General features: G+C 50.6%; 14 protein-coding genes, 1 long non-coding RNA gene and 1 pseudogene across 60 annotated transcripts in view; 8 read left to right on the forward strand and 8 right to left on the reverse strand.

Moving 5' to 3' along the window:
* The first annotated feature begins 1,782 nt into the window (after window positions 1–1,782).
* LOC308555663 (ferritin heavy chain pseudogene) lies at window positions 1,783–3,270 on the forward strand (annotated as a pseudogene). The gene is made up of 2 exons: window positions 1,783–1,828; window positions 2,698–3,270. The product of its transcript is annotated as a ferritin heavy chain pseudogene (transcript).
* A 3,928-nt stretch (window positions 3,271–7,198) lies between these two features.
* GRK6 (G protein-coupled receptor kinase 6) lies at window positions 7,199–21,976 on the forward strand. 12 transcript variants are annotated; one of them, XM_081137522.1, is made up of 16 exons: window positions 7,199–7,406; window positions 11,270–11,365; window positions 12,276–12,430; window positions 12,538–12,615; window positions 12,956–13,056; window positions 13,375–13,467; window positions 13,570–13,633; window positions 13,773–13,913; window positions 14,200–14,390; window positions 15,158–15,195; window positions 15,287–15,376; window positions 16,308–16,516; window positions 16,608–16,745; window positions 19,885–20,022; window positions 20,103–20,237; window positions 20,430–21,976. In XM_081137522.1, the coding sequence occupies exons 1-16, from the start codon at window positions 7,355–7,357 to the stop codon at window positions 20,433–20,435; spliced, it is 1,725 nt and encodes a 574-aa protein (XP_080993648.1). In that variant the 5' UTR covers window positions 7,199–7,354; the 3' UTR covers window positions 20,436–21,976. The 12 variants fall into 12 exon arrangements, with proteins under 12 accessions (XP_080993648.1, XP_080993643.1, XP_080993649.1 ...); XM_081137517.1 differs by having other exon boundaries at window positions 20,909–21,976; XM_081137523.1 differs by having other exon boundaries at window positions 14,302–14,390; window positions 20,907–21,976.
* Window positions 21,977–24,618: 2,642 nt separating this feature from the next.
* On the forward strand, window positions 24,619–34,341 carry PRR7 (proline rich 7, synaptic). 2 transcript variants are annotated; one of them, XM_081136074.1, is made up of 3 exons: window positions 24,619–25,161; window positions 32,940–33,595; window positions 33,753–34,341. In XM_081136074.1, exons 2-3 carry the CDS (start codon window positions 33,184–33,186, stop codon window positions 34,148–34,150), a joined length of 810 nt encoding a protein of 269 aa, XP_080992200.1. In that variant the 5' UTR covers window positions 24,619–25,161; window positions 32,940–33,183; the 3' UTR covers window positions 34,151–34,341. The 2 variants fall into 2 exon arrangements, with proteins under 2 accessions (XP_080992200.1, XP_080992201.1); XM_081136075.1 differs by lacking the exon at window positions 24,619–25,161 and adding an exon at window positions 32,127–32,463 and having other exon boundaries at window positions 33,753–34,335.
* A 229-nt stretch (window positions 34,342–34,570) lies between these two features.
* On the reverse strand, window positions 34,571–49,143 carry DBN1 (drebrin 1). 3 transcript variants are annotated; one of them, XM_081135951.1, is made up of 15 exons: window positions 48,835–49,143; window positions 44,055–44,110; window positions 43,351–43,463; window positions 43,110–43,184; window positions 42,868–43,014; window positions 42,650–42,727; window positions 42,241–42,392; window positions 42,072–42,135; window positions 38,718–38,777; window positions 38,506–38,629; window positions 37,656–37,797; window positions 37,155–37,321; window positions 36,021–36,724; window positions 35,635–35,737; window positions 34,571–35,467 (listed from the first exon to the last, which is right to left on the reverse strand). In XM_081135951.1, the coding sequence occupies exons 1-15, from the start codon at window positions 48,918–48,920 to the stop codon at window positions 35,397–35,399; spliced, it is 2,142 nt and encodes a 713-aa protein (XP_080992077.1). In that variant the 5' UTR covers window positions 48,921–49,143; the 3' UTR covers window positions 34,571–35,396. The 3 variants fall into 3 exon arrangements, with proteins under 3 accessions (XP_080992077.1, XP_080992075.1, XP_080992076.1); XM_081135949.1 differs by lacking the exon at window positions 37,656–37,797 and having other exon boundaries at window positions 37,155–37,325; XM_081135950.1 differs by lacking the exons at window positions 37,656–37,797; window positions 48,835–49,143 and having other exon boundaries at window positions 37,155–37,325; window positions 43,351–43,449.
* An 8,434-nt stretch (window positions 49,144–57,577) lies between these two features.
* On the reverse strand, window positions 57,578–72,371 carry PDLIM7 (PDZ and LIM domain 7). Of its 10 annotated transcripts, none has more exons than XM_081136660.1 (14): window positions 72,291–72,371; window positions 71,238–71,344; window positions 67,408–67,559; window positions 67,298–67,328; window positions 66,765–66,883; window positions 66,384–66,404; window positions 65,994–66,130; window positions 65,795–65,831; window positions 64,781–64,842; window positions 64,395–64,632; window positions 63,242–63,422; window positions 58,268–58,388; window positions 58,064–58,179; window positions 57,578–57,916 (listed from the first exon to the last, which is right to left on the reverse strand). In XM_081136660.1, the coding sequence occupies exons 2-14, from the start codon at window positions 71,331–71,333 to the stop codon at window positions 57,830–57,832; spliced, it is 1,398 nt and encodes a 465-aa protein (XP_080992786.1). In that variant the 5' UTR covers window positions 71,334–71,344; window positions 72,291–72,371; the 3' UTR covers window positions 57,578–57,829. The 10 variants fall into 10 exon arrangements, with proteins under 10 accessions (XP_080992786.1, XP_080992792.1, XP_080992790.1 ...); XM_081136666.1 differs by having other exon boundaries at window positions 64,781–64,851; window positions 72,291–72,365; XM_081136664.1 differs by lacking the exon at window positions 66,384–66,404.
* A 6,870-nt stretch (window positions 72,372–79,241) lies between these two features.
* DOK3 (docking protein 3) lies at window positions 79,242–83,517 on the reverse strand. Its single transcript, XM_081133870.1, has 5 exons — window positions 83,414–83,517; window positions 82,184–82,489; window positions 80,473–80,572; window positions 80,208–80,380; window positions 79,242–80,113 (listed from the first exon to the last, which is right to left on the reverse strand). Exons 1-5 carry the CDS (start codon window positions 83,477–83,479, stop codon window positions 79,427–79,429), a joined length of 1,332 nt encoding a protein of 443 aa, XP_080989996.1. The 5' UTR covers window positions 83,480–83,517; the 3' UTR covers window positions 79,242–79,426.
* Window positions 83,518–85,250: 1,733 nt separating this feature from the next.
* DDX41 (DEAD-box helicase 41) lies at window positions 85,251–90,606 on the reverse strand. Its single transcript, XM_081135369.1, has 17 exons — window positions 90,387–90,606; window positions 90,187–90,297; window positions 89,769–89,928; window positions 89,621–89,695; window positions 89,432–89,492; window positions 89,168–89,304; window positions 88,707–88,779; window positions 88,460–88,613; window positions 88,246–88,382; window positions 87,266–87,428; window positions 87,009–87,140; window positions 86,655–86,726; window positions 86,427–86,523; window positions 86,138–86,287; window positions 85,987–86,058; window positions 85,788–85,898; window positions 85,251–85,611 (listed from the first exon to the last, which is right to left on the reverse strand). Exons 1-17 carry the CDS (start codon window positions 90,411–90,413, stop codon window positions 85,475–85,477), a joined length of 1,869 nt encoding a protein of 622 aa, XP_080991495.1. The 5' UTR covers window positions 90,414–90,606; the 3' UTR covers window positions 85,251–85,474.
* Window positions 90,607–93,256: 2,650 nt separating this feature from the next.
* Window positions 93,257–125,553, reverse strand: FAM193B (family with sequence similarity 193 member B; the record flags this gene model as incomplete). Of its 6 annotated transcripts, none has more annotated exons than XM_081134053.1 (10): window positions 93,257–93,643; window positions 95,560–95,657; window positions 96,527–96,602; window positions 96,736–97,759; window positions 104,102–104,341; window positions 105,228–105,429; window positions 108,536–108,923; window positions 110,058–110,295; window positions 111,128–111,340; window positions 125,344–125,553. In XM_081134053.1, 9 exons carry the CDS (start codon window positions 125,551–125,553, stop codon window positions 95,561–95,563), a joined length of 2,688 nt encoding a protein of 895 aa, XP_080990179.1. In that variant the 3' UTR covers window positions 93,257–93,643; window position 95,560. The 6 variants fall into 6 exon arrangements, with proteins under 6 accessions (XP_080990179.1, XP_080990178.1, XP_080990177.1 ...); XM_081134052.1 differs by having other exon boundaries at window positions 105,228–105,426; window positions 111,128–111,361; XM_081134051.1 differs by having other exon boundaries at window positions 111,128–111,361.
* TMED9 (transmembrane p24 trafficking protein 9) lies at window positions 125,552–147,531 on the forward strand (the record flags this gene model as incomplete). 5 transcript variants are annotated; one of them, XM_081134059.1, is made up of 8 exons in its annotated part: window positions 125,714–125,864; window positions 135,328–135,374; window positions 140,576–140,663; window positions 142,933–143,071; window positions 143,987–144,087; window positions 144,894–145,019; window positions 145,610–145,756; window positions 146,690–147,531. In XM_081134059.1, the coding sequence occupies 6 exons, from the start codon at window positions 140,634–140,636 to the stop codon at window positions 146,837–146,839; spliced, it is 693 nt and encodes a 230-aa protein (XP_080990185.1). In that variant the 3' UTR covers window positions 146,840–147,531. The 5 variants fall into 5 exon arrangements, with proteins under 5 accessions (XP_080990183.1, XP_080990185.1, XP_080990186.1 ...); XM_081134060.1 differs by having other exon boundaries at window positions 125,729–125,829; XM_081134057.1 differs by lacking the exon at window positions 135,328–135,374 and having other exon boundaries at window positions 125,552–125,829.
* A 2,780-nt stretch (window positions 147,532–150,311) lies between these two features.
* Window positions 150,312–161,592, forward strand: B4GALT7 (beta-1,4-galactosyltransferase 7). Of its 2 annotated transcripts, none has more exons than XM_081134578.1 (6): window positions 150,312–150,472; window positions 154,222–154,484; window positions 157,504–157,729; window positions 158,744–158,827; window positions 159,078–159,182; window positions 159,680–161,565. In XM_081134578.1, exons 2-6 carry the CDS (start codon window positions 154,240–154,242, stop codon window positions 159,833–159,835), a joined length of 816 nt encoding a protein of 271 aa, XP_080990704.1. In that variant the 5' UTR covers window positions 150,312–150,472; window positions 154,222–154,239; the 3' UTR covers window positions 159,836–161,565. The 2 variants fall into 2 exon arrangements, with proteins under 2 accessions (XP_080990704.1, XP_080990703.1); XM_081134577.1 differs by having other exon boundaries at window positions 150,313–150,472; window positions 154,122–154,484; window positions 159,680–161,592.
* A 14,728-nt stretch (window positions 161,593–176,320) lies between these two features.
* On the reverse strand, window positions 176,321–198,343 carry LOC308555868. Of its 4 annotated transcripts, none has more exons than XR_013998641.1 (6): window positions 198,275–198,343; window positions 195,687–195,750; window positions 179,290–179,438; window positions 178,627–178,717; window positions 178,424–178,501; window positions 176,321–176,708 (listed from the first exon to the last, which is right to left on the reverse strand). It is a non-coding gene; the product is annotated as an uncharacterized lncRNA (long non-coding RNA). The 4 variants fall into 4 exon arrangements; XR_013998642.1 differs by having other exon boundaries at window positions 176,321–176,713; XR_013998639.1 differs by lacking the exon at window positions 178,424–178,501.
* An 88-nt stretch (window positions 198,344–198,431) lies between these two features.
* N4BP3 (NEDD4 binding protein 3) lies at window positions 198,432–210,479 on the forward strand. Of its 3 annotated transcripts, XM_081134580.1 has the most exons (6): window positions 198,575–198,835; window positions 200,190–200,309; window positions 204,078–204,428; window positions 204,675–205,202; window positions 205,556–205,798; window positions 205,916–210,479. In XM_081134580.1, exons 3-6 carry the CDS (start codon window positions 204,108–204,110, stop codon window positions 206,441–206,443), a joined length of 1,620 nt encoding a protein of 539 aa, XP_080990706.1. In that variant the 5' UTR covers window positions 198,575–198,835; window positions 200,190–200,309; window positions 204,078–204,107; the 3' UTR covers window positions 206,444–210,479. The 3 variants fall into 3 exon arrangements, with proteins under 3 accessions (XP_080990705.1, XP_080990706.1, XP_080990707.1); XM_081134579.1 differs by lacking the exon at window positions 200,190–200,309 and having other exon boundaries at window positions 198,432–198,835; XM_081134581.1 differs by lacking the exon at window positions 200,190–200,309 and having other exon boundaries at window positions 204,081–204,428.
* Window positions 210,480–213,752: 3,273 nt separating this feature from the next.
* Window positions 213,753–235,669, forward strand: RMND5B (required for meiotic nuclear division 5 homolog B). 5 transcript variants are annotated; one of them, XM_081134402.1, is made up of 13 exons: window positions 213,938–214,032; window positions 215,634–215,751; window positions 219,761–219,895; window positions 220,716–220,835; window positions 224,273–224,423; window positions 229,929–230,074; window positions 230,204–230,344; window positions 231,516–231,616; window positions 231,809–231,975; window positions 233,393–233,558; window positions 234,724–234,826; window positions 234,917–235,071; window positions 235,157–235,669. In XM_081134402.1, the coding sequence occupies exons 5-13, from the start codon at window positions 224,285–224,287 to the stop codon at window positions 235,218–235,220; spliced, it is 1,182 nt and encodes a 393-aa protein (XP_080990528.1). In that variant the 5' UTR covers window positions 213,938–214,032; window positions 215,634–215,751; window positions 219,761–219,895; window positions 220,716–220,835; window positions 224,273–224,284; the 3' UTR covers window positions 235,221–235,669. The 5 variants fall into 5 exon arrangements, with proteins under 5 accessions (XP_080990524.1, XP_080990528.1, XP_080990527.1 ...); XM_081134399.1 differs by lacking the exon at window positions 220,716–220,835 and having other exon boundaries at window positions 213,983–214,032; XM_081134400.1 differs by lacking the exon at window positions 215,634–215,751 and having other exon boundaries at window positions 213,989–214,032.
* A 1,319-nt stretch (window positions 235,670–236,988) lies between these two features.
* Window positions 236,989–241,768, reverse strand: NHP2 (NHP2 ribonucleoprotein). Of its 2 annotated transcripts, XM_081134403.1 has the most exons (5): window positions 241,261–241,618; window positions 240,706–240,943; window positions 240,558–240,627; window positions 238,012–238,117; window positions 236,989–237,349 (listed from the first exon to the last, which is right to left on the reverse strand). In XM_081134403.1, the coding sequence occupies exons 2-5, from the start codon at window positions 240,863–240,865 to the stop codon at window positions 237,224–237,226; spliced, it is 462 nt and encodes a 153-aa protein (XP_080990529.1). In that variant the 5' UTR covers window positions 240,866–240,943; window positions 241,261–241,618; the 3' UTR covers window positions 236,989–237,223. The 2 variants fall into 2 exon arrangements, with proteins under 2 accessions (XP_080990529.1, XP_080990530.1); XM_081134404.1 differs by lacking the exon at window positions 238,012–238,117 and having other exon boundaries at window positions 241,261–241,768.
* Window positions 241,769–260,139: 18,371 nt separating this feature from the next.
* HNRNPAB (heterogeneous nuclear ribonucleoprotein A/B) lies at window positions 260,140–266,919 on the forward strand. 2 transcript variants are annotated; one of them, XM_081137487.1, is made up of 8 exons: window positions 260,140–260,384; window positions 260,464–260,693; window positions 261,440–261,608; window positions 262,293–262,451; window positions 262,614–262,748; window positions 265,171–265,288; window positions 265,956–266,096; window positions 266,315–266,919. In XM_081137487.1, exons 2-8 carry the CDS (start codon window positions 260,485–260,487, stop codon window positions 266,383–266,385), a joined length of 1,002 nt encoding a protein of 333 aa, XP_080993613.1. In that variant the 5' UTR covers window positions 260,140–260,384; window positions 260,464–260,484; the 3' UTR covers window positions 266,386–266,919. The 2 variants fall into 2 exon arrangements, with proteins under 2 accessions (XP_080993613.1, XP_080993614.1); XM_081137488.1 differs by lacking the exon at window positions 265,956–266,096 and having other exon boundaries at window positions 260,161–260,384.
* PHYKPL (5-phosphohydroxy-L-lysine phospho-lyase) overlaps window positions 263,339–276,043 on the reverse strand; it is a 30,387-nt gene continuing 17,682 nt past the window's right edge. The window contains exons 9-13 of the mRNA XM_081137486.1: window positions 271,206–271,360; window positions 270,697–270,786; window positions 268,610–268,740; window positions 267,557–267,637; window positions 263,339–264,707 (exon numbers count right to left, since the gene is read on the reverse strand). Coding sequence (XP_080993612.1) covers window positions 264,631–264,707; window positions 267,557–267,637; window positions 268,610–268,740; window positions 270,697–270,786; window positions 271,206–271,360 — 534 coding nt within the window. The 3' untranslated portion in view covers window positions 263,339–264,630. The remainder of the gene's footprint in view (window positions 264,708–267,556; window positions 267,638–268,609; window positions 268,741–270,696; window positions 270,787–271,205; window positions 271,361–276,043) is intronic.

Genomic DNA, 276,043 nt, shown 5'->3' on the forward strand with positions numbered 1-276,043 from the left:
TGATCGGCTGCCTCCTGCACGGCCCCGACTGGGGATCGAGCCCGCAACCCGGGCATGTGCCCTGACCGGGAATCGAACCCTGATCCCCTGGACCCTAGGTCGATGCTCATCCGCTGAGCCATGCCCTGCCGGGCTTTAATTAATTTTAATTTAAATAGCTACATGTGGCTAGTGGCTACTGTATTGGACAGTGCAGCTCCAGGTGGATGCAGAAAGAAGGTCAGTGAGTGGCTGACCTTCTCACAGTATGACAAGAAGGAGGGGGTATGAGAGAAAGTTGAAGAGAGCTACATGGGCCCGATCAAGGTGGGCCTTGGTAGGCCATGGGGAGGAGCTTGGGTTTTATTTTTAAGTGTAACAGGAAATATATTAGTTATCTATTGCTGCTAATAAGAGATAACAAACTGTCCCCAAATTTAACACACTAAAAAATATTTATTGTGTCACAGTTTTTGTGAGCCAAGAACCTGGGCACTGATGCGTTGGCCGGTGTAACTCAGTGGTCAGAGTGTCGGCCCACACACTCAAGAGTCTCAGGTTCGATTCCAGGTCAAGGGCACATACCTGGGTTGCAGGTTTGATCCCTGGCCACAGCGGAGAGCGTGCGGGGGGGGGGGGGGGGCAAGCAATGGATATGTCTCTCTCACATTGTGTTTCTCTCTCTCTCCCTCTGCCTCCCTCCCCTCCACTCTCTAAAAATCAATGGAAAAAATATCCTCAAATGAGGATTAAAAAAAAAAAAAAGTACCTGGGCACTGTTTAACTGGGTACCTCTGGAATAATCTCTCATGAGGTTGCAGTCATCACAACTGGGGTAGGGTCCATTTCCAAGTTCATTCACAAGGCTGGGGCCTCAGGTCATTCTTGGTTGTTGGCTGGAGACCTTAGTTCCCTGCGATGTAGGTCTCTCTATAGGGCAGCTCACCACGTGGGGGCTGGCTTCCTTCAGAGTGAGCCAGCGAGGGGGTGAGAGTGGGCTCCGAACACAGAAGCCACAGCCTTTTAGTAGCCTAATCTTGGAGATGATGTAGAGCACTTTTGCTACATTCTTTTCATTAGAAGTGAGTCATTGGGTCTAGCCGGAGCTCAAGGGATGGTAATCACATCAGAGGGGAATATGGAGAAGGAAGGTCACAGGGGCCACTTAGAGGCTGCCTGCCCCCAGGGAGCCACTGGAGGGCTCTGAATAGGAGAGTGATAAGATCACTTATTTTTAAAATAAACAATACAGTCTCAAGACACAAGATTAAAAGTCCAAAAGGGTATTCAATGTAAAGCCTCCCTCCTACTCCTGTCCCTGGCCACTTACTTCCCCCTTCCTAGAAGCAACCAGTGTTCCTGGGCCTCACATGTCCTTCCAGAGGAAGTCAATGCGCATGGAAGCAAATCCGTCTGTGGTAGTTGTTAGTATTGTTTACCAAATGTTACCGATAATATTCTCCTTCCAGACATATAGTAGTTATTCCAGGAAACTATTTCTGTGTAAAAACAAAACAAACAAACAAAAACACTCCCAATCTAGTGGCATGAAATTCCTATTTTATTATGTTCGTGGATTTTGCAGGTCCAGAATTAGGCAGGACACAGCAGGAATGGCTATGTCTCTCCACTACAAATGCCAGGACCCTCATCTGGGGATACATGAATGACTGGGGCTGACTCCGATGGCCAGGAGCTGGAATCACCTGAAGGCTTCCTCCTTCATACATATAGTGGTGGGACTGTCCATGGGAGCAGAGCACCTACACATGGCCTTTTCATTCTGTTTGGTCTCCTCACATAATGGCCACTGATTCTGAGGGAACATCCCGAGAGAAGCTTCCGGAGAGTGAGCATTGTCAGAGAACCAGGCTGGCTGCATGGCCTTTTCTGACCTAGCTTCAGACCTCAAGTACATCAGTTCCATTAGATTCTACTGACAACAAGAATCACTAGGGACAGGGAAATTAGAGCCCACTTCTTGATGCAGGGATGGCAAGGTCACATTACAGAAGTGCCTGTGGGATGGTAGTTTATTGCTCCTCTCATGTTTGGAAAATAAAATCCTACCCTGTAGTGTTGTACCTCACACTCCTTTCAAGTCAGTTGTGGCCATGTTGTTTGCTTTGACTAAGGAAATGTGAGCAGAAGGGACTTGCATCACTTCAGGCTGCAAACTTTAAGGGCCACCAGGGAGTCACATTTCCTTTCACCAGCTGCTATTGTGGAAGGACAAATTGAGATGGAGCCCCTGTCACCATAGGTCACTGAGTGGTGACTCAGTGGAGCCTCCCCACCTCCCAGCACCCTGCATCTGACATGGAGTGAACCTGAGACGTAAACTTGTTTTAAGTCACTGACATTTAGAGATTTTTTTTTTGTTACTGCAGCATAACCTAGCCTATCCTGACCTTCCCAAAAAAATGCTAACAAACCTTACACACTGCCCTACACTTCCCTTTTTTATTTAACAGTGTATAGCAGTGCAGGAAGAGCATCCACACTTTTTTTTTTTAACAGCTACATAGTATTCCTGTACCGGAAAGGATCAAATTTTACCTAATCAGTCCCTATTAAGGATAATTAGTGCAGGACAGTCTTGGCTGAGAGTTGCCACGGTTTCCTGCTTCAACAGTGTTGGGTCAGACCCAGCACTCGTCCTCTATCCCCATGGGTCACTTAGATCTAGCCCTCCTCCACTCCTCACGGTGCCCTCAGACATCCTGAGGCCCAAGCCACCCACCCAGACAATTGTGTCTCCCTCTCAGGTGCGCCAGATCTACCACCAGGACTCGGAGGCCACCATCAACTGCCAAATCAATCTGGACCTCTGTGCCTCTTATGTTTGTCTATTCATGTCTTACTACTTTGGCTATGGTGATGTGGCTTTGAAGAATTTGGCCAAATATTTTCTTCAACAGTCTCATAAAGAGAGGGAACATGCTGAGAAACTGGTGAAGCTGCAGGACAAGGTGGCTGAATCTTCCTTCAGGATATCAAGAAACCAGACCATGATGACTGGGAGAATGGGCTGAATGCAATGGAGTGCATTACACTTGGGAAAAAGTGTGAATCAGTCACTACTGGACGTGTACAAACTGGCCATTGACAAAAATGACCCCCATTTGTGTGACTTCATTGAGACTCATTACCTGAGTGAGCAGGCAAAACCCATCAAAGAACTGGGTGACCACGCAACCATATTGCACAAGGCGGGGGCTCCCTCCCGAATCTTGCATGGCAAAGTATCTTTTTGACAAGCACACCCTGGGAGACAGTGATGAAAGCTAAGCCTGAGGCTGGCTTCCCATAGCCACAGGGTGACTTCCCTGGTCACCAAAATAGTACATGCATATTGGGGTTACCTTTACCTTTTCTGTAAGTTGTACCAAATCATCTACTTATGTTCTTCCATTTGTACCGTTCCTTCAAATTAAGTAATTTGGTACCCAGCGATAATGAGCACAGTTCATCTTTTCAGACAAAAGCTGCAAGAAATCACCTTGAACATTCATTTCTTGTTTTGCTTGCACGCAATTATCTCAGATGGTGGGTGGCAACTTCCCCTTTTAAAAAGATTACTTTGGACCCTACCCAGTTTGGCTCAGAGGTTAGAGCATCTGCCAGCGGACTGAAGGGTCTTGGGTTCAATTTCCGGTCAAGGGCACATACTTCTGCTGCAGGCTCAATCCCAGCCCTAGCTGGGGGACCTGCAGGAGGCAACAAATCCATGTGTCTCTCTCACATCGATGTTTCTCCATCTCTCTCCCTTCCACTCTTTATGAAAAGGAATGGGAAAAATATCCTCTGGTGAGGATTAATAACACAACAAAAAGGCCTCCTGCCTGCCTTACTCAGGGTACTTGGCTGCAAACAGCAAAGACAAGTCTGGGTAATAGGCAGACAAGGAATATATTGGATGCTCTTGGGTCCTTGCTGCATCCCCATGCCCCAGAAAGAACCTGGCTTGACCACCTTCCGCTCCCTTTCCACAGTCTCCATAGTGAATCCTAAATGGTCCATCTGAGGTCTTATGTTAATCACTTGCATTGGATACAAATACCTATTTGGAAGCATTGGAAACGTGCCCCAGCTGTGACAAACCTTAAAGAGGAAATTCTACCTCCCCTTTGATTTCCATAGTGAAATGAGGGCCTATCTCTGCATTTCATAGGTTTCCTCCTAAAGAGGAGGAGTGCTCGGATGCTAGGCACCAAAACAACAGATGTTCACAAGGCAGCTAAGCCACTCTCTCTGGACCCTTGATCCCCCACCCCTAGCACGTCCTCCACAGTGGGGCTCAGAGTAAGCAAATCTGATCACACTGCTCCCGGGCTTAAAACACTCTTGACAGCTCCCTGCTTCCCTCAAAATGAAGTACAAACTCTACGTGGCTTCCAAAGACCTCCCTGATCCAGGCCCCTCCAATGCCTGGCCTCATTTCTTGGCCCCCACGCCCAATACAATGTGCACCTGAAACTCTAGCCCAGTGCTCTGCTATCAGGGGCCAAGTGTGTGAGCCCCTACATCTTCTCCAGAGCTTTCAATATGTGCTGGCCCTTGGTCCAGAAAAGCTCTTTCCCTCCCTACTCCAGTGACCTCTAAAACCTGCACATTCTCACTTAACTCTCAGGTCTCATTTGGACACAACAGCCTTCACTGGGTGAGGTACTTGCCCTTTGTCCTACTAGATAGGTTTCCCTCTTTCAAGTACTTACCTTTACTTCCAAATGTGTTCTAGGTCAATGTACTTTTCTCCATATCAGCAATTTTCAATCATGTGCCGCAAGAATTTTTAAAACATACAGTACCTGACTATTTAGTCAGGGGTACTGATCTCTTTCCCCCTTAGACTGTCAAATAAAAAAATGACAACAGCCTGGCTGGGCGTGGCCTCAGGGGCTGAGCATTGGCCTAGGATTCAGGAGATTGAGTTTCAATTCCTGGTCAGGGCACATGCCCCAGGTTGTGGGCTTGATCCCCAGTCAGGAGCGTGCAGGAGGCAGCCGATCAATGATTGTCTCATCATTGATGTTTCTCTCTCTCTCTCCCTCTCCCTTCCTCTCTCTGAAATCAATAAAGATATATTTTTTTAAAAATGACAACAGCCAGCACAATAGCTGTCTGGTGTGAATGAATCAAAATTACACCTTTTTTTTTTTTTTTTCTGTATCAGCAAAGAATACATTTTTTGGCGTGTCACAGAATTTTAGTAATTAGTTCCTGTGTGCCATGAGATGAAAAAGATTGAAAATCACTGCTACATATCCACTGCCACCTTCTTGGTCCAAGCTACCATCCTCCCTCTACTGGAATTCTGTAGCCTCCAAACTGCTCTCTCTGCTTCCACTCTTGGTCCCCTTAAAGTCCACTAGCTAGAGTTCTTTTTAAGTATAAACCATCCTTTCAGGGGCTTCACATTTCACTTAAGAAAAACAAAAAATGCCTTCCCATAATCTACAAAGCCTTTCACAATCTAGAGAGTGTCCTTGTTCCTTCATCTCATGTCAGACCCTTGCGTGCTATAGCTACACAGGCCTTCCTCTTCCGTGAACACATAAAACTTTCCCTCGGCTGAGCCCTTGCACTTGCTGTTTCCTCTACTTGGAACTCTGTTCCCCCTGATCTTTGTGCGTGTGGTTGGATCTGCTCAAACGTCATATGTCCTGAGACCATTTCCCCTCACTCTTATTTTGTCTTGTTGTCCTTAAAAAGAAAACTTTTTGTTGGTGTTTTTATTCGGGAATAACAGAGACTTGCAATTCAAGACAAACATGCTATAGCAAAACCATAGGTAATTTCAAAAAGCAAAGGAGAGGAACATTAATTCATGGAAAAAAAGAAAGAAGTGGAGAGAGGTTGTTTTAAAAGGAAGTCCACTGGAGAAAAAGGACTGTTTGGGGTAAGAAAGGATATCTCCCTTCCTCCCTGGGGTGGTAAAGTACTACCAACTGGCAAGGTGTGTCTCTTCCTGTTGAGGTTCCTCATTGACATCTCCATTTGGGGGCCTGTGATTAACCTCCAGTGGCAGTGCAAGAGGGCTCCCCCTTCTGGCCTCCCGACTCCATTTTAAACGAGGTTTCCCCGTATTAATGTTCAGCCTTAATAGCACTTATCACTCTCTGAGGCCATGCTACTTATTTATTTACTGGATCACCATCTTTATCCTCTTGCTAGCATGTAAGCAGGGAGCCTGGCTATCTTGCCGGCCGCCGCCTTCCCCTGCACCTGGCTCGGCGCCCGGCGCAAAGCGGCCGCTCTGTACTTTTGGACGAATGAATGGGGAGGTGACAGAAGCCCCGCGGACCCTGGTTCTGCCCTACTCGCTGCTGGGCCAAGCCTCCGTTTCCTGGCGTGCGAAGTGGGGGTGGCGGGAATAGGATGTTGAACTAGAAGGTGTTGATGAGCTGTAAAGTTTCGGCCTTGCTTTCTCACTAGTCTCCGGCCAAAGCGCCAGCCCCTGGTGCCTCAGCTCCCCACCTGTGTAATGGGTGTGAGCTCATCCCAACCTCTCGCGGAGGCAGCGCTGCCTTATAAGGCCGCGGAGGCCGAGGGAGGGCGAGGCTGTGTGGGTGGAGAGAAATCACAACATCCGGCAGCGGGGACGGGGGTGGGGGGTGTCCGCGGCGGCGCAACCCGAGGCCCGGGAGCCGCTGGGGAGGCCCGCAGCTTCCTCTGCGCCTCTCTCCCCGCTTCCGATGCGCGCCCTCCAGGATGGGCCAACCCAGAGGAATTCGGCCGCACACACGGCCCAAAGCAGCTCGCGGCCGGGCCACAGGAGGCCCAGGACGCCGAGCGTTCCCCCTACAAACCCCAGACGAGCCCAGGCCGGCCGCGGGGACCGGGCCACACCCCCGCCGGACGGCCCAATCAGAGCGCGCGCCCGAGAACAACTGCACATCCGGCCTCTGGGCGTGACCCAGAGAGCCCGCCTCCGTTGTCCCAGCGGAGGGCTCGGCCCTAATTGGCAGTTCGGCAACCTACGAAGGCCCAGAAATTCGAACCTAGGGGCCGAGCCCCACCTCAAACCAACCAGGAAGAGGTGACGTTTAAGTCCTGCCTCCCTGCTTCTTCGGGCGAATCCCGGGCCCGGGGGGCGGGGGATGATGGACGGGCTGTCTAATGGGAGGACGGCGCGGGGAGCGCCCTCCGGGCTACTGGCCGAGTAAACAGAGGGTGGGGCGGGGCGGGGCCGGCCGGCGTCGGGGTGGCCCCCGGGAGGGGGCGGAGAGTGCGCGGCTGGCGGCGGCGGCCGGGGAGGCCCGGGAGGCCGCTGTGCGGTCACTGCGAGCCGAGCGGAGCCGCGCCGATCGCCATCCGGCCCCGGCTCCCGCGCGATCCCGGCCGGCGGCGCGGCCCGGCGGCGCCGCAGCCCATGGAGCTCGAAAACATCGTAGCGAACACGGTGCTACTCAAGGCCCGGGAAGGTGAGGCGGCCGCGCGGGCGGCCGGGTGCGAAGAACGCGGGCGCGCGGCCTCTGAGCTCGGCGGGGCGACCCCGCCACCGCAGCTCCTAGGGCAGCGCGCTTCGTGCCCCGCACCCTGCGCAGACGCGGGTCTTTCCGGCCCGGCGCTCTCCTCCTCCACACCTGCTCCCGCGAGCCGGGCCCAGGAAGGGGCGGGGGTCAGGCCACCGCCCTCGCGGCGGGGGGGAAAGTGAGGGGGTGAATAAGCCGGTCTGGTGAACCGAGAGGAAGGAAGAGGGAAGGGTGAGACCTGAGACCCGGGAGAGCTTCTCCGAGGCCTCTCCCAGGTGAGAGATGAGAAGATGCCCCAGGAAGGGGCACCCTGCTCCCACGTGCCCGGCCCAGGTCCCGCGCACAGCCTGGACGGGCACAAAGTTGATGCAGGGTGAAGGTGCGGAGAATGAATGAACGGCCATCCGACTTGGGGAAACTGCTGGTCACGTACGCCACCAACATGATTGCCACTTGCTCGGGGACTCATGACACTGGGGACATAGATGAATGGGTCATGGTTTTTGCCTTCAGGAAGCACTGTCTAGTGGGGCAGACAGGCACAGAAATAAGGGGGAGGCAGCTTCGGAAGAAGAAAGCATGCTGGCTGGCAGGACTGTAAGTGCAAGGGCTGGCCGAGTGAACCAAGTATGTGCTGAGCTCCTCATGGCTCCCACCCAAGATGTTAGCAGGCACCTGCTCTAGAGGGTCCTGGGAGACACAGAGGACCAGACCTGGTCCTCACTGCCTGGTGCTAGGCCTGCCCCTCACCTGCTACTGTCCACTTTGGTTACAAACACCCAGTCTGTGCTGTGTCCTGTCCAGGGTGCTGGCGACCAGCGGCAGTGAACAAGACCCTTCTTTTCGGAACTCTAGAACAGGGAGGTCATGACAGTTTCCTCACTCTGCTGGGCTTCCACCCTGAGTCATCTGTTTCACCTTTCTGCCCCATTTTGCAGGGACTGCCCTCCAGATTACATAGCAAGACTGTGGTTGACCCAGGTGTAGCACATAGGATGCCCCGAATTCAGTCTGTAGGAAGCCCAGAGGAGCCCTCCACTGGCACAGCATCTGGTGCTTTCTGCCTGCCCAATAGGTATTGACCCAAGGGAGGTGCTACCTGGAAATAGGCATGTCAGGCTGGTCCTTAGTGCCCAGAGCCTTCCTTATCTCCTGTCCCTTATCGAGTCGAGTCCGGTGCCGGGCCTTCCTCCCAGCCTCTGGGGGCATCTGCCGATTCTGTTCTGCCTCGTCATCCAGCCAGCCAGGGAGGAGGGGTGAGGAGAGCCTGGCCTGCCTCCCTCCTATTGCTGTAGCCAGTTCAGGCCTCAGGCCACTGAGAACACTGCCTTGCTTGACCAGAGAGTATGGGCACCTTCAGACAGGCTTCTTCAGGCCATGGGTGAGGCGTGGGGGGGACGGCCAAACCAGGGACCTGTGCCTCCACTGGGGAACCCTCACCCCACCTGGCTCTGTCCCTCCCACCTACTTGGCTCTGGACAAGTCCCTTCTCTCTGAACTTTACTAACTTTTTTTGTATAATGGTTGGGGACAGGACATGAAAACTAAAGGAAATCCCAATTGTCTCTGAGTCCTGAACCCTGGTCGGTGGACTGGCTGCATCCAAATCCCTTCCTGAGCTGGCTGACAGCTTGGGGCCAGGCCTTTGCCAGCTTCCCAAGTGATACGAGGCCCTAAGTGGTTTGGGAACCCTGGGTGTATATATTCAGGTGATACCTAATAGATGCCTGGCATATTTGGGGTAGGAAAGGAGCTTAGGTTGTGGTCCCATGGACCTGGGTTTGAATCCTGCCTCTGCTACCTCCAGGTTTTGCAATCTTGGACACAATGGTTCATTTCAGGGTTTTGGTTTTCTCATGAAATTGGGCCGCGTCTGGCAGAGCTGCTGTGAGGATGAATGGGACAGCCCTGGGTGTGTGAAACCTCTCTTAGTCCTTCCTTTTCCAGGTGCCCAGAGGCACAGTAAGAGGACCAAGTTAGGGTGGGGAGGAGCCCTACTGACTGGTGGCAGTTTCAGGACAGGATATTTGCATGTGACTCTGTGCTGCTGCCTTAATGTGGCTGGGAGGGGGGGAGGAAGTAACTGCGGGGAGGCAGGCGGATGGAGGGTTGGGTGAGGGACCTGCGGGGATGGGGAGGAGTTCCCCTTCTAAGGAGGCCTTGCCTGGGTTGGGGGTGGGGGTCTGTTGCTTACAGTGGAGCAATGACTGGGATTTGCTGGGTGTGGGCTGAGGAGGGCTGCTAGTGGGTTTCCCAATGGGTGCCCTGCAACACTTCCTCCTCCGGTCAGCTTGGGTCAGGGAGCACACGGAGGGACCCAACCCTGCTTCCTCCCTAGAAGGCAGCCTTCCCCTTGCACTACCTGCCTTCAGCAAGGCCAGATGGAAACAACACTGGGTAAACCAGAGGGGAAACTGAGGCCAGGCAAGGGAAAGTGGTAGCTTGAGATTGCCATTGAGTTGTTGGAGCTGGGGCCCACCTCTTGCCACAGCCATACTGGGTGCTGGACATAGGCTCTCCCAGTCACCCTCATAATACCTCTGGAGGTGGCTTTGAACCCAAAGTACACATGGAGAAATTCAGGTTTATAGTGGGCAAGTGATGGACCTAAAGTGTGAATTGGAGATTCCAACCAAGGTATGTGACTTCAAGACTTAGGCCCCTTCCACCATTCTCAACCTCATAGCCCACAGGCCACATCTGGATAGCTTTCTTAACATGTTTTATTTGACTGCAGTGGGAATTTTTTAAAAATATGAACCAATATTTCATGTAACAGCCTGGATTCCCAGCTGCTTTTGAAAAATCAGAAGAGCTGGCCACACAGCCAGCATTCCTGCCTGGCAGCAACAAAGCATGAGCTGGAGTTGTTGCTGCAGCTGCCCCCATTAAAAGGGGGAAGGCGTGGCTCATTGGTTCAACATCGACCTAGGATCCAGGAGATCGAGGTTCGATTCCCGGTCAGGGCACATGCCTGGGATGCGGGCTCGATCCCCGGTTGGGGGCATGCAGGAGGCAGCTGATCAATGATGACTCTCTGATCATTGATGTTTCTATCTCTCTCTCCTCTCCTTTCCTCTCTCTCAAATCAATAAAGACATTTAAAAAAAAGAGGGGAGGAAGGCCTAGTTCAGTCGACCACACTCTCCACCACTCTCTGTTGTCTCCCATTTGGTCCACATTCACGATACTGGTCTGACTTTGTAGGCATTTGAGCTGTTACCGTGGTCTCAGCAGCTGCAGTTAGGCGGTCAGCTAGGTAAAATGAGGCAGGTATCAGGGCCAGAAAAGCCCTTGTATGCAGGGGTAGGCATCCTGAGTGCCAGCCCTCCTGCTACCACCTTATTTGAGTCTTTTATAGCCCTGATGCAGGGCCTGATGACTCAGGTGGCCCTTTGGCTCTGGCAACTCTCAGGCATGTCCCATACATCCTAGAATCTCTCCCTTCTGGGTGTTGATTTACACGATTTCCGCCATTGTCATGTTCTTTTCTGTTTTCTTCACCTGGGAAACTCTACCTGGTAGGTAGCAGCTGAGGCTTGTTGAGGCTGCCCAGAAATCCCACCCTCCCCCAGTGTCCTGGCCTTACTGCCCTCTTGGCTCTTCCAGCCCAGGAGCCCCTAGCAGGAGGACCCAGGGGGCCATATGTGTCGGAGAACCCAGTGAGGGTATGTTGGAGCATGTAGAAGGAAGCCCTGAGGTGCCTCTTTAGTGAGCTGTGCCTAGGCTGGGCCCTGAAGGCCTCTGGATCACACTGAGGGTGAAGGGGAGACATGGTGGTGGCCAAACTCAGCACCTGTTTGCTCCCACAGGTGGTGGCGGGAATCGTAAAGGCAAAAGCAAGAAATGGCGACAGATGCTGCAGTTCCCCCACATCAGCCAGTGCGAAGAGCTGCGGCTCAGCATTGGTGAGGCCTGGGTGGAGGCGAGGATGACCTGCTGGTGCCGGGGAGCCTCCCCTGAGACCTCACCCTGGGGCTGAGGGGCAAGGTTGGGGGCTCCAGGGAGTAGATGTAGGCTCACCACCCACCTCGGTTTCAGTTCCTGGGCTTGTGATGGGTGGAGGGCAGAGAGCAAACAGAACAGCAGGGGGCCGGTGGAGTGAGTGTGGGGGGGTAGGGCAGGGTCGGGTCAGATTTGGGGCTGAGAGAAGCAGAGGAAAGAAGGGCCAGGCCTAGAGGAAGCAGAGCTCAGGGGACAGAGAGTACAGTAGGGGCTGGAGCCAGCCCACAGATTGACTGTGTTGGGAGCTTCACCCAGTCGGGTCCTGGGAGGCCCAGCAAAGCCTTGACCAAAAGGGCCCAGGACTCCAGTTCCTGCTTATCTTGGCTGAGGCCACAGGTCTGAGCAGCTCTTGAGGTTGCCCAGGTCCCCTCTGACAACCTACACCTGGGCAAGGAGTATATTGTGGCTGCTTCCACTGCCACAATAGGAGATCTAGCCTGGAGCTCGCAGGAAGCCACAGCTTCCTCCGGTACTTTCGCCAGGCAGGCAGCAGGTGTGGGCCCAGCCTGGGCCTGGCCGGAACCTCAGACCACACCCAGCCCCAGCACTGTGACGAATGCAAGTGGTGTGAACCAGGAGACAGTGGGGGAGGTGAGGGCCCTGATTCTGGAGCCACGCTCCTGGCTTTGTGACCTTGGACTAATCACTTAGCCTTTCTGGGCCTCAGAGTCCCAAGCTATAATGTAGTAGAGGTACCCACCTCAGGGTTGTGGTGAGGGTTCTAAAGGAGATAATGGGTGCTATACTATGGGGCTGGAAGCTGTTGTTGGGGTCCAGGGCCTGGTGGTGTGGACAGGAATGCCCCGCCGGCAGGCTCCAGGTCCAGGAACCCAGCAGCTCCCACCTCTGCTGCAGAGCGTGACTACCACAGCCTATGTGAGCGGCAGCCCATTGGGCGCCTGCTGTTTCGAGAGTTCTGCACAACAAGGCCTGAGCTGACCCGCTGCACTGCCTTCCTGGATGAGGTGGTGAGTGCAGCCCAGCCCTGAGGCTCAGCCCAACACCCACAGTGCCCCAGTACTCCACACCTAATTCTTTCCCCAGACCTCAAGTCTCTCCACCTCCCACCCTATAGGCTGAGTATGAAGTGACCCCTGATGAGAAGAGGAAGGCATGTGGGCAGAGGCTAATGCAGAATTTTCTGAGCCACACGGTGAGTGAGCAGTGATGGAGGGATGACGGCAGCGGGCAGAGCTCAGTGATGGGAAGAGGAATGACCACCACCTGGGCAGATATGCCCTGGAGCTGCTCCAGGCTCACAGGCAGCACTGCAGGCACGGAGTCTAAGGGGGGGCCAGGCAGCCTGCCAGCGCCTCTGCTTCTCCCTGTCTAGTGTAGAAGCAGGAACCAAGTTCAGCAACCAGACAGGCAAGGACACCACCAGCATGCAGCCGCCCCTAGCATAGGCCCAAGATATCTGCCATCTCTGCATTAGGAGTGGGCAGTTGGCCAAGGGGGTCGCCTTCACTGACCTGTCTGTGGCCTGTCCCCAGGGTCCTGACCTCATTCCTGAGGTCCCCCAGCAACTGGTGACTAACTGTGCCCAGCGGCTGGAGAAGGGGCCCTGCAAAGACCTATTCCAGGAGCTCACCCGGTAAGCCTCTCCCTCCCACAGGCCTAAAATTGTGTCTTGAGGAGGGGACTTCTGTGGGCCTGGAAGACTGAACAGCTCAGCTGCTCAGCCTCTCATCCTAGCCTTGACCCTGCTGTGTGACCTTGGGCAGGTTGCCTCCCCTCTTTGTAGCATCCTCAGCTTCAGCACAGGTGTGTGTCTCCATCCTAGGTGGGTTAGCAGGAGGGTTGGCTGAGGATTCTGCCTTTTGTGCTGAGCATGCATGTAACAGGGGACCTGGTCCATCAAGTTGAGAACCTGGGGTATCAGGCTGATCAGTGGGCTGGACCTTCCCAATAGGTTGACCCATGAGTACCTGAGTGTGGCCCCTTTTGCCGACTACCTCGACAGCATCTACTTCAACCGTTTCCTGCAGTGGAAGTGGCTGGAAAGGTGAGCTCCTCGAAGGCTAGGCCAGGGCAGACCAGGTTGTTGGGGCTGTCATGGGCCTTGGACCCCTGCTCAGCCATTTGCTTCCGAAACCCTTGCCCACAGGCAGCCAGTGACCAAAAACACCTTCAGGCAGTACCGAGTCCTGGGCAAAGGTGGCTTTGGGGAGGTGAGTGGCCAGGCCAGAACCCTGCAGAGTGCAGAGGTGGGATAGGGTGGGTCCTGGACAAGCCCTTCCCCCACTAAGCCCCTGTACCCCCAGCAAGAGCACAACTCATTCCCATTTGCCCCATCTGCCCTGGCTATAGGTGTGCGCCTGTCAGGTGCGGGCAACAGGCAAGATGTACGCCTGCAAAAAGCTGGAGAAGAAGCGGATCAAGAAGCGGAAAGGGGAGGCCATGGCACTCAATGAGAAGCAGATCCTGGAGAAAGTGAACAGTAGGTTTGTAGTAAGTACAGACAGGAGACCCTGCCCTGCCCCCTGGCCACATGCTGGTCCTCCCCTCTCACCAGGCTAAGGTCCTTTCCACCCACCCCACCCCTCACTCCCTCCAAGCACCGCCTTCCATTCTTGGAGATGCCTGGGAAGGGCAGGTTTGGAGTGTTGACACCAGGCCTGGGAAGCAGGCTGGGCCCCTAGAAGTGGTACTGAGGATTTTTTGGGTGGCTGGCACCAGCCCCTCCACCAGGTGGCCTGTGTCCCCTGCCTGAGGGCTCGGGTCCCCATGGCCACAGGTGAGCTTGGCCTATGCCTATGAGACCAAGGACGCGCTGTGCCTGGTGCTGACGCTGATGAATGGAGGTGACCTTAAATTCCACATCTACCACATGGGCCAGGCTGGCTTCCCAGAGGCACGGGCTGTTTTCTACACCGCGGAGATCTGCTGTGGACTGGAGGACCTGCATCGGGAGCGCATTGTGTACAGGTGCGAAGCTGGAGTGAAGGTGGTGGAAAGATGTGGGTGTGCAGCCACAAGCCCATCTGAGCCCTGCGAGGCACTGGCTGGAGGCTCTGTACACGCCCACATTAGGTGGACTTGAAAGACTCAGAACCCAGGCTCTAGGATCTGGCTGACATGGGTGTGAATCAAGCATTGTCACCCCTCTCAGTGACTTTGGGCCAGTCTGCTTTCTGCTCGTAACACCATTTCCTTTCCCGGAAAGCAGAGGCTATAATTCCTGTTTGGTGGGTTGTTATAGGGACCAAATGAGATGATTTGGTAAAATACACTGGAACTGGTCCTGCAGGGCTCAGCAGTGAGGGCTCTGCCTATTACTGTTATTGGTGATTATTTTCTTGGAGCCTCCCAATAGCCCCAGGAAGGGAAGAATGAGCAGCCCAATTTGATGGATAGGAAAGGTAGAGTCAGGGTTGGAAGGAGGGAGGGGGGGAGCCCCTCAACACTGGGGTAAGCAAGGCTACTGATGATATCTGCGGAGCTTACCTAGGTGGGAGATGCCTTCCACTTGCCTAGTGAGTCCCAGGAGTCCTGGCTCTATAGATCCTTTGTTTGCTCCCTTGAGCCGGGGTTGCTGTAGGTAGAGGGCAAGGCTCTCTGTCACCCTGACAGCAAATGGCTCCTACACCTTGCTATACATCACATCCAGGAGGCAACCAAGCTGGGAGGGTATGGCCCTGTCTGGCTGCCTGGCAAACTGAGCAGCATCTGACCCTGCCCTTCTCTCCCCACAGGGACCTGAAGCCAGAGAACATCCTACTGGATGACCATGGTGGGTGGGGGGGGTCACAGAGGTAGGGTGGCATGGGGTAGGGTCCAGCCCATCTGCTTAACAGGCTCCCCACTTTTCCACCCACATTCAGGTCACATCCGAATCTCTGACCTGGGGCTAGCTGTGCATGTGCCCGAGGGCCAGACCATCAAAGGCCGTGTGGGCACCGTGGGTTATATGGGTGAGTCTTCTCACTGTCCTGGGCCTGCCCCCCCCCGAACTTCTGAACTTCTGTTTGGGAGTCTCCTATGTCTCAGGGAATAGAAAGAGCTGTTGTCCCTCTTTCATAGGGCAGAAGGTCAAGACTCAGCCAGGGCCCCACACACATGTGAAACCACTTCCTTTACTAAATACTTACTGAGTTCCTATTGGCTGGGCTTACAGGTGGCTACCAGTGAAGGGACTCAAACCCATGTCTGTGGTCCCAGCCCTCCACTCCCTTGACCTGCCCACACTCAGAGTGGGAGTGCCCATCTGGGGAGGGGCCAAGATGAGGTCCTGGATTCCCCTCTGGGACCACGTGATACAGTAGGCAGAGCCCCAACTACAGATGGCCTCTTCCCCACCCCCTGCTTATTTGTGTCCTTGGGCCAGCCACTCCCAGCCTCATTTTCCCTGACCTTCGTCATCATACCTGCTGCCAGGGTTGCCTCGAAGATGAAGAGTCAATAGAGGCAACTCACCCTGCCCTGGAGGCAGTGTAGGCATCCAGCAAGCAACTTTCCTCCTCTTTCCTTGGTCTAATATTAAACCCATAGGTTGAAAACTGGTAGCCACGTGGGCCTCATTTGGCCTGCGTTTGTGTTTCAATCAAATTATTTTTAAAACAATTGGGATTGGTTGCCAACATTGAATAGGCCAGACAGCTTCACATTAAAAATACGGATTTCTGACTTCTTTGGAAAATTAGAAGACCTGGCCCTCTGGAGGGCCACATCAGCTCCCTTTGATGAGTCATGTGTTCTCCTACTCACCATGGTCCCCACCAGGCCACTGACAGTGCCTGCCTGGCTAGTGGGTGTTCAAGCTGATCCCCTGCCTTGACATGTGCTGGGCATTCCCGGGGTACCCCTAACTCCTACTTACCCCTAACTCCTATGCCACCTGCCCAGCTCCCGAGGTGGTGAAGAACGAACGGTACACGTTCAGCCCAGACTGGTGGGCACTAGGCTGCCTTCTGTACGAGATGATTGCAGGCCAATCACCCTTCCAGCAGAGGAAAAAGAAGATTAAGCGGGAGGAGGTAGAGCGGCTGGTGAAGGAGGTGGCCGAAGAGTACTCCGATCGCTTTTCCCCCCAGGCCCGCTCCCTCTGCTCCCAGGTACAGCAGCCAGTGGGAGACCCCACCCCCCAGGGCTGGGACTGGGGGCACCTCTCCCAAGGCTACCCTGACCACCCCTCCCCTGCTACAGCTCCTTTGCAAGGACCCTGCCGAGCGTCTGGGGTGCCATGGAGGCGGTGCCCGTGAGGTAAAGGAACACCCACTCTTCAAGAAACTGAACTTCAAGCGTCTGGGAGCTGGCATGCTGGAGCCACCCTTCAAGCCTGATGTGAGTGCCACCCATTCAAAGTCAGGACCAAGCCAGTATGGGGGCTGGGGGCTCTTGGAGTCAGGACACCTTCCATTTGAATGTAAAAAAACCCAACTCAAATGGCTTAGCCAACAAAACATAATTCCCTGGGCTCACAAAAATGAAAAGCCCTATCTGGGGCTCCAACCGTGCTGTAGGAATTCTCTCTCTTCCTCTTCCTCCCCATGTACTAGTCAATGTGCAGTCTTTTCTCTCAGTCAGCTCTCCCCAGGGTGTGGCAGTGGTGAGCCCAGCAGCTCGAACCCACATCCTACCAGCTCAGCCACCCCAGTAGATAAAGAGAGTCTCTCTTGCCCAATAATTTCAAAAGTCCTAAAAGGGGGGATAAAAGGCCTAAGGCTGATGCTTATTGCCTCTGATTACTCAGAGGTCCCTCAGTGCCACATCCAGATCATATGCCTACCTGAAGCACTGCCCATGGTTGAGGCCAGTTCCCCAAAGGAAAACCAAGATGTTGTTAACAGCAGAGGGAAGTGCTGTTGGGCTGGCATAACATCAGCTGCCCACCATACCTAGCCGTGCTGACCTTCCATCTGTGGGCAGAACTCTCCCTCTTGTAGTCTCGCCAGTTTGCTGACATCTCAGTGGGTCAGGCATCCTGCAGGCAGGAATGTCCTTGAGTTATCAGAGTCCAAGTGGCAAAAACCCACCTCAGACTGACTTACGCCCAACATGGAGTTTGTTGTTTCATTTGGCCAGGAAATTCCAGTGTAGGGCCAACATCAGGGTTTCATGCCGTGTTGCCAGGACTCCATCTCTTGGTTCTGCTTCAACCTGTTGACTATCCTCCTACTAAATTCAGGCTTCTGTGTATGAAGTCACAGGGAAGGTTCTGACTGGCCAAGATTAGGTCATGTCCTTACTCTTCTCCCATGTGTAAGAAGCCTGGGTCCTGTGTTCACCAGGAACACGGGGGAGGCAGGAAGGTGATGGGCAGACTAGGTTGATAGCTCTCAACCACACACATGATCATTTAGTCATTCAACAAATATCTGAGTGCCCAGATGTGCCAGAACTCTGAGATCATGGGGTCAACAGGACCCAGTCCTGCCTTCATGTTCTAGTGGGAGAACACGCCAGTATAAAGCAGTAAGTGAAAACATTTTAGGTAATGTGAAGTGCAGTGGTGAACAAAAAAGCAGGCTAAGGAGAAGATAAGGAGCCTTGGCCAGTTTGCTCAGTGGTTAGAGTGTTAGCCTGTGGACTGAAGGGTCCCAGGTTCAATTCCGGCCAAGGGCACATACGTCGGTTGCAGGCTTGATCCCGGCCCTGGTCAGGGCACTGCCATGTGGAAGGCAACCAATCGATGTGTCTCTCTCACATCGATGTTTCTCTCTCTCTGTCTCCCTTCCACTCTCTCTGAAAAGCAATGGAAAAAATATCTTCTGGTGAGGGTTAAAAAAAAGAAGATAAGGAATGATGGGAGGGGGAATATTTTTAGACATTATGGTCTCTGAGGAGCTGATGGTTAAGCAGAAGCCTAAAATATGTGGAGAGAGCCCTGCCAAGATTCGGAGTGTGAGCATTCCAGGGAGAAGGAACAGCCAGGCAGTGAGGTCCTGGGTCAGGGACCAGCCTCAAGAAATGACATAGCAATGAGGGGCCAGTGTGACAGGCGTGTCTTATTCTGAGTGTGATGGGGGCCTTTGGGGAACTTTGAGCAGGAATGTCGGGATGGGGGTGGGCCATAGAGGAGGCGAGTGGACATGAGGGGCCCGCTAGCGGGCTGCGGCCTCTGAAGGATTGTGTCATGTAGGCCTCACTGGCACCCTGTGATGTGGGCATTGCTGTGGGTGACTGAGCCTGAAGTCAGCAGCTGCCTGGGCTGCGCCGCCACTCCTGCTTCCCATGCACATCACCCAATTTAACCTTAAACCACCCACTGCCCCCAGTTTTTCTTTCAAAGTTAGAAAATCAGTGCTTTGGACTTTAACTTTTTAGAAGCAGCGAGTGAAAAGCAATATTGTTTTTAACAGCTTTATTGGGATTTAATTCACATACCATGCAATTCATTCATTTTAAAGTATTTAATTAAATGTTTTTTAGCATGTTCAGAACTGTGCAACCATCACCACAATCAATTTAGGAACATTTTCATTCCCCGTTCTCTCCTTCCCCTGGCAACCACTAATCTTTCTGTCACTATATATTTGCCTATTCTGGACATTTTATATAAATAAAGTTATACACTATGTGGTCCTTGGTGAATGACATCTTTCCCTTTGTGTAATGTTTTCAAGATGCATCAGTATTGTAGCATATATCGATTCTTTTATATAACTGAACAATATTCCAGTGCATGAATGTTCCACATTTTGTTTGTCTTCATTAGTTAATGGGCGTTAGGGCTGTTTCCACTTTCTCCCTATTGCGAATAGTGCTGCTGTGAATGTGCACATACAAGTTTTTGTGGGGACACAGGTTTTCTTTTCTCTTGGGTATATATCTAGGAATGGAGTTGCTGGCTCATATGGTAATACTATGTTTAACCTTTGGGGAACTGCCAGAGTCTTTTCCAAAGCAACTGCACTGTTTTATATGATGATGTTTTAATTGATGTCCTTAATAGTAGGATTTAGAAGACAATGTAATGATGAAAAAGAAAGTGGCCTTCTGGAGTGAGTTGGGCTCCCAGCAGGGTGCTGGGGAGGTGATTGGCTGTGAGGCATGAGGGGATGGAGCAAGTTGCTGAACATCCCAGGACAGAGGACCCCTCAGCTCTGAGCCCTGCATGCAGGTGCCCCGCTGAGAGTGCCTGCTGAGATTCAGCCTGCACGCCCAGACAGCTGTGTGCAGATGCAGGGGGTACTTGTTAGTGGTTCCACCAGGCACTGTGGAGGCTGCTGGATGCAGTGGGTCAGGCACCACCAACTGGACAGTGAGGGAGAATAATCCCCAGTTTATAGAGGGGAAGCAGCCTTAGAGGGAAGGGACTGCCATGCTTAAGAAGTACATGGGTCGCTGGTTTCTGACTCCAAACCAGAGAGCTACAAGCAGCAGAGCACAACCAGGCCAAGACTGGAGTGATTCTCAGGACTGAGCTGCCCTCCCATGCACGGGTGGTGTTCTTATCTGACCACTGCCTTTGTCCCCCCAGCCCCAGGCCATTTACTGCAAGGATGTCCTGGACATCGAACAGTTCTCCACGGTTAAGGGTGTAGAGCTGGAGCCCACCGACCAGGACTTCTACCAGAAGTTTGCCACGGGCAGTGTGTCCATTCCCTGGCAAAATGAGGTGGGGCCTGCCCAGCTGGTGGGGTGGCCTCCAGGGGTCGGCCCTGGGGGCAGTTCTCACAGCTGCCTGTCCTACGGCAGATGGTGGAGACTGAGTGCTTCCAGGAGCTGAATGTCTTTGGGCTGGACGGTTCAGTTCCCCCAGACCTGGACTGGAAGGGCCAGCCACCTGCACCCCCCAAGAAGGGACTGCTGCAGAGACTCTTCAGCCGCCAGGTAACCCCCAGTAGTGTCCTACCTGGGCCCCCAGCCTTGCTACAGGGGACGGTGGGTGGGAGGCCGAGCCAGTGCCCACATGTGCTGTGAGTAGGCCTCCTCCAGCCGTGTCAGTGGTGCCCAGGGTCTCTGGCCTCATTCCCACCTGTCCCCCACCTCTGGCTGGGCTCACGGCCTCTTTTCTCTTTCCAGAGGTGAGCAGTGTAGGCTCCCCGTGGGTTGGCCTTGCTGCCTGGCCTCGGGGAGCCACAGGCAGCCCTTCCATGCAGAGGCGAGATGTGGGAGAAAGAAGTCCGGTGCCCGCTCCCCACCTTCCCCTCCCCACTGCTTCAGTTCCCTGCACCCCAGCACCTTCAAGTTGCTAGCCTTGCTTAGCCATCTGTTTTCCCATGCCCTGCCTCCACCTGCCCCAGGGAAGAGTGGCTGGATGGGGCCCTGCCCTGGCAAAGCCTGGGTTCCACCTGGTCCCCCTTACTTCAGCCTATAGTTGGCAGCCTCTGCACTTCTGTCTGGCCTGAGCTGCTGCTCCAGGCCCCTCATGAGGTGTCCCTTCCCCAGAGCATGGCCCTGGGCAGTTCCTGGCCTGCCCTGGCAGGGCCACTCAGTGATGGCACTAGTGGCTAACAGCACTTGCTCTGCCTCTCTCCCTCCGTGTCTTCCCTGCCCTCCAGGATTGCTGTGGGAACTGCAGCGACAGTGAAGAAGAGCTCCCCACCCGCCTCTAGCCCCCAGCCTGAGGCCCCCACCGACAGTTGGCGGTAGCAGCTACTTCGAGTGCTGTTTACAGTTTTGCACAGTGGTCCTCCCCATTGTCCACTCAAGTCGTGGCCTGGGGAACACAACCGGAGCTGTCCCCAATGTCCTCTGCCCCTCAGCCCCTGGTCTGGCTGAGTTTGGCAAGGCCTAGGCTATCCCTGGGACAAAGGTGCGTCCCTTCAGCTCTCGTCTGTGGAGCTCGGGGCTTTCTGTATTTATGTATTTGTATGAATGTATATAGTGACTAGAGCATTCTGAAGACCCACGCTGGAGCTGGCAGAGGGGCCACTGCCAAACTCAAGGCTCCTCAGGCCCCGGAGCCCCCAGCACTGTGCTCACCACCGCGGACCTCCGAGTGAGACTCGTGCCTGCCCCTGCTGCCCTGGGCTCAGGCCACCCTCTGATGTCCGATGCTGTCCCTTCTCAGCACTTGTCAGAGCTGGATCTGGGGCATGTGCCAAAGTATGCCCAGAGTCTGGGCTGACCCTGGGATCCATCAGTCCACTGCCCAGGCTGTCCCAGATGGGTTTGCCTCTGCCTTCCAGCTCGCAGGGCTCCTTGCCCTCATGCTGGGCCCTGTCCTGAAGACACCTCTTACAGAAATGCCCCATCCCAGGCAGGGGAGGAAGAGTATCCCTGGCCAACCCTCAAACATTCCAGACTTCCCTCATAACAATAGACACATGTGCCCAGCAATAATCCACCCCTCCCTATATGCGTATGTGTGCGTGCGTGTGCGTGTGCGTGCATGTGCGTGCGTGTGTGTGTGTGTGTGTGTGTGTGTGAGGGGGCAGGCTGAGGCCATGTGCCTATACCCCAGACCCCACCCCAGCCCTTCCCAGACTGGATGGCCACCCTCGTCCAAGTATTGGGGTATTATAGGACCCTGGTTTTTCCATATTTAAAGCCAATTTTTGTTACTCATTTTGTCCAATGTAAGCTGCCACATGTCTCTATGTGAATACAGTCTGAGCACAAAGCTGGCCAGCTGCCCCTGCCTGCCTCTTTCTTGCTCCTGGTGCTTGAAGGATCTTCCTGCTTCCCTGGCCCTGCTAGAAGTGGGGAGGGATTGGAGGTGGCTCTGGTGGGGGCTGCCCTTGCAGCAAGGCCCAGGAGCCCCAGGGCTGATCTTGGGGCAGCCTCTCCAAGCACGCAGGCCTTGGTGGTCTTTGGGTTCACCCTTTGGGTTTCTCAGCTTTCTAAGTGGGGTGAGGCCTGAGGGAAGTGGGTCCACACTGAGGTATGGGTCTGGCTCTGCCTGTGCTTGAGAGGCAGGCTTAGCTGGCAGTCCCCCCTTCCAAGGCCAAGGTGGCCTGGCCATCCATTGTGGGCTTGGAGCAGCCTAGAGAGTGTGGTGTGAACACCTGCCCAGTCTGTCTTACCTGGATGCCTATTGTGTGCCTGGCCCAGGGCCAATGCACATGGATTAGAGCCACCCTTCTGTGTGCCCTTCTGTTGAAGCAGGAAATGTGGCCGGGCAAAGATAAGACAGTGGTGATACTGGGCATTAGGCTGTAGCAGAGGCATGTGGGCATCAGAGAAGGTCTTCTGAAGATAGTTGAGCCAGGCCTTGAAGGAGACACTCAGCTGGGGACAGAGAGATTAGGAGAACATTCTATTCCATAGCGTCCCACCTATGCAAAGGCTTGGGGTGGAGGCAGTTTGTTAACCACAAATCTGTCCAAGACTTAACAGCTATCATTCCATAATCTCCCACCTCAGCCTCCCACTCCCCACCCTCTGGGATGCCCTGTAACTACCATAAGGATTTGTTCATTGCCTCTGGTCTGGGTGCCCCATGCCATAAAGGCCACATAAGCTTTGCTATTAGTTCTGGGTTCAAGCCCCAGCCTGTTTACTTTTCAAGCTGGCTTTGCATAGGCCCTTGTCTGGAAAGATGAGTGTGATACCCATTGCCTCACAAGGCGGCTATGAGAAACCACAAAAGCATCCAGTCACCCCTCCCCTTGAGCCCTAAGGTCACTGACAGGACTCTTGCCTGCCAGGGGAGTGGGTGCTGGGTGCCAAGCTGATAGTTACCTCAGGGGCAACCAGAAAGAAGGCTCCAAGCAACAAGTCAGCAGATGGAGCCTCTCGGGCTGTCCCAGGTCTTGATGGTGAGTGAAGTGTACACTACTTCTTGATGGTAAGAAGAGGGCCTTGCCAAGGTCTTCCAGCTGGTGAGTGGCTGTTGCAGGGTAGAGGAAGGCAGCCAAAAATGAAGCTGGATCCTGCCCATGAGGTTGAGGCCCTAGGTGCATTTGCTCCTCTGCTCCAGGCTCTGAGGAGAAGGGCAGTTAGGAGATACCAGCATGCAGAGGCTGAAGCCTAGCCCTCAGCAGGTGTGAGTGACAGTGGATAAGAAGGACTCTGTGGCACACCACCTGCAATGGGTCCAGACCTCCCATCAAGCCCCACCTTGGGCTATGGAGGCATCCAGGCTAGGGTTCAGCTTACCTTAAAGCTCACAGTACACTACTGGCAGAGGAAACTCCCAGAATCATTTTCCAACAAGCCTTCCTTAAGCTCACCTCCTGCCCATCCAGCTCTGAGAAGGGAGCTGGGGACTCTGAGACAAGGCCCCTGCCAGCTTAAAGCTCAGCCTGGTAAGGAGGCAGACATGGGAACAGTGTGAGCAGTGTGGCAGAGATAATTCAAGGGCTGGCAGGGCTGGGACTGCCACGGGACTAGGGAGGGAAGCCCCTTGGGCCACAAAGGTGTCGGAGTTGGTGCCCTCCAGGACATAGGACTAGATGTATCTGGATGGTCTAGGGCCTCTAGTGGTTTAGGATGGCTGAACGTGGGGTGGGGTAGGGTGGAAGAAGGGAGTGACTGGAGCTGAGGTTAGTGAGACACAGCTATGTAGGGCTTTGAAAGCAGTGTTAAGGATGTGGGGCCTCATCTGGAAGGCAGTGGAAGGGTGCCTGTCCAGCATTTATAAAAGCACCCCAAGTTTCCTTTGGGAAACCCTCCACTCAATATATGGGTTTAGATGGGGCCAGGCTTGCACCCACTGTACACATACACCACGCACACCTAGAGCTGTGTGACTCAGGTGGGACTGTTAGGGGTCCTTGGTTGCAAGTTAGAAAGTGTTCTTTTAAAAAAAAAAAAAAGTAGAGGAAAGTGATTGATAGGAAGAACCAGACTGGCGCAGCTCTGGGGGCAGTCTTAATCGCAGACCCCATTCTCATCAGATATAACTCCCAGAAGGAAGATGCTACCTACAGTCATGTTTCTGTCTGCATTGCTGCGCCTGACTCCAAACCCAAGGAGTCTGAGTAACCAGACTGGAAACCTGCCCACTGTGCATTGGGAGAGCAGGGCACTTGGGTTCATCGGTCCACCACAATAACATTCCTGGGATGCAATGATTTCCCCCATGAAACAGAGAACCCGGTTAAGACTTTGGTAGACAACCAGGTTCAGGCCCACTCTAGACAGTGGAGCCCTCCGTGGGCTCAATTCTGTTGCTGGGAGTGAGCAAGGTCCATGGAAGCCAGCGCTATGGATCGACACTGGGTTCTCCTGCTATTTCTAAGTAGGCAAGTGGTGATGCAGGCTTGCTGGAGACACAGTGGGAGGGGCCTTGAGTTGGAAAGAGGCCATGAATTCTTGAGTTGGCGACACACTGGGGTACCTGTGTGCAGTGCCTGTCAGTATGTCAGGGCCTGGACTTGTGTGTGCTCTCCAGGCGGAGGGGGTGTGTGTGAGAGAGGGGTCCGAGCCTCGGCTGCTTGGCTGAGCATCCTGTGTGCTCTGCCGATTGTGTGCATTGGGTTTGCTTGCATGTGCCAGGCCCAGACAGCCTGTTGCCAGAAGGTGTGCTGCGTGGCGAGAGCACATCCCCTGTGCAAGGGGAGCCCGGCGGGAGGGGTACGTGGGTCCTCAGCCTTTGGCTCGGAGGACTGTCTCCTCAGCGGCGAGGCGCGGGGGGCAGGGGCCCTCCGCTGGCGGCCGCGCGCCCGCGCACGCCAGGCTTAGGACGCGCCGTGTACGAGCCCGTGCGCGCGCCTCGAGGCTCCAGCCCCTCTTTCGGAGCCACCTTCACTGCCACAGTCAGCTCCCCCGGGCCGCCGTCGCCTCCCCCCGGCCAGGGGCTCTGTCCACCGGGCCGCGCCGCTCCCCCGGAGCCAGGAGGACGAGCTCAAGGAGGATGCCTGGGCCCGTGAGTACCGCGGCGGCGGCAGCGAGCTGGTGGGCACGGAATGCGGGTGGAAGACAGTCCCCGGGCCGGTCCCCCTTCCCGTGGGCAGCTCTGCGCCCCGGTTCTGGGTCGCTGCCCTGGACCCTCGCCCCGGCCAGCCCTCCCCCCAGCCCCCACCGCAGGGAGGGAGGGAGGCAGAGGGAGGGCGCCAGTGAGCAAAGGAGCCAGAGCAGGGCACGAGCAGCCACTGGTTCGCTTGGAAACGGTTGCCACAGCAACGGGGTTGCGCTCCCCGGTAACGCGGCTGTGGGGCCGCGACACCCCTTCCCACCCCTCCCCCACCCCACGCGGGGCTGCAGCCCTAGGGCGCAGTGGGAGAGAGGATGAGGGGACTCCCTCTCTTGCGGTGGGGGGAACTTCGCCCCTCTGGGCGGTCTGGGTGTGCCTGCCTCCACAACCCGTCGAGGGTGGGGGTGGAGGGCGAGTGCTCTGTGGAGCAAGATCTGGCTCCCACGTGGCTGCAGTCGTCGCAGCAGGGCTCCTGGGGTGGCTGCAAATGTGGGGGAGCCCTGGCCTGCCGTGGCAGGAGGAGGCATGGAGGTTGGGTCTAGGCCCCACCACCCCCACCGCCACTAGCACCACCTGCCTTTGAAATGGCCCAACCAGAGTTGGGTGCCCCAGAGACGATGTTCCTTACCTGGGGAGAGGAAAAAAGCTCGAATCCCTCGTCCTCACGGCCAGGGCATGTGCCAAACGCGGCTTGGGCCAATAGCGGGTCTCTGATCCTTATTCCAAGCCACCATTCTCCAAGGAGGGGTGGGAGCAGCGTGGGCAGAGGAAAGGACATTGCTGACCTGGGGAAGCTGAAGCTCCGGCCAGATGGGAGCGCCCCAGCCCATTGTCTGGATCACAAGTGTCCCTTTCTTGTCTGAGCACAAAGCCCAAACTGTGCTGGGTGGCATGCAGGTTGGCTGCAGGCTGGCCAGTTCCACATGGAGATGCCTTGACCTCCAGGAGAGCTCCTCTGGGAGGAAAGTGGCAGTGGAGACAGAGGAAATGACCTCTGGCTCCCCTCCTTACCTCCCCTCAGCGTCAGTGTGCTGGGGAGAGAAACAGTCCTCTAGCCAGTTCTCCTGGGCCTGACTCAGCAGATGCCAGCCCCTACTGACCACAGACCTCCACCACAACCGCCACCCTTGGCTTTCCTTTCCTGTCCAGGGAGGTGTCCTGGGCACCAGAGATGACCATTACCCTGGGCATTTGAGACCTTAGCATAGATGCCCATAGATGGGCGGTGCCCTGTGTTAGGCCCAAGTCTCCCTCCCACAGACAACAGTGCTTTGGGGATTATTCACAGGCCCTTTTCATTCTATTCTTGCTCTGGGGTGAGGGCTCTGCATCCATTGTTCCTAATCCTTACAACAGTTGAGCAAGGTAAGTCTGTTATCCTCGTTGTAGAGTTGAAGACTCCTCAGGTTCAGGGAGATGGTGACTTACCCAGGGTCGCACAACCAGTCAGTGTGGAGTTAGCTTTCCAGGGCCAGATCTGTTGGCATAGCCCCTCTGCCTGCTACACATCTCTTGTGAGCCAGGCAGGCAAAAATGGTGGAGCCTTCTAGAGGAGCATTCTTAACCTTCTTTCACATTCCTTCAGTGAGCAAATGTCATCTTTCTGGCCTTGGTACACCTTTCCTTCTAGAAAAATCAGCCAGATTCTTGCTCCCCCAGATGTTCTCTATAGGACTGTTCTGCTGCCAGGTTGGCTCCCTCCCTCCCTCTATTTTCTCTCTCTGGGAAAGACCAAGCAGTGAGGTCTGCCTCAGTCTCCTGGGAAACCCCCAAGGTCCTAGTCCTTAGTCTGTGGCCTGATCACCTTGCTGCCTGGCTGTGGGAGAAGGAATTTAGCAAAGAATGGCCCATGTGGTGCTGGCCCCTGTGGGTGCTCAGTCCAGCTCAGTGGTTGGAGACCCAAATGCCTCCAGGGCCCAGGGGGCAATGGAATGAATGAGGAATGCCAGGGAGCTACTCAGCTGCAGTCAACATCACCATGTGAGAATGTGGACTAGGTATGACCAACCAGATTGTCCAGTTTTCAAGATGAGCCAGAAATCCATACTTTTATGTAAAAACTCCTGGTTTTTAAATGTTGGCAACTAATTAGACTTTTTAAAAAAATTGATTGTGAGCCAACAAAACACATCCATGAACCTTGTCCAGCCTGTGAGTCACAAGGCTGAGATCTCTGGTCCACAGTAAAGTGATGGCATTTTTTGCCAGACCATGCCAGGCTTGTGTAGACATAGTACAATGGTCTGGTTTCCACATTTGAGCCTCTTGAGGCTACAAGATGCTAGCATTTGGTTTGTCACATGCAGCTGTATACACTGGTTTTGAGTATTTTCACCTCCCTCATCAGTTTTATTCCTCCTTGTGCTGCCAGGCAGGATACATCATCCTTGTCTTACAGGTGAAGGGTCTTCAGCTCAGGCCTGAGACTAGCTGGGATCAGGTCAAACAGCCCCAACAGGGAAGAGCAGGACAAAAGCAAAATTTGAACTCAGGGCTCCCTTTTCAGTGCTCTGTGTGTTACACCAGGCTGCCCCTCAGAAGAAGGGATCCTCATTTCCCCCTTCACCCCCCAGGTGTAGCCAACTCCCATGGAGGGACAAGTCCGAGTACAGTAGATACTGACCCAAGTAAGGTTTCTGTGCCCACAAGCCCCCTGGGGCACCAGTCTCTGTTGTCCTATTTGCAGTTCCCCAAGCCCTGGGTTCCTGGCCCAGTGCCAGGGTTGGGTCACAGAGATGCTATCTACAGGTAATGGGTGCCAAGCCAGTACCTTGGCCTAGCTAGAAAGGAGGTTCTGCCAGCTCCATGCCTGGCTGACTTTGGCAGCTGGGACAATTCCCATCATCTCTCTCTGGCCTGAGTTCATCTGTCTTGGTGTGGGAGGAGTGTAAAAATGTCACCAGTGCCTTCCTGAAATGCCCTTCCTGCCAGGACAGTAGACTTTGCAGTCACCTGGGCTTCACAGTGTGGGCCTGAGCTGGCCCCAGCTCCTTGTCTGTAGAGTGGGGATGGCAGCAGCACCTTCTGGGTGTCACTGAATGTAAAGAGGCTAGCAGTGAGCCTGGCATGTGCAGGGCACACAGGACAGGTTAGCAGCCACTTCCTTCTCTTTTTTTTATTATAAAGCATTTTTTAAATTGAATTTATTGGGGTTACATTGGTTAATAAAATTATTAGGTTTCAAGTGTACAATTCTATAATATATCATCTGTATATTATATTGTGTTCACCACCCAAAGTCTAGTCTCCTTCCATCACCATTTATCTCCCCTTTACCCTCTTCTACCTGCCCCACCACCTACAGCAGCCTTCTTCCACCCCACCTTCACTCCTCACACACACTGTCCTCCCTCCCGCCTCTGTCCCCTGGTCTTAGTCCCTCTTCCTTCACTTGGCTAGTAGCTCTGGCCTCACATGTAGGGAACCTCATGACCCAGAACCCCAGCTGCCTGGGATTTCCTCTGCCCACCCCAGAGATCCTGGCAAATGCTTCCATGTAGTCTTTTCCTCTTATTTACTCAGATGTATGGTCCTCGACTTGCTTATAAAACAACCTGCAAGGACCCAGAGCTGGGTGATGGCCTCTTTCCCAGTGACATTTTGATGAATGGCCAACATTTCCCAGGAATGAATTGGATGCAGACCCGGCTCTTGAGGTGTTCCTTGTCCCTATGGCTGAGACCAAATAGGTAACTGGACACCTGCAATCACTCCTTCAGCAAGTGTTTTTTTAGCTACTGTGTGCCAGGTGATCAAGACAGATGCAGCCTCTAGTGTTGGACACAGGCCACTAGAGAACACTGTAATATCTTTGGGCTTCTCATCCCGCCTGGGGGGGTGAGGTGGTTCAGGGCTGACTTATCCAGGGAAGTGACAAGTGAGGCCGTGAGGCTGAGTAGTGAGCACTGGGGCACAAGCAGTGAGGCTGTATTGCAGGCCCCCTGGAGAGAGAAAGCAGAACTTTAGGCAGTGCAGAATGGAAACATGGAGCCCTGAGAGGTAAGGCTGAAGGGGCCTTGACAGAAGCTCATCTTAGAGTCCATAATCTAGGTCAGTGGTTCTCAAAGTGTGCTCCCTGGACCAGCAACACCAGCACTTGCTGGAAATTTGTTAGAAATGCCAGCTCTCAGGCCCCACCCCAGACCTGGGAGTGAAGCCCAGAACTCTGTTTTAACAAGCCCTCCATGTAGCTCTGATGCTTACTCCAGTTTGAGAGGCTCCCATCTAACTGTGTTAAAGAGCTGAGCTGTCTCCTGAGGCAATGGGGAGTTGCTGGAGGGTTCAGGCCAGAGAGGTCCTGGGGAAAATGGGCAATGTGGAGAGTAGGTAGACTGGGCAGGAACAGAGCGCAGAAGTAGAGAGAGTGGTGGCAACCATGGTAATATGGGCCTACGTGAGAAATGCTGGTGGTCTGGCCAACACAGTGGCAGGGGGACCAGAGGGAGTGGACAGATGAAGACACATTACACTGTGAGTAAAAACAACAGGATCTGGTGGATAGAGTAACTGTTGGGTCCTTTGCTGAGATAAAGAACCAGTAGCAGATCTTTGGGGTCTGAGGCTGGGGAGCTGGGGTTTTTCATGCAGAGAGGCAGTGTGGTAGGTGCCTGTAGGGGTGCACTAGGCTCAGAATGAGAGATCTAGGTGACCTTGGGTATCATTTAATCTCTTTGAGCTAAGTGTTCTCATCTGTCAAATGAGAAAAATGCTAACGCGTTCTCAGGATGATTGCGAGAACGACCTGTGGGTGGGTGGGGAGCACCTTGGGGACACACACATCTCTGTTGAGCATCTCCAAACCCTTTGCATGGATTAGCTCAATCTTCACCATAGTCATTGAGGGGGAGACTGAAGGGACATGGAGTTTAGGAAACTCACTGCCTTGGGCCTCTCTTTCATCCCTCTGCTGTGCTCCTGGTGAGCATGTGCCATCAGAAAACTGTACAAAGCAATATGCTCACTCTACAAATAAATCAAGGTGGAATCCTAAAAAATGTTCAAATAACTCACAAAAAGGTAAGAAAAGAGAAAGAAGAAACAAAACAAATCATAAAATGGCAGATTTAAGGATGAGTCCATCTGAATGCATCACTCCTAACAGCTGGAGTAGGACACAGAGCAGGTATTTGCCATGAACCGTCTGGAGGGGCTGGGGAAGATGAGTGGCTTTGTACAAGAGGCTACAGCAGTGTCTTCTGGAAGCATGACAGAGGCCCAAGGAGCAAAGGGACAGCTCCTTGGGGAGCCCTTGAGCAACTTGGCCTGATCAGGAAGCAGCTTTAGAAAAGCCTGCACAAATGTCTTGATGATGATGGATTGAGCACCTACTGTGGATTAGATGAGATGGACTGAGTAATTCCTGTGGGCCAGATACTGGGCAGGAGGCAGGCCTCAAGCAGGGTCCCACACTGGAGTGTTGGTGCCAGTGTGGGGTCAGAGGGACAGCTCAATTGAAAGACTTCCTCTCATGGACACACAGTGGCCTAGTCTAAAATGCAACAGTGGTTCCTGCCTCCTGGAGGGCACAGTGGTACTCAGCTGGTCTTGGGTATAGCCTGCCCCAGTCTGTCCTAATGCCCAGCCAGCTGCTCTAGGCCCCTGAGGGCAGGGTCTCTGTGGGTTTTTTCCTGGTTAACGCTGGAGCTGCCATCCCATTTCTCCTCCACCCTGTAGCCTTTTCCCACTCTTGAGCTGAGGGCTGATGGCCAGGAGGGCCAGGGCCTTGGTGGGAAGGAACAGGAAGGCACATTTTGGCTATAAGCTGGCCAGTCTGCCCATTGTCCCCGTGGCTGCCAAGTCCTCATGTATATGCTTATGTGCACCAGGCTTTTCATGTACTGCTCAGTTGTCATGTAGGGGAAGGTGTTTTGACACTGACTTTGGATTCAGACTCAGGCTAAATCTTAGCTCCTCCCTTATTAGCTGTGTGACCTGGGGCAAGTTCATTTCCCTTTCTGAGCTGGTCTCATTTGTCAAATGGACCCCCCACTGAGAAAGCACTGTTGAAGATCACACAAGATTCTGCATGGAAAGGGCCTAGAACAAGGCCTGACACGCAGTAGACAGGCCTTGGCAGGTATCTCTATCTCTAATTCAGCTAAACATCACCTCCAGCCTCAGAAGTGCCTTTTCTGACCCAGAGCTGTTTCTGTTTGCAGGCCAAGGGGCCTCCTAGTTAGTACCAACTTCCTCTGAGCATTCCTGAAAATTCCTGCGGGCTCAGGAAAAGGAGAACAACAGATTTAATTAACTCCCAGTGACTGGCAGCATCGTGTTTTTATCTGGGCTTCGTCACCATGGCAGCCTCATGGCAAGGTTCTGGAGGGGGTGGGTGGAGCTATTGTTCCTGCCATTGTCTGTTCTGGAATGCAGGCCCAGGAGAAAGGGACTGGCACAGGCACCAAGTGGCACATGGCACAAGGCAGCGGTGTAGTCTGACAGGAACCCTCTTGGGGTGGCCTGTGCCCTGGCTTTCCCCGTTTGCTGCCAGACCAGTCTGAGATGGCTTGATGTTGAGCACCCAGCTTGGGGCTCAGGCCCACCATGGCCCCCAGAGCTGAATGTGTGTGTTCCTTGGACATGTTGAGGATAGGGGTGTCCAAGAGACCTCATAATGTAGTGCAGGCAGCAGCACTCTTCCACCTCAGGCTAGGATTTTGTAGCCAGGCTTGGACTTAAATTACAGCACTGCCACCTGCCATCTACACAGCTAATTGCTTCCCCCTTCCTTATCTATAAAATAGGAATAATTAGTTACCCCAAAGGGTTGTATTTGAAAGCCCCTGGGTATAAGGCATTCAAGAAGGGCTCATTTCTGTTCTGCGGGGGTGGTGAACACTCGCTTGCCATCTGTCACTCCGCAGTCAGAGTTCCCTCCTACATACCTCTTAGGAATGCAAGGTTCCCCTCTCAACCCTGGCTGTGGAGGGGAGTTGGAACGAGAGGTGCCCATCTGGAGTGATGCGGGACCAGGTGGTACCGAAGACAGCTACTTTTCCTCCCCTCCGCGGAAAGGGAAAGGAATTGAGAAGCGACCCAACGTCCTGGAGCTAGAAGGAGGGCAGGGCCAAGTGGGGCTGCGCAGGGGTAGGAGGCGAAGGAACTGGGATCTGGCGGTGGAGGCGCCTAGAGGAAAGGAAGAGGGAACAGCCCACGCTCGGCGCGTATTTGGCGCAAAGGCAGGTGACACGCAGTAGCAACCGGAACCAGGAACCACCCGCCCGAGCCCCGCTACAAGAGCGGCAACAACCGAAGGTCGCGGTGCTGGCTGGGATGTTCCGTGCTTTGGGCAGCCAGGAATGGGAACGGGTACAAGACCTAGAGTGCCAGGGGCTGCTAGGCACATGCATAAGGCTGAAGCTGGGCGCCGGTGGTTGCTTGTGGGGCTCTAGAAGGTGGGCCACCCTTTCCCCGCCGCCAGGCAACGGAGCTGTGCCGGGGGATGGGGGTGGTGAGTCTCCCTTGCGCAGAGGCTGCCTGGCCTTCGCGCGCCCCCTGCCGGCCTGCCTGGAGTTCCCTCGGCTCAGCCGCAGCGGCCGAATCTCAGAGCCGGGAAAACCCTACACGGGAAACCTCGGGGTGTGACGTCACCCTCCTCGGTGACGTCACCGCCCCCCGGGGTGTGTGGGGGTTCCTGCAAAGAAGGCATCCCCGGGACTGCGCAGGGCACCAGCAGGGAAGTCGTCGGGGGCTGCAGCGCGCCTTCACCGCGCCTTATGTCTGTCCCATAGGTCCCGCGCGGCCCCGGGTGAGGCCTGCCCGCGCGCCCGCCGGCACCATGGGAAGGAGCGGGCACCGATGCTGCTGCTCCCCGCCGGCGCGCGCAGGACTTGAGCCCCTCCCCAGGCAGCCCCCAGCCCCAGGTCCCCGAGTGACACTGGCGGCGCCTGGGTGTGTGGCGCGGGGGCCCGGGGCCACGTAGAGGAGCTCAGTGTCCAGTGAAGCAGCCGAGGACCCGCCGCCCGCGCCGCCGCCATGGTTATGTCCCAGGGCACCTACACGTTCCTAACGTGCTTCGCTGGTTTCTGGCTTATCTGGGGGCTCATCGTCCTACTGTGCTGCTTCTGCAGCTTCCTGCGCCGCCGCCTCAAACGGCGCCAGGAGGAGCGACTGCGTGAGCAGAACCTGCGTGCCCTCGAGCTGGAGCCCCTAGAGCTCGAGGGCAGCCTGGCCGGGAGCCCCCCCGGCCTCGCGCCGCCGCCACCACCGCACCGCGGCCGCCTGGAAGCGCCGGCGCACGCGCACCAGCACGTGCACGTGCACCCGCTGCTGCATCACGGGCCCGCGCAGCCACACGCCCATCCGCACGCACACCACCACGCGCTGCAGCATCCGCAGCCCCCGCACCTCTCAGTGCCGCCGCGTCCCTGGAGCTACCCGCGCCAAGGTAAGTGCTGACCGAGGCTGGACACCAACGGGGTGGGCGGGGCCTCGCCCACCGCCCAACCTAGGAGGGAGCGGGCTGGGCCTGGGGCTGGCTAAGGTTTCTGCGGGAGGCTGGGGACCGGTCGCCTCACGCCTTCGGACCGCTTCCCACTTCGCAGCGGAATCGGACATGTCCAAGCCTCCGTGCTACGAAGAGGCGGTGCTGATGGCCGAGCCGCCGCCGCCCTACAGCGAGGTGCTCACGGACACGCGCGGTCTCTACCGCAAGATCGTCACGCCCTTTCTGAGCCGCCGCGACAGCGCCGAGAAACAGGAGCAGCCGCCGCCCAGTTACAAGCCGCTGTTCCTGGACCGAGGCTACACGTCGGCGCTGCACCTACCTAGCGCCCCGCGGCCCGCGGCGCCCTGCCCTGCACTCTGCCTGCAGGCGGACCGCAGCCGCCGGGTCTTCCCCAGCTGGACCGACTCGGAGCTCAGCAGCCGCGAGCCGCTGGAGCACGGAGCTTGGCGCCTGCCAGTCTCCATCCCCTTGTTCGGGAGGACTACAGCCGTATAGAGGGGCGCCCGGCGACCCGAGCCCTAACAGCCGACTCCTGGTCTGACTGCGGGGCTTTTTAAATGCTTCCTTTGGACTGCGGGGGGTGGGAGGGATTTCTTACCCCGTTTGTTACATTTTGAGGATAATAAAGGTGTGTGATCTGGTTTGGTACAAGCGGAAGGGGACACCCACTGCTTGCGCCCAAGGTTCTGGTGGCGAGGTGTGCCTGGGCCTTGGCAGGACGAAAGCTGAATGCGCTTTTCAGCTGTTAAGTGGCTGGAGGATGCAGAACTATACCTGAGGTTAGCCTGCTTCCCCCAAGAGCCTCAGACCCCACCTTCCCTGCTCAAGAAATCAGTGAGGGCGTCCCTTGCGGCCTTGGAGGTGGGAAGAATCGGGAAAGGGGGTCAGGGCAGGCGGCCCAGCAGCAGGCCCAAAGGGATCTGGATTTCTTTATTAACAGACATGAGCACGACCCGTTACAGAAGTTTGTGCTTTCCAAAAAACAGTTACTGAATGTGAAAAAGGAACCCAAGCAAAGAGGGAGGAGTTGGGGAGGAGCCACCCAAGCCCCGGGCCCCACCCATAGCCCTGACCTGAATCTCGCCTAAGGCCTCCAGCCTGGGACCCGCCCAGCAGGAGGGGGCAGGAAAGGGCTGGGAGGCTGAGGGGCCCCAGCTGGGCCTACTACTTCCTTTGGGCCAGGTGGGTAGGGGTCAAGAGAAGGGCGGGGAAGGGTTCCCAGGGAGCCAGAGCCCACGAGCCATTTATTGCCATGTTTTCAAATTCGTGCAAAATATCTGAAGCCCTGGACAGAGAATACAAAGTGATCTTTTTCCAAGAAACATAAAACTAGGAAAAGAGGTGGGGGACATTTTCCCACCAGAGCTCCCCCCTCACCAGGCCCCAAGCAGGGTGAGGCCTCCACCCCGGCCAGCTGAGTGAGCAGGGAGGGCTAAGCGCTACAATCCGGACCGGGGAAGGAAGGGGGTGAAATTTGCAACAGCGTCTCAACTACCAACGGGAGGAAAACCAGTCAACTGTACAAGTCTCCTATCAACTTTTTTTTTTTAAAAAAAAAAGAAAGAAAAGCTGTAAAAGTCAGGCCCTGTGGGTAGGGAAGCGGCCAAGTCCCGGGACAGGGCCGGAATCCGGAGTGGGTGCCAGGCGGAGCTGCTTCGAATGCAGGCGCGGCGGGCCATCTGGACAAGGCCGGCGCAGGTGGGTAGCCTTGGCAAGGGCAGCCTGAGGGCTGGCGCCACTGCTAATCACCACCTTCGAAGCCCTCCTCCTCTTCAGGGACTGGGTCTGCATCCCAGCAGGTGATGTCGATTTCTATGGTGTTGGGAAGGGAGGGGAGTTAAGGAGATAGCCAGCAGATCCACAGCTGTGTCCCCCAACCCTTGGCAACCGTGCCAGCTATGTGGGGGGGAGGGTGCCTTCCCACACCTGAACCCAGCACCCTCATCAGATTTCCAACCCATCATCCATACCCGTACTACCTGGAGGCTTATTGTAGAACACAGGAGGCGGAGCCTTTGCACACAGATCTTCTGATTGGGCGAACTCCTCCTCCTGTGATTGGCTGAAGTACCCCTCACTGGCCTGTGAGGAAAGCACCAGGTTACTGTGGCCCCACCCAGCAAGACTAGGGCTGACCTACCAGGCCCCAGCCCGTTTCCCGGGCAACCAGTGATTCCATCCATGGTTGCCAAGGAAACAGACACCTGCCTTGGGAACAAAAGCAGAGCTGGCCCAGGGAAGGGGAATGGAATAGAGCTTTCCCCTAATAATGTGGGTCACAGAGAAAGGGGGTGCTGCTGCAAGCCTAAACACGAAGGGTCAGTATCCTGCTCAAGCCCTGACTTCCAACCCTGCCCTGCCCTACCTGAGTCCCCTCCTTCTGGGTGGTCTCGCCATTGGTCAGCAGGTGGGGCTCAGACTCTGGCTCTAGCTCTGGCTCTGGCTCTGGCTCCAGCTCTGGCTCCTGATCCAGCTTCTCTAGAGCAGAGGGTGGAATTGAGGCCTGGGGGACAGCCAGGGGCTCCCCTTCCACTTCCTCCTCTGGGTCACAGAAGGTGGCCGGCGGCTCAGGTAGCTCATCAAAATTGAGGAGACTGGCACAGACTTCACCTGCTGATGGCAGTGGCTCCTGAGCCCCCTCATCCAGCAGGGGCACCTCTGCCAGAGTGACCTCAGCACCTGAGGGTGCTGTGGGGGCCCTAGGCTCAGCCTGGGGTGGGGAGGCACCATCCCCATTGCCAGGCCATAGGTCAATGAGGCTGGCAGCGGCAGGGGTGACGGTGTTGGCAACAGCGGTGTCAGCAGCAGCAATGTTGGTTTCAACGGCAGCAGCTGCCTGGGTGTCAGTTGCAGTGGTGTTGGCTATGGCAGGCTCCAGAGGGGCAGCCAGGACAGCCTGCTCAGGAGCCACCATGAACATAAAGTCCTCTATGGGGCTGCCTTGCCCCTGGGGAGGCTCCGGTGCCTGAGGGGGCTCCTCCACGGGGCCAGCCCAGGCCTGAGGGGCTGCAGCTCTGGCCTCCTTGCTGGTCCCTTCGCTATCCAGGCCGGGGTCAGGCTCCTGGGTCTCTGTTACAGCACAAATGGAGGAGAAATATGTGACCAACTTCCATCAGGGAAGGCCATGGGCAGCCACCCTACCTACCCTGCCCATGCATTAAAGATTTGACGACCTCCTGGAAAGAAGACCTCCACTAACAGCTCCATGCAGAGCACCCTCCAGCACCCACTGGGCCCTGCTGCCCCTTTACCTAGTGTCTCCAAGCCACTCAGCAGCCTTGGGAGGAAGGCCTGATTCCCACTCCACGGAGAGACACTAAAGTTCAGACGGTAGATCTGACTGCCATACCAGGGCTCCTCCCTGCCACAGCTACCTCCAGGACAGTACAGTTTGGGTGATGGGTGGCCCAGGTCCCTGGGGAATTGTTACCATGGCCACCTGGGTTTCTCAGCACAAGGACTGGTGAGAGGCCCAGTACAGCTAGGGCCCCTCATTTACCTTGGGTTTGTGGGGGTGGGGGTGGCAGTGGTGGAGGCTGCGAGGAAGTGACCTCATCCAGGGCCCGCTCGATCTGCTCGGAGACAGGGGTAGAGGCTGTGCTGGAGTCAGATGGGCTCCGGGTGGGGATGGGGGTGGGTGCCATCCTCCGGTGGCTGTCCAGGTGGCTGCCTATGGAACAAATCCCCACACTGGTCAAAGAGGGCCCTGAAGCCACGTGGGACTAGGATTGTACACCTCAGGGCCTGGCCAGCATCTCTTCTCTGGAGTCTGGGTGGGGGCTGGGAGCTCACCAGGCCCCCCAGGGGCCACCACAACTCCAGACCCTGTAAGCCAGGCCCCTGGGGGCCAGTGCCCCTTCAGGGCCAGGGAAAAGAGGCAGGCAGTACCTGCTCTGGGGACAAACACCAGAGATCAGTGGTCAGGCTGGGGAGTAAGGGCAGGGGTGCTTCTGGGAAGCGGGGCCCTCCTTACCCCCCTGCCGAGGCCTGGGGCTGCTACCTACATGGGAGGGAGGAAGAGAGGTTTGGGGTGCGGTGACAGGTGATATAGGGAAAGGGAGTCCGTGGAGGGGAGGAGGAGGAAGAGGAGGAGGAGGAAGGCCCACTGTCCGATGCCTTTATGAAAGGGCAGTACGGACGACCTGCCGAGAGAGACAGACAGAGAGAGAGACAGAGGACAAGAGAGGGTCAGTCTCCCCCACCCCCGCCCCAAGGCCTCACCCACCCCCAGAGCTGACCCCGGATGTCCAAGCTGCCTTTGGCCAGGGTGCACATTCAGCCAAGCTGGGCTACAGCCTCAAGCTGTCAGATGACTCCCACCAGCACCAGCCACAAACAGCAAGGAGCCTGCCCAAAGCAGCCAGCCTCTGCTAAGCACACGCCCAGGGACAGCCTGCCCCACCCCTGAAGCCCCAGCACAGGCCAAGCACACACACAGTCAAACACTCAGACCAGCAGACAGGGAGCAGGAGGGTGCTTCTGGGAAGGCAGAAGCTATAAGAACCCTGACAGGGAACCTGGGTGCAGGCTCCAGGACGCCAGCCCACCTCACATGCACCATAGCCCTCAGGCAGGACCTGGTTCAACCCCAGCAGGGCCACCCCCTACTGTCAGGGGGGTGCCTTAGCCCATGCCAGAGCTGCCCAGATGGCCTCTAGCACTGCCCACTGCTCAGCCAGCCTTTTCAGTCCTGCCACCTGGGAGGCAGTGGGTGGGAGCACGTTTAATGAATAACCTTGCCTTCTCCAAGGTTCCTTGGGCAAGATTTCCCTTCCAAAAAATAGTGCCAAAGAGGCTCAGGGCCAAAACCTGAGGAGTGGGGGTCAGGTGGGGGTGGGACCTGGGACTACCTGGTCGATGGTTGAAGGGCGAGGGCACATCGCAGCTGCCCACAGAGGCTGATGCGACTCGTTCCTGCTGCTTAAAGAACTCCCGTGGGTTGTCAGGACGTTGGGCAATAATAGCTGCTGCCTCCTGGGGGCACAAGAAAAGGATCATGGCCAGGCTGGCCAGGCTGAGGCAGTCCCTGCTGGACTCACCTGCCCTGTCCCCCAGCTCTCACCTCTACCTCCGATTCTGACTTCTTCATCTGGGTCTCCTCCTCTTCATCTCTCCGGTCACCCTGGAAACCAAAGGGACAGTGTCCTGGGCACCCCCCACCAGCTCTTGCCTTCTTATAGCCCCATGCTTCCTCCACAATCTGGCAGGAAGAGGTTTGCAGGTGGCACATCTGCTCCCTTCGCCGCCACCACACAGCTCCTCTCCATTCAAAAGGCCCTCACCCACCTCATCTCCAGCCTGGACAGGTGCCTGGGCACCCAGCTCAGCTCCTCCTGCTCCTTCACCCCAGGCACCCAGGGTCATCCAGGAGTGCTCTCTGCTTTGTAGCCAACTTTTCCTGAGCCTCCTACCCCAGCACCCGGCCAACAGCGCCACGCCCATCACTGCTGTCTGGATCTCATAAGCATCGTGACTGAGGCTTCGTCATTAACCCCCCCCACCTCCACCTCAGGCTTGGCCCACATTCCCCTCCCCCTGCCTGACCTAGCCCATCACCTCTCCAACAGCCCCCTTCTACCCTGACCTGCCCACACATGCTGAGATGTAGATCTAAAGTCATCAGCATGACATAATAGTTTTCGTTCCTGGAACATGCATACCATTTACCACTTGGTATGACTCTCTCCTCTCAAATGCCCAATTCCCACCCCAGCTCCAACTCTTCCTGCTTCTGGCCTCAGCTTGGGCACTGCCTCCTGGGGAAGAGGTCCCTGGCCCATTTAGGTCATTTCCTTCTTTGGGTCCCCACAAGGTGTTCTAGGCACACACCACAGATTATACTGTGTCAGAAATCTCCTGTTTTGGGGATAAGTCCCCTGCCCTTTGTGGGTTACAGGATGAGAACTCAGGTCTGTGTGTGAGTGGCCAGCATGAGGTTGAGTTGACACACGTTTGCTCAGTTGAATTCACTACACCAAAAGCCTCTTAATCGGTGTTCCCTGCTGCTCCTGTGGCAAATGGAGCAGGAGACTGAAAGGCGAGAAGAAAAAGCTGCAGGTAAGGTGGAGAAGTAACAGGGCTCCTTTGTTTTTCAAAGTATCCCCCTTCAAGAGGGTTGTCACCCCAACCACAACTTCGAGTCTTCCAGAATGAGGTCTAAACTCCTCTGACCTTGCTCTGTCTTCCCAAATTCCCCGGCTCTTCATCCCACTGTGCTCCCATCAGTCTCGCCTTCCCATAATGTATATCCAATCAGCATTTTTGGATACTCTGCCCTGCCTAGTATAACCTCTCTAGGTTCCTCTGCCTCATTTGAAAAAAAGGCCAGAGGTGATTTTTCACCTACCAACAATGTGAAAAACACTGTAACAAGTTAGGGCTGTGCATAGGAAAAAGAGATCAGTACACTAACTATAAGCGTGACAGTACTGCTGTACCTGAGCATTTGCAGATCAGGAGCTGCCTGGCAGCCCAGGCATAAAGGGAACTCAGACAAGGAATGCAATTCTTATCAGAGGAGAAGAAGCATTTTACAGTTCTAAAGTCCAAAGTTTCTCACATGAGACCTTCCTTAGAGGACCTGAACTTGTAAGGCCACTATAATGACCTGCTAGAACATCCACTGTCACTATCACACGAGCCACACTTGAAGGGTCAGATGGGACTATAAAATAATGGTGTAAGTTCCTTAAGATTTTGCTTGAGCCCTAGCCCATTTTGCTCAGTGGTCAGAGCATCGGCCTTTGGACTGAAGGGTCCCGGGTTCAATTCCAACCAAGGGCATGTACCTTGGTTGCAGGCTCAATCCCTGGCCCTGGTCGAGGCACGTGTGGGAGGCAATCAATCGATGTGTCTCTTTCACATCAGTGTTTCCCTCTCTCTCCCTCCCCCCCCTTTCCACTCTCTAAAAAAGCAATGGGAAAAAAGTATCCTCTGGTGAGGATTAAAATATATATATATATATTATATATATATTATATATATATATATCCTTGGGCGAGGGAAAAATTTTTGCCTGAAATATTGATAATTAGTGCAGATAAGTGATCAGCTCAGGGGTACTATTCTTCCTACTTTGAGTGTGTGTGAAATTTCCCATAAAAAGCGTTTTCAAAAAAGCCCTTGCTCTGAACAAACTAAGTGTAGTATATAGATACAATGGAATATTACCCTTAAAAAGGAAGGACACATTGTGACACATGGATGAACCTTGAAGAAATTATATTGGGTGAAATAAGCCAGTCACCAAAGGAAAAATTCTGTATGATTCCATTCATATGAGGTACCTAGAAAAGTCAAATTCATAGATTGCCAGGCGCTGGGGGGAGGGGAGAGTGGGGAGTCAGTGTTTAATGAGTACAGAGTTTCAGTATGGGAAGATGAAAAAAAATCTGGAGATAAACAGTGGTGATGTTTGTACAACATGAATGTACTTAATGCCACCAAACTGTATATTTAAAAATGGCTAAGACGGTGGGACATGTCATGTTATGTGTATTTTGCCACAATTAAAAATAAACTCTTCAGTTAATTTCATCTTGCTCACCTTCTCCCCCATATTGCTAACACCTGGCACATGGCAGGTGGTGACAAGGGTTTGTTAAATGAATGAGGCTGGAGCTTACCAACTGCACATCACCTCCATCCATCCAGAGGCTGGTGGGATTGGAATAACCTATGATAGCCATTTAATGCCAATTCCTGTAGAGTGCCCTGCCTCCTCCATCCCAGTCCCTGTGGGTGTAGCCCTGAAGCTCCTTTGAGTCCCCAAGGCCCAACATTTGCCCATCCCAGTCCCAATCCAGAGGAATATCGCCCACCTCCCATCCCAAACTACCTCACCACTAAATGACCTTAATTCAAAGCATGAGGATTTGACTCTACTGTGATTTTCAAAGGGCCAATCCACTGGCCCTATGGGACACCCAATGTTTGAAGGTTCAGAAAGCATCCCTGGAACAAGGGACCGCTCCAAAAAAGACACTACACACACACAGTGCATTAGATGCTCAGAGCACCAGCCCAGATTCATTTGTGTGGCTCTGCAGCACTAATGTTGTGGGGACCAGGTCTCGAGCCCCCTAAGTGCAGAAAACATGTCTGATCTACCTGAGCCCCTCAGGCCTTGCTTGGGGGGGGGGGGCAGGGGAGCCTGGTCAGTAAGGGTCTGGGTCAAGGTAGATTTTCCTCTTTCAGTCTAAAGTAGAAGCTTCTCCAAGGATGTCTCTTTACACAGCCAGGGGCCAGACCTCACATAATAGAGTGGCAGGCCTGACACTTCATGACACCCTATGCAGCAGTACCCAGAATACCCAGCACTGTCCCCAAGCCACTGATATCCCCAAGAGGCTCAGGAACACAGGGACCATCCTCATTTCCCTGACCAGGAGACTGGGAGCCCTAGCTAAGCACTTACAAAGATAGACTGCTCCTTCAACCGCCTCTTGGCCTCCTCAGCTTCTAAAGTCTGCTGTTTCCTCCTGAAATGATAAGTGGGCATAAGTGGGCACACACCCCTTACTGAGGGCCCACGTGGACCTGCCTGCCGCAGAGTGGGGCCTGCAGCATGGCAGGGCTGGGCACACCTGTGTTCCTCGATCTGCTGTTCCCTCTCTCTGTAGCGCCGTTCCCGCTCCTCCTGCTCTTGCCGCTCCTGCTCCATCCGCTCTTGCTCAAACCTGAGTCTCTCATCCAGGGCCTTCTTCCGCTCCTCCTCCTTCCTTAGCTCTTCCTCCTTCTGCAACCACCCATGCCAAGGCAGTGTAGGCCCTGAGCCTGGGGGCCCCCTTGTCCCTCCAGCCCATCCCCAACCCAGGGATGGTGAGGTATGGGTTCTGGGAAAGGATGAGTCCTCTGGGCATAGGGTTCACACTTTCAGCTGGTGGAGCACATGTGATGGGACACACTGTTGATAGGGGACTTGGGGAGAGAAGCTCAGGGCTACCCTATGGGGTCAGGTCAGCTCAGTCTGCAGGCTGGGATCAGGGTCCACACCTTGGCCTGCTCCCAGAACTGCTCACGGTTAATCCGCTTCATTTCCACAGCTGCATCAGTCTTCTGATAGGTGGTGCCCTGCAGAGTCAAATGGCCTGGCATGAGCTCCGAGAGCAGGCTGAGTGCTCCGAGAGTTCCTACCAGAAAAGGCTGAGGACTGAGAGAGCCAGAGTAGGCAAGCCCCGGGCAGGGCCAGCCGGCCTCAGACACACACTGACCACCGGCTCAGCATTCTCATCTTCGCGCAGCCGAAGTCGATGCAGCACAGGGCTGGAGAGCCGTGCCAGTCCATTGGAAAGCCGCTGCCCAATGGCACCCGCATCTATGTCTTCCACGCTGCTGGCATTCACAATCACATCGACTCCCTGCAGCAAGAAGGTGTGTTCAGGCAGTGTGACTCCCTCCCATCACCACCACCAGCATACGGACCCTGGGTAGCTGGCACCATCCCCACTCGCACCTGGAAGAATTCAGCCACCTTAGCCACATGGCTGGCACAAGCGCATTTGCGGGCATCAGGCACGTCTTCACCAACCTGCGAATAAAGAGGGGGTTGGACAAGAAGGGACAGTAGCCCAAGGCCCTGGGCTCTCTTCCCAGGGGTGTAGTGGGGTTCTCTCCAGAAGTGTCAGTGGGTGGGGCAGGGTGGAAGATAACTGTTCTGGGGTCTCGGCCCCCTTCCCCAGCCCACAGCTGCATACCCAGTTGATGAGCACGTATTTTGGCAGAGCAGCCTGGGAGTCCTTGACGCTGCAGAAGCCGTACATCACCTTCTGGTTCTCAAAGTGGCCTGAGAGCTCCTGCAAGCCCCCATCTGGGGGAACCAGGAGGGTGTCAGGACTCCAGTCTCCTAACCCTTACCCCACAAAGGGCCTGGAACCCAAAGGAAAGGCTCTTCTTGTGGGCTCTGCAGGCACCCCCCCAGGAATCTGGAGGTCGCAAGTTCTGTGTTGGTGTGAGAATGGCGGGCAGGTACCAGCTTTGCCTTTGAATCCCCGGGGCCTGATTTGGGGTAGGACTGAACCTTCACACATTCTCATATCTCACAACATACTAGTGCCCAGTTCAGCAAAATAAAGCATTTGCGCTCTGGAGAAAGTGGGGGAGATCTGGGCCATCCCTGCCAGGCCCCTAACCCCATAGCTATGTGATTTTGGGCAGTCATTCTCCCTCTCTGAGGTTGTCTTCTCATAATCAAATAGGGAACAAGGCCCCCACCCTCCCCACCCTGGGGAGCTTAGGGATGACCAGGAAGGACACTTGTCAGACAAGGGTGGGTCTGCTGGATGCAGGCGAGGAGGTGGCCAGGAGCCAGGCAACCTAGAGCCAAGTGGGTGGGGAAGAAAACAGAGGAGGGGGGAGGATAACCGGGAGAAAAAGGCAAAGGAATGGCTGGAATTCTTACCTCCTGATGCTGCAAGCTTGAGGTCATCTGAGCCATCCTCATATGTGTACAGTGCCCTGGGGAGAGGGAGGGGTGGCTCTTAGAACTGTCAAGGCCTAGGCTGCCAATTTTGGGTGGGGACAGCTGTAGGGAGGAGGAGGGACACAGAGGACAGGACAGGAAGGGGGTTTTGCCCCAGCACTCGCTGCCTGACAATAGAGCTAGGAACCACTTCTAGAGGGAGGGAAGCTCTGGAACCTGGTAGAGGGGAGCCTGGGTCAGGTGGGGAATAAACAATGGGGGTGAAGCAGAAATCACTGCCCATGTGTCACATCCTGAGAGCCCTGGTCCTGGCAGCCTACAACCCAGCAAGCCGGTGTGAGATGGAGATTCCAAGGCGATGGTTCCTTGGTTACTGTTCCCTGGCTACCACGCTCCTCATCCCCCATTGGCTGTTGCCAGGCATATGTCTTGGTACCCACTGCCCCTCCCCTCACAGCAGGGGAAGGGGAGGAGAGAGAACCTGGTGCTCACTCTGATCAGGGCATCCCCTCGTAACCATGGCAACCCAGCAACTGGCACATGACCGGTCCAACTGCAGTCTCCTGAACACAAAGGACCCCAGGGACACGCCCTCAGCCTTAATCTCTGCCTCTCTGAAATGTGGATGAGGTCACCCAAGTTACTCTTGCCCAGACTGTGGCCCCCAGGGTGATTTTGCTCTCCTGGTCTTCCAGCCCCTAGGCCACCTCTGCTCCAGCTGAGACCCTGGCCTCCTGGGATTGCCAACCTTTCCTTTGGCCTTAGCTTCACCAGAAAGCTGACCCAGCAGCCTTCCTCCTTCCTAGCTTTTCTTCCCCCCAGGTGGTAGTGGCACAGCATCCATTTCACAGAAGGGAAGGCAGAGACTTCTGCTCCCGAGGACCCCCTTTGAGAGAATAGGCCTGGGGCAAGGAAGATGGGCCTTGTTCCAGAGGCTCCAGAGGGCTCAGCCCCTTCCCCAGTTCCCTATTGCCAAGGCTGGAGGCATGGACTAGGAGGGGTGGCGGGAGCACAAGGAAGCCAGAGAAGAGAAAGGGAGTCAGTGGAAGAATCAGGGGGAGGAAGAAAGAGACGACAAAAGAAAGGAAGTGAAGGGATAAAGAAGAAATAGGGGAAGGAGAAAGGAAGGGAAGGGAGAGAAAAAGGAGGAAGGGATAGAGGGAGGAAGCAGGAAGGAGAGAATGAAGGAGGGCCTGGCCTAGCCCCATGAGGTCAGTACAAGTCGTTGCTAGGGACACACACACACACACACACACACACAGATTCCCAGGATCCCTCCCTCCTGAAAGGACACAGGTGGGCTGTGAGGCGGGCAGCTCTTGGTCCAACTGTTGCCCGGGCCCCAGTGCTAGCAGCTGCTTTCCAGAACAGCTGTCCCACCACCTGTCTGGCTACCCTAACCCACCACTGGGAACAAAGGGCCCTCAGAGAAGCAGGGTCTGTCCTTCCCAATTCCACAAATGAGAAACTGAGGCAGAACTCTGAGACCCTGGTTCCCAGACACTGCTTTAGACAGTGTATCTCTCAGGGATGAATATCAGCCTCTCAGAGGCTCTGAGGGCCCTTGCTACTCCCAGGAACACTTTCCCTGGCCCTTCCACCCTCAATCCCTGCCTACCTCCCTCCAGCCACCTTTCTGACTGTGGCCACAGCCATGACCTGGCAGAAACCATAGCTAAGTTCAAAGACTTCAACAGGCCTTCAATCCTGAGCTCTACCCACCTGCCTTTCCAGCTAGACCTCTGTATCCACACCATACACCTGGGTCACACTGGATGGCTTCCTGATGCCAAACACAATTCTAGGTATTTCTCACCCTTGAGACTTTGCATGTGATGCCCTTCACAGAAAGGTCTGACCTGTTTCTCCACCCCATGCCCACCTCTGGCAGAAATCCCTCAGGGTCCCAATGCCAGCTCTCCAGGAAGCTGTGCATCTCCCCAGACCACTTACCACATCCCAGCAGGGATGGGAAGAGGCATCTGAGCCCACCCCAGATCTCACTAAACCAATGCTTCTTAAATACATCAGAGGCGGCCTGGGCCTAGATGGCACAAGAAATCAGGAGTGGGAGAACCAGGAATCTACATATCTCACCAGCTCCAACCTCTGGAGACAGACACTGCCTTGGACCTAAGCTTCATGAAGGCGGATGTCTGACTCAGTCAACCAACACACTTCACTCTCTGGGTCCAGAGTCCAGCACACAGCAGCACCAGTAGGTATTTGTGATACTGACACAAACTCTGAGAAATCATCTAGGCCAGAGAAATTGGACTGAAGTGAGGTGGGAGCTGGAACATAGCAGCTCCAAGGAGATGCTGGGGCCAGCTGAGGTGAGAGGCTGAGGGTAGGCAGACCCTTAAGATAATCACACTCTCAGGATGTTAGAACTGGAAGAGCCCTGGATGTCCTAGGTATGGTTGAACCCAATCCCCTCTTCTTTCCTTTTACTTCTTTTATTAAAAAAATATGTTTATTGATTTTAGAGAGAGAGGGAGGGAGAGAGAAAGAAACATCGATATGAGAGGGGAATATCGATGGGCTGCTTCCTGCACGTCCCCTCCTGGGGATCGAGCCCGCAACCCCGACAGGTGCCCAGACAGGGAATCGGTGGCTGGGAAGATGCTCCACCAACTAAGCCACACCAGCCAGGGCCCCTCTTCTTCTTTTCAAGAGGACCAGAGAGGAATGGGTCACACAGTAAATCATGTCACATACAGGGCAACACTTGCTCTTCCCACTACACTGACTTCCTGGGTTTCCTGCTCCCAGCGACTGGGCAGTGGTCCATTTCAGAGGCTCTGCCACCAAGAAGCAAGCTCCCCACCACCCTCGCCATTCACGCAAAGTAAGGGAGAGCAATGACAAGCTCCCTTTACCCAGGCAGCAGTTTTATCCAAGACACCTTCCTCTGGCCTCTGAGTGCAGGGTCTGCTCCTGAGTCCTGAGACCCCACTGGCAGCTGGGGGCATTCATGCCCCCACTGCAGGATGTGATCTTCACACCCTTTTTACAAAATGCTATCTAGGCCCCCGAGAGTGAACAAATGTGTGCACATACAAGGGTGTGTTTGTGCATCTGCGTGTGTGTGTCCCACACAAAACCCAGATGGGAAGTGACACGTGGCAGTGATGAATAACTAGCTTTGGCCACATGGATACTGCTTGGTGATGGGAGCCCAGGCCTCTACTGAGCAGGATGCAGGCCAGCAGTGGCTGTGTGGTCCAGCACTGCGCCTCCAGAGTTCTGCTTTTGGGAGGTTAAGGACAATGGTATGGTGATAGACAGTACCCCTAGACTGAGGAAGAGGGGGGCATTCTGAGGTGGACAGTGCCCCTCTCCAGGCGGGGCCCATAATATCCCAAGGCCAGCTCCTCTACCAGGCCAAGTCGGCCACTTGCCCTGAACTCCTCTCATGATCTCAACCCCCAGGAATAGGGCTGGGACAATGGGCGGGCCGCCTGCCCACTTAGCCTGTACTGGCCTCTCCTGTGACTGACCTGCAGAACATGGGAGCTTGTCTCCCGCGTCCATCTCTCCAGGCAGGCCTGGCTGCCCGCCAGTGCTGCAGTACTGTGGCATGGACATGGACGTCTGGCCATTTACCCCTCCTCCAGCCCCCAGGTCAGTATCCCTATGGGAATGCCCTCCCTTACTTGGGCAAGGCCAGCCCAAGTGAGGTCCCTCAGGTCTGACCTCACTCTGTGCCTCGGTTTACTGCCTGCCAGGGGGAGTAAAGGTCTGGGAATAGAATGAGCACCTGGCCCAAAGATGAGTATTTTTTGGGGGGATTCCTGAATGGGGCAATGTGGACCCCCTTGGCTTTCTAACCACCCTGGGGATTCCAGCCCCAGAGCAGGTGGTCCATCCTTCCTAGAGCTCAAGGGGAGACAATAGCTGGGGAAGTGGAAGAGGGGAGCCCAGCTCCTCCCCCACCAGGGAGCTGAGAGCCCCTTGCACTGGGTGATGAGGCCAAGGGCTCAGAAGATCTACTCAGCTCCTCATCCCTCCCAGGGGATCCCTCCAGGCTTGTGTGCTTGAAGGGTTCCTCCCAGGGTCTCTAGCTGGCCCTCTAGGTAGGCAGTTCAGCCCCCTTGGCATCTCCCAGTCCAGGTGCCCAGTTCCTGAAATCCCCTTCATCCCTGCCTCCTCCGCAGCCCCGGAGAACAGGAGTCACCCGGCGGCTGCCATGTGGCAATGAACATCTTTCCATCACACCCCAACTCCGAGAGCCCCCCTGGTGGGCGGGGCGCCCGGGCCCCTCGCCCTCTGCTCCTCCCCCGCCCTAGCGTTCCTTTGTGCTGTGGCCGGCGGTCCGGGCTGGGCCAGGCGGGCTGAGCTGGCTCCGCTGGCTGGGTCCCCGCCCCGTCCCCGCCCGGTCCGCGCCCGCTCGAAGGTAGCGAAGGTGCCCTTGGCCGCCCGGTGCACACCTGTCCCCCAGGCCCGGGGCGGGGGATGGGCTCCTGTAGGGCCAAGAGCCCCGGGCCACGCGTCCGGACCTCGCATCTCTCCTGCCCGCGTCCGGCCATCACTCCCATCCCGCTCCTGAGCGGCCTCGGGGCGCTCGGGGCCGGCCCGCACCGCTCGGCCCCTCCCCCGGCGCGCACAAAGGCAGCCCCGCTCGCCCCTCCCGGGCCGCTGCACCATTTCGGGTTCGCCCCCACCTTTCCCGACGGCCCGGTGACGGGCCGGATGGAAACAAAGGCGCGGCGGCGCGGGGACAAAGGGGCCGGGGGGCGGGGGCGGGGGGGCTCACCAGTCGGCCGCGCTCTCCTCCCGGATCACCTCCTCGTACGCCGCCAGCAGCTCCAGGCGGTGGCCGCTGAAGCTGACGCCGGCCATGCTGCGGGCCGGACCGAGGCCGAACGGTCAGATGCACGGACAGACAGACAGAGGAGGAGGGAGGGAAGGAGGGAGTCACCGCCGCCGCCGCCTCGGAGCCTCTGCAGCGCTGCGAGCGGAGAGAGCCAGCGGCCGGGGGAAGGGAGCCGGCCGGCGGGGGGCGGGGGGCGCTGGCTCCGCCCGGCTCGTCCCTCTGCGCTCGGTCCTAGCGCCGCCCTAGCCCGGCCCAGGGGGAGGTCCGCCCCCCCTTCCCGGCCTGCCTCGGGCGCCCCCGCGCCCCTCACCCAGCGCCCCTGCAGATCATCCCCCCCGCTCTCGAGGCCTGTCCCACCCGCGTCCCAAACCCTCCCCTACCGTGGCCCCAGCCTAGGCGCTCACCCTCTTTCTCAGCCCCAAACCCGCCCTGTCCCCAACCTCACCAACCTCTCTCTAAACCCAGCTTCATTCTTCTTATCAGCTCCCGGTCCCAATCCCAAATCCACTTCATTCCAATCCGGCCCAACCCCATTCCTTGCTTAATTTATCTCTATCCTGGCCTCACCCCCATCTCTGGTCCATCTCTACCACAGCCCCAACCCAATTCACAGATCAGCCCCCACCTCCCATCTGCCACCCATCCCCACCTCTGATAGGCCCATTCCTAGTCCATCCCGGTCACTGTCCATTGCCATCTGCGTCCCAATCCCAAATCCAGCCCCATTTCTTTCCTACCTCAGCTCCAGCCTCATTCTCAACTCTATGCTTAGCATGCACCCCCCCCCTTCAGGAAACCCCATCCCTAGCTGCACCCTCCACAGGCCAGTCTATCTGGTTCCCATTCTGATCCCAGTTCCCAAACACACTCCTCCATCCCTGCCTCCTTGACCAGCCCTAGCCCCAACCTATATCATTACCCCAGCATTGCCAGCCTCTTCCACCACCTCTGCCCCTCGAAGAGGCTCAGCCCCCCTCCCTACCAGCTGCCTCCCGGGCCCTCTCAGAACCAGCCAAGGAAATCCTTTGCCTTGTCTCCCAAGCCTCAGGCCTCCCAGAGGATCCCAAGTAGACTTCCTTCTGGAAGTCACATCTAACCCGACTCCCAAGTCAGGGTTCCTTCAGGGACACTCTAGGACCAGCCTCCTGGCACCTTTATTTCCCAAAGTTCTGAGCACACAAAGCATTAGGGCCCCAGAGAAGTTCCCTGCAGGGAAATGGGCACCACCAGGGCCTCCTGAAACATCTCCACACCTTACTGAAGTGGGACCCTGGAACCCTCCCCAGCTCTTGGAAGCCTTTCCCACCACCTACAAAGCATCCCACCCCATCTTCCCACGGGAGGTGACAGAACCCGAGCCAACTTTACCTAGTCCAATTTGGGAGGTAGAGGAGAAGGTGATTCAGCTGGGCCTCTGGGTTCTCTGAGTTGGCCAAGAAGAGAAAGAGCAGTGTGTGTATTGACCTCCAGCAGTGGTTCCCAGCACTTTAGAGTAGGACGACCCTCTTAAAACTAACAACATTTTGCAGACCCCTGCCTGGGAAACTGTGCCCACTATGCCCATGGACCCCTGGCGCTGGCAGTTTTTCCACAGCCCACACTTGGAACAAGGTCCAGGCAGGGTCAGAGAATTTGAGGAAGAGAGAAGACCCCACGGCAGGGCTAAAGGGACCTAGGACAAGGAGGTAGAGAGGGATCTTGGACCTCAGCCCTGTCCTGCTTCGTTTGACTTGTCCCAGCTCAGAATTCCTCCCACCTCCCCTTCCCTGGCCCCCTTCCCAGCCTCCTGCTCACTCAATTTCACATCCTCAAAACAGAAGCCCTACATGCATGCTTTCCCTTCCTCAAATTCCTGCATCCCCCATCCCCCACCCGCCTACAAATTCTCTGCAGCCACACCCACTCTCACCTCTTTGCCATCTATATTTTCTCTTCTCTTCTCGAGCACCCGTGTGTGTGTGTGTGTGTGTGTGTGTGTGTGTGTGTGTGTGTTCAAATCCAGTTTTATTAAAATCTGGGAATTTCAGAGTAGTACAAAGTTTTTGACTGACCACTGGACACACCAGACATGAGCTTATGTTTTTGCTTTATTGTGGGTTTGGGTACATGTACTTTTCTAATGCGATCTATATTTTCAAATAAACTTCTAATTTCAGAACAATTTTTTTTTTAAGTATATCTTTATTGATTTCAGAGAGAGGAAGGGAGAGGGAGAGAGAGAGATAGAAACATCAATGATGAGAGTCATTGATCGGCTGCCTCCTGCACGCCCCCGACTGGGGATCGAGCCCACAACCCGGGCATGTGCCCTGACTGGGAATCGAACCCTGATCGCCTGGATCCTAGGTCGACGCTCAACCGCTGAGCCACGCCCGGCCGGGCAGAACAGTTTTAGATTTACAGAAAAATTACAAAGATAGTACAGAGAGGCTGCCTATGTGGGAGGAAAAGGGTTACCTGGTTGGCTGCCCTGGAGCCCGCCCGTGGCCTTGGCACCTGATCCTCTCCACACCATCTTCCTCCTACAACCTGTATACCTGTGATCTGTCTCCAGACTCAGGGCCTGTTTCCTCGACCTGTGGGAGTGGGGTGGCTACTGACTACTCCCCCTGTAAGCCTGCCTCCCTTCAGCCCTGGAACCCACCCACCCAGCCTTGGTGGGCGGGTGCTGGTGCCTCCTTGGAGGTCTTCCCACCAGGACTTCATGTCTACCACCCCCCAGCACTGATCACCCGTTAGGTTGCTAACATACTGGTCGCTCCCACCCCCAGAACGCAAGCTCCCCACACACATAAGGGGAAGCTGATGCACTGGCTTTTGGGTCCCCAGAGTGGAAAAGACAACGAAGAGGGGGGATTTAGATCCAGAAGCTGGTCACTTGCTGTGTGACCTTGGCTAAAGCACTTTCCCTCTTGGAGTTTCCTCTTTGGTAACATGTTGTAAGGATAAAAATGTGACTGGATGGAGGTTTGGAAAATGAGAACCCCTCCTTTCCTCCTCACAGACTCCCCCTCCCCCCTCCCCCACCTTCCTGTTCTGTGCTCCCCACACTTCTCAGGGAAGGTTTCAAAACTGACAGATCAGCTCAGGACTTTTTCAGCAGAGGCTGGTGGAGCCTTCTCTGCCCTCAGCCTGCCTCTGCAAGTTCCTGCCAAGCACACAGTCATAAGTGTTCCCTCATCCTTACTGAGTGCTTCCCAGGCGTGGGCCCTGGCATGGGATCAGCCATGTTCACCACATTAGCTGTGCTCCTGACAAGCCAACTGCTGCCCAGACCTTGCTAACCATGACCTTAGACTCATTGCTCAACCTTTCTTGTCTCATCAGGGATGGTAATGATGGTACCTACCGCATAGGGTCTGTTTGAGGATTTTAAAACGGTATCTAGCCCAGCCAGTGTGGCTCAGTGGTTGAGGGTCGACCCATGAACCTGGAGATCAGGGTTCGATCCCTGGTCAGGGCACATGCCCAGGTTGCAAGCTCTTTCCCCGGTAGGGGGCGTGCAGGAGGCAGCTGATCAATGATTCTCATCATTGATGTTTCAATCTCTCTCTCCCTCTCCCTTCCTCTCTCTGAAATCAATAAAAGAATATATTTTTTAAAAACAGATCAGATACTTAAAAAACAAAAAACAGTCTCTAGAAAGTGCTTAAAATGGCAACTGCGCATAATAGGTGCCATTGACATGTTAGATGTGAAATCTGAGGCTCAGAGAGGGGCAGTGACTTGCCCTGAGGCACACAGCTTGAGTCTGCATGGGAACCCACCTCTGTCCCAAGTCACTATAGGGTTTAGCACACCACATACCCTCCTCAGTTCCCCTTCTAGCACCCCCATTTTCACATGTAGGGGCTCGCCTGGCCTGGAGTGTAGTCAGATGTAATTGCTCAGGCTACAGCTAGCTATATGGTACAAGGAAAGAGTCAGGGGGCAGGTGTCCTGGACATGAGAAGTGTACCCGGTGCAGTGGACATCCATGGTCAGGCATCCCTGTTACATAAAATTTCCTGGGGCTGAGAGACTGAAAAAAAAAAGGCTGACAACTCTAGCATTGTATCACGAGTTTATTAAGGGGCCCTAGCAGGTTTGGCTCAGAGGTTAGAGCGTCAGCCCTCAGAATGAAGGGTCTCAGGTTTGATGCCAGCCCAGGGCACGCACCTCTGCTGCAGGCTCGATCCCCAGCCCTGGTTAGGCCGAGTGCGGGAGGCAACAAATTGATGTCTCTCTCTCACATCAATGTTTCTCTCTCTCCCTTCCCCTCTCTCTGAAAAGCAATGGAAAAAATATCCTCAGGTGAGGATTAAAAAAAAAAATGTTTATTAAGGGAACTTACAGATGAGATGCACCTTGAGCGACAGCAAGGTGAGGTGGATATACTGTGTGCCATGTGCGGTGGCAGACACTAAGGGTTTACATAGGACAGAGCAGGATGGATGGGGCACTAGGGTGTGATCATCCCTAGACAAATGGAGATGTTTGCTCGGTGGGGCAATGGCCTGTTCCGGGAACCAGCACGAGGTGGAGTGCAGGGGAGGGGTAGATCAGACAGTCTCTGAAGGCATTTATGGGAAGGGATCTCTGTTCTGGCTCTGATCTAGCTGTTTCTCTAGCCTGCGGATCCAGCAACAGTCACATCGCTGAACAGTCAGTCTCTCTTCCACAGTCCCTGCCCTTGTCTTCTGGCTAATTTTCCACTCTAGGCTCCAGAGGGAAGCATGTGATCCAGGCTGGTGGGTCAGACCCAGTGACCGCTTCAAGGATGGACACATGATCCAAGTCAGTCCAATGGGCACCAGCCCCGGGACTTTCGCTGGAATCATTAAGAAAGCCTCCACTGGGGCTGCTGAGCTGGCAGGATGTGGGCCTGGAGCTGACTGAGGGGTGTCTTTGCCAATGACAGGGAGAGCCTCCTGAGAAAAAGCACTGAGGAAAGCAGTGCAGAGAGATGAGTAGAGACTCCTGATAACCCCCATAGTACCAGATTCTGCCATATCTGAAGCCATTAACCTTTTCAGTTAGATGAGACAAATTCTCCCTGTTTGTGTTTTTTAAATACGTTTTCATTGATTTCAGAGAGAGGAAGGGAGAGGGAGAGATATAAACATCAACAATGAGTCATTGATCCGCTGCCTCCTGCACACCCCCACCAGGGACTGAGCCGGCAACCCCGGCATGTACCCTGACCAGGAATTGAACTGTGACCTCCTGGTTCATGGGTCGAGCTCAACCACTGAGCTATGCTGGCCTGGCCCTGCTGTTTCTAATTAAACTAGTTTGAATTGCAGCTAAGAGTCCTTCCTAATCTACTTAGTCCCTAAGTGTAGTCATTTTTGTGAGTGTCAAGGGAAATAGGTGAGTTGACCTTCTAGTCCCCCAGGCTTTGAGTGGGAGACCCAAGATAGTCCTGGGGCCCTCCCTGAGCACTCTGTAGTAACCCCACTACACAATCTCCTAGGGCTGGCCCCAGCCTCTCAAGTTCTCCCCAGGCTCCCAGCAAGCTTCTTCTTGTCCCACTAGGACCCCTGGAACTCTAGCCCCCAACCAGTTGGGGAGGAGCCCCTCTCTCAGGGTTGGCTTTGGACTTAGCCTGGTTTCTGCTCCCTGTGTGCCATGAGGCTGGTCCCTTAGCCCATGGCCTCAGCTCCCTTCCCATAGCAGGGCTGCATAGAGGGGTCCACAGGGTTGTGTGTACCTTGTGTGTGTTCCAAGGCCACGCAGTACTGAGGAGGCAGCACTGGAATCATCAGCTCCTGGCCCTGTTCTCTGTACTCTGGTGAAACAGTTCCTCGCCCTCCACTGCCTCTCCCTGCTGACTTCAAATGAGCTCCAGCTGCTCTGAGCTGGAAAAAGCCCCTCTTTGCTGGTTGTCTCTCCAGTTACCCACTTAGAGCCCTGCCATGGGCTCTGCCCCCTCAGCTGCAAAGACTGAACTCTCCAAGGGTGCTAATGGGCCCCCTGCCTGACATCAGGACATTTCCCAGTCACCATAGCTTCCACACCATCGGCACAGCCTCGCATCCCAGCTTTGGAACACCGTGATCCCTGAAACTGTGTGCTGGGGGGTAGCCTGGAGGTGCAGTGAGGTGCAGCAGATCCTTTGATCCTTGCAGCAGTAGACCTGGGCCATTCTGGCTTGTGGCTCTGGACAGGCCACTTTCCCTGAGTCTCAGGTCCCTTATCTGAAACATGCCTTTAATGAGATTTCCTTAAGTGCATTTCGAGGATTAAGTGAAATATAAGTGGTTGCTCTGCGGGTTCTGGCAGAGGTGACCGTTAAGAGCAGGTACGCCATGCTTGTTTTTACTTCCATCTAGGTGAGTTCCTCTTCCCGAGGTTCAGTCCCCAGCTCTCTGCTCTTCACTTTCCCCTTACATCCACCCACCTTCAACCACCTTCCCTTGGCAGACACCTCGCAGCTTCCTCCTTCCACGCCTCTTGGCACTCAGCTGAGTGAGAGGCTGCTAGTGGTCCTCCTAGCCACAGCAGCCCAGCCTTCTAAGAGAGCTGTCTGCACTCTCTTGTCTACACTCTCCTTCCACATCCTCACTACCCTCCCCCTTGTTCCTCTAACCTTGGCAGTGGCCCAGCTCTCTGCTAAACTGATCTGGACAAATGTCACCTTGTTGCGAAATGCCATGGGACTCCTGGCCTTATCTGCCTGGTTGACACTGTTGGCAAGTTCTGGAAACACTCTTGCCCAGCCCTGGCCACCCCACGCCAGCCACCAGGCCTACAGCTCTTGTCCTCCGTGGCTCCTGCTTCCTCTGCCCAGAGCTGTGATGCTGGTGCTTCCTGTTCTCTCATCTCTTGTCTATGCTGGGGCCCTGGCTGACATCACACTGGATTTGGCCCACATTTATTATTTTTTTAAATAGGATTTTAAAAAAATCTTAGTTGCCAACATTAAAAAACCAGATTTCACATAAAAGTCTGAATCTCTGGACGCTGTGATAAACTGGCAGATCTGGCCACACATAGCTTGCATGTTACCACGTGGCAGCCCTTGGTTGAGGCTGAGGACAGCTGCCTGGGAGAAGGCTGCCCCTAGAGGACTCCCAACAGCACTCACCATCCACCCCTGTGATCTCTTACTCGCTTGTATCCATGGAAACCAAGTCTGGACTGAGGGCTCCATGGTTCAAGAGAAGTGGGAAAGAGAACATTTCACTGTGGAAGTGAAAGACACTGTTTAATGTGCTACGATGTCCACGTTGACAGAAAACCATATCCCACCTGCTTTTCTCTTGGTATGACCTGCCTGGCTCCACTCTCAGTCCTCTGTAGGCATCAATTACAAGCACTTGGGATGGCTGCCCTGGACCGGCCCCAAGCTCATTCTAGAATTGAATCCAAGGTGAATCCAGACTTGAATCTTCGGCTGCTCCCTGAATTTGTCTCCTGAGTGTTTCACAGGTACCTCATTCAGTCTTTCAATAAACATTTATTGGCCATCCACTATGTGCTAGGCACTGTTCAAGACATCATGAAAATAACACAGGAAGCCCTGGACTCATTCCCCAGGGTCCTCAAGAGAACACAACAGACTGTTCTCTTCTCTTAAAGGGGATGGGCCCAAGTTGTCAAGAACACCAACAACTTCAGATGTTCATGCCGGGGAGCCTGAAGAACAGGTGGTCATGGATATGCTGAGTTGTCTGGCCTAGTTTGGGCCCTCTCTTCAGTCCCTCTCCAGTCCAGGCTTGGGACAGGAGAGATGACAATCCCCCTAGGAGAGTGGAAGGCACCAGTAAGAAGCAAGAGCCCCCACACAGATAGGGCCAACACCAGTCTCCAGTGTCCAGGTACCAGGCAGCAGTGAGCATCCAAGAGGGGCACTCACTAGCATTTGGTGCTCGGTGCCGGCCAGTCCCAGGACAGTGCAGAGCTTCAGACCTGGCTTCTAGCCTGGATCATAGCTCAGTGGCTGTGCGAGCTTGGTTGTCTCCTAACTTTACATCTATAAAATGAGAGTAAGTGCAACACCTCACAGGGCTGCTGGGAGGATCGCATGAGATGATGTAGGCATCCAGATGCCTATCAAAATGGCCTGCTTTCTTCTCCTCACCACTCATCCCTCAGGGCCCCCGCTCTAGGCTCCCTGGGACCTGTCACTGGGTCCCATCTCCGCTGTGTAGTTTTCCGCTCCTCCCTTCCCCTGACCCTTATTCCTCCTCCCAGCCTCCTTCCCTCTGTTCATCCTACTCAAGGCCAGGGCTTTCTACAAGTCTGTCCTGGTTGCTTCACTATTTCAAACTCTTCTGTATCCCGACAGCCCCACCCCACCCACCCAACCCTCACCTTGCTCTCAGGAGGCAGTCCCAGCTCCTCAGCCTGCCACTGTGGCCTCCCAGGACCTGGGACCACCTTTCCCAGCCCCACCTTCCCCTGCAGCAGCTCTCCAGCAGACAGATGGCACCTCCAGGTCCCATCTCTGTAGATCCATTTCAACTTTTCTTCTCTGACCCCCACACCAGGCCGGACCAGTATCCCTCCACTTCTGTGGGTACCTGGGTCCAGCACATGGGATCCCCCTTCCTCTCGTCCCGCTGGCCAAGAGACCTCCTTGTCCCCATCACAAGAGCCTCTAGGATGGTAGGCCCTAGGAAAACCAGCTTAATCTCTACCCTGCTATGCGTCTCAAATCCCACCATTCCTCAGGCATAGGGGGGAAGCACACACAACGCACAGCTGGATACACTTTTATTGAGGCACTGGATGTGAACAGGGGCCGGTGTGGCCAGCACCGTGTGCAATGGTGGTGGAGGAAGTGGGGGGAGGTAAAGGGGGTGAGGCAGGGCCCAGGGAACCCCAGGCTCGGGCCAGGAGTCGGGGTTGGGTGTCCTTTGCCAGCTCTATCCAGAAATCTGGTGGGATGACTCCAGAAACAGTGACCCCTCTGGCTGGGCAAGGCAAGGCAGCAGTGGGCTAGAAGGGCTCACACATGGGAGAAGGCATGGCTCTTGCAAAGGGGTTTGTCCTTCTTGGAGTAGAAAGTCTTTCCTTCCAGGTTGATCTGACATATCTGAGGACAACCAGGGTCCAGTCATTTGGGGATGGCAGGAAAGGCCCCTTCCCAACCTCTCATGAATCCCAGAGGCAGGCAGTGGGAGGACGGCTGGTGACGAACACAGGGTGCTGAGGGTAGAACCCAAGTATGAGGGGCACTCACCGCACACACGAAGCATGTGTCATGCCAGCTGAAGCCCAGGGCCTCCAGGAAGCGGTCCCCAGCGTCGATCTTGAAGTCACAGCCTCGGCATTTTGTGCCAAACATCTTCTCATAGTCTGGGAGGGATGGAGGCAAAGAGGAAGGAGCTGGGTTCTCATCTGCCCTGGCCGTGCCCCTTTCACTTGGCCCTGCCTTATTTCTTACCTCTCTCACAGTAGGGCACCCCTTCTTCCATGTAGAAGGCCCTGTTCCGAATGGGTGTCTTGCAGGCTGCACAGGTGAAGCAATGCACGTGCCAGGTCATCTTCAGGGCATGCATGATTTCCTGGGAGGAAGTGACAGTCACCTGGTAACTCAACCCGCTCCTGTCCAGAGCTCGGCACACAGGGAAGCTAGCCTCGGGCCCGCTTCCTTCCCACATAAATGTGACACCTGCACATCCACCCTCCCATTCCCTATCTTCTACCCTGAGGTCTCTTGGTGATTGATGTCCACTATGCCTCTGATGACAAGTCCAAAGCTCAGCTCCCGATCTCCATACCCCAAACCTGCTCCTCCCATAGCTGTCCCCATCTCCGTTTTTGGCAACTCCATCCTTCCACCTGCATAGGCCAAATTCCCCTCTTTTCTCACACCATATATCAGGTCCACCAGGAAATCCTGTTGGGTCCACCTTCAAGATGCATCCAGATTCTGACCACTTCTCACAGCCTCCCAGATGCAGGGTGTGAACCTTGGACATCTCTGGCCTAGGTGACCCCATAAAACCAGCTTCCGTGTTCCTCCCTCCGCTCCTACAGATTGCTGTTAACCTGAGCCAGGCTACATCCCTTCTGCTGGAATCCCTGCCTGCTCCACATTTCTCTGAGCAAAAGCCAGAGCCCTGTGAAGGGCCCAGAAGCCAGCAGATCTAGTCTCTGTCTTCTGCTCCCCGCACATAGCTCTAACCCATGGTCAATGTACCAGGCACACAATCTTGGGGCTTCACACCAGCTGTCCCCTCTGCCTGTCTGCCCCCTGATATCTGCAAGGTTCAGCTCTTACCTCTTTCAAGTTTCTGCTCAAATATCACCTTCTCCATGAGGCCCATTCTGACAACATGGGCTTATATGCTCATTTAAAAATGGAAGAGTTGCCCTGGCTGATTTGGCTCAGTGGTTAGAATGTCAGCCTGCAGACTGAAGGATTCTGGGTTCAACTCTGGCTAAGGGCACATGCCTCGGTTGTGGTTTTGATCCCGTCCCAGTTGGGGTGTGTGCGGGAGGCAACCAGTCAATAAGTCTCTCTCACATCAATGTTTCTCTTCCACTTCCACTCTTTCGGAAAAGCAATGGAAAAAATATCCTTGAAAGGATGTGGACCAAGCTAGATCTAAGTATGGGCTGCATCTAGCTCTCAGATGGCCCATCCGTGCCCTCTACAACATCTGTGTCACCTCTCACACACACCTCACAACCACCCAGGACTTACTGCCACCTCATTTTAGAGAGGCCCAGAGAAGGCGACTTTCCCCAATAGACGGCAGAAATGGGTTTTGTGCTGTGTCGTTGACTCTAAAGCTGGCTTTTCCCACTGCCTATGATAGGACGGGGCTCCAGCAGGTGTGGCGGCCCACGGCCGGGCCCAGTGGGCACGTGGCAGGAAGGCAGGTTTCTGCTGGTACTCACAAGAGCTTATGAGCCAGTACTAATGTCTATTTTAACCCCTAGTTTCCTAAATCTGTCTGCTTCTCCCACCCCCATGGCCCTGGCCCCAGCAGCCTGCGTCCCTGTCTAGTTGTCTCTGCCTGCCAGGGAGGCCTGTGAGGCACACCTGACCTCCCAGCCCCCAGCTCCAAACTCCTAACACAGCCGCTGCCCACCTCTTCCACCGCACCTCACACCTTCCCGGGTGTTACCTTGTGACACAAATGATTCCTTCTGCCTACAGCCCTGCCTCTGATCTTTCTCCAAGCTAATTCCTACACATTTTAAGTTCAACTTAGAGGCCATTTCCACCCACTCATCAAGGGTTTACTAACCACCCCCCTATATATGGGCACAGTATAAAGTGTGAACAAACAGCCCTGGTCCCAGCCCATGTTCATACTTGGGGAAGACGTGGTACAAAAAGACTGGGGGGTAGTGAGTAAACTGTGTGGTGTCTAGCCTGGTAGGAACAGAGAGCATCAAGAAAGGTGTTCCTGAGGAAATATTTGAGTCCCAGATGAGAAGGAATGAGGTAAAGAGAGTATTAGAGTGTTCTTGCCAGGGGACAGTCTGCGCAAAGGCTCAGAAGTGAGGAGAGGAAAGCACCTGTGGTTGGATCACCAGGGTGAGGGAGGCTGGTGGTGAATGGTGATCCTTGAGCATGGGGTCCCAGATCAGAATGGGTTCTTTCTAATGTGTGTCCCCCACCCCCCAGAGCTTCCCTCCAACTCCACTGAAACAATTTACCTGCCCTGTGTCTCTCCCCATTCCCCACACTGAGCTCTGAGGACAGGCAGTCTCCAGCGCTGGGTGCAGGAAGGGCATAGAGCCCATGGCAGGTTGGGGAGGTCAGCCTCTTGTCCCATCGAGGGTGAGGTGCTCTGTTGGGTCTATCAGGCCCTGGAATCCCTGTAAGAGGGGAAGCTGAGGCTGCAGGGCCACTCTGTGGAACCACTGGCCTGGGCCAGGGCAGAAGTAGGGTTTGCCATCAAAGTTCACTCTAGGACCCAGGAGCCAGCCTGTCCTGTGAGCCTCAGGTCCTCATCTGTGGCCTGGGTAATAAACCCCCCCCACCTAGGACTTGGGGAGAGGGGGTAGGATGAGAGTGCAGTGTAATGCAGGCAGAGCAGTAGGACCTTGATCTGTAGGAAGCAAATCCAGATGCCCAGCTCAAGGGAGTTCCTGGGATCCAGCTCATTCTTCTAGAAAAGTCATATGAGGTATGGCCTAGGCTAGCAGAGGAATGGCTGTGCTCTTGGGCATAACTCCCTCATCTATAAGAAGGAAATAATCAAATGACTTCATAGTATGATTATAAAGCTGGATGCCTACACACAGTAAGTGCTACATGGTCTGTCACTATAATGACAAAGACTATAACATCTGTTCTCCTAATGATGGAATCTCTACTTTTTGCAGGCACATGGCTGCCCCAAATGGACTACATTTCCTAGCCTCCCTTGCAGCTCAGTGGGGTCATATGACTGAGTTCTGACCAATGGGATGGAAGCAAAGGGCTGGGTGGCAGCATCCTCTAAAGATGAATGACCCGGGCCTTCCATCCCTCCCTCCCCTTCCAACTTCATGCTGGCTGGAATGTGAGAATTTTGGCTGAGGCCCAAGAGCCATGGACTGTAAGTGGTAAGTAAGCCTGTGTAGGGAATGGCCAAGCAACAAGATATAGGAACCTTGAGCCATCTACCAGTCCTGGACTGCCCGCCTCTGGACTTTCTTAGGTGAGAAATAAGCTACCATCATTTTTAGTTTTCTATCAGTTGCAGTCAAGGTAATCCTCACATACATGAGTGTCACCATAGAGCTTTCTGGCTACATCTGGCATCTCTGCCTCTGGATCCAGAAATAAGAAGCATGAGTGACAGGAAGAGCCCAAGCTGGAGTCAACTGGGCTCACACTGCCCACACTTAACAAAGAGAACAAATGGGGGGAGGCAGACAGCCCATCACTCTTAGCTATGACATGTGCTGACCTAAGTCCCAAGCCAGCTCCAGTTGCAGCTCAGTTGTCCTTCAGGAAACCTGGCCTGGCTATGCCATGTGTGTAGTCTCAGTGGGAAAACTAGGATTGTGTACCATAAGTTTTTGAGTCTGAATTTCTGGTTTTGCCCTCAATAGTCCTTTGTCTTTCAAGCATACCAAGTCATCTCTCAGGGGCTTCATTTTCTCATACATTAGGGGTGCAGACACTGGATCAGCCTCTCAAAGGACTGTCACAACTAACCCCCTTCTCTTTTGCCTTCCTCTCTTACGGGATTGCCCTGCAGCCCAGGTGCTCAAAAGGTAACAGCTCTAACCACTGAGGTAAAGATGCACATTCCTGGTTTTTCTTCCAGAGTTAAAAGGTGAAACCTCATGAAAGGGATACCATTTGCCCCTCTGCCTCCTTCCTGTCTGCAGCAAGAATATAAGGCCGGGGGCTTGCACAGTCATCTGGGAACCATGATACGATAAGCTTGGGGACAAAGGTCTATGGGTTAAGGATTTTGGAACAAAAAGGCAGGAAAAGCCTAAAAGCAGTATCCTCGAGCTGTTATTCCAGCCCTGAAATTCTTATGATTAAAGTATAACTCATTCTGCTTAAATCTTTGCAGTGGAGTTTTCTGTTACTGCAGCCAAGTGCAATGTCACTGACACAACAGCCAGCTTGTTTTAACCTGATCTGCACTTACTTCCCTTCTTCAGGGGACATCATGCTAGTTTTAATTCAGGGAACCAGTCCTCCCCCACTCTCAGCCAACTCCTGCTCCAGGGTGGGTGTCACCCAGGCCAGGCCAATCTGGGGCTTGGCCCAGAGATGGGCATGTGACGCAAGCCAGGCGGATGAGCAGCAGCACTGGCACTCTTGATGCATCAACTGGCCCAGAAGCGAAGCTCTTGTTCACTTTGTGGTGCTAAGCTGGAGAGATGTAACCTGAAGCTGCTGTGGCTCCATCTCTGTCGCCTTCTAGGGAACAGCAAGATGGGAATGAAGCCAACAATGAAAGTAGAGGCAAGTAGTAGGAAGAGTTCTGATGACCTCAGGACCTGCTGTCAGCTGGGCCTGAAGTTAGCACCCCTTGGGCTTGCCAGTTATTTGAGCCAATACACTTTTTTGTTGTTGTTAATCTTCACCCAAGGATATTTTTTCCCATTGATTTTTAGAGAGTGGAAAGGGGGGTGGAGAGAGAGAGAAACATCGATTGGTTGCCTCCCATACATGCCCCGACCCCTGACGAGAGACAGGGGATCAAACCTGCAACTCAGGTACATGGGCCAATGCTCTAACCATTGAGCCACACCGGCCAGGGCTGAGCCAATACACTCTTGCTCAAGCCCTGGTCATTGTTAAAAGGATCCTGGCTAATGCAAAGTAAGGCCAATAGAGCAGCGCATTTATTAAGCTGCTAAGGATCCAAAGGGCTCATGCAGGGAGAGCCCCTCAATGTCAACAGGGTCAGACACACCTTCCCACCCACCCACCAACCCCACTCACGCCGGTGATCTTTTTCTTGCACTTGGCACAGCTGGGTGCATAGCGCATGTCATAGCAGGGCGGGCAGAAGATGGCCCCCTTCTCCTCAAAGAAGCCGCCCTCTTCAAGGATCATCCCACACTGGCTGCACACAAACTCCTCGGGGTGGTACGCGTGGCCCAGTGCCACCAGGTAGCGGCCCCTAAGGGGAGGGGAGGGCAGTGAGAGGGAGTGTATACAAATGAGGTGGGAGCTCCTGGCCTAAGCCCCAGTGGATTTACTGAACACCTATGCTGAAGCCTGGGAGGTGAAGTCCATTCTCCATATTTCCCAAAGGAGGGAGAAAATAGGCTTGGAGGTGACTTGCCCATGGTCACACTGGGAGAATAATGAAGCTGTATCACTTTATGACATGAGGGAGTGGGGCAGTGTTGGAACAGGGAGGAGGGATACACTGGGTGGGGCTGCTGACTGGGCCCAATGAGATGAGCCCGACTGAGGCCCTGGAGAGGAGCAGGCCCAGTGTGTCCATGAGTCCTGAAGACCAGTGGGTACCTGCGCTGACCCTGGTGCCCACGTTATCCTGCTTGCCTGTTCTGTCTGACCTGGGGAGAGGTCCACAGGTCCCAGATAAATGGGCATGCTCTGCAGAGTCTGAGCTGACAGGAGTCAAGAGCAGGGGTGGAGCCGAGAACTAGAAAGCCTCTAGAATCTGGTACTTTGACTCAGGGGTGGGGGGCAAGGGGGTAGGTTGTGACCCTGTTGGACCCCAGGGAGCAGTACAGAGGAAGGAACCCTGGCCTGTCTACAGAGCAGAGGCTCAGTAGAGAGAGACCAAGCGAGCGGGAGGGAGAGAGGCAGAGGGGCTGGGAGGGGCAGGCCCTTCTTTGCCTGAGAGCAGCAAGTCTACGGGGTGTAGCTCTGATGCATCGCTGGCACTTCCTCCATTTTGCTGGAGCAAACACTGATAAAGGCTGATGTGGGGAGAGGGGGAGTGATGCAGGATTCAGAGTCTGAGGACTCAGGCCAGGTCCCTACCTCCACTCTAAATGGGAACTGAGCCCTTATCCTTGTGCAACAGCGGCTGAGATGAGTGGGGAGACTGACGAGGGAACAGTGGTTAGAAAGACACTGGGACCAGGCATCAGGACAGGAAAGGAACAGGGCCACCCACCGGATGACCTTGTGGCACTGATGGCACACAGGAGTCTTGCCGTTGCTGCCACCGCCCCCTCCTGTGCCCCCTCCAGCAGCCGCCTGCACGATGGAGGTGCGGTTCTGCAGAGGCGTGGGTGTGGCAGGCTGGCTGTGCCGGGTCAGCACCGTGCTCGTCTTGTCTGGGGCGTAGCGCTCAGCAAATGCAGGGTCCACAGCCCAGGGTGGGCGGCTGGTGGGGCTGGGGGTGGTAGGGCCTGCCAGGGCCAAGGAAAGCGGCTCCAGGGGGGTGTCCAGGGACCCCAAAAGACAGGGGATAGAGCCCAGGGGAGCTTGGAGGGGCCCACCACCCCCATAACCCTGGGGGCTACCCACCCTTCCCCAGGCCCAAGCCCACTCTCTCACCAGGCCAGGGTTCCTGGGGTGTAGCTGAGGCTGGGACTGGGGCTTCTGTCCTGGGCACCTGGCTGCAAGACCTGCCATTCAAGGCACTGCACAGCTGGGTCTCCTAACAAGACCCCACCCCACAACCTTGGTCCTACTGGCCCCATGGGAGCTGCCTGGGTGCATGAGAACTCCTGGGCTGGACCCCTGGTCCCACTGGGGTAAGGATGGGTAAGGCAGCTTACCCAGAGGGCTTGCCTGTTGTATAGGGTTGGGAGGTGGAGCAGGGATCTTGCTTCTGGGGCAGCTCTTGGGACTCCCTCGTCCCCAAGATCCAGCTCTGATGGCAGGGCCCCCTTTTTCAGGTACCATCTCCCACTGAGTCCCAAACTGGCAGGGTCCACACTGGGTCTAAACAATCTAATACCCACACCCAAGACACAAACCAAGCCCACAAAGAGAGAAGACAGAGGCAGAGAAAGCAGAACTGAGAGTGTTTATTTCCATGCCCAAGCCAGCACAGACCTGGCAGACAGCAGCACCAGAGGGCAAAGAGGGAAGGCAATAGAAGACGAAGCCAGGCCCTGTGCCAGGCGGGCAGCCAGGGCCAGGCCAGCAGGAGGCTCAGTGCAGGAGCAGGAAAGGGGTGGGTCAGGTAGGCAAAAGTTGGAGGCACCAGGGGGTGCCCTGGCCAGGAGGAAGAGAGAGAGGCAGAGAGGACAGCTGGCCGGCCAGCCCTGGGGCTACGACTGCACGTTGAGCACGTGGGCAGAGCGCTGGTGGTGCCAGTCCCGGAGGCGGGTGTAGCGTGGGCTCTGCAGCTCCAGGACATACTTTTCCCTAAGGGGCAGAGAGAGAAGGAGGAGGAAGTGGAAGGAAGGAGAGATGGAAGGAAGAAAAGAAGGGAGGGAGGAAGGAAGGAAAGAAAGGAGAATGGAGAGCTCTGGCTGGGGACCCCCAGGAGCAATCACAGGGTGGTGGCTGGAATGGGAGAGGCAGGAGATGAGAAAGAGGGACTGGTGCCTGTCCTTTTACCTTGACTTCTTCATGTGCTCCTCATCCGGGTCTTGCACTGAGAAAGCAGAGGCAGGCATTGACCAAAAGAAGACAGAGGGCCATCCAAGCCCTGAGCCCTGGCAAAGGGTTACAGGGTGCCTAGCGAGCTCTGGCTGAGCCCAGGCGGAGGCTGGGGGCCAGGAGGACAGTGTGCCCCTTGCCCTGGGCTGTCACTTACTGAACTCAGTGCCCGTGAGATGGGCAAGGATGCGGAAGGAACGGGACTGGCCTGTTCCAGGCCGCGGCCGCCAGTCTTCCGTGTCCTCCATCAGCCGCTGCTTGCTGGCGTCTGGGACCAGCGGTCGGAGCGGCTGTCTGTGGGGAGGGTGTGGCTCAGAACCTCATGCTAGGGGTGAACAGTGGGGTAGCCCCTCCCTGGAATTCATACATGTGGGCTATAGTGATGGGAGAGTGGGGAAGGGCAAGGCCAGGACCCTGCTGGGTGAATGAGGGGGTAGATAAGTGAGAGGGGAGGGGGCAATCAGGGTGAGAGGGAGCCACGGTAGGGAGGGGCCACCACCCAGAATGCCAACAGCAAGGAAGAGAGGGACAAGCAGAGGGGGCTCACTGACTTGTCAGGGGTCTGCACCTGTGAAGGAAATAGACAGATGGGACAGATAAAGGAAAAAAGGGAGATACATGGGAAGAAGAAAGATAGCAAGGGGTCAGAGTGGCCAGGGGCAAGGCTGCACTGAGAGTGCCTGGGGCTCAGTGGGCCCAACACCACACCCCAACCCCGGGCTGCCACTGGGGGGCGCTGCCTGGCTCAGAGCTCCCAGGAGGGCAGTTGCTGGGCAGGAGCAGAAGAGGAGCCCTGAGCCTGCAGCCCCGACCCCGGCCGCCAGGGGTCAATGCGGCATGGTGCCAGCCGGGCCAGGGTAGAGAGCAGACAGAGCAGCGGGGGGGGGGGGGACAAAGCGTGGGCGGTGGGCGGGCGCGACCGACATACCCATTCTGCTGTGGGGCGCTGTCAGCCAGCGGGGACGCCCCAAAGGGCCGTGCAGTCTTGTTGAGGGAAGCGCTGGGTGCAAAGGTGTACCGCGGGGGGTCCGAGGCAGGGGCCAGGGCCTGGGCAGAGACAGGGCAGTGCAGGCCAGGGCGGGCGGGGGTGGAGGAATGGGAGGGGCCTTGGGCCGGAGCTGCAGAGAGGGGTGCCCCGCCCCTACACATCTGGATGAGGCTTTGGGGGAGGGGGTGACTCAGGTTTCAAGGGGCCCATTTGGGAGCGATTTCAGCCCAGGAGTGCGGCTAGCAGTACAGGCCGGTGGAGGCAGTGTGGACAGACAGGCAGACGCGCATGGTCAGACAATGCAGCAGCCCCAACCCAACTCCCAGTTCCCCACACTCTCCCAGACTCCGGCTTTTGCCCCCTACTCCCATACAGGGACGGGTGTACCGAGGGGCCTGTGCAGGGAAAGCAGGCCAGCCAGGAATCCCGTGTCACCCCACCGCCACCCAGATGGCCCAGGCCCTGTCGCCTACCTTCCGAGGTTTGCTCTGAGCTGGCTGGGCCCTGGAGGAGAACAGGAAGGGGTGACAGAGGGCCAGGACCCAGAACACCTTACCCACTAGGTGGGCCAGAGCCCTTATACCTGCTGAGACCCAGGCTGAGGCGCTCCCCACAGGCTCGGATCTTGTTTTGGGCTTCGATGTGTGTGAGGCCTCCAGCATTCTCACCATCGATATTCAGCACCCAGTCACCCACAGCTACCCCAGCCTGTGCAGCTTTGCCTCCAGGAGTGAGCTGTGGAGAGAGGAGGGTCACCAGACCACAAGACTGCCAATCAAACTGAGGCCAACAGTAGTCAACCTGCCTAAACTGCCTGGCTTCCAGAACCCAGAGGCCTCTTCATTCAGCATATTCTGGGCAGCTGTTGGATACTAAAGTGACCTGGGAGGGGTGGGGCTCACCTGGGCTTCACAATCACTCCAATCACCCAGTTCATTTAGTTATTCACCTCCATGACCCTCCCCACAGTCTAGAAACTGCCATGATGTCAACAAGCAGCCACCCTCAGGCTAAACCCCAAGCTTCTCTCAGCTCCAGTTGGCCTCTTACCCAGGCTGTTTCACCTACCAGACATGTCCTCTGGCTTGGGCATGTGGCAAGTTCCTCCCTGACACCCCTGGGTGACCTCTTACAACCCCAGCACCCTGTGCTGGGACCACCTCCAGGGATCTGCAGGAATCCCCTGAGAGCCAGGAATAGGCCCCATCATCTTCAGGTTCCCAGTGAACAATGCCTGCTTGAAGGGGGCTCATGGTGTCAGTTGGGGCTTCTTGGCTGTAAATGTGTCACCTCAAGCCTTCAATTGCCATTCACCCTCTCCCCAATCCTTTGGACTCTAGTTGGGGATCCCTGGTTACTGTGGCAAATGAGGGGCAATAGCAGGCTGGAAGGAATGGTCATCACCAGCGTGAGCTGAGACCATCAGGGATGACTTCTGGGAAGTGGTGGGCCTTGGTGACAAGAGTGACATGTGCTGCCCAGGGGGTGAGAGTCCACCTATGAAGGCCTTAAAGGCAGCGGGGAAGGAACCAGGACTGGGCCTTGAAGTTAGGCAGTGCCATTAGCATTTCGAAGGCATAGGTTATGGTTATTTCTCAGGTCCCTGATAGAAGTGGCCCTGACAAACCCCACTGGGCCCTCCCAGCCCTCTAATTCAGCAGCAGCAATCCAGACAGGGGCAGTACTGCTGTTCATGGGTCTAAGCTTTCAGGACTGTCTGGCCAGCTGACAAAGGGCCTGACATTGAGCAGACTTCTGTGGGGAAGTACTAGAAGGGGGATTCAAACTGCACAGCTGGGGGGAGTGGGGGTTGGCAGGTACAGGCTGCCCAAAGCCCCAGGAGGCTCCTTAGGTGTATGGGTACACACACTGAGTTGAAGTAGGGAGAGGGGAGGCAGAGAGACCAGACGCAGAGACCGACAACACTGGGACAAGAAGAGATGGGTTTGGTGGCTCTATTTCATGCTTAGGAGGTTGGAATGATAAAGCACTGGGTGACTGCTTCTTTACCTTCTAAATGGCAAGGATACAATCTACATTTATTGAGCGCCTAGTATTGCCACATACTGACACTGAATCCTCCCTGAGGAAAAGAGTCTGAGATTATCCCCATTTTACACATGGGAAAACGGAAAGGTTAAGTAACTTGCTTCAAGTTGCCCAGCTAGTAAAAGGTAGGGCCCAGACCCTGACCCTAAGGCTCCACTACACCAGGCCACCTCTGCTGAGTGCTGGGGCCCCCAGCCTACCTGGAAAGACTCCCTGATCCCCTGGCTGGGTTTGGAGCCTACATTCCCTATCTCACCTTTAGTTCAATCCAACCCCTTACAATGGGCATTAGGAAAGTAACGCCCTTGAAGGGAAGTGACTTACTCAAGGTCATGGTGAGTCAGTAGAAGGGAAACCTGGTCCAGCCACTCCCTACCCACAGGGATGGCTCCTGGGAAGTGTGGACTGAGCCTGAGGTGGGGGTCTTGGGGTGGGCAGGAGCAGCTGGCTCCCAGAGTTGGGACAACTTCCTTCCTAGGAGTGGGAGTTGAGGACAGGAAACACAAGAGGGACAGGGGAGTGGTCAGAGAGGTGGAGAGAAAAGCTCGAGAGCTGGGAGGGCAGGAAGGGGGCGGGAGATGGCTGGAAAGAGAAGCAAGGAGGCCAGAGGGACCAAGGAGGGGAAAAAAGCCAGGGGGTTGGACACTGCATGGGGTGAGGGGTGAGTCAGCCTGAGGGCTCCACAGAGCAGCCCAACCCCCCAGTCCCAGACATTACCTCATCTCCCAGGCCTGGGCCCACAGCCAGCCCTAGCCCCTCCCTCCTCCCTCCATGCTGGGGTCAGGGGAGAGGGAGAGGGCTATCCCACCTCTTAAAAGACCACCCCACCCACCCACCCACCTAACTCCTAGGGCCCAGGTCCAACTCCAGGGCTGGGCTTAGCTGGTGGCCCCACCCACTTCCTGGGGCTGCTGACAAAGGAGCCAAGAGTGCCCCCAAAAGGCCACATCTGAAAGTCCATCCCAGAGGCTACTACATTGCCCATCCCCACCAATGAAGAAACTAAAGCACAGAGGCCAGCTAAGTTCTAAGCCCCCCAGACATACTGGCCAGCACTTTCCCAGGGAGGGGATGTAGGGTAGGTTTTTATGGCTGGCAAGGCTTGAGAATTGTATAGGGGTGGGTTTGTATGGTAGGAGGACCACTGCCCTTAGCTGCCCTGCTGGCAGGGCAGTTTCCAGGGAACACTGAGGAAAGATCTGTTGGAAAAACAGTGACCACCTCCCTGCCCTGGCCATCAAGCCCAACTCCCACACACAGACCCCGCCTTGGGGCCCCTCTCAGGCTGGGCAGTGCCTGAAGAACCTTCTGACCCCCTCTGGATTATGCTTGTCCTGGGCTTCCCACCAACAGCTGCCTGCCCACTGGGTGCCTAGGTGGGCCTCTCTGGACAGGCGGATTGGGCACAGGAATTCCCTACTCCTCATAACCCCTAGACCACAGTCAGAGACACCAGCACAAGGGCTGGCCTCACTGTCTTTGGGCAGGCAGTTTGTTCTCTATACCCCACAACTGACCCTACAGCTGGAGCCATGGCCTAGTGGTCACCGAGACACCCACCAATATGGTTGAGGGGTCCAGACCTAGGCCAGCCATTTTTGGCTCCGCAGACTCCAGTCACCAGTTGGTCATCCCAGTGTGGGGCTGCATTCTTGGGCTTATAAGGCAATCCCCCGGCCACAGGGAGGAGCCAGCCCCCAGCTCCACCCCTACTAGGGCAGGCTCTCAGGGGCTGAAATTAGAGACCTAGAGCTCTTTCCACACCTACTTGGGGTCAAAGGCCACTGCATCCTGAATAGGACCAGTGGAAGGGAATGGAAGTCCTCAAGTTAGACGGCAGAAACAACCCCACCCACCCACCTACAAAAACTGCGGGCATCCCAGGGCTGGAATTCTAATCCCTGCATGGCCATGGAATCTCCGAAGGAGCCCTTCCAACTCTTAGCCCTGACTGAGTTCCCTCATCTGGAAAAACAGATGATAATGGCTCTTTTCAGGATGGCAATGAGATTGTAGTGAGATCCTGCAGTCAGAGTGCCCTGCCTGGGGCCTGGCTCTCTCAAGCAGCTTACACACTTCCTAGAGACCTCAGGTTCCCCTCCTGCAGAATGGGCATTCCCTGGGCCTCAGAGGTGGCCCTAGGAGCTTTGTGGAATGGCATCAGGTAATGCAGTGCTGGAGAAGTGTGAGGGCTCCTCTCCCAGCATCCACCTAGTTAGTAGTCTTTGTGGCAAGTGCCCCCCACACCTCTGGACCTGGACACCTCCTGGTTTACTGGCCCTGGCTCAGATTCCTCCCATCACCCACAGGCGACCTGAGCACCCAAAGACTCCTAGGGGAGCCCCTCCCCCAACCTAGGCTCACCCGGGAGATGGAGAGGGGCACATTGAAGTCCTTGCCCCCTTGCAGCCGAAAGCCCCAAGGGGCTGGTCCCTCTAGCACCACCTTGAAGGAATCCATGGTGCCTGCCCCTGAGAGAAGAGAAAGGTGAGTAGCCCACATGGTAGGGCAGGTAGGCACAGCTCCAGACGCCAGACTTGGACTGGTGGCAGGCAGGCAGGGGCAGATGCTGAGCACACCCAGGGCACTGGTAGGCAAGCACCTTGTCAGGTTTGGCTGGGCTGCTGGAAAGACAGGGGCAACCCCCATCCTCCAGGGGCTGGGAGGGTGAGGAGAGCCGGCATCCAGGCTTGAAGTTATCTGCATCCAGGAGCGGACCGCAAAGCTAAAGTGGCACGACCTCCCCACAAGCCAGCTTTGAGTCTCGGACAGCGGGGTGAGTCAGGGGCCCGAACTCCTCTCCCCCGCCCCCAGGTCCCGGCAGGCAGGCCGCGGCTTGAGCCTGCTCGGACTATATAAGGCGTGTAAGCTGACACTATGCAGAGCCAGCCGAGGGAGCACCCGGGGGCTCGGGACTCGAGGGGGAGGGGTGGGAAGGGAGGCGGCTGGAGCGGGTCCTACTCACTCGGGGACTGGTCGAGGCTGCTGGGAGCTATGACCGGGGCGCGGGGAGCGGGGCGGCGGCCCTAGCGGAGATCAACGGGGGTTGGGACCCCAAAGCGTGGCCATTATGGGAATTCATCCCCGAGCGCAGTGGAGGTGCTACCTTCCACACTGGCCTGCTACCCTCCAGGCGTGACTCAGTTTCCCCCTTTCTCCCCGCCCAGGCCCTATGCCGCGACAGAGTCCCGGGCGCAGGAAGCGGCGCAGGCCGCGATCTGCCTCGCCGCAGCCGGCTCCGCCGCAGGAAGGCGGGGGCGGGGGCGGGGGCGGGGGCGGGGGCGGGGTCGGCGCAGGAGCCCGGGCCCGCGGGAGGCAGCTCAGCGCTGGCCAGGACCCCTCACGGCCTCCGTGGTCCCTAGAAGCCCCTGCTCCCTGCCTGACCCAGCCCCAGCTGCCTCTTGCAGTCGCCTGTACCTGCTGTGCCCCGCCGGGGCGCTGCTCGACGGCGGGCTCCAAGGAGCTGCCTTAGGATCGGCCGCCGCGCTCTGGCCCCGCCCCCGCAGGCGCCGTCCGCTTTGAGGCCACGGAAGGGGGCGGTGCCTGAGGCCACGCCCCCAAAGTCGTGCCCACGAGCAGCCTCTCCCCTCTCCCCCCTCTGTGGGAAGCCCCACCCATCCTTCCGCCCCGCCCAATCACGAAGTCGGATCCCGCTTTGAGCTGGAAGCCGCGGCCCGCCCCAGTCCCCCGGTGGTGCGGCGCCCTGTGCTGCTCGCCCGGCCGCTTGCGCCTCCCGCTGGCCGAGCGAAAAGAAAGCAGCCTTCGGAAGCAACGTCTGTGAGCCTTTATTTCCTCCTCGGAAAAATGGGACAATAATACTCTCCTCGCAGGGCTGCTGCAAGGACAGGCATTGTTTGGCGTAAGGCTCAGACATCGGCGGCTCCAGAATTTCTAAATCGGAGAGACTTGGTGGGGGACACATATCGCAGTGGGGTTAGTTGAGGGGGGAACAGGGGAGCTTGAAGCTAGGTTTGGAGAACACTGCGAAGGCAGAAAATAAAGGAGCGGACAGAAATGGAGGGGGCCTGGCCGGCGTGGCTCAGCGGTTGAGTGTCGACCTAGGATCCAGGTGATCTGGTTCGATTCCCGATCAGGGCACATGCCCCGGTTGTGGGCTCTATCCCCAGTCGGGGGCGTGCAGGAGGCAGCCGATCAATGACTCTCATCATTGATGTTTCTATCTCTCTCCCTCTCCTTTCCTCTCTCTGAAATCAATAAAGATATATTAGAAAAAAAAAATTTAAAAAAAAGAAGTGGAGGGGGCCTTTTGCTGGACCCTGAGCTTGACCTGTGTCGTTGCCCTCACTCCCACCCCCTGACCCCCGGAAAGTCAGGAGCCCGCTGCCCAGCGACCACGGCTCAGCATGGACCCCATACTGTCCAGATAGGCTGTGTCCTGGTACCAAGGGCAGGCAGTGCCTCCACTAGGAGTATGTTCCCACTAGTGGAGACAAAGAGTCCCCACTTTGCCGCCCCCCCCCCCACCTCAGAGCAGGTGTAAGAGGAAATAAAGCAGGGACAGGAGTGTTCAGGTGAGTGAACACCCCTTAGCTCCTCCTAGGACATGTCTGCCGCTGTCTCCCTCCTCCACCATCATCACATTCCCCTCTTCTGCATTATTTCCCTCACTGCACAAACTGCTGTAAGAGGCTCCTATTTAAAGAAATCCTCTCTTGACCCCACCTCCCTCTCCAGCTATGGCTCTTTTATTCTCCCCTTGAGAGTGAAATTCCTTGAAGGAGTTATCTGTGGCCCTGTCTCTATTTGCTTTCCTTCCGTTCTCTCTTGAACCCACTCATCAGGCTCTTGTCCCCCCAGTCCTCTGAATGCATTGCCTCTTCTCAAGGTCTACAATGACCTAGGGTTATCAAATCAATGGTGCTTTCTCAGCTATCCTCTGCCTAGGAGCACTCCAGGTGCACTCTCTCTTCCCCTGGCTTCATGCCTCCTCCTGCCCTACTGCTGTTCCTTCTCCACTTCCTTTGGAGGTTCCTCATCTGCCTCCCAATCTGACCATCAGATCTTTCCGCTCTACATTCACTCTCTAAGACCCCATCCTGTCCTGTGGCTCCCAATAACACCTATTATCCAACCACCCGTCCATTCTCTACTTGGATGTCTACTAGATATCTCAAATCATCATGTCCCAAGTTATATGTCCAGCCCTGACTTCCCCCCAAGAACTCCAGACTCTATTATCCAACCACCCGTCCATTCTCTACTTGGATGTCTACTAGATATCTCAAATCATCATGTCCCAATTTAAACTTGTGATTTTCCACCTCCCTAACTCCTTTCCCACCTCAGTAAATGGCACCACTATTCATCTGCCTGGCCCAGTAAAAACTATGACGTTATTCTTCCTTTCTCTTCTGGTATACTCCAGATTCTGCAGATGCCACCTTCAGAATATGTTCCACATGTAGTCACTGCTGCCACTGGTGTTGCGGCCACATGTCTAGAGTCTGGAAACCTTAATAGTCTCCTAACAGTTCTCCCTGCTTTTACCCTTGCTCGCTCCAGAATTTTCTCCTTGCAGCAGCAAAAGTGATATTTTTAAAGCAGAAATCACACCACATCACCCTCAGCTTTTAGCATGTCTAAAACATTGCACCTAAAATAAAACTGAAGTCATTAAGATGTGCATGACACTAATAAATTGGTTCCACCTCCCACTACTCTTCTCCTGGCTCATTCCACTCCAGTCACTGTGGCCTCTTCCCTGCTTCTCCAACAAGTCAGGCATATTCCTGCCTGAGGGCCTTTTGTTTAAAATACTTTTCCCCAGATATCTAAACAACAGTCTCTCTTACTTTGTTCAGGTCTCTCTGCTCAGATTTTGCCTTTGAGGGGCCTTCCCTGATCACACTAAAACAGCAGACGCCTGACACCTCACCTGCATCACACATTAGTCCCTTATCCTGCTTTATTTTCCCCCATGGCACTTACTACAATCCAACATTATATTAAATGTTTGTTTCTTCATTGCCCTTTGTCCCCATTAGACCATCTGTTCCATGAGAGCAGGGGCTCATCTGTCTTGTCAACCATTTCCCCAGTGCCTGCACATAGTGGGGATGAAGGAAGGACTGAGAGAGTGAAACAGCAAATAATTGAAGGAAGAAAGGGAAGCCTGGGGGTCCTAGCAGTCCTCCAGCAGAGAGGACCCTGGTATCTATTTCCCTTGGCTTGTTGTGCAAGGCTCAGGCCTAGATAAAGGCATCAGAGCTCCCCGCTTAGGCAGCCCCTGGGTAGGAACAGGCCGTGGGCTAGGGCACAGTGCCCCCTGGTGACCAGGACACTTGCAGCTCCAGGGCAAGGCCCCTAAAGTTCTGTTCCAGGTTAGTTGGAACCCCAGAGCAACTGCCATGAAACAGAGAGGCTTAGATTTTTTTAAAAATGGATTTTAGAGAGAGAGGAAGGGAGGAGAGAGAGAAACATTGATGTGAGGGACACATCGATTGTGATGCCTACCTTATCGGGCTGCAACCTGGGTCTGTGCCCTCACAAGCTCCAACCAACTGAGCCACACCACCAGAACAAGAGGCTTAGATTTTTAATAAAAAGCATGCCAACCCAGCCACCGTGGCTCAGTGATTGAGCATTGTCCCATTGCACCAAGAGGTCGCTGGTTTGATTCCCTGTCAGGGCATATGCCTGGGTTGCAGACTTGATCCCCAGTAAGGGGTGTGCAGGAGGCAGCTGATCAATGTTTCTTTCTTTTTCTTTTTTTTTTTTTAATCCTCACCTGAGGATATTTTTTCCATTGCTTTTCAGAGAGAGTGGGAGGGAGAGAGAAAGAGAGAAACATTGATGTGAGAGAGACACATAGATTGGTTGCCTCCCGCAGAGGCCCCTACCTGGGCCCCGGATCAAGCCTCCAACCGAAGCATGTGCCCTTGGCCAGAATCAAACCCTGGACCCTTTCGTCCACAGGCTGACACTCTAACCACTGGGCAAAACTGGCTAGGGCCTGATCATTGTTTTTGTATCATCAATGTTTCTATCTTTCTCCCTATCTCTAAAAAAAAAAAAATCAATAAAAACATATTTAAAAAAAAAGAAAGAAGGAAACCATGCCAGCCCAGTTGCTGTGCCTCAGTGGTTGAGTGTTGACCCATGAACCAGGAGATCATGGCTCCATTTCCTGGTCAGGGCACATGCCTGGGGTTGCAGGCGCCACCCCTAGTAGGGGCCCTGTAAGAGGCAGCCGTCTATCTCTCTCTCCCTTCCTCTTCCTGAAATCAATAAAAATATATTTTTTTAAAAAAAAGAAAGAAAAGCATGCCATACTGGGTACCCAGAGTCCTGGGTTCTAGTTCTGGCCGTTCCTGACTCTGGGTAACCTCCAGTGTGAAATGAGATTTGCTCAGCTGGCAAGGGCTGGCTTGCACTGTGGGGTGGAGGGGTCCCTGCTGCAGCCATCCTTTCTGGGAGCCTCCTTTCTTCTTGCTCTATGGCAGGCAACCTGATTGTTCATGAGAAGACGTTGTCATCAGGAGAAGCATTCTTAAGTGGGGCCGAAATCTGCCCCTCCACTTGTGGCTTCAACATCTTTGCAGGCTTTGCCCTCTATGGCCACAGACACCCTGGGAGAGCACTGCACAGAACACTCGTCTTCCCTCAACCTCCCTTCACACATGACATTTCGAGATGCATTTTGGACACCCAGAGTCTAGTATCCAGTTGCACTCTTTTTATTGTTGATGCTGTTAATCCTCTCTCAAGGATATTTAGAGAGAGGGAGGGAGGGAGGGAGGGAGGGAGGGAGGGAGGGAGGGAGGGAGGGAGGGAGGGAGGGAAAGGGAGAGAGAGAGAAAACATTGATTGGTTGCTTCCTGCTCATGCTCTGACCAGGGCCAGGGATGAAACCTGCAACCCAGGAACATGCCCTTGACCAGGAATTGGACCCAAGATCCCTCCGTGCTCGGACAGGCACTCCAAACACTGAACCACACTGACCAGGGCCAGTTGCACTCTTAAATCTGGAGCTCGTGGGAGATGTCTGTGGTGAGGATGTGCCTTTGGTCTGTGAGATGTAGAGACAGGATTGGCTCACTTAGGGCCATGGTTCTCAACCCTAAACACACACTGCAATCACCTGGGAAACTGAGGACTGAAGCCCCAGCCCACGGGTGTGGGCCCAGGCATGGGCATTTTTTCAAGGCTCCCAGGTGATTCTGTGTGTAGCCAGGGTGGAGCTGCACTGTGTCTGAGCCCAGATCTCCAAGCAAAACTCAGGCAGAGGAGGAGGGAAACCAAGTGAAGACAGCGTGTCAAAGAGGGCTGTCTCGTACTGCCGAGAAGCTGGGACAGTCCAGGTCACAAAGGGAGTCCAGGTTGCTTTTGTTTTGGGAACAGGAGGTTGATGACCCCAATAAAAGCAATCTAATGGACTAGTGAGTGCCACTGGGAGACTGGAGTTGGTGGAAGGGAGAATGGGAGGTGAGAAAGTGGAAATGAGAGGAATCAACAACTCTTTGAGGACTTTGTCTGTGAAAAGAAACAGAGAAGTGGGGAGGTGCTGAAGGAGAATTCGAGGTCAAGGGAACGTTTCTTTTATAGATGTGAAAGTAGAACATGTTGATGTTACTGGAAATGATGATGATGATGACAATGAAATTAATGGATCAAGGAGAGGGGACAGCTCCATTTGCTGAGCTGTGAGGTGAAAGGAGCTGGGATCAGAGCACAGATGTCTTGAGAACAGATATGTCTCCTGTCATAGGTCATGAAGGAGACTCTGCAGATGCTGGTGCTCCTGTAGGTGAGGTAGTGGGAAATGGGTGTTCACCTCTTTTTTTTTTTTTTAATATTCTAAATAAACATTTTATTAAATTTTTAAAAAAATTTTCAATTGCAGTTGACATTCAGTATTATATTAGTTATCTGACAGAGCGTTCACTTCTGTCAGATATCTGCAAGGTGAGAATGAACAGGGATCGAGGGGAGAAAATGTGAAGGTCTTGGGGGGGAGAAAAGCAGCTACTCTGGGTTGCAGGATCTCTGGGCAGCATGGAGAGCCTGCTTATGTGACGTTTGCGATCACTCTGGTAAAAACAATGCAATCAGCCTGGTTGCATGACTGTCTCTGGCCGTGGGCAGCTGCCAGGCACAGAGGAAAGTTGGTCCACCCAAGGCTGGGGTTTTGCTGGACAAAGATGGAAGGAGAGAGGAGTGCGAGGGGGTGGCTCCATTGGTGGAGCACAGAATCTAAGTGGGACAAGGATAGAACAGTGGACAGCAGTCACACAGAGTCAGAGAAGGGTCACTGCAGTTCGGGCAGCTGGGGAGGAGCCGTATGTGCCATGCTAGAGGAAGTGGGCAGGAAGGAGAGAAGCTGGCCAGAGGCAGATGATTGGAAATAAGATTGTGACACTGTGAAGTGACAATGGAGGGTCACTGTCATAAAGACAAAGTTCAAGGGTGTGCCAAGGGTGTGGGTAGCTGAGGCAGAGTTGTGGTCAAGGGGCCAGGAAGCCAGGTCCTCAGGAGCATGATACTTATGTATATAAGGTCCCAGGGAAGGTGACAGGAAGTAGCATGAGGGGAGGACAGTAAGGAAGGCACCAGAGTTTTCATAAGACTTGCTTATCTCCCTCTGGTTCTGGGGCTCCTTGAACACAGCAATGTTTCCAGTGCCTGGCACAGAGTAGGCATGTGGTAAAATATGCATGAGAAAATGAATGAATGTGTAATGTGTAATTTGATTTTTAGCCTTGACAGTTGAGGAAACTGAGGCCAGGGGTCCCCCAGAGTGTCTGAGCACTTGTGCTCCTCAGCAAAAGCAGGGTTTTTGGGTGTGCACACATGTTGAAGTCCCTTCCACCCGCCCCTCCCGGCACCTCGATCACCTTCTCCCAGCTCAGTCTTCCCAGTTGGGCTCCCTCAAGTTTGGCCTCCACACTGCTCCTTCCATAGTCCGATTGTCCCTCCACTGAGGATGAGACCAAGATCATTGCAGGATGGTCAGGCTTCTCATGCTCAGCCACTAACCCCCCCCCCCTTAGCCCCTTGGGGCCCTCTGTATATACCTCTTCCCTTCCTCTCTGTGCCTGGAAGCCCTGGGGCTCCCTGCACCCCTGGTGCAATCTGCCCTTCACACTCCATCCAAAGGAAACCTCACTTCTCCTCTGCCCAACTGTCTGACTCTATTGCACACAGAGCCATAATTATCTGCATCCTGCCCACTGCTGCAGTGGGCTTGAGACCCACCAGGTCACCCGTGTCCCTAGAACTCAGCAGAGGGCACTGGTGTTTGCTGCAATGCATGTGAGGGTGGGTCTGTGTGCCTGTGTGAATCCCAAACGCCACCGCCAGGAACTGAAGTGAGGAGGTGCAGGCTGTGGACCACAAGGCAGAACCAAGAGGGGAGCTAAAGGCTTTATTCTCAGCAGACCTGTACACTATACACTGGGGGACAGGCAGGGCTCTTGAGGGGCCTCCTCAGGCCATCCGCATTGGCCCCAAAGGCCAGCGTGGATGCAGGGACATGTCCTCAGATATCCATTGCTCGCTCACCCTCTTGTCCCATCCCAGGCCACACCAGGTGTTCAGGGCCGGTCGCAGGGGACTGGGCCCTTCTTCCGCTCTCGGCTCAGCAGTGTCACCAACTTGGCCTTGAAGCCAGTATGGGCACCGGGGCGGCCCGAGACTCCAGCCTCATCGCCATTGTCGCCAAGCTCCAGCTCCAGCAGCCGCCTGTACTGGGCCTCCAGGCTGCTGTCATGGGCTGGGCCAGGAAAGCCCAGGTCCTCGCTGTTGTGGTAGATGGGGCTGGCCGGGGGACTGCAGCCACCTGGGCTCTCCTGTGCAGGGCTCCCCAGGTCAAGTGGTGTGGGGCCAGCTTCCAGCCCAGACAGATTCTCGTAGAGGTGCTCGGTGGGGGCCAGGGGCCCGCTGGCTGGCTTGCACACGGCAGCATACAGCCCAGTCTCCACAGGCAGCGGGGGCAGGCTCTGCGGCCCAGGGTCTGCCAGGCGTGCCCTACGAGAGCCTGAAGGCTCAGGCCCAGGGGGCAACTCCCGCAGCTCTCCAGGGGGCTCAAGTGAGGGCAGCGAGGTGGCCCGAGGCAAGGGGCAGGGCCTGGGCCCGGGCCCCACAATCTCAGGCAGCCGCTCCCGCTGGCGGGTGATGGCGGCCGCCACGACCCCACACAGGTCTCGAGCTCGGGGGCTGCTGAAGGCAAAGAGGCCCTCACCTGAGTCACAACGGCGGCCAGCTTCGAAGGAGAACACGTCCTGGTCATGGGTGACATGGGCAGGTCAACGGCCAAGGGGTCCCCCGATCTCCCACTGTACCCTAGTCCCCTCCACTGCAGGCCCTGTGCCTCACCTTGTCGGAGCCAAACTTGCGCAGGAAGTGGTAGGGCCAGGTGTAGAGGGCCTGCTGGCTGGCTGGCTCGCTCAGCTGGATGGCATCTTGGCCCAGCAGCAGGACATAGGGCCCCTTCAGCTGGCAGCGGATAGCTGCCTCTGTCTTCTGCACCACCACCGGAAATTTGCCCACTGCAAGCAGAGGGCACAGATGCTATGGTCCCTAGAGGTTCCAGCCCTGGGTGTGGTGGCACCGAGGCTGCCCCTGTACCTCCCTGACTCACCTTCCTGCCAGGAAGAGTAGATGGAGTTCTCTTCCATGGGGACCAGGCCCCGCTTGGGAGCCTCTGCCTCCCCTGATCCAGAGGAACATTCCCCTGTGCCCTGGGGAATGGGCCAAGGTCAGAGATTAGAGTCCCCCATCCCCAAGCCTCTTCCTGCGATCTTTTCATGGGCAGAGATGTCACTGGGAACCTGGTACCAGTCCCAGCTCTGCCTCTGACACACTGTACAAGCCTGGGCACCCCTCTGAGCAGATTTCCCCGAGAGCTGTAAATCAGGGACACACAATGGCATGGCCCCCTCACCCTTGCACTAGGCTAGGGACCAGGCCAGACCATGTGTGTCCCCCACAGCTTAGAGTGGTGAAAGAGCAGGAGCTTCAGGGGTGAGAACAAGTGAACTGGCCACTCACTCCTCCCCAGGCCTCTGGCTCCATTTCAACCCTCCCTACCCCTAGTTCCCTCATGTACTTCAAGCTGACTCTTAGCACCTCAGCCATGACCACCCTGGCCCATGGTAGCATGGCCAGGGCCAAATGCAACAGGTTCCTCACTGTCACCTTGCTCCTGTTCAATTATTTTTTTTTCCAATTTTTAAACTGAAAAAATTTAAATGCACAATATAAAATTTACCATTTTAATCATTTTAAAGTGTACAACTCAGTGTTTTTTAGTAAAGTCACAAGGTTGTGCAACCATCACCTTTCTCTAGTTCCAGAACTTTTCATCACTCCACATGAAAACCCATACCCATGCCACATTGCTCCCTGCCCCAGCCCCTCACAAACACCAACCCGCTTTCTATTGCTATGGATTTGCCTAATCATACAATAGGTGGCCTTTTGTGTCTGGCTTCTTTCACTTAGCTTAATATTTTTGAGATTCATCCACTGTGTAGCCTGTGTCACTACTGCATTCCTTTCATGGCCGAGCAATGTTTCATTGTATGGACAGACACATCTGGCTTATCCACCATCAGCTGACAGACATTTGGATTGTTTGCTCCTTTGCCTTTTGGGAATAGCGCTGCTCTGAACATTCTTGCACATGTTTTGTTTGAACATGTTTCAATTCTCTTGAGAATTGCTGGGTCATATAGTAACTCTATGTTTCACTTATTGAGGAACCCACCAGACTCATTTCCTTTTGGTCCATTACAGACTTTGTGAAGTTTTAAAACTCAGTCCCTAGCTCAACCCCTCCCAAAGGCTTCTCCTCTCACTCATAATAAAACCTCAAACTCCACATGTGACCCAAGGTGGTTTTAGCTGGCCCTCACCAGACTCTGCCTCCTCCTGGGCCCTCCCATTCCTTGCCCTCCAGCCAAACCAAACTTTTCCCAGCCTCAGAGCCTTTACTCACACTGCTGTTCCCTCTGTTCAGGACACTCCTTAGACCTGTGTCTGGGACACTTTCCTCAGATGTTTCCCTGGTGGGCTGTCCTGGAGGACTCCTGAGAGGTCTTCTTAGACCATCCTGACTAATGTCCTCTGTTTCACTCCTGGTCCCACCCCAGCCTTTCATTTTCTCCATAGCATGTATGGCCATCTGAGACTTATTCTGTGGTGTCTGGGCTGTTTCCCAGGCTCATAGGTGCTTGGCAGGTGCTTGCTGAGTGACAGGATGTGAATGAATATGGAATAAATAAGGCGGGGGTGAGCTGGTCCCCCCAGGGCCAGACCTTGGATGCCCTGCCCGCTTGCCCTGTGCTCACCGGGAAGGCCAGCTGGCAGATGGGACCCATCCATGACTGACGGTGCTGTGCGGCCAGGAGGTGGCTTCTCTCAGTGGTGGTGAGCAGGAAGGCACCAGTGTCCCGGGGGCAGCTCTCACCGTCAGCTGGCAGCACTGATACGCAGTCAGCCAGGCGGATGACCCGCCGTTCTCCCCGTCGGCTAGGACCTGCAGACCTGTCACCAGCTGGCCCCGGGCCACCATCCCGGACTTCCCAGCTCTCCAGCCGTGCCACACCTGATGGGCCCCCTGCATACAGCAGACCCCACACTTTCCGCCAGGACTTCTGTAGGAGATGAGGATGGGGGTGAAGGCCTTCACTGCAGCTCAGCTCAGCACAAGCCACTCAGCAAACACTTGTGGCCACCCAGGCTAGCCTCTGCCTCCCCCAACTCCTCAGGGCCTCAGAGAAGGAGGCCTTGCCACAGCCAGCCTAGCAGGGGGAAGAGTCTGTGCTTGGAGTCAGCCAGCCATGGGTTTAAATCCATCCCTTTCCTGATACCCTCATAAGCACTAGTGTCCTGGTCTCTCAAAAGGTCATGACATGGTGAGGTTGGGGCTTCTACTGGATAATGTCCGTAAAGTATCTAGTGACTGAAACAGACCACCTGACAATGTTATTCCGTTGGTGCCCCAACCCCCGCCAAGGTCACATGGGCCATGGACAAGGACTGTGGTGGGAGGGAGGCCTCACTCTCATGATGGCAAGGAAGGAAACATGCAAATAGCGTCAAGCAAAGGAAACAGACCGTTTATCTGCTTGAGTAGCAGTTGCAGCTGAGCTGTGGGGGTGCAGGGCCTGCTGCCTGAGGAGAAGTGAACCCCCTATTATGTCCCATGACAGTCTGGGAGGAGCCGAACTTCTGCAGGGTGGGGCTCCACCTCTGGGGGCTCCTCCAGCTCATCCCCTGGCCTTCCAAAGGGTGGAAGGCTGTTGGATTAACAAGCCTCCCGGCTCTGCCCTGCGCCAAGTTTTGGGTTCTTACGCCCTCCCAACTCCTGGCTTCCCCATCTATAAATGAGGTAGGGTCTCCCCAAGGCCCACTCAGGGTCAGCCCTCCTGCTCAGGATGAGAAAGGGGCTCTCTCCTACCCCATACCTGGGTTAGATCCCCCACCCTGACTCCCATCACCATTCTCCCTGGTCCAGGTGGGCTGTCTGAGGCTGGGGTGGAGGCCCACCGATTATCCTGGGCAGCCAGGGTCCCCACCTTGCCAAACTTGACGTGCTGCTGGTAGAGGATGCCATCCTTGACGGGGGTCTCCAGAGGCTCCATGGCCGCGGCGGGCCCCAGGGCCGCCACTCCGAATGCCTGAGGAGACTGGTGACAGGCCGAGGGGAACTCCTCACACTTCCCCTTCTGGCCACTTCCCCTCCCTCCGTCCAGAGAGGCAGCTGTATGACTGGGGGAGGGGAGCCCCTTCTTCAGTAGAGGAGCTAGAATAGGGGGTGAGGGCATTACATATTTTTACCTTAGGGTTCTGACTGACCCAGGTGCTCACACATGCCTGGTGGGGGCCTCAGACTGCCTGAGGGCAAATGACCCTTGCTCGCAGCTGGATCAGCTGGGTGTGAGTAAATATTACACTTACAGGCTGGGTCCCCAGCCATGGACTGACCCCTCCCCTTGCCCCCTCAGGGCAGTTGTACACTGAGGCCTAAGATTTCCACAGCCAGACTGGCAAACTCCTTGCCTTCCCACTTGCAACCCTGGTTGGTAGGCTTGTCCTTATCTCAAAATATTCCTAATCACTTGCTCTCTTCTATCTTCACAGCCCACTCCAATGGCAGCGCGAGCATCTCCCCTTTGAACCACCGCCCCACCAATCTCTCCCCTTTCTAAACGTTTTTCTTGCTCCTCACTGCCCTCAGGTGTAGCTTGGGCTCCTCAGCCCAGTACCCAGTCCAACCTCTCCAGGGCACCCACCACTGTGCTCCTCTGGGGACCAGCTGCCTCTTCCTCTGGGAGGCCTCCCCTGATCACTCTATGCTGAGTGCAAAGGCCCCAGCAGTGCCCTAGTCCTCATGTGCAGCCTTGGCCACATGAATGTAGGTGGCAGGCTATATATATATTTTTTTGCCTTGCTTTGCTGAAGGCCAGTATGATGGCTTTGCATGTGGCTCTGAATTTTGGAAATAGCTTCATGCCATTCATTCAAAGATACCTCTGAAAAGGAACATGTAAACAGGCTAAGAAATCTAGTTTGGGGGTCACATATGAAGTGCTGCTTCTGGGGCAGGAAATCTTTCCCAAGGGCCTCCTGCACCCGGCTTTGTGCCAAACATGGACCAGAAAACCCTGAGCTCCAGCCTACAAACCCAGCCCTTTGCATTCTCACTGTCATTTCAACAATGAGGAAATCGAGGCCCAGAAACATTAAGTAACTTGCCCAAGGTCACACACAACGTGACAAACATGGCTTGAGCAACTGCTGTCCTGGGATAAGCATGTGGCCTTGCACATGAAGTGCCTGGCACAGAGGAGCTGCCACCAGCACTGGTCCTCTTCCTACCCCTTGCCAGATGTGGAAATCCCAATCCATTTGCCAACATTCTCATGACTGCTGCCCATGTTCATTACGTCTACTCTCTCTCTGTCACCTGTGAGCTGCCCAGCAGAGAGCTTGGTACAGAGCATATCAGGGAGTGCTTGTGGCCTGAGTGGCAGTCCTATGGCACCGGCTATCCCTTAGCAAACGGAGCGGAAGGTTCCCTACCAGGAACAGGGGGCTTAAGGCAGGAAGTTGCCTCTCAAGGGGCCCTAGGAGCTTCATACAACTGAAAAAGGGAGGCTGGGACAGGGCTGGAGGTTATGACAGCCAACCAGAGACCCAAAAACCCAACCAAGAATTTTGTCTTGTTTACCAATGTGGTGCCTGAGTCGAATAAAGCTCAGAGGGGCGCCCCAGCTAGATGCCTTCTTCCACAACTGAGCAATCTGGGTGTTGGGGAGAAACCCAGGCCCTGCTTCAGAAGGGCTCTGGAGGTCAGAGGATAAGGCTACCAGGAAGTAGTGGGCAGACGAGGTGAATCACAGAGGCAGGGCTGGGGCTGAGACTAGAGAGGCTTGTGCTTTAATGGCAAGTGGGGTAAAGGGGAGCAAAAATATTAATTCCAGGGTCACAGAGGGCAGGCAGGCAGCCAGGCCCAGCCTGGCCCAGCCCAGGCCAGCTGGGCCGAGGATGCTGGCTTCTTGTCCAGGGGGCTGGTATGTGGGAGGCAGCTGGAACCCAGGGACTGAAGCCTCTTGGAGAAGAGGGATGACAGGCGGCTAGAAGTCCATGGAGCTGTGGGCCAGGTAGTCCTTGCGGCCGATGTTGCTGACCTGCTTGGTCTGCATGGCCTCGAGTTTGGGGCAGTCGGTGATCCGATGGCCCAGGCCCCCGCAGAAGGCACAGCCACGTTCTCCTGGGGGCATGAGGATAGGGGAACGGGGATCAGCATGGTGACAGGGCCAGGTACCATGCTCCAGACCTGGCCCCGCCCCACCAGACCCCTCCATCCACTCATGTGCAGTGTGGACTTGTTTCGTGGTGTTCTGGTCATGCCCCCCTCTGAACTACTGTTTCCCATTTTGCAGTCACCTCCAATGTCCAGCATGGACTCGTCCCCACAGTGCAGCACTTGCAGCACAGGTGGCACCTTCTGCTTGGCCTCCAGTAGCAGGGCTTTGAGGTCCATCAGCACTGACTCATCTGTGGGAGCAGTGGGGAATCATTAGGTCCAACCCTGGGCCCTGTAGGGCTCGGGGAACAACTGATGTGGCCATGGCAGTAGACTCACCGCAGGCCTTGTTGATGAAGGTGGTGGCGATGCCTGTGTTTCCTGAGCGCCCGGTGCGGCCTATTCTGTGCACTGCAGAGAGAGGAAACAGCCTCTGGCCCATTGCCCAGGACTGGGGCCTAGCCCACACCCCAATCCCGTAAGCTCCCACCGTAGTTCTCAATCTCCTCAGGCATATCGTAATTGATGACGTGCTGGATGGCAGGGAAATCCAGGCCCTTGGAAGCTACGTCTGTAGCCACTAGAACATCCTTCTTGCCCTCCCGGAATGCCTCAATGGCCTTGGTCCGTTCTTCCTGGTCTGGGGAGGGTCAGGTATTAGCTGTCACAGTGACAGCAGGAGTCTGGGGAGTAGTGGCAAGCCAGCCAGGCAGGGAAAGGGGTTAGGTGAGGGGCCGCTATAGCAGCAGAGTCCATGCCTACACACATGCCACCCTGACCTTTGCCCCCATGGATGGCCACAGCCTCGACCCCCTTGAGCAGTAGGTACTCATGGATGGCATCCACATCTGCCTTCTTCTCTGCAAAGATGAGCACCTGTCCAGAAAGGCCAATTCCAGTCACAGGGACTGCCTCCGCCCAGTGTCCCCAACCTTCCCGTGTGCTGCCCCTACCACCCTCTTCCTTCATCCTGAGGGTTCTGGGCAAGCCTGGCCAGCTGCACTCACCGGCGGAGGTGTCTTTTGCAGGCACTCGAGTAGGTACACCATCTTGGCCTCCTCCTTCACGTATTCTACCTCCTGCCACAACAGGGGCTAGGTCAGGTGGTCCTGAGAACAGGCTCACCAGCCATGCCCTACCACAGAAGCTTGGCCCCCCAATCCTGGCCAGGAGGTCATCAGAAGCCTCTTGCAACCAAGGGCTGGACACCCTAAGAATGTTTCCTGCTAAGGGTTGGGGCTTTGAATGAAACCCCCAGTGTCCCCAAGGTTGACCACCCACCCTGCTCCAATCAGCTTCAAGGGAGTCTCACTAGACCCAGTACTCAGTGATGAGAATGCCTACCAGGAGTGCTTGCCTACCTGTATGACATCTAGGCTGGCCGCCCCAGCACGCCCCACATTGATTGTGACAGGCTTCACCAGGGCACTCTTGGCAAAGTTCTGTATCTTCTTAGGCATGGTGGCACTGAAGAGTAGGGTCTGTCGCTGGCCCTGAGGAAGGGGAGAGCTGGGGCTGAGGGCACATGAGGGCTGGGGAAACTGAGCAGCTGGGATAGTGGGTGGGGTGGACAGCCCTGAGGGTGGCAGGAGTGCCCTGGCCAGGCAAGGACAGGCACCTTGAAGTAGGAGAAGATAGTGCGGATGTCGCCCTCGAAGCCCATGTCAATCATGCGGTCAGCCTCGTCCAGTGCCAGATAGCGACAGATGTCTAGGCTGACCATCTTCTTTTGCAGTAGATCCATGAGGCGCCCAGGGGTGGCCACCATCATGTGCACACCACTGGGGACCAAGGAGAGACACTGAGGTTGGGGCCACCTGCTCAGCCCTACTTAAAAGCTGACACTGTGACTTCCCCCCTCTGGCCTCCTTCCTGTCTCTCTTCACCTGTCCCCTCCTCATCACTTCCACCACCTTGCCCTATGTACAGCATACACCTCTACTGGAGCAGGCTGCAGCCTTCTCCAACAATGCCATCTGTCGTCTGGAGCTCTTCCCACCCACATGTTCACCTCTGCCTGGCACACCTTTCCCCCTTCTCCTGGGTCATTCCGCTTGCCCTCGGTAGGGGGCTGTCTTGAATCTTCAAATAGGCCTCAACCTGCAGTCCCCCAGCTCCCTCCATAGGGCTGGGAGGGCTCACTTTACTGGTATGCTGAACTCAACTGTTCTGTGTCTGAATCTTCCCTGAGACCCCGATGCCTATCAAACAGTGACTGGGTGTGACCTGTCTGTGACTCCAGACAGCTGGGGACTGCACTGTGTGGAAGAGCACAGGTCCAGCCCTGCCCCAGTGCCTCAGCCTTCTTGCTGGACTACACACTGAATGACCCTAACCTTTCTGGACACCCCAGGCACCCCACCTCTGTCTTCTGCCTGGAATGCCCCGATCCACTGACTTCCCAGATGCCTCTGTTCCATCTGTGTCCCCTCAGTCCCTCACCACATCCCCTTGTCCCACCCCAGCTGACCTCTCCGTGAGATTGGGGGCTCCTTGAATTAGGCCTCTGCAAGAATCTGCGGAATAGCTAAAGCAAAGGATCATTCAGCTTATCTAGGGGCTTTGAGGAGGCCCTGGGTAGGGGTTGCTTATGCTCACTGTCGGATGGTCTCCATCTGCTCTTTGACAGACATGCCCCCAATGCAAAGCGCACAGCGCAGGAGTGGCGAGCTGTCCTCCTGCAGCAGGCGGCAGTAATACTCCAGGATGCCGTGGGTCTGCCGGGCCAGCTCTCGCTATAGATACAGGGGCAAGGACTGGTACCAGGAGACAGTCTCATTGGTGCCCTGCCCCCCAGGCCAGCCTGTCTTACCGAGGGACAGATAATGAGTCCATAGGGCCCTTCACGCTTGGAGAAAGGTAATCTCTTTTCCTGTTCCAGGCAGAACATGATGACGGGCAAAGTGAACACCAGCGTCTTGCCTGAACCCGTGAAGGCAATGCCTATCATGTCACGGCCAGATAGACTGTTGGTAGAGGACAGGCCTGCAGGTCAGGTTCAGCAGAATACAGGAACTGCCCTTCACAGCCCTTCTCAGGGCCCCCAGGTCCACACTCACATAGTGGGGATGCCCTGGATCTGAATAGGTGTTGGGTGGTGGATGCCTTTCTTCTTCAGGCCTCTCAGGATGGCTATGGAAAACAACCCGGACATCATCCTTGTGTCTCACAGGTACTTTATCAGGCCCCAAAGCCTATAAAACTACTACCACTCCCCTCAAGTTACAAATGATGAAACAGAGAAAGAGGGGAAGAAAAACTGACAGACAGGCCTGTTCAAAGCTCCTAGGCTAAGTGGAGGCAGGATTCACACCCAGACCTAAGGCCAGCCTTATTTGCCCCATTAAGGTCCCTAATGGCACAAAATAGTGAATATCTTCAGCTGGCACAACTGAAAAAGGAGCCTAAAGAAACCCCTCCTCAAATCCCTCCATTACCACTGGCTATGCTGCAGCTGCTGAGCTCAGTAGCGGCTAGGATATAACCTTACAGATGTTTGACTTTCCCACTTCCTAGGTACCTGCAGGGAATTTCATTTCCTTGAAGCTCTTGATGGGTGGTGGGATACCATCTCCTTCCACCAGGATGTGGTATTTTTTCCGGACACGCTCATGCCGCTCTTCAGACATGCTCAGGACATAACGGGGAGGTGTCCAACTGTGAGCGGGTGGTAGTAGTCAAGAGAGGCCCTTGGCATAGCTGGCTTTGGCATGTTCCTGCCAGTCTCAGTTACATACTATTCCAAGTAAGGGTAACTGCTTTTCCAGAGACTATAAAGACATACCTGGTTTTGATGGGATCATCATATGTGATTCCCTTAGCCATCTCCTTCACTGACATCAAAGCTGAGAAAAGAGATGTGGCTCAGGGCTGGCCTCTGCTTGCCAGAGACCAGGCCCCTTGAGATATAACATGCTTGGGGTTCGCGGAGGAGGTTCAGTCCAATTCCTCCCCGCCCAGGCTATAACCATACCTCGGCCCTCAGCCACACTCTCCAGGATCTTCTCCTCTTCCTTCAGCTGTTTTTCCTTGGCAGATTCCTTGCGGGCTGAGAAAAAACGCAGTCAGAGGGACACCAAAGCAGTGAACCAAGCTGAGCCTCCCACCACTGCTAAGCCCACCTTCAGCCTTCTCTTTGAGGTGCTGGTGTTGATCCAGGAGGCTGACGTTGGACTGTGGGCCCAGCGGGATGTCGTCCTCATCTCCCCGGTGGTCACTGCCACTGTCCTGCTGCTCCTCCTCGGCAACTCCCTTGCGTCTTCGCTGTAGCAGCTTCTGGAGCTGAGGTTCCACCACCCCCCCCCTCAGAGCCGAGCCCAACACAGGGTGCAGCACCGCGCCCAGAAGCTGCGGCCAGGATCCTGGCTTTTGGGAGAGGATCGTGGCCCGAGGTGCAGCGCTGCCTTACCCCTCAGTCCCTCTGGTTTGTGCCTGGGAGCCAAGCTCCCATGTAGACCCCTTACTCCGTAGACCAGGGGTAGTCCCCCATCCCTGGAAGACCCATCCTCTACCCTTACTCCTCAGACCCCGGGCCCTTACCAGCAGCTGCCGGCGCTGTCGCAATGGCACATAGGGCACATAGTCCTCGTCGTCCTCATCCTCCGCCTCGGAACGGCTTCCTGAGGCAGTCGCCTCGTCGGTACGAGCCCGCTGCAGAGATACACGAGTCAAGCCCGGAACCCCTTCCTCCCGGTCTTCACTGCAGCTCGCCAACCGCGGGACCCCAGGCCCGCTCCCACCTTCCGCTCAGGTTCCGACTCCTCCATCCTTAAGTGCACGCATGCGCCCCACGGCAAAAAACCCCGCCTTATCTCTGAGCTCCAACCAGATGTGAAGAAGCGGCCGTCGGCGCCTAGCAACGAACTCTGAGTGCCGGATCGCGCCGAGGGACAAACTTTCTCCCGAGTGGGGCGTCAACGTTCTCTGTGTGGCTACGCGGCGGATGCCAGGGCTGAGGGCGAAAGCGTCAGGCAAAGCATTGTGGGAAGCTGGAGGATTTGGAGCATGCGCTAAAGGTTCACACCCGGGCCGGTGGCGGGGGTGGTTCCCGGAACGCAGACCGCGGATCCCTCCAGGTGCCCACCCTCACTCAACAGCATGGCGTCTGGCGGCGCTTCCCTGCCGGCGGACACAGTGCCCTCTAATGGCCGGGGAGCTCTGGGACCGGGACGGATCCGGCTTAGGTCTCCATTCCTCGCAAGGTCGGGTGCGCCTTGCGGAATAAATGACTCAAGTACTGCCGCTCTGACTGGTGTCCTCTTCTGTGAGACACCTATGTTCATAGTAGTGAGGGGTAAATAAACTACCGATGACGGTGATTTTCAACTGAGGGTCTCTCCATATGCGTGTAAGCGATTATTGTAAATGCTGTAATAGAGCTCAGAGGGAACCTGAGGCGACTTCGAAGAAGCACTGACTGGATCTGAGCTTCTAAGGAAGTGTGGAATCTCAGGGCAGGGAGAGAAGAGGAAGAAAAGAGACCCCCTGATAGAGGGTCCAGCAGGAGTGGTTTGTCCATGTGCAAGTGCAGATTCCCAGGAAATAAAGAGATCACTTGGCTCACATGGGGTGGGGGTAGCCAGAGCAAGAGTTGGAGAGGTAATTTGGGCTCAGAGCATGTGGGGCGGTGACTGTCAGTGATGGGTCAGTGCTGTCTTCTTCATATATTTAATGTGTGTGGTGGGCATTGTGCAGTGCTGAAGCAGATAAAAGATGAGCAAGACACAAACCTGCCTTGTGAGATTATGGATTAATTGAGGAAACAAAAAATATAACCAGTCTTAAGTTTAAGGAGAAGTATCAAAAGACATGGTACCACTTTTGGAATTATCGCAAAGGCAAGGCACACTGAAGTCTCATAGTAAAAGTGGCTTCTCAACTAGAATGTAAAGGATAAGCAGGAATTTATGAAGGAAGGGTAATCCAGGAAGGGGGAAGTATGTGAGCAAAAGTCAGGAGATCTAAGGGTGCCAGGCCAAGCTGGAGACTGAGGTTGTAGGTATGGCTGGAGTGAGTGCTGGAGGCAGAGGCCAGGCCCAGGGGGCCCAGAGGGTCCAGAATGTCACTCACAGAAGTCTTTATCTATAGGAAAATCACTACTTCAATAAGACCTGCAGTTTTCAAATGAGGCGGAATTTTCATTATTTTTAAAATGTTTTTATTCATCTTAGAGAGGGAGAAACATCAATTGGCTGCCTCCTACGTACCCCCACTGGGCCTTGGGCCCCAAACCTGGGCATGTGCCCTGACTGGGAATTGAACTGGTGACCTCTTGGTGCATGGGATGACGCTCAACCCACTGAGCCACACTGGCTGGGCGAGGCAGAATTTAACATAGCTGTGCCAATTCAACTTAAGGGCAGGAGGCTGGTGCAACAGAGAGTGAGAGGAACACAGGTAATACACAGAGAAAGGTTTCACAGGAGACTATCCATACTTCCTTGGGGTTGGGAAAGGCAAGGGTCCAAGAATTGTGAGCCTGTGGGCAATGCTGTTCCACTTCTTTAGAAGAGGAAGTTGGCACTTACTGCCAGCTCATGGTGGGGCTTAACCAGGTGGAGGGGTGGGGTGGAAAGAGGGAGTGGTTTCTAGTCCTGCTCCCAACACTCCATAAAAGTATCTTAGTGAGTGTGTGGCCACTGCCTCCATCACTCCCCACATGAGCTGAAGTTAAGAGTTGGTTTTAGTCGAGAAAACACTGGGGGCAAGGAGCTGGGACACATACGTGTGTGAGGCATTTTTATTTTATTTTTAAAAAAATATATCTTTTATTGATTTCAGAGAGAGGAAAGGAGAGGGAGAGAGAGATAGAAACATCAATGATGAGTCATTGATCGGCTGCCTCCTGCACACCCGACTGGGGATAAAGCCTGCAACTCAGGCATGTGCCCTGACAGGGAATCAAACCCCGATCACCTGGATCCTAGGTTGACGCTCAACCGCTGAGCCATGCCTGACCGGGCAGCGAGGCATTTTTAGCAAACCTATTATATTAAAACCTGACTTTATAAACCAGATCTACTGGATGGGGGTGGGGTGGGGTGGGTGGTAGTTTGCTTTACTTTACAGAAGGGTTCATTATCCTCTTAACTCTCAAGTACTTAAGCTACATGTCTTATTCCCATTAGAAAGTCAGATCCAATTTATAAAACCTCCATCTACCCCCCCCCCTTTCCCTGACAATCCCAAATACCCAGGCTAAGCTTTCCCCAAGCTCCTTCTCACATCAGCTACTCATAGACCAAGTCCCATTCCTCCAATTCACCCAACTTACAGGGGGGAAAGAGACAGTGTGGGGAAGGGGTTGCTTCCGTACAAGGCCTCACAACAGGAGGAAAGGGCACAGAGACCAGTCATAGAGGCCTGTGCTCTACCCCTGATCAGGCAGACTGAGTTTACTACACTTTCCTATCTTAGCTTTAGGTTCATCTATAAAATTCCCACTTAACTGTCCCACTTAGAACATCAAGAATTAAATGGAAACAATGCCAAGCCATTGATACATAGTATATGCCTAACATGGTTAGTGACTAAGGCAGGTCCCTTGCTTCTGATTACATCCCTCACCTCACCCCTGACCCAGCCTAGCAAATGACCAACACACCGAGTCTGTGTCCAAATGTCGCTTTATCTTTCGGCAGGAAAGATCTTCACAGTATCAAAAGTAAAGAATTAAAAAACAACAACAAACAAACAAAATAAAACACAAAAAGAGCAGTGTTGGGCCAGCAGTACCATCAGCCCCCGGCCCACAGGCCAGCCCAGCCCCCGGGCTCTGAGTGTGGAGGCTGCGTAGCACCAGGAGGCGGCTCTGTGGAGGTCCTGAGGGGCCCCAGCCCAGCACGGCATCCAGTCAGCTTTTGGTTGGTCCAGGATGGCGGGGAGCAGGGAGGGTCTTGGGCAGGTGAGTAGGGATGTGGAGGAGGAAGAAACTGTAGACCTTCAGCTGGCAGTTGGGGGTCTCAGGACACCCTGAAGAGGCTGGACCCAGCAGGGGCTGAGAAAACAGAAGAGCATGGCCACATGGTGAGTAATGGCCTTCCCATGCCAGCTCTGGGTCTCCGAGCGTCCTCGTGGAGGCAGAACAGTTGCCTACTACTTTTGCTCCCACAGACGTCCTCAATCACCTCCAACAGTGGATGAAAGTTAAGACCTTGTCAGGAAACAGCCCCAGTCCTGGTGTTCTATCAACATGTGAAACATCCTAGACCTCCAGGAATGTGGGACCATCCCTGAGGAGCTCATGGCCCCCTGTGGCAGCATACCCCTCCCAGGCCAGTACGGAGCAAAAGCCCAACCTCTGGCATGTGCTCTCTTGGGTACAGGCAGGGGAGAGGCCACCTCTGCTCTCAGACTTCTCCTGTAAGCTCCAGTTACACAGCCTGGGTTGGTCCCAAGTCTGTGCTAGCACTACTTTCTCTTGCACTCAGGGCTCCCTGTCCTGCTCTGAGGAGGGTAAAGGTCAAAGGAGATCAGGGGGTAGGGGGGGTGGAGGAAGCGAGCATCTCCTGTCATGGGAAAGAGATCAGCCAAAGAGGGAGAATATGGCTGGATGAGGTTTCTTGGATGACAGGGGCATTGGGCCTGTGGGAGGAGGTACACCTTTTTCTCTCAGAAGGGACAATAAAGTGCCTGAGGTCCCCACCACTCCTGGTTTCAGTGGAGGTAGAGAAGAGAGGCAAGAGGGCACCCTGGCCCCGGCAGAAGGTCTTGGGAGTGTACATATCTGTTTGGCAAAGGATCAGGGAACTCAGCCCCTCAGAGCAGCAGGGTTGAGGAAAGTCCTGACTCTGGGGCAGCACAGGGGTACCAGAGGAAGCCCAGCCCCAAAGGCTGCACCTGGGGAGCTGAGGCCAACATCAACAGTGGGGGTTCCTGAACCAAAATAGGAAAAGGAGACTCAGCCAAGGATCCAGGAAGTCTGCTGCCCTGGCCCAAAGAGGCACTGGGAAGAGGAGGAGGGGGACAGGTGAGGATACCCTCCTGGCAGTGGGGTGGTCCTGGGCTCAGCCCACCTGCCCCAGCATCCTGTTCCCTTAAGGGCACTATGCAGTTACCAACCAGAAAAGGCCTGACCTGAGACACAGCTCAGCATTGAGATATGGCACCACACAGCCATTAGGCCCCAAACCCAGCATCAAAGCCTGCTTGCCAGCCACCCTTCTCTTCTGTACTATGGTTCTCAGCCTAGTGTCTTCTCCAGTCTTCCATTTTAGTCCAGGACATCAGTGGTCAATAATTCAGACAAAAGGGTTTGTACAGGTGGCCAGGAAGGGAGGCCAGAGCCCAGCTGGGGGCCAGGTCTCTTCTTCCAGGAGGCAGATTTGCTATCGATGTCCTCAAAGAATCTATCCTGTTGAGGGAGGGAACCCACCAACTCCTCCCTCCATGCCTAAATGACCTGTAAGTCCTTGGTCTAGCTTGACCATGCCTCACTGCTCCCTTGGGGCTGGCCCTGGTAGCCTGCATGGAGGAGCCAGGCGCAGCAAATGAGATTCAACTCTGAGGCTGATAATGTCAGGGGTGGGAACAGCCCTCTGGGGCCCATGGTTGTCAAGGCACTTTGGGAGGCAGCTGGCAAGGGAAGTAGAGGCCTGGCGGAGATACCCCAGGGGATGGCAGTGCAGGAAGAGACCCTTAAGGAGCATGGGCAGGAGAGCTCACAGGAGGGCCTGGCCCCAGGAGGAGCAATGAAAGGACAGAGGCCTGGGGATAAATGGCTGCAGAAGAGACAGGGCTTGTGCCTCTGGAGAGCATAGCCTGCTAGGTTGTCGCTGTGGAGGTGCAGGGGTCAGGGATGCCAAGCCCCTAGTCCAATTCCCTGTGCCTCAGAGCATGAAATGGGCTGGTGGGGGCACAGAAGCTGGCAGAACACTGGAAGAGGGTACACAGGACACTTGGGGGTTTCTATACCTCACTGAGCTGTGCTGGGAGTGGTTTTCTTGAGGCTGAAGTTGGTCCAGTTCACAGCAACTTTCTGACGTGTTTGCTTTGCAGAATCCAAACAGAATCTGTCAGGTTTGAGGGATGACACAGGAGAAGTACAATCAGAGATTCCCCCTGCCTACTGGATCCCTCTCGTAGACCTGTGTGTTCTAGTCACTAAAGAAGCCAGGTCAGCTCTGCACATCCTCTACAGTTCCTGGGTGTTGGGGTCTGGCAGGAATGGGAGCTGTGCTGGCTGGGGGGCTACCTGGATGGAGCACCCACAAGCCCAGGGGACAATATATGAAGAGTTGACACTGCCTTAGGATACGACCTCCTCTTCCCCCTGCATTTTTCTCTAGCTATACTGGGCTGCCTACCGTTCCCCTAAGGATGTGTTTCTTTCACCCTCAAACCTCTGTATGTGCTGACCCGACTGTCACAAATGTTCTTTTATTTTGCCTGGCTGACTCATTCTCCAAGTTTCAGCTTGGCTACCACCTCTTCTGGGAGGGCTTACCTGGCAGCCCCCACCCCTCAGCTTGGTTTGCAGTCTCTTTTGTAGCCAACCCCCCAGCCCCACGCCCTTACTCCTGTAAGAGCACTTATCACCAGACAAGTGTTTATGCTCTCCCCCCATCTAGACTGTTTGATTCACCTCTGCCCCAGAGCTCAGCCCAGGCAGAGCAGAGGAAGTACAAGTGAATAAACAAAGTGAACGAAGCCAGAAAAAGCCCTGGTTCTTGGGGCCTGACATGCCTGCCTCCTTCAGTCAGTCCCTTGCACCTTCCCAGGTGCCCAATCCTGCCAAGTGGCCTCCTGGGTTCCAGTACGGAGTCTGGTAAGAAAAAGCCTGGAGGAGATGGAGAGGCTCCATCCAAGGGTTCAGAGCTGAGGGAGAGGCCTTTCTGAAAGGCCCAGGTGTAGGTGGGACAGCAGGTAGCCCCACACCTACCTCTTGAAGTATTCCACCTCCCGGTCAGTCTCATCCATCTCCACCCCATCCATGTCCTTGGGCAGGAACACATCGTCTAGGAAGACACAGCCAGGAGGGCTCAGTGCCCACAGCCAGGCTTCTGGGTCAGCGCTGCCCACACATGAGGACTGCCCTCCACCCCGTGGGCTGGCAGGGTGGGGGTCAGCCACTGTTCCTGGTGCACTCACCCAAGGAGGAGGCCGACTTCTCCTGCTTGTTGCGGCTCCGGCGGCTGCGACCCTTGCCCTGTGGCAAGCTCTGTGGCCTTACTGGGCCTGGGGGCTGTATAGACTCCTGTTGCAGAGGCCGTGCCTTGGCCTCACCTGGCCAGTTTCGCCAGGAGCTGCCCTTCTCCTTGTCAACTTTTGGGCTGCCAGCCCAGCCTGCTTCTGGCCAGCTCCCCTGGCTCCCCTCTCCAGCCTCAGCACAGCTGCCCACTTTGGGAGGCTCCGGGGCCTTGCCTGGCTGCTTAGGGCTAGAGGTCTGGTTCTTAGCACTGGGAGCCTCCAGGCTGGCTGAGGACCGGGGGGTTGGACTCGCCTCACTCTTTTTAGCCTGACTGCCCTGTCTCTTGCCTTTCCGCGTCTTCCCACCTGAGGCTATTGGCTCAGGCAGCTCCTGCTTGCAACTAGGGACTTCCTTTGGGTTTGGCTCCTCAGAGCTGGTGTTGCCTGGCTTGGGTGTTTTGACCCAGATCACTCGGGACAGGTTGGGCACAGTGTTGAGTCTCCTCACTAGCCCGTTCTCAGGGATGATACCAGGAGGGGGGCCCTTCACCTCTGTCCACAGTGGTTGGGGGCCTCTCATTTCTGCCCATGGTGGGGCTGACTCGCTTGGAGCTTGTAATGTGTGGTTCTGAGGGGAGCCCAAAGTCAAAGGGGACAGGTCAAGGTTGATATCAGGCCGGTGCTCTGAGGAGCCATTGAGGTTCGAAGGGGGTAGACTCTGGGTCTCTGGCTCAGCAGCCCCCTCCTTAGAGAAGCCATTGCTGTCCATGCTGAGCTCACACACACTGAAGCTGGCACGGATGGAGTCCTTGACAGTGTTCTTGATCTCCTGCAGACGGCTGCTCAGGAAGCTGTTGACCCGATCCAGCTCCCGGTCAGGCCACTCCAAAAATCTCTCCCTGGCAGGCCTCAGTTCCCGGCTTCCAGAAACACCATGATTCACCTGCTTTAGAGCGTCTGCTGCCAACTGGGCCTTCTCCTTTTCCTGCCAATACAAGAGGCGGTTTCAGCAGGGTCCTGGCAGCTAACAGGCACAACGTGACATTTGACACACCAGCCTGGGGCCCAGCTCTACTACTAATTGGCTAGAGGCAGGGCCTGGCAATCCTGGCCTTCCACCCTGCAGGAGTGAAGATGAAATGCAATCAGACAGGTACACATCCTGGGGGTGGAGGCAGTTAGACCCAGTGGGCAAGGTTTTTACAGCTCGTTCATCCAGAGCCCCCCTGTCAGTCCTAGGGCCTACAAAGGCTGGACTCAAAGGGGTAGGAACAAAGCTCATTGAATCTTGCCTTCCAGGTCTGAGCTTGAGCAATCCACCTATTTGCTGTGTCTCAGTGGAGTGTGTGTAAAATGGGGACAATAATCTGGAGCGAAGACCAAAGTGGGGACACATGTGAGGAAGATGGCTGCTACAGAAGGATTCCCTCCAATTCTACAGGCTGTGAGGGGGAAAAGCTGTGCCATTATATGGGTCTTTCAGAAACATGTGGAAATGTTTCTGAACTGCCAAGGCAGATCAGACTACTTTCGGTGGTTGAGAATGTGTGCCCATCTGATGCTGTGCACAAATGTCACTGAAGAGGGCCAAGTTCCTATAGGAAGGCCACTCACTGCTCAGTTGGTCTCAAGTAATCAAGGCCACACCTAAAGTGTGCCCCACAGCATACAATGGACAGCCACACGGGGCCCCTAGGGCAAGATGTAAAAGCAGCCCCTTTGCCCAGGTGAGGCCCAGGAGGCTCAGGGAGGCTGGACCCTGTTGATTAGTGTTGACAGAACCAGATCTGGAGAGTGAAAAGGAAAGTCACCCTACCCCTCTGCCCAACCTCAAAGCACCAGCAGGCCAAGGAGACCTTTATAGGAAGACAGGAGACAGATGTCAAAGGCCTATGGGAAGGTGGTGGACTGGTATTGTGCTAGGGGCTGAATGACTTCCACAATTTCACATATTTCCAGCTGACTTGGGACTGAAGGGGAAGAAACAGAAAAAGGAAAGTAGGGACAGAAAAGAAGGCATGCCACCACCTCAAAGTCAACTTAAAGAGGGTGACCCTGTGTACCAACGGGCATACATTTATCCTCTTATCCTTTTTCCCCCCTTTAAAGTATTTTTGTAAAGTTCTCTCATTGTTTTTGAACACTGGCTCCACAACTGACTAGGACCACAACCGTGGGACCTTGGACAAATCACTCATTTTCTTTGAACTTTACTATCCTCATTTGTAAATCTGGGAGAAAAATGACCTACCTATACTTCATAGGGTTGTTATGAGGACACCTGAGAATGTGTGTCCCTCTCACAGGCCACACGTAAGGCTACGCACCTTGACACCATGGTGCTCAGATGAGGGAGCAGCTCAGTCTGGAGCAGTGTCTCCAGCTACGCACCATCACGTTCAAGGCCATGGGCAGAGCACTGAGGCCATGGGGGTGCACAAAGGATTGCAAGGCCCTTCTCTTCAATCCTCCCCTGTACCAGAACATCTTTGCTTTTGTTAAAAGTGGAGTTCCAGGGGACTAGGGGGTGGGGAAAGGTGGAGGAGAGTATAGGGGGGGATAAATGGTGATGGAAAACTTGACTTGGGGTGGTGAACACACAACACAGTGTATGATGTGTTGTGGAGTTGAGCATCTGAAACCTGTATAATTTTGTTAACCAGTGTCACCCCAATAAATTCAATAAAAAGGGGGGGGGGGAGAAACTGAGTTCCTTTTCATTTGCAGAATAGAGTAAGTTCTGCTGCTAAGCAAAGATGTCTGAAAACTGGTGTAGAGGGAGCAATATGGAACAGCATACAACTTGGCAGTGAAAAGCAGGAAACACATTTTCTGCCAGGCACTATGAGCTCGGTATTTCCCACAGGTTGTCTCATTTAATCCTTATAACTGCCCTTGCTGCATCATTTTCCTCAATTTACAGATGAGGACACTCGACTTTGGAAAGAATAAGGAACTGGCCCAAGGTTACATGGCTAGTAAGTGGCAGAGTCGAGACAGCACACCCAGCTGTGATCTGCAGAAGTTCTTATGTTTTTCAATCCCGTCTGACAGTCATTTCATGATCATCGACTCTGAGGCTCTAGACTGGGTTCTGAGAATTCAGCTGTGCAGAAGACAGTCTCTGCTCGTTGACTTGAGTGTACTGGGGGAGAAAAACATGCAAACAGGCTGTTTAATTCTGAGTGACAGGGACATTCTGAGTGATAGTGATAAGAGCTACAGGGAAAAAAGCACAGGGTGCTCTGGGAACCCAGACTGGGCCATCAGGGAGTGCTTCCCAGGGGCGGTAATATCTCCCTGAGCATGAAGGGTGAGGAGGATTATTCTGGAGAGGGTGAGACAAGCACTTTCCAGACAGAAAAGCAAGTGGAAAGGCTGGGAAATGGAAAAGCACAAAATCTTTAGGGAGTGCAAACCACTTAGAGGTAGAGCTGGAGCCCAGATTTCTTCTGGGGGTAGGTAGAGTAGAGGTGGGCAGGAAGGCCAGAAGGGATAGACTGAAGTGAAGCTGGCAAACTAAGCAGGGGCTAGATCTTGAAGAACCTTGGAGGCCATGCTCGAGTCTAGGTTCAATCCTAAGGGCAACATTCAGCCATTGAAAGCTTTTGAAGTAGTGGCCACGCATGGAGAGAAGTGGATGGTTTGAGCTACTCGGGAGGTGGCATGGCCAGGACTCTCAGTGATGGGTGGGGAGAGAGAATGAGATGAGTCACAAAAACAACTCCAACAACCATTACTGCCATAGCAGCTACACTGACCAAACGCTCACTCTGCTGAACCTTTTCCATGCATCACTCCATTTCATTCTTGCAACAATCTGAATTAGGTTCTACTGTTCTTCTCATTTTATGGATGAAGAAACTGAGGCTTGGAGGTTAAGTGATTTGCCCAAGGTCATACAGCAAGGGTGGCAGAGCCAGGTTTCAAACTGAGGTCCAATTCCAAGGCCCACTGCTCTCGATCACCATGATGCAGTCCTCCCAAGATGGCACCCAGGTTCTGATTCAGGCGGCTGGGTGGATGGTGGTGTATCCAACTAGACAGACAATGGAGGAGGAGCAGGCCTCTTGGAGAAAGACAAGAAGCTCAGTTCTGGATGTGCTGAGTTGGAGTACCTGTGGAACGGCGTGAGGAGGTGCCTGGTAGCAGTAGTGGACATCAGTGTGAAGTGCACAGAGGAAACAGGTGGCCAGACTGAACTGGGAGGCAACACCATCTAAATGGCTTCTCTTTCCCAGGGATGTGTCCTCAAGGGGGAGAGTCGGGTAGAGGAAGAGGAGCTCACAAAGGAGACAGAAAAGGGGCAGAGAAAAAGACGGGAAATGTGGTGAATTTGGCATTCCCATTGTCCTTTCCTGCACCCTCCAGCTGAGAGTGGTAGTGCCAAAGAAAACAATGTTTGAAAAGGAGAACAAACACAAAATGCACGATGTTGCCTACTGGACAAAGAAGATGGGACAGGAGAGTATGACTTGGATTTGGCAACAAAGAAGTCACTGGTAGCTTTCTGGGGGGTAGGAGTGGAAAAGAGTTTGCTGTGAGATTGGAGAAGTAAAGAGAGTGAATGGAGAGACCATTTTTCAAGAGATTTGGCTGTGATGAGAGGAAAAAGATGAGTGGGGTGAGACAGAGGCTGTACGCTCAAGGAACAGTTGGCTGTTCAGTTTCAAAAGAGAGTAGTGGGCACAGTGGAATGCTGGTGGGAAAGAGCCCAGAGGAGAGGCTGCAGGCACAGGACAGGAAGTTGCTGGTAGCCTGAAGAGGCAAGAAAGGACTGCATGAGCCTTAGCTAAGAAAAGGGGCAATTCATCCTCATGACAAGAAAACTTGCAGGTGGGGCAGTAAGAAGTTGACAGAGTGCCTGTCCACTGGCCTTGTTGAAACAGGAAATGAGGTTATTTGCCAAAAATAAGGCGGGAGTGGGGGAAATGTGGAAGCTGGAGGAGAATGGAGGTCTAATAAAAGGGCTGTGATGAATGAAGTGATGAGGAGCAAGAAAACTAGGGAGCTCCAGAGGCCTACTGGGCAATGTAGGGGCTCAGGCAGGCGGAGACCATGTAGCCCAGGTGCCACAGATGGATTTGAGTCAGTGTTCTGCTTGAGGTATGGGAGAGGTGGGTTGGGTTCAAACCCAGGGCTGTAGTTTTTCTGAGTGGGTGGTTAATGGAAGGGCAATGGGGCAAGGAATTAATAATGGTAAGAGAGTGAGTAAATTATCTCACCTGGACGGGGAAGGGGAGAACAGGGCAGGCGACAGTTTTCAGTGGATAAAGAGGAGTGGCTGGGAGATGACAGAGCCAAGGGTCACTTCCAAAGGAGCAGGGGAGAGAGTTATGGTCTGAAAATCGTCTAAGGAGACAGAAAGACACTCGACTATATTTGTTCCCTGAGGTGGGACAGAATGAGCACTCTCTTGGATGACTACCAGGGGAAGCTGTGTTTTCGGTGAACAGCCATGTTGTAAGGCTAGGGGACAGGTAGAGGGACATGGGGAGGAGGATCATGTATAAACAGATAATGACCTGATGGCCTACCACATGACATTGAAACTGCCTGCTTCCATTGTATCCTGACCTCTACAATGTAATGGGCAGACAGTAGCTGTGCAATAAGTTTTTGAGCGAGTAGTGTGTGATAAATGGGGACTAGAGACATGTACGAGGTGTTAAGAGGAATACAGTGGGAGAAGTTACTTGAGCAAGGCTGCAAAAGAGGAGACATCTGAACTGAGCTTGGAAGGAAGTTGTCAGAAGAGGAGGGGAGAGAAGAGAGCATTATTGGTGAAAAGCACACGAGGCCTGGGAACTGTGAAGTGTGCTGTCTGAAACATAACTGCCTTAAGAAGCCAGGAAAGGTCAGAGAGACCACTGCTGCCCACAGGACACTTCTGGCCAGGCAATGCTGGATGGGGGGAGAAAGTGCTGACCATGTTCTGAAGGCAGTGGTGAGACCCCTTGGCTCACTGCATCAGGGTGCAGGACAAAGGTCCTGGGTTGTCCTTTGGGTTGGAAAAAGATGGAGAACCACTGCTGCTTTCCAGAGCACCAGGGCTGTTTGACCACCCAGGACCTGGAGCTAGCTGGTTGTGAAACCCAATCTCCTCAGCTGCTGGGCTACCAAGTATGGCACTGTGCAGACGCAGCTGGGGGTGGACAGGCAAAGAGGTAATGAGGCAAGGGACCAGCCATTAAGCCCTGGGGCTCACCTGACATCAGGGCTGCCCAGGAAGAACTCACTGGCCTCAGCCTGGGTCATTCCAATGGCTTCAATTACATCTCCATATTGGCAACTTCCAGCCCCACACCTCCATCTCTCCACTTGGATGTCTCGTGAGAACCTCTGAGGCAACATACCCCAGCTGAATTCCCATCTTCTTCCAATCCCATCCTTGCTCAGTGAAAGGCATGCCATTCTGCCAGTCACCTAAGCAAACACATGGGAAAAATCCCTAACTCCTTTGTCTCCCTGTCCTGTAATCATATCACCAAAGCCTGTTAACTTCTGCTTCCTTTGAAAATACACCTCTCCTGCTCCAGTCCACCATCAGTCATCTCTACTCTGGCCCTCAGCTTTTTGGTCTGGAGTATTACCCCGCCAGGCTACTTTCCATATTGCCACACAATAATCTTGAAATACTGAATTGACGAAGTGTATACTTTGATTAAAGCCCTCCAGTGACTCCCCCTCAGCTACAGGATCAAATCAAAGCTCTTCAGCAGGGCCTACAAGGCTCTTCCTCACCTCCACTGTCTGTCTAGTTTCTCCTGTTTGAACCCTGGCTGCACCAAGCTGCTGTGGATGTGCTATGCCCACTGCCAGGAGGGCCCTCCTGATGAATTTGTATTCACTCCCTGTGACTCAGTTCCTGAGTCAGCCTCTTGGTATGACCATTTCCAGCAAGCCCAGGAAGGATGGGGGGGCTTCCCTCATCCCAGTACTTGTCACACACTAATGTGCTCACCCAGTTTTGTGTTAGTCTCTCCACTGGACTGAGCTTCTCCAGGGTTAAGAACTTAACAAATGCTTTGACATCCAGTATTTATAGTGTTTGCTGAATGAATAAATGACTGACTGAAGCAAGTCCTGGGCTTGAAGGAGTCCAGCAAGCTGCTGCTGAGGCCAGGACTCATTTGTCCTCTAGTCATTGGCCCCCAGTCTCCTTGACCCTGATGCCTCCCAAACTCATTCAGACCTTCCCAGAGCAGTGAGCCATGCCAAGGTCTTTGGCAGTCAGCACCATTCATGCCCCTGAAATCTCGAGGGTTGGGGCAAGAGATTCCTTGGGAAGAAGAGGTGGTAGAGCTGGGCTCCCCTCCACACCCACCTTCTTTTTCAGCTTGTGCCGGGCCCGCTTGGCGGCCCTGGCGCTGTTGGGGACTTTGGGCTCCGTGCTGTTGATGAATTCCAGCAGCTCATCCACATCTCGGTGGTCCACGGCGGGCTCCCCAGGGATCCCGCCCAGGGCGCCCCCCTTCATGGGCAGCTCCTCTTTCCGCCTGGTCAGCCTCGAACGGAGCTTCTCTCGGATCTCGGTATAATTCCGACTCGTCGGGGCAGCGGGTGGCTGGGGGAGGGGGAGGTGCTGACGTTATACCCTGGGCCTGGGAAGCCCATAGGACTCCCACCCGCTGGCACCAAATGTGGTGAGAAGCGAGACAACTGTTCTTTCTACCACAGCCAGACGCCAAAGGGCTTAACCTCAGGCAGTGGGAGAAGAGAGTGGGAGATTCATGACAGTGTTGGGAGCACAATGGCATAGGAGCCAGGAAAGCAGGTTTGAGCCCAGGCTTTGTCACTTGGAAGATGTATGACCTTGGGCAGGTCACTGAGTCTTGCGAGCCTCAATTTTGTCATCTCTAAAATGAAGATAACTCCTAGCTCAAAAGTGACCAGCAATGTAATTACTTTCATTTCTTCTGTTCTCAACTGCTCTCCCCTAGCCGGCGGCCCCTTCCACTTCACCTTAGGAGACTTCTGAACTGCTTCCTTCCCCTCTCCAGAGACAGCATGTACTCTGCTCTGTGTCTCCTTCCTGGCACCATTTGTGCACATGGCCTGTCCCTCGGCTGGCTCTCACACTTGGGGGACTGAGAGCCTTTGCTTCCACTCTGCCTTCATCATGCACAAACGTTCACTTCTCTGTGATTATACATGTACACAAACTCATCAGAATTATAGCTTTCCTCTCTGCTATCTCCTTTCCTTTTGCCTAAGGAAAAAAAGTCAATCTTAAGAGAAACCACGAAAAGAGCAAAGGTAGCAAAATGTTTAAAAATCCCTACCTCACCAGTTTGCTGTGAGGATCACGTGAGCAGTCACAGGTGTGAGGACTCACAGGGTCCCAGCGTGGCTTAATATCCCCTTGAGCAAGGGGTTTCTGGGGAGAGCAGGCACTCCTCTGGCTCACCTTGGCCGGCCCAGCCCTCTCTGGCGTGGGCAGGTTCACTCACCGCATTGTGGCCGAAGAACTCACAGTAGCAGCAGTCGCAGAACTTCCCATCTCTCTGGTGGGTGGAGGATGAGGTGCAGGAGCTACGCTCTGAGCTGCTGTCCTCTTCCTCGCCCAGCCCCTCATCTGCCTCGCAGGGCTGGGGCAGTTGGCAGGCCAGGCCACTGTGTGTAAACTTGTGCCCCTTGCACCCAGGGTCTCTGCTGACAGGGGAGAAAGGCCCAAAGGTGAGAGGGCAGAGCAGGAGGAGCAGGCTACAACAGGAACCTGGAGAAGCAGCCCCACCACCATTGTCCTCACTGCCCTTAAGTTGCCACATCCCACGAAGGTCACGGCAGTCAGGATGCATCAGTGCCTCTCACAAGAACAGGGCTAACACCCTCGCTGTCCTTCAGGGCCCAGCTCAATGGCACTGTTCTGGAAAGGTCCCCCATGCCTCCCCCCGCCCACACCCACGTGACCCTCCCAGACTCTGATGGCACAGCATACATTTGTCTGCATCCTACTGTCTACCACACTTTACCACGATGATCTGTTTGCCTGCTTGTCTCAGATCAACTGTGTACTCTCCAAGGGCTGCTTCTATTTTTTGGTACCCAGTGTATAGCATAACAACAACCTTGCACACAGTAGGTGCTCAGTAAGTAGGTGCCTGAAGAGATTAGTGGGCTGATGGCTCCCCTGAAGCATCCAAAGAAGGTAAACAAGGTCAGTCTCCTTTCACTGTCTTTAAGGTCCTATGCCTGAGTCTGCACCAGTGGGCAAGTTGCCTTAGCCATGGGGCCTCAAGGTTAGGAAAGCAAATGTGCCTGTGGGCCACAGACTCTATGAGCTACTTGTTTGTGCCAGGTACTGTATTCAGTGTATTATTTCTAACCATCCCCTAAGGCCTGCAACACAGGTGTTGCTATCCCCACCTTGCAGTGGAGGAGACAGGCTCAGAGTGCTTCACTGCTTTGCTCAAGAAGTGGCCAGGACTCAGCCTGTGTCTGTGCACAAAGTTCATGCTCTCCCACTGCACTGCTGACTCTGGATTTCAGGAAGCACAGGACATCTTGTAACATAGACTGGCATCAGCAGTGGGAGCCAGGTGGAAGGGCGGGGCAGGGGGCCAGAAGGAGGCTTGTGGGTGGAAAAGGAGGAGCAGGAAGCCATTATCAGTGGTGCTTAGGGAAACTTAATCCAAATTGACCACTCTTCATCTGCTACATTAGCAAAATTACAATGCCGAGTGCCCCTGAGAATATGGAGAGATCAGCACCCTAACCTTGGTGCTATGGCATCACTGAGAGCTTTTTGGGAAGCAATTTTTCAGTGTATTAAAAACTCTTCTTAAAAAACAAAACCAAATAAACAAAGAAAAAAAGAAAGATATCCTGAGACTGATGAATTTCAGAGGGAAGGAGGAGGTAGGGGTGGGGGAGAGATTAATCAAAGAATGTATATGCATATATGCATAACCCATGGACACAGACAATAGCATGGAAAAGGCGGGGGGGGGGCTCAAAGCTAGGGGGAGGGGATCAATGGGGGGAAGGGGATATCTGTAATACTTTCAACAATAAAGATAAATTTTAAAAAAAAGAAAAAGAAAGATATCCTGACATCCTATAAACAGAACTTTTTTTCATTCTGAGGGACCTATTCCAAGGAGGAAAATCCAAAAGACAGAAAGAGCTTTAGGCAAAGACATTTTTAGAGACATTATTTATAATATTAAAATGTTGGAATGACCTAAATGTTCAGCAACTGGAGAATGGTAAAATGCACTGTGGAGAATATTCTCCCACCTGTGAAGCTGAGGCTCAGAAGACCCACAGGAGCCTAACAATGCTAAGTGAAACCACCAACCGTATAGACACTACCAACGCATGTGGGAGAGACATGGGAGGAAAACTGCTAAGAATGGTGGGATTTTAGAGTGGGCAACTATAAATGTATAATAAACACAAATCTGATTTATAATAAAAAATAGACACCTATCTTCTCCAAAGAACTGTATCTTTCAAATATATATTAATAAGACCTTTCTCAGTAACTAGAGTTACTTCTAGGACATAATTCTTACCTCAAACACAGATTTGGGTACAAGGATGCCTTGTTTATAATGGTTAAAAACTGGAAATGCCTAAATTTCCAGGGGTAGAGGAATGATAAAAAAGAATTATGCTAAAGCTATACAATGAGACATTATGTGGCCACTGAAGTGTTTTGAAGAATTTTTAACTGGAGAAATGCTCATGGTATAATGTTAAAAAGCGGTTACACAAAAATGTATATTGCCCTGGCCGGGTAGCTCATTTGGTTAAAGTGTCATTCCAATGCACCAAGGTTGCAGGTTCAATCCCCAGTCAGGGCACATACAAGAATCAACCAATGAATGCATGAATAAGTGGAACAACAAACTGATGTTTCTCTCTTGCGCTCTAAAATTAAAAAAATTTTTAAAACGTATATCGAACAGGGACCTAATTATGTTACATACAAAAACATCAGGAAGACTATACCACAGCATTAGAAGTTTATCTTTAGGTTAGGGACATTTTTTCTTTAGACATTTCTAAATTTTTCCAAGTTTTTAAAAATTTTTGGTTAATCCTCACATGAGGATATTTTTTCCATTGGTTTTCAGAGAGGGTGGAGGGGAGGTGGTGGGGAGAGAGAGGGAGAGAAAGAGAGAGAAAGAGAGAAACATCACTGTGAAAGACACGTTGACTGACTGCCTCCCACACTTGCCTCAACTGGGGGCAGAGAGTGAACCTGCAACACAGATACGTGCCCTTCACTGGGAGTCGAACCCACAACCCTTCAGTGGCCGACGCTCCAAACAATTAGCAATATCAGCCAGGGCAATTTTTACAAGTTTTAAAAAAAATAATAAACACAGCCTTAGCTGGGTTGGCTAAGTGGTTAGAGCATCAGACTGAAGGGTCCTGGGTTTGACTCTGGCCAAGGGCACGTACCTCAGGTGCAGGCTCAATCCCCAGCCCCCATCAGGGTATGTGCGGGAGGCAAACAATCGATGTGTCTCTCTCACATCAATTTCTCTCTCTCTCTCTCTCTTCCCCCCCTCCCTCTCCCTCCCTCTCCCTCCCCGTTCTGAAAAGCAATGGAAAAAATATCCTTGGGTGAAGATTAAAAATAATAATAATGATAAATACATATTTCTTTTATAATTGCAAAAACTATGAAAAAAACATAAACAGAGTCTACCCTTTAAGTTCCACCCCAAAGGTAGCCTTTGCAAAGTTTTCCAAAACTTGTAAGCCCAAGTTAGCAGGGAGTTTGCCTTTCAGGCCACTCGCTCACCTGTGAGTACTAGAGAGCTGCTGTGAGCTCGGTGGTGGGAGCAGAGGCCCGCCGCAGTGCCCACTGCAGTGCCCACTGCAGGGGTGGCTGCACCCCGAGAAAGGAGGAGGCATCTTCAGGAGTGGCATGCTGGTGGAAGGCAGGTGGGGGCTCTGACATGCCCCTGGAGTGTGTGGGGTGGCAGCAGCAGCAACAGGGCATTCTGAAACCTGCGTAGGGAATGGTGCTGTGGGGGTGGTGGGCAGCAGGTGTGGGTGGGGTGGTGAGCCAAAGGATCCAGAGTGAGATGGGATCAGCGATGCTGGCTGTGGGTGGTGGCCGGTGGGGCTGTTAGGTGGAGCAGTGAGGTCTGAGTGTCGGCGGTGCTCTGAGATGGGGAAAACCTCACCTGTGGGCACATGGGAGAGAAAGGTATCAGAGTGGGGGTCCAGACCTCAGGGAGGAAAGCCCAAGGACCCACTGCCCCAGCACCCTGCTTTTTGTGACCAGAGGGACCTATCTGGGCACAGTGCCTCAGCACAGTAGAACCATGAACTTTTGGGAATGTCCAGTAGTTCCACCTTGGGCTGGAGAGGTTTTTCTGAAGGCAGCAGCTCGGCTGAATAGGCTTGAGAAGCACAGGCCTGAGTGAGAAAGCACCAGGAATGTCAGCCCCACAGAAGGCCACACACCTCTACTGTGGCACAAGCAGGGAAACATATTCTGTTCACCAGGGTCTTCCTAAGACGTGCTTGCTCAGGCACTCCTCAGGCCCAAGACAGGATCTGCAGGAGCAAGCAGAACAGCAGGCTCTGTTCTGCCTCTGGGCTATGAGGAGACAGCGCAGTGTGCCAGACACTCTGGTGGCCCCAGATTTCAGAGAAGTAAAAAAAGGCCTTCATGACACTCTCTGGTTTATGCACCGAAACAACTGGAAATATGTACTGCTCAACTCTCACAGTTGAGGGGACAGCATCCCTCTGAAGAACTCAGCCCCTCCACTTACAAGTAGACAGTAATTCTGTATTTATACAGTATATCAATAAACTTTTTTTTTTTTGGTCTCTGATGGTTACCTCAGGGTCTAAAGAAGGCATATAGAGCTGCAAAACAGGCTAATAATCATGGCAGCTTGCACTGTCAACCTCTTATGGATGGAAGTGCAGCCTTTTATACCAACCCCTTGGGTAGAGAAAAGGATGCCTAGGAAGACAAAGGCACCCAGGGCCTCTGTGCTGCTGCAGGGGTCAGGTGGCCTGTAGTTTAAGTCCTAATGCCCCAAGGGCCCTCCCAGACTCCACTTTTTATTCAATCAGTGCTCCCAGGTCCCTTTTTGGCTCCAATGGGAACAGCTACCAGAGCCAGTGACAGCAGTGTTTTTCAACTTCAGAGTCTTGAGGAAAGAAGTGTCCCTCTGCTTCCACCAGAATAGCTCAACATTTATTTAATTTAATAACTGATCTTCTGGTTTTTTTGAACAAAGTGGTTGGGAAAACTGTCTACATTTATGAGGACTGTGTCTCTCTGGAGCTTGGAGACTCACCCGGGATGGAAGGAGGACTCCCAAGTGAGCTTCCTGGCACAGCCCCGCTGGAGTGTGGGGAGTTCCAGAGGCCCGAAAGCTTATGTGCTGACAGGAACGAGCTGGGATCCCAGTCCCCTGAGTTCCCATGGCAGGACGAGGATGAGGACGAGGACGAGGACGATGAAGAGGATGACGAAGAGGAGTGAGAGTCACCCCCACAAGACTGTGATTTGCAGGATGTGTGTGACAAGGAGATCTGGAGAAGAGGGAAGAAAGAGGCTCATGATGAAACAGCAAACATCAGAGTCAATCCTCTGCTGCCTAAGCTTACCCAGGAGCGCCTCCTCCTCTAGGTCCCCGTGCCTGGCCGAAGCACAATCACCACAACTCGAGGTGCAAGGGCAAATGTGGGCCAAGCCTTGGCCAGGAGGGGCTGTGCTGCTCCCAGTGAAGTAAAATGTGTGGATACTGGTGAGAGGCTGAGGAGAGGGGCACAGAGAATGCCTGTCAACTGTGGGCCTCTGGGGAGTCCTGAGAGCTGCTAAGGAGAGAAGAGTCTTTAAGCCAGGAGTCCTGCAGCTGAAATGATCCTGGGTAAAAGAGAGGGGCTAGAAGGGAATGAGAACCAAGTATAGTCTGACTGCTGTGATTCAGCAGATGGCAGACTTAGATGGCTCCCAGAATCTCAGAGGCCTTCTAACTGATGCACACTAGAGACCCTCAAACTGACCTTTGCCCTCTGTCATACTGGTTGGCTTTCAAGCCACCAGAGCTAAAGGCAGCCTGGTCAGTCACATGGAATGAGCAGGGTCTCCATCTACCAATTCCTATGAGCTGCCCCTCACACTGTGCACAGACTCTCCTCAGGGGCCAATGGGCTGCCTTAGGCCTCTCTCTTCTTCCCCCACATGTGAACCCAAGCCACTAACGCTGTGTGGATACAGCCCAGCAGCCTCTCAGCACCTGGGCATAGTGGCCATCTGAGGACAGCCACCTGAGGACAGGGAAAGAACAGCTCAACAACACCCTGACTTGTTTGGGCAGGCAGCCCTCCTGCACTCAGGGACCCCTTCACAGTAGTTACCTACCGCCACTGCATGCTCTCGACCTGTCTGCCTTTCATCTTCTTCCATGCTCCTTCGGCAACTCTGGCAGACCCATAGAGGCATCTCACCTAGGAGATTCTTGACAAGCTTTGGCATGAAGTCAGGGGGCAGCTTCTCACCCTGCAATACCAGTCCATTTTGGGAAGGGCCTTCCTCCCAGCCTTTGCGTTCCCGATGACACAGCAGGCAGCAAGTCTGCACAGAGGAGGGGGGAACCTGTCCAACAGACAGAAACAGGGTTTCCCAGGAGGGGAAAGGCTGCTTAGAAATACTAACAGTACTAATAATGTCACTTATTATGTGCCATGCACTGGGTTAGGCACTTTATATACATAATTTTAGCCCTTGTAACTGCTCTGCAAAGTAGGTGTTATTATTCCCATTTTTTAAAGATGAAGAAACAGATTTTAAAAAGTTAAATAAGTTGCCCAAGGTTGCAGAGCTAGTGAGTGGTTGAACTAGGATTTAAATCTCAGTGAGGCTGTACTCCAAAGCTCATGCTCAAATGCCTTAATGTCTCGATGTCCCCAAATTTTGAAGGCTAAAGAGATGGCCCCTTCCTTCTCTGACATGTCCACGAGAGGTCACAATCCTTGTGCTGTCTGTGCAGTCTATGGACCAATCCCCATCTGGAAGGAAAGGATATTTCAGGTAATGCAGAATGTGGGAGGACATGTGAGTTTCCTGAAGAGCTACGTAATTTCATTAGGATCACAGTAGCATTTTGGAGGAAGAATTTGTATAGCTAGTCAAAAGGCATCAACTGAATTGAAAACAGTTGAAGGGAAGGGAAGGCAGACACTGGTGCTTCTGAGAGGCAAAGGTGTGGTGAAAAGAACCTGGGCTTTGAGGGCCAGACCGACTTGCACCCTAACACCTGCCTGACACATTATTAGCTGGATGACCTTGAGCAAGTTATTTAACCTCCCAAGCTCCGATTTCCTACCCACCTTGCAGAGTTGTGAGGCTTGGTACATACACAGGGAAAGCGCCTAGCCCTGCATATGCCCATAAGGTAGTCCCAGTACACAGTAATTCTTATCTTGACTTTTTTTTTTCCTTCTAGGAGAAACTTGATGTGTGTGTGTGTGTGTGTGTGTGTGTCTACAGGTTTTTTTTCACATTGAGAGGTACTGACTAGGAGGCTGACTGGATTTAATGACCCTAATTTATGGCATTCCTATAGCCTACAACTTTGTAGCCCCCTCTCACTCTGACCCTGGGCTTGGTCATGTCACTTTCTTTGGCCCACCAAATGTGCAGCCAGCATAAGCTTGAAAAGTAAATGCATTTCTACTGGCTTCCTTGCGTGGCTGGGCTTGCTCACTCTTGCACCTCTGCTATGTCATGAGCATGACCAGGCTAGCTGTTGGAGGGATGTGAGAGACATGTGAAGAAAACTGAGTCTTTCTAGCTGATTGGCCAGCAGATCAGATACATGAGTGAGCACAGCTGACATCATCCACGCCAGCCCCGATCTGCAGAAATACCCAGTCAACCCATACATTCGTGAGAAAAAATAGTGTTGTTTTAAGCCACTGTGTTTTGGGATGGTTTATTACATGCAATTGTTAACTGATATACCTTCCAGACTTACCCACCACTAGACAATAGGTGTCTGCAGAGGCCAAACAGAGGAATAATAAGGGTATCATCCTCATCCTACCAGTAAAATTAATAATTCATCTTTTTAGAATAAAATCACCTCCTTACAGTAAGTTGGAATCAGAATATCCTTAAATCTGTCACATTACAATTACACTGACCTTGGTCCCTGATTTCTAGGGGAAAAAAGAGACCAAACAGTAGTACCAGGAACATAAGGAAACATCTGGGGAAGTACAAGGACCTCAGAAAAGAGTACCAGAGACAGAGAAACCTTACATGTGAAACTCATATGAGATACTAAGAGTCTACAGGGTCTCTGCCAAGGGAATGTTTCAGTGAGCAAGGCAGCTGCTCAGTGGCAATTATAAAAGGGTACAGCCTCTTAGAACCCATTGGTGATAAGTATCTCATGGAAAGGGTGGAAGGTGGATAGAGAAGGATGATGGTAGAGAAATTAAGGCAAAGAAGGCCTTTTTGCAAAGTGTACCCAGGAAACTTTCCATAGCTGCAAGGTGCCATAGTAACTGCAGGGGGAGAGGTGAGGCCAACACCCATGCCTCTTTCCCTGTAATAACAGTGACCATAGTCTTAAGGCAAACATCTGGACATGTACTATTACTACAATAGAGTTTCATTTCATTTGGGTGTTAGGTTCTAAAGTTACTACATAAGATGAAAATCTTTTATGAGTAAAATTATTCTTTTTATACTTTATATAGCCTATGAAGTACAGCATATGTGTTTTGGGTATGACCAAGAGTTCAAATGTATAATATATAGTATATGGCAATATATGATTAAGTGGTTTTTTTTTTCTGTTTTCTTTTAAAAGCAAATACAGAATTCTTATAAGTTAAATGTGTTATCAATGGACTGCATTTAGTGCCAGAGTACATGTGGAAACTACTAGTAGTGGAAACAACACAGGCTTTGGCATTAATCCTGGGCCTCTATCACTTACCAGTTGTATGATGCTAGGCAAGTTATACTTACTCTCTGTCTCCTCATCTGTAAAATGGGATTAAGTCCCAAATTGTACGGTTGGCTGTGAGCATTAAATGTGACAAAGCACCTAGTCTGGTGCCAGGCCCATATGTTGCTCAACATATGGTACTAATTATGAACTGGGAGCAATAGAAAACAATATTTAAAATCAGGACTAGGGTGGAAAATATAGAAATACAGACCCTATATTTCTATATTTTGTAAGAATCCAAGAATTTCTGTATTTTATAAGAATGCAAGATTTTCTCATATGCCGTTACTCTGATTTGTTAGACATCTTAATCTCTGCCCTCAACGCCATGAAGTCATAGCTTAAGTTCCCTAAATACTCTCTGTACTCTCTTACCTCACGTCTTTGTAGAAAACTCCCTTCTTTCCCATGTTTACCAATAAGCAGCTTGGCAGGGCTTAAATGCCCAGCTTAATCCAACCTCATCCAAGCTTTCCTAGAGAGTCCCTCTTGAAATTCACCTTCCTTCCCTTATCCCACAGCACCTGTGCCTTCTACTTAATTTACCTACATCTTCTGTCCCTTCTACTAGGCTGTGTTCCTAGAAGGTCTGATTCTTGTCTGGCTCCCAATGCAACACAGTGCCTAGGCTCAGCTGGGCACACAGTGGTTAAATCAGATCTGTTAAGTGTTCCCATGGCAATACTACTGGCATGTAGCTTGGTGAGACACTGCTTGAAATTATTGCTTCCCACAGATAAAGGCCATCTCCCTATCCTGGACCTTCACCCAAATGGTTCCAATCTCGTGTGAAAGAATGGAAGACTCCATTCCTTGGAGAGTACAATGAGATGCCTCTGTTCATAAAAATAAAGTGACTTTCCCTAGAGCCAAACTGGTATATACAATAAATGAGATAAATGAGATTAGCCATCAATGGAAGTGAATTTATAGGACAGGCTGTCTTTCCAGTTAAAGGGAAAAACACAGGAAGCTAATTAACTCTAACTGAAGCAGGGATGATACCACCTACATTGCATAAGGTTGCCCAGAGGATTAAGTAATATTAGAGATGCAAAGCTTAGCTCAAGGGATCCACAGTAGATAGTCAATCTAGGCCCCTGGGCTGTTCTGTTCTTAATAAGTCTACAACAGGAACTAGCTTATCCGCTGACCTGAGTTTGGTATACTTGAGTCCTTCTTTCTAGGCAACCCCCAAAGCTGTCTTAACCCTCGGCCTTGGTGCCTGCACTTGGGTACAATGCCTGATAGGGCCTGGGGTCTTTTCTGACATTTTCATCTCTCTTGACAGAGGGTGGTGAGAACCCCAAGCCATGGAGATGTTATTATATTCAGTCGGTACTACCACTGTTCCTTCATTTTTGCTTTGGCAGAGAAAAGCTCTTGGTTCAGAATTCCCTTGGACTGCAATCGCCTGTCATTTTTCAAATTCCTGGAACTCGTGCCCCGTTATACCCTGAAGTCAACCCAGACTTTCAACAAGCTGTTCTCAAGACGTGTTTTTAGCATGTGGCACAGTATTCCCAAACAAAGAATATGATCAATAAATATTTATGAAATGAATGAAACATCCAATCATTCTTCTTCACCACAAAGGCTGACGGGCCTGGCTGGTGTGGCTAAGTGGTTGAGCATCAACCCAGGAACCAAGAGGTCCCCAGTTTGATTCCTGGTCAGGGCACATGCCCTGGTTGTAGGCTTGGTCCCCAGTAGGGGTTGTGCAGGAGGCAGCCAATCGATGATGTTTCTTTCTCATGGATGTTTCTCTCTCCATCCTTCTTCCCTTCCTCTCTCTAAAAATCAATACAAACATATTAAAAACAAACAAAAACACAAAGGCTGATGGAATTGATTCTTAAATGCAGCAGCCCTGTGCAACAACTAATTATTCCTTGTCACCTCAGTTTAAATTTCAGAGCCTCTCCAGACACAGGTCTAGACTTAGGCAAAAGATGGGGAAGAGGAAGGAAAAGGTTCTAGGGTTCTCTTGAGTTGGAATTAGTTCAAACAAACTCAAAGATAATTCTGCTTCACTCTCTGAGCAAAACCAAAATCTCTGGAGAGTGTGGGGTTACTCACGCGGGATCCATGTTATAGCTCGAACATCTCCAGAGCAGACAAGCAACCAGGTGAGCCCTAGACTCTGGCCACTCCCAGCCCAGGAAGCTGGCATGTGCAGCCATTAAAACCAGTATCTATCTCTGCTCCCTCACCTGGCCAGGCCCAAGACTTTTCATCTAAGAAGCATTATGCTAGACATTCTAGTTTTTTCTGAATAAAAAGAGATAAAAAAACAAAGAAAGGGGAAGGCACTTTTTTCATAGAACACCATTTTCACTTAAAAGAATGACTGACATACTGGTTATTTGAACTTGGATACTGGAAGACATTTTCTAAAAAAACACACACAACAAAACAAGTCGTGAGTCTGTCACTTCTAGGAAAACAATTTATTTTTGGCCAATGATAAAATTCAACCTTTCAAACAAAACTTCCACCACCATGAGTTTGACAACTTCCCATACTTAGACTTTTCTGATATAATTGGAATTGATATTAACAAATGTCATCTTTTTAAAATATATATATATATCTTTATTGATTTCATAGAGAGGAAAGGAGAGGGATAGAGAGATAGAAACATCAATGATGAGAGTCATTGATCAGCTGCCTCCTGCACGCCCCCGACTGGGGATCGAGCCAGCAACCTGGGCATGTGCTCTGACCAGGAATCGAACCCCAATCACCTGGATCCTGAGTCGACGCTCAACCGCTGAGCCACGCCCAGCTGGGCAACAAATGTTATCTTTTAATACTATAAAATGAAATGGGAAAACATCTGGAAAATCTGCATAGCTCAGTAAACCTATTTTCCGAAAGATCAAAGCAGATGTTAAAGAATCACACATTGCCCTGGCCAGTGCGGCTCGGTTAGAGCGTTGTCCTGTACACCAAAATGTTGCCGGTTCGATTCCTGGTCAGGGAATTGGTCTCCAGTGGGGCATGTATGGGAGGCAACCAATCTATGTTTCTCTTCCTCTCAAAAAAAAAAAGTCACACATTGGTTAAAAATCCAATAATTTTAATGTAAATGAATATTTTCACTTCATTGATATGGTCACAGATTCCATACTGCAAAGAGGAATATCAACAATCATCAGAAAAGTCTATTAAAATACCCCTCCCATTTCCAACTAGGTATCTATGTGAAACTGGATATTTTTATATACTCCATCAAAACAACATATTACAACAGTTTGAATACAGAAGCATATATAAGAATCCAGCTTTTTTCTATTAAGTCAGACATTTAAAATTTTGCAAAAATGATAACAAAACCATTCCTCTTTTTTGAAAATAGTTATTTTTCATTTAAAAATTATGTTAATGTGATAGGTTTAATACTGCTATTCTCAAATGAATTAGTAACTAAATATTTTTAAACCTTTTCAGCTTTAATACTTAATTTGGTAGATATCAATAGATATAACCAACAAAAGCTCTTTTGGGTTCTCGATAATTTTTAGGATTGTAAAAGGGCCCCAAGACCAAACAATTTGAGAACTGCTGATGTAAAGCATCTAATGGTGCCTGTTACCCACTGGATGCACAAAAAACAATAGCAATAAACAATGATATAGTTCACAGCATTACCTGGATAGCTCTTTGGGGGTATGAATAAATTTCCAACCCAGCCTTTCTGTCCACAATTTAGGGATTAATGGGGAATAGCTTGGGTCACCAGACCAGGCAGCTGTCAAGGACTGCTCTGAAGCTGGATCTAATTTCCAGCACTAAACCTGCTTTCATTCCTCTCACAAATTCCTTATACAGTACTTCCAAGAGTTCATGTATGTTTGTAGAGGGTTCCCCAAGACATGCTGTATGTAAACAGTGGCTCTGCAACAGCTTCCCAATTCTATTCTGAAATGGCCCATTAGAGCACTCTACTCTGAAGGCACCCACTCCCAAGAGCCTTCCTGTCACCAAGGCAGGCAGAGGACAACAGTAGCAGCTATAATTCCCTTCCAGAAGCAAAGAAAATAATTAATTCCCAGCCTGGAAAAACTCATCAGCTCAGTCATCACCATTTACTCTTCCGTTCACTCATTTATTTCCTCATTCAACAAACATTTTAAGTGCCCCTACCTGGTGCCAACCATTGTGCTAGGTGCCGGAAAACATAAAACTATATAAAATTCCTGCCTTAAGAACACATGCTTAAACCAGGCAGGCTCATGCACTGTGTTGTCAATGCTCCCAAACTACCAGGATGCCTCATATTTGTTCGAAGAAACAGGCAGGAACATAAATTAAAATAATACACAATTAAAATACACTATTTAAAAACAACCAACCAACCAACCAACCAACCAACAAGGACACTGGGCTTCTTTACTTAATGTAAGCTTATTATTTGCCTTCTTGAATACCTATCCAGTTTGATGACCTTCCTTTAGCCCCTCTTTCCTATCTTGGTCTCTTCTTTAATCTCCAGGCTCCTTTTTGGTTGAGCTTACTCCAGGGTGCTCTCTGGCACCTGGCATTCATGATGTGGCCCCAGCTAACCTCTCCATGCTCCATTTCTACCTGAGAACCTTAGGCTCTATTCATACTCAGAACCTCAGCACTACTCCTCAGCAAATTCCTACTCATTCCCTAAGATCCTGGTTAAAGGGCAATGAATATTTTTTGGGACCAGACTAAGCAGAGCTAATTCTATTAGTATGGTAGCTATTACTTTGTGCTATAGACATATTCTCTGTCTGTCCCCAAACCCCCACCTTCCCAGGAACCTAAGCTTGGCTTGGACCTGGCACACAAAAGGCCTTCACTGAATAAATGAACAGCTCTGGCGAGGTAGCTCAATTGGTTAGAGCATCATCCTAATGAGCAAAGGTTGTGGGTTTGATCATCGGTGAGGGCACATACAAGAATCAACCAATGAATGCATACATAAGTGGAATAACAAATTAATGTTTCTCTTTCTCTTTCCCTTTCCCTCTCTCCCTTTCTTTCTAAAATTAATTTTTAAAAAAAAGGTGAAATAAATGAACAAATGCTTAAAACCCATCTGGCTCATGTCTCAGCTGTCTACACAAATAGAATCTAAAACATAGCTGAACCAGACATGCTATGTTAAAGGAATGGCTGTGTCACTCCAGGCCACTGATGAGAGGGCTTCAGTGCTAAGAACCTCAGACCATTCTAATGCTGGCAATCAGAGCTGCAGTTAATTCTTAGGGAGCTGATATAACTGTACCTCAGTGCCCTGGATGTTTCACCCAAACTCCCACCCAGGCTGTTGGCTCAGGTTCTCCCAGGAGGCAGAACAGTTATTTCATATCATAAAGCCAGTCTGTGGAGAATCTGCTTGTTATACAAGCTGAGTCAAGGAAAGGGCAATGAGTCTCTCTGACCTCAGCGGCCTTCCACCCTCCTAAACCTAACTCATCTGTTGAACCTGCTTTCTGGGTGCAATCAGCCACAGAAAGGCTGCCGTTTACTGACCTGGAACCGTATTACCTACTACTCTATAACCCCAGCACAGATATCTCATAGGTGGAAGAGTATGAATTTTGGAGACAGACTGTTGTAAGTTCAAATCCCAGTTCTGCCATTTTCAGTATGATCTTGGATTATTACTCAATTTCTTTGAGTATCAATTTCCTTATTTATGAAATTAGAATAAAACCATACTTCACAGAGTTGTGAGGACAGAAGGAAATAAATTATGTAAAGTACCTGGCCTGGGCCTGGCACATAGTAGGTGCTCAATACCCGTTAGTTTCTTTCCTCTTCTGTCCTAGAAGAAATGACAGGGAAACTTACTAAGTGAGACTTGCCCAATCCAAAGTTATTACTTGAAGCACAGGACAGAGGACCAGACAGGTGACCTTAAACGCCTCTTTGAACCCCTCAGAATATGTTCTTTAGCTATAATTTCCTAATAAGAACCTTCAATGTATCAGAACCCTTCTTTCTGCCTTAATTTCCCTATATATATTCATTTCAGAATGGAGAACCAGAAGGAGAGCTGGAGACCTAAGATTAGGGAAGAAAAAGGAGATGGCCTATAGGACAGCAGCATGAGCAAAGAACTGAAGGGTGCAAACACGGGGCCTTTCCCAGAAAACAAGTAGTCCTTTTCTGCTCTGCACATCTTGCCACAAAGAACCATTATTCACTTCTTTTCGCAAATACATATAGCATTCACTCACACTTCCCTCTGCCTCTTCCTTTTTAGGATCAGTTTGCATGTTACATCCTCCTAAGTCCACAGGCAGAATGAACTGTGCTTTGCTCTGGAATGTCCTAACACTTACACATATCCTGAATAGAGCTTATCACAGGTATCCCAGTTGTTGAAATCTACCTTCTCCACAACACTGTGAGCTTTCCAAGGGCAGGGCCTGGGTCCCACAGTTCAATGCATCCCAATCATTCAGCAGAAGTGGCAGTATGAAGTAGGCATAGGTAAGTGCTCTGATACATAAAGGAAGATTAGCAGTTGCAGAATATTATTAATAAGGCAACAACTGAAGAACCAGGGAAAGTCTGTTTTCTGTTTCTTTAAAACTAAGGCTGTTTCTATTCCTGCTCATGGAAAAACTCCCCTCTGGGATGCCCCATTCTTTGAAGATATCCTAGGCCTCCACAAAGATCCCTTTGGTACCCTTAATTCAGCAGTTTCTAGACCCAGAAGAATCACCTGGGGCAATTTAACAACAATAGGCTCCAATTCTGTGGGTCTGGGACAGGGTCCAGCAAAGCGCAGGGGATGTGATGATTAGACAGGCTGGGCTGAGCTAGAGGTGGAAGCAAGCAATCACAGCTGCCTTTCCCACTGAGAATTACTTGCTCCTATGGTATCAGGGAATTTACTGAAGCACCTCACATTCGCTTTCCTACTTAAAGCCTTTCACTGATTCATCATTGCCTACTGGATAAAGCCTAAACTTCTTGGTGTGGTTTTCAAGAACCCTGCTAACCTCTCCAGCCTGACCTCTTGTCACCCTCCCATGGGTTGGGTGCTTCTTGCCTCTGGGTCTCTATGCTGCTTTTTTTGTTTAGACACTTTCTCCCACCCTGTCGTCTGGAGAAACTTCTACTCAACCTTGAAGCCGCTCTGAAAAACCTATCATGTCTGTGCATTCTCAGGACGCAGCAGCACCTATAATAATCACAGCTACCACTTGTGCTCAGTACTTGACATGCAATACTGGCTGAACCCTAATGTGAGCCTGTAATCACTGCTATTTTACACATGAGGAAAAAACCCAAGAGGCTAAAATACTTCCACAGACTGGTACTAGGTTCCAGGATTTGAACCTTAACACAGAGGAAGTGATGCTCTTCTAGCCTTACTGCAATTACTACAAACGTGTTCTCTAGACCATGAGCCCCTGTGGGAAGGGACCATGTCTGACTCACTTCTGCACCCCCCAGCTTGCCCAGTGTTTGGCACAGATCAGGTGTCCATTTGTGTTTGCAGAATAAATGAGCACCCAGGTCAGGGAAGAGGAAGACTGGGCTCAATGATGTACGCAATAGGCCTAAATGAAGGACTGCCAGCAGTGGGGGCAGGTAAGAACAAAGTGGTAAAAACGTAACTTACTTATTATAATTTAGTTTAACAGACATTTTTTGAGCAAATTTAAGGACCATGGACAATAAATACCCCAGAAATGAATTAAAATATTACCCCATCCTCACAAATTCTAGGTTTAGTAAGTAAAGGTTAGGATCTTAATAGTCCATCTATATCAGATATTGAGCTTATAGCTCTGGGAATGTTTTAAAGAAATTAAAATTTTAAAAATCTTGGCAGGTAAGCTTTTATCTTCAGAAGCCTTTTGGCATTTCTACACAGTGAATCTCTATGGGCTTACAAAGAAGAACCAGAGGCAGCAGGAATCCACCCTCAGTATCATTTCCCCCCTATTTGCAATGAAAGTGCCCAAGCTGGGTGGCCATGATTTTAAGGGCAGGTCCCTGGGTATCTGTGTGTCCCGAATGAAGACCCTGGCACAGAGGTCACAATGCTGAGTGTATTAAACATAATGAGATGGTTTTAATAAAGACACTGACTGATCATCTGCTCCAGTCCCTTGAGAGAGCAGGTTTAACTCTGAGCAGTGGGGGAACCATGCCTCTAGAGTCCCTTTAAACTAGCCTGGGGACAGTCCCAGGGGATGCTATAGGGAGATCATAGATGGGAAGGGCAGCATGAGTTTAACCCCCACCAACTGCTGATTTACAGTTTAGCAAGTCTCCTAAGGGTTTACTGAGAATGCACACCTGGATTACAAAGAGAAACCTAAAGACAGCTAGCAGAGCTGGCAGGTGAGAACACTGACTTTGGTCATGTGGCACAGCTTCTGTTGCACACCACCACTGACTCAATGTACTAGGTGCTATGTGGGTTGCTTCACATTTTCTTTCAAAGTTGCTGATGAAGCTTAGAGAGGGAAGGAACATGCCCAGAGTCACAAAGCCAGAAGTCTGAGCTTGGAGTTCACCTCAAGTCCCTAACATTGAACATTATTTCTTATGCCTACTTCAACTGCATTTGTAAGTTTTTTTTTCTTTGCTAATAAGGCTTTGTCTTCTTGTGAAGTAAAGGAGGATTTGGGTTCTTAGTGAACAAATCAATGTCGTTTAGTGGCCTGAAACAACTGGAAGTAGACTTCTGGGATACCAATTAAGCTCAAGATACTGCATTTAAATGTGTACAGGTTATGCAAATGAGTAAAGGGGATTTGATGAAACCAAAGTGAGTGGCCTATGACCTTAACTCAGAGGAAAGGAAACTCTTCTAGCCTTACTGCAATTACTATACATGTGTTCTCTATACCCTGAGCCCCTTGTGGGCAGGCACCATGTCTGATTTAATTCTGCATCCCCAGATAGCCCAGGGCTGGGCACAAATTAGGTGTCCTTTACACGCTAAAGGGGGCAGACACCACTCAGAGACTGCAGATAACTGCCTCGTGGAAAAGTGGGTCCAGCAAGCTGCAGCGGCAGACTTTTAGAGTTTTTAGAGATGGCACAAATCTATTTTTGGTTCAAATCAAAACAAAACCAGAAACAAAACAATGTGTGACTTGGGACATTAGAACCTGTCTGTGGACTGGAAATGGCCTGATTTGCCATCTTGGGCTTCAGCTCAGCACAGAATACTGAATTTCACTTTACTTACCCACTTTGTGTACATAAACAGGGTTATAAGTGGCAATGGGAGCCAGAGATCCTTGCCTGTGGGCAGAGTAATGACTGACCCTTTCAGCAGGTGCTTTTCACTAGGACACAAAAACCTGCTTCTGGTATCCAGAACCCCCCTCCCAAGGAAAAAAGTGGGCACAATCAGAAGAGAGTTTGTCAGTCTGTTTTACCTCTTTGTGGCTACAGTAAAAAAAAAAAAAAAAGCTGTGTTAAATCCCCCACAGGACACAAGAGTGTCCTTTGGGCGGGGTGCAGAGACCTATAGTGGGAGTTATTTGGGCAAATGTTTAGTTGTTCTGAGTTTCTGTTTCTTCATCTGAAAAATGGGGTAATAGTATTTATATCCTTCAGTTCACTCATTAACATTTGTTAAACACCAAGCATGAAGTATAATGGTGATTGACAGAATTCCTGCACACTCAGAGTTTATGTAGCAAAAGCACACCAATAATTACAACAATAGTTAACTCATCACATTTGTGCTAAATGCTGAGGAGAATACAGGGGTGGTGGGAAGATTAGAAGTAAGGTATGTAAAGTGCCTGGCATGAATAAATGAATGAAATGGAAGGTCAAGCAGTGGAGTAGGTTAAGAATATGTTAGAAATGTACCATGTTAATGAAGGTTATAACTCTTAGGAAAGATTCATCCTAAATAAAAACTAAATGATTAAGCCACCACCAAACTTTCTGGCCATGAATACTTTAAACTGGCTAAGTGGCAGGGGACCCTAAAGTATTATATGGTTTGAATGAGGAGAGAAGACAACAGCTCCCTGGCTCTCCCTTCCCCCACTCTCCCCTTTTGGATAACAGTACTCCCAGAAGGGACCAGAGAAAGGAAAGAAAAAGCTAGAAGGGGAAGCAGATTCAGCGTCAGAAGTCAGACCAGGTGAGGATGGGGTCCAACCTGAGCAGTCGCATCCCTTGGAACCAGTCTCAGCCCAGGGTAGGGGATGAGGGTGAAGGTGGGACTTCTGACACTCAATAAGTATAATATTTTCATTAATTAAAAATCTTATTGTGATCTGAGACACAAAGGAGACTAGCATCAAAACTGGGTTACAATAAGCACAGGTTCTCAACAGATTTGTTCTCTCTCTCATTCACCTAGTTCTACTTCATATCAGCAAGGCCCTGGGCTAGGAGCAGAGGACCAGGTAGATGACATAGACTGTGCCCCTGTGGAGTTCACAGTCCAGTGTGGGAAGAGACACATCAACAGAATGTTTCATCACAGAATGGGGAGTGATACCACAGGAGAGCACAGGGGGCTGTGGGCACAGAAGGGGCACCTCACACAACTGGGGAGGTGAAGGAAGGCTTTCTGGGAATGGTACCCCAAATGGCATCCCCACTCACATGCACAATTCCAGAGATTCTACTAGAAGGCTGTCAAGAGCCATGCCTTCTGGTTGCACCAGCCTCCCAGAGTCCCCTGCTGCCCGATGCAGTGTCTGCAGAGCCAAACGCATCTTCCGCCACGCCTCAGCCTCATCCGGCGCCGCATCGGACCCTCCAAGACTCCTGCAGGAGCCTGCCTTCCCTGGCAAGCTCAGCCAAAAGACCAACTCAAAACTCTTTTGTCAAAGCAAGCTTAGGGCAAGCCACCCAGCCCCAGGTGCCACAACCCTCCCAGAGCAACTGTGGCTCATGCCACCCGGGCCTCTTGGAGAACACTGGCAAGGTACCTCCCACCTTCTTCCAGGTGGTAAGCTGGAAGCTTTGGCGAGTCCTCCTACTGCTCACTCTCAGCAGAATTCGCCAAACCCAGGGATCTGAGGGTCAGGGCAGGCGTCTTGTGGTTCAGGGGTATAGAGGAGAGAAAAGGTAGGCTCTGCTGGGTTCCCACCCCAGTGAGGAGCATCACCAGATAGTCTTCTGGACAGCCTGGCTGTCTGCTCCAACTGCTCCGCTGGGCAGGGAGAGGAGGGAGGCCCCAGGAGACATATGCTGGGGGCACAGCTGCTGAGGGGACAGCGGCTGCAGGCAGAGAGGGGAAGGGGTGGAGCCGCTCTCAGGGGGGGAAAGGAAAGAGCCTGCAGCCTTCCAGGCCTCAGCGCCCTGAGATTGCCCGTGGGTGGGTGGGGAATCAGGTGGGCCTGGGGAAAGTGAAGGGCAGGGGGCTGTGCTGTGGCCTTAGGATCAGAGCCCGGTCCCAGTGTGGGTTACCACCAGAACATTTAGCTTCGGCTCCAGCCGGGAGGCGGCGGGAAGGGGCAGGGAGTCTCGGCTTTGGAGAGAGGGGTCCAGCCTCGACTCTTGCCTCGGTGGAGAAAGCCTCAGCCTCAGCCCTGGGGGTAAGATGGTCCATCCCCAAACCCGTCCTGGCCCCGCTCTGGCGAGGTGAAAGAGCCAGAGCAGCCAAACTAGCCTCGCTCGCTCCTACCTGAGAGCCAGGCGCCAACTTGGGCTCTTCCTCCTCCCTGGTTCCGTCGCGGTCGGGCTCCACCAGCGCCTCAGGGGGCCCTGCACCCGCTCGGGCTTCCAAGCTTGGCGGCGGCGCGGGCTCGGGCACCTGGGGCTTCTGCGGCCCCGCGGCCCGAGCCCGCTCGCGCCGTCCCGCGCCGCCGCTCGGCCTGCTCCGCCTCCGAGTCATGCTGCTGCCCGCGCCTCTCCCTCGCTCCACTTGCGCCGCCGCCGCCGCCGCCGCCGCTCCCCTCTCAGGACAACAGCCAATATGGCGGCGCCCGGCTCCCCCTCCGCCGCTGCCAGCAGGTCAGAGGGCACGCGGAGTCCGCGCCGCCGCACTAGCCCCCGAGGCTGACTGCGCCATTTTGAATAAGGTCACCACCCGAAGTTCCGTGGGAGAAAGAACGTGGAGGGGAGACACCCTCTGGGTCTCCGGACGTGCGCGAGGGGAGTGTCCTCTGAGGTAACCGCTCTGCACGGCCCTTGTCGCTTAATAGCGTAAGTGGATGAGTGAACTAATTTCTGCAGTGCTACGGCACTTTCACATCGGTCACCTGACTTCTCACATTCACACGGAGAGGCAGGTACGATCGTTCCCATTTTGTAGCGGAGAAAATTGAGGCCACAGAAGGCAGAATGGTTGTTCAAGATCATCCAAGCTGATGGGCTCGTGGACGGCCTGAACTGAGAGGGACGAAGGGATCGTCCAGGCCTTTATTTACAATGTGTGGTCCACTGGGAGTCCAGTGTTTGGTGCTTGGGAGACGGGACTCAGACCCTCTGGTGGGGAAAGTGGACACCTACACAGTAATAACCTGTGTGATGAAGATTGGATAACGGGCGGTACTAGGTCAGTGTTTCAAAAAAAGTGTTTCCAAAAAAGGAGAGGATTTTGAGTAGTACACAAAGGAACATTTTTAAGAATGTAATAATTGTGTATTGTTAAAAATGGGATTTTCCACCTTTTCCTTCTTTTTTGAATATATAACACATGCACATGGTACAGATTTTTTTAAGTTGTTTTTTTCTTTCTTTTTTTCCATCACCATTTATCCCCACCATACCCTTCTCCACCTTCACCCCCCCCCCTGCAGTCACCATACTGTTGTCCCTTGTCCATGAGTTTTTTCTCTCTTTTTTTTTTTTTTTTTTTTTGCTGGTTCCCCCTACCCCATCCCCTACCCCCGGAGCTGTCAGCCTGCTCTCCATGAGTCTGTCTCTATTTTGCTTGTTAGTTCAGTTTGTTCATTAGATTCCACATATGAGTTACATCATATGGTATTTGTCTTTCTCTGACTGGCTTATTTCGCTTAGCATAGTAATTTCCAGGTCCATCCATGTTGTGGCAAAGGGCCAAATTTTCTTTTTTATGGCCGAGTAGTACTTCATTGTGTAAATATGCCATAGCCATTTTATCTGCTCATCTACTGATGGACACTTGGACTGCTTCCATATCTTGGCTATTGTAAATAACGCTGCAGTGAACATAAGGGTGCACATATTCTTTCAAATTAGTGTTTTGGGTTTCTTTGTATATATTCCCAAAAGTGGAATCACTGGGTCATAAGGGAGTTCCATTTTTTTTTTTTTTTTTTGAGGTATCTCTATACCACTTTCCACAGTGGCCTCAGCAGTCTGCATTCCACCAACAGTGCACGAGAGTTCCCCTTTATCCACATCCTTCCCAACACTTGTTTATTGATTTATTGATGGTAGCCATTCTGATAGGTGTGAGGTGATATCTTATTGTGGTTTTAATTTGTATTTCTCTGATGATTAGTGATGTTGAGCATCTTTTCATATGTCTATTGACCATCTGTATGTCCTCTCTGGAGAAGTGTCTGTTCAGGTCCTTTGCCCATTTTTAAATTGGGTTATTTGTTTTTTGTGTGTTGAGTTTTATAAGTTATTTATACATTTTGGATATTAACCCCTTATCATATGTATCAGTGAATATGTTCTCCCTTTCAGTGGGTTATCTTTTCACTTTGTTGATGGTTTCCTTTGCTGTGCAAATTTTTTAAAAGTTTTGTTTTTAGTGCAGTCTGTCTCGTGCCAGGGCCAGTGGTACCCTGAAAGCATATGATGGTTATATGTAGTTGCTATTGATGTCATAACAAGGGCAAAATCTTTTTTTTTCTTTTTTCTTTTTAATAACCTGAGGATATTTTTTTCCATTGCTTTTCAGAGCGAGTGGAAAGGAGAGAGAGAGAGACACACACACACACACACACACACACACACATTGATGTGAGAGAGACACATCAATTGGTTGCCTCCCTCACACACCCCAACCTGCAACCAGGTTGTACCCTTGGCTGGAATCAAACCTGTGACCCTTCAGTCCATGGGCCAACACTCTAACCACTGAGCCAAATCGACCAGGGCAACAGGGGCAGAATCTTGACATTGGCCTAAAGTAACTTGAGCAAGGGCTATTATTTGTTTATTTTTTAGATATGTTTTTATTGATTTCAGAGAAAGGGAGAGAGAGAGAGAAAAAAACATCAGTGATGAGAGAGTCATTGACCGGCTGCCTCCTGCACACCCCCTACTGGGGATCAAGCATGTGCCCTGACCAGGGAATCAAACCGTGACCTTTTGGTTCCTGGGTCAACACTCAACTACTAAGCCACACCGGCTGGGTACCATTTTACTGGGGTGGGGGAATCTTCCCATTTTCCCCACACCCTGGCCTCTTGTAACCACTATTCTACTCTGTCACTGTGAGTTCAGGTTTGGGTTTTTAGCTTTTTTTTAATATTCCACATATAAGTGATATCATGCAATACTGTCTTTTTGTGATGACTAGCTTATTTCACTTCACAAAATGTCCTCCAGTTTCATCCATGTTGTTGCAAATGGCAGGATTTTCTTCTTTTTAAAGACTGTTATATTATTTTATATATATTTCTATATACAGTGTGGGGCAAAAGTAGGTTTACAGTTGTGAGTATGCAAAACAGAGTATATTTTTGTATTATTATTAATTATTGTATTATTTTCCATACAAACAACTGTAAACCTACTTTTGCCCCAACCTATATTTATAGATATACTTTATATATATTCCTTTATATATAAGTGCATCTGTATATAACACATTTTCTTCATTCATACATCGATGGAGAAGATAGATGGTCTTGAAGAGTGACAGAGCATTATGGATAAATTTGTTCTGGTAGGGACCCTATTGCAGGTACTTTTTCAGAGCAGTCATTCTTGGAGCAGAGAGCACAGTTGTTGGCCTCTAATAGACAATGTAAGTTTAGTCCATGCTTTTTCTTCTATACCAAACCTCAGGAGGAGTTTGTGTTCCTTTGGCAGGGGCAGCATTAAACCTTTACTGTCTTGCTTCAGGGGTATGTACTCTCTGGACACCCTGATGGACCTTGAAAACAGGAAGTAGCAGATTTCTTAGGTGACTGGGTAAGCATAATATGTGTGCTAGAGAGCAGATAATATATCTCACAGATATAGAGGGGCTTATTTATTCAGTGAACTATCTAGGGGTCTGGGGCTTGTTAAGCTATTTCCTACGAAAAGAAGGACAAACTGTTGTATACCACACTTCCTACCATTAAGAAAGAGATGTAATATTTGGTGGGCTTCTTTAGACTTGGGTAGTAAAATATACCATATTTAGATACATTGTTTTTACCTGTTACTGGGTCACTTGAAAGCTGCCAACTTTAGGGGGGACCATACAAGGAGAGAAGGTTTTCTTATTGGATCAGGCTTCAGGGTAAGTAGTTCTGCCTTTGGCCTTTATATTCAGGCATTGGATTTTTGAAACAAAGTTATGTTCTCCTTCAGCAAATAGTTATTCTTTTGAGAAACAGCTCCTGTCTTGCTCCAGGTGTCTGGTGAAATTGGATGCCTGACCATAGCATGCTGACCATGGGATCTGAGCTACCATGTTATCTGATCTACTTAGCCATAATTTCAGGGGTGGCTTGCAGCACTCCATCATCAAAAGGAAATGACATAACCAGTGATCCCACTTCTAGGAATATGTCTAAGAAACCTGAAACACCAATCAGAAAGAACTTATGCACCCCTATGTTCATAGCAGTGTAATTTACATTAGCTAAGATCTAGAAATAGCCCAAGTGCCCATCAGTAGATGAGTGGATAAAAAAGCTATGGTACATTTATACCATGGAATACTATGCAGCTGTAAAAAAAGAAGGATTTCTTATCCTTTGGGACAGCATGGTGGAACTGGAGAATATTATGCTAAGCAAAATAAGCCAGTCAGAGAAAAATAAGTATCACATGATCTCACTCATATGTGGAATCTAATGAACAAAATAAACTAATGAACAAAATAGATCCAGAGACATAGAAGCATGGAACAGACTGAGGAACCTCAGAGGGAAGGTGGGGGTGGGGGAGCGGGTGGGGAGAGATTAATAAAATAATTTATAGAGTCAACAAGATGGTGGCATAGATAACAGCTGTACCTGCCGCCCCCCACAACTACATCAAAATTACAACTAAAATATAGAACAACCATCACTCAGAACCTCCTGAAATCTAGCTGAACAGAAGTCCTACAACCAGGGAACAGAAGAAGCAACAAGACCGGTAGGAGGGGCGGAGATGCAGTGGCGGTGCGAGACCTGGTGCCACGGTTTAAAACCGGGAGGGATATCTCAGCAGTGGAGGTTTCCCGGAGGAGTGAGGGGTCCCAGCCCCACATCAGGCCCCCAGCCCAGGCTTCCAGTGTGGGGAAGAGAAGTTTTCACAACTTTGGGCTGTAAAATCCAGCGGGGACTCAAGCTGAGGAACACAGAGGTTGCGGGAGTCCCAGGCAGCTCCTCTTAAAGGGCCCGCGCACAGACTCACTCAGATGCGCTCCCTGTGAACTCTAGTGCTGGGCAGCAGCTTGGAAGGAACCTGGGACATTTGGGGAGGAACTAACTTTAACTTGCCTGAAATCGGGGTGGGGGTTGGGGGGTTAGAGGGGCAGCTTTCTCCCAGACAGAAGAACTGACAGAGGCCATTGCTCCTTTGGCAAGCCCTCCCCCCATAGAGCTGGCAGGCAGGCGTCATATTTGAACCTCCAGCACCTGACTCACACCTTTGGCTGCATCCTGGTGATTCCCAGAGATCCCTCCCCTCCCTACTTGCAAGCTCATCCAAGCCACTTCCAGTGGCTTTTCTATGCAAGTGGTCTCTGGAGCCTCATGCTTAGGACGTTCCTAAAATCTCTCAAACAAGCAGCAGCTGGCCTCAGTGTGCCCCATACCTCTTGATAAGTGGCCCCAGGCCTGGCGTGAGTGGCAGCCTGCATTAGTTCATAGCTTGGCTTCTCCTGGACACCTCCAAGCTCAGCACAAGTAGCAGCCAACTATGGTTTGCTGTGTAGCTCATGCTGGGTGGCCCAGGGCAAGGCACCAGCAGAGGCTGACTTTGCACCTCCCGGGAGTCCCCAGAGACAGTGCACCTGATGGTCAGAATGGATTACAACCCTACCACATCCACGAGTGACACACTCAAGGGGTGCACTTGGTGAACACCAAAGCTCCACTAAAGTAAGTCCTGCTTCATAAGGGTGTCTCCAGTACAGCAGCTCTTTGGCTGTGGTTGTAGCTGGTTCTCACAGCTGATTGGCCTGGGGGTCAGTTCCTCCCAGTGATGCCAGCAGCAACCAAGGCTCAACTACAACAGGACAGTGCACACAGCCCACACAGGGCAGCACCTAGAAGGCCCAGCTCAGGTGACTGGGGGGACTGAGCCACTGGACCCTAAAGGACAGCTACTACACAAAGTCACTCTACAAATTCTAGGATACATAGCAGCTCTACCTAATACATAGAAACAAACACCTGAAAGCATCCAAAGTGTGGAGGCAAAGAAACATGTCACAAAGGAAAGGACAGAAGAAATCTCCAGAAAATGAACTAAATGAAATAGAACCAAGCAAGCTAACAGATACGGAGTTCAGAATTATGGTTATAAGGATGCTCAAAGATCTTAGTAAGACTATTAAGAAAACAAATGAGACCATCAATGACATAATAAACTACCAATCAGAAACGAAAGCTACACAAACTGAAATGAAGAATAATTTACAGGGATTCAACAATAGAGTAGAGGACGCTGAGAATCAAATCAGCAATTTGGAATATGAGGAAACAAAAAACACCCAACCAGAAGAGCAAAAAGAAAAAAGAATCCAGAAATATGAAGATAGTGTAAGAAGTCTCTGGGACAATCTCAAGCGACCCAACATTCGTATTATTGGGGTGCCAGAGGAGAAGAAAGAGAGCAAGAAATTGAAAACCTATTTAAAAAAATAATGACAGAAAACTTCCCCTACCTGGTGAAAGAAATAGACTTACAAGTCCAGGAAGCACAGAGAGTCCCAAAGAAGAGGAACCCAAAGAGGCCCACAGCAAGACACATAATAGTTAAAATGCCAAAGGTTAAAGACAAAGAGAGAATCTTAAAAGCAGCAAGAGAAAAGCAGTTAGTTACCTACAAGGGGGCACCCATATGACTGTCAGCTGACTTCTCAACAGAGACCTTGCAGGCCAGAAGGGAATGGCAAGAAATATTCAAAGTGATAAAAAACAAGAACCTACAACCAAGATTACCCAGCAAAGCTATCATTTAGAACTGAAGGTCAGATAAAGAGCTTCTCAGACAAGGAAAAGCTAAAGGAGTTCATCACCACCAGACCAGTACTACATGAAATGTTGTAGGGTCTTCTTTAACAAGAAGCTAATGAACAAAAGAATCTGACAAACTAAATAGATCCAGAGACACTCATGCATGCAATGGACGGGGTCAATTATGGGAGGGGAAACTTGTATAAATGTATGTGTAGCCCATGGACACAGATGATAGTGTGGTGAAGACCTGGGGTGGGGCAGGGGCTAGTTGAAGGGGGGCTTAGGGGTTGGAGATGGGGGACATCTGTAATACTCTCAACGATAAAAAATAAATTTAAAATGTGTTAAAAATTAAAAAAAAAAATCTTTCCTTCTGCCCTAGCTGGTTTTGCTCAATGGTTAGAGCATCAGCCTGCAGACTGAAGGGTCCTGGGTTCAATTCCAGTCAAGGACACATACCTAAGTTGCAGGCGTGATCCCCAGCCCCAGTCAGGGCACATACGGGAGTCAACCAATTGATGTGTCTCTCTCACATCAATGTTTCTCTCTCTCTCCCTCTCTCTCCCTTCCACTCTCCCTGAAAAGCAATGGAAAAATATCCTTGGATGAGGATAAAAAAAAAAAGGAAGAATCTTTCCCCCTGTGGGTTTTAGAGGCTAAAGTAACCGTTTCTGAAGGGGAGGGAGAAATTATGAAGCTTTCATGGAATGAATAGATTTGACCCAAGCCTTGAAAATTGGTTAAAATCTCCCTGAGCATCGAGGGTAAGAACAGTTTAGGTAGAGGGATCTAGGATTGCCTCGCAGCCAGTAGGCCAGTTAAGGGACTAGGGAAAGAAATGGGAACATGGAGGGAGGAAGTAAGAGGGGTTGAATCACTGAGGGGCAGGACATACCAGTTCTGCATGCACAGGTGGGGCCCTTCACCCTTCCCTCTGCAGTAGACCACAGAGAAGAGATTGTGTGAGCCAGCGGGTGCAAGAAGGTGTCAGGAATGCAATGGGAAAAGGGAAGTGGGTGCACAACTGAAAGGGGTGGGAGAGTGGGGCCAACATGACAAGATGGGAGCCCAGGAAAAGCAAATCTCAAGAATTCCAGTGCTGCCCGGCCGGACATGGCTCAGCGGTTGAGCATCGACCTAGGATCCAGGATATGGGGGTTCGATTCCCGGTAAGGGCACATGCCCAGGTTGTGGGCTAGGCAGCCGATCAGTGACTCTCTCATCGATGTTTCTATCTCTCTCTCCCCACCTCCTTTCTTCTCTCTGAAATCAATAAAGATATGTTAAAAAAAAAAAAAAATTCCAATGCTCAAGGTGCCCTGCATAGAACAGTGTAGACTATAACATGTCAATATAAAGCTGTGGCCCTACCTAGGTAGCAGGATGAAGTCTTCCACCTCCTAGTGCCTGGTGATAATAGATGCTCATTGGTTTATTAAACAATATTTGATGATGATTATAATACTCTTTATTCTTCTGTGCCAGACACTGTTCTAAGCACTTTTAAGTGTATCAACTGAAGCATTTAAAAACTCTATAAGGTGTACCCGGCCTGGTGTGGCTCAGTGGTTGAGCATCAACCTAGGATTTAGGAGATGGCAATTCGATTCCCGACTGGGGCACATACTCAGGTTGTGAGCTCGATTCCCAGCCAGGGGTGTGCAGGAGGCAGCCAATCAATGAGGACTCTCTCATCATTGATGTTTCTGTCTCTCTCTCTCTTCCTCTCTCTGAAAGAAATAAAGATACTTTTTTTTAAAAACACACCAAAAAACTTCTATAATGTAGACTCTAATGTTATTCCAATTTAACAACTGGGAAACAGTGGCAAAGAGAAGTTGAGTAATAGCTTGCCCAAGGTCATCCAACTGATAAGTGGCAGGCACAAACTCTGGGCCAGGCCTTATGATACATGTTAGACATGAAAATTAATAAAACCTGTCTCCTGCCCTCTAAGAAGGAGCAATGTCACTAGTGTTTTAAGATTAATAATCTGTGTTAGCTACCAGAATCATCCCCTCATTTTAGTGGCGTGGCCTGTTTATAATCCCAATTTTGCCAGTGGAAACGGGGTCCTTCTGGTGTTGAACGGAAAGCTTTCCAGGAGATGCACGAGGGAGGATGAGGTCTGGCGATAAGATGATTTGTGGGGCCAGATGCAAATTCAAAGGCGTTCCAAGATCCCATTTCTGTTCATCCTGCCATGGAAAGAGTCCAATCTTGCCTTCATTAAGGCCAAAGCAAAATCCAGTGTCCAGAGTTTCTGTGCCATTGGTCTGGGCTTAGTGCTGTTTCTGGATGTGATCTGTTACTGTGCTGCTGTACCCAGGCCCCCACTTGGAGCCTGTGTTTGCAGTCCCAGCAGCTGCTGGCTCCATAGCTTCTAAGGCCACATGGTTGCTATGGAGAGAGAACGGGTGAGGAAAAGAGAGGGAGGGGGGCTAGTCTCAGGTTATATTATCTTGGGCTTGAAAGGACCTGGTACTTTTTCAGAATAACCAATCAACTTCCCAGGCTTTTGTGGGCTTGTATTGGGTCCACCTTCTAACCAATCCATTCTTTCCCCAGGCTAGACTGACAGGTCTCTTTCCCATCTTGGCTCCTATTGCATTGTTGCACTTACCTCACAGAAGCACCTCCCCCTGAACCATTTGGACTTATACTCATGGTTATCTTCCCTTGCTCCTCCATCCCCACAATCCTGTACTGGAGGTCGGGCTGCTTCCTACATGGGGGGAGGGAGGGGTGTTAATCCCCTTGGCAGGACTATACTGAGATCTCCTGGGAAGCCCATGAAGGCTGCAACTTCCTAGTGAAACAGGCTTATGCTCCCTAGTTGATGATGCTTAATAGTGTCTAATCCCCTTTGCTCCCCTTCCTTTATTAATGTCTGGCTAATTACGCTAACACCAGTGAAGATTTTATTCCTTCAATGGGAATGAGTCTAAACACAAATGACAGATGCAGATGTTAACAAAAGTCAAAAGCTTTAGAAAGGTCAATTAAGATAAGGGCTGATAACTATCCGTTGAATTTGAGAGCTAGTTGTTCACCAGGGGCATTTGCCAGAGCTGGGGACAGAGGTAGATGTCCAGATGCAGAGTGAGGTGCTGTCCACGGTCCTGAATTATAATTGTGTCCTAGACCAGTACCACCACCTGTAGTAAAGGATTGGTTTTGTTCCGTTTTTGGTAAAATGTCCAGTACCTCATGAACTGATACTTTTGTAAAGTACAACAAAAAATAAAACTGATCATGTGCATGGGTATCACATCAATGTTAAATTTGTATACAAGTTCCTCAACATTTATTCAGTTTCTGTACTTAACTCATTTCAGACCTGTAACAAGTGCTCATGGACCAACACTGGCCCTCAGACCACACTGTAAGTAGCACTTTTCCATGGCAGTGGTTCAGTAGTCAGACTGCCCACAGAAACCCCCTAAAGCAGGGGTGGAGAACCTTTTTTCTGCCAAGGGCCATTTGGATATTTATAACATCATCCAACAGCCATACAGAATTATCAACTTAAAAATTAACCTGCTAGCCCAGCCGGTGTAGCTCAGCAGTTGAGCACTGACCTAGGATCCAGGAGATTGGGGTTCAATTCCCGGTCAGGGCACATGCCTGGGTTGCGGGCTCAATCCCCAGTGGGGGGTGTGCAGGAGGCAGACGATCAATGACTCTCATCATTGATGTTTCTATCTCCCTCTCCCTTCCTCTCTCTGAAATCAATAAAAAATATATATTTTTTATAAATTAGCCTGCTAATTTTTGGTCAAACATCTAATTAACTCACCCCTAATGTGATGGCTGGAACTGCTACTCTTTGGTGAGGCCTTGGCAGGGCCAGACCAAATGATTTCATTCGTTCTCCACCCCTGTGCTAAAAAGACACTAGTGGAAAATTCTTGTGCCTGACAGTAACATGCATGTAAGATAGTGACCCAGTGACTTCACAACAAGATTTTAAGGCCTAGAACCCAGATGTTAGGATAGGGGATGTGGCTTCCCAAGTAGCTTAAGTATTGTGTTGATGAAAGGAAAACCTGTCTGTGACAGATGACAGGACTGGGACTATAAGAGCAGTGAGCCTGCCATTCTGGGATTCTCCCTCTTGGAAGAAATCTCTTTCCACATTGGTTGCCAAGACCGCTGAACCTGGGTTTCATTTGTGAGATTCAAAGGAGACACTGTGGAGCTACATCTACTTGCTACATTTTTCATTCCCCCAAGACCTCAGACTCTGGCAGGCCTCCACTACATGCTATGCCCTTTCTAGGGGATGCCCTGATCCCCCAGCCCTGCCCCCTTCTCCACCTCCCTAATTCCTATTCATCCTTTCAAGGCTGAAGTCCAGCAGCACTCCCTTAGGTGTTTCCTCCCCTGGGCTCCTTGGGGCCTTGTAAATCTATCACAGTGTTAACCACGTTGAACTGTAACTGTGCACAAACAAGTCCATAAAGACACAGGCTTCTGCCACATATTTATCTCTGTGCTCCCCAAAGCCTAGCAAAGAACTAGGAACAGCATGAATATGCAGGGAATGTTTGGTTAGAGAAAGAGAGAGAAGGGAAGGAAAGAGAGTATGGAGGAAGAGTGGGGATAGGGAGGAAAAAGAAGATGGAAGGAGAGAGAGAAGAGGGAAGAGGGAAGGAAGGAGGAAGAAAGAAACCAAGGATGAGGGAAGAAGAGAAAGAAGGATGAAGAGTAATGTGAGTCATAATTACAGAAAAAGCCAAAATCTCTATATACATGCCTGGCTTTTCTTGTGATGTCCCACCCTGATTATTCCCATTAGGCATCACGAACTAGGGGGGTGGACATGGGGACATGTCATGGGTATATTGTTCTGCACATAAAATCAGAGCTGTGATGTGAACTCTTCTGCTCTGATGTTGGGTGGATTATTTCAGTTTACTGGTGACCTCCACACCATCCCCAAGACACTACCACGCCACTGTCCCTTCCTCTGGACCACTGGCCTCTACACTCATCTTTCTCTCTGGCCTGTGGAAAAAACACCTTGTATTCCTTATGACCATCTCTGCAATGGGATTTCCTATGAGAGTTCTTTCCTCTGTGCTCTCTATCCCAGAACACTTAGGCACTGGAGGGGATATGTGTGCTGAATCCAGGGACATCAAAAACAGTATCTTGGTGGACCTGAAGCCACCAGACCTGCTTCACCACCACTCTAGGCTCACACTGGTCCCTCTGACAATCCTTTCACTCCTGGTGAGTTTTTTCATACATCCCTCCTACAGGCTTTGGACAGTCCACCCTACAGGTCTGTGCCTGACCGAACCCTAACTGAAGGCTGGATCCTCTTGTCTTCCTGTACTGTGGGGCTTCCAATAGGTAGGGCAAATCAAAGGAAGTGGCTGAGCTGTGCCTTAGTCCCTGAGATTCAGGAAGCCATTGATCTCAAGACTTCTAGGAGGAGTGTGGCCAAATACCACATACCAGCCCACCTAAGTCTCAGCTCTACTCCAGCCAAAATGCCATTACACTTTCACATAGTAAATGTTTGCAGTCTCCTCCAGGGTCTCCACTGTCTTTCAACTCTCTCTCCTAGATGGGTAAAAAAATGCATAGACTTGGCTGAGGCACTAGGACACCTACCTCTCTGGGCTCAGCCACCCCTACCCCCCCCCCCACACACACTCCTTCCACCCCCTGCCAAGGGCAAATCCTTTCCACTTATGCCTGGAGCTGTATAGATGAACCTAAACATGGGGTGCAGATTTCTCAGACCATCATCTGTTAATCACTGCCCGTTCTGTCAAGTTCCCTAACCTGTGACTGCTCCTGCCCTTAAAAGGAGACTTTCTCTCCATCATTCATGCATGTGGGAAGCCTCATTCTTCAGGCTCAAAGATTGTCTATGATGAGATAAAGCCTGAAGGAAAGGGAGGGGAGGGGACATGACGGGGAGACCAAGGTGGAGGGAAGAAAATGACAAATGCAAAGAGTAGTAAAGATGTACTCTACTTACTTCCCCTTTCTCTCCCTCCTTACCCACTTTTCCCTTCCTTCCTCCCCCACATCACCTCCCACCTCCATCTTCTTCTGTTTTAAAATGTAGATTTTATTATTATTTAAGTATGGCAAGGCCAACAGATCAGGAGATGCTTGTCATTGAACACAGTTTGTTACTCACAGTTCCCAGCAGGAGTTCTACACCATGACATGCAAGGCCACGTGGGGAAATACTAGGGTGAGTCAGGCAGGAGGCAGAGGGAGTAAGTGGAAAGCTTGGGCAAAAGCCTTATTGTGGCTTTCCTGGGAAGCAAGGGGTAAGGCAAGGTAATCAAGCTTAGGACTGGCTAGTTTGAATAATTTCAGTGGGCTCGGGTGTAGGGGGCTGTCCTGAGTTGCCTGGTTGGACAGGTAAATGGATTCTCTATTCAGTTTCATTGGCCTATATGTCTGTCTTTGTGCCAGTACCACACTATTATGATTACTGTGGCTTTGTATTGTGTTTTTTTAATCCTCACCTGAGGATATTTTTTCCTTAGCTTTTCAGAGAGAGTGGGAGAGAGACGGAAGGAGGGAGGGAAGGAAACAGAAACATTGATGTGAGAGAGAGACATCAACTGGTTGCCTCCCACGCACACCCCAGCCAGCGCTGGGGAATGAGCTTGTAACCAAGGTACATGCCCTTGGTGGAATCGAACCCAGGACCCTTCAGTCTGAAGGCTGACGCTCTAACCACTGAGCCAAACTGTTTAGGGTTGTTGGGAAATTTTTTACTACTGATTCAATCTCCTTACTAGTTATAGGTCTATTCAGATTTTCTATCTCTTTGTGGTTTAGTCACGGTAGGTTTTGTGTTTCTAGGAATTTGTCCATTTCATCTAGGTTATCCAATTTGTTGGTATACAATTGCTCATAGCACTCTCTTATAATCTTTATTTTCTAGAATGGTTTTAATGTCACTTTCATTTCTGATTTTAGTAATTTGTATCTTCTCTCTTTTTCTTAGTCTATCTAGCTAAAGGTTCCTCAATTTTTTAAAAATTTGATTTTTAAAATATATATATATCTTTATTGATTTCAGAGAGAGGAAGGGAGAGGAAGAGAGATAGAAACATCACTGATGAGAAAGTAATTGATCAGCTGCCTCCTGCATGTCCCCCACTGGGGATCAAGCCTGCAACCCAGGCATGTGCCCTGATGGGGAATTGAACTGCAATCTCCTGGATCCTAGCTTGATGCTCAACCGCTGAGCCACACCAGCAGGGCTGTGATTTCTTCTTGATCCACTGGTCGTTTAAGAGTATGTTGTTTAAAAGGGGAAAAAAGTATATAATTACAATCATGCAGCCCCTTTGCTAGACTGTAAGAACCATATGGCCAGAGAATGGTGTCTGTTTTTGAATCACCAACATATTTCTAACACCAAGTATAGGGGTTGGCACAAAATATGTGCTCAAGCCATAATGGTTAAACAAATAAATGAATAGCTCTAATCGCCAAAAAAAAAAAAAAATCTATTAATTTCTACAAATTTGTGAATTTTTCAATTTTCCTTGTTACTGATTTCTAACTTCATCTTATCATTGTCAGAGAAGACAGTTTGCATGATATTTATCTTTTTTTTTAATAAGGGAAACTTTTTAAAAAATATATTTTTATTGATTTCAGAGAGAGGAAGGGAGAGGGAGAGAGAGAGATAGAAACATCAGTGATGAGAGTCATTGATTGGCTGTCTCCTGCACGCCCCCAATTGGGAATTGAGCCTGAAACCGGGGCATGTGCCCTGACTAGAATCATACCTCAATCTCCTGGATCATAAGTCAGTGCTCAACCGCTGAGCCACCCTGGCCGAGTGATATCTTTTAAAATCTAATGAGACTTAATTTGTCTCAATATGTGTCTAATAATTCATCTATCCTGTAAACTGTCGATGTACACTTGAGAAGAATGTGTATTCTGTTGTTAGGTAGAGTGTTTTGTGCATGTCTGTTATTGCTATGTAAATGTTTATAATTTTATATCTTCTTGTATTGAACATTTTATTGATATAGCATACTTTATCTCTTGTAACATTTTGTAAAATTTAAAGTCAATTTTGCCTGATATAGCATAGCTACCCCTGCTGTCTCTGGTTACTGTTTGCATGGAATATTCTTTTACATTCTTTTATTTTCAAATCTGTTTGTGTCTTTAGATTTAAAGAGAGCTTCTTATACACAACATATAGTTGGATCATGTTTTTCATCCATTCTACCAATCTTTGTCTTTTGATTGGAGAATATAATCCATTTACATTTAAATTGCTGATAAGAAGGGACTTACTTCTATCATTTTGCTATTTGTTTTCTATTTGCTTTATAGCATTTTGTCCCTCATTCCTTACAGATATTTTCTTCTTTGGTGCTTAATTTTTTGTACTGAAACATTTAAATTCTTTTTTCACTTCCTTTTGTGTATATTCTTTAGATGTTTTGTTTGTGGTAACCTTGGGGATTACATTCAATATCCTAAAGTTATAATACTGTAATTAGAATTTATACCAACTTCAATAAAATACAAACATTCTCTTTTTAAAATATATGTATATTTGCTATTCATTTCTAGAAAGAGAGGGAGCGAGAAACACATCAGTCTGCTGCTTCCTGCTTGCCCCCTACTTGGGATGAAGCCTGAAACCAGGGCATGTGTTCAGGTAATTTTATTTTATTTTTTAAAAATATATCTTTATTGATTTCAGAGCGAGGAAGGAAGAGGGAGAGAGATAGAAATATCAATGATGAGAGAGTCATTGACTGGCTGCCTCCTGCAGGCCCCCGACTGGGGATGGAGCCCACAAAACCCAGGCATGTGCCCTGACTGAGAACTGAACCTGCAACCTTTCCGTGCATGAGATGTCACTGCTTCTTTAACACCTCTGTTCTCAACCCTTTCAGTTGTTGATATTACAAAATTGTATCTTTAGATATTGTGTGAAATGGCTACTTTTTACTATAAAAGGAAACAACTGTGGATACATGCAACAAACTGAAATCTCCAGAGAATGATGAAAAAAACATGATTCCATTTATATAACATTCTTGAAATGGCAAAAGTATAGAAATGGAAAACACAGATTAGTAGTAGTTGTCTGGGGTTAAGGAAGGGATAGGGAAGTAATGTCGCCATAATAGGACAACATGAGGGATCCTTGTGGTAATATTCTATTACTTGATTGTATGAATGTCAGTATCCTCATTGTGATATGGTATTACAGTTGGGCAAGATGTTACCATTGGGAGACACTGGGTGATGATATATTGGATCTCTTTGCATTTTTTTTTTACAACTGTATGTGAATCTATAACTATTTAAACTCAAAAAGTTTAATCTAAAATTACCTGAGCTGGGCCGGCATGGCTCAGCAGTTGAGCATCGACCTATGATTCAGAAAATCGTAGTTTGATCCCTGGTCAGAGCACATGCTGGGGGTTGTGTGCTCAATCCCCAGTGGGGGGGTATGTGTGTGCAGGAGGCAGCGAATCAATGACTCTTTGTCACTGATGTTTCTATCTCTCTCTCCCCCTGTACCTTCTTCTCTCTGAAATCAATAGACATATTTAAAAAAATAAAATAAAAAATAAAATTATCTGAAACTGATATTATAAAATGTTACCATTTATTAATTATATAATCATTTGTTAATTCTGAATAGTGGTTATGTCAGTAGTAATAATGTGTAGTTATAAGAGCGCTAAGAAAAACCAACCAGCAGTTCATAGAAGAAAACAAATGACCAGCAAAAAAAAAAAAAAAAGTTTGGTATCTGAGGAAATAAAAATGAAAAGGACTGCCAGGCTGGTGTGGCTCCACAGTTGAGCATAGACCTTTGATCCAGGAGATCGAGGTTCGATTCCTGGTCAGTGCACATGCCCAGGTGCTCCATCCCCAGTAGGGGGCGTGCAGGAGGCAGCCAATCAATGACTCATCATTGATGTTTCTCTCTCTGAAATCAATAAAGATGTATTTTTTTTTTAACTGAAAAGGACAGTAAAATACAAATTTTTATCCAATGATTTTGTAACGATTAAAAAGGCTGACTTGTCCAGGTAGCTCAGTTGGTTAGTATGTCAGCTGGATTACGCCAAGTTTGCAGGTTTGATCTCGGTCAGGGCACATACAAGAATCAACCAACAAATGCATAAATAAGTTGGTTTCATGAGAATACTTGTTTCTCTCTCTCCAGAATCAACTAACGAAACAAAACAAAAGGTTGAGAACATTTTACCAGGGTGTGGTAAAGTAAGCACTCTGACACATTGCTGGTGGGACTGTAAATTGGCACCAAGTTTTTGAGAGGGCAGATTTGTTATCTCATCAGTAAAACTATGTCCAACTGTAATGCTTTTAAGTAAAAGACAAAACTATTTTTAGAGAGAGAGGAAGGGAGAAAGAGAGAAACATCTATTTGTTCCACTTATTTCCACATTCATTGGTTGATTCTTGTATGTGCCCGGACTTGGGTTGGAACCTGCAACCTTGGCTATGGGGAGGAGGCTCTAACCAACTGAGCTACCCGGCCACCGCCAATGAACAATAATTTTTATTGAAGCATTATTTGTAAGAGCAAATAACTGGGGGGGGGGGGGGGTAAGAAACCTTAATCACTTTCATAAGAGGAATGCTTAAAAAATAAAGTACAATCATATTAACAAATACTATTTTTAAGAAAAATGGGATAAAGACTTCCCAAGGATGGAGAAATGTGAACACATCCCCACTAAACGTCCCTCCGTAGGGCAAATGAAACAAAAAAAAGAATTTCAACTAGAGGGAAAAAACCTCCAACTTCTATGACACTTTGTGGAAGCACAGTAATAAACGCCTAACTCCGATGCGCTGCCAAAATACACTGAAATTTGGGTAAAACTCAGGAAGGTCACGAAGGGCAGGGTCTAGATCTCTGCTGATTTCACTTTGTACAGAGCTCTCCCAAACCGGTCGGCTTCGCCCCAAGAAACCCTATAGCCCTTAACCAGCCAGCCATTGGGGTCGGGCGAGGAGCCATCATGGCAGGGATCCGGCAGCGAAGGCCCCGAGGAGGAGTATGCACCGGTGACGACGGTAGGATTTTTGGGACCATACAGACAGGATTTAAGAGTGATATGATAGGAGTTTGGGGGGCAAAGAAGTGGTAAAGGAAGACCATGGTTTTTCTTTTCTATTTTGAAAAAAAAATTGAACATAAATCGGAGCATTGCTTGTGTCATTTTTTTCAAAGCTTAATTTTTAAATACAGAAGGAAACCCATAATGGCAGATGTTATGCCAGGAAAATCGGGGATCCTGGGTTCGAATTCTGCTGCTCATAATTCGCTCCGCAACCTCACACAAACTGCTTTAGTTTCATCATCTGTAAGAAGTTGATAATCACCAGTCATGGGGCCGAGAGGAGGGTCAACCGAGAAAAATTTTCCATTTGGGGGCCCCAGTTCGGTTCCAGATAGAAGCCGCGCCCCAATCAGGTCCTTCCGCGCCACAGCCGCGAGGCATCTCGGGACTTATAGTCCCCCCGGCGGAACTCGCTGTCCCGATAGGCCCCGCGGCAGCGGCTGGGGTACGTGGCGCGACCGATTGCGGCTGCGCGGCCAGGTGGGGCAAGATGGCTGCGGAGCGGGGTGTACGGGTCCTCGGGCCCTGGCCGGGAGCGGGGCTGGGATGGGTGGTTCGGGCCGTCCTGTTGCTGCTCTGGTTTGCGGCCCGCGGAGGCGCGCTCTACTTCCACATCGGGGAGACAGAGAAGAAGTGCTTTATTGAGGAGATTCCCGACGAGACCATGGTTATAGGTGCGGGGGTGGGGGTGGGGGCGGGTAGGGAGTTGAGGGAGATTTGGGAACAAGAACGTGGTCTTGGTTTGCTGGGTGTGGAGGGTCGGCAGCGCTCTAGAGCCGGGAGCAGCCGGCCTCGCTGTGCTTTGCCCGCCGCGGACCTGGAGCCACCTCGCGCTCCTCTGACCTGGGCTCGCCTTGCTTCTCTTCAGGAAACTACCGGACGCAGCTGTATGACAAGCAGCGAGAGGAGTACCAGCCAGCCACCCCCGGACTTGGCATGTTCGTGGAGGTGAAGGACCCAGAAGACAAGGTTAGCCGGCCCCTTTGCCCCGCTGAGCCCTTCCCTCTGCACTTCAGCGCTAGACCAAGCAGGCGCTGGTACTTCCCCTCCTAGTTTCCACATCTGCTAAATTGGTTAAAAAAAAACAAAAAACTGTTGGTAGTGTGGGAAAATCCTGGATTTTCACTTCAGGCCTAATTTAGGCTGTTGTAATGCAGGCTCTCCTCTCAACCTCTGATTGCTGCTGCATGATCCCATCAAGTCAGTTACCTTCCCTAAGAAATTTACTGGTCTGTGTAATGGAAGTTCATCTGTCTTATAGGTGTGATGGGCGAATAAATTGTGGTGCTGGGAAACAAAGAATTTTGCCAACTCTAAAGCTGTGACATCTGCAGTTTAGGATTTCATAGAACAGTGTACTTTGCAAAAAGAACAAGCAGCTTTAAATTTTGATAGAGATTAAAACCAAAAAAACTTAAAACCCTTGCTTTAGCTGTCACCTTTCACCTAAAAAAAGAATTACACCAAAATGATGGAAAGGGCATGAGCCGTGTGGATAAGGGAAAAAATAAATGCCATGTGAGATGCCATTTCGTCTGCCATGGAAAAACCCAAAGTATTCAAAAACCTTTCCCAAGAGCGGTTACATACCAACCTAATGTCTGATCCTTTACCCCTGTTCCAAATAGTTCTCAGACAAGATTTTTGGCAACTGCTTTTGAGCAGCTTTGGACCTTTTAGTGTTTTGGGATGTCTAAGGCTCTGCTTGCCGACTTTTGAGCCTTAAGGACCATCTAGCTTCATGGGGTAACACTCACTAAATCCCTTTTCTCCAGGTCATTCTGGCCCGGCAGTATGGCTCTGAAGGCAGGTTCACTTTCACGTCCCATACCCCTGGCGAGCATCAGATCTGTCTTCACTCCAATTCCACGAAGTTCTCCCTTTTTGCTGGAGGCATGTTGGTAAGTGGACTCACAGGGGACTGGTGCTTTCAGCTCTTAACCCCTGGTCAGGAACAGGGACTGGCGATACTGTGAGTGTGAGATGAATATGTTGAATTTTTTAAAAATATGTTTTCATTAATTTTTAGAGAGGAAGGGAGAGTGATACAAGTGATACAGAGATAGAAACATCAATGAGAGAAACATCATCAATCGGCTGTCTCCTGCACACCCCCTACTGGGGATCAAGCCCACAACCCAGGCATGTGCCCTGACCAGGAATCAAAGCGGAGACCTCTTGGTTCATGGGTTGACGCTCAACCAGTGAGCCACACTGACCAGGCGATTTTGTGTCCCCTAATAAGACTGTGTTTCCAGTGAACACCCAAAGCATAGTTGTGGAGCTCTTTGTATATGCCTTGGTCAGAGCATCAGCCAAAGCTTATTTTTTCCTGTGTGCCTAAAGCCTCATAGAGCTGGACACTGAGGAGGCTTCATCAGTGTTGGCTAAGTGAACAGTTTAAGGAAGGTGGGTGGACTGACTGTCAGTCCCTGTCAGAAAGAGTGAGCAGAGCTACCTGATTGTCTTTATCTTCCTTTTCTGTTCACAGAGAGTTCATCTGGACATTCAGGTGGGTGAACACGCCAATGACTATGCAGAAATTGCTGCCAAAGATAAGTTGAGTGAATTGCAGCTACGAGTACGACAGCTGGTGGAGCAAGTAGAGCAGATCCAGAAAGAGCAGAACTACCAACGGGTGAGTGGCTAAGCTGGGATCAGTGGGTTTCTTAGAAGCTGCTCACTGGCTCAGCCAGGAGTTACATGTCAGATTTATTATGGAACCCAAGAGATGTACCTGTTTGTGCTACTTTGCAAGTCTAAAAGGTGGCATGGCTATTATTAACTCTGTTTTGTAATTGAGGAGACAGTCTCTTAAAAGGCTGTTATTGCCCTAGGTCACAAAGTTACACAAAGGGACAGAGTAGGAATTGATACCAAAACTTGGGTGCTCTGTGGCTCTAGGTGCTTCCAGGACCAGGAGTTTCAAGCTCACTTGTGTCCAGGAGTTAGGCAGGTTCCATGAGTGGACCTATGACTGTAAGGATTGGTAAGACAATCCTACTTAAACAGGGACAATTATTGTCAGCCAAGGACTGATAGGAATGAAAGCTAGCCCTGGGTTTTAAGAGGAGCTAGAAGTCCAGGTTTTTTATGTGAAAAAATTCCTGGCTTTTAAATGTTGGCAGAATACTGTGTGAGCCAAACAAAAGACATGTATGGGCCAGGTGTAGCCCCTGGGCCACCAATTTGCAACCTGTGCCTATAGTCTTCAACGAGCAGTTTGGGAAATCAGGGCAGAGGGCTCAGAGGAAGTCCACTCCTGAGTGCTTCAGGACAGCTCTGTCTAATGGTGATACCGAAACTACTTTACCTGTCCTTTAAGCACCAGGGTAGGACCAGGTGAGGGCTGTACCTGACAGATGAACAAAAAGACAAGTTGCCTGAGGTCATTTGGCTAGTGAGTATGAAGACAGTCCTCACTTAGGGTGGCTTTTTGCAGCATTTGACTGGAAACTGAGCAGAACTGGTTGGCCCTGGGTTATCTTCCAGAAAGGGAACACAGCAGTTCTAGTGGCCCCAAGTGGGGCCCAACCAACTCTGGTTCTTCTTCCATTCTCCCCTCCCACAGTGGCGAGAGGAGCGCTTCCGGCAGACCAGCGAGAGCACCAACCAACGGGTGCTGTGGTGGTCCATTCTGCAGACCCTAATCCTCGTAGCCATCGGCGTCTGGCAGATGCGACATCTCAAGAGCTTCTTTGAAGCCAAGAAGCTGGTGTAGCCATTCTTCCTCCCAGGCTGGGGGAGAATGGGCCTCCTGGAACTGATTTCTCTCTGGCAGGAGGACTGGTTCCCAGCCATGGATGTTCTGGAGGGAAGAGAGGTCACAGGCACCCCAGGCACAAGCTGAGGGGAGCAGCTCAGCTGGCTAATACTGAGCAGGTGGTGGGGCAAATGCCTGCCCTCTCCTCTGGGCTCTGGGCCTTTTGCAGTAATCTCCTAGGGGCTGTTGAAGCCACTGGGAGCTCCAGTGGCACCTCAGAATCAGAATGTTACTGATCAGGGATGTGAGGCTGTTGTCTAGGATGGCTTCGGGGAGGGGAGTGGGTGGGCAAGCCGGTTTTCTTTTTGTCTTCCTTTGCTAACTTGGGATTTTGAGCAGGTTGGGGTATAGCTGTGATTCCCTACCATCCTGAGAACCTCCTTGGGCCTAAACCCAGCCTGCTGATCCAAGGTGTGTGTGTGTCAGTTGTGGGCGGGATGGAAGGGGTTATAGTGTGGGAAAGTGGTCCTGAGGTTGACCCCAGGTTCTTCACATGATTGTCCTTTTTGGGGCTTGAGGAGCTGGGGTCAGGGCAAGCAGAAGTCTTGGTGCTGGCTGGGGATGGGGCCTGCAGAGTCTTAGTTACTGATTTCATTTTCAATAAGCCTAGGTTTGTTACATTGGTTTCCCAATAAAAATTTTAAAAAATAGGCTTCTTGTCCAGTATAAAGTTACTCTACTGTCAGTGGGCATAACACTTCGAGGTTCTTCAGGGAATGTCAGTTCTTCCAGTGAGCAAAGCACTTCACATTCCAAGATGAGTACCCACCTGTGAACTTCATTCTATTCATCCCCTCCATACCTTCCTGCAGCAGGGAGTAGTGGTTTTGACCAAGAACATCCAACAATTAAGTTGTGTTTGGGCTCAAATCCATACCATTTCCTCTGCACCAGCTCCCTCATGAAGTGCCCTCCGTGCCTTTCCAGAGTAGGTGGCTTCAGAATAGACTTGTCATGGTGCTATAAGGAAGTGCCTAGTTAGAATAGAGTGCTTTGAACAGGAATGCTGCAGGTGTGGGAAAGACAGGGATCCCTGGACTGGTAGGGAACAAGGATAGTGATGGGTTTAAACAGTAGCATGGAATTTCAACAAGAATCTTGAAGGAGAGGAAGGATTCTGATGAAAGGGCAGGGATGGTTGGGGGAAGTGAAGACAAACAGCTGGTATGGAGATGAATGGGCATTATTTCAGCTGGAGTTGGTAGGGGTTGTGAGAAGGCTGGAAAGGAAGGTTGGTTAGAATTAGAAGCACCTTGAGTCCCAGGTAAGAGATTTGGACATTTATTGGACATTACCCGATGTTCAACAAAGCTGTGTTTTTTTTAACACTTCTCCCCTGAGGATATTTTTTCCATTGCTTTTGAGAGAGATTGGTTGCCTCCCGCATGCACCGAGAGGGCAGCTGGGGAATGTGAGCCTACACCAGAGGTGTGTGCTCTTAACCAGAATCGAACCTGAAACCCTTCAGTCCTCAGGCTGACACTCTAACCACTGAGCCAAACTAGCTTGGACAGCAAAGCTTTCTGTAGAAGAATCCCCTGAATAAAAATTTGAGGAAGGTTGATCCAGCAGTGTTCAAGAAAGAGACAGGGTAGGGAAACAGTTTGGGGGGCTACTTGACCTGCTGGGAGGATGTCATCTGAGCTCATCTTATATAACACACTTCCACACTTAGAAAAAGTAAACTTTAGAAATTACAAAAAAATTGTGAAGATAGTGTCCCCTATTGTTAACATCATGGATTAGTATGGTATATTTGTTAGAAATTAATCTAGCAGTACATTATTTTTAACTAACATCCATATTAATGCAGATTTCCTAAGTTGTTACCTAATGTCCTTTTTCTGTTACAGGATGCCATCTATGATATCACATTAGATTTAGTTGTCTCTTTTGGCTTCTCTGGCCTGTGACAGTTTCTCATACTTTCCTTGTTTTTTATTACCTTGACATTTTCAGGAGTACTAGTCAGGTATTTTGTAGAATTTCCCCCTGTTGGGATTTGTCTGCTGTTTTTCTCATGATTGGGCTGGGGTTCTGGGTTTTTGAAAGGAAGACCACAGAAGTAAAGTGCCATTTTCATCCCATCATATCAAGGGTACTTATAATCAGCATGACTAGATGTCACAGTTTAAATTTAGTTAATTTGGATTTTTAATGTGAAATCTGGTTTCTTGAGATAAATCTGACACTAGTGGAACAGTTAGCTGTCCCCTTTAAATGGGCTTGAGCTTTTCAGTTCATAGTCCCACCTCCCTGCTTCCATCATTAGCCTGACTGGTCTCTGCAGGGAGTCAGCCTACCCTTTGTCATTAGCCAAATCTAGGCTGGATTTGCTAAGGCTCTAGTATAGGGTGCAGTGCCCTGGGAGAGTTCAGCAGGACAGGGTTGTATGCTGCTTGGCTTAAGGGAGAAAGGGGGCTGCTGGGAATGATTAATTTCCCACCTGTAGTGAAGTCCTCTTGGAAGAGTGGTGGGACCATAGATTGTGCTACCAAACTACCTGGGCTTATATGATGAATTGCCTCTGTGCCTCAGTTCCCCCATCTTTAAAGTTGGCACAATAAGCACTATAGTCATAAGGATTGAATAAGAACAGCAGTAAAGAATTTAGAGCAATGACTATACATAGTAAGAACTCAATAGATGTTAGCTAGTTATTGGGAAAGTTAAAATTTGTCTAGAAGATCAGAGGAGATCAAGTCTAATAACTAACACTATCTTTTCCCATGTGGGAAGCTGGCCAAGGGGAGCTCAATTCCCACAGTGACAGAGCAGATACTGGGACTCAATCTCCTTACAATCCCTTCTTCAGTTCTCAACTCCACCAAAGTACCCCCTCTCCTGAATAATAGCTATCGTTTATATAGTGTTGACTATTGTCTCCATCTCTGTACCAAAGGTATTTTTTCCTTTAGTCCTCACAGCAACCATGTAGGCACCATATATATACTTAGGTGAGGAAACAGACAAGATGCAAAGAGATTGTGTCTTGCCCCAAAACAGCTGAACTGGCAGAGTCAAGTTTCAAATACAGTCAGTCTTTAGTACCTGGCTGAAACTCCATGGGCTAACACTGAACCCAAGACTAAGCCCTGAGCTTGGCTTTGCGTTCCGGCAAGCTTGTTGCAGAGGAAGAATGCACCTGAATTGACAGCAGGGATGCCCAGACTCTCCCCTCCTTCCCTTGGGAAGAGGAGAAAATGCAAATTACCCCCAGGGCGCTGGTTTGAAAGTCTAAGTCCAGTCCCAGCCCAGTGACTTGAGCCCTTTCTGGGGCCTCAGTTTCTCGGGATGTTACGGAGGGAGGGCAGTTAGCCGCCAGATGGTAGTAGTGCTCACGTGTTCCTCAACACGCGGAACCTTTGACGCCGCAACAATGGGGAGCAGACGGCGCGCCGGAGCGGTGGAACCGCAGGACCGAGGGGCTGGGCGACGGGCCTGGGCGGGGCTGGAGGCGGAGGTGCCGCGTAGGCCGGGGAGGCCGGGCCCGCCCGGCTGGGAGCTCTAGCCCCATGCGCCGCCGCCGCCTCCCCCAACGATGTTCCCCTCCCGGAGGAAAGCGGCGCAGTTGCCCTGGGAGGACGGCAGGTGAGCGGCGGCGGCGGTCCCGGGCCCTCTCCTCCCGGTTGCCGACTTTTTCCGGGCCGCGAGGCGGAATCTAGGAGCCCGAGGCCGTCGCGTCTCGTCTCTATGGGGCTCTCTGAGGGTCTGTGGTTCTCCTTGTGGGTCACTGGGTCTCTCTGTATTTGGGTGCCTGCCTCTGTGTGGGTCTCTGTCTCTACCAGTCTACGTCACTCTTCAGGTCTCCGTCACCTGTGGGTCTGTATTTCTCCGTTGACTTCCCTTTGTGAGTTTTTGTTTCTCTCTGCAAGTCGTTTTCTCTTACGGGTTTCTCCGGGTTTCTGTACTGGCCTATCTTCGTGCTGGCCTCGGACTTTGCTGACCTCTCTCAGTGGATCTCTGCCTTTCTGTCTGTCCCTGGTCTGAGGGTCTATATTCCGTTTCTCTGGTCTCCACCTCCCCCATCACATTCATGTAGCCTCAGTGTCCGTGTCCCGTCGTCCCGCCCCCCCCCCCCCCCCCCCGCCGCCGCCTCCATGCTCCCCCTTTCTTTGCTGGCCATCCACCAGACAGAAGCTCTGTCTGCTCTGCCTGGCTGGCTGCTGCCTGGCATGTAGTAGGCACTCCTCACACAACACTAATTCATTTCCTGTGCAGCTGTACTTGAATGGGGTCTGCTCCATATATTATGTATGGGCTTGGCCCACATCTCAACAAATGATGTTTCCTGCTAAAGCAGAATTGGGGAGATAAGAGCTTTTGGGTTGTCTACATTTGGGAGGGCACTTCAGTCTTGAGATGTGCTCCCAAAACCCTTCTCACCTAGAACACGTAGTGAGTCTTTACCCAGTGAATGACACCTCATTCCCTTTAGATCTTTTAAGTCTACCATGTGGCAAAAGATTTTGGAATATAGTGGGTAAAACTCTTTACCTTTGGGGATTTTTCGGAGTTGGTGTTGAAGTAAGATAAGAATATAATAGAAAGACCGAACTGTGGAGTCAGCCCTGGGCAGGAATCCTCTTTAATAGCCATGTGACCCGAAACAGATCACTTAATCTTTCTGACCTCAGCTTTTCCATCTCTGAAACCAGGAAGAGGGCTATATGAAGATTAAAGGAGAAAAACATGTAAAATCCCTGACACTACCTGGCATAGAGGAGGTATCTTCTAGTTACCTTTGTCATTTGGAGGTGCTATAATCAGAGCATTTGAGTATTCAAACCTTGTATCACTTAGATTTGTGTGAGGGAAGAAAGGAAAGGCAATGGAGGAAAATTTCCATTTCCTGATCCCTTTTGATAAACCTTTGGAAAATAACTGTTCCTAGAAAAAGTTACTGATGTCTATTCTCGCTTTTGACACACGAGTACAAAGATCCATGCAACAGATGCAGGCTAATGTAGCAATTAAGAGTGCTGGCTGTGGAGCCAGCCTGCCTGGGTTTGAATCTTCTCTTTTCTAGCCTTGGGCACAGATTGAGGAAGGAGACAAAACCTCATCTGGTCTGCCCCTCAGAGCAGGGTGGCCTGGGCCTGGGAGCCAATGGGACTGCAGGTCTGGAGTTTGCCACCAGGTGGCATCAGGAGCAACTGTTCTGGTATTATCTACTGTTTGGAGGAATTGGGATTCTGCTCTGAATTAAGTTCATGGTTTGGGCCTTTACCAGCTCTGGATGAAAATGCCCATGGGGATGTGATCCTGGTGGGAAGGGAAAGTTAGTCTGAGGAAACAGCATGTGAAAGAGCATGGAATGCCCAATTCATGCCATACCCCTGGGTAATGGTCACTGCTTCTTCCCCTGAAGGTGGGATGGCTCCCCATGTCTATCTCCCTGGTCTCCACCCCACCCTCAGAAAGAGCTCAGAGGGAGAATGTGTAGAGGCTCCAGCCTTCCCAGGCCACTGGCAGGATTGGGTTCTGCTCCTCCCCATCGGAAACCCCCACCACAGGACAATGGGGGGTAAGTCAGAAGCCCCCTGTGAAGGTGTCCTACCCAGCCATCTCTTTCTACTGTGTGTGGGACCTGGACCTGCCTTCCAGGCTGCTGGCTTCTCGGTTGGCAGTTGTGCCACTAGAGAGAGGCAGGAGTTGGTGTGGCTCTAAGTGTATAACTTAAAGCATGCCCTGACTGCTTGAAACCTTCCTGTAACTCACTTAGCATGCCCTCTGCTGTGTGACTTGTGCTGGGGCTACAGACAGGAGTCTGATTACCTATGGGGAAGAGAAGCAGGGACTCAGGTGATTACAGACCTCTAAGTGCTCCAAAGAGTAAAATACCAGATGCCATGAGAACACAGAAGAAGGTGCATGTATCTCAGTTTGTGTACGTGGGGAGATGGGCAATGCAGGCCATGACATTGGAGTTTGGCCCTGAAGGATCAGTGAGGGGCTTTCAGGCAGATAAAATAGGAAGGGCATTTCAGGCAGAAGCAGCAGGCTGTGTGAGGGCTGGAGCAGGAAGGAATATGGTAAGTGAAGAAGCTCAGAGTTGCCCAAACTGTAGCACTGGGTGAGTGGTAGGGGGCAACTGGAGATGGGGCCAGGTCACAGAGGAGTTTGACTGTCAGGCCGAGGAATTTGGTCTTTTTCTTGTAAACAAAAGAGGACCATCTGTGCGATTGAAAGGGTCTAAGCTGGGCTAGGACCAATGAGACCTGAACAAAAGAGAGGCAGTGGGTGAGGAAGGGTCAAGGGGCACTTAGGAAGTAGAATCTATAAGCCTGGTAGCTACATGGTGACTCATAAAGGTTATATATAAAGCAGGTTGCTTTGCTGATTATTTCATGGGGAGTAGTGCAGAGGAAGCCTCCCTTTTCTTGGGTTTCTGAGCTCCTCCTTCACTATCCTCAGGAACTTCCAGAGAGAGGGGCAAAAGAATCAGGTGAATTCCACTTGTTTCTTTGTACTTTTAACCTAAAGGGCAATCTCTCTCAGCACTACCACAGTGATTAAGATATCCATTTGTCTTCCCAGTTTCAGAAATGAGCCGGGGTGCTGGTCCCAGCCCCAATCTTTCTTTCCCTTATTCATCTCTCATCTTTTGTCGTATGTGCTGCCTACTGGACTGAAGCTTTAAGATTTGTTCAGTGAACTGCTCTGTTGGTTTGGGCCTTGCATTGGTTTGGGGGCAGACCCAATCTTCCCAAAGTAAACATTGGGGGTTTTCACTGGAGACTGATGCCAGCACAGGCTCAGGTCTTGGGGAGCTTTCTGGTGTGAGAAGCAGAATGAAGCCAAAGTTTCAGCTGGTGGTGAACATGCAGGATGTGAAAGGCAGAGGGTAAGATTTTTAAGTCTGGGCTCCTGCAATCAGCTCAGGACAGGAGCCACTGTTCTTGGGAGGGGCAAGTGCAAGAGACAAAGAGCCTCATCCCTGCCCTTATGGTCTGACCAGGGTTCATTCACAGAAAATAAGAGAGCATCAAGGAATGGGCAGCTGTGTGACCCGGAAGTGGTTAGAGGTGGGGGTCATGGGCTGGGCCTAGAATAGCAAGCAGTATTCTGACACACAGTAATAGCATGAGCAAAAGTATTAAAGTTGCTTCTGCACTAATTCCAGGTGCTTGGGCAGACCATTCATGTGTGCCTTAATTGTGGGGAAGCCAGAGAAAGGGTCTGTTACAGGGCCCTGGCCCAGCCCTGCCCTTCTGATCCATCCCTGCTCTTGTCCCAGGTCCAGGCTGCTTCCCAGCAGCCTCCCCCGGAAATGCTCCGTCTTCCACCTCTTCGTTGCCTGTCTCTTACTGGGCTTCCTTTCCCTGCTCTGGCTGCAGCTCAGCTGCTCTGGTGAAATGGCCTGGGCAGCCAGGGGACAAGGGCAGGAGACCCCAGGTCCACCACGGGCCTGCCCCCCAGAGCCACCCCCTGAGCACTGGGAAGAAGATCCGTCATGGGGCCCCCACCGCCTGGCAGTGCTGGTGCCCTTCCGCGAACGCTTCGAGGAGCTCCTGGTCTTTGTGCCCCACATGCATCGCTTCCTGATCAAGAAGAAGATCCCACATCACATCTACGTGCTCAACCAGGTGGATCATTTCAGGTAGGGACCACCTGACCCTGCTCCCCGTTTCCAGGGGCCTCACCTTGCCCAGGTCTTTCAGGGCCTGCTCCCTTTCCTGGCAGCAGCCCAATGCTGTGGGCCTCAGAACTGTGAAGGACCACCTGGGTCGGTGGCAGGAGGGTGCGAGGTGGGACCCTTCTCACTGGGGGTGACATAAATCTTTGGGGAGAGTTTGGGGCTGGGGAGAACCCTGGTCTGATTTCCATTTTAAAATGTGGATGCTATGCTGTATGTGGAATAAATTATACCAGGACAGGAGGAGGAGCAGGGAGAGCTGTGGGTGGTCACTGCAGTTGTCTGAGATGATGAGGACTTGGCCAGCATGATAGAAGGGATGGAGGAAGCACAGACAGGGCTTGCCAGTGGATTGGTTGTGAGGATTAGGCAAAGGGAGGGTCAAGATTACGGCTTTAAAGTTGTTCACAGTCTGGCATTATTCTGAAATCCTTGCCCTTACCAAAATCTGCTTTCTTCCATGATCACAATCAAAGCATCCCATGCTTCACCCCCACCTTTCCCTCCAGTTTTTTAATTTTTAGAATACCTTTATTAAAGCAGGGGACAGTGAAACAAAGGAAGGGATTAGGGTAGAGGAAGCAACAGGAGAGAGCCTAGGCGGTGCTCTGCTTTGGCTCTCTAGAAACAGGAAAGAAGTGAGCCACGTGGGGCTGCGTAGACTCACTGGGAAGTAAGTTACAGTGGCAGCAGTGGGCTGAGGCGGGGCTGCTCTTAGCTCACTGAAAAGTCAGAGGAAAGGGGGCCTTAGAGACAGGTTCAGGGTATAAGCCTGGGACGAGCTGCTGCTGCCCGTTGCTCCCCTGGCTGCCAGTCTTATGGGAACCCTTAGAGTTTAGGAGAGAAAAATAAAGATGCACACCTGAGAGGGAAGAAAGGTGTGGGCGTGCTCCAGAGAGAGCCTGCCGATGCTCCCAATTTTCATTGCCCACCCTCCTTGTTCTCACTTTCCCCTGACCTAACTTGGATTCCATGGTCTATCGTTAAAATCACTCCCCTGTGTATACCTCAACTCCCTTGCCCCTTTCTGCCTGGCACAACTTCTGCCGGACAAAACCTGACTGCTTAATTCACACCTGCTCCTGGGCAGCTGAATGTGACTGGAGACAATGAGCCTTGGCCCAGGAAGCTCCTCAGCCCTGTCTGAAAGCCTTGAATTCCTCTAGTCTGCTGCCTTTCCCCTCTCCTCGCCCACCCTCCCCAAACTGCTTTCTATTTGAGAAAACAGAACCAGTTGGGGGAGAACTTGCCCAAGTCCCCACCCCCTAGCCCCATGTACCCACTTCTGTGCACAGTCGCTTTTGAGGCCCTATCCCAGCTCTGCTGGGGCCAGCTCTTCCACTGGCACTGGCTCCCTTTCCCGCCTGCTACTTAAGGACATCACTCCAGCTGTGGGCCCTTTTCTCTCCTGCACGATCAAGTTTTTCTTCCTTCCTGGAGTATTTGTATCAGCATACAAAATTGCAAATCACCCACAGCTATCACCTCATTTCTCTGCTCCCCTTTATAACAAAACTCCTTCTGTTTCTCCCCTCATTGTCTCTTGAACCTGTTCCACTCAGATGTTTACCCATATCATGACACTAAAACATCTCTCACTGACATCACCTGTGAACCGTATTAATCATCCTTTATCCTGTAGACCTCCCGGCAGTATTTGCCAAGTGGATTACTTCCTTCCTCAAACACCTCTCTCTGACTTCTGGGACAGCACTCTCTGGTTCTTCTCCTTTCTCCTCCCCCCCCATCTTCTTTACACATTCTGCTTCATCTCCCTGATCTCTCAGTCTCAGTGCTCCTGAGTGTCCCCTTGCTAGCTACAGTCCCTCCCTGGGGGATCTTATCCAGGCTCAGGGCATTAAGTCTCATCTCTACTCTGGTGACTCCTGAGGTTGTATTCCCAGCCCAGACCTCTCTCCTGCACATCCATCTACCTGCACAACCCTTCATTTGCTGGTCTCAGGCACCTCGAACTTAACTTGATCAAAGCTGAATTCCTGATTTCCCTCCTGCCCCAGGCCTGCTCCCCCTGCCTCTTCCCCCTTTGGGAAATGGCAATTCCATGCTTCTAGTTACTCAGGCCAAAAAGCCGTGAAATCATCCTCTACTCTTTCTGCCTCACATGAGATATCTAGTCCATTAGCAGAATCCATCTGGAATCTGCCCACTTCTCACTGTCTTCACCGCCTCCCTGAGCTAAGTCACCATCATCTCTTGCCTAAATTATTGTAATAGCCTCTCTACTCCCCTCCCTGCTTTTACCTCAGCCCTCCAGTCTCTTCTCAACACCCCAACTAGAGTGATCCTGTTGTACCCTAAGTCACAGCACATCATGCCTCTGCTCTAAGCCCTCCAGTGGCTCCCCATTTCATCCAGGGCCAAAGCTCAAGCCTGTCAGGGGCCCATCACCCTCTGACCTCTTCCTCTGCACTCCCCTCACTCACTGCCTGGCCACGTTGGTGTCTGCCCTGCCTCAGGCCTTGGTAGGCACTCTCCCCTCTGCTCAGAGCCCCCTTTCCCTGATTTCCATAGAGCTCATTCCCTCTGTACTTCAAGTTTCTGCTCACCCATCACCCTGTTATCCTGGCCTTCCCTGGCCACCTGTCTAAAAACAACTGCCTCATGCTTAGACCTTCTATTTTACTTTTCTCCACAGCACTTACCATTGTCTGGCTTTTTAAGTATTTACTTATTTGTTTATTTTTGTTTTCTATTATTAGAATATCAGCTCCTTGAGGGTATGGCTTTGATTTCTCACTGCTATATCTCCTGTGCTCTCAACAGTTTCTGGCACATAGTAGGTGCTTAGTAAACATTTGAGGGAAGAATGAGGAGCAGATGTGCAGCTGGATAGCCCCACAATAAAATCAGTGTCAGCCTGGATGGCAGCATAGGCCCCAGGGTGGGTGTTGTAGAAGACAGGCTCTCCTGCAGAGTGTGGGGGAAAGCCAGCTCACTGCCCAGCCTTGGCTGTTCTGTACAGGTTCAACCGGGCGGCACTCATCAATGTGGGCTTCTTGGAGAGCAGCAACAGCACGGACTACATCGCCATGCACGACGTTGACCTGCTCCCTCTCAACGAGGAGCTTGACTATGGCTTCCCTGAGGCAGGGCCCTTCCATGTGGCTGCCCCAGAGCTCCACCCACTCTATCACTACAAGACCTATGTCGGCGGCATCCTGCTGCTTTCCAAGCAGCACTACCAGCTGGTGAGGCCCAGCCAGCCTTCTCTGCTGAGCCAGGGAGCGCCTACCTGGGTGGGGGCACTGGCAGGAGTAACGGCAGTTCTGGGGCCCAGCAGGGAACCCAGGAGCAGCCAGAGACAGGAAAGATGAGCAGGATTGAGCAGGTTGGTTAGGGAGGATTCAGCCACAGCAACAGAATGCCAGTGAGAATTGGCTTCATAAAAGTGGGGTTCATTGAGTCTCAAAATGGAAGAGTCTGGGTGGGGCTGAGAGGAGGGTGTGACTTCCTGTGTGGCTTGCCCAGCCTCTCGGATAGTGTCACCAGGGCACCATTTCTCTTTTCATCACTCATTTCTGCCTTCTTTAGGCAGGATTTCTTTCTAGAGACTCAGGGTGAAGGGTGGTGGTTGTAGCTGCAGTCTGTATCTGTCTAGGCCCAAGTCCACTGGAAGAGGCAGCTCCTTCTCCAACAGCCAGATAGTCCCCGAGCTATACTGCACTGGCTCTTGATTGGCCTGACTTGGGTCCTGGGCCTTTCCCTGAGTCACTGTGGCTTGGGGTTGTGGGGAGGAAGAACTGAGTAGCTTAGACCTGGTCTCCTATTCCTCACAAGACTAAAGCCAGCCTTATGTAAATGAAGCCCCTAGTCTGGTGGCGGAAATTGGTGTCTGCCATAGAACCCAACTGTTCCTTTCCCACACAGAGAAAGAGACCAGGGTTGAGCCACCCCAGGAGAAATGGGAAGGATGAGCAGGAATTTGCGCTTCTGCCCAGCTACCCAGAGAGGTCCCCTCCTGCCAGTCAGATACGGGGGGAAAAACCATCTCACATAAGTCAAGGCCCCATTAGAGTGGACAAAGGGACTGGGATATGCTGACTGTCCCCCCAATTCCTCAGAGATTGTGGCAACTGTAAGCTTATGGGTGTCTGTTCCAAACTGCCAGGGGAGGGGGAAAGGGGGCTGGGTACTCCCGAGTGGTAAGAGACCGAAGAGCACACTGGGAGGATGGCAAGTGATGCTCCCTGTCTCTGTGTCAGTGCAACGGGATGTCCAACCGCTTCTGGGGCTGGGGCCGTGAGGACGATGAGTTCTACCGGCGCATCAAAGGAGCTGGGCTCCAGGTAACACCCCCAGGTCCCCCACCACCACCTCAGCTATCGTGGCTGTCCTGAGGCTCCCTTCTCTGCCCTCAGATAAGTTCCTGGAGCTTGGAGATGGCATCCCTGGTTCTTATCCCAGTCCTACCCCCAGCTTATCACACCTTTTCTGCATAATGTGGCCTGTGGCAAGCGGTGGGACCCCAGAGGACTAGTGGTGAGGGCCAGGACTCCAGGAGGGGCGGCCTGACCCAACTTCCTTTGGCCTCTTTAGCTATTCCGCCCCTCGGGAATCACAACTGGATACAAGACATTTCGCCACCTGCATGACCCAGCCTGGCGGAAGAGGGACCAGAAGCGCATTGCAGCTCAAAAACAGGTGCTGACTGGTCCCCTGATCAAGGATGGATAGGCGGGGATGGGGAACCAACAGGCCCAAGCATTTCACCAAGTTCTATTTGGGTCCAAATGACCCTGTCCACCCCTGTTTGGCCCAGCTTAGTTGATGGCATTTTGCTTGGATACCCTGCCCTGCTTGGTGGCTGCTGTGGGCACCTGGGCACTAGGTCAGATGACCGACCCCATGCAGGCTGGGTGGGGAGGACTCAGCTGAAGGTGCTGGAATCCCAGGCAGACTTGCAACCCAGGAGTCCCCATTCCTCAAACAGCCTCTTTTCTAGGATCCATGTTAGTCAACTGAAAAACCCCTGCTCTCCTGCTTACTGGGGCATGCAGCTGTAGGCGAGCCTTCAAGGCTGTCAGCTTCACTTCTCTCTTCAGTGGAGTCACAGGACCTCTGATGAGGTCATGGGGCATCAATAGACAGCTGGCACCCACAAAGCCCTGAGTACATGCTTTCTTCCCCTTTCCTTCCAGGAGCAATTCAAGGTGGACCGGGAGGGAGGCCTGAACACTGTGAAGTACCGTGTGGATGCTCGTACAGCCCTGTCTGTGGGTGGGGCTCCGTGCACTGTTCTCAACATCATGTTGGACTGTGACAAGGCTGCTACCCCCTGGTGCACATTTGGCTGAGTTGGCTAGACAGTAAGGAGGCCTGTATCTACAGGCCACACTGCTACTCAGGCCCTGGACAAAGCCTCGGGCCCTGGGCCCAGCTCCAATAGGATGTGGAGTGGCCTGAAGCAGTGGACAGCAGGCTACATGTTTACAGCAGCCCGACCCCCAGAGGCAGGCTTAAGTCAGGACAGGACACACAGGGTGCCTGGGATGCTGCTAGCAATAAACAGTGATGGAGAGAGGCTAGGATATGACTCCCAACTGCTACTCTCCGCCTGCCTCTGCTTGCCCTGCTCTGCCCTCGTTTGCATGCCGAGATCTGTGGGCTTTTGTTCCTTCCCCCAGGACCATCTCGTGCAGATACGTGATTTAGAGGCCAGGCTGCTGACATGAGTGGCTAGGGCCATTGGGCGGGTTAAAGTACAGAAACCAGAGAGCAAGCCCCACAGAAAGGGGACAGCTGAGTAGCTCTAGCTGGTTGTCACTATGTAGGAATGTGGGCCTGTGTTGTTGGATCTTCTGATTTTTCAAAAGAAACTAGAATTCTGGATTCTTAAGTGAAATTGGTTAATTATTAAATGACAGCAACTAATTGAAACTTTTAAAAAGTATGGCAGTCCAAACAAAATGTTGTGGACCACGAGTTTGTCACCTGTGGCTGAAGGGGAAGGGATAGGACAAAAGATGACATCTCTTATTTATAAGCTGGCAAGGATTGGGTTAAGGCTGGGGGTGGCAAGAGCAGGGGAAGCTTAGGTGGAAGCCAAAGGCACAAGGTTCCTGCTACCTTCCACAGCCCTCTAGGCTTTCTTGCCCTTGGGGAAGTCTGACCACTGCCGGGCTCTGGTGGGCCCTGACTCTGGGAAGGGAGCTTTATCATGCCTCACTGAGATGAACAGAAACAGATCCACAGGACTGGACTCAGGGCAGGCAGGATGTTTCGGTAGTGACTCAGTCATGGCTTGAGGGAGCAAAGACCATGTTTCTGATGCAGGAGGAAGAAGATGAGAAGTAGAATCCTTGTGGTGTTCCCACAGCACAAGGGAGATTACCGTGGTCGCCCAACACCAAGGAGAGGTGAAGGAGGGGAGCCCAGGACACCTTGGAATTAGTGATCTTGGAGGGAAGCCTGGGGCCCTGCAAAGTAGATCACTTCTTTAAGGCATTTGATTCCAAAGATTGGGGCAGAAGTCAGAGGAGACTAGGGGCAGTTAAGAATGGTTTAACAAGTAGGACGCCTGAAATGCTTGAGGAAGAGATTGAGGTCTTAGAGTTCAGGAAGGTGGATTCAGTAGCTCTGCCCAAAAAAACTCCTGCTCTGAGGATGTTCTCAGTTGCTGTGTGCAGTTGTGTAGGTTGCGCACTGTACAACCTAAGCATAAGCCAAGAGACTTAAGGAAAGATGAATGGAGTGAAGCTTCAGGCTCCATGGAACTGTTTGGTTGTATAATAGAGTCCTTGTGATCCTAAATTGGTGTTACCCAGTGATTCAGCTTCACTCACTGCAGTGAAGGGCAAACAGGCTGCAGTTACAGTGCAAGGGTGGTGGGCAGGAGTTTTTCAACTTGAGGTCCAGGAGAGGGGAATGGCGTGATTTCTGTATGCCGGTCTCCTGTACAACCCTGGTGGCATCATCTTGGACTTAATGTAATGTGGAGGCAAAACTCCAGCCTCTTGGAGTTGGTGGGAATGGATGTGATATCAAAGACCCCAGCTCTGTACTCATCTGGCACATAGCAAGACCTAAAAAAAATGTGAGTGTTCCTTCCTTTATACCTGTGCCGAGGATGTGGAATGAGCAGAAGAAAAGCAGGATCAGCTGACTCAGCCTGGACTGGGGCACTACTCCAACCCCAGGCCCCACACTTCCCTATGGCTGCTGCTGCTGCCACCTCCATCAAGGTACATGTAGGCACCTCAGGCCGTGCCTGATGCAGCCCCCCTCACTCCCCAACCCTCTCTCCCGCTCCAGGAGCGGGAGAGGCCTGAGCAATGGTGTGCAGGGGGAAGAAGCAGAGAGCTCCATTGCTTCCTCAGTGCCTTGGTTGCCTCCTCTGTGGAGTGGAGCCAACATCCCTGTCTCTGGCCAGGTGTGGATGAAATGAGTCCAGGATGAACTAGCACTTGCTGAGCATTCACCACATACTAAGTTCTTTACAGCACATTATTTCACTTAGGCCTCTTCACCTGAGCTAGGTCCTACTGATTAATCTATTTTGTAGCTGAGGATGGTGAAGCACAGAGAGCCAAGTAGCTTGCCCAAGGTCAAAGAGCTGATACCTGCTGGAACTTGGGACTTGGCCTTAGAGCCAGATTTCTTTACCCCTGGCCTGTACAGCAGGTGCCTGTACACAGATGTTCCTTACCCTCTAGACCGTTCCTCCTCCTCTTCCTAGCTAGAGAGGGCCCATAGGGAGGGCTGGCCAACATGGTCTGGTGTCCCTACCACCTCTGGGATGGAACCAGGGCCATGGGTGAGATATAAAGTGTCTGCCCCATGCTTCCTCTGCCTGGCTTAAGAAGGGGATTTGGCTGCTGAAGAGGCCCCTTGGGGCATCAGTGGGACCAAGAGCATGGCACTGTGCCTGATTAATGTACTGGGTGCTTGGGGGAGGTCTCCCTGAGGAGGCATGGGCTTGCTGGTAGAGTCAGTTTGCTGTCAGGATGAGAAGGGTTCTGGCAGGATCAGCATGTGCAAGGCAGAGAGACCAGAGAGGGCGTGTTATGTTCAGGGACCTGGAAGTAGTTCTGGGTGTCCCTGGTCTGCCAATAAAGCGTAGGAGTGGGGGGGAAGGTGGGCAGCAGAGGGAAGGTTAGGGTGAGGAGCTGTGTATGCCACACTCAGCAACCTGTGCTTTATTCTCTGGGTTCAGTGTTTTTAAGCAGGGAGAAGTTTTTGAGCATGGAGAGACATGGTTAGGTCTGTGTTACAGAGAGATCTGTGAGGGCAGGATCCAGGTAGACTGTAGGGTAGAGTCGAGGGCAAAGAGAACCCAGGCCAAATGAGATGATGAAGCCAGAATGGGGCAGTGAAGGCGTGAGGAAGGTGGGGGTCCGCAGGAGTCAGGGCCAATGGTTCTTTCTTCACAGAGGGTCTGCTTCCCTGCACACTTGACCAAAAGGCCAAATGAATACACACAGTGTTTCTGCTGTCTCAGCCCTCATGCCTTGAGAGCATTTTTTAAAAACCAAAGGAAAAGCAACTTCCAGTTTCAGCTTCAACATGTAAAGAAAGGGTTTGGGAGTCATGGTTCCCATCCTTACAACAAGAAAAAACTCCGGCCTCAGGAGGTAGCTCAGGAGGTTGGAGCGTCATCCCAATGTGACAAGGTTGTGGATTCAGTCTCCTGTCAGGGCACATATAGGAGTCAACTAATGAGTGCATAGATGGGTGGAACAACAAATCGATCTTTCTCTCTCCTTTCCTCTCTAGAATCAATAAATGGCGGGGGGGGGGATTTTTTAAAGAAAGAAAAAACTCAAACTGAAAAGCAACTACTTTTCTTGGTCCCATTAGAGAATTGAAGTTGCAGTGCAAACTGCCCCTCAAATGTGGGGAGTAGGGCAAATACAGTCAGGGCCAAGATAAGCTGGTCTAGAGCAGGAATATGTAAACAGTAATTGTGACAAATTGATGCTGCACTTGCTGCACTATGTTAGTCAAGTCACAACCTCTCTGAACTTCAGTTTGGCCAGTTATTGGAGGATTGATTAACATACTCAAAGATAAGTAGCATGAAATCCAAGTTTCCTCCTGTATTTAGGGTCTTAGTCTATTCAAGCTGCTATAACAAAAACCATAAACTAGGTGGCTTAACCAATAAATATTTATCACAGTTCCGGAGGCTGACAAGTTCAAGATCAAGGCACTGGCAGATTGCATCTGGTGAGGGCACATTTCCTGGTCCAGAGATATCCGTCGTCTCATTGTGTTCTCACGTGGCAGAAGGGAGCTCTCTGGGGCCTCTTTATAAGGGTAAAAATCCCATCATTTATGAGCCTTCCACCCTCATATCCTAATCACCTCCCAAAGGCCCAACCTCCTAATACATCACCTTGGGGGTTCTCAACAATGAATTTAGGGAGAACAAACATTCAGTCTAAAGCATTTTTTTAAAAATATTTTTTATTGATTTTTAGAGAGAAACATCAACATGGGAGCAAAACATTGATCAGCTGCCTCTTGCATGCCCTAGACTGGGGATCAAGCCTGCAACCTGGGATGTACCCTAACCAGGAATTGAACTGGTGACCTCTTGGTGCACGGGACAGTGCTCAACCAACTAAGCCACACCAGCCAGGGCTCTTTTTTTTTTTTTTTTTTTAATTGATTTTAGGGAGGAAGAGAGAGAGAATGATTCGTTGTTCCACTTATTTATGTATTCATTGCTTGATTCTTGTGCCCTTACCTGGGTTTGAACCCACAACCTTAGTGTATTGGGACGACATTCTAATCAACTGAGCTACCAGGCCAGGGCACCGCTGTCAATTTCTTAGTTTTGACCAATGAACTCTAATATGTAAGACATTAGCCATAGGGGAAGCTGGGTAAAGGCTATACAGGAATAATCTGTAATATGTTTACAATTTTTGGAGGACCCTGCCATCACTAGTAGCTTTCCTGCCCTGCTGTCCATCCTGGAGGGTATCCTGGATAAGGAGTCTCCTGGGAGAAAGGGAGCAGGCAGGAGGGATGCTGGGCAGCATGTTCTACTGGACTGCCTGTCACCTTGAATCTCAGTGAAGCTTGGGCTCTTGGCTTCCCTCACCCTTGGACACTTTAGGGTGCTTTTGAGAGATGGGATTGTTCCCCTTACCAGGTCTGCGGGTTCCATGGGAGTTGGCAGGGAGGGCAAGGGAACGTCAGACTTTGAAAGCCAAGTTGTCTGGCAGAAGTCATCAGGGTGTTGGTTTAACCCTTGGAATATCACCCGGCAGAGGTGAAATTGGAAATCCAAGGAACTCTTATTCTCTGGTGTTCCAGTATCTCTTGGAATCCAATGTGATCGATGATGCTGATTGGTTAAAGAAGAAAAATTCAAGGCAGAAATCAATGGACTGGACTAGAGCAAAATCTCATAAGAGCTCAAGAAATGATCGATGGTCAGATACGGTAAAATGCACTAGGAGCTAAATAATGATTTAGATTGAAGGCGATCGCGGGACAGGCTGATTTGTTTCCAGTTACTCTTTTCTGTTGTGACAAGTAAAGAAGAAAATGGGCAGCAACAGCTATAACTTATAGAAGTCAAAGACGATGCATAGCCTGGCCAGGTGTGGCTCAGTGGTGGAGCATTGACCTAGGATCCAGGAGATCGCGGTTCAATTCCTGGTCAGGGCACATGCCCGGATTGCAGACTTGATCCCCAGTCGGGGCGTGCAGGAGGCAGCTGATCGACTCTCTCATCATTGATGTTTCTCTCTCTCCCCCTGTCACCCTTCCTCTCTGAAATCAGTAAAGACATATTTTTTAAAAAAAGGTAGGTAGATAGAAAGGCCTTCCCAAAGGACAACTGGTAGTCCCCAAACTGTAGACCGTTTACCAAAGAGGGGCTGCTTAGCTACTGCTGAGAATGGATGGGCAAAGGATCAACAGGTAGTTGGCCAATGCAGAAGTGTATAGAATAAACACTGTAGCCAGGCTTACCTCTCAACTGTAATATTAAAAAAAGAGAAAATAAATTGTCATCATAGTTTTTGGTGTGTTTTTACTTCCTGTGGAAGTTTCTATTGAAGTTATCAACCATTCTGAGGAAAATGATTATGGACAGAATGATCATTACTACTGAAAACAAATTTTTAGTTTTTTTTAAAAAATGTACCCGGCCGGCGTGGCTCAGTGGTTGAGCATCAACCTATGAACCAGGAGGTAAGTTCAATTCCCAGTCAGGGCACATGCCCAGGTTGCGGCCTCGATCTCCAGTAGGGGGCATGCAGGAGGCAGCTGGTCAATGACTCATCATTGAGGTTTCTCTTTCTCTCCCTCTCCCTTCCTCTTTCTGAAATCAATAAAGATATTTTTTTTTAAGTGAAAAATTGTTTCTGTTGCTTTAGAACACCTCAAAGTTTCTGAATTGAAGTCTTAAAATTTATCAGCATGCTCTCATACAAATATAATGTGAGCCGCATATGTAATTTTAAAAATTTAGTAGCCACATTAAAAATATATATATACAGCCCTGCCTGGTGTGGCTTGGTTGGAGGTCATCCCATACACTGAAAGGTTTTGAGTTCAATTCCTAGTCAGGGCAATGGCCCGGGTTGCAGGCTCGATCCCCAGTAGGGGGCGTGCAGGAAGCAGCCCATCAGTGACTTGTCATTGATGTTTCTATCTATCCGTCTCTCTCTCCTTCCTCTCTCTGAAATCAATAAAGATATATTTTTTTTAAAAAAAGACCAGGGTTTGAATCTGGATCCACCCACTGACTAGTGGGTGACCTGGGGCAAGTTTCTTAACTCTGCTGAGCCTGAGTTTCTCCTGTTGAAAACTGGGCTAATATCTGTCTCACAGAGTTGTTATGAGATTCACAGGAAGTTGTAGTAGCTTTTTTTGTTCTCTACAGATGTTGCCAAGCTTGTCTTTTGTTTTTTAAAACACTTATAGTTTGTTTCTAGTAAATCCAATTCTAAACTGTGGTTTTGCTTTCTTGTCTGTTAATTACTCTCCTCACTCATGACTTGTTTCCTTGTGCTCCTAATTATTGTAGACTAGTGGAGGTTACTCTAATTGAAAAATCACTTTTATGGCCAGCGGGTGTGGCTCAGTGGTTGAGCATCGACCTAGGATCCAGGTGATCAGGGTTTGATTCCCGGTCAGGGCACATGCCTGGGTTGCCGACTCAATCCCCAGTCAGGAGCATGCAGGAGGCAGCCGATCAATGACTCTCTCATCATTGATGTTTCTCTCTCTCCCTCTCCCTCTCTCTGAAATCAATAAAGACATATTTTTTAAAATAAGCATAAATATTAAAAAAAGAAAAGAAAAATCACTTGTGGAGCCCTAGTCGGTTTTGCTCAGTGGTTAGAGCATTGGCCCTCGAACTGAAGGGTCCAGGGTTCGATTCTGGCCAAGGGCACACATTTTGGTTGCAGGCTCCATCCATGGCCCTGGTCAGGAGCATGCAGGAGGCAATCAACTGATGTGTCTCTCTTATATCAATGTTTCTCTCCCTCTCCCTCCCTCCCTTCCACTCTCTCTGAAAAGCAATGGAAAAAATATCCTCAGGTGAGGGGGGCAAAAAAAAAGAAAGAAAGAAAAATCACTTGTAGAAATAATGTGAGGCCTCAAGTGAAGGTTCTTTCCTGTGGTAAGGATTTGTACTTGTTTATTCCGGCCACCTGAGGACACCACTATTCCAGTACCACAGATCCCAAGCCTAAGACTTGAAGGTCCCCATCCCATCAAGGTAATGTGAGCAGTGTAGTAAATCCAGGAAGATTCATCACTTCTGGCTCAGCAGTCTAGCCTGAACCAGTTAGCCTTTTGAGGCCCCAGTTTTTTATGGGGAGGGTCTCCTGTTAGAGTCCCCACTTGGACAGTGATTTCTGAGATTTGATTTCTCTCCCTTTGACCCTTCAAAACTGAAGTAAAAATTTAAGAGACCTAGTAAATTCCTTAGGGTATAAGTGGCTTTGGTGCTGGACTAACTCTTTGTTCCCATTGTCCTTCCATTTTAATCTGATTCTCTCGTCAACTCCTCAGAGTTGTTAAGAGGACATATCGTTTTGTTTTCAACTAAAATGTTTATCAACTAAAGTGTTTCTCTGAATACCCAGCTTACCTTTCTTGGCAACTGAAAGTTCCCCCTTGCTCTCTGTGCTCTAGCCATGGTGGCCTTCTTGTCCTTCCACACTCCCTCCTGCCCCAGGGAGGCTGCACATGCCATTGCCTCAGACCAGAACCCTCTTCTCTCCCCCTTTCCCTACATCATTCCTCTCCTTCAGATCCCACCTCAAGTGTCACTTCCTCAAGGATGTTCGTCCAGATCTCCTTAACCAGATCAAATTCCCACCTCCTCAGCTGCACCTGAGTAGCTGCTTTCTAACACTTGTCACTGTTAAAATTTTACAGCTGTTTATGTGGTTATATATCTCTAACCCCTGGCTTTAAGCTTCAAAGTGACAGAGATTGTTTCTGTACTGGCTCACTATTGTATCCCCAGTGCCTGGTTGATGCTCAATGAATATGTAACCTCTTAAGATACCTGTACTTAAAATGGCAATTCACTACTTAAGGGAAAGGAGGACTGATTGTTTGGAAGGTTAATCTGCTCTAAACAGATATCCTGCCTAGGAAACGGAAAGATCTGCTTCCTAGAATACCGTGGCCCTAACTAGTAGGGAGAGAATAAAGCCAGAGATGGTCGGTGACTCCTTCCATACAGAAGACTTGGGCATGCAGAAGCCCGAATTCGAGGCCAGGTTCTGGGCTCAGAATTTGGGTCTGATTCCCACCCCAGAAAACCTCCTGATTGTGGAGTAGCAACCAAGAGAACTGGGTTCTAGTCCGGACTCCGCCACTATCTAGTTGTGTGACTTTAGACAAGTTATTTAACTTCTTTGGCTCTCGGGTTCCTTATCTGTGAAAAAGGAGACTGAAGTAAATTAGTGCTGTAGCCCCTTATCTGTTCCTGTTGCCACTGATGCCTCTGGGCCATAGTTTTTGGTTCCTATTCCCTTCTCCCTTATGCCTGGGGTCCGCCACTGACAATTTAAATAATTTATCCATTTAAAAGATAATTGGCCCTAGCCGGTTTGGCTCAGTGGTTAGAGCATCGGCCCACGGAATGGAGGGCCTTGGGTTCGATTCTGGCCAAGGGCACGTACCTCGGTTGCAGGCTCGATCCCCACCGGGTGCCCGTGAGTGCGGGAGGCAACCAATCGATGTGTCTCAGTTACACTGATGTTTGTTCCTCTCCCTCCCTTCTACTCTCTCTGAAAAGCAATGGAAAAAATATCTTTGGGTGAGGAGAAAAAAAAAAAAAGATAATTGGAGCTAGGATACTGGACTTAATAATCCCTATGATCTTTAATAACTATAAAAATACAAAATCTATAAGGTCCTTCATGACCTGGGCTCTTCTTGACATTCATATTTCAGTTCAAAATGTCGCTTCCTCCGAGGCCCTCTGAACATCCTGTCTAAAGAGTTGCTCCATTTTAGCTACTCCATCAAGTCACATTTTATCTTCATAGCAACTATATAACTCTCTGAAAATATATTGGTGTTTTGATTTTTTTCTCTCTGCCTTTCTTCCCATCATAGTGTCGGCTCCATGAGAGCAGGACTGTTTTGTTCATGGCTCTATTCTCAGCACCTAGACTAGCGGTTTGGACTAAGCCTGAGCTCCATAAATGTTTGCTGAATTCCTGGGGGAAAAGTCTGTGGTTGGTCACTGGCTTCCCTTCCTCCCTCCTCATTGAGCCAAAGTGTATTCCAGGGAAAATGTAATTAATGCAAGCCCACTGAGGAGCCCCACTTTTGGGTGTGGTGAAGGAAACTTTATTCAGTGCAAACTGTGATACAGCATGGCTGTGAAACACAGCACATCCGTTGAGCAACTCAACTGTATGCAGCCTGGCTGTGATAAAAGGATGGCTGTCAGGCTGCCAGGCTGCCAGGCGGCCTGGGGCGGGCCCCCCTTCCCCTAGGGAGCTCTGCTCTGCTCCACTCCCCGGTGGGCTGGTCTGCTCTGCTCTGGCTGGACACCTTTGGTGGTGTTTTAGCTCTAGCTTGGGACATGCAGCCTTTGGCGGAAAGTGTGCACCTGCAGCCACAAGGGAGCTGGTTTATATTGACAGAAGTCCCCACCTCTGGTTTCTGATTGGTCCCTTCCATGCAAATGAGGAGGCCAAACCCTTGCAGTTTGGTCCCAAAGACACCGTCCTGATTAGTCAGAATACAGCCGCTCTGATTGGTTAGAGCTGCACAGCTCTGATTGGGTGGCAAGAGTCTCAGTCCTACTGCTTGGGATAGGACTCCAGGAGCTCCTTCATAAGGGCTGGCTCGGAGGGTAGAAGCAGCGCAGGCAGGTAGGCCAGTGCTGGCCTCTCCCTGATAGGTGAGAGGCCCCTGTGCAGAAATGTTTGCTAGGCTCTGCTTTTTTTTTACTTGAGCCCAGTTAGCTATCAGGAGCCCTTCTTATTCCCAGGGTTCACATCTTTATCCACCAGGCATGCTCACTCATTGTTCCTCTTGGTCTCATCCTGGAAAAGCTGCTTCAAGGGAATGCGGATTTGCTCCAGGAAGGGGTCAGAGAACCAACCTAAGCGATGCCTGACAGTGAAGATGAGGCTGGACTTCTCCCATGGGTGCAAGCTTTGAGGCAGCATGCCTTCCATTCAGGGCTGAGATCATGACACAGCACAGACATCAGAAACTGTACTTCAGGATCCCAATGACCATGTAAAGATTGCTGAACCCTGAGTTTTCTTTGGTCAGCAGAGACTGTATTGAAAGAATGGACCCTTGCACTTGAGCTGGACACCATGCCTTCTCAAGACTGGGAAAAGAAATAGAAAGGCACTAATTCTTGGTGAGGCCCCAAGTCAAGGAGCTATAGTGAAGGAAGCTGTGGAATGCTCAAATACGAGAAGAAGGACCAACCAGAGTGTACCCAGCTCCCTGGATTCCCAGGAGCTGCTTCCCCAAGAAAGGAGGGCCTGACATGGGAGTGGAGGGAGCTCTCTTGTAGGGCTGGGAAGGTTGAGTTCATTTGGTTAATTCCACAGTTGTGGTGACTTTATGTGGGGCTGGCTGGGTAGGATAATCCTGGTGGCCTGGCTGAGTGGAGGTCACGCCTTACAGAGAGGGGAGGGGCTGGCTACTAAATAGGGCGGTGGACAGGTGGGAGGGGCCCCTCAGCGCACTGTGGACATCCGGCAGGGTGGCAGATTCTCTAGAAAGAAATGGAGCCCTGGCTTGGCCAGCTCAGTTGGTTAGAGTTCCAATATGCCAGTGTGGGTTTGATCCCTGGACAGGGCACATACAAGAATCAACCAATGAATGCATAAAGAAGTGGAACAAAAAATAGATGTTTCTCTTTCGCTCTCTCAAATCAATAAAAATTTAAAAAAAGAAAGAAAGGAAGGAAGGAAGGAAGGAAGGAAGGAAGGAAGGAAGGAAGGAAGGAAGGAAGAAAGAAAGAAAGAAAGAAAGAAAGAAAGAAAGAAAGAAAGAAAGAAAGAAAGAAAGAAAGAAAGAAAGAAGTGGAGACCAATGGCAGTGAGCATGAGGGTGGGAGTGTTCCTTGAGAGGGCAGGGAGTCTTCCCTTCCCACTAGGCTTGAAGCAACTCCCCCTCTGCTACTTCTTTTGATTCTCTGGGTTAGGGGGTTATGGGGGATGGAGCCCCTCCATGGCCCCACCCTCCTTTCCATGAGGCCCTGCCCCCTTCCCTTGACTGTTGCCTTCTTTGCCTCTGGCCTGGTGTGGTGGGATTGGGCTGTGCCTGATGGAACCTTCCCAAGCTCCAGCAGAAACTCCTACCCCTGTGCTTTTGACCCTAAAGCTGAGGGGTAGGGTTAGCCCAGTACTCATCCTGCAGGACCCTTGGGCAGAGTGCATCCTGTTGAGACCCTTGGGCAGAGTCTGACCTGGGTGCTCACCTCCTTGGATGATTCTGCTGGTGTTTGAACCTGGAAGGCTGGGAGGCAGAGGGGAAGCCTCAGGCTGTGCAGAGCCCTCTGGGGAGGCCTACCATGGCTGGGCAGGCCTAACAGAGAAGCCATTCAGATCCCCACCCAAACGGGCTGGGTGAATTGAAGTTCTCCCAGCGAGGAGAAAAGGTAAATAAGATCCATCATCTTCTGAATGGAGAATCTGTCAGAGTTTGATGTATGTGCCAGGGTGTCATGGTGTGACATTTCTTTTCTACCAGGTGTCTGAATCATTCAGCCTCTTGAGTGAGAAGGGGTGGAGTGGAGGGTCTGAACTGATTTCTCTGCCTTCAAAATTAAGGGAATTTTCCATCCTAGCCATGCTTCAGCTGTAAGAAAGTTTCTTCCGCTGGCTGGCTGGCATACGTTTAGGCATGGAACTACTACAGGCTTTCTGTAATTTTTAAAGAATATATGTTTTTATTTATTTTAGAGAGAGAGGAAGGGAGAGCGAGAGAAAAAAAACATTGATCAGTTGCCTCCCTTACACACCCCGACCAGGGACCAAACCTGCAACCTGGATGTGTGCCCTGACTGGTAATTGAACTGGTGCCCCTTTGGTGCATGTGAGGACTCTCAACCAACCAGCCACACTAGCCAGGGTTAGCCAGCGAGTTATACACAATGTATTTCCTCCAGTTCCTTGTTACTACCTAAGTTGCAATTCATCTTTTGCATCTTACAGAGCTTGTCTGATTGTAGTGGCAACAACTAGGCCTCAGAGCCACGTGGCTTTTCTCCCACCACCAAGAAGCGGCACCCTGGAAGTGGCAGAGAAGACGGCTATGGCAGCCCGGAAAAAGTGGGGAAGTGGTCAGTGTGTGGGTCAAGTCTGAGGCTATTCTGTGAATGTTCCAACTGATTGAAGTAGTGATCATAACAGCATTTTTGAAAAGTTTAAATGTCTATTTATAACACTTGCAAAAATTCCCCTTTTCAGTATACTTCAAACTGATTTCTCCCTAAATTGTGCGACATTGCCCTCTGCCATTAGAATTGACAGGTACTGCTCCTGAGAAACTGGGCCCACACCTTGCAGTATATACAGCAGCTGTCAGAAAGGCCCATCTTCATTTAGCCTGCACAGTTATAGTGATGGCTGATAACGGCTGGTGGGAAAGCAAAACACATTTGTGCCTTGAGATCTTTCCTTGGAAGCCCCAAGGTGAAATACTAATCTGCTCCATTGCCATTCCCTTCTCATCCAAAGGGCTTAACAAGATACTGCTTTGTTCCTGAGTGTACCTTTATTATCTTTCTGACCAATTTTGGCTTTTGTTTTATTACTTATTTATTTATTTTTCAATCATGAGCCTTTAAGTGGTATGGTATCTCACTCTAATAAAATATCTGAGAGTTTAGACCCAGAAAATAACATAGAAAATGTTGTGTGTTGTTTTTGTTTGTTTGTTTGTTTGTTTTTACCCAAGCTTGGAAAACACTTTGGGCTCTGCTCTGTAAGGAAGCCTGATATAAAGCAAACCTGGGTAGGGCCAGAGGCCTCTGTATTTATCTCTGCAATAAATGAGAAAGATTGAAAATGAGGAATGTGCTTTGTTTGATTTAGGGGTTATACAAAGGTGTAAGCCACATCTCCATAATTTCCCCAACCATTCCTCTCTCAGATGATCTTTCCTTTAAAAATATATATATGTTTTTATTGATTTCAGAGAGAGGAAGGGAGAGGGAGAGAGAGAGAGAGAAACATCAATGATGAGAGTCATCGATTGGCTGCCTCCTGCATGCGCCCTACTGGGGATCAGGTGGGCAACCTGGGCATGTGCCCTGACCAGGAATCAAACTGTGATCTCCTGGTTCTGGGGTCAATGCTCAACTACTGAGCCAAGCTGGCTGGGCTTGCCTTTTCTTTTTTATCTGATTTTTTATTTCTCATAGTAGAAAACAACAGAAATGGTCATTACTTCAAGTACTCAGTAGTAGCCTACTTTTATCTGCCTTAACACTTTTTTTGAGGAGGTTCTTTGAATGTGCCATGCTTCCTATCCTGGTTCTATTACCATGTATCACACTACACCCAATTTAGTGGTGCAAAACTATGCTCACAAACTGGAAAACACTTTGGGACTCTAAATTTAAGGTTTAAAAATCTAAAATTATTTATGTACTTCCCTTTTTTTTCTACCACTCAGAAGAAAAAATGCTTCTGTTTGATCTAAAGAGCAGGTTTTGCCCAGCTCGTGTGGCTCAGCGGTTGATCACTGATCTATGATGCAGTAGCTCAGCTGTTTGGAGCTTCATCCAGATACGCTAAGGTTTCAGCCAATTCAGGGCACATTCAAGAATCAATTGATGAATGCACAAATAAGTGGAACAACAAATCGATCTCTCTCTCTCCCCCTTCCTCTTTCTCTCTAAAAATCAATCAATAAATTTTTCACAAAGCTCCTCAGTGAGTTTGGCTCAGTGGTTAGAGTGTCAGCCCGCAGACTGAAGGGTCCCGGGTTCAATTCCAGCCAAGGGCACATACCTCGGTTGCAGACTCGATCCCCGGTCAGGGCGAGTGTGAGAGGCAACTAATCAATCTCTCTTTCCCTCTCTCCCTTCCATTCTCTCTGAAAAGCAATGAAAAAAATATCCTCAGGTGAGGATTAAAAAAAAAAAAGTTCCTCAATTTTCCACTGGCTTTTACTGCCCTCCTTTGGCCACTTGCTTCCTATAACAGACATTTAGCTCATTAGTGGAAAAAGTTCCTCTTACATGAGCATCTTCCAGACAAGTTCTTTGCTTTTTAAAAACTTTACTGGTTAAAAATTTCACAATAAAAAGTTGGGGAGAAAAATACCTTACAAAGTGGCTATAGAGAAAATGTCCCCTGTCTCTATATAGGTGAAGGAAGCTCTAATCCTATAAAAAGCCATGCGCCTGCAGACACTGTGCTTGTTCCTGGCAGGGCGGTGGCCGGATCTAACTCCCAGGAGTCGTTTTGGAGCCCAGGCCACTCTCAGTGACTTACCCCTGGTGACAGCAGAACAGGTTTGGAGGCATATACCAGAAGCAAAATCTCATCCCAATCTTGGGCAAACCATTTGACCTCTGTGAAGTGACTATGACCTCTACATCCACCGAGGCGAGGTTTTAGACCCCAGGGTGAGGTAGACACAGGCAAACAATTTGATGAAACCAGTTTGTGGCCCCCTGCTTTCTACCCTGGGTGGGCTGGTTCTCAGAACACCAATGAAGAGGTCTGTCCCTGGCTGTTCCAGACGCCTTACACCTGAGCAGAATGAGGCAGGCCACCGTGAACTGTTCCAACTTACTCCCAGAGGCCCTGTCCCTTTCTCTAGAGCTGTAGTACAAATGCCTGACAGCTTTGTTTGTCTGTTTTGTAATGCAAGTGCCTTATTTATCTTTTCACTGCCCAGGCATCCACTTCAAAGACAGCTATCTAGAATGAGCTCCATGCCAGCTGCAAATCTAATAAAGAGCCAGGCTGCCCTCCACCCCCAAAGTGCCTTTGTTTTACAGATCTTTGGCTTGGCTTTGGTTTTTCTCTTCCTGCCTTTAAATATCGATCTTATGTTTTACATTCACTAATAAAGAGTGAACCGAAGAAACCCTAGGCTCCCACCCTCAACGCCAATAAAAGCAAAACCCCAGGCGCTCGCTCGCTCTCTCTCTCCCCCCCCCCCCCCCCCCCCCGCCGGGTCACTGTGTACCTTCCAGAACCTGTGAGTAATAAACCTTGTTTTCTTTTTTTCAAAATTTCCTGAAGGTTATTGCTGAAGACATCTTGCAGTCATAGTAAAAACCACAAGGGCTGTAATTATCCACAGACTGAGATCAGCACAAAACAATAACTTTTGCCCACAGATAATTTTTTAACTGTTTTTATTGATTTTAGAAGGAGGAAAGGAGAGGGAGAGAGAGATAGAAACAACAATGATGACAGTCATTGGCTGCTTCCTGCACACCCCCTGCTGGGGATCAAGCCCAAAACCAAGACATGTGCCCTGACCGGAATTGAACCGGGATCTGCTGGATCCTAGGTCAACTGATGCTCAACCATGAGCCACGCGGGCTGGGCCCAAAGATGATTTCTGACACACAATCAGCACAGTGTGCCTGCAGGCAGTGTTTTCGCATGACCTGAGGAAAGCCTGCTTTTCTGGCTCACGCTGCCACAGAAATCTTTGAGGGATCGAGTTGGAGAGACTATTGGAGCCCTAGGAAGGAGCCCACTGCAGTGAGATACTAGCGCTGGGCAGCTGGAGAGTCCGTGTTGATAACTGCTTGTCTTCGTGAACTTGACTTAACCTCAAAGCATCTTTCCTCATCTCTGAAAAAAGAGGACACTAGCACCCACCCCAAGGAGTGTTGGGGTGATCCGATGGAAGATGGTAGAGATTTATACATCACACCACTGCTTAGACGTGCAAAAAAATGTGGTCAAGTGCATCTTCTTCACAAGTCACATGGGTAGGGTAGGGGTGCCAAGATTTTATTTATTTACTTATTTATTTTTATTGATTTTAGTGAGAAAGGAAGGGAGAGGGAGAGATAGAAACATCATGGGAGAGAATCAACATCCATCAGCTGCCTCCTGCATGCCCCCCACCGGGGACCAAGCCTGCAACCCAGACATATGCCCTGACTGGGACTGAACAGCGACCCCTTGGTGCGTGGGTTGACACTCAACCACCGAGCCACCCAACAGGGCTGGGGTGCCAACATTTTAGCTCAGCATTTCAATCTACTCTGGTCCAAACTGTGTCTTCTGGGTTCTTTCGACATAAGAAATGTCCAAACTTGTAGAGAATTTTTATTATGAGTTTATTAAAGCCAAACTGACAACAGTTGCAAAATCTCAATGGATTGAGAAAATCTTACCAAAAATGACAGTTTTGCCACTTATTTTAACATCAGAATCAAAGGGAAAGATGTAGGGGGGTTAACCTGAAATCCACTGGTGATAGATTAGGGTGGCAGGAGAAAGCAAAGGGGGAAATCTTTGAGACTGGATAAAAAGTAAAACAGACACATACTTTTTTTTTTTTAATTGAAAAAAAATTTTTTTTAAATATATCTTTATTGATTTTAGAGAGAGGAAGGGAGAGGGAGAGAGACAGAAACATTGATGATGAGAGAGTTGCCATTGATCGGCTGCCTCCTGCACGGGGATTGAGCCCACAACCCGGGCATGTGCCCTGATGGGAATCAAACCTCGATCTCCTGGATCCTAGGTCGATGCTCAACCTCTGAGCCACGCCTGGCTGGGCTTAATTGAAATTTAGAGAAAGAAATAGAAAGAGAGAGAAACATAGGTTAGTTGTTTCACTTATTTATGCATTCATTGATTGATTCTTATATGTGCCCTGACTGGGAATCCAACCCACAACCTTGGGGTATTGGGAAAACTCTAACCATTGGGCTACTGGATAGGGAAGGATAGTTAATAATTAACATTTATAGCACAAAGATGGTATTCTGGAGAACAAGATGGCAATGAGGGTTCTGTGGTCTGTGCTCTGGTGGGTGATTGTGCCCCGAGGGGTCTGGAAAAAGGGGAGTATTCTGAAGGGCCAGGTATAGAAGGTCAGCAGGGCAGAAAGCAATGGACTGCAGCTGGGAATGCTGTCTAGTCTGGCTACATACTGGACTAGACTATAATATGGAGCAGAAATTCTGGGCAGTGGCCTTAATTCCAGCCCTGCTGAAGACAAGATTGGACTTCTTCCATGGTGAGACGGACAGAGATGGGACCTTGGAGGAGAACCCACTTAATTTTACATCATCAATAAAGCTTTCCACAAAACCCTATCCTCCCTCGGGAAACTCAGGAAATTATTTTCCTCCAGGCACCCCAAGAACTCCACTTCCACCAATAACAATCCTACTACTGGTCCAAAAGTTCATGTGCCTGACACTTTAAAAAGATCAATATTCAAAACATCAGAGTTTGGAGTAAGAAAAGATTTATTGATTGAGAAGGCTCTAATGGTAAAGATGGTGGCCTTAGAGGTTCCTTAAATCCATCTTAAGAGAATCCGGAATTCACACTTCTTTAAAGTCAAAGGACAAATGGGAAGGGCAAAAGGTCATTGACAGCCACAGACATCTGGGAGCCAGCAGGGATCCAAGGAAGAGTGTGAAATCTTTGAATTTCTTTGTTCCCAGTCTGTTAACCCCTGCTGATCTAAATTGTCTTGAGGCTTCTGCAAATCTTTGATAAATAATAACTATTTTTGTACATATTTCCCCACCTCCTCAGGAGAGGCACCTTCTGGCAAGGGGGCTGTTCTTTTTTTTTTTTTTTAATTGATTTCAGAGAATGGTAGGGAGAGGGAGGGAGAGACAGAAACATCAATGATGAGAGTCATTGATCGGCTGCCTCCTGCACGCCCCCTACTGGGGATCGAGCCTGCAACCCAGGCATGTGCCCTGACAGGGAAGGGAACTAAGATTTCCTGGATCATAGGTCGATGCTCAACCGCTGAGCCACACCGGCCAGGCAAGGGGGCTGTTCTTAAAGGAAAAATAAACCGTGAGACGCAAGCAGAATTCCTCTAATGATTAGCATCAAACGCAGCAGGCTTGAGCAAGGTGGGGCCAGGGAGGCTGAGTACTTCACCGTTACAACCCAGCCTTCAGCCCCTCTCCTACCTGGAGGTCAGGGTGAGACTGAAGGTTACAACCCTCTAATCACAAGGTGGGTTCTCCTAGAACCAGCCCCCATCCTTAGGTGGGGCTCAAAAGTCACTTTACTAACATAACAAAAGACATTTATCGCTTATCATTTAGGAAATTCCAAGAGTTTTAGGAACTCTGTGCCAGGAACTAGGAGGAAGACCAAATATGTGTTTCTTATTATAAGTCACATCACAGCTCCCTTTCTCATCTAGGAAGTACATTCACAGCAGCTGCCGCCAGAAGCCCCCCACAGCCACTGCTTTTGCCTCCGCTTGTCCCACTTGGACAGAGAGCTCACCCATCCAGACTCTTGTCAGGGCATCAGGTGGCCTGGAGCTGGCAGGTCCCCTAGAGGTCATCTAACATGCCTCTCCTTCTGACAGAAAGAAACCAGATGTCAGACTTCTGGCCGTGTGGGCTAGACCAGAACCCAGGCCTTTCACCTGCTCCATCCAGGACCAGTGGAGCCTCTCAGGCTGGAGCATGGGGCAGGGCGCTCACCTTTATCCAGGGACCTCTACCGACCAAGCGCTGGGCCACATGTTTCCAGGTGTGTTCACTAAACCCTCCTCATCACACTGACAGACGTTTACTAAGGAAGACACAGAGACACAGAAAGGTAAAAAGACCCAACCCTTCTGACCCAATGCCCTTGCCTTTCTCGCTGCTGCACACAGGAAAAAGTAATATCCTGTCCCTCCTGCACTGTTTCCTCCCCAGTTCCCTCTTCTAGCAGCAGCAGGCCAAGCAGTCTTTTATCTCCCAGGCCAGCACTGCAGGGGTCATTTTGTGCCCTTCCTTCTTCAACCTGGCACCCAGTCTGTGGGCACAGAATCCGGCCCTGGAAGGCTGGAAGAAACCACAAAGGGCACGCCGTTCAGCTGCCCACTCAAAATTTGGATTTCCTCTAAACGTTTGTGGTGAAGCCGTTACCCAGGTGCAGCCTAAACACGGCCCCCACATCTGTGCCAGGGGCTCACCTCTTCCTGATGTTACCTGTTGCATCTTGAAACAGTTACGATGTTCCAAAGTCGGCCTTAGGTCAAGCTGAAATGAGTCTCCGCGTTGCCTCCCCTCTCCATCCCCACACTCACATTTTCATTAGTTCTAGGTTTTTTTTATGGGGATTCACAGAAAAGAGCTGCCTACTCTCCTGGATCTTACCTCTTTAAATATGAAGGCTATAATCTTCCCAAATATCCCCCTTTGCTCCAACTGGTCTTCACAGGATATGCTTTCAAGTCACTAATCAGTCTGGCCTCTCCTCCTAACATGCTCCAATTTATCCAAATCCAATGTTGCAGACTCACTGCCTATGGGGGCCAAGCAAATGACATCAGTAAGTAAGACGGGTGGAGCACAATAGGGAGTGGGAGGGACTGTGACAAAGAGTATGTGCTCATCTGTTGGAAACAGCCACTTTATTTATTTTTATGTTTTATTGATTTCAGAGAAAGGAAGGGGGAGAGAGAGAGAGAGAGAGAGAGAGAGAGAGAGAAACATCAATGATGAGAGAGTCATCATTGATTGTCTTCTCCTGCATGCCCCCTACTGGGGCATGTGACCTGACTGGGAATCAAACGGTGATCTCCTGGATCACAGGTCAATGCTCAACTACTGAGCCACCCTGGCCGGGCGGAAACAGCCACTTTAGTTTTAGCCAATTGTTACCCCACAGAAGTGAGGCCACAGCATTGCCAGATCCCTCATTTTCCAGGAGAAACAGAAAATTTAAATTTGTATTTGAAATGTCCTGATTTTTTAACTCAGTAATTAACTTTTTAAAAACACACTGTGCAGGCAAACAAAAAACTATAGGCACTAGTATGCAACCTCTGGTCTGCCCACCTGAAAACATACCAACAAAAACTGGATGCGACACTCAGAGGTAGTGGGTAACCTGTCCCATCCATCCTAACTTGGGAAAACTATTCCCACCCTCTTTTTTTTTTTTTTTTAAACACCTTTATTGACTTCAGAGAGAGGGAGATAGAAACATCAGTGATGAGAGTCATTGATCAGCTGCCTCTTGCATGTCCTCAACTGGGAATTGAGCCCACAATTTGGGCATGTGCCCTGACCAGGAATCGAGCCGCGATCTCCTGGATCCTAGGTCGATGCTCAACCGCTGAGCCACACCAGCCGGGCTATTCCCTCCCTCTTGTCCGCTATTTCAGGTCTCCACCATCTCTCCCCAGGCTCAGGCCCACTGTCTTGACCAGCCAGCTGCCTCTACCTCTCCAGCCCTCCTCACCACTACCCAGTGTGCGCCATCACCCAAGACCCTGCTCTAAGATCTACTATGGTGAGACCTCAATCAGCCAGGTCTGGCTCCTTCTGGAGAACATGCCCCCTCAGTCTCTCCCTTCTCCCCCCCCCTTCTGATAGAACTGGGGCCCCTCCCTTCTACCAGCTCCTTCATACCTTTGCTCAAGCTAGGCTTTCCTCCAGGAATACCTTCCTCCCCCCACCCCCACCCCCCCATTTTTCCTTGGCTCGGCTTCCCTCCTCCTGAGGCTGTCCCTGGCTGTGTCAGCCCAAGGTGGTTTCTGCCCCTTGTATTTTGTCAATACCACAAATGTAATATGGGGAGAAGACAGGCTGACCTCAAAGAGTGTTTGAGGAATAAATGAGGTGACTCATGTCTAGGGCTTGGGGCAGCAGTGGGCAGACATGAAGGGCTCAGTGAACATGAGCTGTTACTATGAACACCTGAACACTGAATCCACATGCTGTCTGGGCTCTTTCACATTTCTACTCATATACTTCCAATTAAATGATGAAAGAATCTTGGGCATGGAGACCGGCAAACTTGGGTCAGAATTTCATCTGTGCAGTGGATCCGTGACTCTCATCATTGATGCTTCTTCTATTTCTCTCTTCCCCGCTTTCTCTCTCTGATAAAGATATATTAAAAAAAAAAAAAATCTTGAGCTTGGCTTTCAGGGACAGTTAGTGACCCGGCTCCACTCCTTTTCAGTCCCTCCCCACTTTCCCAGGAAGAAAGGCTTCGGGGTTGCAGGTGGGCCACTCCCAGTCAGACTCTGGAGCCTTGGCTCTGGTTATTTCCCACATGTAGGCAACGCCTCTTCCTAGCCAGAGGCAGTTGAATGTTTTCTCTGCAGGGAGCCTGTTCTCAGCCCTGCCCACAGCCTGGGTCAGGGAAGGGCCTCTCCTTCCCATGAGCTCTGTCACACTCCCTGGAGCTCTCCAAAGTCATTCTCTTTGTTGTCTCCCCAGCAGCCACAGAGTGGACCCTGGGTGTGAAGGAATCTATTTGCCTGTGTTTATGCAGGCCTGCTGAGGGAGTACTGGTAATGCAAATAATGATGGTTTTGTGAATGGCCAGAGAAGAGAGCAGAGAGCACCTTCCAATGGAGAGATTAAAGAGAGGGTCTTATGGAAGATGTCCATGTGGCCTGGACCAGGAATGAATGAGCAGGCTGTGATCCCAGGAAGGAGAATCACCTGCAGGGCAGTGGGTACAGGGACCAGGTGGTCAGAAGCATGGGACATGCTAAGGAGCCATCCAGCATTCCGTTGGCCAAAAGAGGGAGGTGAGAAAAGGAACTGAATAGAGAAAGAAGGTGGGAGAGAGGAGATGTCACCTGATTGGGGAAGGCCTTGAATGTCAGGTTGGGGAATCTGACCTCAGCAGATCAGGGTCAAAAGCTCAGACAGGACAAGGGCAGGTTATGGAGTTGAACCTTAACTCAGGAGGACACAGGAGAAGTGGAGACTAGGGTCTTTTCACAAAGGAGAGGCATTCTTAGCTCTGGGTCATGAAGCCAAGAGGGATAACTGGACTCAAAGTGGATAACAGTTCCACATTTTTAAAAAGAGAAGCCAGAAATGCAGTCTTTTTCTTTTCTTTTTAAAAAATATGGCTTTATTGATTTCAGAGAGAAGAAGGGAGAGGAAGAGAGACAGAAACATCTGGGGATCAAGCCTGCAACCCAGGCATGTGCCCTGACCGGGAATCGAACCAAGATCTCCTGGATCGTAGGTCAATGCTCAACCTCTGAGCCATCCCAGCCGGGCCAGTCTTTATAGTGAAATTTCCTGATTGAAAACACCACCACCACCAAACAAACCATGTTTACAGGTTCAGTATGCAGCCTCCCAGTTTTAGTTGGCAAGGTCAGCTGGTGACTGGTGTGGACATGGCCTAGGGAGGGCGTGAGTGGAAGCAGCTAGGAGTGGGCTTTGGTTGTTCAGGTGGACCTGAGTTAGGGGTGGGATGGAAAGGAGGGGAGAGCTAGGAGAGGGGTAAGGTTGCCAGATACAATACAGAAAGCCCTAGTTAAGTTTGAATTTCAGATAAACAGGTGTTTTTTTGTTTTGTGTGTGGTTTGTTTTGTTTTTTTACTAATAAAAATGGAATTAAAAATAACTCTTTTATCTAAAGTCCCAATTTACCTAGGTGTTCTGTATTTTTATTCACTAAATCTGGCCACCCTAGAGAGGGGTCCTATGGTGGTGGAACTTGACAAGTAACTGAACATGTGGGGAGTGGGGGTGGGGTGGTCATAGGGGTGGGCCAGGCACAGGGCATCAGGGGCCTGGCTGGGGTACCTGGTGAGGACAGTTCAGCCCTATAAACCCTGACTGGCACCGCCATCCTGGACAAAAGGGTCTGTTGACTCCCAGGTGCCTGCACCCTGCTCCCTTGCCCCAGGCCACCCTACAAGATGACTCTCAGGCTGGGCTCAGAAACACTGAGGAGCCCCAGGCCCCTCTCCAGCACCCCAAACACTTTCTGCTGTATAGAGTCCGGGCGTCTGGTCCTCTGTCCTAAGCACTGCTCCGGCTGCTGCACCCACTGGACCAGGCGCAGCACGTGGCACACGGGGCGCCCAGCCTGACTGGATCTGCTCAGCACTGGACCCTAACGGCAGGAGGGGTGCAAGGGGGGGTCCGCACCAGGTTTCCTCCTCCCTCTCTGTGGTCTTGCCGTGCTGGCTCCCCTTCCTCCCTGATCTGCCTTCACATATTGCAGTCCCTCCCGCCTTGATCTTGAGCCCTGCTCTCTCTTCAGACCATCTCCCTCTTCCTGGGCTTCAGTGACCACCCATCTGCTGAGGACTGAAGCAGGGCAATTTTCCACCTTGCCTGTTTAAACCCCAAGGGTATTTTGACCTGCTGTACAGTGCATCTTCTCCTGGCCCCCTTCCCCACCCACCTCTCTCTCTCCCTCCTCTTCTCCCATCTTCCCTCCCTGTCTCCCAATTTCTTGGTATATTCTTCAACTATTAATTTCTCTCTTCATTTCTGTGTTATACACTGCTCAAAACTTTCTCCCACATTCCCTAAGAAATATAGACAAACTCTTCCAATTTCTCCCACATTCTCTGGGAAATATAGACAAACTCTTCCAACCAACAACACAGAATAAAACTGACAACAGCTGAATCTGCACACAGTAAAATATTATGATTGACTTCCTTTTTAATTTTTTTTATTTTGAGAGTAATTTTATTATGTGAAAGAAGTGAGCCAAGGAGGGGCTGTCAGCTCACTAGAGAGTCAGAGAAAATGACACCTTGGTGGCAGGTTCAGGGATTTAGCCGAGGAGGAGCTGCCACTGCTCACTGTCACTTAGAGACTAGGAAATGCTTGGCTGTGAGGGAAGAAGAGGGGGAAGGGAAAGGTGAGGGCAGGCTCCTGGGAAGGGTAGGAGCCCTGGGGTTTTTGTCTTGAGGGTTTTAAAAGCTGAGAGTTTAGGGGCAGTCTTAGGGAAGGATCTGAACAGGATATTCATCAGCTTTTCCAGGTGTATCCTTTCAGGGTCTTGGTCTTCACTGACTGGTCGGCGCCAGGGCTGGGGGTCATTAGTGATTGCTGCTGGACCTGGAGAGGTCCCTCCTGGTTTTGCTGTTTTTCTGGGTCTGGAGCTGAAATACAACTTGGGCTCCAGCAGAGGGAGGGCAGAGGGGACTGGAGCTGTGTGAGAAGAGTCCAAGGTTGTGGGTTCTGGAGATAGAGCTCAGAGGGCACCCCTCTGGATTCCTGTGCTGAGTCATTTCCCCATATGGCAGAGGAATCTTTCACAGGCCTATGATTGACTTTGAAATGTCTGAAAAATCAAATCTTCTTAACGTAACTGAGGTTTGCAAAACCTGGTCCAGGGGATGGGACTTAGTAGAAATAACAGTCATGAAAAGGAAATGCAAACTGATGGATAAAGAAATTGATTTTGTTTAGCCAGGCCCGCATGGCTCAGAGGTTGAGCATCGACCTATCATTCAGGAGATTCTGGTTCAATTCCTGATCAGGGCACATGCCTGGGTTTCAGGCTTGATCCCTAGTAGGGGGGCGTGCAGGAGGCAGCTGATCAATGACTCTCTCATCACTGATGTTTCTGTCTCTCTCCCTCTCCCTTCCTCTCTCTGAAATCAATAAAGATATATTTTTAAAAATTATTTTGTTTAAAAGTTAGATTGAATAAAATTAAACTGAAAAACTTTGATATCCATAAAAATTGGGCAAAAAAAAAATTAAATTAAAAAAAAAAAGGTTTGACTATGCTGAATTTAAAATTTTTATGAAGAAATTAATTTACTGTAATGCAATTTATTCCCCAAATCCCTTACTGATGCAAGGGGAAAAAACACACTAGTGTTGGCAAAAATTCTAATTACAATATTTCCATTCCGGAAAACTACAGAATTGAAATGCCCCACACATGTTGAAGACTCACACTTTATATATTTCTGCCTGAAGCCAGATTCAAACCAGCAACTGCCCCATGAAAGATTCTCACTTGGACATCTCAAGGCCTCATCAAATACGTATTCCCAAAGCCAATCTGCTGACCTCTCACCAAATTGTTCTTCCTCTCAGACACTTGTCTGAGACTGGGACCATCACCCATTCAATTACTCATGCCAAAAACTTGGGACATCTGCCTCCTTACCTCTCTCATCCCCACACAGAATCTAAAACCAAGCCCATCAACTCAACATCCAGAGTACCTCTCAAATCTGTTCTCTCTCCAGCTCCAATGCCCTCACCCAGGCTCATGGCATCTGCCACAAGGATTAACTGAACTGGTCTCCCCAAAACCACTCTTGCATCATGATCCATCCTCCACACTGATAGTTAAGCAAACCAAGACCTCTCTTCCAGTAAAAGGCAGACTAGATACCTTCAATAAAACCTTGTGATAAAACCTCGTGCTGAAGACAGCTGAAAGAGTTGGTCAAATGTTTATAAAATTCTCTCTCTCTCTCCCTCCCCCCCCCCACATTCTTAAAAGTGTCAAAGAACTAACAAGATAGTGAGGAATTGTGCAAAGGTCCAGGAGAGAACAGGATTCCAAAGAGGTGACCCTGAGACGTGAAGGCTGCTGAGAGGCCAAGCTCACTTCTAGTGGCATTTCATGGCTTGAGACAAAAATTAGTCAGGGGCCTGCCAAGGGTTGGGGACTGATAAATCACCCCTCACACTGGGCTCAGCCCACAAAGGACTGTACCCCAGAAATAAAGGTGAACTGAAAGCATATCAACTTGTGCCTGAATGGCAGTCTAACTCTGAGTCATCAAGGTGCTCCAGAAAACACCATGCCCTAAGTATGAACTAAGGTGATCTCAGTTTGCTCATCCCTCCAGGCACTTGGCAAAAGCGATAGAAAATTCTTTTTTGGTGAATGACAAAATCACCCCATTCAAATTATCTCTGCAAATAATTTCACACACACAATATTTACCACACACACACACACACAAAACCGACACATGAAGAAGCAAGATTCTTTGAGCTAAAGCCATTAGAAATAATAGTCAACAGAAATAGAGCTGGAGGAACTCCAGACTAAAAAAATAAAAAATCTTACACTTACTATGTTCAAGAAGTTAAATGCCAAAATTGAAAACTTCAGCAAGGAACTGGAAACTATAAAATTACATAGCATATGCAAAAAAGGAATAAAATAAACTAAAAACCAAAATGTAAAACTCAATGAATGGGCTTAACAGCAGATATGACATGGCTGAAGAATGAATTAAAATGGAAAGCTGGTCAAGAGAAACAATCTAGCTATGGGTTGGTAGCCCACTTGCTTAGAGTGTTGTCTAGATATGCCAAGGTTTCGGGTTTGATTCCTTGGTCAGGGCACATGCAGGAAGCAACAAATGAATCCATAAATAAGTGGAATAACAAATAAATGTTTCTTTCTTTCTCTTTTCCTTCTTTTTCTCTCTTTAAAATCAATAAATAAAAAATTAAAAAAAAGAAGGCTCTGGCCTGTGTGGCTCAGTTGGTTGAAGCATAGTTCCTTGCACCAAAGTGTCAAGGGTTCGATTTCCAGTCAGGACTCATACCCAGGTTCCATCCCCAGTGGGGGTGCGTAAGGGAGGTAACTGATCAATGTTTCTCTCATATGGATGTTTCTATCTCTCTCTCTCTCTCTCTCCCTCTCCCTTCCCCTCTCTATAAAATCAATAAAAACATATCCTTGGGTGAGGAAAAAAAAGCAGCAGCAGCAGAAACAATCTAACAAGAAGTATGGAGAGACAGCCCTGGCCAGTGTGGCTCAGTAGGCTGGGCATCATCTCATGCATGGAAGTACTGCCGGTTTCATTCTGGTAGGGGCACATGCCTGGGTTGCGGGTTCAGTCCCTGCTTGGGGCATGTGCAGGAGGCAGCCAATTGATGTTTTGCTCTCTGTCGATGTTTTTCTCTCTCTCCCTCTTCCTTCCTCTCTCTCTAAATATCAATAAAAACATATATTTAAAAAAACAAGTATGGAGAGACAAAAAGATGGAAAATACAGAAGGTTACAGATATGGAAGTTACAATGAGATCTTAAATATGTTTAATTGCAGACCCAGAAGAGGAGAGAGACTGGAACAGATGCAATACTGGAAAAGATAATAGTTGAGAACTTTCCAGAATAGGTAGAAGATATCAATCTATAGATTTGAAAACTCAAATGAATCACATGCAAAATAAAAAGAAATCCACACCCTGATCCATCATTGTGAAAATGTATAAAATCGAAGACAAAGAGAAAAATAGTGAAAGCATCTAGAGGAAAACGATAGGTAACGGTGCCAGTTATTTACCTCTTTTCTCTCAGGTTCTAAGCCCATCCTTCCATAATCTGCTCTGTGATGCTGGGGCTACAAATGGGTCTGCAAACCACATTTCCCAGGCCCCCTTGCCAGCTGACTTCCTGTTGGATTCTGCCAAAGGGAAGCACTAAAGGAAGATTAGTAGGAGGGAGAATGGGATCCTTTCCTGTCTCTACTTCTTGTGGACTTTAATTCAGGAATCTCTAGCTCCTTTCAACACGCCTAGCACCAGCTACACTGAACCCCTCACAGGTAATAGCCCAAGCCAGCAGGGCCCCAGTGGGGGTCCTCCTCCAAGAGGTCCTGTTAACCTTATCTCTTCCCTTTTATTCTCCCAAGACTCTGAGTGACAACTGCTTCCATTAATTACTATCTAGGCAGCATCCTCTTTGCTCTTTCAGGCTTCCAAAATCTGCATATACAATCCACCTTGTATATTATATTTCCTTTATTTGAAAAAAATTGGCATGGCTTGTATTTTCCTGAGTAGACCCTAAGTGATACAGAACCCTTCAAAGAAGCCACAGTGTGGTAACAGCATTACTGTCTCCAGTTATTTGCCACCAAGCTCTGTGGAAGGCCAGTACTTTCCCACCCTGCTGACCTGAGGCTGTGACCAATGACACGCAAGGGTAATGGCACGTGAAGATGAGCCATGTCTGCCACCACCTCTCAGCAAAAGCTTTAAGAACCATCATATTATTTTGCCGTGGCTCTTTTCCCCCTGCTGAGACTGGCATGTCCCAGTGGGAGCTGCAGCGGACATACACAGGACATGGAAAGTGAGCTAGAAAGAAACCTTTGTTGTTGCAGGCTAAGGAGACTCAGGGGATGTTTACTGCAGCGTACTCGAGTGAGACCTGACTGAGTCACAGAATTAGACTAAGTGTGACTCCTCAGAAGCAAAAATGGAAGCCAGCAGGTGGTTGAACAATAGCTTCAACGAACTGAGGAAAAATGACTGCCAACTTTGAATTCTATACTCCAAAAAACTATCCTTTGAGAAGAAACAAATGCTAAAGACTTTCAGACAAAAACAGAATAATGATTTGAAAGGAAGATCGTGGACGCAGGAAGGAATGTGGACAAACTGAGGTAACTATGTGGGTCAATCTAGCTGAAGACTGTCTGTCATAAAAGAAAAGTAATATCTGTGGAGTTTTATAGACAACTGTAGCTTGGCAATCAAAGCAGGAGTGAATGGAATTAGCGTGTCCTGAGGCCTTTGCACAGTCACCAGTGATGAGGGACAGTGGTGTTTTGCAGCCCCTCATATGGCCGAGGGCGCGTATCTCTGTGTTATCTTTCCCCACACTGCCCGGCCTCAGACACACACAATCAGAAGGGTGCTCTACTTTTCACAAAGCGAGGTCACAAAAGACAAGACAAGACTGAAGACCCATCCCAGACTGGAGGAAACAAAGGAGACATGACAACTAAATGCCATGTGGGACGTTAGGCTGGATCCTGAACCAGAAAGGGGTCTCAGTGGAAAAACTGGTCAAATCCAAATGAAGTCTACAATTTGTAGTATTACTGTTAATGTCTCAGTTGCTATCGCTGTACTGAATTCTGTATGATGTTACCACGGGAAGGCTGGGTCAAGGCTATAATGAACTCTACTATTTTTTGTAAGTTTTTCTCTGAGACTAAAACTATTTCAAAACAAAACTTAAAAAAAGTCACCCCAAGACACTGACTGTTAATATTTCTGGAGTATGCTCTGCCTGTCCCCTTCCTTGTATGGGGTGATATTTTATGTTCCAATAAGGAAGATCATGTAGACATATGATTTTACTCTATACCAGGCTTCTGGAAAAGTCACCACATTTAAGTTTCACAACAGGCACCATCACCCTCATTGCACAGATAAGGAAGTGAAGGTCTAGGGCAGGTTAAAAGTCACAGCGAATAAAGGCCAGGACTCAGTGTGAGTGCAGGTCCCAGATACCAAATTCTAGAATCACACTAAAACCCAATTCTTGAAGGGTGAGTTCATCTGCTTGTTCACACACACATTCATTCAACCATGCAGAGCACCTCCTGGGGGTTAACAGTCTAGGAGGCCATGGCCTCACCATCAACCTACTTCCATTCTAAAGGTTTTATGTGTACAGCCCAAGGCACACAGTCTGGCCTGGGTGGGACAAGGTGATGCACCCCTGCAATGAAGTCCTCACTACCCAGCTGCAAAGAGCGTCTGGCTCAGCCCGGCCGGGCGTGGCTCAGCAGTTGAGCGTTGACCTAGGATCCAGGCGATCAGGGTTCGATTCCTGGTCAGGGCACATGCCCGGGTTGTGGGCTGCAGCCGATCAATGACTCTCTCATCATGGATGTTTCTATCCCTCTCTCTCCCTCTCCTTTCCTCTCTCTGAAATCAATAAAGATATTAAAAAAAAAAAAAAAAAAAGAGTGGCTGACAGCACACAGTTGTTAGCACCTTCTAGGTCCACCTTCAATTTCAGGTGAAGGTCCTGCTCTTCTCTGGAGACCAGCAACTGAGCAAGGTGGTGGGATAAGGGCCTTTTCTGCCCAATGGGGAGGGGTCCGCAAATAAGCAGTTAGACCTGGAGCTCCATGCAGAGCCACTGGGGTCTACATCTCCTGGTGGCACCCCCTGCCCAATCCTGCGCCCTCCCTTTTCTTTCATAGAAGTTCCTCTCAGTAAACACTTGTCTGCCAAAGGATGGACCTGTAATAAGCTGCTCCTTAGGCTTGTGTCACCTCCCCACTAGCTCATGTTGGTGAACTAACCCAGGGACGAGGGTTGGTCTTTGCCCCCTCTGGTGCCCTCTTTGTCCCTGTTAGCCTAGTAAGGCACCTGGGCTGGCAGCTGTGTGCAGAGTAAAAGGCTGGTCTAGGGTCAGAACTCCCTGGTGTCCACGTTGCACACGCAATCCTGTGTTCATCCTGCTATTGGACCTGCCAAGGGCATGACCGACATGTGCGTGGAAGACCTTGAGGACCCCTGAGGATCCGTGTATGGCCCGGATCTTGGATCTTGGAGGAGGTGGAGCAAATGGGAGGAAGCTGCCACCCTGGTAAGTTTGGAAGGAGGGAGGGTTGGGGGTGTGGCAGTGCCAAGTGGAGCAGGGTGTGTGCCAGCCTGTCTGGCTCTCCTGGGTGGAGCTGGGTGAATGTTTGGGTACCGGCAGCAGCAGTCACGTGACTGTGAATAGGGCCTGCTTTGGGCTGCGGATGGAAGCCAGCCAGGTGGGCTGTGTGGGCACATCTCCTCAGTGGAGGAATCCGAACAGAGCAGGAGCCCAGAAACCTCTGCCTCAGCAGAAGATACAGCGGAAATGGGGCTGATTTCCAGACATTCAAGGCCTGTTGTGTTTCATGTGCCAGGGCCCACGAGGGTTATACCCAGCCTGGCTGACTGGCTGGGCATGGATAGAAGGATAGGTGAGGGGCCCTCTGGGTGGACACACAAGTGAGGAGGTGCATGGGTGGCCGGGTGGCTGAAACCTCAAGACCAGGTTCTAACTGGTCACGCCTGTGGCTCCTATACTCCATGGGAAGTGCCCCTCTCTTGGCGCTGAAGCAGGGGACTTGAGCATCTCAGCCATCTTTCTGCACAGGCCGAAGTTCACGAGTAACCCCAAAGATCACTTCTCCTGGCCTTCCCTTGAGGGGAAGAGAGGAGTAAGCTTCCTTGTTCTCGCTCAGGAGAGGGATGTCAGTGGGCAGGTGGCGCAGGGCTGGTGAAGGGCAAAGCAGACTCCCCCCTGCCCGCCTGCCAGAGGCCTTGCCCCAAACTTGGGGGTCTGAACTCCTCAGCTTTGTTTTAGGCAATCACCCACCCTAAAACAAACGCACCCTAAAATCACCCACCCTAAAATCACCCACCCTAAAACAAACGCACATTACAATTTAAAATGTTTGCCTACACTGAATACTGATGAATGAAATATCATAATGACTAGAATTTGCTTTCAAATAATCTTGGAGCAGGGAAGGGGCTAGGCGTGTGGAGGGAGTGTTTGTACGGAGATGAATAAAATCATAAAGCTGAGTGATGGGTACATGGGAGGTTTTTCTCCACTTTTGTGCATATTTGGAAGTGTCTGTAATTAAGCTTTATAGTAATTTATGTAAAGTCCTTGTTTAAAAAAAAAAAAAAAGGCTCACCCACTACCAGCACCTTTCAGTTAACTCTGGAATATGAGAATCCAAGTTCTCTTCAGTGTACAGTTTGTTTTCTTAAAAAAAATTTTTTTTTTTAACTGTGGTAAAATACACAGAACATACAATTTATCATCTTAACCATTTTGAAATGTGCAGTTCAGTAGTGTTAGGCACATTTACATTGTTGTGCAACTGATCTCCACAACTGTTTCCTCTTGCCATTGACTTCCCCACCCCTACACCTCACCCTCAACCTGCCATAAATCACTGCACCCAGGGGATGGAGCCCAGGTCTCTCAAATTCCAGAACAAGTTCCCTGCTACCACTCAGGGTGGCAGCTGGTCTTGGGCTTGGTTGTGGGGCAGGCCAGGTTTCTGGTGACCCACCAGTGGGCCAGTTGGACTGCCTGGACTTCCGGGGCAGCTGTCACATTGTAGTCCAGGCTGGCTCTTGCAGGTCTGAGCTCTCTGTCCCAGGGCAGGCACCTGAGCAAGACCAGGCAGCTCTCAGCTCCCTCCCCCACCCTGAGGCCAGGCAGGGGGGTCAGCAGGGGTGAACAAAGGCTTCTCCCCAGCAGGGTGACTCAAGGAGGGCAGTCTAGATCCCAGGAGTCCACTTTCACCCTAGGGTGTGGGGCACATCTCTTTGGGTGGGGTGTGAGGGCAGGCAAGCAGGGTCCTACTGCCTCAACCCTGACGGCCACAATGCCCCACGGTGACACAGCTCTTGGGTTTAGAACAATCTTGCAGCTGTTGGCAAGAGCTAGAGTGGGCACCAGGAGTTACCTGTTAGCCTGTTCTTTGCAAGGCCTGAAATTCTCTCCAGAGACGCCCTGCTCTCCTCTCTCCTCCCTTGGACTGGGGCCTGACCAGCTTCAGGGGACCAAAGAAGACAGGGGAGGGCAAGTAGTAAAGGGTGGGTGAAGGACATAGCTGTCAAGTCCTTCCTTCACTGGGCTTATGTCATTTTGTACTCACAGCTATTCTGCCTGTTTATGAATGAAGAAACTGAGGCTCAGAGAAGTCGCCAGGAAGTTATACACCCGGGATTAGAGGCAGGACCGCCTTTCTTCACCCTCATCGCCCTGGTTAGAAAGCAGCCATAAGGTGGTGGGTTTTTTGCAGACAGTGGGTTGGAGCTGAGCATGGTGAACTGTCATGTCACGGAAGAGGCCCTGGGGGGGCTCTAAACGTGGACTGGAGTCCAATCCTGTGCACTCAGAACTCCCTGTCTCCTAGGGGTGACAGACATGTGACAAGTAAGTGCTGCTGAAGCAGCACAGGATGCAGGCAGTCATTTTAGGTTCTTCCAACAAGCGGCACTTACAGATAGGGACAATGAGGCAGTCCCCTACATGCAGCAGGGCCAGGCTGGAAAGAGGGAGCCCGCAGGACCAGTTTTGAGGCTGGGACGGCACCTCTCAAGCACAGAGAGAGTAGGGACAGAATGTGTGGGCTGGAAAGTGCTCTCTGGCTCCCTACCACCCGGAGTGGGTGACGGCTGGGTCGTAGGGAGCCCAGGCACACTACTGCAAAAGTCAAGGAGAAAGGTGATGAGGCCAGAGGTGGCAGCCAGAGCAAAGGAGGCAATTGCTACTTTCCACGGTGGTTCCAGAATTTTACAGTCTTGGCCACTAGCAGGCAGCATGGTGCACATACTACCCAGCCCAGGAGACAGGCTCCAGATGAGCGTGTGCTGGGTGGGGACGGCACACAGCCTTCCCGGCCACTTCAGGACAGACTCTGCGGCAGGCATTTGTTCTTCGGACAAACCTTCCCCACTGGGAGAAGGGAGAAGGGAGAAGGGAGAAGGGAGAAGGGAGAAGGGAGAAGGGAGAAGGGAGAAGGGAGGAGAAGGGTAAACTAACATTTACAGATGCCAATCATTGGCCAGGCCCTGGATGCTTCACTTCACCCTCGCAGCCAAATTATGAGCCCCTTTTTGAGAGAAAACTGAGGTGCAGAGAGAAAAATTAAATTGTCCAAGGTCAGCTGATTCAGGAAGTGGGTGCATCCAGGGAACTTGGTTTCCCTTCCCCTGGCCTGGTGCCCGCAGTGCCTCACCTCCTGGCATCTGGGCAGTGTGGCTCCTAAGCCAACTCCATGAGAACGCCAAGTCTGGGGGAAGGTGGCCCAGGCAGGGGTGTCTGCCCTGCGGGCTCAGCAAGGTGAGCAAAGTTCACTGTGTAAAAGTCCCCTTGCCCCATCCCCATACCTGGCCTCTCCCATGCTGTCCAGACAAGTGTTCGGAGGGGGAAAGAGGCCTGGCTTCTGCTGGAATCTGACTGCCCACCTCTGCCCAGCCCACCTTCTTCTCTCAAAGGCCTCAAAAAGGCAGGTAGGAAGCAAAAGGCCAAGGGGACAGAGGTGAGAACAAGAGGCAGCCTGCGTGGAGAGGAGTGCAGCTAAACAGACTGAGCACCGATCTAGGTGACAAGAGCCCAGCCTCCAGCCCCAGCCCTGCCAGGAACTAGCTCTGAGACACGTTTTGGAGCAACAGGTCATGTCCCCTCTCTATACCTCAATTTTTCTATCAGAGGAGGACAGATAGAAGTACCCAAGGGTTCAATGTTAACACTATGGTTTATGCCCTAAGGTTCATACTTGCAATGCTCATATGCGTAGGAGGACTTAAGAGTGCAGGGTGCATGGAGGGGGAGGAAGAGGCACTGATGGAATAAAAACTGCTTCTCCCCTGGGGCAGCTGATCCCCTCAGCTTTGCACTCCCTAAGGAAAACCTCAAAGGGCTCAGAGAAACTAGACAAGAGGGAGCATCTGCCAGGCCAGCTCCCCAACTTCTGGGGAAGGGAGTGTTCTTAGCAGCCTGGAGTCTGGAGCCTGTGTAAGAGGTGGGCGACAGGTAGCCTGGTCCAGGCTGGTGGGGGCTGGGAACCTGAGCTTTGCTTGTTTTTTTAAATCCCCACCAGAGGATATTTTTTCCATTGCTTTTCAGGGAGGGAGGGAGAGAGAGAGAGAGAGAGAGAGAGAGAGAAACATCAATGTGAGAGACACACACGTCGATTGGTTGCCTCCCGCACGCACCCTGACCAGGGCCAAGGATTGAGTATGCAACTGAGGTATGTGCCCTTGGCTGGAATCGAACCCCAGACCCTTCAGTCCAAAGGCTGACACTCTAACTACTGAGCCAAACCAGCTAGGGCTGAGCTTTGATTTTTTAAATGACAACTCTGCTAGAGGGATGGAGCCAGGCTGTTCTCTACTCCAGCCCCCTGCATCTGCACTCCCACCCCCTACCCACCACTTCCACCTGCCGCTGCCCTGCTCTGGTGTGCAGCCACTTTCTAGGGATCCCACCCAGCCAGGACCCTCCTGCCCTCCCCTCTTCTGTCTTTGACATTTCTGGGCTCCACAGCGTCTTCTGATTTCTTTCCCTCCTGCACACTGGTCTTGGAAGTCAGAAGACCTGAGAACAGTCACAGTATTTATAACAACAGAAAAGGGAGGAGCTGAATCTGAGATTTCATAGAATTTATCTTTAACTCCCATCCTTTCCTCCTCATGTAATTTCTTGCCCGAACAAGTCAATTCTTCTTTCAAATCATCTCATGAACACCCCCCATCTCTTCCTCTCCTCAGTGCCCCTGCCCTCCATGGCCAGTTTCTGTTCCCTGAGGCTCCTTTAACCGGGAATCCCTGCCTGGACCACCTCACAGGGCCTGTGTACCTGCCCCTTCACAGTTCCCTCTCAACACCTCAAAAGCTCCCGACACTTATTTCAATAGGCCTTTCTGGGGCTGCCCCAATGTGCTTCCTGTGCCCTCTTCTCCCACTGACGTGTCCCACCCCCAGGGCTCCAAGCTCACTGCACTCACTGGGAAGTCTGCCTTTGCCCCACTGCACTGAGCCCCCCGGCCCGGCTGAGACACACGTCTTTTACATTGGTGGGTACAGAATAGTGAACATTTACAGCATATAGACATGGCATGTGGGCAAGAAGATAACAACGGGGGTTCTGTGGTCTGGTGGGAAACTGTCCCCTGAGGGTCTGGGAAAAGTGGGTCTGAAATTCCAAAGGTATGTTATCTTAGATGCAAAAGGACAATAGACAAGCTCACTCAAAGATTGACCTTTGCCAAGGAAGTTTTCCGCCCAGAATGTGACTACCCGCCAGGACTCGCTTTCAGTTAGGAAGTTTTAGTTTCAGACCATCCTATGTGGTGGTTACTTGAGGTATGAGTTTGTAATGCCCACCATGTGGGCCTCCCCTGAGCTTGTCAGGTTTAGTGTGTGGCTCCCTTTTCATCCACAATACCAAACCTAGATTTGATACCTGATCTAACTGCTGTTTCAGCTGTTGAGGTAAGAAACATTAAAACCTGTAGATAATTTCTTACCTTAGCTGGGTAGCTCAGCTGGTTAGGGCATCATCCAGAAACACCAAGGTTCTGGGTTTGATCTCTGGTCAAGGCACATACAAGAATCAATCAATGAATGCATAAATAAGTAGAACAGCAAATCGATGTTTCTCTCTCTCTCTGAAATCAATCAATCAATATGGTCTTTTAAAAACCTGTACAGAATTTTTATAAGAGTTTATTTGAGCCGAACTGATAACATGCTGGGGAGCAAAATCTCAAATGCTCCTCAGGATACCAGTTTGCTGTTTCTTTTACGCATTTGAGATTAAGGAGGGAAAGTAAAGATTACATGAACGTGGGAGAAAACGAGGCAGGGATCAAATTACAGGGTAGTTAACAAGATTATGTGTTCTCTAGAGGGCAGTCAGGCATTAGAAGGGGTGGTCTGAAATGAGGCATTTCAAAGATATGTTAACCTAGATGCACAGAAACAATGGACAGGGCTTGCTTAAGGCAAAGATAAACCTTTTACTAAAATAGTTATATGCCTGGGGCGTGACTACTCACCATGACCTGCCCAGTTAGGAATTTATGATCAGATCACCCTGTGAGGTCTTACTGTCCATTAGAACCACTTTTTCATCTACACGACCTCTCACAGAAACATCTTAATCAACCAGTATGGAATTTCCTAGTCAAGAACCAGTAAAATAATCTGTCACATAAGTCCTCTCCATCCACCATAGAAAGAGGCAATCTATATAATAAAAACCCTTCCTTTCTCTTGCCCCAAAGAAAAGATGTCCTGGCCCCAAAATAATCCTTTCTTTTTTTTCACTAATAACTCCCTTGCCCCACCTTTCTTCTTATAAAATCCTTCCATTTTGCACAACTTCCCAGAGAATCGTTCTAGTCGCTAGATGGGATGCTAATTCATGAATGGCTTAATAAAGATCTTCAAATTTACTCAGTTAAATTTTGGTTTTTTTTAACAATTTGTAACCCTACCAGAATGGGGGCTCCTCAAGGATTGACACCAAAGTAGTTACTGAGTTTTCTTTTTTTATATATATATCTTTATTGATTTCAGAGAGAGGAAAGGAGAGAGAGAAAGAGAGAGACAGAAATATCAATGATGAGAGAGTCATTGATCGAGCCCACAACCCGGGCATGTGCCCTGATCGGGAATTGAACCCCGATCGCCTGGATTCTAGGTCGACGCTCAACTGCTGAGCCACGCCCGGCCGGGCTGAGTTTTCTTAAATAGACAAGTCCTCTGGAGCCTGGCGCTTCCATTACTAGGAATGAGAACAGAAAGCTTGGAAAGAAACCTTCCAGGGGTGATCTGATCATAAATTCCTAACTAGGCAGGTCATGGTGGGTAGTCACACCCCAAGCATGTAACTGCTTTCATAGTAAAAGGCTTATCTTCGCCTTAAGCCAGCCCAGTCCATTGTTTCTGTGCATCTAGGGTAACACACCTTTGAAATGTCCCCTTTCTAATACCTGCGGTAATCCTATCCCCACCTTGCTCTCTCCCACTTTTGGGTAATTTTCCTACTTCCCCTCCTTAATCTCAGATGCAAAGAAGAAATTGCAAACTGTTATTCTCCATTTGGGATCTTACTTCCTGGCATATGTCGGCAGTTTGGTTGAAATAAACTCGTAACAGTTCTCTACAGGTTTGGATGTTTCTTAAGTCGACAGGAAATTGGCAAACTGGTGACCCATGGCCCAAATCTGATCCACAGGTGAGTGCTCGATGTCTTTATTTTTTAATTGATAAAATTCGCATAACATAAAATTAACCATTTTAAAGAGTACAGTGCAATGACTTTCAGTACATTCACAATGCTGTGCTACCACCACCTCTATCTGGTTCCATAACATTTCCCTCATCCCAAAAGGAAACCCCATACCCTTTAAGCAGTCACTCCTCTGATCTCTCTCTCCAGTCTCTGGCACTAATCTGCTTTCTGTCTGTGTGGATTTACCTGCGTCGTGTAAATGGAATCACACGTGGCCTTTTGTGTCTAGTTTCTTTCACTTAGCATAATTTTTTGGAGGTTCAACCATTTGTAGCATGCATGTATCAGCACTTTTCATTCCTTTAGAATATTCCATTGTATGGATATACCACAATGTGTTTATCCGTTCACCAAGTGATGGACAACTTGTACCATGTCCACCTTTTGGCTATTGTGAATGGCCCTGCTACAAACGTGGGTGTGCAGGTACTTGTTTGAGTCCCTGTTTTCAATTCTTTGGGGTATATACCTAGGAGTGTAGTTACTGGGTCAGAAGGTAACTCCGTATTTAACTTTTTGAAGAAGACACCGGCGTTTTATCCATCTGAATGCCTTTAGGTGTCTATTTGTTTCCATCTCTTCTAGCGTCTCACATCCAAGTGTTCGACTCAAATTGTCTGGCTCCTGAAGACATCTGGATGTGCTGTCCCTAGAAAGCTTTGGTGCCCCCCCCCCCCCAAAACACACACACACACACACAAAAACAACAAAAAACTTAGCGCCCAATTCAGTCGCTGCGGAGCCAAAGACCTTGGGTAAATCTTTCCACCTCTCAGGAGTACTCTCTTGCTCAGCCTGAAAAGGGGGTAATGATACCGAGAGAACATGGCGAGGATCAGGGAGGTGATGGACGGAACGAGCCTCCTCGGAAGCGGCTCTGGAAACCGAGAGGGAAAGGCTGGAGCAGGAGGGGCGGGCGGGCGGAGCCCGCTCTGGGGGCGTCGGCTGCGCTCGAGGAAGCGGACGGCGGGTGGCCGAGCCCGCGCGCACCGGGCGGCGCGGCTCAGGGCGCAGCCGGCAGGGGGCTTGCTGGGCCGGGGCGGGGCTCAGGTCGGCTGGCTGGCTGTGGGCGGGGGTTGCCCCTCGTCCCCTCCCCTCTCTTCCCGAGGCCCCGGCCACGCTTTGGGCTGGCGGCGCGCCGGTGAGTCAGGCCGGGTTTTCCCTCCGCCTCTGGGACAGCGAGCGAGCGCCACCGAGCGCGTCCCTCCCTCGTCAATCCGGCTCCGGCGCCCGCCCGCCGCTCGCGTTTTCCCGACGTCTGCCGCCCAGCCGCTCCCGCCCGGCTTCAGTCTCGGCTGGACCGGCGCCCTGGAGGGAGGGTTCAAATCCGCGCGAGGGAGCTGCAGCGCGCGAGGGGTGTGGAAGGGTGCCAGCATGGTGAGTGGGGTGAGACGGGGGCCCGGGCTGGACTCCGGGGGTGGGGCCGGCGGCGAGGGCTCTCTTTCCCTGCGACCTTGGCCAAGCCGCAGCCCCTCGCCGGCCAAGGTTTCCGTCTGAGAAGTGGGTGGGGGTGCCAGGGTGCGGTGTGCGCCCCGGTGTCCCCTGCTACGGGCGCCGAGGCACCGAGGCGAGGGATGAGGGACCGACCCACACGCTCCGCCGGAGGGGCGGGCAGCCGGTTATGCGGCTTTCCGCAGTCCCCGCGAACGCGCGCTTCTCAACGCCGCGTTCGGGACCCCCGTGCCGGCGCCAGGGTGGGGCAGACGCCCTTGGCTCGGCAGCCTGACCTCCGCCTGTCTCCCAGCCCAACGGCTCCAGGAAGGCCCCAGGGAGGCGCCTGGAAGAGACAGCCCCTCCCGTCCCCCAGGTAGCTCGATGACCTCCCGCAGTTCTAGGGAGCCCTAGCCTCCGCCACAGCCTTCCTGGAGCAAATTTAGTAAGGATGCCTACCTCGTTCGCCTCTCCTCTTTCCCCATGAAACCCCTCTCCCGCCCCCTCCGGAATACCCCCTTCGTCCTTCAACCCCCTGCCCTGTACGGGCGGAAGCTGCCAGCTTGCAGCCAGGGACCCCAGTACCCGATGCTTCCAGGTCTTGGCTGCCAGAGCACCGTGCCTGTCTGGCCACAACCTTTGGCCAAAGTGAGGGCTTGACCTAGGGCCAGCCGAAATCAGGGCTCTGGTTGTGTACAGAAATAGAACTGGGACCCATGTTTTCCACCTGGCACCCCTCTTCCCCAAGAACAGATTGGGGTTCTCCTTTACACCAGGGGCTCGACCTGGCTGTCCCTCTGCCTTGACCACCTTACCCTCTCTCTGGTTGGCCTGGGGAGAAGGCAGAGGCAGGAGGCCATCCTGGACTGGGTGATCAGCCTCCTCCCAGGGCCCTCCTGGGCAGGGCTCTTGTGCTGGGTGGCTGTGTGTGGGTGTGTATGTGCCAGACTGTGAATGAATTCGACCGGCCTGCTCCCACTACCGCCTCTAGAGCTAGCTGCTTCCAGGGCTGAGAGCCCCTACGCAGCAGTGCTGCCACTGTTTCTTCCTGACCCAGGGGCAGGCAGGGGGGATTCTGGGCTAAGGGGACTGGGATCTGAACCAGCATGGTTGCACAGGCCCTTGGGAGAAGCTGCTGTGGGAGCTGGCCAGACATACATACACAGCAGTGTGTGCCCATGGAGGGCAGTGGTGACCCCTGGCTGGGATAGCCTTATGTAGTCCTGAGGATCTTGCCCAGGGAGTTGGGATTGCTGTCACTGGGTTCTTGGGCAACTTGCTTTCTCTTTCTGGGCCTCAGTTTCCAAGTCTGTAAAATGGAGTGACGATAACTACTATTCTGCCTGTCCCCACGTGGCTTTCGTGGAGATGAGATGATAGAATGAAAAGGCTGAAGAAAACTGTAGAGTGCTGTGCAACTGTAAGTGATGCCATAGTGAGGCAGAGCATCACTCCTGCAGGGATTGTTGGACACTGGGCTCTGCCTCTTCAAGAGTTGCAGGGGGTCTAGGGTATGCCCCCTTCCTGGGCCCCTCCTCATCCACTGCCCCCTCTTTTAGAACTGGGACATTCCAGTCCCATTCCTCAGGGGCAGCTGCAGACACGCCCCTCGGCAAAGCTGATCTCCCAGCAGGTGGTTGGACACTCCCCCCGCCCCCCACCTCCAGTCAGGGCTCAGGAGGGGCTGATGCAGCGGAGTTAGGAGTGGGAGCTTCCTGTCCCCTTGCTCTGGGATGTCCCACCCCGGAGGAGATACATGGTGGGGTCAGGGCAGGCTTCTACACCTGGGGAGCCTGTGCACTTACTTTCTCCTGGGCAGCTGAACATAACCTTAGGCACATTATTTCACCTCGTGGGCTTCAATTTTCTCTTATGAAGTGGTAGGTGACACTACTCCTCTCCTGTGTGTGTTGTGAGGCTGTGATAGGCCCAGCATCAGGCTGACCCAACAAGGCACCCACTAATGGATGCTGGGATGCCTCCCTGGTGTCCTGTCTTTGCTCCATGGCCAGGGCGGTCGGGCCCATTGTCCTGGCTCCACCAAGGGTGGTCCAGAAGAGATAACCCTCTGTGTTCAGGACTGTCAGTCTGCTGGCTAATCTTGGGGCAGGGGGATGGGAGCAGGAGTAAAGTCCCTTTTGGGGCCAGCTGGGGCTTGTGCAGAAGGCCCAGCCCAAACCTAGTCTATAGGGTTGTGGGGGATTTTCAGCTCTGGGCAGAGCTCTGGGCGCCAGAGCAAGCCAGCCCAGACTCTTAGAGGCATCTGGCTTTGTGCTCTGAACCGTCCCCTGTGGGGTTACAAGGCACTTGCTGTCTCTCCCCTCCTCCCTCACGAAATCCTCTTTAGCCCAGCCTGCACAGCTGTCCTGGTCTGGTCAGGCCAGTCCCTAGGCTTCCAAGCAACAGGAAGGCATGTGTGTTGTGGGGAGGCAGAGGAGGTGGAGGGCTCCTCTAGGAAAAGGTACTAGTTGATAAATAGCCAGAGAAGTTACCTAGGAGGGGTGGGATCCTTAAAGAAAGACAAAGGAAAGGGGCTATCTATGCCTCTTCCTCCAGCTCCATAGCTGTTTTTTGTTTTGTTTTTTTTTTGTTTTTAAAGTCTTTACTGATTTCAAAGAGTAAGGGAGAGGGAGAGAGAAACATCAATGATGAGAGAGTCATTGGTCAGCTGCCTCTTACATGCCTCCTACATGCCCCCTACTGGGGATCGAGCCCACAACCTGGGCATGGGCATGGGAATCAAACCACGATCTCCTGGATCAACCGCTAAGCCACACCGGCCAGTCTCCATAGCTGTTTCTAATTGCTCATGTTACTTGTGGAGAAAAGCTGGTCCCATGCCTCCCTCACCACCTTCACACACACACACACCTCTGCATCAAGCCTCTGGGCTGGGGAGGATCCTGGGTCTCTCCTGCTGGAGTATTCCTGTATTATTATGTATATGTGTCTCTGAGGGTGCTCAGTGCTATATGGGTGACCTTGAGCATGACTCTCTGCTGTTGGATATGACTGTCCATGCTGTGTCCTCTAATATAGGAGCCTCTGTGCTGCTGGTGGCACTGACTCTGGACTGCAGTATGTGTGTAGTGTACATGCTGTTATGGCCATGGTTGCCTCTCTAGGCCTCAGACGCTTTGTGGGGCACAGGGGATGTCAATTATTGCTCCCTGAAATAGGAAGTGAGAATCTTCCCAGGGGAAGGTGAGATGCTGTGTATCTGGGATGAAGTGGGCATATTTGGCATCACTGTCACTGTCATCCATCATCAACCCCCCTCCCCTTCATGCTTGCTCTGGCTTACAGTTCACAAGACCTTTTGCCTCTGTTGTCTGTCACAGTAATCCCATAAGGAAGGAAGGACAGGCAGAGTCTTTCTGCATTTCAGAGATGGGGAAACTGAGACATGGTGAAGGGAGGTGCTCCATGGCGAGACTGTGAGAGCAGGGCAGAAGACCAGGTTGTCTGTTGTCCAACCTCACAGGAATTCAGTGCCCTCACAGACACAGTGGAGTCTGTGGCCCGGTGGGTTTGTCATGGCGAAGGGGTGTCAGATTGGGAGGCAAATGCTTCAATTCTAGCTCTTGGGCCATGGGTGACATCCTTGGTCATTTGGCAGCCATGGTGCTGGATCACAGGTGTCCTCACTCTGACCAGCTGTGTGACCTTGTGCAAACCATTTCACCTACAGAGCTCTAGTGCCCTTACCTAAAAAAACTATAACTAGGTCACAGGACTCAGTGAGATCCTGATGTATGGCTGTGTTGCTGTAGGTGCCCAGCACCTATGATTCCTTACCTGGATGAGTCCCCTGACCCTGATTGGCCTGTGACACCACCAGAGGTGTTGAGTGATCTGGGACCTGGGAGGGAAAGATTGGGAAGGCTACTTTTGCCTAGGGTGAGGTTAAGGGCCACACGGTGAGGGGGCAGGGCTGTACCCTCCTTCCCTTTTTTACTCCTAGAGAGTTTTGTCTTCCACAAACACAAAACCTGGAAATGGTTGAGGAAGATGGAACCTCCTAACAACCATTGTTTGGGATGGGAGTGGGTGTCCCGGAAGCATATTGGGAAGGTTGTAGGGGACTCACAGCTGCAGTGTGCCTGCTGGATGTCTAACCAGGAATGGGAGCAGCTGGGTGGGAGGCAGAGAGGTGGCATTGGTTCATCCAGCATGCTGAGCACTGGGCCTTAGCACAGGGGATCCAGCAGGGCACTAGGGTCAGGTCCCACCCTCCACTGTGTGGTCCCAGCACAGGTGGGAACCTGGTCACTCGGTCGCCCACCAGTAGTGTTCATGTGTATGACCAGGTAAGCTCTGCTCTGGTCAGCCTGCATTGACCCTCGCTGCCAACTGGGCACTTTGTGCTGTTATCTTAGCCCTTTCTCTGTACATCCCTGAGTGATGAGTTGTCAAGGCCACTTTCCAAATGAGGAGACCAGGCCCTACACACTGACTGGCTCCATGCTGGGTCAGGATTTAGGGACCACCCCATCCTCACACCTGGGGGCTCTAGAGTGGCAGTATATGTAAGGTCCAGCAGGCGCCGCAGCTGCCCCTTCTCCCTGCCTCTCGTCATGGCCCAAGGTGAACACCTGTTCCGGAAACCGACCATTGTTCCCTCCATCCTTCCTCCCCTCAGGTCCTTCCTGTTTGTATCCCCTGCTGCCTGGTCAACCCCACCCATGCCAGGTGCTTCCCTTGGGGAACTCATTCTCTGCAGGAAGAGGGCTGAACTGGGTTTCCCCTCTCCCAAGAAAAGAAGAAGAAATGGAGTGTCTGAGGCGGCTGGCCCCAATTCCCTGAGTCTTCTGCCCACCGCCCACCTCCCAAATTGTGTGGGGAGCCCAGCAGGAGAGTGAGCAAGGTCATAGTCAGTCAGAGCCTGGGTCCTGAGCTGGCCCAGTCCTGCTGTTTCAGTGCCTCCCCTCATCCATACCTCCCCACCCCCAATCACACACCAGCTTCTAGCTGGTGCTGGGGCACGGGGCAGGTGGCTTTAGGGCCTGTACCCCTTTTTCTTGCCAGCCTAGGAATTCTGTCCTGGATTCTCTCGATACCCACTCTGCCTCTTCTGGGCTTGGGCCAGATCAGGAGCTGACACAGAATAAGCACCTGATTTTAAGGCATCGAGGGCAGGTGGGCAGCAAGCACCCACCTGCCCCTGATGGAGCCTCTTGATCCCTAGAAGCAGCTGCCTGTGCCCCGTTGAAACTTCATGGCCACAGCCCCCAGCCTTGCTGGCATTGCCATGGGCAGCGTGGGCAGCCTGTTGGAACGGCAGGACTTCTCCCCCGAAGAGCTACGGGCAGCACTTGAGGGGTCCCGAGGCTCCCGCCAGCCAGATGGGCTGTTCCGGAAGGGCTTGGGCCAACGTGAACTCCTCAGCTACTTGCACCTCCCCAAGAAAGACAGCAAGACCACCAAGCGGGCTGCTCGGAACGAGCCTGCCGACTATGCCACCCTCTACTACCAGGAACATCCCCGGGCTGGTGACTTCAGCAAGACCTCGCTGCCTGAGCGGGGACGTTTCGACAAGGTGCACCTCTGCCCACACCCCTCCCTAGGGTGGGAGGGTGGAATGGGGAGCTTGGGGCCTCTTTGGAGATCTCAATGCTGAGACAGGGCTTGGACCTGAAAGTCACGCTATGGACTCTCCTGAGGCTTGGTCACTGCTTCCCGGTGGCATGCGCTTCATGTCTAAAAGGATCTGTAGGGGCTGTGGGAGCATCGTAGGGCACTGCAATTAGCGCAGGGCCTCACACTTGCTCTCTCTTCCTGGCAGTGCCGTATTCGCCCATCGGTGTTCAAGCCTGTGGCGGGTACTGGGAAAGGTTTCCTGTCCATGCAGAGCCTGGCAGCCCACAAAGGCCAGAAGCTGTGGCGCAGCAACGGCAGCCTGCATACTCTGGCCTGCCACCCACCCCTGAGCCCGGGGCCCCGGGCCAGCCAGGCACAGGCCCGTGCCCAGCTGCTGCATGCCCTCAGCCTGGATGAGGGCGGCCCCGAACCCGAGCCCAGCCTGTCTGACTCCTCCAGTGGGGGCAGTTTTAGCCGAAGTCCTGGCATGGGCCCTGGCCCCTTCAGTTCCTCCCTGGGTCACATTAACCACCTTGGGGGCTCCCTGGACCGTGCCTCTCGGAGTCCAAAGGAGGCTGGGCCGCTGGCTGTGTTGAGCTGCCTGCCTGAGCCCCCACCCCCCTACGAGTTCTCTTGTCCCACTGCCGAGGAGGTGGTGGCCATGCTTCCTGACACCTGTGAGGACCTCAAGAGGGGCCTCAGTGACGAGGATGGCGCCAATCACTTCACACAGGTGAGGGCAGCCTCTGTCCTGGGGGCCCTGTTCTATCCCTTGGCATTGGAGTACTCCCTAGCCAGCTCACCCACTTGCCTCTGGGCACAAGAGAGAAAGAAGGAGATGAATCAGCTCCTCTCCCCCCACCCAACGTAGTGGGATGTCAGGATGGTAGTTCTTGCTGGAGTTGTGTAAGAGGGAGGGAGAAACTCCCTGGTGAGGGGTTGGGGGGTATATTTCTTGGACGCTTCACCTCTGGAGGGCATCCCAGGGTGGGGCACATGTGTGGCCAGGGTGTTGGGCCCTGGATCCTATGGTATTCGGGCACAAGATGTTGGCTGCGGCTATCAGGCACCTCTTTCCCTTGGCAGGTGCTAGAGGAGCGCCAGAGGTTGTGGCTATCTGAGCTGAAGCGCCTATACCTGGAGCGGCTGCACGAAGTGGCCCAAAAGGCTGAGCGCAGCGAGCGAAACCTCCAGCTACAGTTGTTTGTGGCCCAGCAGGAACAGCGTCGCCTGCGCAAGGAACTGCGGGCACAGCAGGGCCTGGCTGCTGAGCCTCGGCCCCCAGAAGCTGATTCCAGCACTCGGCCAGAGGAGGAAGCGCGATGGGAGGTGAGAGTCCAGGCACTCAGGAACTCTCCTGTCCCCATTTCTGTAGTCCCCTCCTCTACCCACCCCCATCCAGACCCAGCTTTGCTTGGCTCTTGCCCATGCTGTGCCCTCTTCCAGGTGTGCCAGAAGACAGCGGAGATTAGCCTCCTGAAGCAGCAGCTGCGGGAGGCCCAGGCCGAGCTGGCACAGAAGCTGGCTGAGATCTTCAGCCTAAAGACACAACTTCGGGGCAGCCGGGCACAAGCCCAGGCCCAGGATGCAGAGTTGGCCCGGCTGCGTGAGGCTGTGCGGAGCCTGCAGGAGCAGGCCCCTCGGGAGGAAGCCCCAGGTAGTTGTGAGACCGATGACTGCAAGAGCCGTGGGCTGTTGGGGGAGGCAGGAGGCAGTGAGGCTGGAGATGGTGCTGAGCAGCTTCGGGCCGAGCTGCTACAGGAGCGACTCCGAGGCCAAGAGCAGGCGCTACGCTTCGAGCAGGAGCGGAGGACATGGCAGGAGGAGAAGGAGCGGGTGCTGCGCTATCAGCGAGAGATCCAGGGGGGCTACATGGATATGTACCGCCGCAACCAGGCACTGGAACAGGAGCTGCAGGCGCTGCGGGAGCCCCCCGCACCCTGGAGCCCTCGGCTTGAATCCTCCAAGATCTGAGGCCAGTGGAGCAAGCTGACAGCAGAAGCACTGTCAGAAGATGGCTTGGGCAAGCTTGCCCTGAGATGGCCGGCTCCTTCCTGACATTAGTCTGGGGCAGAATCCGCTGAAGCCAGCCAGGGATGGGGAGGCTCACGGAGAGGAGGGATCCCAGCGGGGCCGTGGGCTGGATAGGGTGCCAACCACAGGAGCCAGGGCCAGGCCCACCGGCTGAGAAGTACTCCTGCAGGGCCCAGCCTGCTCCTGGAGTAGGTGTGGCCCTAGGGAAGGGAGACTAGGAGATGAGGTGCCCAAGGTGCAGACTGCCGACGGGCAGGCATGAGGGAGAAAGGCTGGGAAAGGAACATTGGCCTCCCCCAGAATAAAAGCACATTTTCTATGAGGAGGCCCTGGATGATATGTTGGGTCTGTCCCCAGCCTAAGTCTAGAGAATCAAGATGGTCGGGGTTGGGGGCCGTGGACCTGGGCTATAGCTCCTTCTGTGGTCCTGGCCTGTGGGAGGGTGTGCCCAGTTCCTGTGTGCACAGCTGCGGGGCACGTATGTTGGCAAGTGGAGGAGTCTTCCTCATTACCCCAGCACCACATGGTTCCTTAGTTGCCATGTGGGCTGAAATTCCTTTCTTGAGCACCAGTGGGATTTTTCAGAAGGAACAATGCCAGGGAACCCAGGAAAACAAAAGGGTGGATCACCCAAGGCATTGCTAGAACATGAAACGTTCTCTTGGTGGGAAGTCTGAGCCCCAGTGCCCAGACCCCTGCTGGGTTTATGGCCAGCCTAAGACAGCTTCTGCTGGAGCTCCCTAAGGCTCCTGTAAGGACCTGTCCCTCCCAGAGCCCACCTCTCACCTTTCTGTCTGGCTGTGGTGCACCCCTCCCTCCATAGGGATGAGGCCCCTGGGAAGGTGCCAGCGACAGGCAGAGAAGGCTTGTAAATCAGTGGGTAAAGGGCCTTTGCCACTGCAAGGAATGTGGACATTTCTCCACAGGCATGAAGGACCATGGAGTATTTTTAAGCATGGTGAGATATGAGCTGATTTGTATTCTGGAATGCAGCCCCTGCCTCTCAGACATCTGGCTTCCCCTTGGCCTTTGCTCCCTCCTGGATGGGTGACCTGTGCAAGTGGCGTCTCCTCACACCTTGTGGTGAAGATAGGCGTCCTTACTGGTGATCATTGTGACTACTGCCACGCATTGAGGGCTTCCCTTCTGCCAGGCACTGTTAGGCTGCCAGGGCACGGGGGCTCAGGTTTGAATCTTTCTGCCCCAGGGGAGGCAGCGCACACAGAGACTTCTCCCCTCCCAGTGCAGGTGGGGCAGGCACAACCTCAGAGGACTTCTCAGCAGAGATTCCCCAGTTTGCTCCCTGTAGCTGCGCCCCACCCCCCTGACCAAGCCTGGCAGCCACTCAGGCCCCAGCAGGTGGGGCCTGTGTATGGGGTGTGGATTGGGCTGTAGAGTGAGCCAGTGTGCCCTGCCTTTTCAGGGTGGAGAGGGGTGTGTGAGTTGACTGCCAAGGCGATGGTGTATCTGGCCCTGTGAGTGGCAGGTGTGTGTGGAGGTGGGTGGTAGGTGTGTCAGGGGGTGTGTTTGGGGCTCCTGGGCTGCTTCCTGCCACTCCCTCCACCCCAACACTTTCCCCCCAGCTCCAGCCCCTTTAGCTGGCTAGGCTTGGGCGGAACCTGTGACAGACCCCTGGGTCTAACTGAGACACATTAAGGTCTACCCCTCAGCCTGGGGAGGGAGAGGGACTACCTGGGTTAGGCATTTCTGTTCCCCACAGGCCTTAGTATCCATTTTGGACCCTTCTAAACCAAGGTTTTTAGGTCAATGGTCCTCCAGAGGGCCCGTCCCCCCTACAGCTGAGTGCTGGCCTGAAGTCTGGGCCACTCCCTCCCCAAGGCCTGGAACTGGTCAGGCTAGGTGCCCACATGCCCCACAATGGCCAGGGTCCACTTTTCCGTGTACCGCCTCTGCGGAACAGCTCCTCACCCAGCAATTAGAAAGCTGGGTCGGCCAGTACTGCCAGTGGGGAGTGGGTGGGCGGTACCAAAACTTGGCAGCTATGCCAGAAACCAAGACCAGGCCCAGATGTAGGGGGAGGGCTCAAGAGAGCCAAGCTGGGTGTCTCAAAGGGAACCTGATCCCTATTAGCTCATCCCTGCCTGGCGAACCAGTTCCCAGTCCCCAAGCCAGCTCAGTGGCTCTAGGGCTCTGGGGCCAGACAATTACAGGTGCCACTGTAGTGACTTCTGCTTCAGGGCAGCTCCTCCCTCTGGCCCCTGACAGGCCTGTCAGGCCCCCATCCACCAGCAGACTAGGCCCAGGCAGCCAATTCTTAAGAACTGTGGTGAGTCCACCACACTGGGCTCCCTGCCCCTGGTCTCCTTTTCTCAGCTCAGATAGTGTCATGCCTTTCAGCTGCTCCCTGGGCCCCTCAGCCTTTCGCTTGAGGCCTCTGGCTGTTTAGCCCCTGAGTCACTGATAGTGGTGCCCCTTCTGACCCCAGCAGCCCTCTGGGCCCTCCTCCTGTAGGCAGAGCCTCCTCACGTGCTCAGATCTTGCCTCCTCAGGGAAGCCTTTTCTGAACTCAGAGGGCAATCATCCCCCTCCCTGTGCCCACAGCCCCCATATGCCTCTCCACCAGCTTTCTGTGCTGCTGGTTTCCATTCACCTCTGTCTCCCCTGGGCTGCAGGCCTTGCCCAGGCAGAGCCATGTCTTGTTTTTGTCACTAGAGTGGCTCTGGCTCCAAACCCCAGAAAGCACTGGGGGACTTTGGAGTCAAGAAAGACCAGACCTCTTCCCTGATTGACTTGCGCTTGAGCTGGGGGCAGGTGGGGAAGGTTCCTGCTCTGAGTGTTCATTCACCCATGGGCATCAGCTGTGAACCAGGTTTATCAAGCTCCAGGGCTCCAGAGCCAGGCGCCATTCACTGCACAGTGATGTATTGCTGCCTCCCTCAGGGCCTGGCGTGGTTCCCAGGTGAGGGAGCTAAGGTGGCCATGGCCTCTGCCTTCTTGGCCCTTCCCTGTGGGTGGAGGAAGGAGACAACACACATAGCTGTGTAGTGACCGGGTCAGGCAGGAGATAAAGGACAGTGCAAATATGGCAATGAAGTCAGAGTGAAGGAGGCAGAGGGAGCCTGTCTGGGGGTGTGGGAATAAATTTCTCTGTCTGGGGGGCTAGGTATTAGCAATCCTTTCTCCAAAGATGACACAGGCCCCACAGTGGCAATCCACCACCTAGTGGGTCATGGTTTAGCCCTCCATTGGATTCAGAAAAGAAAAAGAATGTGCTGTTTCTTGTAACAAAAGTGAAGTATGTCATGTGAGATGAGGTGGGAGTGCCACGGGAGTTCAGAAGAGAGCGGGTTCACTTATCACTCCAGGTGATGGTGTGGGGGTGACAAAGGTTGACCTAACTTTGGTTAGGCTCTTTTTTTAATTGGTTTTTTAGAGAGAGAGGAAGGGAGAGAGAGAAACATCGATGAGAGAGCAAAACATTGATCGAAAAAATATCCTCTGGTGAGGGTTAACAACAAACCAACCTTGATCGGCTGTCTCCTACACGCCCCCTGCCGGGGATCAAGCCCGAAACCTGGGCATGTGTCCTGACCAGCGACTGCTGCGCTGGACGACACCCAACCGAGTCAGAGTTGGTTAAGGTCTTCTGAGCTCTTGTTGACTAGGCCCGAGCTTTTACAGCCCAATTCTAGCAAGAATTCTAAGTTTAGCCAGAATTGCCCATCATATTGGACCATCCTCCACATTTAATCTGGTTCCTCATCTTCCACCATCCTTAAGGTGACGTCTCATCACTGGCCTGCCTTCAGCAAGAACCCCGTGAGGCCTACTTAGCTAGAATGCCCCCCATCCCCTGAGGCTTTCTCTTAGTAGTTTTCCACCCACTGATCCCCAGTCTGCTCCTTGGCTATAAATTCTACTTTTCCTTGTCGTCTTTGGAGTTGAGCCCACTCTCTGTCCCCTATTACAGATCCTCATCGCTGTACCCCTTCTTGAATAAAGTCTTTCTTACCACCACCAAGTGGCATGAGTAACTTTTTTTCTTTTTTTTGGGTGGGGGGGTGGTGGTTAATCCTCACCTGAGGATATTTTTTCCATTGATATTTTTGGAGAGAGAAACATTGATGTGAGAAAGACACATCGATTGGTTGCCTCTTGCACACGCCCCAACCAGGGAAGGGATTGAACCCAGGTACGTGCCCTTGACCAGGAATCGAACCTGTGACTCTTTGGTGCCTGGGGCTGATGCTCTAACCACTGCGTCACAGGCTGGTGTAATTTTTTTCCTTTAACACAGGGTAAACTTCTCTGAGGAGGAGGGGAGGTGGGGGATTTCCTCAGGAGTAGCATGGAATAAGGGCATCTAGGATGGGCCTGGGCTTGGACACAGGGAAGTGTGGGGCAAGTCTGGGGGAGGGTTGTGTCTGACATAGGAAGACTTCATTTCCTGTGACTGTGGGTGGGTCCCTCTGGCAGCCAAGAGGAAGGGCCAGATCCAGGACTAGCTTTATGTGTGTGTGACCTGTGTGGTCGTGCAGGGTCCCATGCTCAGAAGGGCCATACACTTCACGCTGTCTTCTGCTATCGCCATCTTGAACTTCTTAATGATATTTGAACAAGAGGTCTCACATTTTCATTTTGCTCTGGGGCCTGCAAATGATGTAGCCACGCCTAGTCTGAACCAAAGCCTTGCCAGGAGGGGCAGGAACTGGGAAAAGCAGACTTGCTGGGAGCCACCTGGAGGACGGAAGGAAGAGAGCCTGAGCAGGCAACTTAAGCTCCATGGGCTGAGACCTGATGCTCCCAGGTTTTGCAGAGGGCAAGCAGTGGCTGCATCACCTGCTGCTGCCGGACACCAGCTTTCCGGGGAGGACTCACTCTGGGGGAAGGAATGCTGTATTTTTAGGAGAGTGCTCCAGGGCTTGTCATCTCTGTCAAGAAACTTTTTTTTTTTAAAGATTTATCTAGTGTGTTCTTTCTGTACCTGTTCTCCTCCTCCCATTTTAAGGTATAATTTACATACAGGAAAATTCACCCTTTTTAGGGTTAAGTTTTTATTTTTATATTTTAAAATATATTTTCATTGATTTCAGAGAGGAAGGGAGAGGGAGAGAAAGAAGCATCAATGATGAGAGAATCATTGATCAGCTGCCTCCTGCACGACCCCCCTGGGATCAAACCCGCAACCAGGGCATGTGCCCTGACTGGGAATTGAACTGTGATCTCCTTGATCACAGGTCAGTGCTATGAGCATCGCTATGAGCCATGCTGGCCGGGATATAGGGTTCAGTTTTTAGAGCTTTGACAAATGCAGAGTTGTATAACCAACACTACAATCAAGATATGGAATAGTTCTATCATCCCCCCCCAAATTTCCCTGTGCCCCTCTATAGTCAGCCCTTAACCTCTATCCCCGGGGAAACCAGTGATCTCCTTTCTTAATTACCTTGTGTTTCTTTTCCCCCAGTTTTGTGAGCCTTATTTAATCCCACCGCATATTAGAACATATTACAAAGTAGCAAGTAAAACAATATGACATTGATATAAAAACAAAACCACTTCAATGGAAAGAATGAAAACCAGAAATAGATTCCATACAGCAGAAAATTCTAATATGATGATGAAGGACTTCAAAATGAGAGGGTAAGTTAGGATAATTATGAGGTGCTGTGATAACTGGACAAAGATGTGGGAAACCAATGTCAGATGTTGCACCTCCACCTGCAAAATAAAATGGACATGTACCAAGGAGTTAAATTTTAAAAATCAAATCCTAGGAAACCAACAAAAGGTTAAACAGACTATTATTGAATTCGTGGAGAAGAGCTGTTTTTGTGCTCTGAAGCAGACCCTTCTTCCAAGGAAAACAAATCAAACACAATCCCAACGGGGAAAAGTTGACAAAATCAACTATGTAATAAAACTTGGTGCACACTAAAAAGTGACAAAACAGATGCCAGGAGAATCACATGCATACTGGGGAAAGTAATGACAAAAGTGAAACTGCCTGAGGTGCCAGCCTGGCATTCAAAGTTCTTTAAGAAGCTGGGCTTTGCTCACACCCAGTGTGGTTGTTAGGCACGTCCGGGCCCCTTCAGAGGAAGTGGGGAAGCCTGGGGCCTTCTCGAAAACCTGTGAGGTCCTGTTGGCTCGGAGGCGTGGGCGGCATGGGCCTCAGCAGGTGGCCCCAGGCTAGGTTCACTCAACTCTCCACCCCCGCCCTCAGGTTCACCTGTGCCAGGACCACCCAGGCTCCCGGTGCACAGACCGGACTCTGTAGGATGTGGGGCTCTGGACTGCCCCTCACCTGCGTGTTGCATGAGGTTTTGGAGCCATTGGAAGATATTAGGTACCTCAGAGGATTTCTGAGCATCTGAGGTGTTGGGGATACAGCAGTGCTGAGTACAAAGTCCTGGTCCCAATGGAGCTTTTATTCTCAAGGGGGTGTGTGTGTTTGGGGTGGGAAGACAAGAGTAAACAAACACGCAAGATAATTTCAAATCAAATGCTATTAAAAAAAAAAAAAAGAACTAGTTTGTGCAAGTGCGCTACAGAAAACAAGATTGTGCAAGGGTGTCTGGGGGTAGAGGTGGGGAGGAGGTGTGGAGGGTTGAAGGGGAGGATGCCCTGGAAAGAGACTGACCCCGAAAGGGAGCAGGAAGTCAGGGAAACCGAGGCCCAGCCTTTTCTCTGGGGCTGTTTTCTAGTTGGTCTCTAAGGCCTGTGGAGGTTTGGGGGACTCCTCTGCCCCGCCCCTCGAGAGCAACCCCTGAGAGGAGTGTGCATTCAGTCCAGGCCTGGATTTGGGGTCGCCGCCTCCTCTCCTTCCTCATCCTCACTCTTTTCTTCTGGACAGTTGTGCAACCGGGTCTCCCTCCCATTCCCCCAGGAGGGGCGACCGACGGAGGGCGGCGGGCAGGGGCTGGGTGCCCCCACCCCAGCAGTCGAATGCCCAATGGGTAGATTAAGTACTGGCTTAGGGGCAGAAAAAAGTGCCTTTTCTTTTAAACATCATTCGATGTGTCGAAAGAGCATCAAGGAGCCATTGCGGGAGAGCCTAACTGCCGGACCCTTGCGGTTCCGTAGTCTTTCCTTTGAATGGCGGCAGAGGGCGGGGAGCGAGTCGGAACAGTGGTTGCTTTAGGGCTTCTGAGCCCCCCGGACGCTGGGACCGAGCTGTGGGGGCCGGAGGGCCCAGGCGCTTCTTCCCGGTAGGGAAGCCGGCCCGCCAGCCCCCCCCCCCCCCACGCCTCGCGGGCCAGCGAGCGGGCGGGTCCGAGCCCTTCCCGCAGACGCAGAGGGTCGCGGCGCAGCCTCAGCCTGGGGCGCCGCGCGGGCCGGGCCGCCGGACGTGCGCTTCCGGCCGCGGGCCGGCTTCCGCGGGCGACGCCACTCTGGGCGCGCGGGAGGGTGAGGCTCGGTGCCCAGGCGGAAAACCGCGGCCTCGCAGCACAACCACCCCGCCCCGAAGCCGCGAGTGGGCGAGTCCGAACCTGTGGAGCAACCGCTGCGGCTTCCGGTTCCGATGACAGCAGCGCCGGAAGCCAGGGCGGGGGCTGCAGGACCAGGTGAGAGCCCCGGGATCCCCCGCCAGGAGGTGCGGGCCGAGAGCGAGGCGCGGTGGAGGAGCAGGGTGGACGGCGCTCGCTTCCCGGCCTCGGGCCTTCCCCGAAGCCCCCGACTAAGCCGCACCAGTCCGCTCTTGGACTGACTTACTCCGTAGTCGTGGGACCCGGGCCGAGAACTGGGGTACCACAGACTCATATACGACACTCGAGGAACCTCCTCTGCCGGGGGAACCTCGCGAACTCTGACGTCCCGTCATAGCGCGACCTGATGGGGCCAGAAAGGGCGTTCGAGCAGGGTATTCTGGAGGGTGAATAGGAGTTTGACAGTCATTTACGTTAATGCAGGTGAAACTCCCAGTAGGAGCTGTATTCCAGGGAAAATGGTGGGCCTTTCCATCCCCTCGGTTTTGGTTCATGACAAAAGGAAGATTGAAACTTCAACTAGAGATCTGTAAGGAGGAAAAGGAACAGGGTGTTACGGTAGAGTGACTAGTGTGGGTGTGGGGCAGAGGGCTCAGCAATGGATACTGTGGTGTAGCAGAGCATCTCTGAAGAGATGAAGTTTGCATTGAGACCCTAATAAGGAGCCAACCATGGAAGAACTAGAAGAGTGTTTGAGGCAGAGGCAACAGCCAATGCAAAGGCCCTGATACAGAAATAAAGTGAATGTAGTCAAGGAAGAGAAAGAAGGCTAGTGTGGTTGGAGTATGGTGAGGGGAAGAGTGGTGGGAGAGGAGGTTGGAGAGGTGGTTGGGAGTCTTGTAGGCTATAAAAAGAATGGATTTTATTCTAAGTACAGTAGGAATCTATTGGTTTTTTTTTTTTAATGTTTTTATTTTTTTATTACTGATTTCAAAGAGAGGAAGAGAGAGGGAGAGAGATAGAAACATCAGTGATGAGAGTCATTGATCGACTGCCTCCTGCACGCCCTCTGCTGGGGATGAAAAGCCTGAAACCCGGCATATGCCCTGATCAGGAATCCAACAGGGATCTCCTGGATCATAGGTCAATGCTCAACCACTGAGCATGCCAGCCGGGCAATCTGCTGGGTTTTAATCAGAGGAGTGGTGGGTGTGTAGGGTGGAGAATGGATAGAGGTGGGGGTACAAAAGTATAAGAGTTGGATCCTGGCTGGCGTGCTCAGTGGTTAGAGTGTGGGTCCCGACCCAAGAACCGAAGGGTTTCTGGTTTGATTCCCGGTCAACGGCACGTACCTGGGTTGCAGATTTGATCCCCGCTCCTGGTCAGGGCAAGTGCAGGAGGCAACTAATTGATGTATCTCTCTCACATTGATGTTTCACTCTCTCTCTTTCTTTCCCCCTCCCCCCCTCCTTTCCACTCTCTCTGAAAATCAATGGAAAAAATATCCTAGGGTGAGGATTTAAAAAAAAAAAGTATAAGAGTTGGGTCAATGGAAGCTGTCCAATTCTGTGTCAGGCAAAGAGGGCCTTTCTATGACTTGCACAAACTTCCTTTCTTCCTCCTTACCCCAGGAGGGGTTCTCCTTTTTCAGGATGCTGAAGACTTGGGATAAAACCCCCATGCATGCCTTGGGGGGAGTTTAATATTTCACTCATGTGTCTTCCTGCCCACCCCCACAGGGTTGACTTGGCCCTCTACCCCCAAAGGTTAGGAAATGGAAGCACCATTTAATCATCAAATGTTCACTGAGCACCAACTGTGGACCAGGCCCTGGGCTGGGCACTGAGGGGAGAGAAGGTGAGAGAGACTGGTCTCCAGGCCTGAGCATCTCACAGTTTAAGGGGACTCAGATGTGTGGTATGGATGTCCTCCACAGACATTTGTGAAACAGAGAAGGAAACAGGGAGATTTTATTGAGGGCTTTGTGGGTAGCACATGATTAAGCTGCAGATTGTGTTCATGCAGAAAAGTGGGGAGGGCGTGATGGACATAGGATCAGCTTGTGCAAAGGAAACAAATGTACAATGATAAAGGACTTGTATGTCAACCCATGGCAGTGTTGAGTAAAGAGGTGACAGGATCTGATGTGTTGCTTTGGTAAGATCACCCTGGTACATGTGAGACCCTGGGAAGGAGGTTTTGGGACAATGGACATGTCATGCCTTTGGATTAATCACAAAGTTTATCAAAGACAAACACACACTCATTTATCCTTCTGCTTTAGCCTCCTGAGCTTTTCATTGATTTTTTTTTAATTCTCACCTGAGGAGATATAGATAGATAGATGATAGATAGATAGATAGATAGATAGATAGATAGATAGATATATCATTTATCTTTATTGTTGAAAGTATTACAGATGTCCCCTTTTTTCCCCCATTGATCCCCTCCACCCAGCATCCACCCCACTCCCAGGCCTCCCCATACCAATGTCTGTGTCCATAGGTTATGCATATAGGCATGTAAATTCTTTGATTAATCTTTCCCCACCCACTCCCCCACCCCTACCTTCCCCCTGAGATCCTTCAGTCTGTTCCATGCTTCTATGTCTCTGGATCTATTTTGTTCCTAGGTTTATTTTGTTCATTATGTTCCACATATGAGTGAGATCATGTGGTACTTGTCTTTCTCTGACTGATTATTTCACTTAGCATAATACTCTCCAGGTCCATCCATGCTGTGCCAAAGGGTAAGAGATCCTTCTTTTTTATAGCTGCATAGTATTCCATGGTATAAATGTATGACAGCTTTTTTATCCACTCATCTACTGATAGGCAGTTGGGCTGTTTCCAGAAGTGGGATCACTGGGTCAAATGGCAGTTCCATTTTTAATTTTTTGAGGAAATTCCATACTGTTTTCTATAGTGGCTGCACCAGTCTGCATTCCCACCAGCGGTGTACTAGGTTCCCCTTTCTCCACATCCTCTCCAGCCCTTGTTGTTTGCTGATTTTTTTTTCTTTATTGTTGAGAGTATTACAGGTGTCCCATTTTCCCCACCCAATTTACCCCCTCCACTTGGCTCCGACCCCCTCCCCAGGCCTTCACCCCGTTATTGTCTGTGTCCATGGGTTATGTATATATGCATATAACTTCTTTGGTTAATCTCTTCCCACCCTCCACCCCCCTTCCCTCTTTCCTCTGAAATATGATCATCTGTTACATGCGTCAATGTCTCTAGTTCTATTTAGTTTGTCAGATTCTTTTGTTCATTAGCTTCTTAAAGAAGACCTTTCAACTTTTCCTGTAGTGCTGGTCTGGTGGTGATGAACTCCTTTAGCTTTTTCTTATCTGTGAAGCTCTTTATCTGACCTTCAATTCTAAATGATAGCTTTGCTGGGTAGAGCAATCTTGGTTGTAGTTCCATGTTTTTCATCACTTTGAATATTTCTTGCCACTCCCTTCTGGCCTGCAAGGTTTCTGTTGAGAAATCAGCTGACATTCGTATGGGGGCTCCCTTGTAGGTAACTAACTGCTTTTCTCTTGCTGCTTTTAAGATTCTCTCTTTGTCTTTAACCTTTGGCATTTTAATTATGATGTGTCTTGCTGTGAGCCTCTTTGGGTTCCTCTTGTTTGGGACTCTCTATGTTTCCTGGACTTGTGAGTCTATTTCTTTCCCCAGGTAGGGGAAGTTTTCTGTAATTATTTTTTCAAATAGGTTTTCAATTTCTTGGTCTCTTTGTTCCCCTTCTGGCACCCCAATAATACGAATGTTGGGCCTCTTGAAGTTGTCCCAGAGGCTCCTTATGCTATCTTCATATTTCTGGATTCTTTTTTCTTTTTGCTCTTCTGGTTGGGTGTTTTTTGTTTCCTCATGTTCCAAATTGCTGATTTGATTCTCAGTGTCCTCTACTCTATTGTTGAATCCCTGTAGATTATTCTTCATTTCAGTTTGTGCAGCCTTCATTTCAAGTTGGTACTTTATTATGTTTTCAATTTTCTCATTTATTTCCCTAATAATATGCTTAAACATCTTTATAAACAAAATTCTGAACTCTGTATCTGTTAGCTTGCTTGGATCTATTTCATTTAGTTCCTCTTTTAGAGATTTCTTCTGTTCTTTCCTTTGTGACATGTTTCTTTGCCTCAGCATTTTGGCTGCTTCCAGGTGTTTGTTTCTAAGTATTAGGTAGAACTGCTATGTCTCCTGGAATTTGTAGAGTGGCTTTGTGTAGTAGGTGTCCTGTAGGGCCCAGTGGCTCACCCTCCCCAGTCACCTGAGCTGGGCCTTCTAGGTGCTGCCCTGTGTGGGCTATGTGCACTGTCCTGTTGTAGCTGCGCCTTAGTTGCTGTTGGCGTCACTGGGAGGAATTGACCCCCAGATCAATCAGCTGTGAGGACCAGCTGAAACTACACCCACAGAGCTGCTGTGCTGGAGACACCCCTATGGAGCAGGATTTACTTCAGTGGAGCTTTGGTGTTCACCAAGTGCGCCCCTTGGGTGTCACTCGTGGATGTGGTAGGGTTGTAATCCAGTGTGGTCGAGTCTGACCACCAGGTGCACTGTCTCTGGGGCCTCCTGGGAGGTGCAAAGTCAGCCTCTGCCAGTGACTTGCCCAGGGCCACCCAGCATGATCTACACAGCAAACTGTAGTTGGCTGCTACTTGTGCTGGGCTTGGTGTTGTCCAGGAGAGGCCAAGCTATGAACCAATGCAGGCTGCCACTAGTGCCAGGCCTGGGGCCACTTATCAAGAGGTATGGGGCACGCTGGGGCCAGCTGCTGCTTGTTTGAGAGATTTTAGGAAATTCCTAAGCATAAGGCTGGAGAGGCCACTTGCATAGAAAAGCCCCTGGAAATGGTGTGGACGAGCCTGCAGGTGGGGAGGGGCGGGGCCTCCAGGAATCACCGGGGCGGGGCCAAAGGTGTGAGTCAGGTGCTGGCGATTCAAATATGGTGCCTGCCTGCGGGCTGTGTGCAGGGAGGACTCGCCAAAGGAGCAATGGCCTCTGCCAGCTCTTCTGCCTGGGAGAAAGCTGCCCCTCCACCTTTCGCCCCGATTCTAGGCAGGTTAGTTCCTCCCGAGTGTCCGAGGTCCTTTCAAGCTGCTGCCGGGTGCTGGGATCAGAGGGAGGGGGTCCGAGTGAGTTCATGCGGGGCCCTTAAGAGGGGTTGCCTGGGGCTCCTGCAGCCTCCGCGACCCTCAGAGACAGTCCCTGCTGGTTTCACAGCCCGAAGTTCTGGGGAATTCTCTTCCGGGCCCTGGAGCACTGGGCTGGGAGCCTGATGTGGGGCTGGGACCCCTCCCTCCTCTGGGACCTCACTGGAGGAGATGTCCTCTTGTGTTTAAACTGCGGCACCGGGTGTGGGCCGAAGCCGCGTCTCCGATTCAGCCCCAATCCGCCCGAGTCTCCACCCCGCCTACTGGTCTCAGTGTTTCTCCAGTTCCCTGGTTGTAGGGCTTCTGTTCAGCCAGATCTCAGGAGGTTCTGAGTGATGGTGGTTCTGTATTTTAGTTGTAATTTTGATGTGGTTGCGGGAGGCAGCAGGTGCAGCTGTTACCTATGCCGCTGTCTTGTTTCTTCCTGTTTGCTGATTTGTTGATGGCAGCCATTCTGACAGGTGTGAAGTGATACTTCATTGTGGTTTTAATTTGTATCTCTGATGATTAGTGTCTTTGGGCAGTTTTTCTTATGTCTCTTGGTCATCTGTATGTCCTCTTTGGAGAAGTGTCTAGTTAGGTCCTTTGCCCATTTTTAAATTGGATTGTTTGTCTTCCTTTTGTTAGGTTGTATGAGATCCTTATATATTTTGGATATTAACCCTTTATCAGGTGTGTCATCTGAGGATATATTTTTTTTATTTTCAGAGAGTGGAAGGGAGAGAGAGGAAGAGAGAGAGAGCGCCCGTGTGAGACAGAAACATTGATGTGAAGGAGACTAAAATAGATTGGTGGCCTCCTGCACACACCCTGACGGGGGCTGGAATCAAGTCTGCAACCAAGGTATGTGCCCTTGCCCAGAACCAACCTAAGACCCTTCAGTCTGTGCGCCGAAGCCCTAACCACTGAGCAAAACTGGGTAGGGCCTCCTGAGCTTTTCAGATGGAACAGTTCATTTACATATTTTTAAATTTTTTATTGAGTTTTCTCAGTTCATTGTACATTTAATTAGCCCATGCAGGGCCTTTTTCTCCTTTATATTTATGTATGTATTCCCTTTTATCCCCATTCCTTCCTTCTCCCCCCACCATAGGAAACCTCTCTGATGTGTTTAGGGTATATCCCTTTATTTGCATGTGTCTTTGGTTGTATTCATATATATTTTATTTATTTACTTACTTATTTTGTTAATTCTCACCCAAGAATATTTTTCCCATTGATTTTCAGAGTGAGTGGAAGGGAGGGAGAAGGGAGAGAGAGAGATTGAGAGAGAGAGACAATGATTGCTTGCTTCCCGAATGCGCCTTGACCAGGGCCAGGAATTTGAACCTGTAACCCTGCGGCACAAGGGCCGATGCTCTAATCACTGAGCCACACTGGCCAGGGCTGTATGCATATATATATATATATATTTACTTATTTATATATTTTTATTGATTTTAGAGAGAGAGGAGGGAGAGGAAGAGAGAGAGAGAAACATCGATGAGAGAGAAACATCAACATTGATCTACTGTCTCCTGCACACCCTGCAACGGGGAGTGAGCCCACAAACCATCACATGCCCCAACTGAAAATTGAACCTGAGACCTCCTGGTTGCTCAACCACTGAGCAACACCAGCTGGGCTGTATATATATATAAATTTTTTTCCCATTGCTTTTCAGAAAGAGTGGAAGGGGAAGAAAGAGAAAGACAGAGAGAAACATCGATGTGAGAGAAACACATCAATTGGTTGCCTCCTGCATATACCCCAACTGGGGCCAGGGATCGAGCCTGCAACCAAGGTATGTGCCCTTGGCCGGAATCTTACCTGGGACCCTTCAATCCACAGACTGACACTCTAACCACTGAACCAAACCAGCTAGGACCAGTATGCATATATTTTTAATTTACATAAATGGTATTCTGCCTAGAGTCCATTTTGTTTATTTTTTCCCCCTCAGTACCATGGTTTGAAATCTTATTGATGTCGCTGTGGGCATATCTGGAGTATGGTTTCTAAATGCTAAGTTTTCATAGATGCATCCCCCACATTTTACTTCCTTGACTTATCAGTTCCCCCATTGGTGAACTGATTGTCTCCCACTACCAGTCACAACACACAGTACCGGGATGAAAATCCTTGTACTCATCGCCTTCATCAGCTCTTTTTTTAAAATTTAATATATTTATTTATTTTTTTAGAGAGAGAAGGGAGAGGGGGAGAGAGAGAAACATAGATCAGCTGCCCCCCCCCCCCAGCACACCCACACCACCGGGATCAAGGCTAACCAACAACCCTTTGGTGCACCGTACAATACACAACCAACTGAGCCACACCAGTCAGGGCTCCTTCCTCAGCTTTTTAAAACAATTTCAAGATTCTGACTTGTGCTTCCCTTTGATAATGCTGGTATCTTGGTGTCTGATAGGGCCAGACTGTTTGACCTTGCTGAGGTCCTGATTGTTCAGGAATTGTGTTTATTTTTGGTAAATTGTGGTTCTGGTTTCTAGACATTTTTGGCAAACATTCTTTTGTGCTGCCATTTTTCCCAGTTGATCACCTCACAGCTTCTGTGGTTAGTTTCCTGCTTCTTGCCATCATTAATTGTTGCTGTATACTTATTCTAACCACAAATATTGGCTGTTTCCATTTTCTGGTGAGATGGTGACCTGTTAAGCTGGTCTAGAAAGTGCAATGATGCAAAATGCTTCAGATGGGCTCCAGGCTCTGGAGCCAGACTGCCCGGCTTTAATTCCCAGGTTCTCCACTTCCCAGTTGGGTGACCTTGGGCAGTTTATTTAATCTTTCGGTATCTCATTTTCTCATCTGTAAAGTGGGTCTAACAAATGTACCTACCTCAGTGTTTTTGCAAGAATTAACTAATTAGTTAATGCATGCAAAGTTGTTAGAACAGTGCCTGGAACATAATAAGCCCCTATGAAATGTTAACTATTAATAACAATAATAATTATTATTTTAATATTATTTAAGACAAGAGCCCCTGTTATAATTTGCCTATAATGGCTCATACCCAATAATAGGGTACAGGCACACCTTGTTTCATTGTACTTCACTTTATTGCTCTTCCAAATGTTGCATTTTCATCAATATCGAGGCAAAACCTTCCACCAGCAAAAGATTACAATTCACTGAAAGCTCAGATGATGGTTAGCATTTTTTAGCAATAAAGTATTTTTAATTAAGATGTGTTAGAGATTATGCTATTGCATACTTAACACACTATGGTATAGTGTAAACATAACTTTTATATGCACTAGGAATCCAAAAAATTCATGTGACTCGCTTTATTGCAATATCAGCTTTATTATAGCCTTCTGGAACAACCCACAGTATCTCTGAGGCATGCTTGTATTTGCTAAGGAGGCATCAAGATGGGGGCATGTCTTCTGGACACCATGATTACAAATTAGTATGAGCATCAACTATAAGGAGAGATGGCATAAACACATCGCAAGGCTCTGGGTGCCATTTTCCCATCGCTTGTTCCCTGGCTGCACTGAGATGATGCCAGGTCTGATGGTACTGGTAGGAATGGTCAAAGAGTGATGAAACTGGAGAATCCTGACGGTCACTTTGGGCACAGGATTCTCCTTGTGCTGTTACTCTCTACTGTTCTTTAAGAGAATGGACAACCGGCTAGATTTGAACATTTGAGAGTGTCCTTTCATTTCTAGTCCCTTGGACGGAAGACTATGGAGGGAACCTTGTCACCAACAATTTGAGGATTGTCCATGTGTTCAGTGTTAAAGGCTGCTCTCAAATGAAGGGGAGCAGTGGCTCAGAGTGGAAGGGACTTAGGAAGGGGACCTCAGTGGTAGGAAAGGTGGGACAAGAAAAGTCAGCATTCTTTTAATGGTATAATGAAGAGGAAAGGTTGTGTTACAAGAGATACTCCAGTCTGTGGAGGAGGCAACCCTCAGCCATCATTACCCAGTGATGAAAACTGAAATAGAAGAGGCAAATGGAGTCCTCATTGAGTGAGTCCTCATTATATGTGGAGAAGCTTTCCTGGCCTGGGTTAAAAAGAAAAACATCATGGGCCACTTGAGTCACACCAGACACCAACCAGGTGGGTACAAGGCCTATCAATCTCCCAAACCTGCCCGATGACAGTGTAGATGTGAAGGGACAATTTTGTTTCACCAAACATCAAGTGTTTGATGGGGCATAGCTTCTGTTTGGGGAGATGACAAAGTTCTGGGGATAGATAGTGGTGATGGTTGAACAACAATGTACTCTGTGACACTTAAAAATAGTTAAAAGGGCCCTACCTGGTTTGGCTCAGTGGTTAGAGTGTCGGCCAAGGCATGTACCTCGGTTGCAGGCTCAATCCCTGGCCCCAATCAGGGTGCGTGCGGGGGGCAACCAATCAATGTGTCTCTCACATGGATGTTTCTCTCTCTCTCTCCCTTCCACTCTCTGAAAAGCAATGGAAAAAATATCCTCAGGTGAGGATTTAAAAAAAAAAAAGTACTTAAAAAAAACCTGAAATCGGAGGGGGCCAGGTAGGAGCCAGGGAGGTAAACTCTGAGCTGCCTTGGGAAGGATGCGGCAGCTTCTCAAGCAGTCACGGAGGTGATGGGTAATGGAGGGCATCCCAAGGAGAGGAACCAGCAGGAACCAGGACTCAGAGCTGTGAGGAAGTAAGGGTTCTGGCTGCCTGTCTGTGGGTGAGCAGCAGGGGAGACAGGCTGGGTGATGGGCAAGTCCCATTGGGCCTATGGGATTGGCAGTTGTTCCTTAGGCTGTGTTTCCAAATACCAGCCTTTCAAGGACTCTCTTCATGACTTCTATCACTATAGTACATAAAAAACGAAGTCCACTATCTGAACAGAATGTGGCCATAATGAATATATGAAAATACATGAAATACAACAGTAGGCAGTGTACATATTGATTTCTAGCTAGTATCACCAGCTGAGGGCTCTGCAAGACCTGCTCTCTCTTCTGATTAAAAAGAGATGAGCAAAGATTATAGAGTGAAAAGAGTTGAAAATAGTTTTCTCACCATGATTCAAAAAAGCCCTGTCATCACGCCTGCCTGCACCCTCCACTGGGCACCCTGGCTAGGGGTGATGGAGCTGTGGACAGATATGTTAAGCTGGGCATTTTTGAGCATTGATATATAACATGGGTGTGGTGAGGGGAGTCTGGGAGCCCTTCCCACTGTGTCGACCAGGTGGGACCTGACACAGTGGACCCTCCTCCTGCCCCCAGGCAGAGGCCACCATGGAGCAGTGTGAAAGCGTGGAGAGAGAGGTGGACAAGGTCCTACAGAAGTTCCTGACCTATGGGCAGCACTGCGAGCAGAGCCTGGAGGAGCTGCTGCACTACGTGGGCCAGCTTCGGACTGAGCTGGCTAGTGCAGGTGGGTGACCAACCCCCCCCCACTCCAATTCCATCATCAGACCCCCATTCCTGCCTCCCTATGGGCCTAGGAGACCCCAAGGCTACTTGGTGACAGGGTGACTTCTCCTGCTTTATCATTCCTTATATATTTATTACTTGGCATTCAACTATAACGAAGAAACTTTCCTTTCTCCCTTATTTATATATGTATTTATTTATTATTAGTTCTCACTCAGAACTTCTTATTGTATTCAATGGGTTATAATCCATTACTATTGTTACACATTTTGATGCTCAAATTGTGTTAGATTTAACCAGAGGTAGCCCCTAGTTCCTATGTCTTTTTTTAAAAATTAAGCTATGATTCACATTAAAAAATGCCCTTTTAAAATGTACAATTCAGTGGTTTTTAGTGTATTTACAGAGTTGTATAATCATTACCACCATGTAATTTCAGAATATTTTTGTCACCTCAAAAAGAGACAGTAACTCCTCCATCCCTCCCTCTCCCCTAACTCCTGGCAACCACTAATCTACTTTCTATGGATTTAACTATATCATATAAATGGAAGCGCACAATATGTGGCATTTTGTTTTATTTCACTTAGCATAATGTTTTCAGGGTTCATCCCTGTTGTAGCGTGAATTACTACTTTATTATTATTTTTCTGTGCTGGGTCATATGGTAGCTGTTAAACTTTTATTTTCCTTCAAAAAAAATTATAAATACTTTTTCCATTTATCAAAGTTCATTAAAGAACTCCCCAAATTATTAAATCATTTTCATTCTTTAGGAATTATTCATTCACAGAGTAGACCATCATTTCATAGCTTAAATCCCAGGACTCTCATGCACTCCTTGTGGGCCTCAATTAGTTGTCCGCAGTGCTCTTTCACTTTCTCAAGTGCTTGTTCACCTTCTTGGTCACCAGGCAGGCACAGCAGGGCTTTAGCGGCTTCTGCGTCTCAGAAGGGCAGGGCTTGCGACCTCCACACCCAGCATCTTGCAGGCTAAAAGCAGCAGTTAGTACTGGCACCCTCAACTCTCTCAGCCTTGTAAACCCCTGTTTAACTTTTTGAGGAATTGGCAAACTGTTTTCCAAACAGTAGCTGCAATATTTTAATTAAAAAAAGATCCTCACCCAAGGATATGTTTTTATTGATTTTAGAGAGAGGTGAAGGGAGAGAGAGGGTGAAACACTGGAGATCAAACCTGAAACAGGTATGTGCCCTGACCAGGATGGATTCTGAAACACTTGGATGCACGGGATGACGCTCCAATGAATTGAGCCACCTGGCCAGCAAAGCTGCAACTTTTTAAAACAATGTTATTGATTGATTTGAGAGAGAGAGAGAGAGACAGAGACAGAGACAGAGACAGAGACATCAATTTATTGTTTCGCTTATTTATGCATTCTTGGTTGATTCTTGTATGTTCCCAGACTGGGGATTGAACCCATGTTGGGACGATGCTCTAACCAACTGAACTACTGGCCAGGGCCAAGCTGCAACATTTTACATTCCTTCCAGCAATGTTTGAGGATTACAATTTCTCCACACCCTCACCAATTCTTATCTTTTCGATTATAGCCATCCTAGCAGGTATGAAGACATATCTTACTGTGGTTTTGCTTTGCATTTTTCTAATGACTAATGACATAGAGCATCTTTCCATGTGCTTGTGGGCTATTTATATATATATTTTGGAGATATGCCTATTTAAATCTTTTGTCCATATATATTTTTAAAATATGTTTTTATTGATTTCAGAGAGAAGGGAAAGGGAGAGAGACAGAAACATCAGTGATGAGAGTCATTCATTGGCTGCCTTCTGCACACCCCCTACTGGGGATTGAGCTCGCAACCAGGTCATATGCCCTGGCTGGGAATTGAACCCTGATCTCCTGGTTCATAGGTCAATGCTCAACCACTCAGCCATGCTGGCTGGGCTTTTGCCCATATTTTAATTGGGTTATTTGTCTTCTTATTGTCGAGTTGTAAGAGTTCTTTATATATTCTTGATACTAGACCCTTACTAGTCATAGATTTGCTAATATATTTTATCATATGCGTTATGTTTTCACCTTCTTGATAGTGTCGTTTGAAGCACAAAAGTTTTTAATATTGATATTCACTTTATTTTTTCTTTTTATTGATGCTTTTATTGTCATATCTAAGAAACCATCATCATGAAGATTTACTTACACCTCTGTTTTGTGTAAGAGTTTTGTAGTTTGAGCTCTTAAACTTGCTCTTTGATCCATTTTGAGTTAATTTTTGTGTATGGTGGAAGATCGAACAACTTCATTCTTCTGCACGTGAATGTTCAGTTGTCTCAGCACTATTCTTTCTCCTCCTGTGTCCTTTTTGATGTGGTCTATCATTTTTATTTATTATTTGTGGGTTTTTTTTTCAGCACTCCCTTATTTTCTGGCATAGTAAGATATTCCCTGCAATCAGTAATTTTTGCAAGTAGCCCTGGTTCTTTTGGTGGGAAATGGTATTTGGAAATCATGTTTTAAGTTGTTACTGAGGTGTCAGTGTTTTTAGGTTCTTTTAGCAAATGGATCTTTATCCCTTCCTTCCTTTGTTCCTCTTTCCTTCCTTTCCTTCCTATCCATCTATCCATTTTGGTATATTACAGACAGTGCATTTATAATGATGCTTCCGATTCCAATCCAGTATCACAGGGTTCTTCCCAGACTTCCCCCATCCATAGCTGTACCTCTCTTCTCCAACAGTGAGAAGCCTGACTGGTGATACATTTCTTTCTTTAATATTTTTATTGATTTCAGAGAGAGGAATGGAGAGGAAGAAAGAGATAGAAACATCAGTGATTAGGGAGAGTCATTGATTGGCTGCCTCCTGTCTGCCCCTTACATGTGACGTGACTGGGAATTGAAACGTGACCTCCTGGTTCATAGGTCGACATTCAACCACTGAGCCACTCCGGCGGGGCCCGATACATTTGTCATCTGCTCAATTTCTACAATACATAGAAAGTACTTTCAGAATTGCTATGCCTAGTACCACTGAGAAAAACAAATCTACAAAGTAGAGTCTGTTTCCCTTTTATTTTTATTTCTTAAAAGAATGCATGCACCTGGCCCAACCGATGTGGCTCAGCAGTTGAACATTAACCTATGATCCAGGAGGTTGCAGTTCAATTCCCTGTCAGGGCACATACTTGGGTTGCAGGCTTGATCCCTAGTGGGGAGCATGCAGAAGGCAGCTAATCAATGACTTTCTCATCTTTGATGTTTCTCTCTCTCTCCCTCTCCCTTCCTCTCTCTGAAATCAATAAAGATATATTAAAAAAAAAAAAAAAAAGAATGCATGCTCCTGGAAAAGAGTTTGAGGTCAAAAAGACTGAGAGTGGCCCTAGCCAGTTTGCTCAGTAGTTAGAGCGTCAGCCCTCAGACTGAAGGGTCTCGGGTTTGATTCCAGTCAAGGGCATGTACCTCAGTTGCAGGCTCTATCCCTGGCCCCAGTTAGGGATGCATGCAGGAGGCAGCCAATTGATGTGTCTCTTTCACATCAATGTTTCTCTCTTTCCCTTCCACTCTCTCTGAAAAGCAAATGGAAAAATTCGCTGGTAAGAATTGAAAAAAAAAAAAAAAAAAAAAGAGGCTGAGAGTGAAAAGTGAGTCTCCCTTTTACCTGATTCCCAATTTCTGTGTGCCTATTCCCAAAAGTCACCCCAGTCTGTTTTTCAGGTGCCCTTCTGGCAGCATCTGTGTGCACACGTAGATGTGATGTGGAATTGTTTATTCCCCCTCCTTTTTTTCACACACACGGACCATAAAGCACATACTTCTCTGCACCTTGCTCTTTCCCCTACACAGTCTGCTTGGAGAGTGTTCTATATCAGTACACAGAATTCTGCCTCATTCTCTTACCATTATGTGGTTGTGCCATGCTTTTTTTTTTTTTAATTGATTTCAGAGCGAAGAAGGGAGAAAGAAAGAGATTGACTGGTTGCCTCCCGCACATGCCCCTACTGGGGATCTAATCCACAACCTGGGTATGTGCCCTGACCAGGAATTGAACCTGCCATCTTTTGGTGCACAGGATGATGTTCCAACAAACTGAGCCACAGGGAAGTTGTGCCATGCTTTTGATGGCATCTCTTAACTGTATGGAAGAAACGCTTTTCTCTTGCTGGCCTGAAGCTCATTTACACTGTGCTCTTGGTTAACAGGTGGCTGTGGCTGCAGTGTGTTCACAGGGAGAGGGTATCTTCTCAGATGGGGATTTGTCAGGGCTAACAGTTGGAGATTGAGGATTCCAGGTTAAAAAGACTTTGGTTTCCTAAGAGTGTTGCTTTGTCCTAAAGGGGATGTGGCTAGAGAATGTGCAGTGTGGCTCTCTGTGACCTGGAGGGAGCAAAATGGGAGAAAAGAGTGGCAAGCTGGGCTTTGGGAGGGCAGTGCTGATGCTGGCAGTGGAGTATGGTTCTGCCCTGTCTTCCTGGGGTAGATGGGTGGCCCAACCACCAACTCCTTTTTGTATTTTTCAGGATTCATTCACATATAAGGACAAACCCAGCTCAGACTAGTGTAAACAAACATACATACAAACCAAGGGGAGCTGGATTTATGGGCTCAGGTAACTGAAGGATCCAGGCCTGGCTGGATCCCATGAGATCTCTCACTGGCTTTATTCTCAGAGCCTGCTCCCCCAAGGTGCTCACGGTGCTCCAATAGCTCCTCTTCACATTTTGTTTGTTCAGCAGCTTGGCAGAATGCATCTCTCTTCCAGAGCTTCTGGTCTTGGAGTTGAGAGTCTCTCTGGCCCTCTTGGGTCACATTCCCTTCCCTGAACCGAGGTGATGCATCTAGAGAAGTGGCGTAGATGTTGGGCCAGAAGAAGGGTCCAATGCCCTGTCTGCCCTCTTCTCCAAGTCCCACCTGCTCTTGGTGGTTGGTCTGGCCCCAACCTGGCCACTTAGAGGTGGAGGCCTGAGCCAGAAATCCCTGAGCTTCCCTGGCAGCCCCTGGCTCACCTGGTGTCCTCTGAGTTGATAAGAGGCATTAACGTGGGGACAGTATTTTATGGTTCAAAGCCTTCTCACACATGGTATCTTACTCAAGATAATAAAGAGCCATCAGTGTGGTGGTGAGGAGCACAGACTTTTAGGTCTATCACTGCTGTGTCACAAATTACTGCCTCAGCTTCCTCAGCTATAGAACAGGACACTAAGAGTGCCCACTGCACAGCATGGTGGTGAGGATTAAATTAGCCGAAATAAAGTACTTACCCATAGTAAGTGCCCAATCATCTTCAATTCACAGCAACCTGCAAGGCTGGTGTTATCACCCCCATTTTATAGATGAGGAAATGAAGACTTTGAGAGATGAACTGGCCAGTTTCAAGTCATGCAGTTTAAAATTGACAGGTCCTGAAACACAAGCTGTGTCTTTCACTTTGGAGTTCAGGGCTGCCTCCTGGGCCCCTGAGGATAGAGGAAGCGGGGACAAGTTCTGCTTCTGTGTCCTGACTCACCTCCAGTGTTTCTCTGCAGCCTTCCAGGGGACCCCTCTCTCAGCCACCCTCTCCTTGGTGATGTCCCAGTGCTGTCAGAAGATCAAAGACACTGTGCAGAAACTGGCTTCGGACCACAAGGACATTCACAGCAGTGTCTCCCGAGTGGGCAAGGCCATTGACAGGGTGAGCATGTGGGCACCCTGGACTGGGGACGGGGATATCTGGAGTTGATGTGTCCCAGGGCTCATCAGGAAAGCAGGTGTGGGGAGTGTGAGTGCCGAGTCACAGGGCCCTGTCTCTCATCCTCGTCAGAACTTTGACTCTGAGATTTGCGGTGTAGTCTCCGATGCAGTGTGGGACTCTCGGGAGAAGCAGCAGCAGATCCTGCAGATGGCCATCGTGGAGCATCTGTACCAGGAGGGCATGCTCAGCGTGGCCGAGGAGCTGTGCCAGGTAATGGCCTGGTGGGGAAGGTGCTGGTACCTGCCTGCTCTGCTTTCTACTCAGTAGTTTTCTTTATATTACATTCCTGTTAATATTGAAATAAATTTATTTTAGAAAGGAAATGAGGCCTCCTGCCACAAATAGAAGGTAGCTCTAAAAATAGGTATAGTAAGCCCTGGCCAGGTAGCTTAGTTGGTTAGAGTGTCGTCCCGATACATCAAGGTTGCAGGTTTGATCCCCAGTCAGGGCACATACAAGAATCAAGCAATGAATGCATAAATAAGTGGAACAACAAATTGATATCTCTCTCTCTCTCTCTCTCTCTCTCTCTCTCTCTCTCTCTCTCTCCCCCCCTCTCTCCCTCTCTCTCCCTCTCTCCCTCTCTCCCTCTCCCTTTCCCTCCCTCTCTCTCTCTAAAATCAATCGATAAATAAAAAAATTAAAAATGGATATGGTGAAAAGTGAAATCATTAATTTCTAGCTAGAGTTGGTTGCCACACATGGTTCTGAGTCAAGGCCTGATATTCCCTTCTTAAAAAAGGGAGATTAGTGCTCTAGCCAGTCTGGCTCAGTGGTTAGAGCATTGGCTCCCCCCAGACTGAAGGGTGTCAGGTTCGATGCCGGTCAAGGGCACCTACCTTGATCGTAGGCTCCATTTCTGGCCCCGGTCTGGGCATGTGCGGGAGGCAACCAATCAATGTGTCTCTTTCACATCGATGTTTCTATCTCTCTCCCTTCCACTGTCTATGAAAAGCAATGGAAAAAATATCCTCGGGTGAGGATTGAAAAAAAAAGGGCAGGGGGAGATTAGTAAAATGACAGAGTAGCACTGTTAGGTGTTAAGCACACTGGCTGTAAAAGTATTCCTTCTCTTAAAATAAGAGGATTGAAAAAGAGTAATTTCTCACCATGCTACTCACACATAGGGACTGGGGTGGGTGGGGGGAACTGTCTCCATTACCTTGGGTGAAATTGTGGTCTGTCCTGTGGGAGGCCAGTGTGTGGCACTCAGCCTCCCAGAACTGAAATGGGTATAAGGGGCCAGGTGGCTGGCAGGAGACCACAGCTCCTCATGTAGACCTTGGCTCTCTCCAGCCTGTCTTTGGCAGATGAGATCTTATTAAAGCAGAGAATTTTGGAAACACTGTCCTCCAGTGATGGGATCATGCTCTCCCCATAGGAATCTACTCTGAATGTGGACTTGGATTTCAAACAGCCTTTCCTGGAGTTGAATCGAATACTGGAAGCTCTGCACAAACATGACCTGGAACCGGCCTTGGAGTAAGTGGGCTGTGGAGTGGGCCATCAAGGAACAGGGCTTGTCTGTGTCTTCACTCAGTGTACTTGACATACCTCCAGCTCTGTCTTGTGACCTCACATAGGCTTTTGGATTCCACCTCTCTGTCTCAGTTCCCCTGGGGCTCCTTCTTTTGCCTCACCAGCTCCATACTCGACTGGCCCCTTTCTTCCCAGATGGGCCATCTCCCACAGACAGCGTCTGCTCGAGCTCAACAGCTCCCTGGAGTTCAAGCTGCACCGACTGCACTTTATTCACCTCCTGGCTGGTGGCCCCAACAGGCAGCTGGAGGCCCTCAGCTATGCCAGGCACTTCCAGCCCTTTGCTCGGCTGCACCAGAGGGGTAAGTGCCCAGGGTGGATACTGCTGGGCTCTGGCAGATGTCAGCATATTACCAGGTTGCTGCTCCCAGCCTGAGAACTCTGACCCCTCCTTCATTGTCTCCAAGGCGAACTCCAAATTCAAGGCTTTTCTTCCACCGTTTCTGTCACACACTTCGAGCTTCATCTCAGAACCACCTCCAGTCCCCGTCACCAGCTGTGTGCCATACCCACACGCAAAGCGTACTGGGCTTGTGTGTGCCATGACATGCCTGCCCTCATGCTGCTCTGCTTCACACCTCCTCTGCAGTTTCCTTCCTGAGCCCCCTTCCTTCACACGTGGATTTCCAAACCTCAGTCGTTTGTCTAATCTTCCAGATGTTCACCATCAGTAACCACCCTACTGCTAGTAAATCTTTTTTGTTTTGTTTTGTTTTGTTAATCCTCACTCAAGGATATTTTTTCCATTGATTTTTAGAGCAAGTGGAAGAGTGGGAGGAGGGAAGGAAGGAGAAAGGAAGGAAGGGGGAGAGAGAGAGTGAGAGAGAGAAACAGAGTAACCTGGATGTGAGAGAGACACATCGATTGGTTGCCTCCTGCACACACTTTGACTGGGGCTGGGGACTGAACCTGCAAACCCAGGTATGTGCCCTTAACTGGAAATCGAACCCAAGACCCTTCAGTGCATGGGCCGATGCTCTAACCACCAAGCCATGCTGGCCAGGGCTAGTAACTTAAAAAAATTTTTTTTAATCCTCATCCAAGGATATTTTTTCCATTGCTTTTCAGAGAGTGGAAGGGGGAGAGAGAGAGAAACATCAATGTGAAAGAGACACACCGGTTGCCTCCCACACGCGCCCCGACTAGGGATCGAGCCTGCAACTGAGGTATGTGCCCTTGACTGGAATCGAACCCGAGACCCTTCAGTCCATGGGCTGATGCTCTAACCACTGAGCCAAACTAGGCTAGGGCAGAGCTAATAACTTTTTTCTTTAGATCCCTTCGTATTTATTATTTCACTTTTATTGAGAGATAAACATCATGAAAACCAGTCAGTATTATTAAATTTTAGCTTGATACTTCCTGAAAATTTTTCAAAAAGGGATATTAGCTAGTGTTCTAAAACAGTCATGAGTGCCACCCTGAGATTCCCTGATGCAGTTGAAGGATGAAAATAGAACTAGGACCCCTCCTTCCTGATGCGCAGGGTGGTGCCTGTCCTTGTCCCACATAAACAGCTCCACTGTATTTTAGGGAAAACAAGTTTTGCCTGAGGACATTCCTTGTCTGGCCAGGCCAGGTGCCCCAGAGCCTTGGTGCTCAGCTTACTCCCCATCATTGTCCGCAGCCCTACTGTCCCAGGGGCTGGGTGCCAAGCCCTGAGGAGAGGCTGCCTCCTGGGCCCCTGCACACGCTGAGCTGTGCCTGGTTGCCTTGTAGAGATCCAGGTGATGATGGGCAGTCTGGTGTACCTGCGGCTAGGCTTGGAGAAGTCGCCCTACTGCCACCTCCTGGACAACAGCCACTGGGCAGAGATCTGTGAGACCTTTACCCGCGATGCTTGTTCCCTGCTGGGGCTTTCTGTGGAGTCGCCCCTCAGCGTCAGGTACAGCCAGCCCTGCGGACAGGGCAGCTTGAGTGGTTGGATTTCAAGGAAAACAATTTGCCGAGGCTGTGCCTTGTGCCAGGGACAGACTTAAACTGGTTCTCTAAGTCCTTCCAGATAGGAATTACCTGTGTCCACAATTAGAGAAACTGAGATTAGGAAGAGTTATGGCCCCAGGTCACCATGAAGCTAGTGGCAGGGTCAGGGTTCCTATTTTGTAAAATCTCTTGAATTAGGTCCCCATCTTGCCTGTACCTCACTGCTGGATTATCACAAGACCCTCTGCACCCGGCCTTCTCTCAGCCTCATCTGTCAAACACCACTTCCTCTCTGGGAGATGTGAGTGGCTGAGTTCCAGGTTTTGAGAGTTTTCACTTGGAAGTCTCCTGGATGGTAATTCTCTTCTCATGACTCCACAGTAACCTAGGAGTTAGTGGCATTATTATCATCTTCACTTCACAGAAGAGAAAACAGAGGCTCAAGATGTAAATGAACTTGAAGGGCACATGAACCTGACCCCAGAGCCACTCACTGCACCGTAGTGGATAGTGTCACAGTATATTTACTTAGACTGGTTGTGGAATCTCATGCTCCACACCACGTGGTAGACTCCGGTTATAGGACAGTATTTCCTGGCAGGGACACTATCTGTACCTCTGACAGGATGACAGCCCTCCACATTGTAGATATTTAGCACCCAAGGCTCCATCCAGTTGGCTCCCACTCCCACCCCGATCATGGTGAGGTCTGAATCTGTCCCCCATTTCCAAGTGCCCCAGTTGATAACCAGTTATAGAGGTGCATTATGATAGCAGAGTGGGGCAGACAGGCAGACTGGGGCCTTTCAAACTGGTCACTATCCCCATCACACCAAGGGTTTTTGAGTGGTTTGGATGAGCAGCTACCTGCCTCCTGGGTCTTCCTTTTGTCTCTCTTGTAGGCTCTCAAGTTTTGGGGTGCATTAGAATGACTCTAGAGAGTTGTATACACGTTAACTACATATGTGGCACTTTATGAGCAATCTGAGAGATTCTCAAGGACCAATTTGACCATGTGCCACTTTAGAACCCTGACCTGAGCCCCTTGCTGATAAGTGTGCTGGTCCTTTGGTCTGTCTGCTGGGGTCTTGGTCTGGCCACTCTAGCCCCCTATCTTTGTTCTGCAGCTTTGCCTCTGGCTGTGTGGCTCTGCCCGTGCTGATGAACATCAAAGCTGTAATTGAGCAGAGGCAGTGCACAGGGGTCTGGAGTCACAAGGACGAGTTACCGGTGAGCCCTGGCTGAGGGAGGTGTGGGCAGAAGGCACTGGGGACAAGCCACGACAGGAAGTGGGACTCACTCCTTGGCCGGCCTCCCCAGATTGAGATTGAACTAGGCATGAAGTGCTGGTACCACTCGGTGTTCGCCTGCCCCATCCTTCGCCAGCAGACGTCAGATTCCAACCCTCCCATCAAACTCATTTGTGGCCACGTTATCTCCCGAGATGCACTCAACAAGCTCATTAATGGAGGAAAGTAAGTTCCCTGTGCTCTGCTCCTTCTTGGCTTGGTCTCCTGCTAGCCGGCCTCTCAGACCTTCTTGGTTCTCCTCCCTTTGCAGGCTGAAGTGTCCCTACTGTCCCATTGAGCAAAACCCAGCAGATGGGAAACGCATCATATTCTGACTCCTGCCTGGAAGGAACTTTATGTAAACCTAGGAGCCTTGCTGTCTCACAGGAGTGGTTGGCTTCAGTGGATTGTGGTTCGTTTCAGAGCAATTGCCTGAGTGCCACCCCGCAGGGGCCAAGAAGGGAGATGAACCAACCTGCACTAGGCAGCTGGCTCCTTGACCGTAAGGGCAGGGAGATGCTGGCCTCCGTATTCCTGTTGTCTTCGTTTATATTTGCCACTGACTTGGTATCAACTGACAGAGAAACAGAGGACTTAGATGCTGGCAGCAAGTCTTCCATCCCTGCCCTCAGCCAGGTCTCACTGCCACACCAACACCCTGTCCACGCCTCCCACTGTACAGCCTCACAACTGTATGTATCCATCACCCACTGTAAATACTCTGGGTTAGAACTGAATGCCATTGTTTTATAATTGAGCAAATATATTCACAGGCCTTCTCCTTCCTTTGCCTGCCTTTAGCTTCATCAACAAAGAATTACATGTCCACTGCACACAGGTACTGACCTGGCCTGGCTGCTGCTGGTAGTGGAACCATGGCAGCCATAGTGCCCAGTCAGAAAGAACCCAATCTGCATCTCTGACTGGGTGAAAGAGCTGGGAGATCTTAGTCCCTGGAGAAGGTGCTTTTACATATCCATAAAAAAAAAAAAAAATCTCATTACCTACATGTTAGAAATCAGGGCAAGGGGATTTGGGAAGATAAAATGACTTGTACAGCAGGGCTCACAGCTTATTAAGGAGAGCTTGGGGTTTAAACCAGATGAAGCCCAACTCTTCCCAGTTTATTCCCGGGCACCTGAAGCCTGGTTGCTCTGTGTACTGAGTCCTGTGCTGGACCTTGAAAACAGGAAGATACCTTAAGTTTAAAATGTTTGAAGGGCCTAGCCAGTGTGGCTCAGCAGTTGAGCATCAACCTATGATCCAGGAGATTGCGGTTTGATTCCCGGTCAGGGCATGTGCCCAGGTTGCGGGCTTGATCCCCAGTGGAGGGTGTGCAGGAGGCAGCCGGTCAATGACTCTCTCATCATTGATGTTTCTCTCTCTCTACCTCTCCCTTCCTCTCTCTGAAATCAATAAAGACATATTGAAAAAATAATAAAATATTTGAAGGGCCTGGGTTACCAGGGCCATTATGCCAAGCAGGAAAGATGTCCTGGGGTTTTGTATTTAGCTTCGTATTCCTATTCAAAACGTCCTGTGTGGGTAGGTAGATTCTTCCGTAAGCTTCCCAGTGGCACTTAAGATTCATGCAGGAAGAAGAGGAATGAGGGTGTCCCCGACATGGAGGCTGCAGGCTTCCATGCAATGGGGTCTGGGCTCAGCTGCCTTACCTGCAACTTCCACCTACTCTGGAAGTGGGAGGTGAAAGCTTGGGGGTAGGCAGCACAGTCTGTTCTCAGCTTGAGTCTAGCACCAGCCCTGGCAGCCAAGCATTTTAGCACTGAACACTCTAAAGTCCTTTAGGTCCCATGGTGAGAAAGGCTGCTTCACTCTTTCCTGCCCACCAACTCCTTGGCCCTACCAGCAGCTGCTGCTTTAAAAAACACCCACAGAGCCCTGGCCAGTGTGGCTCAGTTGTTTGAGCTTCATCCCATGCACCGAAAGGTTCCTGGTTTGATTCTAGGTCAGGGTACATACCCAGGTTGTGGGTTTGATCCCCAGTCAGGGTGCATACAGGACGCAACCAATCGATGTTTCTCTTTCTCCCTTCCTCTCTTTAAAATCAATAAAAACATTAAAAAAACAACACCCACAGACTCATCACATTTTAGTCTTAGCATTTACTTCCTTCATGCTTCATTCCTGGAACTGAGTGCCAGGAAACTCAACAGGAAACAACAATGATGGAGAAGATACTGTTAGAGCTGCCTGGGGAAAATATGTGCCTCAGGCGACTGGGAGATGCTGTGAGTGTGAGCAGCAGGAGGGCAGCCAGCTGGCCCCCTGCCAGCCCAATAGCTTCTGGAGCAGGTGCCCAGGCTGCTGCCCAAGTCCCTCACATGGGTGGGGGCAGAGCTTGCACCTCCTCCAGGCACTCGTCATAAGCTTCCTGGTACTCCTCATGGGGCTTGACCATTATCACACAGGTGGGGCGCTTGGAGCCTGCGGCTGCACCCAGATCCTGCAGAGGAAAAAGAAGGGCTGTTTGGAAAAAGGGCCGCACAACCTGTATGACAAGGAGTCACAAACCGATGACCCACCAGCCCAATCTGGCTCAAAGAAGTGCTATTTGGTCAACAATATATTTTAAAACATTTCGAATTGGTTACTATCATTTAAACTCAGCAAACTTTTAAGTAGTCCAGCAACACTGGGCCTACATTCCCACATTGCAACTGTGAAAGGGCTCCAGCCCAGCAGGGGCCGTCCCCTTAGGCAGGGCGCCTGTGTTCTCCAAGTTCCTGTCATCCCCCATTCCCTGTGCCCCAGACCTAGCTCCTGCTATGTAAGGATAAGGAGCCAGATCCCTAAAACATGCCCTCTGAGCACTGCACCCATTTAACAGGACTAACAAGCGTACAGCATGTTAGTTGACAGAGCACGTCCATATATACCTTGTTTCATTCTCACAGGCGACAGAGGGGATTGCATTTTACAAGAAGGAAATATAAATACTGAGATAACTTACCAGCAGTCCCCCACCTAGGAAGCAGCAGAACCAAGAGTCCACCCAGGCCCATCTTAATTCCAAAGCTCACACTCTACTACGGCCTACTGCCACAGACCCCATCCCAGACCCTCTGCCTTAGTGCTGATCAAGATCAGGGCTCAGGTGCTCCTTACCGTCTTAGAGGGGATATAGACGTAGGGCAAATTCCGGTCCTCACACATAACTGGGAGATGGCAGTATACCTCAATGGGCAACGTGTCTCCTGCCAAAACCATGATCCTGAAATGACAGTCATTTCTAGCTTGTTTATTCCCTCATTTAGTTGAAAGTCAACCTCTGGACTGGGCCTTCGGGGTACGGACACAGATAAGACGGCTCCTGCCCTCAAGGAGTCCAGTAATCAATGTGGGTCACTCAACCTCTTAAAGTGTGCAAATCTGTGTTTGGTGACTGTGTTTCTCTATTTCTTGGCAACAAATACCACCAAGTACGACAAGTGGTATACTGGGACAGATGAGTTACAGGAGGAACCCCAAGGAATAAGAGCTTAGCTCTCTTTGAGGTCAAAAAGGAGTCAGGAGGCCACACTTGAACAGAAAGCTGAATGATGACTGTCAGGAAGCCCATGGGGGGGGGGGCGCGGAAAAAGCATTTAAGGAGGAGAATCAAAATGGCACTGGAGCCAAGCCTCTGTGGCTCAGTGGTTGAGAGTCAACCTATGAACCAGGTTTGATTTTCATTCAGGGCACATGCTTGGGTTGCAGGCTCAATCCCCAGTAGGGGGCGTGCAGGAGGCAGCTGATCAATTACTCTCTCATCATTGATGTTTCTATCTCTCCCTCTCCTTCCTCTCTCTGAAATATAAATATACCCAAGGGCCTTGAGTGCCAGGCTAAGTATGGGCTCAGTCCCAAAAGTGACAGAGAACCAATGAAGGCTTGCTAGAGAATCCTCAGCCAGGGTTCCTAGCTGGCAAAGTGGCAGGGCTCTAGCGAGGGCCTCAGGAGCCTGAAGGCACAGAAGGAAGAATCCGTTCTCCAGGGTGAGATGTAAACACCCAGAAAGAGCTCTTGGTTCAGAGTATAGTGGCACCTCAGTTTTTGAACGTTTCAGAACTCAAACAGTCTTCCAGAACGGATTACATTTGAAAACCAAGGCACCACTGTACTGGGTCCACACTCCTAGTTTTCCTTTTGCTTCCTGGACTCTCCTCCTCTGCAGGCTCCTTTTCTTTGAATAGCTTTTAAATGCTGGTGCTCCTCACAGTCTGGTCCTTGTCTGCTCTCTCAGTATCTTCTTGCTGACCCCATCCATGGCCATGGCATCAAGTCCCATGTATGTGCTGACAACTCCCAAATCTATTCTCTCCAGCTTGGCCCTCTCTCTTCCAAGCTTGTAGCCCATCTGGCCATTTCCCTATTTGACAGTTCTGCTGGGGAGAGGGGTCACGAGTCTAAAAGACACCTCAAAACTTGTCTAAAAGCAAACTCATGATCTTCCCCCACAAACCCAGCCCCCTCCACTATTGATTATCTTAGTTAATGGGCCCTTTGTCCTTTCAACTAGAATCCACACTCTGTCACTCCATGTCCAAAAGTCCTCTCAGATAAAACCATTTTAATTCTTTTATTTATTTATATTTTTATTGATTTCAGAGAGAGGGAAGAGAGAAAGAGAGAAACATCAATGATGAGAGAGTCATTGACCAGCTGCCTCCTGCATGCACCCTGCTGGGGATCGAGCCAGCAACCTGGGCATGTGCCCTGACTGGGAATCAAACTGGGATCTCCTGGACCATAGGTTGATACTCAACCGCTGAGCCAAGCTGCCCCGGCTTAATTTTTTCCATCTCCAACCTAATCAAATCACCCTCACCTCTTCTAGACTACAATAGCCTAGTTCAATGTCCCCATCTACTCTTGAGCCTCTGATCCTTTCCAAAGTTGATGCTTCCTGGCTTTAATCCTCAATGCCCTCCCAAAACTCTGAGTACAAAAACTAAATTTACCGTGGCTTACAAAGCTCCATGAGACTCCCCTCTTCTGCCCTGGGACCTACTTTTTTCTGGCAGAGCCCCTCTCCTCCAAACCATTTCCTTTATCTTCAGATCTCAGCCACCCCCACCTAGGTCAGACTCCCCATTGAGCATCAAACCTCCCCAGCAATTCATCTCTTGAGAACCTACACTTCTGGGGATAAAGCAGGGAGAGGTTTTATCCTATTCTCATAGAGTTTACTGTCTGGCCTAAGTGGGAGATACAAGGAATAAAAATGCAAATGAGTTTCAGATTCTGATAAATGCCAGAAAAGAAAGGTGCAGGGTAATGAAGTCTCTCACTGCATCCTATACTTTTCCTTCATAGTTAGTTAGCATCACAACTTTTAATTTTGCACGTGACTATTTGATTAAAGTAACTGTCTCCCCATAGTACAGTGCCTAAAAAAGAGCAGACACTAAAACAATCGCTAAAAGAAAGAAGCTGGGGTCTATCCTAACTCATTTGGCTTTTTCGATTTGCTTCCCCTGGAATTCATTTACCCCGTAGGATCCCTGACCGCTAGGGTAAGTGAAGTGATGTAGCGGTTAGCCGCACTGAAGGGAATTTACTGACTGCTTATTTCCTAATAGAGTACTTTTACCGAACACCTACTAAATAGTAGAGATACTTTCATTACCGTATAAAATGCAAAATCCAGCGGGGGGCGGGGGGGTTCTTACCCTTTCTCTCCTTTGTTGACAAACTTCTGAACCTCCTTCACCCCGCGCCAAATCTTCTTCTGCTTCACGGCTGCAACGACATAAAAGTCAGTCGTGGGGGCCCTTGTCCAGTCTCCCGCGCCCCCATGGGTCTCCGCGGCCGCCACACCTTTCTTGATGCATTTGTAGAGCTTCCGAGTGAGGCGGCGAGAAGCCAGGGGCTGTGCGATGGGGTTCAGATTCACCAGCAGCTCGTGGTAAGTGCGCTCCCCAGAGCACGCCTCCGCCTGAGCCTCCTGCCCGTCTGGATCTCCCTTTATTTTGGTCATCGCAGCGTCGGTCGTATCGACTCCACAGCAGAAGATCCACGCGGCCGGCGGTGCAGGAATCACTTCCGGATCACAGCTCTGGAGAAACCCAGCGAACACCACAGCCAATTAGGAAACGAGGTCTCGGATTCAGACCAATCGTTGACGCTCAGTTCCATACTTACCAAGGTGGGGGCGGGGTTCTACCGCAGGGGCGGGGCCACCCCTCCACCGGTATCCAAGCCGAGCGGATTAGGGGCGGGATTCCGGCCGCGCAGCCGGGGCTCTAAGGCAACCTGAGGATAAGGACTTAGCCCGGAGGGGGCGGGACGCGGGGCAGGGACTTGGGAAGCGGCGTGGGCTGGGGGATTTTGGCGTCCCAGGGACTCACGGGGGGCGGGAGGAGGAGGCCGTACCTGGGGTGTGAGCAGGCCTGAGGGGCCGGGATCCTTGCAAAAACCTCCGGATCGGCGACTCTGGAGCGAGAATGCGAAGTCGGCCCAGTGAGATTTCCAAATCGCCTCAGAATCTGCCCCCTCAGCTGGACAGTGAGCAGCCTGGGCAGGTCCCGGATCCTGAGCTGGTCCTGGGTGGGGTGTGCCTCAGGTGCCACGGTTCAGGTAAAGCCTCACGCTGCTAACGTTTTCCTTCCTTCTCACACTCTGCTTTCTCTTTCCTGGCAAGCGATGGATGATGCCCCACTCGCTGAGCTCCGGGGTCCGGACCGCCTTTCCCCAGAGAGCCCGTGGCTTGCTTTCTCTTCCGCAGGGATCTGCTCAAATGTTACCCACGGGAGGGGGGTCTCCTAATGTCCATCTCATTACTGTCCCGCCCCCGCCCCCGCCGCTACCTCTCCCCAACCCTTATTCCCCGTAGTTCCCAATGCCGCCTAGCATCACGTACGGGGGACACCATGGAGACAGTGGAGTGAGGAGGAAACCTGCGTGGACTCTGTGGGAACCGCGCTCCGGGGTGGGGTGGGGACAGCTCTGAGTCGGCCCGCAGTTCGCAGTTATTATAGAGGATTAGTGGACAGTGATACCAGGGAGGCAAACAGGTCCAGACTGAAGCGGATCTTAATATCTCCTACTTATTTCTCCCACTGTGTCTTAGAACACTGCATAGAAATTAATTAGATAATTGCTACAACTTAATTGCCTTTGATTATGGGATGGAAGTCCTGCCATTTTTGTGGTGGTAGAACAGGCCTGCCTGTATGTAGAACTTCAGAAGTCTGCAGGTGGCCATGGGATCACAGGTCAGTTAAGCCAACTTAAAAATTTACCTTTTGATATCTGACCTTTTGCAACAGTATGAATGGACCTGGAGATTGTTATGCTAAGTGAAATAAGACAGTCAGAGAAAGACAAATACCATATGATCTCACTTATATGTGGAATCTAATGAACAAAATAAACAGGAACAAACTAGAAACAGAGGCATGGTTACATGGAACAGACAGTCAGCTATCAGAGGGAAAGAGGTTGGGGGACTGGATGAAAGAAAGTGAAGGGAGTAGTCAAAGAACATATATGCATAGCCCATGGACACACATATAACAGTGTGATGATAGCCAAAGGGAAAAGGGGTTGGGAGTAGGTGAAGGTGGGCAAAGGGGGAGAGATGGGGACAGGAAGACACTTTGCTTGGGCAATGGGCATATGATGCAGTGTGCAGATGAGGTTTTATTGAATTGCACACTTGAAACCTGTATAGTTTTGCAAACCAATGTAACCCCATAAATTCACCATCCCCCCAAAAAAATTGACCTTTAAATGTTTTCCCTTTGGAATTTCTTTTTTTCTTTTCTTTTCTTTCTTTCTTTCTTTTTTTTAAATATACCTTTATTGATTTCAGAGAGAGGAAGGGAGAGGGAGAGAAAGACAGAAATATCAATGATGAGAGAGTCATTGATTGGCTGCCTCTTGCATGCCTCCTACTGGAGATGGAGCCCACAACCCAGGCATGTACCCTGACCAGGAATCGAACCACGATCTCCTGGATCATAGGTCAATGCTCAACCACTGAGCCATGCTGGCCAGGCATCCTTTGGGATTTCTTGAGAAAAGACAGCACGTCCTGCCATTTAGGACTGGTGGTTACTGTCAGTTTTGCCTGACTGCTCACTCCAAGCCCTCTCCCCCTTCTTCCTCCTCCTAGGTCCTGTGGTGGCAGTTCTGGCCCTCCCTAGGAAGCTAAGTGCCTCTGAGCACACAGCAGGCAGGGTTCTGCTGCAGGGTGATTTTCTGTTCCTCTTTCTGAGTGGTGTTCTTGTGAACATTTTCAGTATTATAGGACAGATGACAAGTTGTCAGGGTTGCAAAAGGGAGAGGTGCTGCCAGATGTGTGCATGTGGCAGGAGGAAATCTGGCCAGCAGAGAATTTCTCCTTAGGGAAACCCAACTCAAGCAAATGTGTGTAACAACTCATTGAGGCCTCCGTTTTGAAGGCCTCTCAGTTCTGATCTAGAAGTAGGAAGGAGGAATAACGGTTATGTGCCAAGCACATTACATGTGATATCTCATCCAGTGCTCACAGCAAATACCCTCATTATTTCCTGAGGCTTATAAAGGTGAATAGCTCCATCCACCTCACACAAAGCTGGATTTGAACCCAGGTCTGCTAATCTCTAAGCCTGTGCTCTGTTCATACCCTGTGACTTGGGGTTTGACCTTAGCTCAAAGGTCATGAAACATGGCTAGATAGTGAAAGTGTAGGAATCTTGGCTTGGCCAGGTCACAAATGTCAATTTTTTGAGACAATGATGTGCCGAGAACAAATATGTCCATAGTAAACCACACTATGTATTTCTTTTTTTTTTTTAATATATCTTATTGATTTCAGAGAGAGGAAGGGAGGGGGAGAGAGAGAGAGAGAAACATCAGTGATGAGAGAGTTGTCATTGATTGACAGCCCCAACTGGGGATTGAGCCCACAACCCGGGCATGTGCCCTGACTGGGAATCCAACCGTGATCTCCTGGATCCTAGGTTAATGCTCAACCCCTGAGCCACGCCTGGCCGAGCCACGCTATGTATTTCTAACACCAGTCTCATAGATCTGTGCCAGATCCAAGGTGGTTTATGTGATTTTACTGATTTTGTTCAAATGGTTACTCAAGCTTACTTGAAGCATTATAGAGTGGGCAAGAACATAATGGCCAGTGGACAGTAGACTGAGGATCTAAAAATTGGGGAGGCCCGGCCAGGCGTGGCTCAGCGGTTGAGCGTTGACCTAGGATCCAGGCGACCGGGGTTCGATTCCCGGTCAGGGCACATGCCTGGGTTGTGGGCTGCAACCAATCAATGACTCTCATCATTGATGTTTCCATCTCTCTCTCTCCATCTCTTTTCCTTTCTCTGAAATCAATAAAGATATATTAAAAATAAAATAAAATATTTAATAAATAAATAAATAAAATAAAAATTGGGGAGGATGATTTTTTTAAGTTGAGATGTAATTCATATACCATATCATTCACCCATTTAAAATGTACAATTCGGCTAGTGACCCCTTGACCTTACCCTGACCAATCAGTAGAAACCAGGACCCTGAAAGGGCACACCTGGAAAATCTGAAGAATATTCTATTGAGATCTCCCCTAAGACCTCCTCTAAACTTCCAGCCTTTAAAAACCCTCTAAACAAAGGATCCAACGCAGGTGCTCTTCCTACTGGGAGCACACCAGTCCCTTTCCCTCCTCCCTCTTCTTCCCCCACAGGCTGATTATGCATGATACCCCTGAAGACAGGTGAGTGGACAGTATGCCTGGGGAGCTTCCTCTGGCTGCTGGTGGAAGGGGAGACAGAGAGATTTGAACCTCGCACCTGAAGATGGAGGGGGGCACATGCAAGGACCAAAGAGTAGCAACAAGGAGCTGAGAAGGCCCCCTGGCTGACAGGTAACAGGGACCCAGTCCTATAACCAAAAGGAACTGAATCTTGCCAACAACAGGAATGAGCTTGGAAGAGGACTCCAAGTGCCAGGTGAGGTCATGACAGGTAGAAACTTTGATTTTAGCCTTGTAAAGTGCTGAGCAGAGAACCCAGCCCCACCACCCTGGACTTCTGCCCTCAGACCTGTGAGAGAATAAAGCCTCAGTTCTAAGGCACTGAGTGGTTGTATGTTACGAGCGTGCTGATATCTGGATGCATTCACTGAACTGAAAACAAAGGTGGATTGCTGGTCAGGACAGACTGGCAGAGAAAAGGGGTCCAGGAGGACTTGGAGTGGCCGATGTCCAAAGCAGAGGAAGTAGGTGCTGGACAAATGTTGGCCACTGGGGCTGGAACTGCAGGGAGACCTGGGTCCCAGATTTGGGTGAAGATCTGCAGAGGGGCCTTTACCTCCAGACACTGTGCCTATACCAGAATCACTGATTCCATGAGGTGTGATGGGATGGAGAAAGCCGGTGACATTGTCACTGCCCAAGCCCAGCTATACCCCCTGGGGCTGGGGTCTGCCAGTAGCTTGGGTCTCTCTCAAATGTGTGCCCACCAGTGGAGCAGTGAGGAATGAACAGGACTCACCTGTGAGTGCTCTGGCTTGTGAACTTTAAAAAAAAATTATTAAAATTTTTTTATCTTTATTGTTGAAAGTATTACAGACATCCTCTTTTATCCCCCGTTGACCCATTCTTCCCGCCCCCGCGCCCAACTTTTAAAAAAATATAGAATGCTTCACAGATTTACATGCCATCCTTGCTGGGGGGGGGGGACGGGACATGCTAATCTTCTCTGAATCATTCCAATTTTAGTACATGTGCTGCTGAAGAGAGCACTGGGTTGGGAACTTTTTATGATTGCTGTTGATGGCTGGTTTCTTGCTTTGCCTTTGGAATGGTCATGGTCCTTCTCTAGAATGTGAGAACTGGAAGCTTCTTTAGACCCATCTCTTTCCCCTAACAGAGGGAAATGAAGCTTGGAGGGGCAGTGACTTGCCCCCACCACAGAGCAAACCAGGAACCAGGCTCCTCTCCCTCCCTCCCTCCCTCCCTCCCTCCCTCCCTCCCTCCCTCCCTCCCTCCCTCCCTCCCTCCCTCCAGCAGGTGTTCCCCTTCCTAGTCCTGTGCTCCTTCTCCACAGACCCCAATACTGCCAACGAGAGACAGGAACCTGGTGCACGTGCTCAGCTTCTCTCTGTGCCTTCCTTTTTTTACATATGAGAAGCAGGAATCTATTTTTCTCTTTCTCCATGAGGGACAGAGAGAACAGCCAGGCTGGAATAAAGCAAACTGGAAGGTAAACTGAGTTAAGGGTGTTTTGGGCTTCATTGGGAGACCTTGAGTGTCAAAGTACAATTTGTTACTGGTCCAAAGTCTGTGTGCCCAATACTTCAAAAGGCCAAAGCTCAAAACATCAGAGTACGGCCCAGCCAGGCGTGGCTCAGCAGTTGAGTATTGGCCTAGGATCCAGGAGATTGCGGTTTGATTCCCGGTCAGGGCACATGCCTGGGTTGCAGGCTCAATCCCCAGTAGGGGGTGTGCAGGAGGCAGCCGATCAATGACTCTCATCATTGATGTTTCTCTCTCTCTCCCTCTCCCTTCCTCTCTCTGAAATCAATAAAGATATATTTAAAAAAACAAACAAATAAACAAAAAACACATCAGAGTATGGAGTAAGGAAAGGTTTTTTGATTGAGAAGGTGCCAACTGAGAACTGGAAGACCTAGTGATAGCTTAAATCCAACTGTGTATTTAAGAAAGTATAGAGTTTGGGCTTCTTTTATGTCAAGGGAAGGGGAAATAGGTGGGACAAGAGGTGATTGACCACCATAGACATCTGGGAGCCAGCAAGGGTTCAAGGAAGACTGTGCTAGTTGCTGTGAGTCTGGTCATGAGGTTCCTATAAATCTATGATAAATAATACATACTTCCCTTATCTCCTCAAGCAGAATTCCTCTAGTGATTAGTATGTCTTTATGTAAGACTAAGCAGAAGCTATTAGCCTGAAGGCCATGGGAACAAAACAGGCTTGAACAAGATGGCGTCAGAGACTGAGCATTTCACTCGGTAACAACTTGATTTAGATCAGGGATTGGCAAACATTTTCTGTCAAGGGCCAGATAGTAAATATTCTAGGCTGTGGGCTATATAATCTATGTCTCAACTATTCAATTCTGCTGTATAGCATGAAAGCAGCCATGGACAATATATAAACAAATGGATGTGGCAGTGTGTCGATAAAATTTTATTTATAAAAACATGCAGCAGGCTGGATTTGGCCCATGGGCAGTAACTTACAGTAGTTAAGTTGATTTGGATGCTGGTGGTGGTGGTGGCGGCTTCCCCTATTGTCATCAATACCATTATTTGGAGCTTAATTGTGAAAAGTCTTGCTGGCAACATAGAGCCCTTAAGAGATTTTTTGAAAAGTAGTAATATGATTGTTTTCCATTAAAAAAAAATTTGAATAAGTAATATATTGGCATGGTTCAAAATTATACCAAAAAGCTATACAGTGAAGTGTCCCTCCCATCCCTGTTTCAGCTACCCATTTTTCTAACCAATGAGGCCCATTTCCTATATTGCCTTCCATAGGCAGTCTATATCTATATATATATACAAATGCTATCTCCCCCTCCCCCTTTATAGAAATGGTAGCATACTATGTACAGCATTCTGCACCTTGCTGTTTTCTGTGGGAGACTATTCCTTTACAAGTTTGGTGTTTTCATTCACATAGTATTAACAAATTAATTTATCAAATGTCTAGGGAGGTTTGACATCTTCATGAACACAATAGGACTTTCCATTTGCTCACATCTTTTGTGTGCTCAGGTATTTCATATTTTCTTTGTCTTTATCTTGAATATTTCTTTCTTTCTCTATTTTTCATTCTCAACGGAGGATATTTTTTCCATTGCTTTTTTTTTCAGAGAGAGTGGAAGGGAGAGAGAGAGAGAAACATTGATGTGAGGGGGACACATCCGGGCCAGTCATCAAGCTTGCAAGCGGTGCCCTTGGCTGGAATCGAACCCACAACCCTTCAGTCCATGGGTTGATGCTCTAACCACTGAACCAAACTGGCTAAGGCTTGAATATTTCTTGTTGAGTGTATTCCTATGTGTTTAGGTCCTTTCTCCTATCTTCTGATTATTGTTGGCATGTACAAAAGCTACCTACCTTACTGAATTCTCTTATAGTTTAGAATAGTGTTTGGTTAATTCTCTTTGGGTTTTTCATGTATATAATCATATTATCTACAAATGACGATTTTTACCTACTCTTTCCCCAGTTTTATACCTCTAGTTTCTTTCTCTTGTCCATTTGCATTGGTGGTACCTCCAGAAAAGGTTAAAAAATAGAAGGAAGAAGGTGACCCTGTATTGTTTATTACTTTAATGAAAGTGTTTCTGGAAGATGACATTTGGGTTGTTTTTATAAATGTTCATATTATTCTGTTTAGTCAAGAATGTTTATGAAGGCCCTGGCCAGGTAGCTCAGTTGGTTAGAGCATCGTCCAGATATGCCAAGGTTGGGGGTTTGATGCCTGGTCAGGGCACATACAAGAATAAACCAATGAATGCATAAATAAGTGGAACAACAAATCAATGTCTCTCTCTTTCTCTCTCTCTCTCCCTTCCTTTCTTTCTAGAATAAAGAACTGATATATATGTTGAAATTTACCAAATGTCCTGTTAGTGTACATTGACAAGACTGTTTTCTCTCTCTCTCTCTCTCTCTCTCTCTCTCTCTCTCTCTCTCTCTCTCTCTCTCGTTACCTATTAATACTGTGCATTATATTAACAGAGTTTCTAATATTAAACCATCCTTGCTTTTCTGGAATAAGCCTTGCTTGGTTATGATTTAAAATTATTACTAATGTGCAGTTGGATGGTGTTTGCTTATACTTGAGGCAGGATAGTAAGGAGCTAGGGGAATTCCTTGACAAAGTGGAATAAGGGGAACTGAAACAAAATAATTAAACAAGGCCAAACAATTTGAGCAATTTACAGCCAGCTAATGAATCACAGGGTTTTATCTTTCCTAACCAAAGACATTTAGGAGCAATTGGTTTCACATTCCAGACAGTCCCAAAGCAGACTGGCCTTGGCCCTGGTCCCCTTCGTCCTGGTCCCTCTTTGAAGATGTTCTTTAAATATGAAACTAACCAGAAAATAACCTTGACCCCTCTATACAAACATTTTGATGAATCAATTACTGAAGGACACACCTGGAAAGCTAATGAATATTCTGTTAAGACCCTCCCATATAAAAAGCCTCAGGACAAAGGACCCAGTGGGAGCTCTTGCTAGAGCACTCCCATACCTTGTATCCCTGCTCTCTTTCTCCTAAACTTTAAGGGTCCCCAGGAGACTTGCAACCAGGGGAGCAGCAGGCAGTGGCAGCTCATCCCAGGTTTATTGTCAGAACCTGTATCCCAGGCCCCCTTTTTTCTCTGACTTTACAGTGAGCTAACAGCAGCCTCGCCTTGGCTCACTTCTTTCATTGTGATTTTTATTTCTCAGTAAGCCAAAGCAGCCCTGCCTAGGCTTATTTTTTTTTCTTTTTTCTTTTTAATATATCTTTATTGATTTCAGAGAGAGGAAGGGAGAGGGGGAGAGAGAGAGATAGAAACATCAATGGTGAGAGAGTTGTCATTCATCAGCTGCCTCCTGCACGCCCCAACTGGAAATCAAGCCTGCAATCTGGGCATGTGCCCTGACCAGGAATCCAACTGGGATCTCCTGGATGCTAGGTCGATGCTCAATTGCTGAGCCACACCCGGCTGGGCTAGTCTTATTTTTTATAACATTTCCAAGAAGCCAAAGTTGCCTCTCCTAGGCTATCGCCTGTTGCTTTTTCTACCTTAAGCCCTTCCTTTGTTTCACTGTCCCAGCTTTAATAAACATACTCTCAAAATCACTTGGATTCATATTGTGAAATCTTTCCTGCACAAAGTCAAGGATCCACACACTACCAGCCTGTCTGAGGCAGACCTGGTCTGGGCCTGGTCCCTGTGGTAACATTCTTATTTGCATTCTGGCATCAATATTCATAACTGAGCTTGGTCTGTGATTTTCTTGTACTGGGTATGTGAAGCCTGGTGCCTGAGATGACCTCCAAGTGAAGAAGTGGAGGAGGCCACAGGACCTGTGCTTCTGGAGCTCAGGGGAAAGGGCTGGACTAGGAAGAGAGATTCATGAGTTGTTTGCATAGAGATGGTATTTTCTGCAAGTAGACTGGAGAGATAGAGGTGAGGAGAGGAGGAGGACTGAGCCCTGGGGTTCTCCCACATGTTGGAGTCAGCCTCTGAGGGGGAGGAACCAGCAAAAGAAGTGGAAGATTACTTGGCAATAAAGAGGAATGAGAAGGTTCTGATCCCTGCTATAATATAGATGAAGCTTGAAAACATTATGCTGGACACAAAAAGTATGATTCCATTTGTATAAAATATCCAGAATAGGCAAATCTATAGAGAGAGTTGCAGGGGCTGGAGGGAGGGTGGGGCTGGGAATGACTGTTAATGAGCAAGTGTTTTTTTTTAGGTGATGCAAATATTCTAAACTCAGATTATGGTGATGGTTGCCCCACTCTGTGAATATGCTAAAACTATTTGAATTGTACACTTTAAGTGAGTGGATTTGATGGTATGTTAATAAAAATGTGGGGGAATCCCTGCTCCTTTCCCTTCCCCCTCTTCTTCCCTCTCAGTTGTGTCTCCTAAACTCTAAGGGACCCCTGAGACTTGCAACCAGGGGAGCAACGGGCAGCAGCAGCTTGTACTGGGCTAACCCCCTGAACCTGTCTCCAAAGCCCCTTTTCTGTGATTTCTCAGTGAGCAAAAGCAGCCCCGGCTTAGGCTCATTTCTTTCCTATAACATTTCTGGAGAGCCAAAGGCACCCCAGTAGGAGGCCAGTTTTCACCTTTTTGGCAAAGTGGAGGTACATTAATTGGCACGAAGTTAAATTCTTGTATACCATTCTTCATTGCTGTAAGTACCGACCTAACAGCCAGAAGAAGGTCAATTTTAGAAGGAACATTTCCCCAAGAGAAAAAGATTTATTGGCAGGAGGTGACAAAGGGAAATATGTGGGCCAGGAGCTATAGCATAAGCTAAAACCAACATAAATCAGTAAGTGATCTGGCTGTCCTGGATGACTGGAGCTCGGTCTGGAAAGGCAGAATCCTGCAGAAGGACTAGGCGCGGTGGGAGGGGTTGTGCCCGGGAAGAGGCTCTGCTGAGTCAGGGAGCAGGCAGGATCAAGGTGTGAGGACGTCGGAATTGATGAGGCTTTTTGTCACCGGGAAAGAAAGGACTGGACCTGAAAATCCGGCCCCAGCTTCTCCAGGCCAGCCGCAAGTATTCGCTGGGACCTCCGTGCGTAAAGCGCTTGCCGAGGTCCGCCTGGGAATTGGTCCTTACTCGGGTGGACCCGAGCCCTGCGCATGCGCAGATCGAGCGATGGGCGTGCCGGAAATACTACGGTCAGGTCAGAAAACCCGGGGGCAGGGCTGTGAGCCCCGGGGCACTGCCCGGGTGGCTGGGGGTGTCATCTGGCAGGAACAGGATTTGGGGAGGGAGGGAGGAGGTGATTCCAGGCAGATGGAGGTTTGCACTTACCAAGTGATCCTGAAGCCATGAATGTGGGGCTCTGGACATTGCAGGCGGAGATCGCTCAGGTTGCTGGGAGGAGGCGACAGGTGGGGGGGCCGCAGGAGCGACTGGGCCGGGTGAGGGAGCTCGGGGGGGCAGGTGCTGCAGCCAGAGGTCTAAAGCAAGGGACAATGACCACATCGTGGGCTGTGCTGGGTTTTCATCCGCTTTACACCTATTTGAGTGCTGGTCCGATTTCCAATGAAGAAAATTGAGGCTTAAAAAGGGAAAATGACTTGTCCTAAATCCCAGAGTTGGGGACGCCGGGCAGCCGGGATTTGAGCTGGGCCTCTTGATTCCAAAACCAAATCTGGAACTTCTGTATTGAAGTTTAGGGAGAGTTGAATGGTTTAGAACAGGGCCTGGCAACTTTTCCTTTACAGGATCAGTTGGTATTTTCCACTGTGTGAGCCAAGAGGCAAAATTGAGGGTATTATGTAGGTAAGTACATAATGTAAGAAGAGATAAAACATGTATCTATACATTTTTATTGACAAAATTAAAAACTTTATTTTTACAGACGTTAAATTTGAATTTCATAGGACTTACAAGTCATGAAACATTATTGTTTTGATTTTTTAAAACCACTTAAAAGTATAAAAACCAGTCTTTGTTCAAGGGTCATACAAAAATCAGACAATTGGCCAGATTTGGGCCATGGGCCATAGTTTGCCAACCCCTGGACTAGATCTGTGCTGTCCAACCCAGTGGCCACTGGCCACATGTGGCTATTGAGCCCTTGCTTGAAAACTGGCCTGGGGAGCATTTGAGGTTTTGCTTCCTGGCATGTCATCAGTTTTGCTCAAATAAACTGATAAAAATAAAAGTGCCTGGCTGGTGTGGCTCAGTGGATGACTGTCAACCTATGAACCAGGAGGTCACAATTCGATTCCCGGTCAGGGCACATGCCTGGGTTGCAGGTTTGATCCCCAGTAGGGGCCATTCAGAAGGCAGCGGATCAATGACTCTCATCACCGATGATTCTGTCTTTCCCTTCCTCTCTATAAAATCAATAAAAACATTTATATATACACACACACACACACACACACACACACATATGTATATATATACACACATACACACACACACACATAAAAGTATCTGGTCTGAATTGAGATGTGTTGTAAATATAAAATCCATGCTGGATTTCAAAGATATTCCAAAAGAAAAACAAGTAAAATAATTTTCTATGTTGATTACATATTGAGATTATAATATTTTGGATAGATTGGACTAAATACAATATTTTATTAAAGTTAGTTTCACCTGTTTCTTTTTACCTTTTTACTAATTGTCTAATACTCTTTTAATGTGGCTATTAGAAAATGTTAAATCACACACGTGTTTGCCAATGCCTTGATTTTGGATTCCCCAGGCTCCAGAACTGTGAGAAATAAATGTTTGTTTATAAGCTATTCGGTCTTTTCAGTATTTTGTTATAGCAGCTTGAATGGATTAAAACGCCCCCTTCTGTAACCTTTGGTTTCCTTCTTTGTTAATGAGGGGCTTGAACTTGATCTTTGCAAGCGATCATTTCTCGATCCTTTTCTAGCCATTAGGGTCAAATGTACTAGAAGAAATGGACAAAATAGACCATGCTGCTGGAGGCAGGTGTAACCAGAAAACAAAAGGCTGTCACCTGTGATGGGATGGTTTTCTCCTTGAGAGAGGCAGGCAGCATCAGCTTTCCACTTTCCTTGCCAGGCCCAGCATTCAAGGCCCTCCACCGGGTGGTTATGGTCCAGCTTTCTGGCCTTACTGCTCATCTTGCCCTATGCATGGAGTTGGGGGTCACAGCTGCATATGGGTACACTTCTGCCACCTCCTTAATGTCTCTTACTGACCTTCTTTTCCATCCCAACCCCTGGACTATTGCTGTCCCAGTGCTCACTGACTTCATGTTTCCGGTGGATAAAAGGAAACCTCTGTTGTTGGCTTGTAAAGACTCTGCGCAATGGCACAGTCTCAACTCCTGTCTATCATGTGGGGTTACTTACAGATTCCCAAACAGTCTGCTTTCTCTACCTGTATCCCCTTGTCCCCCATCTCTGTCTAGAGAACCCCCCATTCAGTCTCCATGGTGTAGCCTGGGTGTCTGTCTGTTCCTGTGGGAAGTCTTACTCCTCCTACCTAACTGCCCAGCTTGGTTCGATGCCTCCCACATGTCCCTCCTGTGCTTCTCTGATATGGCATTCATCTCACCATTTGGCAAGCAGGTTCAGCTCCCGGGGCAGGGGTGGCCTCTGATGGTGGAGGCCAGCAGGTTACCCAGAGCAGGCGCTTGGTGATGTCCCTTGAAAGGCTGACTGGCTGAAGGAAAGCTTTCCTCTAGTGTGTCCATTCATTGTCATTAACAAGCAGTTGTTTTTGTTTTTGTTTAAATGGATTTCAGAGAGAGGAAGGGAGAGGGAGGGAGAGAGAAACATCAATGATGAGAGAGTCATTGCTCAGCTGCCTCTTATGCGCCCCCTACTGGGGATCGAGCCCGCAACCCGGGCATGTGCCCTGACCGGGAATCAAACTGTGACCTCCTGGTTCATAGGTTGATGCTCAACCACTGAGCCACACTGGCCAGGCTAACAAGCAGTTGTTGAAAGCCTACTGTGGCCCTAGCGGGTTTGGCTCAGTGGTTAAAGTGTTGGCCTTCAGACTGAAGCGTCCTGGGTTCAATTTCGGCCAAGGGCATGTACCTTGGCTGTAGGCTTGATCCCTGGCCCCGGGTCGGGCGCATGTGGGAGGCAACCAATTGATGTGTTTCTCTCTCTTTCTCCCTTCCACTCTCTCTGAAAAAGCAAAGGAAAAAATATCCTTGGGTAAGGATAAAAAAAGAAAAAAAAAGAAAGCCTATTGCGGTGAAGACTGGGCACCCAATCTGGTCTTGCCTTCCTTACGTAAGCAGCCAAGCTCATTTATTAGTGTCCCTTGTAGGGGAGGCCACATGACACAGTTCTCACCAGTGGAATGTGAGTGGAAGTTGAGTGTGCCCCTTCCAGGCCTGGACTATGAAGACTCCCACACTAGTTCCTCCCCACATTTTCCTTTGCCAGCAGTGTGCAGATGACAAGGCCCAAGGGGATGGCAGAGCCACAGAACGTAAGAGGCCTGGGTCCTTAAATGATCATGTGGAGGTGAGCTGTTTCTCTGGCCCGAATACCCACCCTGGACTGTTAATCCGTAAGAAACAATCTTCTACAGTGTTTACGTCTGTTTGGTTCCGCAGTACAGTCACCTTGACTGATATTTGTGTTTTCCAAACCTGAGTGTAGGTGACAGACCTTCTGGGCTAGATGGCGGATCAAATGGGGGAGGTGAGGAGAGAGGCTGACCCAGCTAGGTTCCTGGCCTGCACAGGTGGCTAGATGGTAGAGGCATTCTCTGTGGCCAAGAACACTGGCAGAGGGTCAGGACTCGGGTATGTCGCGTTTTCTGTTTGGGACATGCTGAGGATGAGGCGCCTTGGTGATAATTCAGTAGAGTTATTTATGCCTGAGGGTTCAGAGTTCAGAAAACAGTCTGTCCTAAGGGGTGTGGATGGGTTGATGGCAGTCGAAGCCAAGGTGTGAATAAACGAGTGAATAATGAATTGTTGCATAACCAGAAACTGAGGTCCTAAAGCATAAATTAAACAGCCTCCAAGGCTGATCTTTTGAGGAGGCACCGCTTCCTTTCAGGGGAGCTGGGCATTTCTGTTTTATAGGCTTTTCTGCCACCTAGTCTGCAGCAGTGGGTTCTAAATCTGTTCCTACCCCAATGCCCAGTGCCTGGAATGCTTTATAAAAGTGAGAATCCACTTTTATTTCCAGAGGCCTGGAAATGTGAAGTTTTGAAAGTTGTGAAGGGGATTGTGACATGATGCCAGAGTGAGCCCCTCTTTGTGCCGTGTCCACTGTCTGCAGCCTTGTGGGCTTCTGAGGAGACTTGGGAGGATTAGGTCTGTACATGAAGCACATATTCCATTGAGGCCTGATTCCAGAAGGGTGTCCTGGGTATCTCTGATTTGCCTTTGTTGGGCAGAGGCTGCCTCTGAGACTCAAACTGGGCACTGGTGGCTGTCACAATAATGTGACCTTGGGGAGGGGGAGCGAGAGCTGGTAGAGCTTCTCTAGATCTTCCAAGTCTGTTTTGAGGGTTGATTTGAGATATAGTAGGGAAGTTCAGCAGGGGAAGAGCCTTCCCTTGGATGCTTCTATTAGTGTTGGTACTAGTCTTAGCACCTCTCATTTCTACCTGCTACTTTCCAGGCACTTGGCACACATTCTCTGATCCGCGCAGCAGTGCTGAGAGGCAGGTATTGTCATTCCTGTTTGAAAGATGGAGACACTGAGCTTCATGGAAGCCTAGTTAGGGACTGAAGGGCTGCTACCTCAGATGCTTTCCATCAATGAAAATGAATTTAGGGGCTCAGGAGTAAGATGACAGGACCTGGTGGGGGCTGGGGTGAGCTGGGCGGCACCTGCCCCACCCAGCTTCTGTGGATATGTGGGACTGTGTCATCTAACAATTTTCCAAAAGTAACTGGAAATAGAACACTTTTTAGAAATATTATACTTCATAAATGTTGGCAAATAATTTCTTAAGTTGTTGAAAACACTGTGCAGGGCAAGCAAGCACATCTGAGCCAGATCTGACCCATAAGGAACCAGTTTGTAACCTTAAGTTAAGAGATCTTTTATTCATTCTGCAGGTATTGAGGTGCCCGCTGGAGGTGTCAGGTCAAGGGGACAGACCTAGTGCAGGATCTCATTGAGCTCATGGTCAGTGTCAATATTGTGTGGTCTGTACTCTCTTGGTGCATCACAGACCACTTCCTGGAGGAAGCGGAAGTCTGATAGATGTATCAGTGAGCTAGGGCTGTTGTAACAAAGCACCGCTAGCTGGGCAGTGTACAGCAACAGAAATTTATTATCTGGAGGCCAAAAGTCCAAAATCAAGGTGTTGCCAGGGTCATTCTCCCTCTGCAGCTCTAGGGGAAAATCTGTTCCATGCCTCTCTCCTAGCTTCTGGTGTTGCTGGTAATCCTTGGTGTTCTTTGGTGCTATGGACTGAATGTCTGTGTTCCCTCAAATTCATATGTTGAAACCCTAATCCCCAAGGTAATGGTATTTGGAAGTGGGGTCTTTGAGGCAATTAGGTTTAGATGAGGTCATGAGGGTGGGGCCTCATGATGGGATTAGTGTTTATCAGAGACCAGAGAGAGTTCCCTTCTCTTTCCTCTCTGTCAGGTGAGGACACAGTGAAAAGATGGCCATTTGCAAACTAGGAAACAGCTTTTGACCAGACATCAGATCTGCCAGTGCCTTGATCTTGGACTTCCCAGCCTCCAGAACTGTAAGAAATAAATGCTTGTTATTTAAGCTACCCAGTCTATGGTAATCTGTATTAGCAGCTGGAACTGGCGAAGGCACTTGGCTTGTGGACACATCACTCTAATCTCTGCCTCTGTCATTACATGACATTTTCCTTGTTTATAGCTATGGGTGTCTTTTCTTCTAATAAGGCACCAGTCTAAGGGCCCACCCTACTCTAGTTTGATCTCATCTTAACTTGATTGCATCTGCAAAGATCCTATTTCCAAATAAGGTCATACGCACAGGTACCAGGGGTTAGGACTTGAACAAGTGTTCAACCCACAATTCAACCCACAATAGATATGTAAAGTAGGCAGGTGAAACTTGGGGAAGAATATTCCAGATAGAGGGAACAACAGGTGAAAAGGCACCTCCAGATGTAGAAGGATACAGGTGAGTTCCAGGAAATAAATCAGCACAGCTAGAGTGAAGGGTGGGCATAAGGTATGGCTGGGGTGGCTCATGTCAGGCCTTATAAATTGTGTGGAATGGTCAGGCTTGGCTAGGCTGCAATTAGAGATAACAGCCCCCCAATCTTAGCGGCTTGACAGTACAGATTCCTTTCTTGCTCATGGCAAGTATGACATGGGTTGAACAGCTCTTCTCCATACTGTAGCTCTACCATCAGAACGTGCTCTTTAGGGGAAGGGAGGTCTGGGGGAAGCCCTGGCCTTTACTGCCCAGGCCCAGAAGTGACCCTTCCATTCACAGACCACACAGCAACACGATCTATTTGGGGGGGACATGGATTTCTGTGACTCTCAGTTGTTTCTCTCACCTGTATTCAGGGTTAGGATTTCATTCTCAGAGCAGTGGGAAGCCAGCCAGGGTTTTCACACAGTTTGACAAGACCTGACTTGTATTTTAGAAAGTTTCCTCCTGCTGGAGCCAGAGTCAGCCCTGAAGCGGAGGAGCTGAAGCTTGTGGAGCTGAGTGGGAAGTGGTCTGGGTGGGATTTGGCCACTGCAGTCACAGAGTACTTGTAGTTAACTCCTGCAACTTCCACTTTGCAGGCTCAGCCAAAATTAATTCATGTAATTTTAAAAACTTTGAAAATGCATTTTGTGCCTGTCCTTTTTTATTCTAGACTGATTGCACACATTCTTATACATACATTGCCTGACAACCTGTATCTTCAAAGCCAGGGAACTGTACTCTATACTCTATAGGCCTCTTAAGGGACTTTCAGTGGTAACTGGGCTCCTTGCTGATTTGAAAACTTCATTGTCATGAAAGTTCATTGTCTAGGTCTGTAGCTGAGACCCAATAATAAGAATGGAGATCCTTGTGTCAAAGGGACTTTCTGCTGCTTCCAGTATCCTGGTTCCCTGCCTCTGTCAGAAATACCCCTGGATGCAATATAAAAGCGTTCTGGGCTAAGACTGACCCCCACTGGTCTGTAGTTCTTTATAGTTTGTATTTCCTAAGCCATTGCTTCATTTGAGCCTCAGAATAATTAAATCTGACACAAGATCTAATTCAGACCAAGGAACTCAGGAGCTCAGAAACCCCTTAGCCTACAGTAGCCAGGAGCTCTGGAACAATGTGGAGTTGGAAGTGCTGGCTTTGTGGCCACAGTTTTAGATGTGTGATTTCAGCATTTTCCTCTATAAATTATGGATAAGCACTTTCCATAATTTTGAAGCTCCAATAAAGAAAGCCATGTTGGTGAAAGCATTTTGCAAACTGTGAAGCATGGTCTGAATGTTGTTATCCTCAGACTTGATATGTCATTGAAAATGTTTCCCAGGTTGTGCTAAAAGAATCCTCATGACAAGGGCAGATTAAGTGAATTTGTGTCCCCAAGTAGTTACTCCCTGTGGCTGCATTTAGACTATTTGAACTTAATCACCTGAATTATCTTCATTGCTTGGGCAGCTGCACCCATCATCTCCCGTGAGCCACATCCCTGGCCCTTATGTCTGTGGGTGGGAGAGGGCTTAGGTGGAGATGGGGCGGTGAGTTTGTTCTGGATTTCACTGCAAGCCAGATCAGTACATGATCAAGGTTTATGGATATGTGTGAATTCCAGTTATGGAACCTAGCCTGAAGCGGTCAGGTGGGTCTTTGGGTGAACCAGAGGGCATTTTCTCATCCGAGGGTGAGTGCCCCAGCTCTGGTTGATTGATACCTTGGGGGGAATGCAGTGCAGTGTGGCCAAATCTTCAGATTTTCTTAAGTTGATTATTTTTTCCAAATGTAAAATTGTTACATTTTTCATTCTCAAGGCGACTCATTGGCTGGCTGGATAGGGGAGTAAACTGTGGCTCAAGGCTCTGGGCTTCAGTGTTCTCATTTATAAACTGGTGATGGTAGTGCCTTTCATAGGGCTGTAAGGAGGCCAGATGAGAAAACAGAGGCCTCGCCGGCCACACTGGCTCTGGCTGCAGGAATCCAGCGGGTAAACGTCAGCTACTTGTGTTCTGATTGGTGATCCCCAGGCGGCAGAGGTTGTAATGCTGGTCCATTTGGGACCCATCACCCATATGAATAAAAGGAATCATGAGATTATGCAGGCCTTTCAAATTTGGTTGTCAAGGAGATAATGTTAAGGGGTTTTCTATATCAGAACTAGAGAACTCCCCCCCCCACCCCACCCTCATGATCCCATGTTTGTGGTGTATTTTTCTTAAAAATTAAACTTCAGCAAAAATAACTGAACTAACTTAAATGAAAAAAAAAAAAAGTAATCACAGTATAAACGCGATGCCAGTTGTCGAGGTGGTGTCAGGCGACCTAAGATTGTGGAGCACCTGGTCCCACCCTTTCTCCCGCCACATCCTGGTCAGTGGTAGGCACTAGATCTCTGGAGGACTCCTCCCCCTGCCCGCTCTTCCCTACTGCGGGAGGCCGCAGAAAGGGCGGGAGCGCGGGGCCTTGAGGGCACCAAGGTCAAGGCGGAGGGCAAGCTGCATCAAACTCCCTCCGAGCCGTGCAGAGGACCTTGGGGGACTCCACGCGCCCAAGCTCAGCAGCCCGGCCGGGTTCTGCCACTTCCAGCCGGGCGACCTTGGTTTGCAAGACTTGTTCGAGCCCACTTTCCTCTTTGGGGGAATGGGGTGGCCGAGGCTGTCGATGCTGGAATTGAAGGCACCGAGGAGAGAGACGGCGGCCTAAGAGGGCGGAGGGGACGTCTCGGGCCTCGGCCTGCAAAAATGAACGTCGTTCCATCAGGCAACGAACGCTCCGCAGGGCCCAGGCTCGCGCGGGTTCTAAAATGAGGACAAAGCCCGCCTGGATCTAGCGTGCGCGCGCCGACGTGGCCAATGGGACGCCGGTGCAGGGTTGAGTGACGGGCGGGCGCAGCCAATGAGCATGGGTCTTGTTGCGAGGTCGGCGCCCCCCTAGCTCCGGCATTATAAAGAGCGCCACGAGTCGGCATTGTCAGGCGGTGGCACTGTGCGGGCCCTGGCGAGTCTTTTGGTCGGTGGGTTCCGTGCAGCGGTGATCGAAGAGGAGCCCGCGAGGTTGCGGCGGCTCCGTTGGCGGACGGAGGGAGACTGGGCAGCGCGAACTTGAGCGCGGCCGAGTCCCGCGGCACCTTCCCGACGGGTGGGGACGAGCCGGCCTCGCGGCGTCACCGGCGGCGAGGTGAGCGGCCGGCCGCGGGCGGCGGGGGGCGGGCGGTGGGAGCCGCGCGGGCCTGACGTGCTGTGGTCGCTCGTTGCAGGAGCCGCCGCGCCCCGGTCTAATGTCGGAAGCGGGTGAGGAGCAGCTCATGGAGACGACGGGCGCCACCGAGAACGGGCACGAGGCCGCCCCCGAAGGCGAGTCGCCAGCCGGGCCCGGCAGCGGGGCCGCGGCGGGCGCGGGAGGCGGGAACGCGGCGCCCCAGGCCAGCAACCAGAACGGCGCCGAGGGCGACAAGATCAACGCCAGCAAAGAAGAGGAGGACGCGGGGTAGGTGCGGCCGCGGGCCGACAGGACGTCGCCTTTGTTCCGGGGCTGCCTTTTGTTGGCGCCACGCGGCGGGGGGAGGGGCGGGCGGCTGGGGCTGCGCACCAGTTCTCCGCGCCCACCCGCAGCGCCGCGGCTAGCGCTCGAGTTTGTAGGAGTTTGTTGGGTCGACTTTGGCGCCGCCCCGGGGCCTCTCGCGCTGGGCCAGGGACGGGCCGGGCGCCCGGAAGGGGAGTGCGCTGGAACCCGGGACCGAGCCGGTCTGGGCCGCGCGTGGGCGGAGTTGGCGGGTGCCCGGGCCGTGTCCTCCTTCCTCCGCCTCCTGCGGAGGGCGGAGTTACGGTCTCGGCACCCGGAAGCTTCGAGTTCCTCTAGAGTGAATTTTCGGAAGTGGCGGAGACGCCGTGAGGATAGCCTTTTGGTTCATGGTTGTTACACAAATTGCTTCCAGTTGTGAGCGCTCAGAGCCTGTACCCTTAGGGGGCCAGGTTGTCCTTCCTTTCCCTTGCCCAGTCTAGGCATGCTGTCTCCTGGAACTTTGTTAGGTCAATCAAGATTGAGTTTGGGAGAGTAGTGGAGATTTAACATCTTCCAAGGATAGATCCCTTAGGGGGGCTCAAGGGGTAGAGCTTTGTTTTAGATGGTGGCTTGCTTTATAATATTTTCAGTGAAAGATTTGCCAGGGCCAATTCTAAAATCATAGCTTTCTTGTAAGACTTGTTGCCTTGTGTCTCACCCTACCATTTCAGAAAAATGTTCGTTGGTCACCTTAGCTGGGATACCAGCAAAAAGGACCTAAAGGATTATTTTACCAAATTTGGAGAGGTCGTTGACTGTACAATAAAAATGGATCCCAACACTGGCCGGTCAAGAGGGTTTGGGTTTATTCTCTTCAAAGATGCAGCCAGTGTGGAGAAGGTAAGCTGGATACTTTATATCAGCAGTATATTATTATAAGGACACCATTCTTAGTGCATGGTTAACTTGTGTGTTCTGCATATGGTTGAATGCTTTGGGAAAAGCAGCTCCTTGTTCCTGTTTTTGAAAAAAGTGAGGTAGTGATTATGGACTGGAGTGGTCCAGGAAGATGGTAGTGAATGTTTATTGGCTTTCTGTACCTATTTTGGATACTGCAGACACTTCATTGTGAGGACTAGTAGAGTCTCCAAGGTTGCTATGAGATAGGCATTATTTTAGCTTCATTTTACAGAAAACTAAGGCTCAGAAGTTTAAGTAGAAGAGTTCACACAGGTAAAGTGTAGTGGAGTAAGGATTTCGACCCTAGCAGCCCAGTTTCAGCCTGTGCTGTTAATCACTGCTGCTTTAACTTCCGGAGATAGGCTTTAAACTGGGACTGCCTAGGCAGGTAGAGGCAGTGTACAATACAGCATGGGAAAAGTCGGAGGTGGGGGTGAGGACTGTTATATGTTAATGAGCAGTAGTTTGAAGGTTGGGTTGGAAAGTCATGTTGGGGGTAGAGTTTGGAGGGGATGAAACACATTTTGTGTACCTTTGTACACAGGGGTTGCATTGCTCAAAGAGAAGAGCCTTGTTCAGGGTCATGCTGCTGACTTAGAACCCAACTTCCTTCTGTTGGAACAGGTCCTAGACCAGAAGGAGCACAGGCTGGATGGCCGTGTCATTGACCCTAAAAAGGCCATGGCCATGAAGAAGGAGCCTGTAAAGAAAATTTTTGTGGGGGGTCTGAATCCTGAAGCCACTGAGGAGAAAATCAGAGAGTACTTCGGAGAGTTTGGGGAGGTTAGTGTGTGTCCTGTTATCTGTCCTGAGGTATCCTTCCTGGTCCTTGACATTCTTGACTGACTGGAACCCTCCTCTCCTCAGCAAGGCTATTTTATTGTTTCCTATGGTCCCTGGAGTTGAAGAGCTACTACTGGTCCTGAACTTTGCCTGTGTTTACAGATTGAGGCCATTGATCTTCCAATGGATCCAAAGTCAAACAAAAGACGAGGCTTTGTTTTCATCACCTTTAAAGAAGAGGAAGAACCTGTGAAGAAGGTTCTAGAGAAAAAGTTCCACACCATCAGTGGAAGTAAGGTAAGGTGTCGCCAGTTCTGTTTGGCCTCTTGCCAAGGGAGGGTTAGCCCGTGCAGGTGTGGCCTAGGGGTTGGGCTGCCTCTTAAGAGCTCTCCAGGGTAGTGAGAGCTCATTGTTTTTTTGCAGGTCTGCTGCCCTGATTAGGGGGCAGATGGTCCTGCCCTTCAAGGAGCTGCTAGCCTGACAGTACTGGCAGTAAAAACAATGTGAGGAAGGCAGGAGAGTAGCATGCTGAGTAGTCCGATTCCTGATTTAAAACTAGAGATAAAGTTCTGAATCTAGAGTCTAAGGCCTATAGTTCTCAAAGATTTTAGAACTTCTGCCATTCACTGGTTTCTTCCCCTGGTGAAGTCTTTCTTGCTATAGAAACTGCTGCAGAGCTTTTGTCTTATTGCTGCCACAACCAAATCTTTTTTTTTTTTTTTTTTAAATGTATCCTTATTGATTTCAGAGGGAGGAAAGGAGAGGGAGAGAGATAGAAACATCAATGATGAGTCATTGATCGAGCCCACAACCCGGGCATGTGCTCTGACCAGGAATCGAACCCTGATCGCCTGGATCCCAGGTCGACGCTCAACAGCTGAGCCATGCCCGGCCGCGCACAACCAAATCTTTATTCATCTCCATCCCCTTTGGACACTGGTTTAGTTAACCCCATCCCAGTAAGATCCTTTCCAAAGAGCTCCCAGAGTCTTGGCTCATTTATATTCTGCGCCAGTTTTGCATTCAAATGAGTGGAAGTGAGAAGTGCAGCTGTTACCCCCGAACTCTGGTCCAGAGAGAGGGTAGTATGGCTTTAAGTAGTCTCCAGGTGACAGTTGGGAGTTGAGGGTGTGGCAGGGTGTGACAGGCTCTGGTCTCTGGAGTGGGAGCCAGATAAGGTTGGACAGGTAGGGTGGGGCTCCTGGAAAATTGAGTGTCCTGGCTGGGAATTTGGAATTGGATTGGGCTCTTAATTTTCATGTAAAATGAGAGTGGATCCTATATGGCATTTGGATAAGACATCCGTTAGCTCAGTGGATAGTGACACAGGCCTTTTTTTTTCCTGCTATAAAGAGAAATGGGCAGGAAGCCTTTAGGGCAGCACTAGTCAAACTGCTGGCAGTGGTCTTGAAATAGTGTATTTAGTTGTATATTAATTCAGTAGGGTAAACAACATCAGATTGCATCACTGGTGGGGGTAATTTGTCATTTTTCTATAGAAGTATGCTTGTATGGGGACACATGTGGAATTTTTTTTTATTGGTCCTTGTTGGGGGCAGAATGTATGTCAGGGTACTTTATTTTTACTTTTTATTGTTTTCAAATTGTAAGAAAGTTTATTTAGAAAGTTAAAAAGGTAGAAGTGAGCCAGCTGGGCTGTGTAGTTCAGGAAACAAGTTACAGAAGCAATTTAGGAGAGGGAAAGGCAAAGGTAAGGGGGTGGTATGTGTGTGTAAGGGGGGGCATGAAAGGCTCTGGAGGGAGAGTGTTTTTGTTTTTCATTTTTTAAGGTTTAAATATATTTTTTTTGAGGTATCAGTCTGCTGCCTCCCGCACACTCTCCATGGGGGATTGAGCTGGCAACTTGAGCCTGTGCCCTGATCTGGAATCAACCCCTGAGTATCCACACCTGCCAGGGCTTTATTTTTATCTTTAAATTTTGTTTCTGTTAGGGATTTTCTTTTAAAAATACACTTCTGATTTATTTTAGCAGGAGCATTGGAAGGTCTGTTTGACCCTTCCTCCACTGTCAATGGGCAGGTTTTTGAGCAAAGCAGAAATTGACTCTGTGCCCTGAGGGGACATAGACATAGGCTTTTGGCCCATCTCAACTACTGAGCAGTGGTTGGGGTAGGGATGGGGCTAGCAGTATGGCCTCAGGCAAGCCCTGCCCTGAGCCTCAGTGGCTTTCTTCCTCTGTAAGTTGGAAGTCAGGGTCATCACTATACATTTCAGTGGGATGCTTCATTTTTTTCCCTGTAAAAAAGTAAAATAAAATCAGAAAGTGGCCTTATTCTCTACAGCCCACTTCTGGGAAGTCTCCTCTGATCCCTTTGCTTAGTAGGACCAAGGTGGTACCAGACCTGACAGTTTGTATGCTTTGCTATACTGGGCTGGCATTGGCCCAGTTGTCCCTCTCCTCCCAATTGTTAAACATGGAGCTGCCCTAACCCTGGGTTTGTGTCCATCATCCCATCCTTAGTACATTTTCTGGGGAAAGGTTTGAGCCAAAAAGGCCCCAGTGTGAATCTTGGTCTGTCTAGGTTTTAGTTGTGGTTCTCAGAGCTTCTACCCCAAATGTGGTTTCCCACCTTAGCATATTTTGTTGAGAAGATGGACCAGATCTGCCATCTGAATGTTTGTAAATGAAGCTCTTTGTGCATAGTCCCTCCCTGGAACTTGTCCCAGTGGCCTCACTTCCTGTCCTCTTGGCTTTTAGTGTGAAATCAAGGTGGCTCTGCCTAGAAAGGTCTATCAACAGCAGCAGTATGGCTCTGGGGGCCGTGGAAACCGCAACCGAGGGAATCGAGGCAGTGGTGGTGGTGGCGGAAGTGGAGGTGAGTGGAACCTAGATGAATATGGGTCTGGTTTCCCTGCCTGCATGGAGCTTCCGTGCCTCTTAGGTACTCAGTCTGGCCTCTGGTGTGGCAAGGTGGGCAGGGACAGGAATGGCTCTCCTGGGTCCAGGCCGTGCTGCTGCTGATTGAAGTGGAAGAGCCCATATTTCCCATGTGGTCTGGGGCCCCAGGGCAGTGGGGCGTTTGCATTGCACTGAGGGGTAGGGGGGCCTGATGGGCTCTGTGGCTGTCCTGAGTCTTGGTCCACCCATGGGTGGGTGGGCAGAAGGTAGGGCAGGGCTGTGCCAGGCGCTTTATCTCCTTCCACTGTAGGCCCCTCTGACTCCAAAGCCTGAACTCTTAATCTTTTTTAAGGCCAAGCTGTCAGGGAGGGTGGGGGTGATAAGAGGGTGATCTGAGTGAGAGTGAGTTCCTGCCTCTTTGGCCCCTAGTGAAGTTAGTATTCTGTTCTGGCCTTCACCTCTGTAGCTTGGGTCTTAAGTGCAGGGTCAGGCTCAGGGCCCTGTATACCAGGACAGCAGCCCCTTGGCTTCTACCTCTTGAGTTGCCATAGTAACCCCGCCACCCAAAGGGCAGGATTTCCTCCATCCTAGCTCCTGCGTGTGCTAAATGGTCCATGGGCCCCTGTGCCCTGCTCCCCCCACAGGTCAGAGTCAGAGTTGGAATCAGGGCTACGGCAACTACTGGAACCAGGGCTACGGCTACCAGCAGGGCTACGGGCCCGGCTATGGCGGCTACGACTACTCGCCCTATGGCTATTACGGCTACGGCCCCGGCTACGACTACAGTAAGTAGGAGAGAGGGAGGCCCCATCCAGTCACCCACCCGGGAGGCAGGACAGATAGTGCAGGGGCCACTGGCAGCAGGGGCTTTTGGAGTCAGAGGGGCTGGGCTTTGTAGCCTGCCCCAGGGGTGTTGACTCTGGTGAGGATTTGAGCTAAGCGCCTGGCACAGGGATAAATGTTCAATAAATCTAGCTGCTATCATTGTTGTTCTTGTCCCTAGGTCAGGGTAGTACGAATTACGGGAAGAGCCAGCGACGTGGTGGCCATCAGAATAACTACAAGCCATACTGAGGCTTCAGCAAGAGTGCCCGTCTGACCGCACACGCTTTGTTTGGATACTGAGTGAACACAAACAATTATGTACCAAATTTAACTTGGCATACTTTCTATGGCCTGTCCCATGTGCATCTTATTTAAAATTTCCCCCCTGGAAATCACTCTCTTGTTTACTATTTCCAGAGCTCTAGTTGTTTTAGGCAGCGTGTGGTGTCTCAGAGGCCAGAGCGGCTTTGTGGGCTGATTTTATTACCGGGTTACCCAGAACCAGGTGGGAGGGTCCATTTCCTGCTGCCACTCTGCAGCCTGGACCTGTGGACCCTGGTTGTAAAGAAGTCTATCTTAGGAAACCAGTGTCACCTTTTTTCACCTTTTAATTTTATATTATTTGTGTCATACATTTCCTGTAATGGAAGTGTTAATTTTACTGTACTTTTTGGTACCTTTTGGGAATCTAATGTATTGTAAGGTATTTTACACGTGTCCTGATTTTGCCACGACCTGGATATTGAAGCTATCCAAGCTTTTGAAATAAAAATGTAAAAACCCCCAAGCCTGGGTGAGTGTGGGATATGCGGTGAAAGGGGGAGGGAAAAGCCTTGCATAGGTCTTGGGCCCTTTTAAAGGAAGGAAATGGCTGGAGGTTTAAGGCAGCTGTTCATGGGGGGTGAAGACTACAGCAGGGATGCTATTTACTACCAGGGCAATGATTCTGAGGCACCTTGGAACACCTTAACTTACCAATGAAAATGGGGTTCTGTCTTCCAGCAGGACAGTGAACCTACATTTAAGTGTGCCCCCTCCTGGTTGAAATGTAATAGCCTGCTCTGGCAGCACCTATGTGCTTCTGGATTGGAACACCTAAAGTCTGGTGGCAAGAGGCTATTGGGCTCTAGGTGGATGCCCCATAAAGGAATTTTTTTTCGCCTCACTCCCGAGAAGGAAGTGGCTGCTCTTGTCCTCTTGCCCCAGCCATCAAATGCAAACAGTGTTGGAGATTTTCTGGTGGGGGGTGGGTGGAGAGAGCCCAAGGTAGCCAGAGCCTCCCAATGTTGAAACTAACCTGTTGAAAGTAACCTGTGAAAAGGGGACATCACTTGAAACAAAATTTACATAAACTTGTCTTGCTGAGGAGTACAGGAGCCACTGCTAATTGTTTTCAGGAACCCAGTTGTGGCCCACTCACCTAGTGAAGGACATGACTCAGCAGGGCTGCCACGGGGCCGGGGTCTTAGTGTCTCACAACTTCTCACTTTTCTTTCCATTTCTGAAAAAGACCCAAGAGCCACCCAAATTGGTTAACCTTTCTCTTCTCCTTAAGGCCCCTCCTGCCTTTAGTGTCTTAAGCTTCTTGGAAGGCAATTTGGAGATTGGGCCCACCCTTTACACATGCATGCACCACCAGCCACAGGGTCAGCAACAGTTTCCCCAAAGGAAAAAGCCAACCCTCAAGTTGCCCAAGAATTCCAGATTCAACTGGAGGCTCCTCTATATAAGAAACCTAAGCCAGTTGTGTGCCCCACCTCACCCAGTTTACCACCTCCCAATTTTGTACAGAAGTGAAATAGCCCAGAGGAAGAGGACAGGGAGGGGCTGCTCTGATCTCTACCAAGAGACATGACTTTGCCAATCTAGGGGACACAGCCCTGCCCCCTGCCCAGAGCTCTTACATGCACAAGCACAGCCTCAGTGCATTATATGTCTAGATTGGTAATTAAGGATTTCCTTGTTAATAGGTTTATGGGAGAACCCTGGGCTGACCTTGCTGTTCCTAGGTGATTGAGACTGTGGAGAGGAATTTCATTTTGTGTTCAATCTGGGTGTAAATCTCATTTCAGCCACTCAGCTGTTGGTGACCTCTAGCCTCAAGTAAAGCACTTCTGCCATCTATATTTCACAGTTGCTTTTAGGCCACATAATGAGGTGTAGTTCTGATGGCCGGGCTCATAAGCCCAAGTGTGGTTTCCTTTGTCTTGCATCTCACACTGGAGCCTGCTCAGGCAGGATGGGTGGTAGCCTGGCTCTCACCTACACAGTGCTTGGGAAGCCCCACCAGGCACAGACAGAAATGGAAACCTGGGCCAGTATGACCCCTCTCCACTTAAGCTCCTTGCACTGTCCAGAGGACACCCAGCTCAGCTGTTGAACCCATTCCCTGGGCACACTGGATGATCCTGGCTTCTGGATCCAGGTTGGATTCTAGGGACATGGTCAGCTGTCCCTTGGGCTTTACACTTACCAGTTAGGATGGCATCCAGCTTTGCTACCACGTGTTGTGCATTGTCCAAGCTGAAGCACATTGGGGGCTTAAACTTCAGGACATTTCTCCCAGGGCCATCAGTGCTCAGCAAAATGTAGTTCTCCTTCAGCCTATAGGACAGAACAGCAAGGCCCTGCTCCCCACCATCCCAGGACCCTTCACACGGCCTTCAAGGCCTTCTTGAGCCTGGCCTTGGCCTGGCTAGGGCTCCAGCCACACTGCTCTTGGAGCCCGCCCTCCACAGGTCAGTTCCCCCCAGGACAGCACTGGCTACGTCTTGCAAAACTCGTGCCTGGCCAGGCGTGGCTCAGCAGTTGAGCATTCACCTAGGATCCAGGAGGTCGCAGTTTGATTCCCAGTCAGGGCACATGCCTGTGTTGTGGGCTCAATCCCCAGTCGGGGGTGTGCAGGAGGCAGCTGATCAATGACAACTCTCATCATTGATGTTTCAACTCTCTTGCCCTCTCCCTTCCTTTCTCTGAAATCAATAGAGATATATTTTTAAAAAACCCACAAACCTCATGCCTGCCCTTTGTGTCCTGGCATTGATGGCCCATGTGGGGTGTCCATCTGAGCCTGCTGCCCCTTGGAGCAGGGGCGTAGTCTCATCTGTCCCTGGAGTCCCAGTCTCCTCTAAGCCAACACTAGCCCTAGGGCTACAATGTATATGTATGTATGCTTTGTATACGTATGGAAAATGTTCAACATTACAGAGTGGTACAATGAACCCCATGTACTCTCACCTAGCTTCAGTAACTTCCCCTGCTCTGTGTGCACAGGTAATCTTGCAATCCCAGACAGCACTGTCAGTTTTCATTTCCAGTTCTTTTTAGGATAACCTTACCCTACTTAATATCATTGGTACATAATCACTTTTAATATTCCACAGTTAGACTTAACCTAGGAAGGTGCCCTGGCCAGGTAACTTCAGTTGGTTAGAGCATTGCCCCAATACACCAAGGTTGCGGGCTTGATCCCCAGTCAGGGCACATATAAGAACCAGCTAGTGAATACATAAGTGGAACAACAAATTAGCTTTTCTCTCTCAAAAAGGCCCACAAAAACCTAGGAAGGTATTTTGGCCACTGAGAGAAGGGGTCTGACATGATTGCTTTTATACTCAGACCTCCACTCCCATTCCTTTTTTACTTATTCTGTTATTTGTCAGGAGCCACGGTGTCCCTGACTATGGCATTGCTAGAGAGAATAAGGTCTGGACTTCAAATCTAGCTCTGTCACCTACTAGCAGGGTGACTGCAGGTAGAACACCCATCCTTGATACCAGTTTCTTAGCTGTGAGACAGAGGAAAATAGGCTGGGCCTCAGATCTGCCTCTCTCCTTCCCATGGGCCATGCTAGATTCCTGAGTCTGGAGGCTAGGGGGGCGGGGGATGGGGCAGGTGAGTGGGCAGATGTCCCTGACCAGCAGAGGGGAGGCAGAACTGGTCACTTAGGGGAGGAAGGGTCAGTCCCAAAACTGTATGGAGGGAAGTATTTTTACATTAATTCAAACTGTTTACGTGAATTCCAAAAAGAATGATAGACATTTCCCAAGGGTTTTCTGAGGTGGGGAAAAGGAGTGAGGAATAGAGATAAAAGGAAATAACAAGGGGGGAAGGGTCCTGAGGCTGGGGTCTTGCCAGGGTTTAAGTGAAAAATGTGAACTGGGTTGGGTGGGGGCTTCTGAGTCCTGAGATGCTATGCTCCATCTAGATACATTCTACCCAGACAAGAAGCAGGAGTCCTGTCCATCTCCCTGGTGTGGCCCTGGAGAAACTGCTTTCCTTGGGCAGCCAGGGTCTGAGAGCCTGGCATCTTGGCAGAGGTGGTGCTCAGGCTGGCAGTGGTCCGTGCCTATCTGAAACCTTTGCTGCCAGGCACTGGGTACAGACCTTAAGTCACTTTCTCTATCTGTGGACCTCAGTCAAAGGGATGCACAAATTGGCCACCCCTTCTCCTCTCAGAGGCCCAGAGTGCACGGTGGACGGAAGGAGAGGCAAGAGGAAGGCTCCTTCCCTATCAGAGCCCTAGACACTGCAAAGGCAACTTGTTTGAAGAAAAAGTACCTGGATACCAAGTAGTCAGCTTCTTCGGTGGCTGGCGTCCTTGTGGCCTCATCTTTGATCAAATCCACACCAATGAAGAGCCCGACGCCCCTAGAGCAGAAGACAACATCTCAAGAGTTCAGGCCTGAGGGATCACGGGCCTTGCCCTCTGCCTGGGTCTCAACCAAGCCCCACTGGAAAGTCCACCAGGGCTTGTACCTGTGTCTCCTGGGGAGACAGAGAGCCACAGGAACGTGGTTGTGGGGTGTGTGTGTGTGTAGGAAGTAACTACAATTGGGAGGGGCCCTCAGTGGACAGGGGAAAGGGGGGGGGGGTCAGAGCTACTTGATCCTGGCTTTTCCCCTCAGAAGGGCCATCTTAGGCAACAGCCCCTCAGTGCTTCAGTTCTTCCCCTGTGGAGTGGAGAGTAAAACTCCCATCACCCTGGTGGTTAGGAGGTAAAAGATGGAATGTCTCCAGGCCTCTTGCAGGTGCTTGGTGTGGATAATGACTGCTGCTCTCAGCCTCACCTGATGTCCCCGATGATGGGATGTTTGGCTTTCTGTTGCCCGAGGAGCTCCATCAGGAAGCTGCCCACACAGGCTGCGTGAGCCTGCAGCTGCTCCTTCTCTAAGACGTCAAGGACGGCCAGCCCCACTGCACAGGACACTGGGCTGCCTGCAAACTGAGCCAGGGGCAAAGAGCATGTCAGACGACCACCAGAGCAGGCCATGTTCAGAGAAGGTGAGGGCAGCAGAACTGCCCCACACATTCCACGGGTAGTGATAAGAGCACAGGCTCTAATCCCTCAGGATTCAGAGTGCTGGGCAGTAAATGGAGCCCCTGTGGGTTGTACTTGCCTTTCCAAGTGCTAATGTGACTGTAACCCAGGTCAGGTACCCCCAGAGGTGCACTCTGAGAAGATACAGAGTCAGAGAAAACAGCTGTACTATATACATTCCCACAGAGCTGGTTTTGTTCTGGAGGCTTTGGGGCCCTATGCATTGGACCATTCCCATCAACTCCAAGGAGATCAAGAGCAATATGCCAGAGTCACCCAGGAAAAGCCACTCTGTGTGGTTTGAGCTCATGGCTCTGCTGGCTGAACCCAGGACAGATTTTAGGGCACAGGCTACAGCTGGCCTGTGAGCCATGTGTGGCCCGAGGATCCATTGTTTGGCTTGTGTGGCATTAAACGTTTTGAGTTAGGTGCTAATGCTTTAAGAGACTTTGTACAAAAATAGGAATTTTTGACTTAAACCTGGCCTACCTGGCTACCCTGGCCCTGTGGGTGGTGTGAATGGGGACATGCACCGTAGAGAGCAAGAAGCAAGTGTTTCTCCTGCAGACCACCTTTTTTCTTTTACTTTTGTGTTGTACCCTCTTTTTTCCTCAAACTAGATCTTAAAAAATACTTTTTGAGGTATAGTTTACATCCAATAAACTGAATATATGTATTTATTTTTAAGTATATCTTTATTGATTTCAGAGAGGGGAAGAGAGAGAGAGAGAAACATCAATGATGGGAGAGTCATTGATCGGCTGCCCACAACCCGGGCATGTGCCCTGACCGGGAATCGAACCCTGATCACCTGGATCCTAGGTCGATGCTCAACTGCTGAGCCACGCCCGGCTGGGCAAACTGTATATATTTAAAGTGTATACAGTTGTTCACCACTTAACTTAGGTGATTTGTCATGTGAACATTAAATAGAGTGCACTTACACACACCTATATGATACAGCCTATAGCTTTATAAGGAAAGAAAACTTTCCCTCTACCCTCTGTGTTCCTGATGGAGATAAACCTGTGACAAAAGACATGAACAGGAGAAGAACAAACAAAAGTTTAATATATGGAGGAGAGACCCAGGAAAACTGAGTAACTTGCCAAAATGGTTGACCACCACCACCTTAAATACCATGTCCAGCTGCAGACAAAAGATGCCGGGGTGGGGGAAGCCAGTTAAGGGGGGTTACCAGGAAAAGCACAGTAAACCAGGGTAAGGTTATGCAGATTTAAGTTATTTCCTTCTGCACTGATAAGAGTTTCTAGAGATAAGGTCATCCCTTCTTGGTACAGAGAGGGAGACACCCTTAGAAATGGATTTCCCTTATAACTGTAGCTTACAAAAGGGTCACTTCTACTTGGTTTTCAGAGCTTTTCCCAAATCTGCTGTTTCTTAAAATTAACCAGGCTCAAATAATTCTTATGCCAAAGAAACATATTTTGGGGTGACATTCTTTTCCCCTGTAGCTCCTAGGCTACAAGGCTTTACAGCATATTACTGTACTGAATACAGTAGGCAATTGTAATACAATTTTAAGTATCTATATAATATGTTTTTTACAATTGCTATGACATCACTAGGCAATAGGAATTTTTCAGCTCCACTATAACCTTATGGGACCATCGTCCTATATGCTGTGGATGAAAAATGGGTTCTGTTGGAAGTAACCTGGTGATCTGATGACAAATTCCTAACTGGGCAGGTCTTGGTGGGTATTCATGCCCTAGGCCTAAAACTTCTTTAGTAAAAGGTTTACCTTTGCTTTAAGTCAGCCCTGTCCATTGTTTCTGTGCATCTAGGTTAACACACCTTTGAAATAAACCACTCTCAAGAAAGCACATAATCTTAACTATCCTGTAATCAAGTCCTCACCTTGCTTTCTCCCACCTTCATGTGATTTTCCTTAGTTCCCTCTCTAATTCAAACGCACAACATCCCGGAGGAAACAAGATGGCGTAGGTAACAGCTGCACCCGCTGCCTCCCGCAACCACATCAAAATTACAACTAAAATACAGAACCACCATCACTCAGAGCCTCCTGAAATCTGGCTGAACAGAAGCCCTACAACCAGGGAACTGAAGGAGCATCGAGAGCGGTAGGAGGAGGGAGGGAGACTGGGGGGGGGGGCATCGGGACTGAATCGCAGAGACACGGACGTGGGCCCACACTCGGTGCCACGGTTTAAACCCAGGGGGGAATCTTGGCGGTGGGGGTTTCCCGGAGGAGTGAGGGGTCCCAGCCCCACAGCAGACCCCAGCCCAGAGCTCCAGGGCCCGAAAGAGATGTCCCCACAACTCCAGGCTGTGAAACCAGCGGGGACTGTGGCTGAGGGTCTCGGAGGCTGCGGGAGCCCCAGCAGCTCCTCTAAAGGGCCCGCGCATGGACTCACTCGGACGCGCTCCGTCTGAGCCCAGCGCCGGGCAGCAGCTTGAAAGGTCCTGGGACACTCGGGGGTGAACTAACCTGCCTGAAATCAGGGCGAGAGCTGGAGGGGCAGCTTTCTACCAGGCAGAAGAGCTGGCGGACGCCACTGCTCCTTTGGCGAGTCCTCCCCACACACAGCCAGCAGGCAGGCGGCATATTTGAATTGCCAGCACCTGGCTTACACCTTTGACCCCCCCGCCCCTCCCCACCTGCAGGCTCATCTAGGCCATTTCCAGTGGCTTTTCTGGGCAAGTGGCCTCTCAAGCCTCATGCTTAGGACTTTCCTAAAATCTCTCAAACAAGCAGCAGCGTCCCCCATATGGCTTGATAAGTGGCTCCAGGCCTGGGACTAGTGGCAGCCTGTATTGGCTCACAGCTTGGCCTCTCCTGGACACCTCCAAGCCCAGCACAAGTAGCAGCCAACTACGGTTTGCTGTGTAGCTCATGCTGGGTGGCCCTGGGCAAGGCACTGGCAGAGGCTGACTTTGCACCTCCCAGGAGGCCTCAGAGACAGTGCATCTGGCGGTCAGACTCGACCACACTAGATTACAACCCTACCACATCCACGAGTGACACACTCAAGGGGCGTACTTGGGGACCACCAAAGCTCCACTGAAGTAAATTCTGCTCCATAGGGGTGTCTACAGCACAGCAGCTCTCTGGCTGTAGTTGCAGCTGGTCCTCACAGCTGATTGGCCTGGGGGTCAGTTCCTCCCAGTGACGCCAATAGCAACCAAGGATCAACTACAACAGGACAGTGCACACAGCCCACAAAGGGGAGCACCTAGAAGGCCCAGCTCAGGTGACTGGGGAGGCTGAGCCACTGGACCATGCAGGACACCTACTACACAAAGCCACTCTACAAATTCCAGGAGACATAGCAGCTCTACCTAATTCATAGAAACAAATACTAGGAACCAGCGAAAATGCGGAGGCAAAGAAACATGTGACAAAGGAAAGAACAGAAGAAATCTTAAGAAAAGGAATGAAATGAAATAGATCCAAGCAAGCTAACAGATACAGAGTTCAGAATAATGGTTATAAGGATGCTCAAGGATATTAGTAAGAGTATGATGAAAATAATTGAGAAAATTGATGCTACATGAACTGAAATGAAGAACAATTTACAGGGAATTAACAGTAGAGAAGAGGATGCTGAGAATCAAATCAGCAATTTGGACCATAAAGAAACAACACCCAAACAGAAGAGCAAAAGGAAAAAAGAATCCAGAAACTTTAAGAGGCCCAACATTCGTATTATTGGGTTGCCAGAAGGAGAGGAAAGAGCAAGAAATTGAAAACCTATTTGAAAACTCCCCCTACCTGGGGATATAGACTTACAAATCCAGGAAGCACGGAGGGTCCCTAACAAGAGGAACCCAAAGAGGCTCACAGCAAGATACATCATAATTAAAATGCCAAAGGTTAAAGACAAAGAGAGAATTTTAAAAGCAGCAAGAGAAAAGCAGTTAGTTACCTACAAGGGAGCACCCATACGAATGTCAGCTGGTTTCTCAACAGAAACTTTGCAGGCCAGAAGGGAGTGGCAAGAAATATTCAAAGTGATGAAAAACATGGAACTACAACCAAGATTGCTCTACCCAGCAAAGTTATCATTTAGAACTGAAGGTCAGGTAAAGAGCTTCTCAGACAAGGATAAGCTAAAGGAGTTCACCACCACCAAAATAGCACTACAGGAAATGTTGAAGGGTCTTCTTTAACAAGAAGCTAATGAACAAAAGAATCTAACGAACTAAATACATCCAGAGACACTGACGCATGTAACAAACGATCATATTTCAGAGGGAAGAGGGGTGGAGGGTGGGAAGAGATTAACCAAAGAAGTTATATGCATATATGGATAACCCATGGACACAGATAATGATGGGGTGAAGGCCTGGGGAGGGGGTAGGAGTGAGGGAGAGGGGGTCAAATGGGGGGGGGAATGGGACACCTGTAATACTTTCAACAATAAAGATAAATTAAAAAACACACAAAAAGCAAATGCACAAAAGCTGCAAGATGCTATTCTTGGAAGCACTTTTCTCATTCTGTTGAGATCTTGCTCCCGGGTGTTGCCTCTGTTTGGCTCAAATAATTTTTTCACCTTTGTTACTTTAATTTTTCAATTACAGTTGACATTAAATATTATT

Source organism: Miniopterus schreibersii, assembly GCF_964146895.1.
Source record: "Miniopterus schreibersii genome assembly, chromosome: 4".
Lineage (NCBI taxonomy): Eukaryota > Metazoa > Chordata > Mammalia > Chiroptera > Miniopteridae > Miniopterus > Miniopterus schreibersii.

Excerpts from the sequence above, each read along its gene's own strand:
- PDLIM7 (XM_081136666.1), bottom strand. The coding sequence starts at position 71,333 with ATGGATTCCTTCAAGGTGGTGCTAGAGGGACCAGCCCCTTGGGGCTTT. Across the intron at positions 67,560-71,237 it reads TGCCCCTCTCCATCTCCCGG|CTCACTCCTGGAGGCAAAGC; the intron begins GTGAGCCTAGGT and ends CTCTCTCCACAG. Across the intron at positions 63,423-64,394 it reads CAGTGCCACAAGGTCATCCG|GGGCCGCTACCTGGTGGCAC; the intron begins GTGGGTGGCCCT and ends CCCTCCCCTTAG.
- DBN1 (XM_081135951.1), bottom strand. The coding sequence starts at position 48,920 with ATGGCCGGCGTCAGCTTCAGCGGCCACCGCCTGGAGCTGCTGGCGGCG. Across the intron at positions 43,464-44,054 it reads CAAGCTTGCAGCATCAGGAG|ATGGGGGCTTGCAGGAGCTC; the intron begins GTAAGAATTCCA and ends TGGTTCCCCCAG. Across the intron at positions 38,778-42,071 it reads TGAAGGAGCAGTCTATCTTT|GGTGACCGGAGAGATGAAGA; the intron begins GTAAGTGCTTAG and ends TTTGGTTTCCAG.
- B4GALT7 (XM_081134577.1), top strand. The coding sequence starts at position 150,423 with ATGTTCCCCTCCCGGAGGAAAGCGGCGCAGTTGCCCTGGGAGGACGGC. Across the intron at positions 150,473-154,121 it reads TTGCCCTGGGAGGACGGCAG|GTCCAGGCTGCTTCCCAGCA; the intron begins GTGAGCGGCGGC and ends CTCTTGTCCCAG. Across the intron at positions 157,730-158,743 it reads CCAAGCAGCACTACCAGCTG|TGCAACGGGATGTCCAACCG; the intron begins GTGAGGCCCAGC and ends TCTCTGTGTCAG.
- RMND5B (XM_081134398.1), top strand. The coding sequence starts at position 224,285 with ATGGAGCAGTGTGAAAGCGTGGAGAGAGAGGTGGACAAGGTCCTACAG. Across the intron at positions 231,617-231,808 it reads GACCTGGAACCGGCCTTGGA|ATGGGCCATCTCCCACAGAC; the intron begins GTAAGTGGGCTG and ends CTTTCTTCCCAG. Across the intron at positions 233,559-234,723 it reads GAGTCGCCCCTCAGCGTCAG|CTTTGCCTCTGGCTGTGTGG; the intron begins GTACAGCCAGCC and ends TTTGTTCTGCAG.
- HNRNPAB (XM_081137487.1), top strand. The coding sequence starts at position 260,485 with ATGTCGGAAGCGGGTGAGGAGCAGCTCATGGAGACGACGGGCGCCACC. Across the intron at positions 262,749-265,170 it reads ACACCATCAGTGGAAGTAAG|TGTGAAATCAAGGTGGCTCT; the intron begins GTAAGGTGTCGC and ends CTTGGCTTTTAG. Across the intron at positions 266,097-266,314 it reads CGGCCCCGGCTACGACTACA|GTCAGGGTAGTACGAATTAC; the intron begins GTAAGTAGGAGA and ends TCTTGTCCCTAG.
- PRR7 (XM_081136074.1), top strand. The coding sequence starts at position 33,184 with ATGGTTATGTCCCAGGGCACCTACACGTTCCTAACGTGCTTCGCTGGT. Across the intron at positions 33,596-33,752 it reads CTGGAGCTACCCGCGCCAAG|CGGAATCGGACATGTCCAAG; the intron begins GTAAGTGCTGAC and ends CCCACTTCGCAG.
- DOK3 (XM_081133870.1), bottom strand. The coding sequence starts at position 83,479 with ATGGAGCCTCTGGAGACCCCCGTCAAGGATGGCATCCTCTACCAGCAG. Across the intron at positions 80,573-82,183 it reads TCTGCCAGCTGGCCTTCCCG|GGCACAGGGGAATGTTCCTC; the intron begins GTGAGCACAGGG and ends CCCATTCCCCAG. Across the intron at positions 80,381-80,472 it reads CTACTCTTCCTGGCAGGAAG|TGGGCAAATTTCCGGTGGTG; the intron begins GTGAGTCAGGGA and ends CTCTGCTTGCAG.
- NHP2 (XM_081134403.1), bottom strand. The coding sequence starts at position 240,865 with ATGACCAAAATAAAGGGAGATCCAGACGGGCAGGAGGCTCAGGCGGAG. Across the intron at positions 238,118-240,557 it reads GTCAACAAAGGAGAGAAAGG|GATCATGGTTTTGGCAGGAG; the intron begins GTAAGAACCCCC and ends CTGTCATTTCAG. Across the intron at positions 237,350-238,011 it reads TCTATATCCCCTCTAAGACG|GATCTGGGTGCAGCCGCAGG; the intron begins GTAAGGAGCACC and ends TTTCCTCTGCAG.
- GRK6 (XM_081137517.1), top strand. The coding sequence starts at position 7,355 with ATGGAGCTCGAAAACATCGTAGCGAACACGGTGCTACTCAAGGCCCGG. Across the intron at positions 12,431-12,537 it reads CTGCCTTCCTGGATGAGGTG|GCTGAGTATGAAGTGACCCC; the intron begins GTGAGTGCAGCC and ends CCCACCCTATAG. Across the intron at positions 15,196-15,286 it reads CATCCTACTGGATGACCATG|GTCACATCCGAATCTCTGAC; the intron begins GTGGGTGGGGGG and ends ACCCACATTCAG.
- DDX41 (XM_081135369.1), bottom strand. The coding sequence starts at position 90,413 with ATGGAGGAGTCGGAACCTGAGCGGAAG. Across the intron at positions 90,298-90,386 it reads AGTCGGAACCTGAGCGGAAG|CGGGCTCGTACCGACGAGGC; the intron begins GTGGGAGCGGGC and ends GTATCTCTGCAG. Across the intron at positions 86,524-86,654 it reads TGCAAAAGACACCTCCGCCG|GTGCTCATCTTTGCAGAGAA; the intron begins GTGAGTGCAGCT and ends CTTTCTGGACAG.
- N4BP3 (XM_081134579.1), top strand. The coding sequence starts at position 204,108 with ATGGCCACAGCCCCCAGCCTTGCTGGCATTGCCATGGGCAGCGTGGGC. Across the intron at positions 205,203-205,555 it reads GCGCCAATCACTTCACACAG|GTGCTAGAGGAGCGCCAGAG; the intron begins GTGAGGGCAGCC and ends TTCCCTTGGCAG. Across the intron at positions 205,799-205,915 it reads AGGAGGAAGCGCGATGGGAG|GTGTGCCAGAAGACAGCGGA; the intron begins GTGAGAGTCCAG and ends GCCCTCTTCCAG.